Below are 288358 nucleotides of genomic sequence, written 5' to 3' on the forward strand. Positions count from 1 at the left end.
GGCTCAGTCTGGGAAGGCCTCCTGGAGGAGGTGAGCTCTCAGTAGGGCCTTGAAGGGAGGAAGAGAGCTAGCTAGGTGAATGGGCAGAGGGAGGCCATTCCAGGCCCGGAGGATGACGTGGGCCGGGGGTCGATGGCGGGACAGGCGAGAACGAGGTACGGTGAGGAGATTAGCGGCGGAGGAGCGGAGGGTGCGGGGTGGGCTGTAGAAGGAGAGAAGGGAGGTGAGGTAGGAGGGGGCGAGGGGATGGACAGCCTTGAAGCCCAGGGTGAGGAGTTTCTGCCTGATGCGCAGATTGATTGGTAGCCACTGGAGATTTTTGAGGAGGGGAGTAATATGCCCAGAACGTTTCTGGACAAAGATAATCCGGGCAGCAGCATGAAGTATGGATTGAAGTGGGGAGAGACACGAGGATGGGAGATCAGAGAAAAGGCTGCTGCAGTAGTCCAGACGAGATATGATGAGAGCTTGAATGAGCGGAGCGCGACTTGGGAGGCGGAGTTTGGCGAGGGCGTCTGGGCGGGGCGTGGAAGGGCAGGCCGGGCTCCGGCGGGGCGGGGCCGGCTTCGAGGGCCGCCCGGTTCCCGGGCCTTCCGGGCGGGCGGGCGAGCGGGCGGCTTCGGCGCCGGACCGGGTCAGTGTGCGCAAAGAGCGGGAGGCGCCGTTAGGGGCGGTGGGAGCGGGTGCGGGGAGCGGCCTCCCCTGCCCGTGCTCTTCCCCGAGCTCCTCCCTGAGCCCACTGCCGGCCCTCGTTGGTCGCCAAGCCAGGCCCGGAGCAGGAAGGGGAGGGCTTCGGAGCCGTGGGGCCGAGGTGAGGGGCGGTGGGCGAGGCACGGGGACGTAATCATAATAATAATTTTTATGGCATTTATTAAGCGCTTACTATGTGCAAAGCACTGTTCTAAGCGCTGGGGGGGATACAAGGTAATGAGGTTGTCCCACGTGGGGCTCACAGTCTTCAAGCAGCGTGGCGCAGTGGAAAGAGCTCTGGCTTTTGGAGTCAGAGGTCATGGGTTCAAATCCCCACTCCACCAATTGTCAGCTGTGTGACTTTGGGGAAGTCACTTCACTTCTCTGGGCTGCAGTTACTTCATCTGTAAAATGGGGATTAAGACTGAGGCCCCCACCCCGCCATGGGACAACCGGATCACCTTGTAACCTCCCCAGCGCTTACTACAGTGCTTTGCACATAGTAAGCGCTTAGTAAATGCCATTATTATTATTATTATTCATCCCCATTTTGCAGATGAGGGAACTGAGGCACAGAGAAGTGAAGTGACTTGCCCAGAGTCACACAGCTGACAAGTGGCAGATCCAGGATTCGAACCCCTGACCTCTGGCTCCAAAGCCCGGGCTCTTTCCTTTGAGCAACAATGTGGCGGTGGTTGTTCCGGATGGCCACCAAGGTCGCCGGGCGACTAAAGAATTAGACAGCATGTGACTGCCCAAAGTTTTAATAAATTTTTATTGGTAAGGCCTCAGACCTCTCACTCCTTCCTTTCCCCCTCCTCTCCATCCCCCCCACCTTACCTCCTTCCCCTCCCCACAGCACCTCTATATATGTATATATGTATTTATTACTCTATTTTATTTGTAAATATTTATTCTATTTATTTTGTTTTGTTAATATGTTTTGTTGTCTGTCTCCCCCTTCTAGACTGTGAGCCCGCTGTTGGGTAGGGGTCTCTATATGTTGCCAACTTGTACTTCCCAAGTGCTTAGTACAGTGCTCAGCACACAGTAAGCACTCAATAAATACAATTGAATGAATGAATGCATGAATAGGGGGTAACGCACCCGGCGGGCTCATTTCCTTAAGGGAAAAGGCCCCGAGTCACCGATGCAAAGAGCTTATATACTGCTGTTGCTGATCACAGTGATTGGTACAGATTTAAAAACAGCCGGGACTGGATTGGTACAGATTTTGTGCAGAGCTGGGCGGAGTCTATCTCCTGGTTTGGTTTGATTCCCCGACCCAGCCAGTGGGCTGCAGGGTCTAAGGCCCATACCAAATATGGCAGCAGGCCCACATACATTCAAACAGTATCTGCAACCTTTCCATGGTGCGTGAGGTCCCTATCAATAATGATGGCATTTGTTAAGCTCTTACTATGTGCAAAGCACTGCTCTAAGCATGGGGCAGGATACAAGGTGATCAGGTTGTCCCACCTGGGGCTCACAGTCTTCATTGCCATTTGACAGATGAGGGAACTGAGAAGCAGCGTGGCTCAGGGGAAAGAGCCAGGGCTTTGGAGTCAGAGGTCATGGGTTCAAATCCCGCCTCCAGCAACTGTCAGCTGGGTGACTTTGGGCAAGTCACTTCACTTCTTTGGGCCTCAGTTACCTCATCTGTAAAATGGGGATGAAGACTGGCAGCCCCCTGTGGGACAACATGAGCACCTTGCGACCTCCCCAGTGCTTACAACAGTGCCTTGCACATAGTAAGCGCTTAACAAATACCATTATAATTATTATTATTACAAGGTGATCAGGGTGTTCCACGTGGGGCTCACAATCCCCATTTGACAAATGAGGTAACTGAGGTCCAGAGAAGTTAAGTGACTTGCCCAAAGTTACACAGCTGACATTTGGCGGATTCGGGATTTGAACCCATGACCTCTGTCTCCCAAGTCCGGGCTATTTCCATTGAGCCACAATGCTTCTCATTGGTGGAGCCAGTGGGAGGGGATGGTGGGCAGGGCCTGGGGCATAATAATAATAATAATAATAATGATGATGGCATTTGTTCAGCGCTTACTATGCGCAAAGCACTGTTCTAAGCGCTGGGGAGGTTACAAGGTGATCAGGATGTCCCACATGGGGCTCACAGTCTTCATCCCCATTTGATGAGGTAACTGAGGCACAGAGAAGTGACTTGCCCAAAGTCTCCCAGCTGACAATTGGCGGAGTCGGGATTTGAACCCATGACCTCTGACTCCCAATCCTGGGCTCTTTGCATTGAGCCACAATGCTTCTCATTGGCGGAGCCAATGGGAGGGGGTGTGGGTGGGGCCGAGTTGAGGGGTGGTGGGCGGGGCCCGGGGGGCATAATAATAATAATAATGGCATTTGTTAAGCACTTACTATGTGCAAAGCACTGTTCTGAGCCCTGGGGAGGATAAAGGTGATCAGGGTGCCCCACATGGGGCTCACAGTCTTCATCCCCATATGACAGATGAGGTAACTGAGGCATAGAGAATTTAAGACTTGTCCAAAGTCACACAGCTGACAATTGGCAGAGTTGGGATTTGAACCCATGACTTCGGACTCCCAAGCCTGGGCTCTTTCCATTGAGCCATGCTGCTTCTCATTGGCGGAGCCAATGTGAGGGGATGGTGTGTCGGGCCTCATGACCTCCCTCATCTGTAAAATAGGATTGAGACTTTGAGGCCTATGTGGGACAGGGACTGTGTTCAACCCAAATTGCTTCTAATAATAATAATAATGATGGCATTTGTTAAGTTTACTATGTGCCAAGCACTGTTCTAAACGCTGGGGAGGATACAAGGTGGTCGGGTTGTCCCACGTGGAGCTCACAGTCTTTATTCCCATTTTACAGATGAGGTAACCGAGGCCCAGAGAAGTTAAGTGACTTGCCCAAAGTCACACAGCTGACAAGCGGCAGAGGCGGGATTAGAACCCATGACCTCTGACTCCCAAGCACGGGCTCTTCCCACTCAACCACGCTGCCTGCTTAGTATGGTGCCTCGCACATAGTAAGTGCTTAATGAATACCATATTTTATTATTATTAATATTATTAAGGAAACTGATAAACATGGAGGGCTGTGTGAAGACTCTCACTGGTCAGGAATGCCCCCTCGCCACTGCTGTCCCCTTCCCCCACCCCCCAGTTTAATCAGGCCAAGTTCCATCCAGGTAGAATGAGGAATGAGGTGTTCCCCAGAGGCCTCCGTGCTCTGTGTCATTGGTCCCCAGTGAATGTTTTATTCTGATTGGATTTCCTAGGTCTTCAAGAGAAAGCCTGGAGATGCCATCCCAGGAGCCCAGGAGACTCTCCCGGGCCTCCCGGGCAGCTCCGGCTCCTTCTATGCTGGTGGCCGCGGCCCAGCGGGCCCTGGGCGCCAAGAAGAAGAGAGGCTTGGCTCCCTCAGTCTGCCTGCACTTGGCCGCCGAGCTGCTGTCTGTGTCCGTAAACCTGAAGCCAGCGGTGCTGTATGATCTCAATGCCGCAGGGGCCACCCAAATCCAGAACTACGTCAGGTCCCTGCAGGGGCTGGGCTTCCTGCCCCCGGGGCTGCACATCCTACAAGTCGCAGGGTCCATCTTGGTCGTCAGTCTGGAGGGGGCCCGCCGGCACCTGGAGCGGGTGTTGGGTGGGTGCAGCCCCACGGCCTTTGTAGATGTGTCTGCTTCCCAGGCTTGCCCTGACCTCTGCCCTCAGGACCGTCTCAGAGAAATCCAGAGGCTCGTGACCGAGCTCCTGAGCCACCTGAAGGGGCAGGAGAGGGTCCCCCCCATGCCTGTCTTCCACAGTGAGTTCCCCCCCGCAGACTGGAACCTGTGCACCATGTTTGGGGTGCTCCTGGGGTACCCCATCCCCTATGTCTTCTCTGCAGAAGAAGGCTACGACCGCTGCCTCTCTCTGACTCCGCTCCGGGTGTTCACTGCCCAGGCTTCCTGCTGCCGGATTGGGGACTTTCCCAGGGTCAAGCTCTATTCCTTCAGCGTCCCCGAGAGTCTGTACCCCATCCTCAAAGAGCGGCTAGATGCCTGGGAGCAAAACCTGAAGGCCCAGGCCCAGGACCAGACCGATTTTGCCAATCTCAGCATTTCCACCGAAGTGGTCACGTTGGCAGCCGTGGCTCTCTGACTCTGGCTCCTCTTCTGCCCTTCACCTGAGCATGGGGCGTGGGGGAAGGGGACGTTTGAGGGGGAAGTACTGGGCATGAACACCAAGAGGGTTGGAGAAGAGAGAGAGCTGGCTGCCATCTCTCCAGGCCACCACCAGAATTTTGCAATGGACAAAGTGTTTCACCTCAGGCAGGAGCCTTGACCCAGGCAGGTCCCAGTTCATATCCAGCCAATAGAATCTGAAATTCCTAGCTGTCTGTGCCACTGAGTCTCCTGCAATGCCAAGCCTGTGGAAAAATTACTGCTGTTCCAGCTGATCAGTAATAAACCAAAAGTGCTGACATGCAGGGAGATTGACTTCTGAAAAGGGTTTATTGGCTTAGTAGCAGAACAAGGTCAGGCCCAATCAAAAATTTATCAAGGCTGTAAAAGCCCCACTCCTTCCCCGCTGTCGCACATGAATCCATCCTGTGTCAGTTCGGTTCTTCCGTCCTGCTGTCTTGGCATGGTTCAGAGCATCAGGCTCCCTATGTTGGCCAGGAATGCTGCCAGAGCTATAGCCATGATCACCACTAGCACGGGGACCCAGCAGTTAAAACACCTCTGGAAAGGGGAAAGGAGAAGATTGTCTCTCTTTTTTGCTGTACTGTACTTTCCTAGCAGTTAGTACAGTACTCTGCACACAGTAAGCACTCAATAAATGCGATTGAATGAATGACGGGACGATGAGGGTCTCTGGAGTTAGTTTCCCTTTCTCCATCATTCCTATCTGTCGTGGGCATGGCCCCTTCCCCTGCCAACTACTCACATTTGGGCAGCTTTCCCGGGGTAAAGCAACCTGCAGCTTGCCACTAACCCAGAGGTGAAGCTTTGGAGCTGACTTGTAGTAGGACTAAGGAGAATTTTATTTCTGATTTTTACTGAAGCCTAGTGAATTGTTTTCAGAAACTCTTCTGCCTCCACATCTGTGCCGCCCCTCTCCCTTTCACTTCCCTCCCTCCTGTACTTTGCTCAGACCGAGGATGGCCTTGTGGTTCACGTGGACGGGTGTATGTGTGTGTGTGGCTTTGGGGAAGAAGCAGATGACCTTTTGTCTAAAAAGATGGGGACATGAATTCTGATGAGTTTCTCCCTGGCCAGAAGAGGTTTTGAAATCCAGCACCCAAAAAAGCCTCTTCTGGGTTAGGCCTGCCCCGAGTCAGGTTTGGAGTCCAGGTAGCCATAGGGAGCCAGTTACAGGAAGAGCTGGGGGTCATTCACTCATTCAGCCATATTTATTGAGTGCTTACTGTGCGCACAGCACTGTACTAAGCTCTTGGAAAGTACAATTCAGCAGTAGAGACAATAAATACAATTGAATGAATAAGGAAGCCCATGTCTTTCACCTTGGGGAGATATGGCAAAGCCAGCCAAGGGCTCCTCCCACAGGCCTCAGCCCCCAGGAAAATGGCCCAGGTTTGGAGTGAGGATCCGAGGTGTAAGTGGCAGGGAGCTTGTGCTCATCAGGCTCCAACCCCCGGCCCCCAGCCCCACAGGAGAAAGGATCAGGACGTTCTGCCCCCTGGGTACAGATCCAGGGTGCCAAGGCAGGGGGCTTATGTCATCAGGCCCCAACCTCCTGGACCACTACACTGAATAAGAGCTCCAAAGTACACCCCCTACAATAAATGGCTAATCTAGCCCAGAGAGATTTGGAAGAGGCCATGTCATCTGCAAGGTGGACAGAGTTGGAGTGGACAGGAGGGAAACTTCATACCCTTGCCCTGGGGGGTGGCTTCTGGCAGTGGTTCAGTGCTTCCCGACACTGCTTGAGCTTGTCGAGGCAGGACAGGTACTCGTCACTCAGGCCAGCCAGCTCAGCCTGCAGCTCCTCGCACTGACAGAGAGAATCAGTTAATAGATCATATTTATTGAGCGCTTACTGTCTACAGAGCACTGTATTGAGCGCTTGGGAGAGTACAGGATAATGACATAACAGGGTTGGTGGATGCATTCCCTGCCCACAACGAGCGTGCAGTCTAGGGGACAGCAGAGTATTAATGTCCTCCTGCCCCAACCATCCCTAGCACACAAGCAGCTCCTTGGACCACCGTTATCATTATTATTATATGGAGTAATCCCCCAACTCGTCTGGCAGCTTTCCCTTTCCTTTCCAATGTGCCTCCCGATTGATTTCACCTGCCCTCTGACTTGCAGGCACTATCCTGGACATGCTCTTCAATCATCCATTGGTCAGTCAATCAGTGGTATTTATTGAGTGCTCACTGTACTAAGCACTTGGGAGCGTACAGTACACAGGAGTTGGTAGACACATTCCCTGCCCATAGTGACTTTACTGTTCATACCATTCCCCTGCAAGTCCTCGTCACTTGGTGATTCTACTGTGATGGATTTTGTGTATGTCTGTCTTCACGTCCATTTTAGATTGTGAGTCTGTAAGGGCTTTTCTGTTCTCTAATGTGGTCTCTGTGGCTCCAGAATGGTGCAGTCCTCCCTGAGGGCTCAGTAATAATAATGATGGTATTTGTTAAGTGCTTACTCTGTGCCAAATACTGTTCTAAGTGCTGGGTTAGATACAAGGTTATCAGGTTGTCCCACATGGGGTTCACAGACTTAATCCCCATTTTATAGATGAGGTAACTGAGGCACAGAGAAGTTAAGTGACTTTGACTTGCCCATAGTCACACAACTGACAAGTGGCGGGGCCGGGATTAGAACTCGCAGCCTCTGACTCCCAAGCCCGTGCTCTGTCCACTAAGCCACATCCCAGTGGTGATACTGATGATGATGAAGACTAGCATGGACTGTAGGTAAGGTCCAACATGGCAATAATAATAATTGTGGTATTTAAGTAAGCACTGGCACTGTACTAGGTGCTGGGGTAGATACATGGTCACTGGATTGGGCACAGTCCGTGTCCCACATAGGGCTCCCAGTCTTAATCCTCATTTTCCAGTTGAGGAAACTGAGGCACATAAACGTGAAGTGACTTGCCTGAGGTCACAGAGCACACAAGTGGCAGAGCTGGAATTGGAACCCAGGTCCTTCTGACTCCCAGGCCTGTGCTCTGTCCACTAAGCCACACTGCTAAGGAGGCCGTGGAAGAGGGACCAGACCAGGAGTCTCACCTATCAGGAAGAGCTAGATGTAGCACGGCAGCAGGGGCGGAGGGAGGGGGCATTCGGTGGGCCCTGAAGTGACTCTTGGACAAGAGGAGAGATTTGGCTACCAAACATTTCTCCTGACCTTCAATGCATCAGGAGTCAAGTCACTGGGAAGGATCAAGGTTTGAAGTGAGGGGAACAAGGGTATGGAGAAGGAATCTTAAGCACTTAGTACAGTGCTCTGCACACAGTAAGTGCTCAAATACGATTGAATGAATCTCTCCCTGCCCAGTGGGAGACTTGATCCCTTCTTGCCTATTCACATGAAAGGGTTGACCATCTTTCTGCTTCCATGTAATGTGCCGTATGTGTGAGACATGGAGAGAGAGCGAGCGAGGACAGGCATGTGGACGCTGCCTTGCTCCATCCCCTCTTCATCCATTTGGGAATTATCAGGGGGATTCCAAAAGAGGTTCCAGTTTGATTTTTCCCCCTTGCCAGGTACACCAGAAATGGATCAGAAAGATCTGGTCTGACAGTGCTACTCTGCCTGGCTGGGGGCCAAAGCCCTAAAAGTCATCTGAGCTCAGCTTAGACTCTGGAAGAATCACTCATGCCTGGGTGGGTGTGCTAGGGAGAGAGAAGGGCCCGGGGGACCAAAAAGAAGCCCCTTTGGCCGGAATAAGGCTTTAAATGTGGGGCCTGTTCCAGTCTGGGCAGGATCAGGGAAACCCTGCTCCTCCCTGCTGCTGTGAAAGATTGACATCTGTCTCCCCCTCTAGATTGTAAGGTCACTGTGGGCAGGGGACGTGTTTGTTAACTCTGTTGCACTGTGCTCTCCCAAGCGCTTAGTACAGTTCTCAGCACATAGTGGACACTCAGTAAATACAATCGATTGATTGATGAAGGTTCTGTCTAAACAGTTTAATCCTTCGATTACCCCTTAGGAAGATGGACTTGTTAACAGATGTGATCACCTCCTCACCTCCTTTTCCTTGGTGGTGAGTTGCAGGGTCCTCTCTTGCAGCTGTGCCCTGAGATTCCCATCTGCCTCTTCCCCTGGTCCCTCTGAAGGGACAGCTGGTCGCTGCTCCTGCTTCTGTGGGACTAGGGTCCTCGCCGACAGAGCCTCGTCTAAAAAAACATCCCAACCTGCTGTAAGCTCAGAGGCTGGCGGGGAGAGGGGAAAGGAGAGGCGGGGGCAGAGGGAGGGGGCTCTCGTTGGGTATCGAGAGCTCGAGGATCAGTTTTGGGACCCCCTTTCTTTCTCCATCTACACCCTCTCCATGGAGGACTCATTTATTCTCACAGCTCCAACCACCATCTCCCTGTGAATAATTCCCAGATCTACCTCTCCATCCCTGATCTCTCGCCTTCTCTTCAGTCCCGTGTTCCCTCCTGCCTTCAGGACATGTCTACTTGGATGTCCTGCCTAAAACAGAACTTCTCACTTTCCCACCCAAACCTTGTCTTTCCCATCCTTGAAGCAAGCACTACCATCCTCCTTGTCTCACAGTCCCATAACCTTGGCATTATCCTCCACTCATCTCTCTCATTCAACCTACATAGTTAGTGTCACCAAATCCTGTCAGTTCTACCTTCATAACATGGCTAAAATCCTCCCCTTCCTCTCCATCCAAACTGCTACTATGCTGATGCAAGCACTTATCCTATCGCTCCTTGCTGACCTCCACCTGCCTCCTGTCTCTCCCCCCTTCAGTCCATAGTTCACTCCATTGCCTGGATAACTTTTTTTTTCCGAAACCATTCAGTTCAGGTTTTCCCCACCCTCAAGAATCTCCAGTGATTGCCATCTGCCTCATCAAGCAGAACTTTGTCTTTTCCTATTTTGCCTTGCTGATTTCCTACTCTGACCCAGCCTGCTCACTGAATTCCTTTAATGCTAACCCACCCACTGTCATTGCCAACTCCTTGCCCACATTCCGCCTCTGGTCTGGAATGCCCACCTGGCTCTTATCCAACAGACCACCACTGTCCCCACCTTCTAAGCCTTATTAAAACCACATCTCCTCCAAGAAGCCTTCCCCAACTAAGCCCTCATTTCCCCTATTCCTCCTCCCTTCACTTGGATCTCTACCTTTCAAGCACTTGATTCAATTGTGTTTATTGAGTGCTTACTTGACACGCAGTTCACCCTCATAGCACATCTAAACATAGTCATAATTTATTTTCATTCAATCGTATTTATTGAACACTTACTTTGTGCAGAGCACTGTACTATTTGAATGTCTGTCTCCCCATCTACACCATGAGTTCCTTGTGGGCAGGGAACGTGTCTAAACAACTCTGTTATATTATACTCTCCCAAGCACTTAGTACAGTGCACTGCACACAGTAAGTGCTCAATAAATGATTGAGTGATTCCTCTCATTCTGGCTGCAGACCAAGAGAGCAAAGCAGTTTTGAGCTGCCTACTATTGGCTGGGGCTGGGGGCGGAGAGTAGGGAGAGAAGCTTAGAGTGGTCAAATGAGTAAGAATTGACATTGAAGTCTGAGTCCAAAATGAATTTATTTAATATGTTCACTATCACAAAGTCACATTTTCATGAAAAACAGAAACCCCTTTTCACAGGAAGGAGGAACGCATGTCAAAAAGGATTTCTGAAAGCACTACAGGCTAATCTCTCCTGGCCACTGAAAAGACCAAACATCAGTCCTGTCCTACAAACCAAGAATCTTGCTCACCCCTGGACTGCGGGGGACCTTGAGAGGTCATCTGATCAAACCACCTGCCTCCCAGCGGGCTGAGAGAGAGCTAGCCCTTAGAATCTGCCAAATGGGGTTTGCTGACCTTTCTTCCAGATCAATTCCTCCCAGGCTTGCAGCTGTATGGACTGACTCTGAACCACACCTGTGGGAAACACAAAGCATTATTCTTACTCCCTCTCTCTTCTGTGTCATCTATGTACTTGTATCCATACCCCTTGGCCACTTGATTTGTTGTCTGTCTCCCACTTCTAGACTGTGAGCCCATTGTTGGGTAGGGACCATCTCTATATGCTGCCAACTTGTACTTCGCAAGCATTTAGTACAGTGCTTTGCAAACAGTAAGCGCTCAAATACGATTGAGTGAATGAATGAAATCCTACCCTCAGTCCCACAGCACTTATGTATAGATATGAAGCAGCATGGCCTAGTGGATAGAGCATGGGCCTAGGAGTCAGAGAACCTGGGTTCTAATCCCCTTTCCCCCACTTGTTTGCTGGGTGACCTTGAGCAAGCCACTTAACTTCTTTGGGCCTGAATTACAAGCTAACCAAATATGACACAGTCACAGTCTTAAACCCCATTTTACAGATGAGGTAACTGAGGCACAGAGAAGTTAAATGACTTGCTCAAGGTCATGCAGAAATCATGTAGCAAAGCCAGGATTAGAATTCAGGTCCTTCTGACTCCCATGCCCACTCTCAGTCATTCATTCAATCGTATTTATTGAGCACTTACTGTGTGCAGAGAGCACTGTACTAAGCGCTTGGGAGAGTACAATATAACAATAAACAGACATTCCCTGCCCACAATAAGCTTACATCTAGAAGGGGAGACAGCTATTAATATAAGTAAATAAATAAATTATCTACTAGGTCATGCTGCTTCTCAGTTTTGGGAGTTGGGGAGAGCCTAGAACTAGGTTGTAAGCTCCTCCTGCTAGATAGTAAACTTCTGGAGAGCAGAGATTGTATTGTACTTTCCCAAGCACTTAGTACAGTTTAATACAGTGCTTTGTACCCAGAGAGTGCTCAGTAAATGTCATTGATTGATTGAACCCGCTGTACTTGACTATTTACCTCCTTTATTAAGGAGGGGAACTTACTCTGTAAGTGCTGGACCTTGGCTATTAGGTTGAGCTTCTCTTCTTCTGACTTCTGTAGTTTTCCTGAGAATGTAAACATACAGATGCCAACAGACACAAAGAACCCAGTCAGTGAGCACAGGAGCTATAGAGAAAAGTCTGGGTCTGGGCTGCAGGACAACATCCCAGGACCCCCCCCAGGTTGTGTACGTGTGGATGCCCAATCTATCTTCCCTGAGGCTCAGGCAGGAGAGGGATCCTTTAAAAGAGCTCTTAGATTTGGCAGCCTCAATCTCGACGGACCAGAAACTCAGAGTGGACTCACTCTCACAGATATGACCTCATCTCTGTGTGTGTGGGGGATCTCTGAATATTCCCCACAGTGGGGGGGGTCTCATGGGTAGGCCGCATCCTGCCTTTTACTGGAGAAGATGGACTCTCAAAGTATGGTGCTTAGTACAGTGCTCTCCACACAGTAAGCACTCAATAAATACGATCGAATGAATAAACGGTGGTGCAGAGTAAATATGGTTTGCTCCACAGGCTGGGACATCTGATGAGTGGAAGGTGAGGCAGCAAGTCCTCTGGGCCAGTCAGAGCATTTCTTAGGAGACATTCCCAGCCACAGGGAGAGGTGATGGAGCCGGTTTTCAGTGAAAACCCTCCCCACAAATTCTCCCTTTCCACATTGCGGACCAGCAGGCTAGCCAGCCAAAGACAGGCCTAAGGTAGCCATTCATCCTGTTTTCAGCCGGACTGTCCCCTGTCCATCGTGAATTTGGCTTCAGATGCCTCTCTATGTCTGGGTTCTTTTCAGTACCAGAAATGCTCCAGATTTGGGCAGATTCGAACAAAATGTCCTAAGTGACATTGGGTCGTTTGGTCGGGTGCTTGGCATACTAGGCCAGTGGTCAGGTATACTTGGGTACCTCGAGGGGGCTGCCCCTGGATGGGCATCCCCAGAAACCTGGCTCCGTACCTTGGAGTTCTTGGGCGTCCTGACTGCCCTGAGCCTCGTCCTCCTGCAGCAGGTCCAGCCGAGCCTGCAGGTCCCGATGCTCCGTCTCCAGCAGTTGCAGAGCCCGATTGAGCTGCAAGTCTCGGCTGTCAGCACCCTGAAGAGAGGAGGGAGACTCCCATCATCTGTGGGGCAGGGGCTCTTGGCACCATCAACCCCTGGTTCCACCCTCCCTACCACCTGGAGCTCCCTCCTGCTTCACACCTAAGACACTTTCCCTGCCCATAACTAGCTCACAGTCTGGAGGGTGAGACAAACATTAATATAGATAAATAAATAAATTAATTTCAGATATACACAAACATATACCTCTGTGCTGTGGGGTTGGGAGGGAGGATGAATAAAGGGAGAAGGCAGGGTGACAGAAAGGAGTGGGAGAAGGGGAGAGGAGGGCTTAGTCAGGTAAGGCTTCTTGGAGATGTGTCTTCAATAAGGCTTTGAAGTGGGGGAGAGCAATTATCCCCCACTGAGGAAGGAGGATATGAAGAGGGAGCCCCAGGAAGGTCCTGATCTGGGTTTTCCTCCCCTGCCAGTCTCAGTACCTGCAATTTACACTGCAGAATGTGCAGCTGGGTCTCCAGCTCACTGTGCTTGGCTGCCAAGTCACTCCATTCTTCCTTGAGGACCTCATACTGGGCCTTCCACTGGGCACATTCCTGCTCTGCACCAGCCAGGGACCTCTGAGGGGGCCAGGGGAGGGAGGAGGTGAGTCAGTGGGGAAGGGGCTCTCAAAGCCTCACCCCCCCACACACCACACCGAGGCCCCTGGGGCAGCCACCCCTCACCTTTGTGCTCTGAAGCTGCCGTTCTGCCATCATTTTCTCCTCCAGTAACTTCTGCAGGGACTCCTTTGCTTTCCTTTCGTAATTCTGCTTCTGGTCTTCCATTTCCATCAGGACCTTTGTCACGCTCTCCTCAGAGTGTTTCTTTAAATTGGGGGAGGAGGAGGGGAAAGGAGTCACGGAGAGCTCACCCTGAAATTGGGTTGAGGGGAGGAATGGGGAGAGAGAACTCCCTCAGCTGAAAGGAGCTGAGCAGCAATGAGTAAGGGGCGGCTGAAGAAAATAGAGCCTTTAGGATTCAAACTCATGTCTCCAGGCTTCTTGCCTGTCCCTCCTCTGGTGATGAGAGACTGTTAACCTTTCCAGAAACTCTCCTTGGATCACTTTGTCCACTTGTCCAGGACCAGTCACGATTTAGAGTGGGCGAGAGGTAAAGAATGCTTGTGCATTGTACTTAATGTACAAATCCATTCATAATTCATTTGAATACCTGTCTCCCCTTCTAGTCTTTAAGCTCCTTGTTGACAGGAATTCTGTCCACCTACTCTTTTGTATTGCACTCTTCCAAACAGTACAGTGCTCGGCCTGCTGTAAGTTTTCAATAGATTGATTGTATTCTGGTGTCTCTGCTCTGGGGGTGATATGGAGGAAACTGATATGAAACCTTGGAAGACTGGAAATATTTTTGTTCTTTCTTGCAGCTTTTAAAGGCCCACAGACTATACCAGGCCCCCAGATTATATTATGCACCTAAACTCTTTTGCAGTCTCTTTGCTAGTACATAGGTGGAATCTGAATTGTATTTACCTTTCAGATTTTTCTTGAATCAGCTTTGAGGACCCACAATGTGCTAGTGTCCTTTCCTTTATGCAGCATTTGAAGGGGAGTAAAGAAAGGAGGGACCCTGGTAGATGCGCTGGAGTTTTAAGGGCTTGATTGAACCATCCTCAAATGAGATAAGCCACAGCCCCAAGCCCCGCTACTGCTGTAACTGGCTTACAGCTGGTAAGCCCTGCCCTGACAGGGACCTCCAACATCCAGAGACCATACCTGGGCACAGGTATACAGCTGGTTTTCAAGGGATCTCAATTTGCACTTGAGTTGGTCCTCATTCATCTGCCCCTGGGAGGAGAGAGAGAGAGAGAGAGAGAGAGAGATACAGAAAGAGATGAGGGTGTGGGAGACTCCAATACTATTCATTGGCTCTCAGCTGGAGGGCTTGGCCTCCCTTTGAGTAGAATTGGCAATATGAAACCTGAAATCACCTGTTGACTCTTCCTCCACTGCTCCCAGCTCCAAGTGGTTGGAATCCAACCCAAGAAAACTTGAGCTGGGACCATTTTTACAACCGGATTATCTTGGAACAGCGCTTAGAACAGAGCGAGCACTTGAATACCACAATTATCATGATTAATTATTATTGTCTCCCAGTAAAAGTAAGGAAAATACTGACAACTATGAAGAATACCACACACTCTTTGGCCGATCTGGAAGCAACAGACATCCAGGATACTGGGTGAGTAGAAAGATGCCCCAAAAAGATGCTTTCCCAAAATTCACAGGACTGAGAATGGGGGACCTCCATCTGCTCTCCCTGGCTCCAGAGACATTGCACTCCCCTCCTGGGTCCTGGTAAACACCAGCCTGGTTTCTGAGCTGCAGGACTTGTGACCCCAAGAGCTGAGGTGACAGACGGCTGGACATCCACTGCTGTATGGTGACAGACAAGTTGGAAACTGGTCAATCTGGTGGTCTGGGATAAAACCAGAACAATGCTCCCTTTAGGGGAAACAGGGAGGGCACGTGGCATCCTTCCCTGACCCTTCCTTCTCGAGCTGTCCTCTGTCCCAGATAGGGCTTCTCCATGGCCCAGTCAGCTCCATTTACAATCATTCTGATGGCATTGACCTAATCTCCAGAACAGAAATCCAGGCACCTGCTCCCCCATCTTTCCAGAGCATCCTCCCTCAAGTTAGGTGGGACAGGGGAAGCTTTGCTCTTGCCCTGCTGCTAGTTGAAGCTGAACAGTCCCCTCTTAGTATGGGTAGGAAAGCTGGGTTGAGTTTGTCCCCTGCACCTGTTGTGAGTTTGCATCGTAGCCATCTGCCAGGCTCCAGGCCTTGGAGCCCCGCCCACATGGTTTCCTGTGTCTTTCTGCTTGGAGGTTCAAAAGCAGTTTGCCGAAAAAACAACACTCCTTTGTGCTTTCTGCAGATTTCTTCTTCTGACTGCCATAGGACAGACTATCAATCTTGTCCAAGCTGCAAATGGGGGTAGATGGAGCATCATGAACTAGTGGAAATGTCACAGGCCTGGGAGTTGGGGGACGTAGATTCTAATCCCGGCTCCACTAGTTGTCTGCTGGGTGACCTTCAGCCAGTCACTCAGCTTCTCTGGGCCTAAGTTTTCTCATCTGTAACATAGTTTCCTCCCACTTTAACTCTGAGCCCCATATAGGAGGGACTGTCTCTGACCTGATCAACTGTGCTTTAACAAATACCACAATGATTATTATTATCCTCTCTTCTTAGGGGCAGGGGGGCAGCTTTCCCAAAGCTTTGGAAGAGCTTGCAAAGTCCCATCTGGTCTCCAGAGAGAGGTTCCTTCTCCCTACTTGTTCTCTACTTTCTGCGAACAGCAGGTCCTGCCCTTTTCTCCTTCTGAGACCACAGGTTCCCATCTTAGGATCACACCCATTCGACTCCTTAGCTTTGCAGCTCAGGTGAACAGGAGGTGTGAGCAGTTATCTTTTTGATTTGCCCCTCAAAAACCCTTACTGGATCATTCAGCCATAATATGCTCTCTGCACTTCCCGCCTTCTGGTTGGGTGGTTGACTGGAGCAAATTAATTCAATAATTTCTCAGTCCTCTACTTTTCCCAGGGCTGCGCCCACCCTGGACTGGACATGTGACCCTTAGGTGAACAGCTCCCAGCAGCACCGTTGGTCAGCCCGGCCTGGGACTGAGCCCACTGACTCCTCCAAGTCTGACCCAGTGCTTTTCTGTTTTCTACACCAGCCCAGGCACCCCTCCCCGATTTGACTCCTCATAGTGGGGACATTACTTGATGTTTGGGAAGGACCGACTCTTCCCCAAACCAATCATTACACCTCCCATTCTACCCCATTCCCCGCCATTCTAAAGAATCCCACTGACCTACCTCCCACGGTTGCCAGGGACCGTTTTCTGCTCCGTGAAGCGGGCTCGCTCCCACTTGCTGCTGGAGCCCACTCTGACCTCTCATTTCCTGACAGTGTTATTTCCTGCCACTTCACTTGTCACCAGAAACATCACGTACCTTGCCACGGAAGTATCAAACCGCAGCCCATGCTCCTACCTCACTGAGCCTATGACTAGTCTCTCCTCTTGTTCCTTCTCTTCCTCCTTCCTTCCCTCCCTCCCTCCCTCTACCATCTCAAGAGCCCCTAAACCTCCCATTTTGGGTCGGCTGGGCCTGGTGGGGCAGAATAATAATAATAATAATAATAATGGTGGTATTTGTTAAGCACTTAGCATGTGCAAAGCACTGTTCTAAGCGCTGGGGGGATACAAGGTGATCAGGTTGTCCCACTTGGGGCTCACAATCTTAATCCCCATTTTACAGATGAGGTAACTGAGGCACAGAGAAGTTAAGTGACTTGACCAGAGCTGACAAGTGGTAGAGCTGGGATTCGAACCCATGACTTCTGTCTCCCAAGCCTGCGCTCTTTCCACTGAGCCACACTGCTTCTGACAAGACGCCCCCTTCTTCAGCTGCTCTCCCTGTTGGGTAGGTTGGTTCTGAGAGTTGTGTAGCCCCCCTAAAGCCTGACAAAACCCTTTAGGAAGGAACCCCCATCTCAGTAAGCTGTATGGTCTTGTGGATAAGGCACAAGGCTGGGAGTCAGGAGACCTGGGTTCTAATCCCAACTCTCCCACTTGCCTGTTTGTGAGCTTGGGCAAGTCACTCAGATTTCTTTGGGCCTCGATTTCCCTCATCTGTACAATGGGGATTAAATATTAGGGGTCCCCCTCCTCGTTAGACTGTGAGCCCAGTTTGGGACGGGGTAGTGTTCGATTTGGTTATCCTGCAGTTAATCCAGGGTTTGGCACATAGTAAGTGCTTAACAAATATCACAGTCATTATTATTACTGTTATTTTTAGTTGGCATTAGGAAAGGTCTGGCTCCTTACCATTGATTTTTAGGCACTCAATCAACTCTCTCCCTCCCATCTTATCTTACTGATCTCCTTCCACAACCCAATCTGCACACTCCACTCATTCATTCAATTGTATTTGAATGATATGTATTTGAATGAACACTCCTCTAGTACCAGTCTATTCTCTGTACCTCCATCTCATCTATCCTGCCTCTGACACTTTGTTCACATCCACTCTCTGGTCTGGAATCACTCCCCCTTCAAATCCAAATGCCTGCCACTCTCCCCACCTTCAAAACCCTCCTAAAATCACATCTTCTCCAAGTGGCCCTCCCTGACTAAGCCCTCATTTCCCCTACCTGCCCTCCCCTCTGTGACCACTGAGAACTTGGCTGTATATCCCTAAAGCACTTTGATACTCAACCCAGTCCCACGATACTTATGTACATACCCTTATACTCTACTATTTTCCCTATCTATAATTTATTTTAAAGTCTATCTCCCCCATAGACCATAAGCTTCTTGTGGGCAGGGATTGCACCTACCAACTCTATTATATTGTACTTTCCCAAGTGCTGATGGTGTTTGTTAAGCGATTACTATGTGCCAAGCCCTGTTCTAAGCACTGGGAACGATACAGGGTTATCAAGTTGTCCCACTTGGGCTCACAATCTTAATCCCCATTTTATAGATGAGGTAACTGAGGCACAGAAAAGTTAAGCGACTTGTCCAAAGTCACACAGCTGACAAGCAGCAGAATTGGAATTAAGAACCCATGACCTCTGACTCCCAACCCTGGGCTCTTTCCACTAAGCCATGCTGCTTCTATACCATTGATTAACTGATCGACTCTAGGTTCTGCCAGCCAATATGTATCCACCAGTCTGTATCTGAGGGTCAGGGGACCTAAAGAGGACAGCTTCCTGGTCTTAAGAACTACATGTGCTTCACTTGTAATTTTTCAGGAAATGGGACTTTTTCAGAATTCTGAAACACACACTACGTGTTCAGCACTTGTAAGAGTGAGGCATGGGAAGAAGGGGAAATGTTTGCAAATTACTTTTTTTTCTTCTGTTTTCTTCTTCTCTGCCTCTTTTAGACTGTAATCTCCCTATGGGCAGGGAATGTGTCTACCAATTCTATTATATTGTACTTCTCCAGACATCTGGTACAGTGCTCTGCATACAATAAGTGCTTGATATATATGATTGATTCTCCTTCTCCTACCTCTTCTCCACCTCTTCTTCTTTGTTGTCCTACTTCTCCTTTGCCTCCTCCTCTTCCTTCTCCTTCTCCTCTTCCTCCGCTTCGCCTTTCTCTCTCTCTGCCTCCTCTTTCTCCCCCTCCTCCTCTTCTTTGTTCTCTTCCTCCTTCTTCTCCTCCCACCTTCTGTTTTTCTTTCCTCCTCCCTTCCCTCTTCTCTACCTTCCCTTCCCCCTCTTTTTGGACCAAAAGCTACTTTAGGGAAGGGATTGTGTCTTCCACAGTTTCCCAGCAAGTTTCCCAAGGGCCTGAGTTAGTACTCCACATACCATGGGCTGATTGATGAATTCATGGAGAAGCTGCGTGGCCTAATGGAAAGAGCATGGACCTGGGAGTCAGAGGACCTGGGTTCTAATCCCAGTTCTGCCAATTCTTTACTGTGTGAACCTTGGTCAAATCACTTAAATTCCCTGTTCCTCGGTTCTCCTGTTCTCCCTCCTACCTAGATTGTGAGTCCCACGTGGGACAGGGACCATGTCCAACCTAATTAACTTGTGTCTACCCCAGTGCTTAGAACAGTGTGTGACACATAGCAAGCACTTAACAAATGCCATAAAAAATTCTTTAAAATCAGTGCTACTTGCATAGGTCGGGCTCTCCAGTGTTGGTGTAAATACTGGAAAGATCTTGGCCTAAAGCACAAGGGCTTGGACCAAGTCACTTTACCAAAGCCACTGGTCAGAGAGGGCTTTGTGTTCCATTCAAAGTTGGCCAAGGGGGAAGGGAGCTCAAGTTTATGGTTTGCATTGTGCTGGCCCATAAATCAGCCAATACTAAGAACTCTCAAGAGCTTGGAGGAAAAACCCAAAAACCTTTCGCTTCAAAAGAGGAAGTTGGATTGTACTGGGTGCCTGAGGAATTCAGTTCCCAAATTTTCAGTCTGACTGGAAATCCCAGACCCTCAGTTGGTTTCTCTGCCTCTCGGGCTTTTCAGGTTTCTCTTTGTGAAAGACAGGATTCAGCATTTAACCGCTCTACCCTCCAGTCCCCAAACTTGGTTCTGAATTCTGCCATCTTCCCTTTGGATGTCATTATGGCCCATCATCACCTGGAGTCAGGCCCCCTAGATTCTAATACCTGTTGCTATTACCTATCTGCTGTGGGTCCAAGGGAGCCACTCAACCTCTCTGGCCTAAGCTTCAGCATCTCTAAATTGGGGAAGAATCATTCCTGCCTTCCCTTCTCCCCCACACTGTCTTGAAGATCATTTGCTTGCTGTATGACCTTGGGAAGGTCACCTAACTTCTCTGAGCTTCAGTTTCCTCATTTCTGAAATGGGGATTCAATCCCTGTTCTCTCTTCTTGTTAGACTATGAGTCCTGGGTGGACCAGGGACTATGTCCAACCTGGGTGTCCAGTATTTACCCCAATGCTAAGTGCAGCACCTGTGGCACAGAGTAAACACTTAATGAAGAAGCACAGTGGCAAGAGCTGGGTTTGGGAGTCAGAGGATGTTGGTTCTAATCCCAGCTCCTCCACTTGTCTGCTGTGTGATCTTGGGCAAGCCACTTAACTTCTCTGTGCCTCAATTACCTCATCTGTCAAATGGGGATTGACTGTGAGCCTGCTGTGGGACAACTTGATTAACTCGTATCTACCCCAGTGCTTAGAACAGTGTTTAACACATAGTAAGCCATTAATGAATTCCATAATTATTATTATTAGTAGTAGTAACTGGCTTGGGAGTAGTAACTGGCAAGTAGTAGTAGAGTAGTAACTGGCAAAAGCATGGGCTTGGGAGTCAGAGGTCACGGGTTCTAATCCCGGCTCTTCCACTTGTCTGCTGTGTGACAAGCTCGGGCAAGTCACTTCACTTCCCTGGGCCTCAGTAACCTCAACTGTAAAATGAGGATGAAGACTATGAGCCCCACGTGGGACAACCTGATGATCTTATATCTACCCCAGCGCTTAGAACGGTGCTTCACACATAGTAAGTGCTAAACAAATACCATCATCATTATTATTAATAAATAGCTTCAGAATTAAATGTCACCAGGGTGTTAATTACCTTCCAGGATCTCTCCGAGGCCTGGATCAGGGTGGAGAGAAGCTCCTGGAGGAAAACCATCTTCTTTTTCAGGATCAGCTCACGCTGTAGGGCTTCCTGTGGGTGAAATGAAGCCAGCGGTTAGCCCAGAGATGGAGTGGGCTGGAGGGCTGGAGGGAGAGTTGAAGACTCACTGACTGGTTTGCTACTTACTTTGAGATACTCAGAAAGTTGGATGACTTCCTGGGAACAAAAAATGACAGAGAAGGAGAGAGGTCATGAGAGAGAAACTATGGTTCCTCCCTAGGGGCAGTTGTAACTAAGATTTAAGATCTGGGGGGAGAAGATGTCTGAGTGGATTCTGGTCTGGAAGGTTGGTGACCAAGGGGTCATATCTTTTCCAGGGGGTGGGTTTCTGGGGGACAACCGGCACTGTGTAGTGGATGGAGCAAGGGCCTGGGAGTCAGAAGGTCATGTGTTCTAATCCTGGCTCTTCCACTTGTCTGCTGTGTGACCTTGGGCAAGTCACTCAACTTCTCTGTGCCTCAGTTACCTCATCTATAAAATGGGGATTGAGACTGTGAGCCCCATGTGGGAAAGGGACCGTGTCCAATCTGATTTGCACATAGTAAGCACTTAATAAATGCCATTATTATTTGCTTGTATCCACCCCAGTGCTTAGTACAGTGTCTGGCACATAGTAAGCACTTAACAAAAACCACAATTATTATTAATATTATTATTATTATTAGAGCCTGGCCTGGAAGATGGGTGTTCAGGGCGGTGGGGTATCAGTGAGTCAATCAACCAGTGCTATTTATTGAGTCCTTACTGTGTACAGAGCACTGTACTAAGCCCTTGGAAGAGAAGACTCCTGGCTTAGTGGGAAGAATATGGTCCTAGGAGTCAAAGGACCAGAGTTCTAATCCCAGCTCAATCGCTTACCTGCTGTGGGGCCTTGGGCAAGTCATTTAACTTCTCTGTGCCTCAGTTTCCTAATCTGCAAAATGGGATTCAATGCCTCTACGCCCTCCTATGTAGAATGTGAGGCCAAGTGGGACTTGATCATCTTGTATAATAATGATGGTATTAAGTTCTTACTATGTGTCAAGCACTGTTCTGAGGGCTGGATCTGCCCCTGTGCTTAGTATGGTGCTTGGCACATAGTAAGCGCTTAACAAATATTATTATTACTATTATAGTTACAATGAGAATAACTATTATTATTAAAATGAAAAGCAGCATGGCCTAGTGGAAAGAACATGAGCCTGGAGTCTAATAGCGGCTCTGACTCTTGTCTGCTGCATTCCCTTGGTCAAATCACTTCACTCCTCTGTGCTTCCATTACCTCACCTGTAAAATGGGAATAAAATCCATGTTCTTCCTCCTTCTTAGACTAAGAGTCCCTATAGGATAGGGAATGTATCAGATCCTTAAATATTGTGTCATCCCTAGAGCCTAGTGCAGTGCGTGGTACATCGTTAGGTCTTATCACCTACCACCTTGCTTATCACCTACCACCTTGCCCACCAGAAGCTTACAATCTAATGGGTGAGAAATACGTTAAAGGTACGGGAGGCAACAGAGTATAAGGATATGTTCTTAGGTGCTGGACATAGTGGGCAGGGTGAGGGGAGGAGTTAGAGTGGATATCAAAGTGAAAAGGGGTAATATGGACTTCAGTGGAAAGGCGAATAGGGTGGGGAAATAAGAGGTTAGCCCAGGAAAGTTTCCTGAAGGAGATATGAGTTTAGTAGAGCTTGGAAAATGGAGAGAGTGGTGGTCTATGGGACATGAAAGGGGAAGGAGAGTGTGAGCAAAAAGGTTCAGTAGCAAGAGAGAGGAGATTGAGACACAGTGAGCAAGTTATCATCATCATCATCATCAATTGTATTGAGCGCTTACTATGTGCAGAGCACTGTACTAAGCGCTTGGGAACTACAAATTGGCAACATATAGAGACAGTCCCTACCCAACAGTGGGCTCACAGTCTAAAAGGGGGAGACAGAGAACAAAACCAAACATACTAACAAAATAAAATAAATAGAATAGATATGTACAAGTAAAATAAATAAATAAATAAATAGAGTAATAAATATGTACAAACATATATACATATATACAGGTGCTGTGGGGAAGGGAAGGAGGTAAGATGGGGGGATGGAGAGGGGGACGAGGGGGAGAGGAAGGAAGGGGCTCAGTCTGGGAAGGCCTCCTGGAGGAGGTGAGCTCTCAGTAGGGCCTTGAAGGGAGGAAGAGAGCTAGCTTGGTGGATGGGCAGAGGGAGGGCATTCCAGGCCCGGGGGATGACGTGGGCCGGGGGTCGATGGCGGGACAGGCAAGAACGAGGTACGGTGAGGAGATTAGCGGCAGAGGAGCGGAGGGTGCGGGCTGGGCTGTAGAAGGAGAGAAGGGAGGTGAGGTAGGAGGGGGTGAGGTGATGGAGAGCCTTGAAACCCAGGGTGAGGAGTTTCTTCCTGATGTGCAGATTGATTGGTAGCCACTGGAGATTTTTGAGGAGGGGAGTAATATGCCCAGAGCATTTCTGGACAAAGATAATCTGGGCAGCAGCATGAGGTATAGATTGAAGTGGAGAGAGACACGAGGATGGGAGATCAGAGAGAAGGCTGATGCAGTAGTCCAGACGGGATAGGATGAGAGCCTGAATGAGCAGGGTAGCAGTATGGATGGAGAGGAAAGGGCGGATCTTGGCAATGTTGCGGAGCTGAGTAAGTTGGTGGAGAGGATCAAGGTGCAATCAATCAGTAGTATTTATTGAGCACTTAATGCGTGCAGAGCATCACTTGAGAAAGGGCAGTACAACAGAGTTGGTAGATTCCCTGATCATAAGGAGTTCACGAGGGGGAAACAGATATTAATATCAATGAATAAATTAGCGATATGTATACAACTGCGGTGGATCTGAGAGTGGGTTGAATATTAATTGCCAAAAGGACAGATCCAGAGGATAGATATGTCTCAATCAATGGTATTTATTGAGTGCTTACCATGTGCAGAGCTTTGTATTAAGAGCATGAAAGAATACAATATAACAGATTTAATAGAAATGTTCCCTGCCCACAAGGCTCTTAGGTAGAAGGGCCTTAAAACTGGTGTGGAAGGTAATCTGGCTGGGAGGGAGGGTGTCTAGGCCCTCCTGGATCCCTCAGGAGGCACAAAACTCCTATTCCAAGAGGGCTTCCTTCAGCCACGATCTCAGGTCCCTGACGCCATTCCCACTTGGATTGGGGTGAGGATTTCTCTTACCTTATCCAGGACTGCGATTCCACAGCTGAAAGAAGAAAGGAGCTGGATGATGGTTTAGGATTCACAGACCCACGTGCCACTCCCACTTCCAACTTGGAAAACCCTAGTCATGCTGCACAATTAACCCTGCCCCTTTGGGCCTTTCCTAAAGGCTCCCTGGGATGTGTGTGGACCCAGAATCCTCCTTTTCTTGTTTCCTTCCTCACATAAACCTGAAGATTTTAGGGAGATCATGCCCGGTAATTTCCATTTTTTCAATGAAATAGGTGATTATTATTACCTGTCATGAGGGGGAAGGTCATTAGGGGCAAGAGATTGGCGGGGGAAAGTGTTTGGATGAGGGAGTTCAGGGAATGTGTCTGTTTATTGTTATATTGTACTCTTCCAAGAGCTTAGCACAGTGATCTGCACACAGTAAATGCTCCATAAATACGATTGAATGAATGAATGAAAAGGTATGAAGTGGCCATTGTGGGCAAAGGGCATGGGAGTCAATTAAGATGGAGAAGTATTGTTTCTCGGCAGAGTTAAAGAGGATAAGGTTGAGATGGATGAGGTCAGGCTAGAATTCCACCAGTGATGTTCTATGGCCTACCATTGAGCCACTTCCCCCTCGGGGCCCACCACTGCCCTCCCAAAGTTTGGTGGAGTCATTGCTGCTGGGATACACCTACTTGGTTTGTTGGCTGGCATCATTCATAATGTGCACCTTGGCTGCCTCAGTCACCGTTTGTGTGCCTGCAGGGAGAGATTTGGGGGACTAGGAAATCCAGGCCTGACCCCCAGTGGGTCAAGGAGAACGATCAAGGAGAATGACTGTGAGCCTGAGACCCCAAGCAGAGAAAGGCACTGGACCTGGTTCTCGGCACACAGGTGACCCGCTTCTGCTCTGCCTCCACTTCCGGAGCCTCCCTGACAAGGCGCAGAGGGCAGGTTTTCATAGAAGAGAATCTGAGGGGAAGACCACCATGAATTTTCCGGGAATCTTCCTCCTGGGAGCTCAGAACTCTCCCCTGTCACCGGTTTTTATAAGGAGCCTGAGAGGCAGGAAGGGGCAGAGCTGATTCACTCCACTTTGAAGAGGGAGGAAGTGAAAGTCCCAGAAAAGAAAAGTGGACTCGGGCTGCCAGGCAGGGGCTGAGGCCGGGTGAGAACCCAGGCAACCCTCTTCCCTCCCAGTCCAGGTCTCTCTGCCTGGCTTCCCACGGCCTCTCTAGATGAATCACCAACATGTTCTTCTAAAAGGTTAGGAGTCAGAAAGTTCCTAGATCTCTCCCTTGGACAGCCCTATTCCAGTCATTTCAGAATAGGTTAGCAGCTGGACACTGGGGGACTTTCCTCTTTCATTAAAAAAATGTCGCCTCATCCCTCCCACAGTTCCAGGTTTCCCCAAGTTCCAACAAGTCAAGGTTCACTCCTGTGCCTAATGCCTAATCTCCTTGGGTCTCTGGGGACCCACTGACCTTGGTTGTGTCTGGGTACCTTCTTGGCGGAAGGGTCTCCCTGCAGAAGTTCCTGAGAGCCCAGAAGAGAGTGATATGTGTGATTGGTGAAGCTGTCCGAGAAGGCCTGGGGCTGGAGCAGAGGGACATCAGGTCTGATTCTGTTTAAGTGCTGTAAAGCAATGAGGAGATGCTGTAAAAGAGCCAGTCCAAACAAAGTGGAGATTCCTATGGGGGACTGCGGCAGGATAAACAGCATGTCCTAGGGGATAGAGCACGGGCCTGGGAGTCAGGAGGCCCTGGGTTCTAATCCTGGCTCTGCCACTTATCTGCTGTATGATATTGGGCAAGTGACTTAACTACTTTGTGCCTCAGTTACCTCATTTGTAAAATGGGGATTGAGACTGTGAACACCATGTGGGACAAGGAATGTGTCCAACCTGATTTGCTTGTATTCTCCCCAGTGTTTAGTACAGTGCCTAGCACATAGTAAGTGCTTAACAAATACCACAATTATTAATATCCTTATTATAAGCTCTTAGAGCAAGTAGTGGGAGAATGATGATAATAGTAATAATAATGATAGTAATAATAATTGTATTATTCGGGGTAATCAGAAGACAATCAGGTCAGACACAGACTCTGACCCCCATGGGGTGCACTGTCTACATGGGAGGGAGTAGAGGTATTAAATCCTCATTTTACAAATGAGGAAACCGAGGTCCACAAACCTGAAATGACTAGCCCAAGGTCATAGAACAGGCAAGTGGTGGAGCTGGGATTAGTCTAGGGAGTGGGTTGGCTCTGTGTATCCATGGGGATATCGAGTATCAGAGGACATAGCCCTGAACCTGCTTTATCATCCTCAGCAGAAACATTTATTGAGCGCTTGTTTCATTCAGAGCTCGGTTCTCAGCATTTGAGAGCATCCACAAATTTTTCTTTAATGCCAAACCTGTTCTCTGTACCTTGATCGCCCCTAAATCACTACTGACCTTCTTGCCCATATTCTCCCTTAGGCTTGGAAATCATTCCTCTTTCAGTCTCACAGTCCACCATTTTTCCTACCTTCCTAAAATCACATCTCCCCCAAGAGGCCATCCCTGACTAAGCCCTGAATTCTCCTATTCTCTCTCCCCTCTGCATTGACTGAGCACTTATCTGTGTTCCCCTGAAACTCCTTGACACTCATCCCACCCAGCCCACAGCACTTAGGTATATACTTTTCTATTTCCCCTATCTGTAATTTGTTTTAAGGTCTGTCTCCCTCTCTAGCCTGCAAACTCTTTTTGGGTAGGGATCACATCTAGTTATTCATTTATTCAATAGTATTTATTGAGCACTTACTGTGTGCAGAGCACTGTACTAAGTGCTTGGGAGAGTTCAATGCAACAATAAACAGTCACATTCCCTGCCCATAATGAGCTCAGCTCCATTGTACTGTACTCTCCTAAGTACTTAGTACAATACTCTGCACTCAATAAGCACTCAATAAATATTCATTCATTTATTCAATTGTATTTATTAAGCACTTACTGTGTGCAGAGCACTGTACTAAGTGCTTGGGAAAGTACAACACAGCAATAAAAAGTGACAATCCCTGCCCACAACGAGCTCACAGTATAGAGTCGGGGAGACAGTCATCAATATAAATGAATGGACCTCAATATAAATAAAATTGTGGATACACACATCAATGCTGTGGGGCAGGGAAGTTGGGGGAGAACATAGGGAGCAAGTCAGGGTGAGGCTGAAGGGAGTGGAGGATGAGGGAAAGTGCCCACTGACTGATTGATTGAACATGCCATCCATAATGGGGAAACAAGTCGAAGCAAATAGCAAACGTACAATAAGTCCAAGAGTGAATGCATAGAGGCAAATGGATAAAGACAAAAATAGGCAAATATACACACCCAAGTGCTAAGTAGAGGTGGCTGATGATGCATGCATCAGGGAACCTCCTCTTGGAAGAGGAGGTGTTTTAGCAGGACTTGGGAAATGGAAAGGGACATGGCGACATGCTGAATTTGAGCGGGGAGTGGTTAAAAGGGTCAGAGAGAGGAAAGACTAGAGTTAGAAGGCCCGCTTGAAAGGAAGGAAGAGTGCAAGTTCAGATGTAGTGGGAGAGGAGTGTAGGTAGGGAAGGAGACATCTTGTGAAGAGTCTTATGTTCAGGATTTTCCACTTGATGTGGAGAGAAATGGGAAGCCATTAGTGATTTTTGAAGAGGAGAGTGATGAGTTCTGTATGGGAATTTAGAAAATGACCTGGGCAGCAGAGGGGAGGGCTTGGGGTAAGAGACCCATCTGGAGGTTAATATAAAATCCAGCTGGGAGATGATTAGGGCTTAGTGGCTGAAAGGAGGAGGTGAAGGGGCAGATCTGGGGAATGTGATGGAGGAAGAACCAAGCAGAGAGGAGTCAGAGTTCAAGATGACCCCAAGGTTGTGAGCTTCTGGAGTGGTGGTCTTGTTGACTGTGATGAGAAAACTAGGAGGAGGAGGAAGAGGGGAAAGAGGAGGTTTAGCCAGAAAGATGAGAAGTTTAGTGGGGAGATGAGAAGTTTAGTATTTATTCAGCTCTTATTGTGTGCAGAGAGCTGCAGGAGGTGCTTGGGAGAGAACAATAGAAATAGTAGACAGAATCCCTGGCCTCAGAGAGTTTAGAATCAAGAGGGGAAGACGGACACTAAAATGAATTACTGATGGGAGGAAGAAGGAAAAAGGGACAGGTACACAATATGAGTTAGTGCTTAAATAAAAGGATATGGACACTTGAGGACAGAGATTGTGTCTTCTAACTCTGGCACACGTTCATACTCTTCCAAACCCTTAGTACAGTGGTCTGCCTTGAGTCGATGCTCCACAGAAGCTACGGGTGAGTTGGTGACTCTTTTAAGAGAAGCAGGAGGCTGCCCACTCTGTGCCCTTCCAGCCCTGGTCAGAGGCCCTGCTGGTGGGGGTGAGGAGCAGGGTTGAGGTTCTGGCTACATTAGTGTCCCAAGTAGGGGCAAGGCATGGAGTATGTTTTAGGAGCTGAGGCTGGGGCAGGAGCAGGGGGAGACGCAAGATAATTCCAAGGCCCTACTTTCTTAGCCTTCCTTTCCCAGTTACTTTGGCTCCCCCACTCCCTAGGCTCCTGCTCTGACAGCTCTGATCACTCCTGGTCCCCCGGGACTGCACAGCCCAAGGCAGTGATTCAGGAGTAAATACGAAATATCACCCCACCATACTGGTCAACGGGGAAGGGGGTTATGGAACTGACTTCCAAGTGACCAACATAAACTTAATAATAATAATAATAATTGTGCTATCTGTTAAGCACTTACTATATACCAACCACTGTACTAAGCGCTTGGGGTGAATACAAGCAAATCGGGTTGGACACAGTACCTGTGCCACAAGGGGTGAGAAACAGCTTGGTTTAGTGGAAAGAGAATGGGCTTAGGAGATAGGAGTCATGGGTTCTAATCCCAGCTCTGCCACTTGTCTGCTGTGTGACCTTGGGCAAGTAGCTTAACTTCTCTGAGCCTCAGTGAGCCCCACACAGGACAACCTGATTACCTTGTATCTACCCCAGCACTTAGAACAGTGCTTGGCACATAGTAAGTGTTTAACAAATACCATTATTATTATTATTATTATTGTTAAGGGGTTCACAGTCTTAATCACAGATGAGGTAACTGAGGCACAGAGAGGTGAAGTGACTTGCCTAGATCCCTCAACAGACAAGCGGCAGAGCCGGAATTAGAAATCAGATCTTTCTGGCTTCTAGGTCCATGCTCTATGCAAAAGGCCAGTCCTGGCTTCTCCTCAGGGGTGATTACCTGCTGTCCAGCCGATGACCTCACATCTGCCCAAGAACCTGTTCCCCTGAGATGGCGCTCTCTCCCTGGGAGCCCATAGGCCTTCTCATCTTCATCCCCCTCCAGGTTCCTGCGTCTGAGGAACTCCTGCTGGCGGGGGCTTCGGGGCTGCCCTTTGGGCTGTGCCCTCCGCTGCTGCCTGCCCGTCGTTTGGCGACACGAGGTCACATTGGGGCGCCGTCGCAGGTTTTCACGGATCTCCTGCCATCTCTCACACTTGGCCTCGTAGCTCTCACTGCCCTGGCCCAGACAAGGTGGGGCCCAACAACCCAGACTGATCATGACTGGCACTTCCAGGAGACTTCTGATACTGGATCACCTTTCTTGGTTCCCGCAAGAGCCAGGAGACAGGGTGGGGAGAGAGAGAAGAGACATGAGGCAGGCAGAAAGTTGGGACTGGAGGAAGGTGGGACTGGAGGACACAGAAGTGGTCCAGGTGGCCTGGCTCTGGGTGTTCAGGGCCTGGCTCTGCCCTTGACTCACTCTGAGACCTTGGGCAAGGCTCTGCCCTCTCTGGGTCTCAGTCCTCCTCTCTGGGAAATGGGAAGAATTATCACCACCTCACTTCTTCCAGGCCTCCTCCTTGGTGATGCTGTAGGCATTAGTTGAATAAGGGTAGCCATGTCCATGGAGTTTCATCAGTCCGGTTACTTTATGCTGGCTAACTCTCATTATCCAGGGTCTCATAAGCTGGGATACTGAGGTGTGGATAGGGTGTTGGGAGCTGGAGCTCTCTTGGGCTAAGGCAAAAAAGGGGCAGGGGAGGCCCTGCTCAGCCTGGAGAAGCGGGCGGGATTGGGGAAAGCTATCTCTGTGGAGTATGCCTCTCAGCCCAGCTTTGTGATTCCCCCTCATAGGCTCCCAAGTCCAGTCTTGATGCCTCCTCAGCCTCTGATGGACTGAGTGCCAGGCTCGCTGACCCAGGAGGGCAGGCAACCTGGGTAGAGGGGAAAATGGCATGCTGGGAAGCCATTTGGGGAACCCGTGAGTCCCCTGTAGGGCTACTGTCTGGCCATCAGGGCAGGATGTGACGAGCTCCCAGGTGGGTTTCTGCCAAGGGCAGTCTCTCTCTTAGCAGGGAGCTAGGCCTGCCTTGCATTTGGGAGGGGCTCAGCCCTGCCCAGTTAGCTGTCTGCGCTTCCCAGTACCTTACTCCATTGTTTCCCCTGTTACTCCACTATTTCCCCAATACTCTTATTTCCCTTCTCTAATTGATTTCAATGTCTGCCTCCCGCTGTAGACTGAAAGTTCCTTGTGGGTAGGGATCAAGTCTACTAGCTCTGTTGTATTGTACTTTCCTAAGTGCTTAATATAGTGCTCTGCAAACAGTAAGCACTCAGTAAATATCAGATGCCCCTCCCCCACAGGTCCTTGTAGGCTCACTAGGTCTCTGCACCGACCCAAGCTTCCTGTGTGAGTCAGGGCCAGGCATGGCTGAGACTCCCCAGCCCTGAGAACGGGGGCCAGAGAGAAATGGAAGGGACCTTAGATAGGGGACCTGTCCTATCCTACCCTCAAGATGGTGAACCCCTAGCCTGCCCTGACCTGAGATGGGGGCTCGCTCAGTTGCCCAGAACAAAATCACCCCAATGGATCTGGAGTCCTTAATTTCTGATCCAACTCTCCCACTGCCAAATTCTCACCCTCCGCAGGTTGGCAAGTGACCTCAGGTGGAAGGGGCCCCTTGCATCCCAGCCCCCGAGGCTTGGGTGTCCCATTTCTATTCTTGGGACTGCAGAGAACCTTGCAGCTTTCTGCTGTTAGTGCTTCCTCCATCCCTGCTCAACAGCGGAGATGAGGCGGGGGCAGAAGCTCAGCCTGCAGGTCCCTTCCTCTCTCTCAAGAGCTGTAGTGCAGTGGTTCTTTGGAGGGTGGTTTACCTGGAGCAGCACAGCTATCCGAGGTCGGATGTCCAGCCTGCCCTGGGGGGTCCGGGACAGCAGAATCCCAGGTGGGGCAGAAGGATGGAGCAAAGTTTGAAAGTTCAGCACCCACCCGACCCTGCCCACCCCCAACACCTCCCTCCCTGCCACCCTGTTTTCTCTCAGCAGCCTTGTCGAAACAGGAAGCAGATGAAGCCACAGTGATCTGAGCCCCAGTTCCGCCCTGACTCGCACGTTCATTGGCAGAGGCCGAGTGTGACTGACGCTGAGGGCCCCGGACCCCAGCCCCGGATCAGGAGTTGGGCTCTCCTAGCCCATGGGGCTGTGATTTCCCCCATCGGCTGGCGGCCCTGCCAACTTGGTGCCCGCAGTTGGATTCCTGCCAGAGCTGGGCCCGGGCCTGGGGGACTCGGGGTGGCATTCCTGGGACCAGGGTTGGAAACTTGTACACTTCTGATGGACAGAAGAACAGATATCGGGTAGGGAAGGAGGAACGCTTTATCTTTCAACAGACAAGCATTCCTTGCCATTGGCTTAGGGGCTGTTCCCAGCCTCTCTCTACCCTGTCAGTCAGTTGTATTTATTGGGTGCTTACTATGTGCAGAGGCACTAAGTGCTTGGGAGAGTACAATATAACAGACACATTTTCTGCCCACAACGAGCTTACAGTCTAGAGGGGAAGCCAGACATTAATATAAATTAACAAATTACAGATATGTCCATAAGTCTTGTGTGCCTGGAAGCCCTACTGAGAGCTCACCTCCTCCAGGAGGCCTTCCCAGACTGAGCCCCTTCCTTCCTCTCCCCTTCCTCCCCCTCCCCACCCCCCCGCCTTACCTCCTTCACCTCCCCACACCACCTGTATATATGTATATATGTTTGTACGTATTTATTACTCTATTTATTTATTGTATTTGTACATATTCATTCTGTTTATTTTATTTTGTTAATATGTTTTGTCTTGTTGTCTGTCTCCCCCTTCTAGACTGTGAGCCCACTGTTGAGTAGGGACCATATCTATATGTTGCCAACTTGTACTTCACAAGTGCTTAGTACAGTGCTCTGCACACAGTAAGCTCTCAATAAATACGATTAAATGAATGAATGAATGAATGAGCAGGGATGGATAAAGAAAGCAAGTCAGGGTGATGCAGAAGGGAGTTGAAGAAAAGAAAAAGATGACTTAGGAAAGGCTCATTGTACTTATTATTTGCTCTCTTCACCTCTCCAAATACAGCCTTCTAGCATACCTCAGTCCTCACTTTTCTGTCTCCATCCCCTTGCCTGTGCTGTTCCCCTGTACTGTACTAAGCACTTGGAAAGGCGTGCTAGAGTTAGCAGACCAGTTCCCTGCCCTCAAGGAGAATTCAATCTAGTGAGACTCCCTCCCACCTCAAATCCATCAGACCACAGCTTTCCCCTAATTTAAAGACTCCTGAAATTGCATCTCTTCCAGGAAGTCTTCCCCATTTAATCCACAATATTGTAAACTAAGAGAACACCCCAGCCATTTTCAGCACTTAAATATTACATCTGCCCATTCTCAGCACATTTTATACGTTTGTCCATGCACATATGCTATTATTAATCCCAATTACTTCAACTATAAATACTTTTATGTCTGTCTCCCCTGTTTAGAAACTCCTTGTGGGCAGGGGCCATTTCCACTCTTTTTGTTGTACTTTCCCAAGAGCACTCAGATGTTATTTAATAAACACTGTTGTTGCAATTACTGAGGCTAGGGCTGTTATTTTGGCCAGTGGCCAAGGGCCACTTTCCAAATTTAGAAATCATGCAAGCATTGGGCTGAGAGCAAGGGGGTGAGAAGAGGTTTGAAAGGCAGAAGTGGTATCATTTTTGTCCCAGGTGAGTGCTACCAGGCTCTGTGCCAGCTGTGGTTGTAGATGCTCTTGGGGCCCCTGATAGCATCCGTGGCTACTTGGAATAGGAGTGGCCACGGGTAGACATGCGATCACTTCTGGGTACGATTTGGTCACCGGAATGTGATGATGATGATGATGATGATGATGATGATGATGATATTTGTGGCTCAGTGGAAAGAGCACAGGCTTTGGAGTCAGAGCTCATGGGTTCAAATCCCAGCTCTGCCAACTGTCAGCTGTGTGACTTTGGGCAAATCACTTCACTTCTCTGTGCCTCAGTTACCTCATCTGCAAAATGGGATTAAAACTATGAGCCCCCCTGTGGGACAACCTGATCACCTTGTAACCTCCCCAGTGCTTAGAACAGTGCTTTGCATATAGTAAGCGCTTAACAAATACCATCATTATTATGATTATTATTTATTTATGGGTCGCATTTTGCCCACTGCTGATGTCAACCCAGGCATGATCCCCCACTCGGCTTCTTAAAAATAATGAACGCTATGTGCCTAGTACAGTACTTCACAAACAGTAAGCACTCAGTAATACCATTGATGATGATGACGATGATCATGGTAATATGCCAGGCACTGGAGTAAATACAGGGCAGTCAGGTCAGACATAGTCTCTGTCCCACGTCGTGATGATGATGATGATGAGGATGATAATGATGGCATTTGTTAAGAACTTACTATGAGCCAAGCACTGTTCTAAGTGCTGGGGTAGATATAAGGTAATCAGTTTGTCCCACTTGAGGCTCACAGCCTCAATTCCCATTTTACAGGTGAGATAACTGAGGTATAGAGAAGTTAAATGACTTGCTCAAGGTCGCACATTTGACAAGTGGCAGAGTGGGGATTAGAACCCATGACCTCTGACTCCCAAACCCGAGCTCTTTCTACTAAGCCATGGGGATCATGTGGGGATCACATTCTAAGTACCTGTGGGCATTTGATACTCACTCCACCTGCGACCCCACAGTACTTATTTGCATATCTTTAAATAATGCATGATAAATTATTTATTCATATTAATATTAATAATTATTAATTAGTAATTAATAATTAATATTAACACAGTGCTCTGCACATAGTAAGCGCTCAATAAATACGATTGATGATGATATTAATATCTGTCTCCCCCTCTAGACTGGAAACTCATTATGGGCAGGGTTCATGTCAGCTAATTCTGTTGCACTGTGCTCTCCGAAGTGCTTAATACAGTGCTCTACACATAGTAAAGTGCTCAATGAATAAGACTGATTGATTAAGTAGGAGGGAAAATGGGTAATGAATCCCCATTTCACATATGAGGAAACTGAGGCACAGAGAAGGTAAGTGACTTGACCAAGGTCACACAGCAGGCAATGAGGCCTTCCCAGACTAAGACCCCCTTTTCCTCTGCTCCCCCTGCTTATCGCCCCGACTCTCTCCCTTCGCGCTAGCCCTTTCCCACCCCACAGCACTCATGTATATATGTACATATTTATAATTCTATTTATTTATATTAATGATTCACTCATTAATTCAATCATATTTATTGAGCACTTACTGTGTGCAGAGCACTATACTAAGTGCTTGGGAAGTACAAGTTGGCAACGTATAGAGATGGTCCCTACCCAACAATGGGCTCACAGTCTAGAAGGGGGAGACAGACAACAAAACAAAACATGTGGACAGGTGTCAAAATCATCAGAACAGATAGAATTATGACTATATGCACATCATTAACAAAATAAATAGAATAGTAAATATGTACAAATAAAATAAATAGAATAATAAATCTGTACAAATATATACAAGTGCTGTGCGGAGGCGAAGGAGGTAGGGTGGGGGGATGGGGAGGAGGAGAGGAAAAAAGGGGTTCAGTCTGGGAAGGTCTCCTGGAGGAGGTGAGCTCTCAGTAGGGCTTTGAAGGGAGAAAGAGAGCTAGCTTGGTAGATGTGTTGAGGGAGGACATTCCAGTTCAGGGGGAGGATGTGGGCTGCGGGTTGACAGCGGGACAGGCGAAAACGAGGCCCAGTGAGGAGGTTAGATGCAGAGGAGCGGAGGGTGTGGGCTGAGTATAGAAGGAAAGAAGGAAGGTGAGGTAGGAGGGGGTGAGGTGATGGAGAGCCTTGAAACCAAGAGGGAGGAGTTTTTGCTTGATTTGTAGGTTGACAGGCAACCACTGGAGATTTCTGAGGAGGGGAGTAACATGCCCAGAGTGTTTCTGTACAAAGATGATCCAGGCAGCAGAGTGAAGTATAGACTGAAGTGGGCCAAGACAGGAGGATGGAAGATCAGAGAGGAGGCCAATGCAGTAATCCAGTCGAGATAGGGTGAGAGATCGAACCAGCAAGTTGGCAGTTTGAATGGAGAGGAAAGGGCAGATCTTGGCGATGCTGTGAAGGTGAGACCAGAAGGTTTTGGTGACAGATTGGATGTGTGGGGTGAATGAGAGAGCGGAGTCGAGGATGACACCAAGGTTGCGGGTTTGTGAGATGGGAAGGATGGTAGTGCCGTCTACAGTGATGGGAAGGTCAGGGAGAGGGTAGGGTTTGGGAGGGAAGATAAGGAGCACAGTCTTGGACATATTGAGTTTTGGATGGCAGGCAGACATCCAGATGGAGATGTCCTGAAGGCAGGAGGAGATACAAGCCTGGTGGGAGGGAGAGAGAACAGGGGAGGAGATGAAGATTTGGGTGTCATCAGCATAGAGATGATAGTTGAAGCTGTGGGAGTGAATGAGTTCACCAAGGGAGTGAGTGTAGATAGAGAACAGAAGGGGACCAAGAACTGACCCTTGAGGAACCCCTACAGTAAGGGGATGGGAGGGGGAGGAGGAGCCCTCAAAGGAGACTAAGAATGAATGGCCAGGGAGATAAAAGGAGAACCAGGAGAGGATGGAGTCTGTGAAGCCAAGATTGGATAGCGTGTTGAGGATGTGTATATAGCTATAATTCTATTTATTTTTATTGATGCTATTGATGCCTGTTTACTTATTTTGATGTCTGTCTCCCCCCTACTAGACTGTGAGCCCCTTGTGGTCAGGGATTGTTTCTGTTGCTGAATTGTACTTTCCAATCACTTAGTGCAGTACTCTGCACACAGTAAGCGCTCAATAAATACAATTGAATGAATGAAAGAGGCAGAGCTGGGATTAGAACCCAAGTAAACCGACTCCTACACTGGTGCTCTTTCCACTAAGCCTTGCTGCTTCTCTCAAGTCACCTCCGCTGTGCTATCGGTCTCTTGGAAAGGGCATGGTTCTGGGAACTAGGAAACCTGGATTTTTAGCCTGTGTATTTTTTTCCTTGTCAATCAATCAATCAATCAATCGTATATATTGAGCACGTATTGTGTGCAGAGCACTGTACTAAGCACTTGGAAAGTACAAGTTGGCAACGTATAGAGACAGTCCCTACCCAACAGTGGGCTCACAGTCTAAAAGGGGAAGACAGAGAACAAAACCAAAAATACTAACAAAATAAAATAAATAGAATAGATATGTACAAGTAAAATAAATAGAGTAATAAATATGTACAAACATATATATATATATATACATATATATATATATATATATATATATATATATATATATATACAGGTGCTGTGGGGAAGGGAAGGAGGTAAGATGGGGGGATGAAGAGGGGGATGAGGGAGAGGAAGGAATGGGCTCAGTCTGGGAAGGCCTCATGGAGGAGGTGAGCTCTCAGTAGGGCCTTGAAGGGAGGAAGAGAGCTACCTTGGCGGATGGGCAGAGGGAGGGCATTCCAGGCCCGGGGGATGACGTGGGCCGGGGGTCGATGGCAGGACAGGCGAGAACGAGGCACGGTGAGGAGATTAGTGGCAGAGGAGCGGAGGGTGCGGAGTGGGCTGTAGAAGGAGAGAAGAGAGGTGAGGTAGGAGGGGGCGAGGTGATGGAGAGCCTTGAAGCCGAGGATGAGGAGTTTCTGCCTGATGCGCAGATTGATTGGTAGCCACTGGAGATTTTTGAAGAGGGGAGTAACATGCCCAGAGCGTTTCTGGACAAAGACAATACGGGCAGCAGCATGAAGTATGGATTGAAGTGGGGAGAGACATGAGGATGGGAGATCAGAGAGAAGGCTGATACAGTAGTCCAGATGGGATAGGATGAAAGCTTGAACGAGCAGGGTAGCGGTTTGGATGGAGAGGAAAGGGCGGATCTTGGCAATGTTGTGGAGCTGAGACCGGCAGGTTTTGGTGACGGCTTGGATGTGAGGGGTGAATGAGAGAGTGGAGTCGAGGATGACACCAAGTTTGCGGGCTTGTGAGACGGGAAGGATGGTAGTGCCGTCAACAGAGATGGGAAAGTCAGGGAGAGGGCAGGGTTTGGGAGGGAAGACAAGGAGTTCAGTCTTGGACATGTTGAGTTTTAGGTGGCGGGCAGACATCCAGATGGAGATGTCCTGAAGGCAGGAGGAGATGCGAGACGCGATTGTCCATTATGCTGCTTACTCTTTTATTGTTTCATTACTCCCAATATGTTGATCTCCAGTTTTCTCCCCCACCTATATTTTGTAGACTGTAATCCCCTTGAGGGACAGGGTTTGTGTCATTTCCTATATGTATATTCTTTCTCACTGCTAAGTACAATGCTCTGTGCACAGCAAGCACTTAATTAATATTATGAATTCAAATATGTCTCATTCCCCATAGAGAGCTCCAATTGTTTGACCCCTCCAATTTCCCAAAGTCATCATGCCTCATTTGATCCTGAAAGCCATATTGCTTTATTATATTCATCAAACACTTATTATGTGTCAAGAACGATTCTTAGTGCCGGGGTAGATTCAAGTTAATCCGGTTGGACACGGTCTCTGTCCCACATGGGGCTGACAGTCTAAGTAGGAGGGAGAATCTTCTCTTGTTTCTCCTAGCCCCAAAGCATGCAACAAGCAAGTTGTGGTTCTCCAGTTGTTAGGGCCTGCTTAAGTAGGCCACACTGACAAACAGAGAAATCACCCTCCCCATATGGTTAAAGTTGAAAAAACACGAGAATCAGTTGTTCTTCTCTTGCCACACAAATCCATGCCCTCAAAACTACCCTTGCCACTGAGCTCAACTTTTTCACTCCTCTGTTCCTTCATCAGTCTCATACTAACCCACAATCCCTGATTGCTTCCACAGTTCACTTCCTCTGTTCCTGTGCTCGAGCTGTGGAGTACTGCTGGCAGAAATCCAGGTACCAGACTGACCTTGGCCAACTCAAATTCATCCTTGCCTGCTTTAATTCTGCTCGTTCCTCCACCTGGGACCATTATTTCTTCATCTTTATTGACTCTCATGCCCATTGCCCATGACAGCTGATTCAGACTTTTAAATCCCTCCTCAAACCCCTAGATCTTGCCTCTAGTAACCTTGTTATGTACTTTATCTATAAAATTGAAACCATCAGGTATGATATCCCTAAAATCACCCCTGCTCCTCTTCAGTCCCTCTCTCCTTCTGCACGATGCCCCCCTGCTTCGACTCTTCCAACTTTCCCAGCAGTATCTCCAAAGGAGACCTTCCACCTCCTTCCAAAATCTACCCCCTCCACCTGTGCCTCCAACCCCATCACTTTGAACTTTATGAAAACATTTGCCCCCTCATTTCTTCCCTTCCCCACCACCATCTTCCTCTGCTCATTTTCCGGTGGCTTCTTCCCCACTGCTTTCAAACATGCTCATTTCTCCCTGTCCTAAAAAAGCAACAACAAAAAGCACCCTTCCTTGACTCCATAGCTTTTCTAAGCTATAAGAAATTAAATATTCAAGATGGCAGTTTCTCCACAGAAAAATGGCACTCTGACTGATAAGATTAATTATCAATCAATCATATTCATTGAGTGCTTACTGTGTCAGAGTCACTGTGAACCACTCAGGAACAAAAATGTTTTTTTCAGGCCAGGTCAGAGAGTGAAATCTGTTTATCTTTTCTCTAGCCCAACAAAAAATGGCAGTCTTCCTCAATTTGGACCACAGATCGAGGATTCTAGCAAATCATATTTGATGCTGTCAAACATTGTTTGAGAAGCAAATTGGCCTAGTAGAAAGAGCAGGGACCGGGACGGGGGTGGGGGGAGGTGTCACAGAACCTGGGTTCTAATGTCTACTCTGCCACATGCCAGCTGTGTGATCTGTAAGATGAGGAATAAATGGCTGTCCTCCCTTCTACTTAGACTGTAAGTTCCATGTGGGATGGGGACTTTATCTGATCTGATTGTGTGGCATCTACCCCAGGAATTCATGCAGTGTTTGTTACAAAGTAAGCACATTAGCGTCTTCTCTGGTCTCCCAGGCACCAGTCTTTCACTTACTTTCTCCCTTCTGCCCTTGCACTTGAATTGGTATCCTTTAAACACTTGATCAGTCCCGTAGCACTTATATATATATATATATATATATATCTGTTATTTATTTAAATGTCTGTCTCCCCTCTAGACTGTAAGCTCCTCTTGTGCAGGGAACCTATCTACGAACTCTGTTGCACTGCACTCTCCCAAGCACTTAGTACAGTGTTCTGCACACAGTAAGCACTCAATGACTACCGTCGATTAACTAATAGATTGATTACCCCCACCCTACAGAGAAGCAGCGTGGCTTAGTGGAAAGAGAACAGGCTTGGGAATCAGAGGTCATGGGTTCTAATCCCAGCTCCACCACTTATCAGCTGTGTGACTTTGGGCAAGTCACTTTACTTCTCTGGGCCTCAGTTACCTCATCTGTAAAATGGAGATTAAGACTATGAGCCCCACATGGGACAATCTGATTACCTTGTATCTACCCCTGCACTTAGAACAGTGCATGGCACATAGGAAGCGCTAAATAATAATCATTATTATTATTATTATTGTTATGTGCTGCTGCACAGGTCTTATTCTTGAAGCACTGCCCAAATCTCTCCTCTTGTCCACTAGATGACTTTCTGTGAATCTTTGCAGCAGTCAGTCAGTCAATCATATTTATTGAGCACTTATTGTGTGCAGAGCCCTGTACTAAGCTCTGGGGAGAATACAATATAGCACTATAACAGACTATTTCCTGCATCAGAAAAAACTCTTTACAGTCAGCTTCAGAACTTTCCACCAGCTGGCCCTGCCTTACATATTTGTTCTTTTTATCTGCTCTTTCATAACTCACTGTGTTTGTTCTCCTCAGGTCACCCTTCTAGCTGCACCTTGTTCTAAACCCTCCCACCTCCATTCCCTTGCTCTCAGTTTTCCCCCAGTTTGGAACCCCTTCTCTTCCCACAGCAGACTGACCACAGTTCTCTGGGTACTCAAACCCCATCTAAAATCCCAAATCCTCCTCCAAAAAATTTCCCAGCACCCCAAACTATATCATCCCTTGAAAAAACTCTAGCACTTATGAACTCCTCCACCAGGTTTTCCCAGACTGAACCCCCCTTTTCCTCTCCTCCTCCTCCCCTACCAATCGACCCTACTCCCTCCCTCTGCTCTAACTCCCTCCACGCCCCACAGCACTTGTGTGTATAGGTACATATTTATTATTCTATTAATTTTATTAATGATGTGTATATATCTATAATTCTATTTATTTCTTTTGTTGCTATTGATGCCTGTCTACTTGTTTTGTTTTGTTGTCTGTCTCCTCCCCTGTAGACTGTGAGCCTGTTGTTGGGTAGAGTTTGTCTCTATTTGTTGTTAGAGGTTCTTGAGGAGTGAGGAAACATACACTGAATGTTTCTGTAGAAAAATGATCTGGGTAGCAGAGTGAAGTATGGACTGGAGTTGGGGAAGTCAGGGATAGGGACATCAGCAAGGAGGCTGATACAGTAATCAAGGTGGGATAGGATAAGTGCTTGGATAGAAGTATGGATGGAGAGGGTGGATTTCAGTGGTGTTGTGAAGGTTGAATATGTAGTGGTAGATTCATTCATTCATTCAATCGTATTTATTGAGTATATATTTATTGAGCATAAATCATGATGAGCATAAGTCATGGTGAGGTTAGGGAAGTTTTAGGGTCATAGGCGAGGTGATCAATATCAACAATTGCATAATATGGTGGTTTAATCTGGCCCTTCATACAAACAGGGCCTAGTGAAAAGATCACTGACCTAGGAGTCAGGAGATCTGAATTCTAATCCAGAGGTTGCCACTTGTCTGCTCTGGGACCTTGGGTAAGTCACTTAACTTCTCTCTGCTTCAGTTTCCTTCATCTGTACAATGGGGTTTCAATACCTATCCTCCCTGCCCCTTAAACTGTGAGTACCATGTTGGTCAGAGACTGTGTCTGATCTGAATATTCTGTATCTAGCACAGTAGTTGGCACATAATAAGCCCTTTAACAAATACAACAAAACAAGCACTCAGTACAGTGCTCTTCACACAGTAAGCACTCAATAAATACGATTGAATGAATGAAATATCAGAATTATTAAGATAATGGTCTTCTCCCTCCTCTCCCACCCTCTAGACTGTAAATTCGTTGTGGACAGGGACCGTGTCTACCAACTCAGTTACATCTCACCCTCCCCAGCACTTAGTACAGTGCTCTGCCCAGAGTAAGCACACAATGAGTTTGATTGACTGATTTTACAGTTTAGTTCATCTGTGGGCAGGTGGGAAACAGAAAGAAAGTAGCTGTCCAAGCCTACAGTCATCAATCAATCAATCAATCATATTTATTGAGCGCTTACTGTGTGCAGAGCACTGTACTAAGCGCTTGGGAAGTACAAGTCGGCAACACATCAGAATGGATTAGACTCTGGGTGGGCCCATTGATCCAATAAGCCTCTGCAAAAGTCCACTAAATGGAAGGAACTTCCCCTCTCAAATGCTAACACCTTGGAGGAGTCCTTGCAATCTGGGGTTCATAGACTGGAGGAACCAGGGAGATGACAGATTCCACGGAGTTGATTTGGGGTCGGGGGGCAAGGCCGTAAGAGCAGTTCCTGTCCAGACTGGCTTATCACACAGTCTCGGATAAGGCCTGAAAATTTCCCCACCAGGGCCAACAGCTTTGAGATGGTGGCATTCAGACCTATTAGCTCTTTGAAGTCTACTCCCTCCCCGTCCCCAAATTACCCCCCACCAACCACGCCACCATCCCACAATATCACCCACCCTCTTTGCCCCATGCTCCTAAAGAGAACTTTTTCCCTTTATTTAGAGAAAACGTTTTGTCCATGCTCATCCCCGAGATAGGGGTTAAATCTCTCCGAGGCCAGGGTCTTTGCTAGGATGTGGAGCTTAGGTGTTAAAAATATAATTCAGGGACCATTATTGATATTTATGTAGAGAAACAACATGGCCTAAGAGAACCTACATGGTCTAGTGAAAAGAGCACAGGGTGGGAGTCACAAGACCTTGATTCTAACCCTGGATCTGCCCCTGGCCTGCTGTTTGATCTTGGGCAAGTCACTTAATATCTCTGGGTTTCAGTTTATTTATCTGTAAAATGAGGATAAATTACCTGTTCTTCCTCCCCACTTAGACTGTCAGCCCTGTGTGGGCTAGGGATTGTGTCCGATATCGTGTCCGATAGAAGAAGCGTGGCTTAGTGGAATGAGCACAGGATTGGGAGCCAGGGATTGTGAGTTCTAATCCCAGCTCTGCCACTTGTCAGCTGTGTGCCTTTGGGCAAGTCACTTAACTTCTCTGTGCCTCAGTTACCTCAACTGTAAAATGGGGATTAAGACTGTAAGCCCCATGTGGGACAGCCTGATTACCCCAATGCTTAGAACAGTGCTTGGCACATAGTAAGTGCTTAACAAATACCACAATTATTATTATTATTATAAGATGATCTTGAATCTACCCCAGTACTTGCAACATAGTAAGTGCTTAATAAATGCCATCATCATCATCATTTAAATACCATAATGACTATTACCTAATAGATTTTAAACTCTTTAAGGGCAGGGATCATGTCTACCAAATCTATTATACTCTGTCAAACACTTAGTACACCACTCTGCATTCGAGAGGCCCTCAATCAATACTATTGAAAAAGGGTTTACATTTGTAAACATTTTTGTTTATTCCAGCTGTTATTTTATGTTGATTCACCTGTAACAATATCTATGTTGTTGTAACAACATAGATACTTGTATACTTGTATACTTGTAACAATATCACAGAGAAGCAGCAGGTTCAGTGGAAAGAGCACGGGCTTGGGAGTCAGAGGTCATGGGTTCTAATTCTGGCTCAGCCACTTATTGGCTGTGTGACTTTGGGCAAGTCACTTAACTTCTCTGTGTCTCAGTTACCTCATCTGTAAAATGGGGATGAAGATTGTGAGCTCCACATGGGACAACCTGATCACCTTGTATCCCCCCAGTGCTTAGAACAGTGCTTTGCACATAGTAAGCGCTTAACAAATACCATCATTATTATTAGAATTATGTGGCAATCACATTCAGCATTATCAAGCCTTTCTGGTTTTGGAAATGACACAAATGGTCAACAAATGCTCAGAGTCTCTAGCATCTGTTGATTTACATGAAAAGGCAAAGCTACACCAAACTCCACTGTCGGTCCAAAACTTAATACTAGCCAAGTCTTGGTTATGAGAATAAAGTCTTGAAGTTGGGGGAGTGGAACATTTACCCTCTCATAGGAAATAAACTCAAATGGGAAGTGGTTGCCAGTACACTCCAGAAAACTCTAGTCCCTCTTCAGTAAGTGGGAAGAAAGGAATTCCCCCAGGAATAAAAATATTTGTAGTAAAGTTTAGAATGACCAAATCTTCCATATATGAGCAAGATTTAGTGTAAAGAGCATAGGCCTACAAGTCAGAGGACTCGGGTTCTAGTCCTGGCTCCACCACTTACCTGCTCTGTGACCTCAGCCAAGTTTCTTAACCTCTCTGTGCTTCAGTTTCATCATTTATAAAATGGGAATTAAGTTCCTCTTCTCCTCCCCCTTTGATGGAGATACCCATGTGGGACAGGGACTCTAATCTGATTGCATTGGATCTATCTCAGCCCTTACTACAGCACTTAGCACAATGTAAGCTTCAGACAGAGACCAAAAATATTACTCCTATTATTATTCCTCAAAACATGCTGATATGGTTGACAAGGCGAGAGCTACTGATGAGTCATCACACAACTCCCCATTAACTGACTTTATTATAGCATTTATAAATTGAAAAGTTTTTCTTCACACTTTTATTGCTAAAATGGGTTTGAAGTAAAATAGTAAAGATTTGATCTTTTGGGTGTAGTTATGAATTAAAAGAAACTATTTTGGGGGGTAAAAATAATATTAAATTGGAAAATTCCTGAGTTATCTACTTCTAATGCAAATTCTCTGTCTCTCTTTCTCTCTCTCTCCCCTCCCCAACCTTCCAGTGGTCTATATACCCCATAATTTCTCTGGACAAGGGTGTTTGGTCTTTGTTCATTGTCCCAGAAGTTCTCAGATCCAGGGCTTCGAGGTCAAGTTCCCTAAACTTGGCCACTTAGAACCTAGTTTCTTTAATGCTGTGGTTGTCCATCTGAGGGTAGGAAGTCAGATGGAGAGCTTCAAGTAGAAAGCACTGCACAAAAACCAACTCTTAGGATCATAGAGTCTGGGAATATCTCTAGACACAGTCCAGTTATCCACCAGTAGAAGTGTCTCAAAAATGGAATTTACTTGTACATAGAATGAGACATTAAAAGTAAGTTGATTATGAAGCTAGCTATGGGGGATCTAATTTAGTTTTATGGATCTTCAGGTTTGGAGGTGCCCTTGATAGCCTAATCCAATGTTTCACCTTCCCGGTAGTCAGGAAGATTTTCTTAATATCTAGCTCAACTATCCCTATTGAAAATTAAGATAATTTCTTCTTGTCCTTGCCGCCTTGGAACAGGAGGAAAACTTGACAGCCAGCTCCTTAAGGGAAGTCCTGGGTGCGGTGAGATTTTAGGGACTCTTGATATTCTTCACATTTAGTTTTTTCCTGAAGTGTTCTGTGATCAGATTAGGGGTCAAAGCCCTCATTACTGTATGAAACTTAGTGCTGAGGAAAGAATAGTAGATTTCATCCTGGCGCAAAGCTCCACCTTTGATAATCTCCAGGGCGCAATCCTCCTTAGGGGCTGGTTCTGAATCCAATACCCCAGAGATGGTTTTCATGGCATTTTCTGGTGGGAGATAAAGAAGGGATTTGGGTTACCGAAAATGACAGAGGAATCTTGCTTATGGGAAGATCAGAGACTGGATTTATTGAGTGCTTACTGTATGCAGAGCACTGTACTAAGCACTTTGGAGAGTACAATACAACAGAGTTGATAGATTTATTCCCTACCCACAACAAGCTCACAGTCTGGGGATGGGGGAAAACATTCATTAATATAAATAAAGAAGTCATGGATATGTACAAAAGTGCTATTGGTTTGAGGAGGGGAGGATAAAGGGAGCAAGTCAGGATGACATAGAAAGGAGTGGGAAAAGAAGGCTTAATCAGGGAAGGCCTCTTGGAAGAGCTGTGCCTTCAAATAAAGCTTTGAAGATGGAGAGAGTAATTGTCTGTCAGATATGAAGAGGGAGGGTGTTCCAGGTCAGAGGCAGGACAAAGATGAGATGCCTGTGGCAAAATAGACAAAACTGAGGTTCAGTGAATAGGGTGGCACTAGAGGAGCGAAGTGTGTGGGCTAGGTTATAATAGGAGTGCAGTGAGGTGAGGTAGGAGGGGGTAAGGTGATTAAGTGCTTTAAAGTCCATGGTAAGAAGTTGCTGTTTGATGTGAAGGTGGATGGGTCACCACTGGAGGTTTTTGAGGAGTAGGGAAGCATGGACTGAATGTTTTTTCAGAGACAATGCTTTTGGCTCCCGAAGTGCATTTCACATTATCATCAGCTTCAGACCCTGCTCTGGTCCTTACCTGTGTCAATTAAGCCAAGGATACAGAGCGTAATGGAAATGTTCTTCTTCTGCATGATAAATTCCTGTCTTAGACTGGAGAAGAATCCATCCAGAGCAAATTTACTTGCAGAGTAGGCAACAGTCAGAGGACCTGGCACCTTTCCTGGACACAAAACGGGAAATTGTTACTCGGAGGACTCCATCAGCAGCCCAGTTTAATGGTCATGGGTTTAGCCGGCAGGTTGGATCCTGGGTGATGTTGAAATTGCCCCTTGACTTCTCTGGATCACAGCTTACTCATTTAGGCTTCTTTCATGTGTTTTTTTTTTTTTCAAGAAAGAGCCATTCAGTGATGATGGAAAAAAATCATTCCCATGGACAGGAAATACCTTTGCTAGTGTTGGCTTTTTCTGGGTTGCCTCACAACAAATTAGGCTGTAGACTTCACAGAGAGAAGTAGTTGGGGCTAGAAAATGGCTGTATCTTTCTCCATTTCCCCTAGGCTCTGATGTAGGTGCTGGGGGAAAAGTGTAATAACTAGTCAGAGAGCAAGGAAGGTCCCAAAGACCACCGTCTCTATATCTTTCTGACTTGTACTTCCCAAGCACTTAGTACAGTGCTCTGCACACAGTAAGCGCTCAATAAATAATGAATGAATTGAATGAATGAATTGGCACTTCCCTATGTCAGGCCCTCAGCATCCTGCCCAGACTCTGCCCTTAGAAATTGAGTGAGCTTTGGTTTTCAGTCAAAGAAGGGACCATCTCAGCCCAGTGGAAGAGCTGAAGTATTCTGATCCAGAGAAAGCAGGAGACTTTTTGATGTGAGGAGTCAGTCAGTCAATCGCTTTTATTGAGCACTTACTTTGTGCAGAGCACTGTGCTAAGCATTTGGGAGAGTAAAATACAACAATAAACAGACACATTCCCTGCCCACAACGAGGGCAGCCTAGAGGACGAGCTTAGTCTAGGTAATGTCTTTGACTTGGGCTGTGAGCTGCATGTGGATCAGGAACTGTATCCAACCTGATTATCTTGGATCTAACCCAGAACCTGGCACAGTACTTGTCACACAGTAAGCGCTTCACAAGTGCCATAATTACTACTACTACTAATAATAATGATGGTATTTGTTAAGCACTTACTGTGTGCAGAGCACTGTTCTAGGCGCTGGGGTAGATACAAGGTTAACAGGTTGCCCCACGTGAGGCTCACGGTCTTAATCCCCATTTTACAGATGAGGGAACTGAGGCCCATAGAAGTTAAGTGACTTGCCCAAAGTCACACAGCTGACAAATGGCGGAGGAGTGGGTCAACAGCAGGACTCGATTAAATACAGAAGCAGTGTGGGCTAGTGGATACAGCAAGAGCCTTGAAGTCTGAAGGACCTGGGTTATAGTCCTGGTTTTGTTGCTTGTCTGCTGTGCGACCTTGGTCAAGTCATTTCACTTCTCTGTGCCTCAGTTTCCTCATCTGTAAAATGGGGATTAAGATTGAGCCCACTGTTGGGTAGGGACCATCTCCATATGTTGCCAACTTGTACTTCCCAAGTGCTTAGTACAGTGCTCTGCATACAGTAAGCGCTCAATAAATATGACTGAACGAATGAATGAATGAATGACTGTGAGCCCCATGTGGGACAGGGACTGTCTCTAGCCTGATTAATTTGTATCTACCGCAGCACTTAGTATAGTGTCTGTCACATAGTAAATGCTTAACAAATACCATTAACCACCCCCCCCCCCCCAAAAAAAAAAAAATCAGGCAAACAGGATTGTGGATCAGGGGGCTTTGACAGGCAAAGGAAGACACAGGACTGGGAACTAGCCGTTAGCCGGCTCTCACCCACCTGCCAAAGAAGAGACGACGACGATGGAGCCCTGGCTCTTCTTCAGAAGGGGTGTGGCCTTGATGGTCATGGCCACGTAGCTCAGGTAATTGACCTTCATGATATGGAGAACATTCTCCAAGTCGTTGTTAAAGTAGGTGAAGCCCGAGGTGGTGATGTGGTTCAGAATCAGCATATCTAGTCCCTCTGGAAGGGTTGGGGAAGAGGAGCTGGGTGAGAACACAGAGGTCCTCAAGAGACCTTCTAGAGGAATGGTGAGAGTTGGAATGGGGCAGGGGAGACAAAAGCAAACTCACGCAACAACTTCTCGGCCCGGATGACCACCTGCCTCGCAAAGGCCATGTCTTCCATGGAACCGGTGATGAAGTGAGCTGAAGCTGCCCCGAGACTTAGGCATTTGTCCACCACCTGCAGTGCAATCATCTTCTTGCTCTCTCCTGCTCTCCTTTCTCCTTCCCTTTCTTCTCTTCCTCCTCCATGTCCACCCCCTCCTCCTTTTCTAAAAAATGGTATTTGTTATGTGTTTATGCGAAACACTGTGCTGAGCACTGGGTTAGATAATGAGGTCGGACACAGTCCCTGTCCCTTATAGGACTCACAGTTTTAATCCCCATTTTACAGATGAGGTAAATGAGGCATAGAGAAGCTAAATGACTTGCTCAAGATCATTCAGCACACAAGTAGTTGAGCTGGGGTTACAGTCCAGATCCTCTGACTCCCAGGTCTGGGCTCTATCCATTAGGCCATGCTGCATCTCTATTTTCCCCTCCTTGTCATCTTCCTTTTCTTCCTCCCTCAGCTTCCTCCTTCTTCCCCCCTTCCTCTTCCTTCAGTTTCTCACCCTTGGCCCCCTGCTCTTCCTTCTCCTCTTTCTCTTCCTCATCCTCAACTTTTCTCCTCTTTCTCCTCCATTCTCCCCCGCCTCCCGGCCCCGGCCCCTCCACCCCCTTCTCCATGAGAATGGGCCCGTTCGCCTTGCTCACCTTCTTTAGCTTTTCCTCTGTCCGGGCAGTGATCACCACGTGGGCTCCCATCTTCGCCAGGTGATAGGCTATCTGCTCCCCAATGCCAGTGCTGGCCCCAGTGATGATCACCCTCTTCCCCTTTAGCATCTCTGAGAAGACCCAGTGGGAAGTGAACACTCAGCTCAGCCCTCTCAGTCCCTCCCGCCCCCAAACTTTCCCCTCACTGCCACTCTTTGCAAAGCTGGAGGAACAGCTGGGGATGCTCAATGGGGCCCAGGCACCTGTTCATCCTTAAAGCTTATCATTAGACTGTAAGTTTGTTGAGGGCAGGGACCATATCTATCAACTCTATTGTAGTGTGCTCTCCCAAGTGTTTAGTAAAGTGCTATGCACACGGTAAGTGCTCAATAAACACCACTGATAATGAAACTATCAGTGAGAGGTGTCCCTTGTTGTCTCATGTTTTTCAACAGCAACACAAGGTTCACAACTGTCTTGGGCGAATAAGCAGCTTTTCCACCAAGGTTCTTGATAGCCTTTCCCCCCATTCATTTTTCGGTGACCAAGGTCAGCAAAGGAGAAGGATAAACCCCCACAGATTAGAGCACAACTCCCACTCTGTACATCTGGTCACTGGGCCCCTCTGAGCTTTGCAATATGAATTTTGTCTCCAGACTCTGAGGCCAAGAGGGACCCCAACTGGATTTCTAATTGGTCTTTGCTTTGCCTCTGTTTCTCCTGTTTCCTTCCCACTTCTCTCCTGCTCCTCCTGATTCCTTTCCAGCTCTCCCCAACTCCTCTGGCTTCTTCTTCAGGTCTCCCCCATTCCTCCTGTTTCCTCTCCAGTTATCTCCGATTCCTATTACATTCTTTCCAATCTTCCCCAGCTTCTGCTGCGCTGGGCTGGTAGCCTTAGCCTGGAAAATCTCTCCATTGGGCCAGACCCCAATGGATTCAGCCTCAACGGTAGCTCAGCCTGGTTACCCCTTCAGTACTGGGATTCTTTCTAAACCCTCTATGCCTGGAATTTTGAAATCCAAGGACCCTCTATCCCTGGCCAGTTTTCCTATGGCCCTCTGTATAGTTTATGCACATGTTAAGTGCTCAGTAAACACCACTGATTGATTAATCACAAGGACCTGGCTCCCAAGACTCACCTGGCTTGAACTCCGGGGATGAGTAAAAGTAGTATGCCAGAAGAAGCCCCATTAAGGATAGCAGGAAGTTTTTCAGCAGACCCATGCTTTGAGGAAAGATCACCGTGCCCTACAGGACTCAAGGAGAAGACCCCCACAGCACTCTCCACTTTCTCCTTGGGAGCCCTCAGTACTGCTGATCCCAGCAACGAGTCACCAGGGAAGGGAAGACAGGTTTGAATGTGCTTGGCTAGCTCTCATTTTCGAGAGATAAGCAAATCCAATGTACTATGGGATTGGTTCCAAGAGCTGGAAAGGTGAAGGAACAAGAAACTTTTGGCCTATCCCTGTCAGCCTGCTGGAGAACCCTGGGAAATAGGGAGATGTGGCCTTACTCCCTCTCCCTTCTGTGTCACTTATGCACTGGGATCTGTGATAATAATAATAATTACGATGGTATTTGTTAAGCGCTTACTATGTTCCAAACACTGTTCTAAGCCCTGGGGTAGATACAAGGCAATCAGGTTGTCCCACGTGGGGCTCACACTCTTAATCCCCATTTTCCAGATGAGGTAACTGAGGCACAGAGAAGTTAAGTGACTTGCCCAAAGTCACACATCTGACAAGTGGCAGAGGCAGGATTAGAACCCATGACCTCTGACTCCCAAACCCGTTCTCTTTCCACTAAGCCATGCTGCTTCTCAGAAGTGTACCCTTCCTTCTGTACACTTGAAGCAGTTGATGTTCACCCATCTTCAATACTAATAATGATAGTATTTGTGATATTTTATAAGCAGCGTGGCTCAGTGGAAAGAGCACGGGCTTGGGAGGCAGAGGTCATGGGTTCTAAACCTGGCTCCACCACATGTCTGCTGTGTGACCTTGGGCAAGTCACTCAACTTCTCTGAGCCTCAGTTACCTCAGCTGTAAAATGGGGATTAAAACTGTGAGCCCCACATGGGACAACCTGATCACCCTGTATCCCCCCCAGCATTAAGAACAGTGCTTAACATATGCCATTATTATTATTATTATTGTTATTTGTTAAGTGGTTATTATGTACCAGGCACTGTACTAAGCTCTGGGATAGATACAAGGCAATTGGTCTGGACACAGTCTCTGTCCCATATTGGGCTCACAGTCTTAATCCCCACTTCACAGATGAGGTAACCAAGACACAGAGAAGTAAAGTGACTTGCCCAGTCACACAGGAGACATGCGGCAGAGCCGGAGTTAGAACCCAGGTCCTTCTGGCTCCCAGGCCCATGCTCGATCCACTACACTGCACTGCTTCTCAATCCCACAGAATTTATGGACATATCCATATCCTGAAGCACAGGTGGATGTAGTAGCACTTGAGAGGAGGGAGGAGATCTTATCTGAAGATACTGCTGGGAAAGATGGGAGAGTAGTGGAGAGGGTTGAGAGCGAGGGGATGGAGAAGGGGGAGGGGTGACTTTGGAGAGCTCAGACCTAATGGAGTTAATTTTACTAATGAAATAGGAGGTCAGATCGTTGGGGGTGAGGGATGGAGGAGGGGGAGGAACAGGGGGCCTGAGAAGGGAGTTAAATGTATGGAACAGCTGACGGGGATGATGGGCATGGGTATCAATAAGGTAGGAGAAACAGTTTTGCCTGGTAGAGGAGAGGGCAAAGTTAAGGCAGGAAAGGATAAACTTGATGTGAACAAGGTTGGCTTGGTGTTTAGACTTTTGCCAGCACCATTCAGCAGCTTGCACATAAGAGCGAAGGAGGTGAACAGTGGGAGTGATTCTGCCTCTGCCACGTGTCTGTTGTGTGACCTTGGGCAAGTCACTTAACTTCACTGGGCCTCATTTGTAAAATGGAGATTAAGAGTGTGAGCCCCATATGGGACAAGGACTATGTCCAACCTGCTTAACATGTACCTACCCAGCACTTAGAACAATGCTTGGCACATAGTGCTTAACAAGTACCATAATTATTATTATTACCTGTGACCAGGGTCACCCAACAGACAATTATTCTCCCCCACTTCAAAGCCTTATTGAAGACTCATCTCCTCCAAGAGGCCTTCCCTGAGTAGGCCCTCCTTTCCTCTTTTCCACTCCCTTCTGTGTCACCCTGACTTGCTCCCTTTATTAATTCCCCCTTTCTGCCCCACAGCACTTATGTGTATAACTGTAATTTAGTTACTTATATTTATGTCTGTCTCCCCCTCTAGACTGTAAGATCTTTATAGTCAGGGAACATGTCTGTTACACTGTTATAGTGTACTTTCCCAAGAGCTTAGTAAAGTGCTCTGCTCACAGTAAGCGCTCAATAAATACAATTGACTGACCGACTGACTGCCTGGATAATCCTAATTCTCCTAAACCTCCTCAAAATTTCAGATGCCACTGTCTCTGGAAATGCTATTTAGCCACTAGACTTTAAATTCCTTACTACTACTACTACTACTACTACTACTACTACTACTACTACTACTACTACTGATAATAACAATATTTGTTAAGTACTTACTGTTTGCCAGGGATGGGGTGGATATAAGCAGCAAAGCAGCTTAGAGAAGCAGTGTGGTTCAGTAGAAAGAGCACGGGCTTTGAGTCAGAGATCATGGGTTCAAATCCAGGCTCCGTCAATTGTCAGCTGTGTGACTTTGGGCAAGTCATTTAACTTCTCTGTGCCTCAGTTACCTCATCTGTAAAAAGACTGTGAACCCCCCCGTGGGACAACCTGATCACCTTGTAACCTCCCCAGCACTTAGAACAGTGCTTTGCACATAGTAAGTGCTTAATAAATGCCATCATTATTTTTATTATTATTATAAGCAAAACAGATTGCACATAGTCCCTATCCCACCTGGGGCTCACAGTCTCAATCCACATTTTCAGATGCGGTAACTGAGGCAAAGAGAAGTGAAGTGACTTGCCCAAGGTCACGCAGCAGACAAGTGTAGGCAGGAATCATGTCTACCAACTCTATTGTATTGTACTCTCCCAAGAGCTTAGGACAATACTTTGTACACAGTAGATGCTCAGTAAACACCATGGACCAATGTAACCTTGGTTTTACCAACATAGTTCTCTGCTGGTTCTCCTCTTCCCCCTCTGGCAGCTTCTTCACAGCTTGTTCTCCACTTCTCACCCATCAACTAAAGGTGTCCCACAGGGCTCTGTTTTGAGTCCCTTTCACTTATCACTTTACACCCACTCCCTTGGAAAGCTCTTCCAATTCCACGGCATCAAAATTGATTACCAGTAGGTACTTAAAGCTTAATAGATTGTAAGTGTGTTGTGGGCAGGGAATGTGTCTGTTATATTGTTAAATTATACTCTCCCAAGAGCTTAGTACATGCTCTGCACAATAAATACCAATGATGACTGATTAATGTCTAAAACTGAGCTTCTCATCTTTCCTATTAAATACAGCCTTATACCTAACTTTCCCATTCCAGGTGACAATACCACCATCTTACCTCTCTCCAAAGCCCACAACTTTGGCATTACCCTTGACTCCTTCCTCTCTTTCAGTTCTCATATTCAGTCTGTGGCTAAATCCTGTCACTTTTTCCTTCACAACATTTTCCAGATCTGCCCTTTACTCTCCATCCAAATGGCCATGGTCCTGGCTCAGGCACTAGTTATATCCTGGCTTAACTACTTCATTAGACACTTGGCTGACCTTCTTGTCTCCACAGGGTGTCTCTCTCTTCCTCTACTCCCCCTCTAGACTGTAAGCTTGTTATGGGCAGGGGACATGTCTGCCAATTCTGTTGTATTGTGTTCTCCCAAGCATTTAGTACAGTGTTCTGCATATAGTAAGCGCTCAATAAATACCACTGATTGATTGGTTCTCTTTCGAGCTCCCACTCCCATCTCATTCAGTGGGCAGGGAATGTGTCGATGAGCTCTTTTTTTAAAATGGTATATGTTAAGTGCTTTCTATGTGCCAGGCACTGTATTAAGTGCCAAGGTAGATACAAATTAATCAGGTCAGACACACTCTCTGTGTCCCATATGGGACTCACAGTCTTAATCCCCATTTTACAGATGAGTTAACTGAGGCACAGAGAATTAAAGTGATTTGCCTAAGGTCACACAGCAGACCAAGTGGTGGAGCTGGAATTAGAAGCCAGGTCCTTCTGACTCCCAGGCCTGTGCTCTATCCATTAGGGAACAGTACTTCTCTATTGTACTGCACACTCCCAAGCTCTTAGTGCAGTTCTCTGTACACAGTAAGCTCTCAATAAATTATTATTATTATATTTGTTAAGTGTTTACTGTGCATCAAATACTGTTCTAGGCATGGGAGTAAGTAGAAGTTAATCAAGATGGACACAGTCCCTGCCCAACATGGGACTCACTATCTAAGTAGGAGGGAGTAAGACTCTACAGTTGAGGAGACTGAGTCACAGAGAAGTTGTGATTTGCCCAAAGTCACACAGCACGCAATTGGCAGAGTCAGGATTAGAACCGAGGTCCTCTGACTCCCAGGCCTGTGCTCTTTCCCCTAGGCCATGCTGCTTCTCAATACATACCAGTGATTGTTTCACACAGCCACACTCTTGGAAAATTTCCTCAACTTCCTTCATTGCAGGGGTTATGGAGAGTTCTTTACTATTTCATTTCTACCTTTTGTTGTCCTCAGCAGTGTTTGAGGGAAGGCTCTGAAGGTGGTGATACCTCCAGATAATACCTATCTGTGGTGGTGTCGGGGGGCAATTCATAGAGATCAACTTTTGATTTCCATGAAATCTGCTGCAATGTGAGATCTTGGCCAGGCAATAGAAACTTCTTTTGAGAAGCAGCGTGGTTTAGTGGAAAGAGCACGTGCTTGGGAGTCAGAGATCGTGGGTTCTAATCCTGGCTCTGCCACTTGACTGCTGTGTGACTTTAGGCAAATCACTTAACTTCTTTGGGCCTCAGTTACCTCATCTGTAAAATGGTAAAATCTGTAAAACGTGGGACAATCTGATTACTTTGAATCCACTCCAGCGCTTAGAACAGTGCTTGGCACATAGAAAGCGCTTAACAAATACCATCATTATTATCGTTATTGCGTCTCAGTGAAGTAAGGGCGACCCCTAGTGGATTTACAATTCAGATGCGTTACACAAAGATCACAACAGACACTCCAATACAGAGCAACAACTGTTTGCTTCAACTGTGGATTCATTTCTTGCAACAGATTCAGTGCACACGGCATGCCCCAAAAACCCTGGAGGAGCTAGTAAACAGCCGGTGGAAATGGGAGCCAGACCTTTTAGTGAGAATGGATGATGAATTGAGAACCTTATCAATCAAGCCATTTTGTAAAATGGTATTTAAGAGCTTATAATAATAATAATGTTGGCATTTAAGCGCTTACTATGTGCAAAGCACTGTTCTAAGCGCTGGGGGGATACAAAGTGATCAGGTTGTCCCACGTGGGGCTCACAGTCTTCATCCCCATTTTACAGATGAGGGAACTGAGGCTCAGAGAAGTGAAGTGACTTGCCCAAGATCACACAGCAGACATGTGGCGGAGCCGGGATTCGAACCCATGACCTCTGACTCCAAAGCCCGGGCTCTTTCCGCTGAGCCACGCTGCTTCTCACGCCGCTTATTATGCGGCAGGCACCATACTAAGCGCTTGGGTAGAGACAAGATAATCAAGTCAGACACAGTCCCTTTCCAACAGAGAGCTCACAATCTAAATCCCCGTTTTATAGGTGAGGAATTGAGGCACAGAGAAGTTAAGTGACTTCCCCCAGGTCATCCAGCAGACAAGTGGTGGAGCTGGGATTAGAACCCAGGTTCTCTGACTCCCAGGCCAGTGCTCTTTCCACTAGGGCATGCTCCTTCTCTAATCAATGGAATCTAACTAGGGCATATTCTATGTGGAGCGCTGTATTAACTGCTGGGAAGAGCACGCTAGAATTAGAAGACATGATCCCTGCCCTCAAGGAGCTTATAGTCTAGCAAGGAATACAGACATTGAATAAATAACAGGTAGGAGGAAGCAATAGAGTATAAAGATTTGGAAATAAGAAAATATGGGGGGCAAGGGACTGGGAGGAGTAATAAAGGTTATATAGACATAAGAAAAGATGGGGGAGCAGGGACCTTTTTTAATGACATTTATTAGGCACTTACTATGTGCAAAGCACTGTTCTAAGTGCTGGGGAAGTTACAAGGTGATCAGATTGTCCCACGGGGGGCTCACAGTCTTAATCCCCATTTTACAGATGAGGGAACTGTGGCGCAGAGAAGTGAAGTGACTTGCCCAAAGTCACACAGCTGACAATTGGCGGAGCTGGGATTAGAACCCGTGACCTCTGACTCCAAAGCCCCGGCTTTTTCCACTGAGCCACGTTAGTGCTTAAGTCATATGGAAGTGCCAAAATGGCAATAAAGGAGGTATAAAGGGGGAAGATGAGAGAGAAATCAAGGAAAGCCCCCTGGAGGAGATATGATTTTAACAGGGCTTTGAAGATGGGGAAAACTGTGGTCTGCCAGGTGTGGAAGAGAGGGAGTTCCAGACAGGAGTGGGGGGAACGAGCAAGAGGTCAATGGTGAGAGACAGATGAAATGGAAGCATGGTGAGTAGGCTGAAGAAGAACCATGTGTGTCAGCTGGTGTGTATTGAGGGAAGAGCAACAACTCGTAGGAGGAGAGAGCTGATCGATGGTCAAAACCTCAGGACAGAACTGAGTTTGCAGGAGGAGAAGCAGATTTGGGGATGTGAGGTTGAAGCTTACCCTTCAACTGTACTAAGCGCTTAGTACAGTGCTCTGCACACAGTAAGCGCTCAATAAATACACTTGAATAACTTCCATCTTCAACTGCTCACTCTCCACTGGTTCTTTCCCCTCTGCCTTCAAACATGCCCACGTCTCCCCATCCTAAAAAAACCCTCTCTTGACCCCACCTCCCCTTCTAGTTATCACCCTATCTCTCTCCTACCATTCCTTTCCAAACTCCTTGAACGAGTCATTTACACCCACTGCCTTGAATTTCTTAACGCCAACTCTCTCTTCAATCCCCTCCAATCTGGCTTCTGTCCCCGACATTCCACTGAAACTGCCCTCTCAAAGGTCACCAATGACTTCCTGCTTGCCAAATCCAATGGCTCCTACCCTATCCTAAATCTCCTTGACCTCTCAACTGCCTTCGACACTGTGGACCACCCCCATCTCCTCAACGTGCTATCCAACCTTGGCTTCACAGACTCCATCCTCTCTTGGTTCTCCTCTTATCTCTCCAGCCGTTCATTCTCCGTCTCCTTTGTGGGCTCCTCCTCCCCCTCCCAACCCCTTACTGTAGGGGTTCCTCAAGGGTCAGTTCTTGGTCCCCTTCTGTTCTCTATCTACACTCACTCCCTTGGTGAACTCATTCGCTCCCATGGCTTCAACTATCATCTCTATGCTGATGACACTCAAATCTACATCTCTGCCCCTGCTCTCTCTCCCTCCCTTCAGGCTCGTGTCTCCTCCTGCCTTCAGGACATCTCCCTCTGGATGTCTGCCCGCCATCTAAAACTCAGTATGTCCAAGACTGAACTCCTCATCTTCCCTCCCAAACCCTGACCTTTCCTTGATTTTCCCATCATTGTGAACGGCACTACTATCCTTCCTGCCTCACAAGCCCACAACCTTGGTGTAATCCTCGACTCTGCTCTCTTGTTCTCCCCTCACATCCAATCTGTCACCAAAACCTTCTGGTCTCACCTCCGCAACATCACCAAGATCTGCCCTTTCCTTTCCATCCAAACCGCTACGCTGCTGGTTCAATCTCTCATCCTATCCCAACTGGATTACTGCATCAGCCTACTCTCTGATCTCCCATCCTCCTGTCTCTCCCCACTTCAGTCTGTACTTCACGCTGCTGCTTGGATCATCTTTGTGCAGAAATGCTCTGGACATATTATTCCCCTCCTCAAAAATCTCCAGTGGCTACCAGTCAACCTACACATCAGGCAAAAACTCCTCACTCTCGGCTTCAAGGCTCTCCATCACCTCGCCCCCTCCTACCTCACCTCCCTTCTTTCCTTCTACAGCTCAGCCCGCACCCTCCGCTCCTCTGCCGCAAACCTCCTCACTGTGCCTCATTTTCACCTGTCCTGCTGTCGACCTGCAGTCCACGTCCTCCCCCTGGCCTGGAATGCCCTCCCTCCGCACATCCGCCAAGCTAGCTCTCTTCCTCCCTTCAAAGCCCTAATGAGCACTCACCTCCTCCAGGAGGTCTTCCCAGACTGAGCCCCCTCTTTCCTCTTCCCTTCCCCATCCCCCCCACCTCCTTCCCCTCACCACAACACCTGTATATATGTTTGTACAGATTTATTACTCTATTTTAGCTGTACATATTTACCATTCTATTTATTTTGTTAATGATGTGCATCTAGCTTTACTTCTTTTTATTCTGATGACTTGACACCTATCCACATGTTTTGTTTTGTTGTCTGTCTCCCCGCTCTAGACTGTGAGCCTGTTGTTGGGTAAGGACTCTCTCTATATGTTGCCAACTTGTACTTCCCAAGAGCTTAGTACGGTGCTCTGCATACAGTGAGCGCTCAATAAATACGATTGAATGAATGAATGAATGAATCCTGGAATGGAATGGAAGAGTTGGGTTCATGTGAGAGAGAAAGGAAGGAAAAGTTATGTGAAGGGGCCGCTCTGTACCTGTGGGATTGTCTGGTCCTAGAAGACATGCCCTGCCCTGATCTGGGGTGAAAGGCCAAACAGATAACTGTGGCTGCCTTATGTTTTCAAACAGACTGTAAGGCTGTAAACCCCCTTCTAAACTGTAAGCTCATTGTGGGCAGGGAATGTGTCCGTTATATTGTACTCTCCCAAGTGCTCAATACAGTGCTCTACAAAGAGTAAGCTCTCAATAAATATGATTGAATGACTGACTGACTGACAAACAGAACCATAAAGTAACATGGTGGCCTCCCTCTCCGTTAAGTTGCTCCTTTCAGAGCCTCGGTCATCGACAGCACCATACCAGGACTAGAACCACTGGAATAAGTGGAGCTATGGAAATTCATTTGTTCATTCATTCAATCATATTTATTGAGCACTTACTGTGTGCAGATCACTGTACTAAGCGCTTGGGAAGTACAAGTTGGCAACATATAGAGACAGTCCCTACCCAACAGCGGGCTCATAGTCTAGAAGGGGGAGTAATAATAATAGTAATTATGGTATTTGTTAAACACTTACTGTATGCCAGGCACTGTACTAAGTGCTGGGGCGGATACTAGCAAGTCGGGTTGGACACAGTCCCTGTCTCATTTTGGACTCACAGTCTCAATCCCCTTTTTACAGATGAGGTAACCGAGACATGGTGAAGTGAAGTGCTCTCTCTCCCTCCCTTAAGGCTCGCATCTCCTCCTGCCTTCAGGACATCTCCATCTGGATGTCTGCCTGCCACCTAAAACTCAACATGTCCAAGACTGAACTCCTTGTCTTCCCTCCCAAACCCTGCCCTCTCTCTGACTTTCCCATCACTGTTGACGGCATTACCATTCTTCCCGTCTCACAAGCCCGCAACCTTGGTGTCATCCTCGACTCCGCTCTCTCGTTCACCCCTCACATCCAAGCCATCACCAAAACCTGCTGGTCTTACCTCTGCAACATTGCCAAGATCTGCCCTTTCCTCTCCCTCCAAACAGCTACCCTGCTCGTTCAAGCTCTCATCCTGTCCCGTCTGGATTACTGTATCAGCCTCCTCTCTGATCTCCCATCCTCCTGTCTCTCCCCACTTCAATCAATACTTCACGCCACTGCCCGGATTGTCTCTGTCCAGAAACGCTCTGGGCATGTTACTCCCCTCCTCAAAAATCTCCAGTGGCTACCAATCAACCTACGCATCAGGCAGAAACTCCTCACCCCCAGCTTCAGTCTCTCCATCACCTTGCCCCCTCCTACCTCACCTCCCTTCTTTTCTTCTACAGCCCAGCCCGCACCCTCCACTCCTCTGCCACTAATCTCCTCACCGTGCCTCCTTCTCGCCTGTCCCGCCGTCGACCCCCGGCCCACGTCATCTCCCTGGCCTGGAATGCCCTCCCTCCGCACATCCACCAAGCTAGCTCTCTTCCTCCCGTCAAGGCCCTACTGAGAGTTCACCTCCTCCAGGAGGCCTTCCCAGACTGAGCGTCCTCTTTCCTCTCCCTGTCCTCCCCCTCCCCATCCCCCATTACCTCCTTCCCCTCCCCAAAGCACCTGTATATATGCATATATGTTTGTATGTATTTATTACTCTTTTTATTTTATTTGTACATGTTTATTCTATTTATTTTATTTGGTTAATATGTTTTGTTTTGTTCTCTGTCTCCTCCTTCTAGACTGTGAGCCCACTGTTGGGTAGGGACCGCCTCTATATGTTGCCAACTTGTACTTCCCAAGTGCTTAGTACAGTGCTCTGCACACAGTAAGCGCTCAATAAATACGATTGAATGAATGAAGTGACTTGATCAAGGTCACACAAAAGACAAGCGGCAGAGCCAGTGACCCATGACCCATGACCTTCTGGCTCCCAGGCCTGTGCTCCATTTTTGACGTTACACTGCTTCTCAGAATGCTGCTCCTCCTTCCGCCCTCGTGCGATCACCAATTGGCCAGGTTAATATGGGCTGATCTTTGAGATCGGGACTGGAATGGTGGGATTAGAAATCATCCGCATAGAGGTGGTAGTTGAAGCCATGGGAGTGAATGAGTTCTCCAAGGGGGTGGGTGCAGATGGAGAAGAGAAGGGGACCCAGAACTGAACCTCGAGGAACTTCCACAGTTAGGAGGTGGGAGGCAGAGGAGGAGCCCAAGAAAGAGACTGAGAAGGAGCAGCACAAGAGATTGAAAGTGGACCAGGAGAGGACAGTGTCAGTGAAGGCAAGGTTGGATAACATTTCCAGGAGAAGGGGGTGGTTGACAGTGTCAAAGGCAGCTGAGAAGTTGAGGAGGTTTAGGATGGAGTAGAGGCCATTGTATTTGGTAAGAAGGAGATCATTTGTGACCTTTGAGAGGACAGTTTCAGTGGAAGAAAGAGGGAGGAAGTCAGGTTGGAGGGAGAGAATTGGAGGAGAATTGGAGGAGAAGAAGTGGAGGCAGCACATAGACAACTCCCTCGAGGAGTCTGGAGAGGAGTGGAAGGAGGAAGGAGGAAGATAACTGAGAGAGCCATGCATTGAACAACCCCAGTGCTTGGTACAGTGCCTGGCATATAGTAAGCACTTAACAAATACCATAAAAATAGTTCCTGCCCACAGCGAGCTCCCAAGTGCTTAGTACAATGTGCTGCACACAGTAAGCACTCATTAAATACCATTGATTGATTGATGGTCAGACAGATCTTATTAGAACTCATTCCCCAAGTCTGGTTACCTTGCAAAAGAGAAACTAGACTGGATCTGGAGAAGAGCAATAGAAATTATTACAGAATAGAACAGTAAGCCCTGCAAGTAAAGGTTGAAGGAATTGAGGCGGTTGAACCTAGAGAAGAGCTCCTAAGAGGGAACTCTAGCCATTTTAATTGTGCAAGGGCTACCTTGGGGAAAACCCCTGCCCAGTTGATCTCCCTCTCTGGAAAAAGCCCAGGACTGAGAGTCAGAATACCTGGGTTCTAATCCCAGCACTGCCAGTTGCCTGCTGTGTGACTTTGGCCAAGTCACTTCACTTTTCTTTGCCTTAGTTTCCTCATCTGAAAAATGGGAATTTAACTGTGAGCTACAGGTGGGCCAGGGACTGGGTCTGAGCTGACTGACTTGTACATACCCCAGTACTTTTTTTAATGCTATTTGTTAAGCACTCACTATATGCTAGGCACTGTACTAAACACTGGGGTAGATACAAGATTGTTGGGTTGGACACAGTCTCTGTCCCACATGGGCTTCACAGTCTTAACCCCATTTTACAGATGAGGTAACTGAGGCACAGAGAAGTGCAGTGATTTGCTCAAAGGTCACACAGCAGGTAAGTGGCAGAGCCAGGATTAGAGCCCAGATCCTCTGACTTCCAGGCCTGTGCTCTTTCATTCATTCATTCAATTGTATTTATTGAGTGCTTACTGTGTGCAGAGCACTGTACTAAGTGCTTTGGAAGTACAAGTCGGCAACATATAGAGATGGTCCCTACCCAACAACGGGCTCACAGTCTAGAAGACGGGCTCACAGTCTAGAAGATGGGCTGGGGGAAGTGGAGCTGAAGAGAAGGAGGAAGACTGGTTGGTTTCCAGCTCCGTGGCATGAAATGAAGCCAAACTAAGCCCCAGCTGCAAAGGCCTTCCGGAAACTCTGGTCACAGTCAAAATGAAATCAGAAAATGAACTATTACTTAAAGCAACTGGGAGGCACTCAAGATTGAAATGCTTTAGGCTCCACTAGGCCATGCTGCTTCTATGTACATACATACTTCTGCATGTAAGGGCTGTGGGGCTGTGGGTGGGGTGACTGGCAAGTGCTTAAGGGGTACATATTCAAATGCATAGGCAATGCAGAAGGACGAGGGAATGGGGAAATGAGGCTTTAGTTGGGGAAGGCCTCTTGAAGGAGATGTGATTTTATGAGGGCTTTGAGAGTGGTGTCCTGTCAGATATAAAGGGGGAGGGATTTGTAAGCCAGAGGGCAATTAGGGGACAGAGAGATCCTCAAAGTCCAGGAGGAGAAGTAATGATGTCAATTTAGGAGCCAAGTGTGAACTCCATGTCCCCCCTGCCCCCAACCAAGAGAGGTCATGGACTCCACAGAATGACAGGGGGCTTCTTGAGGTCATCTCATTCATTCAATCGTATTTTTTAAGCACTTACTGTGTGCAGAGCATTGTACTAAGCGCTTGGGAAAGTACAATACAACAATAAAGAGTGACAGTCCCTGACCACAATGAGCTCACAGTCTGGAGGTGGGGAGACAGACTTCATCCATTCCCCTGCCTCTAAGAAAACCTGTACTTAGTGTAGACCTGACAGAAAGCAGTCTGTCATCTTTTGGATGATAAATATTTTTAATACTCTAGTTGAAATAAAAGCAGAAAATTTGGCCGGTACCTGGAGTGCACATAAGAGGTCATGGGTTCTAATTCCAGCTCTTGCCATTTGTCAGCTGTGTGACTTTGGGCAAGTCACTTAACTTCTCTGTGCCTGTTACCTCATCTGTAAAATGGGGATTAAGACTAAGAGCCCCCCATGGGACCCCAGCATTTAGAACAGTGCTTTGTACATAGTAAGCACTTAATAAATGCCATCATTATTATTATCAGCCAAGAGGGTCTAAGAGGTAGAGTTAACTTGCTGCTGAATTCTGCTTGAGAACGTGCCAAGGGAGAATGACGTTGGACATGTAGTCAGAGGGTGAAGCAGAGGGACCTGGATTCTAATCCTGACTCCACCACTTGTCTGCTGTGTGACCTTGTGCAAGTCACAACTTCTCTGTGCCTCAGTTCCCTCTTCTGTAAAATGGGGATTAATAATAATAATAATAATGGCACTTATTAAGTGCTTACTATGTGCAAAGCACTGTTCTAAGCCCTGAGGAGGTTATAAAGTGATCAGGTTGTCCCATGGGGGGCCTCACAGTCTTAATCCCCATTTTAGAGATGAGAAAACTGAGGCACTGAGAGGTTAAGTGACTTGCCCAAAGTCACACAGCTGACAATTGGCAACATGACCTCTAACTCCAAAGCCTGGGCTCTTTCCACTGAGCCATGCTGCTGTGAGCCCCACATGGGACCTGGAACTGTGTCCAACCTGATTATCTTGTATCTACCCCATTGCTTAGTACAGTGTCTGGCACATAGTAAGTTCTTAAATACTATTGAAAAAGAAAAGAAAAAGGAGCTTGTAAGATAGTCAACCCCATGAGATGGCTGTGAAAATATACTCCCTTTCATTAAATTCTCCCTAGGGCTGATTGTAAGCAAAACCCCTGGAAACAGGTACCAACAGGTCCCCAGATCCCTAACCTACAGCTTTCAGGTGACCTTCTTGGATAGTGTTTCACCCGCTTAAAGCACCGCTGCTGTCCATAAAGCTGGTATTTCCTTAATGGAAGTGTTGAGAGCCCTGGGCAGATTAAATGACCTCCAACTCACCTTTAGATTAATCCCTGGTTACTGTCACTTAGTCCTTGCACTTGGGTTTACACTATTTATTCACCCCCTCCCTCCTGCAGCACTTATGTATATATCCGTAATTTATTTATATTGTCTATGTCCTTCTCAAGACAGTAAACTTACTTTGAACAGGGAACATGCCTACCAACTGTTATGTTGTACTCTGCCCACAGTAAATGCTCAATAAATATGATTGATTGCCACCTTAGCATAGGTATTGGGGAAATTGGGTCCTTTCTTCTGGACCAGGGCCTGGACGATTTGGGTTTATTTTAGTGGGCTTAAATTTCCCTCTGGGAAGTGACCTCATTCGTAAAATAAATAAATAATAAATAAATAAATAATCATATTTATTGAGCACTTACTGTGTGCAGAGCATTCATTCATTCAATCGTATTTATTAAGCACTTACTGTGTGCAGAGCTCTGTACTAAGCGCTTGGGAAGTACAAGTTGGCAACATATAGAGACCTCATCTCCAGAGAGAAATATGGTCGAGACTCCTCTTGCCAAGAGGCCTTCTGAGGATACGAGATTAGTTGCTAGGATGGCTGATGAGATTAATTAAGGATAAAGAGGGGTCAGGAATAATCCCAGTCCACCACTGGATAGATTCTAAGGCTGAATTGGCTCCATTCACTTTTTCTGGTCTTCCCAGGACAGGACAGCTAGATCTCCTCTCTCCCCCACCTTGGACCCTCCCCTTCTCTCTTTGCACAGCCCCAGGAACCAGACATTGCCAGGTATATTATAAAATGTTTATTTAAAATGCAAAATGGTGGTAGTTATAAAAAAGCATTTTAAAAAATATTCCCCTGGTGCCAAATGTTCCATGCACTTGGATATCCCAAAGGGCCCCTAGCATAGTGAGGGACAGATCACCTTTCTACTGCTGCATAGCAGCAAATCCCAAACCCCAACCTCATTCTGGTGGAATCCACAGCTCTTCAATCATGTCTCCGATCATTCGTTTCCCTCTTCGGAAATTAGCTCCGTCCCAAGAGGTATCCACCCACCTCTATCTGATCTCTCTCTCCCTCTCTCTCTCTCTCCCTCTCTTACTCTCCCTCTCTGTTTCCTCTTGCTCACACTCTCTCTCTTGCACCCATTCTCCCTGGCAGGACTGTCCACTCGCTTCTAGGATGCATGCAGCCTGTTGGTCAGGATCCTGCCTCCCATAGCCTGCTGTTGCAGTTTGGCCTTCTCCAAGATGAGTTCCCTCTGCTTCTGTGCTTGGATCTTGGAGGCTCGCTGAGCTACGGCCTGGGCTGCTGCTGCCTTCTCCTCCTCTTCCTTCTTCCGCGGCCAGACTCTGGCAGTGAAGGGGCTGCAGACAGTCTCAACTAGGCCGATCATGACCCCAAAGAAGGCCAGCACGCTGCCCACCATGTACAGCTTTGCTAGCTTTCCATTGGGCTTCTGGGTCATCATCTCCTTAGCGAAGGGGATCAGCTCTTGCATAGTTTCCATTTCAGGCATCAGGAGTGGTGGCTGTGGGCAGATAGGGAGAGAGAAACAGGGGTCGTTGGGTGAGTGGGAGATTTGCAGGGGCATCCCGCTCTGTCCTCCAAACCAGTCCTTACTAGACTGACACCTCTCCCCAACAAGCGATGGAAGCCCTTAATCAGTTCCAGTCTCACGGTCATGGTGGCCCTTCACCCATCCATGGCCTGTGGATAGCTGAGGTCCAGAGAAGTGACTCACCCAAGGTCACACAGCAGATACATGGCAGAACCAGGACTAGAACCCATGACCTTCTGACTCCCGTGCTCATGCTCTATCCTGATCTGGTTATCATTCATCCCAGCTCTGCCACTTGTCTGCTGTGTGACCTTGGGTAAGTCACTTCACTATGCCTCGGTGACCTCATTTGAGAAGCAGAATGGCTCAGTGGAAAGAGCACAGGCTTGGGAGTCAGGTTATGGGTTCGAATTCTGACTGTTGCTTGTCAGCTGTGTGACTTTGAACAAGTCACTTAACTTCTCTGTGCCTCAGTGACCTCATCTGTAAAATGGGGATTAAGACTGCAAGCCCCATGTGGGACAACCTGATCACTTTGCATCCTCCCCAGTGCTTCAAACAGTGCTTTGCACATAGTAAGCGCTTAACAAATGCCATCAATATTATTATTATTATTAGAATGGAAATTGAGATTGTGAGCCCTATGTGGGACAAGGACTGTTTCCAACCTGATTAGCTTGTATCCGCCCCAATGTTTAGTACGGTGTGTGGCACAAAGTAAGCGCTTAAATTCATTCAATCATATTTATTGAGCGTTTAATGTGTGCAGAGCACTGTACTAGGCACTTGCCATTAATTCAATGATATTTATCGAGCAATTACTGTGTGCAGAGCACTGTACTAAGCGCTTTGAAAGTACAGTACAGCAAATAGAGACATTCCCTGCTCACAACGGGCTCACATACCTAATCTAGCACTTACTACATAGTTAACGCTTAACAGGTACTACTTCATTATTATTATTATGTAAAGGGCACAGGCTTAGGAATCAGGGGCCATGGGTTCTAATCCCTGCTCTGTCACTTGTCAGCTGTGTGACCTTGGGCAAGTCACTTCACTTCTCTGGGCCTCAGTTCCCTCATCCGTAAAATGGGAATGAAGACTGTGAGCCCCACTTGGGACAACTAGATTACCTTGTAGCGCTTAGAACAGTGCTTGGCACATAGTAAGCACTTTAACAAATGCCATCATTATTGTATCTACCCCAGCGCTCAGAACAGTGCTTGGCACATAGTAAGCACTTAATAAATCCCAACATTATTATTATTCTTCTAGCGTGGCTCAATGGAAAGAGCCCGGGTTTGGGAGTCAGAGGTTATGGGTTCTAATACCGGCTCCGCCACTTATCAGCTGTATGACTTTGGGCAAGTCAGTTAACTTCTCTGTGCCTCAGTGACCTCATCTGGAAAATGGGGATTAAGACTGTGAGCCCCACGTGGGACAACCTGATTACTTTGTATCTACCCAGCATTTAGAACAGTGCTTGGCACATAGTAAGCGCTTAACAAATACCCCAATTATTATTGTTATGGGGGAGGGAAGGAAGAAAGGGCAGGGACCCAGGGCAGACTTAATAATAATAATGGCATTTATTAAGCGCTTACTATGTGCCAAGCACTGTTCTAAGCGCTGGTGAGGTTACAAGGTGATCAGGTTGTCCCACGGGGGGCTCACAGTCTTCATCCCCATTTTCTAGATGAGGTCACTGCGGCACAGAGAAGTGACTTGCCCAAAGTCACACAGCTGACAAGTGGAGGAGCGGAATTTGAACCCATGACCTCGGACTCCAAAGCCCGTGCACTTTCCACTGAGCCACGCTGCTTCTCTGTGCTTCTCTTCCCTGCCCTTAATAATAATAATAATAATAGTGGCATTTGTTAAGCACTTACTATGTGCAAAGCACTGTTCTAAGCGCTGGGGGGATACAAGGTGATCAGGTTGTCCCGAGTGGGGCTCACAGTCATCATCCCCATTTTACAGATGAGGTGACTGAGGCTCCGGGAAGTTAAGTGACTTGCCCAAGGTCACACAGCAGACATGTGGCAGAGTAGGGATTCGAACCCATGACCTCTGACTCCAAAGCCCGGGCTCTTTCCACTAAGCCACGCTGCCCTTCCCTCCCAGGTGTCGCCGATTCAGGAAGGTCCTCCCTACCTAGGCGGCGGCTAGAAGCGGTGGTCCGTGTGATCTGTGGGCTCTGAGCTGGAGCTGGATCTGCTGCTGCTCCTCCTCCGGCTCGCTCCCCGCACAGCTAACAAGGAGCCTCGGCCCGCCGTGCTCTTATAGTGCTCCCGGACAGAGCCACGCCCCCCGCCCCGTGCCACCAGCCTGCCAGAGCAGCGACAGGGGAGAGGAGCTGGGGAGGGGGCTGTAACAGCGGGGTTGGGGGCCGGGAGAAGGGGCAGTAGCAGCAGGGCAGGGGGCCGGGGGAAGGGGCTGGGAGCTGTAAGAGGGGGCTATAGCAGCAGGGCAGGGGGCTGGGGGAGGGGGCTTGGAGCTTTAGGGGGGCTGTAATAATAATGATGACATTTATTAAGAGTTTACTATGTGCAAAGCACTGTTCTAAGCGCTGGGGAGGTTACAGGGTGATCAGGTTGTTCCACAGGGGGCTCACAGTCTTCATCCCCATTTTACAGTTGAGTTAACTGAGGCCCAGAGATGTTAAGTGACTTGCCCAAAGTCACACAGCTGACAACTGGCGGAGCCGGGATTTGAACCCATGACCTCTGACTCCAAAGCCTGGGCTCTTTCCACTGAGCCACGCTGCTGGCTGAGAAGCAGGTTGGGGGGTGGGGAGAGGGCTGTAAGAGCGGGGCAGGGGACAAGGGGAGGGGGCTGTAAGAGTGGAGTTGAGGGCCATGCGGTTTGCATGCTTGGGCCATGTGAGCAGCGCAGGTATGTGTCGGGCAGCCCTGTTCCCCAGGACCCACGGGGGAGAGGTCAGAGGTCAGGGCAGCCTCACCTGGCCCATCCGGGCCCTCTGTGTAGGAGTCTCATTCTTAAGGTCCTTTCTTCGTGCTTTTGAAGGGTAGGGTGCTGGGGGAGCCAGGCCACAGACACCCCTTTGGAGCTGGCTTTGGAGAAAAAATTCTCCTGCGCTTCAGGTTTGTGACTTTCATTCATTCATTCAATCGTATTTATTATGCACTTACTGTGTGCAGAGCACTGTACTGTGCTCTGCAATCTAAACACTGCTCTGTGTGCTGAGCTTTCTTTATGTGGGGTCCTTGTCCTGGGAGAGGATAGGGTAGGCCGAGCAAGTGTCCGGACAATGAGGCGTTTATCACAGTGAATTGCTTCCCCCCACAAAAAAAAAAAACCAACCAACCCCCCCCCAAAAAAAACAAACCCAACCCAAAAAACCCTTTATTCATTCATTCAATCGTATTTATTGAGCGCTTACTGTCCCACAGTTTAGAAGGGGGAGAAAGACAATACAACAAAACATATTAACAAAATAAAATAGAATAGTAAATATGTACAAAATGTTTGCCTGAATAACTTGTATTTTCCCCAGCACTTAGAACAGTGCTTCTCATACAAGCGCTTAACATACCACAATAAATAAACACAAGAGTCTTGATGTCATGTCAGAAGCAGACTGTTCTAATCAATAGCAGTGCGGTAACTGAACTGCCGAACTCGGAAGCTAATCGATAGTCCGGCGGAAGGTACTGTGAATGTGCACACAGCTGGGATACTTTGGCAACAAAGCATTGCTGGTTCTTCCGCAGAACCTGCTCTGCGAGCTGCTCTCAGGCCCCCTTGTTGGCACTTTTGGAATACATGGTCTGGATGTACATTAGTCCTAAGTGGAAAAGAATGTGTAGCTTTGGAATTTGGAGGTTCAGTGTTAACAGGCTTAAAGCAGTCAGGCGAGTCGTGTGCATATTTGTGGGTAGGTATGTATAATTCATTCATTCATTCAATCGTATTTATTGAATGCTTATTGTGTGCAGAGCACTGTACTAAGCGCTTGGGAAGTACAAGTTGGCAACCTACAGAGACGGTCCCTAACCAACAGTGGGCTCACAGTCTAGAAGGGGGAGACAGAGAACAAAACAAAACATATTAACAAAATAAAATAAATAGAATAAATATGTACAAATAAAATAAATAGAGTAATAAATACGTACAAACACATATACATATATACAGGTGCTGTGGGGAGGGGAAGGAGGCAAGGCGGGGGGGATGGAGAGAGGGAGGAGGGGGAAAGGAAGGAAGGGGGTCACTCTGGGAAGGCCTCCTGAAGGAGGTGAGCTCTCAGTAGGGCCTTGAAGGGAGGAAGAGAGCTAGCTTGGCGGATGTGCGGAGGGAGGGCATTCTAGGCCAGGGGGATGACGTGGGCCAGGGGTCGACGGTGGGACAGGCGAGAACGAGGCACGGTGAGGAGATTAGCGGCAGAGGAGCCGAGGGTGCGGGGTGGGCTGTAGAAGGAGAGAAGGGAGGTGATGTAGGAAGGGGCGAGATGATGGAGAACCTTGAAGCCAAGGGTGAGGAGTTTCTGCCTGATGTGTAGGTTGATTGGTAGCCACTGGAGATTTTTGAGGAGGGGAGTAACATGCCCAGAGCGTTTCTGGACAAAGACAATCCGGGCAGCAGCGTGAAGTATGGATTGAAGTGGGTAAAGACAGGAGAATGGGAGATTGGAGAGGAGGCTGATACAGTAATCCAGATGGGATAGGATGAGAGCTTGAACGAGCAGGGTAGCAGTTTGGATGGAGAGGAAAGGGCGGATCTTGGCAATGTTGCGGAGGTGAGACTGTCAGGTTTTGGTGATGGATTGGACGTAAGGGGTGAACGAGAGAGCGGAGTCGAGGATGACACCAAGGTTGCGGGCCTGTGAGACAGGAAGGATGGTAGTGCTGTCAACAGTGATGGGAAAGTCAGGGAGAGGTGGCATTTATTAAGCGCTTACTATGTGCAAAGCACTGTTCTAAGCGCTGGGGAGGTTACAAGGTGATCAGGTTGTCCCATGGGGGGCTCACAGGCTTAATCCCCATTTTATAGATGAGGTAACTGAGGCACAGAGAAGTGAAGTGACTTGCCCAAAGTCACACAGCTGACAGTTAGCGGAGCCGGCATTTGAACCCATGACCTCTGACTCCAAAGCCCATGCTCTTTCCCCTGAGCCACGCTGCTTCTCTATGCATCTACCTAGCAGTACATGACCCTGCTACCTCCTGTATTTCAGAGTTGTGCTTAGCATGTTCAATTATGGTTTGAGCAGCACACGCATGCATGTACGCTGGGGGGGATTCGGCTAAGAATAGTGTCTTAGATTCGAGTGTGTAATCAGGACTAGCCCAGGGCAAAGGAACATCTGTGAAATCTATTTCCAGGCCTTATCGTTTTCAATAGTGGTATTCTTAAATTAAAAAAAAAATGCTTAGCTGAAAGCAAGTGGAGCTGCCAGGTGGATAGTTTCAAAACAGAGTCTATTTTTTTCCCGTTCAGATATGTGGAGAGGGTAGGAGAGACAGGGCGGGAGATGATGGAGGTGTAGGATGGGTTGGGTTGACTTTGGCCAGGATTAAGGCATTGCCCTTTGTGTAAACTGAATTTGGTAACTAATATCTTAGATTTAGCAAAGTAGAGCAAAGGACTCACTCTTTCAGGTTGTTGTGGGGGGAGGGGAGAGGGAGGAGGGAGGCATGCTGAGAGGGTGAAAGAACTCAAGCCTGCCAGAAAATTGCAAAACCTCAATGATGAAATCTTGCAACAGTTTGGACAGATGGTGCCTTGAGCCCTGGGGCAGGAGCAGTGAAAGTGTTTCATAAATCAGAGATTTTTATTAGTCTGAAATGTTATTTATTTTAGGATGATTCTTCGGGCAGAGAGTCTCCAGGTTCTGAGAGTGGGGAGCAAGTTTTAATAACTAGTATTTTTAAGCACTTGTGTATCTAACATTGGGGTGATAAAAGATAATCAAATCTGACACAATTTCTGTCCCACATGGGGCATATAGTCTAAGGGGAAGGGAAAACATGTTTCATCCCCATTTTACAGATGAAGCACAGAGAAGTTAATAAAAATAATGTTAATACTAATAATAGTGTTGGTATTTGTTAAGCGCTTACTATGTGCCAAGCACTGTTCTAAGTGCTGGAGTAGATACAAGGTAATCAGGTTGTCCCACGTGGGGCTCACAGTCTTCATCCCCATTTTACAGATGAGTTAACTGAGGCACAGAGAAGTGAAGCGACTTGCCCAAGGTCACACAGCTGACAAGTGGCAGAGCCAGGATTAGAACCCATTGCTTGACCATGGTTGCACAGCAGGCAAGTGACAGAATGGGGAGGTTTTCTATAGCGCTTCTATCCCCAAAGTGCTGTCACATTAATTTACTCATTTTTGCCCTTACAACAATCCAGGAAGGGAAGTCGGAAAGGTAGGTATTTTTATGCCTGTTTTGCAGATTGAGGAAACTGAGGTACAGAGAAGTTAAGTGACCGGCCCACGGTCACACAGCAGGTTAGCAGCAGAACTTGGACAAGAACGTGGGTCCTCTGGCTCCCAGACCAAAGCTCTGCTGCTTCGCCACGTGGCTACTATCATTATTAGAACCCAGGTCTTCTGACTCCCAGGCCTGTGCTCTTTCCAAGGTCACTGCTTTTCGTGTTATCACAGCCAGGCGCAGTATACTGCTTTGCATGGACCAGTGAATGGCCTGACAAAGAATGGTATTTCTTATATTCCTACTATATATATCTATCAGTGTGACTTAGTGGATATGGCATGGGCCTGGAAGTCAGAAGGACCTGGGTTCTAATTGCAGCTCCACCATATGTCTGTTTTGTTACCTTGGGCAAGTCACTTCACTTCTCTGGGCCTCAGTTACCTCATCTGCAATATGGGGATTAAGACTGTGAGTCCTATGTGTGACAGGGACTGTGTCCAACCTGATTGACTTTTATCTACCCCAATGCTTAGAACAATGCTTGGCACCTAGGAAGTGCTTAAAAAGCACCATTACTATTATTATTAATAATAATATTGATTGCATAGTTCTGCACTAAGAATTTGAGCGAACCCTGGAGATTTAGTTGGACACAATCCTTGTCTTAACAAGGTTTATAATCTAAAGTGGGTGGTGGGGGAGGGAAGGGGACTGTAAACACGTTGTGGGCAGGGATTGTCTCTATTACTGAATTGTACTTTCCAAGTGTTTAGTACAATGCTGTGCACACAGTAAATGCTCAGTATATGTGATTGATGAATGAATGGCCAGAAATACAGGGAAACATAGGCAAAAATAACTGTAACAAAGGAAAAACTAACAGTTTGATTCCTCATCTCCTCTTCGTTCTGGGTCCTTTCTGCTCTGGCCCAATTGTTTTGATATTCTAGTATTACAACAGCAGACTGGCTCTCCTAATGTTTGTAAGGAAATGGGGGTGACTCTGGCCAACAAACTGCCTCCTGCCTGGACTTTTGCTTAGTACAGTGCTCTGCACACAGTAAGTGCTCAATAATTACGATGGACTGACTACCTGACAATGGAGGGGCAGGTCCAGGTGACAGGAGCAGTCAACTCTCTGCTCCTTACTGGATCAGGGTTGGGGGGCAGGGCTCCTATAGTGGCTCGTGGTGGGGAGAGGATAGGGGCAACATAGCTAGGACAACATTTCTTTTGACAGCTTTTCTCCCTCCCTCTCCCCTCCCCAAACTTTCTAGCTTCTCAGACCACTTTCATGCATTTATTCATTCATTCATTCAATCGTATTTATTGAGCACTTACTGTGTGCAGAGCACTGTGCTAAGTGCTTGAGAAATAGAAGTCAGCAACATATAGAGACAGTCCCTACCCAACAATGGGATCACAGTCTAGAAGGGGGAGACAGACAACAAAACAAAGCACGTAGACAGGTGTCAAAATCGTCAGAACAAATAGAATTAAAGCTATATGCACATCATTAACAAAATAAATAGAATAGTAAATATGTACAAGTAAAATAAATAGAGTAATAAATCTGTACAAATATATATACAAGTGATGTGGGGAGGGGAAGGAGGTAGGGTGGTGGGGATGGGGAGGAGGAGAGGAAAAAGGGGGCTCAGTCTGGGAAAGCCTCCTGAAGGAGGCTTTGAAGGGAGGAGGAGAGGCGGATATGTGGAGGGAGGGTATTCCAGGCCAGAGGAAGGACATGGGCCGAGCGTCAACGGCAGGACGGGTGAGAACGAGGTACAGTGAGGAGGTTAGCAGCAGAGGAGTGGAGGGTGCGGGCTGGGCTGGAGAAGGAGAGAAGGGAGGTGAGTTAGGAGGGGACGAGGTGATGGAGAGCCTTGAAGCCGAGGGTGAGGAGTTTTTGCTTAATTTGCTTGTCTCTGTCCCCTGCATCCCTATCAGTCACACTTCCCTTGGGGAGAGGAGTGCCAACGGATGAGTAGGCAGGAAGGAGGGCATACACTGCGAAGTGCAAGCAAGAATGGCACGTACAATTTTGCAGCCAAAGTGACGCCAGCAAGTAACTGCGCCATAGTGCTGTGGGCCAGTAGGCAATTGCCAGGGTAGCCCATTCGATAGTCACTGTGTCCGCTCATTTTCAGCCCCAGATAACTGGAGAAACAAACTTAATTGGGCCACAATTACCTGGATATTCGGGTGAAAGCATTTGACTGGGGGAGCAGAGAATATGGATTATTATCTTAAATTTTCATTTTACTGGCAGTGTGGCCTATTGGAAAGAGCTCAGGCCTAGAAGTCAAAGGACCTGGGTTCAAATTCTGGCTCTGCCATTTACCTGCTGTGTGGTCATGGGCAGTTACTTAACTTCTCTGTGCCTCAGAGAAGTTAAGATGGGAATTAAATACCTATTCTCCCTCCAGTTTAGACTGTGAGGTCCATATGGGACAGAGACTGTGTTCAACCCGATTATACTGTATTTGCCCCGGCACTTAGTACCATGCTTGGCACATAGTAAGTACTTAACAAATATCACAACTGTTATAGAGAAGCAGTGTGGCTTAGTGGAAAGAGCACGGGCTTGGGAGTCAGAGGCCTTGGGTTCTAATCCTGGCTCTGCTCCTTATCAGCTATGTGGCTTTGGGCAAGTCACTTAACTTTTCTGTGCCTCAGTTACCTCATCTGTAAAATGGGGATTAAGACTGAGACCCACGTGGGACAACCTGATTACCTTGTATCTACCCCAGTGCTTAGAACAGTGCTTGGTAGATAGTAAGCACTTAATACCATTATTATTATTATTATTGTTATTTAACTCCTCAGTGTCTTAGTTTCTCATTTGGAAAATGAGGATTCAACAGCTGTTCTCCTTAGATTATGTAGCCCAGTGGATCAGAAATTGTGTCTCATGTGATTATCTTGTATCTATCCTAGGGCTCAGTACAGTGCTTGGCATGTAATAAGCACTTAAGAAATCAATCAGTGATTGATAGTGTACTAAGTACTTGAAAGACTACAATATGGCAAATTTGCACATACCTGTAATTTATTTTAATGTCTGTCTCCCTCTCTAGATGGTAGGTTCCTTGTGGGCAGAGAATGTGTCTCTCAACTCTGTTATACTGTACTCCCCCAAGCACTTAGGACAGTGCTCTGCCCCAGTAAGTGCTCTGTAAATACCACTGATTGATGCACCATAAGTGCTGGGGGCTGAAGGTGGGGTGAATATCTTTTTTCTTTTTAATTAAGTGCTTACTGGGGTAGATACAAGGTAATCAGGTTGGACACAGTCCATGTACCACATGGGGCTCACAGCATTAATCCCTATTTACCAGATGAGGTAACTAAGGCACAGAGCAGTAAAGTGACTTGCCCAAGGTCACACAGCAGACAAGTGGCATAGCCAGGATTAGAACCCAGATCCTTCTGACGTCTATACCCATGCTCTATCCACTAGGTCACGCTGTTTCTCTAATGCTTAAAGGGTAGAGAAGCAGTGTGGCTCAGTGGAAAGAGCCCGGGCTTTGGAGTCAGAGGTCATGGGTTCGAATCCTGGCTCCACCAACTGTCAGCTGTGTGACTTTGGGCAAGTCACTTCACTTCTCTGTGCCTCAGTTCCCTCATCTGTAAAATCGGGATTAAGACTGTGAGCTCCCCGTGGGACAACCTGATCACCTTGTAACCTCCCCAGCGCTTAGAACAGTGCTTTGCACATAGTAAGTGCTTAATAAATGCCATCATCATTATTATTATTATTACAGATCCAAGTGTAAGGGCAATGAAGTTGGGAGAAGGCATAGGGGAAATGGGAGTTTAACAAATCCTATAGCTAGTATTAGTACTGTTATGATTATGAAGATAAAATGATATGGTTAGGTAAGAATTGTCCATCAAGCCTCTCCCTGCCTTCACCTCCACCCCTTGACCCCGCCAGCAGGAAATTCCCACACATTCAAGGACACAAGTAGCCCGTCATAAGCCCTAAAGTCAGAGGTTCATTCATTTTTCCATTGCGTTCATGCCAACGCGCAGCCGAAATCCCCAAGTGTGGTCACCGGAAGGAGCAGTAGCGTTGCCTGTCAGCGCTTCTCCTTTCTCACATCCTGCTGCATTTGTCACAGGTTTGTCAGTTCTTCGCTTGAGGCCCGGCCGGCTGCCACTGTCATGTTGCCATCAGTCCCGGATGTTGACCTTATCTAGGATGGGAATTTCTTGGGCTCTGGGGGCTGGGGCAGATGACTACAGTCTGGGTGTTTTTTGTGCAGTCCCTTGGCAGGGTACACCACCCCCAAGAGGTGTGCTCTGAAGGCAGCATGGTCCAGTGGATAGAGCTCAAGCCTGGGAGTCGGGGTACTGGGTTCTAATCTCCGCTCTGCCACTTGTCTGCTGTGTGACCTTGGGCAAGTCCACTCATTTTTTTGTGCCTCAGTTACCAAAAACATTCTGTCAATGTCTCCCCACTCCTCGAGAACCTCCAATGGCTGCCCATCCACCTCCTACCTCACCTCACTAATCTCTTACTATAGCCCAGCCCACACACTCCACTTTCCCAGCTCCACTTTACTCACTGTACCCCCATTTCATCTATCTCACTGCCAACCCCTTTCCCACATCCTACCCCTATTCTGGCACTACCTTCCCCTCCATATACGCCAGACTACTTCTCTCTCCATCTTCAAAACATTATTAAGGTCACATCTCTTCCAAGAGGCCTTCCCCAATTAAGCCCTCTTTTCCCTGCCTCACATTCTCATCTGCATCATCTATGCACTTGGATCTGAAACTAGACTAGCCTGTGAGCCCGTTGTTGGGTAGGGATTATCTCTATTTGTTGCCAAATTGTACTTTCCAAGTGCTTGGTACAGTGCTCTGCACACAGTAAGCGCTCAGTAAATAATGAATGAATGAAACCTTAGGACATTGGATATTCTCCCCATCCCCAACCCCACAGCACTTATGTCCATATCTTTAAAGTTAATATTATAGTTTACTCATTTATATTAATGATGGCCTCCCACTCTAGACTGTAAGCTCTTTATGGGCAGGGAATCTCTCTGTTAATTCTGTTGTATTGTACTCCCAAGTGCTTTGAAAAGTGTTCTGCAAATAGTAAGTATTCAATAAATATCATTGATTGATTGATTACCTCATCTATAAAATGGGGATTAAGACTGTGAGCCCCTTATGGGGTAGAGACTGTGTCCAACCTGATTAGCTTGTATCCACCCAGCGCTTAGTACACTGCCTGGTACATAGTAAGAGTTTAATACCACAAAAAAGGGCTGGGACCCTCTCTGTTGTTCTGTCTATAGACCGGAGCCTATTTCTGGGTACCCTCAGGGGTGACTCATTACAAAGTGTCTCTGCAGTGTAGACCCCCTCATAGGTGGACAACCTCATTACAATGTGTATATGTGTGTGTGTTTGTGTTTTATGGTATTTGTTAAGCCCTTACTATGTGCCATGCACTCCTAAGCTCTACTAAGCACTGGGGAAGGAACAAGATAATAAGGTTGGACACAGCCCATGTCCCACATGGGGCTCTTCTCTCACCCCCGGGGATTTCTCTGCATTCTGGGTGGGCTCTTCTGGGGGTTTCTCTTTAGCAGACAGACCGTCCCCCAGCCCAAACCATCCCCAGGTGTTGGAACCCTTCCTGTCAGTGGGAAGACAAGGGTCAGAGCCCTCTGTCTTGCCCAAGGTGGGTCCCATCAGGGAGCAGAAAGGGGAAATGAGTCTTCATTTCACTTCTTCCAACAGCCCTTTAGTGAAACATTTGCTCCTTCACATCCCAAACACGTCATAGATGGGGACACTGAAGATCCTACAGAGGGCAGGTATTTCCTCCCCATCCTCCTACCCACCATCTGTCCACTTCAGGATTTTCATCCCAAATCATTCCAAGCTTAGTAATTTTCCACAGATCTGAACCTCTTCCCAGAAGTGAGGAGGGCCAGGCTTTGTAAGCTACGTCTACTCGCATAGTGGCCTTACTTTCCAATAATTATGGCATTTGTTCAGTGCTTACTAAAAGTCAAGCATCATTCTAAGCACTGGGGTAGATACAACTTAATCAGGTCAGACACAATCGTGTCTCTTTTGGGGATCACAGTTTAAGTGGGAGGGAGAATGGGTATTTTTTTTTAATGGTATTTGTTAAGCACTTGCTATGTGCCAGGTATTGTACTAAGCACTGGGGGAGATAAAAGATAATCAGGTTCATTCATTCAATCAGCCATATTTATTAAGTGTTTACTGTGCGCAGAGTTCTGTACTAAGCACTTGAAAAGTACAATTCAGCAACAAATAGAGACAATCCCTACCCAACAATGGGCTCATGGTACAGAAGCAGGGAGACAGACATCAAAACAAGTGAACTGGTTGGACACAGTCCATGACCCATGGGGGGCTCACAGCCTCAATCCCCATTTTACAGATGAGGTAACTGAGGCACAGAGAGGTTAAATCAACCAATCAATCAATCAATCAATCGTATTTATTGAGTGCTTACTCTGTGCAGAGCACTGTACTAAGCGCTTGGGAAGTACAAGTTGGCAACATATAGAGACAGTCCCTACCCAACAGTGGGCTCACAGTCTAGAAGGGGGAGACAGAGAACAAAACCAAACATACCAACAAAATAAAATAAATAAGAATAGATATGTACAAGTAAAATAAATAAATAAATAGAGTAATAAATATGTACAAACGTATATACATATATACAGATGCTGTGGGGAAGGGAAGGAGGTAAGATGGGGGGACGGAGAGGGGGGCGAGGGGGAGAGGAAGGAAGGGGCTCAATCTGGGAAGGCCTCCTGAAGGAGGTGAGCTCTCAGTAGGGCCTTGAAGGGAGGAAGAGAGCTAGCTTGGCGGATGGGCAGAGGGAGGGCATTCCAGGCCAGGGGGATGACGTGGGCCGGGGGTCGACGGCAGGACAGGCGAGAACGAGGCACGGTGAGGAGATTAGTGGCAGAAGAGCAGAGGGTGCGGGGTGGGCTGTAGAAGGGGAGAAGGGAGGTGAGGTAGGAGGGGGCGAGGTGATGGAGAGCCTTGAAGCCGAGGGTGAGGAGTTTCTGCCTGATGCGCAGATTGATTGGTAGCCACTGGAGATTTTTGAGGAGGGGAGTAACACGCCCAGAGCGTTTCTGGACAAAGACAATCCGGTCAGCAGCATGAAGTATGGATTGAAGTGGGGAGAGACACAAGGATGGGAGATCAGAGAGAAGGCTGATGCAGTAGTCCAGACGGGATAGGATGAGAGCTTGAACAAGCAGGGTAGCGGTTTGGATGGGGAGGAAAGGGCAGATCTTGGCAATGTTGTGGAGCTGAGACCAGCAGGTTTTGGTGACGGCTTGGATGTGAGGGGTGAATGAGAGAGCGGAGTCGAGAATGACACCAAGGTTGTGGGCTTGTGAGACGGGAAGGATGGTAGTGCCGTCAACAGAGATGGGAAAGTCAGGGAGAGGGCAGGGTTTGGGAGGGAAGACAAGGAGTTCAGTCTTGGACATGTTGAGTTTTAGGTGGCGGGCAGACATCCAGATGGAGATGTCCTGAAGTCAGGAGGAGATGCGAGCCTGGAGAGAGGGGGAGAGAGCAGGGACAGAGATGTAGATCTGGGTGTCATCAGCATAGAGATGATAATTGAAGCCGTGGGAGTGAATGAGGTCACCAAGGGAGTGGGTGTAGATCGAGAACAGAAGGGTTACAAAAGTGACAAGATAATTCATTCAATCATATTCACTGAGCAGTTACCTTATGCAGAGCACTTTACTAAGCACTTGGGAGAGTACAACACAACAATAAACAGACACATTCCTTGCCCACAACGAACTTACAGTCTAGAGGGTGGTGGACCCGGTATTAGAACCCAAGTCCTCTGACTCTTGGACCCCTGCTCTTTCTATTAGGCCACACTGCTTCTCAGTCTGTTGAAGCTTACCATAGGAAGGCAGGGCTTGGATGGATTGTCTAATGAGCACTAGAAGAAAATACACTTTTGCCCTCCTTCCACTCCCCCTCCTCCCCCCCACCCCCTCGCCTTACCTCCTTCTCCTCCCCACAGCACCTATATATGTATATATGTTTGTACGTATTTATTACTCTATTTATTTATTTTATTTGTACATGTTTATTCTATTTATTTTATTTTGTTAATGTTTTGTTTTGTTCTCTGTCTCCCCCTTCTAGACTCTGAGCCCACTGTTTGGTAGGGACCATCTCTATATGTTGCCAACTTGTACTTCCCAAGCGCTTAGTACAGTGCTCTGCACACAGTAAGCGCTCAATAAATACAATTGAATGAATGTTTTCAGAGGCCTCAGTCAATCATATTTATTGAGCACTTACTGTTTACAGAGCATAGTAATAATAATAATAATATTGGTATGTGTTAAGCGCTTACTATGTGCCAAGCACTGTTCTAAGCACCAGGGTAGATATAAGGTAATCAGGTTGTCCCACGTGGGGCTTGCAGTCCTAATCCCCATTTTACAGATGAGGTAACTGAGGCACAGAGAAGTTAGTTGAGCAAAGTCACACAGCTGACAAGTACTAATAGCTTGGGAGTGTACAATATAATAGAGTTGGTAGACACATCCCTGAAGGGTCTGGAGTCATGGGGACAGTCCAGGGGACAGTCTAGTCAGAGACCAAGTCGGGAAATAAGGACAAAACAGGTGATGAGATTTACCCCTCATCCCCTGAGGCTCAGTGGAAATCACTTTAAGATGTCCCCATTTCCTGGGGTTGGATTAAAAACTGAGGGAAGATTTGTAAGTGGCCGTAGTAGCTATAGTATTTATTGAGTGCTTATTGGAGAATACTAATTAATGTGGTATTTGTAAAAGTGCTTATTATGTGCCAAATAATGTACTAAGCCCTGGGGTAGATACAAGGTCATCAGGTCAGACAGAGTCCCTGACCCACTTGGGACTCACAATCTCAGGGGGAAGGAAAGCAGATGAAGAAACCGAGGCACAGAGAAGTGAAATGACTTGCCCAAGGTCACTCAGTAAGCAAGTAGAAGATCTGGAATTAGAATTCAGATCCTCTGACTCCCAGGAATGCAGTACATGAAGTGCCTAGGAAAATAGAGCAGAAGCACAAATTATATCCTCTGCCCACAAGGAGCTCACACTAACAGGAGACAGAGAATCAGGTGGAGCTCAACAATTCAGTCCTGCCATGGACTCAGGTAATACCATCCTAAAGGAGCCTGTGCCTCGCTTTGAGCAAAGGTATTTCCCAGTGGCGACTGGGATGCCCTGGCCTGGATTTGGGCAGGAAATTGCCTAAGAACTAAATGCTTCTGCCAGCTCCTTACCGTCTGGCCTCCTCTTTACCTTCCACTATTGGAAAGAGCAAGGATGAGGGAATCAGGAGACGTGGTTTCTAGTCCCAGTTCCACCATCTGCCTGCTGAGTGGCCTTGGGCAAGTCACTTATCTCTCTGGACCTCCTTTTCGTCATCTAAAAAATGAATATATTCCTGTTTCCCGCTCCTCTTAGACTATGAGCCCTATGTGGGGCAGGGACTGGGTCCAATCTGATTCTTTTCTATCTACCGCAGTTGGTTAAACACTGTTTTTGGCTTCACAAGTACCTTATACCTGTGGAGTTCCCTCCGGCAGCCCTTCTACCCCTTGACCCCATCAATCAGTTATATTTATTGTATTTATTGAGTGCTTACTATTCATTCATTCAATCATATTTATTGAGCGAATACTGTGTGCAGAGCACTGTATTATGTGCAGGGCACTGCACTAAGCTCTTGGGAGAGTACAACACAACAATATAGCAGACACATTCCTTGCTCACAAGGAGCATATCCCCTTGGTAATAATAATAATAATAATAATAGCATCTATTAAGTGCTTACTATGTGCAAAGCACTGTTCTAAGTGCTGGGGAGGTTACAAGGTGATCAGGTTGTCCCATGTGGGGCTCACAGTCTTAATCCCCATTTTGCAGATGAGTTAACTGAGGCACAGAGAAGTTAAGTGTCTTGCCCAAAGTCACACAGCTGACAAGTGGTGGAGCTGGGATTTGAACCCATGACCTCTGACTCCAGAGCCTGGGCTCTTTCCACTGAGCTGTGACAAGTGATGAGGTAGGTTGCCAGGAGGGAAGAATGAGAGAGAATATGAGAGAGAGCAGTGTAGCCCCAGTCTCTTGGCAAGTGGAAAAACCATGGGATTAGGAATCAGGACACCCAGTTTCTAATCCCAGCACCACTGACCTGCTGTGTGGTCTCAGACAAGTCACTTCTCTGTACCTCAGTTTCTTCAACATGAATATCTGTTCTCCCTTCGTCTTTGACTCTGAGTCCACTGTGGGACAAAGACCATGTTCAATTTGATTGTCTTGTATCTAATCTAGTGCTTAGCACAGTGCTTGACACATAGTAAATTCTTAATAAATACCATCACCACAACAGCTCATGGCCAATAGAAGCTGTCAGCTTGAGAAAGAACACATTGTCCCAATGCTTTGGGCAGAAGCAGCATGGCTCAGTGCAAAGAGCACAGGCTTGGGAGTCAGAGGTCCTGGGTTCTAATTCCGACTCCACCATTTGTCATCTGTGTGAATTGGGCAATGCACTTATCATCTCTGTTGCCTCAGTTCCCTCATCTGTAAAATGGGGATTAAGACTGTGAGCCCCATGTGGGACAACCTGGTTTACCTTGTATCCCCCCCAGGGCTTAGAACAGTGCTTGGCACATAGTAAGCATTTAACAAATACCATCATTATTGTTACTATTATCAGGGTTTATTCATTCAGTCATATTTATTGAGCACTTACTGTATGTAAAGCACCATACTAAACACTTGGGAGAGGACAATACAACATTCATTCATTCATTCAATTCATTCATTCAATCGTATTTGTTGAGCACTTACTGTGTGCAGAGCACTGTACTAAGCGCTTGGGAAGTACAAGTTGGCAACATATAGAGACGGTCCCTACCCAACAGTGGGCTCACAGTCTAGAAGGGGGAGACAGACAACAAAACAAAACATATTAACAAAATAAAATAAATAGAATAAATATGTACAAATAAAATAGAGTAATATACATATATACATTGCTAATGCAATGACCATCTGAATGGATCAAATATATATTTTACCAATACTTTTTCAAAGTCACACCTGATCTGGTTTTCTAAATAGGGAAAGCTACTTAGCATTCTGCTATGCTTCAATTCAGTTTTTGCCTCGAAATGTCCCTTTCGAGGGACAAGAACAAAAACAACAAGAAACAGACACATTCCTGCTCACAACAAGCTCACAGTCTTGAGTGGGAGACAGACATTAATATAAATAGATAAATTAATAAATTTCAGATTTATACATATGTGCTGAGGGGATGGAGGGAGGATGAATGAAGGAGCAAGTAGGAGCAGTGCAGAAGGAAGTGGGAGAAGAGGAGAGGAAGGCTTAGTCAGGGAAGACTTTTTGGAGGAGATGTGCCTTTAATAAAGTTTTGAGGTGGGGGAGAGCAATTATCTGTCTGATATGAGTAGGGAGGGTATTCCAGGCCAGAGGTAGGATATGGGCAAGAGGTCTGCAGTGAGATAAAAGAGATCCTCTGCAGCACTTTACACCTTGGCTCCTGAATAAGGGCTGAAGTCACCCCCACCCACCTACGCACTTTAGGATCAGTAAATGACAGTTCCCACAACCCACATGTCTCCTGGCTTTTCCAAATGTCCTATTTGGATCAATCAATCAATCATGTTGATTGAGAGATTACTGTGTGCAGAGCACTGCACTGCTAGGGAAAGTAAAATATAACAATTGGTATACATGTTCCTTGCCCACAACAAATTTACAGTTCAGAGGGGGAAGAAGACATTAATATAAGTGAATTAATTACGGATATGTACATAAGTACTGTGGATCTGAGAGGTGAACAAAAGGTACAAATCCAAGTGCAAAGGTGTTGTGGAAGGGAAAGGAATAAGGGGAAATGAGGGTTTGGTTGGAGATGAGTCAGTATGAATGTGAGAGTCAGTAGGGCCATGTCAGTCTCACATTCTTTTTCCTTATGTTTTTCATTTTTTTATTATACTTGTTAAGTGTTTACTATGTACCAGACACAATACTAAGCATTGGGGTAGGTACAAGATAATCACACTGGACACAGTCCCTGTCCCACACAGGACTCACCGTTCAAGTCGGAGGGAGGACAATTTAATCTTCATTGTACAGATGAAGTAACTGAGGCACAGAGAAGTTAAGTGACTCTTACAGCAGAAAAGTGGCAGAGCTGGGATTAGATCCCTGGACTTCTAACTCCCAGGTCTGTGGGTCTTTCCACTAGGCCATCCTAGGGAAAGGTAGGGAAAAGGGAAGATAGAGGGGTTGGGGGAGACAAAATCCTTCAGAGAGAGCCCAGGGCAAAGATCTGGATGGTTTCCAGAGAGAAAGGATCTATTTCAGGAAGTGAGGTGGAATCATGTATCTTGGCACTGGGTCAGCTGTTATAAAATCCAGAACTGATGCAATAGGCCAGGAAATCTAATCCACCCCAGCAACAGGGAAGATGTGCAGAGAGATTCTTCTTGAACCTTGGGTTTGGGGATTTGGGATTCATGGGGGAGGTGGGGTTACTGCTTTGGAAGGAAAAAAAATTGATTTTTCTTTATTTTACAGTCAACTTCTTAATCAATCAATGGTCTTTACTGTGCACCATCTATGTGCCGAGCATTGGAACACTGTACCAAGTGTGTCGAAGAGTACAATAAAGTTGATAAATATGATCTTTGCCCTCAGAGAGTTTACAATCTAGTGGGGGAAACAGATGCTAAAATCAACTACAGTTAGGGGAATGTAATAGAGAATAAATAAATACACACATATATATACGTATATACATATTCAGATATACACATATCTATGTATGTATGTGTATATATATGTGTGTGTGTGCTTATATGTTTGTATATTTGCTGTGTGTGTACATATACATAGAGAGAGAGTGGGAGTGCTTTAGTACTTGTGAAAGTTCTGAAGTGGCAGCAGGAGTTATATAAGGTGGGAAGCTTAGAGATTAATCAAGGAAGGCCTTATGGTAGAGGTAGGATTTCAGAAGGGCTTGGAAGGTGGGGAACTTAGTGATCAGTTGGATGGGAAAGGAGAAGGAATTCCAGACAGAAGGGAAGGTGTGAGCAAGAGGTTAGCATTGGGGAAGAGATGAGAATGAGGAATGGTGAGTAGTCTAGCTCATTAGGAATGGAGAGCGCGAATTGAGGTGTAATGATGTCCCAAGGTGACCCTTGGGTACCAGCCATCTCAAGGTCAAATTCTATCTCATGGCTGCCTGAGCCAGCAGGCGGAACGCGGAAGTGAGGGTGGGATACTGCCCCCACAACCAAAACTGCTAGATTGACAGCCCAAGCTGGGAAAACAGAAGTGTCCTTCCACCAATCAAATTAGGTATGGAGGAGGGGGGAGGGCAGAGATTGGATAAACTGAGACCGGAAGCTGGAATGGCCTAGGAGCACAGGTGATAAATATCTGTGGCCTCTGGCCCTCTATGCAGAGGATCGAGACTTGCAGCAGATGGCTGCAGGGTGCCTCTGTCCAGAGCATGAGAAGCCCGCTCTGACTGCATCAAGTGAGGAGCCGTGGAATGAGGGAGTAAGGGTTCTGTCCCACTGGATGCTCATGGGGCTGGAAGCCAGGCACTTCGCCATGGGTATGGAATGAATGAATGGATTCCTCCCAAGTGGAAAATCCTCATGGGTGGGAGCTAGGGGCTTCCCCCATGGGTGTGTAACTCGTGGCTTCCTCCCGAGAGGGAAGTGCCCATGAGTGCAAACAAACCATAAGGGAATTCCTCCTGGGTGGGACCTGGGAGTTCTGCCACACGCGAGTATTGTATATGTGTGTTCCTTCCATTAGGGAAGCTCTAATATTACTAATTGATTATATTCCTCCCGAAAGGGAAGTTCAATCCATTGCGCCTAAACAATTAAATAATTCAATTTGCCTCGTGGAATAAATTTTATATAAAACTCAGGCTTCCGTTCCCGGCCCCCCCCCCCCTCTCTCTCTCTCTCTCTCTCTCTCTCTCTCTCTCTCTCTCTCTCTCTCTCTCTCTCTCTCTCTCTCTCTCATGTCGATTGCCAAACGAACCTGTCCCTGGATGACGGGTGACAAATGGAAAAAGAGAATGGATGAGTAGGAGGGATAGAGCTGTCTGAGTTATTTAATGTACACTTCTAGGCCTTTAATGAGGGGCTTAATTTTCTCCTGGGTGAACAGCCTAGCTCCTAGGGAAATTGGATTGATGGAAGTTCAAACCCTAGAGATCAACAGTGCTTGACACATTGTTGTTGTCTTTTGCTATTGAGTCGTATCTGACCCATAGCGATGCCATGGACACATTTCTCCCAGCACTCCCCACCTCCACCTGCAATCATTCTTGTAGTGTATCCATAGTTTTCTTGGCAAAGATATGGAAGCAGTTTACCATTGTCTCCTTCCACACAGTAAACCCAAGTCACTGCCCTTGACTCTCTCCCATCCTGCTGCTGCCCAGCACAGGGGAGTTTTGACTTGTAGCAGATGACCTTCCACTTGCTAGCGACTGCCCAAGATAGGAATGGAATGGATATGCCTCTATTTGACTCTCCCTCCCATAGTCGAGATTGGTAGAGTATTGGAAACTCTCCAGGTGTGACCCTGAGAGGTGGCTTGACACATAGTAACAAATTCCATCATTGTTATTATTAATAAATCAATGACTCAGTGGCATTTGCTGAGTCCTGACTATGGGCTAAGCATGGTACTAAGTGCTTAGGAGAGTCCCTGCCCTCTAGTGGCTTACAATTGAATGGGGAAGTCAGTCAGACGTATTATTAACAGACACAGGGAGCAGGAGAAAGGAAACAGCGATAAGTACTAGCATGAATATGTCAGGATGAAATAGCTGAGTAAATAATTGAATATGCATTTAGTGGTCATGATGGGTATCAATATATAACTGCTCAGGGTAGCTATTGGGTCTATGTGACTTGGGGTGTAGGGAATTGATTGGGGGAGGCTTCTTGGTGGAGTTATATTTTCATTAGGTCTTTAAGATAATAATAAATATGATATTTGTTAAATGCTTGCTGTGTACCAGGCACTGTACTAAACACTGCATACAAGCAAATTGAGTTAGACACAGTCCCTACCCCACGAGGGGCTCACAGTCTCAATCCCTATTTTACAGATGAGGTAACTGAGGCCCAGAGACGTGAGGTGACTTGCTCAAGGTCACACAGCCGACAAGTGGCAGAGCTGGGATTAGAAGCCATGACCTTCTGACTCCCAGGCCCTTGCTTTGTCCACTATGGAGAGTAAGTCAGTCAACTGTATTTACTGAGTGCTTACTGTGTGAAGAGCACTACACTAAGCCATGGGGGAGTACAGTATTACAGATACATTCCCTGCCACAATGAGCTTACAGTCTAGAGGGGGAGATACACATTAATATAAATAGGCAATTATTAATAATAATCATTGTGGTATTTGTTAAGCTCTTACTTTGTGCCAGGCACTGTAGTAAGTGCTGGAGTGGATACAAGTGAATCGGGTTGGACATAGTTCCTGTCCCACGTTGGGCTCACAGTCTCACAGACAAACTGTAGCCTGAGCCGTTGACATGGACAGGTGAGAAGTGACTTGCAGCTATATTCCTTCAGGGGGCAGTTCCTGCTTGTCAATGTGTCAATCTCCTTTAGTTTTCCCATTGAAAAGGATCTCTCTGGGGCCCAGTCCATCTGGCCCTGAAGGAGCAGAGGGCCTTTGGGGAAGAAGAGGAACAGCAAATGGGGTCTTTTATGACTCAGGATTGAATGATGGGATTCCAAGATTTCCCCAGTGGACCAAATTTTTATTTTTTTATGGTATTTGGAAAGTGCTTATTTATTGTGTGCTGGGCACTAAGGAAGAGGCATGATAATCAGGATGGCTATGGTCCATGTCCCCCATGGAACTTACAGTACTAACCCCCATTTTACAGATGAGATTACTGAGGAACTGAGAAGTTCAGCGATTTGCCAAAAGTCACACAACAAACAAGTAGGGGAGCTGGAATTAGAATCTAGGGCCTTCTGACTTCCAGGTCTGAGCTCTATCCACTAGACCAGACTGCTTCTTGTTTCTCAGTGTAGGGCAGGTGGACAATGAAGGGAGATTGAATATAAAAATTAAGGCCTGGCCTGTGCAGCTAGTACTTAGCAAATTATGACAAGGACTATGTCTGATCTGATTATCTTATATCTACCCCAGTGCTTAGTACAGTGGCACAGAGCAAGAGCTTAGCAAATTCCGCAGTTATTTTAATTGTAGCTAGTGGGCCCTGGGGGACAGGTGCACCGTGAGTGCTGGGCCCTGAGAGGGAGATACGTAGCCATGATGCCTTTCATGGGTTCAGAGTCTGATGACTTTGGTTCCAGAGACCTGGGCTGCCATCCTGGCAATTCTAAGATGTCCCTGCCACCTGAGGAAATGAGTTTTCCCAGTTGACCAAGTTTTTTTTTAATGGTATTCATTAAGGACTAATTCTCTGGAGAAGATGCTTCTCACATAGTAAGTGTTTAACTTGCCTCTATTTGCGTGTTTAACAAGTGTTTAACAAGTGTTTAACAAATGCCATCATTATTATTATTAAATGCTAGGAAAAGTTCAGGGAAGATGAGGAAGAGGCAGACCAGCAGCTAGATGGGTAGAGACCATAACAATGATAATGGAAGAACTGTTAGAAAGGTTGCAGATTATGGCAGAGAACAGGATGTTCTAGAGAAAGTATATCCATGGAGTCACTATGAATGGGAAATTACTCAATGGCACATAATAATAATAATAATAATAATAATAATAATTCATTAAACACATTATGTGTCAGGCACTGTACAGAGTGCTGGGGTAGATCTATGTTAATCAAATTGGACACAGTCCAATGTCCCACATGGGGTTCACAGTCTTAATCCCCATTTTACAAATGAGGTAACTGAGGCCCAGAAAAGTTGTGACTTTCCCAAGGTTACAGAGCAGACAGGAGGTGGATCTGAGACTAGAACCCAGGTCCTCTGACTTCCATGCCCATGCTCTATCCTTTAGGCCATGCTGCTTCCCAGCATGTGGGATAAAGCAGAAGTGGGTGGTTGGCTTGGAGAAGAAGGTCTCCCACATGCTTGCCTCAAACCCCAAAGGGGACAAAGGCATTCACCCTGGAAGAGGGCATTAGTGTCCCTGCTGCAGCCAGAGGCTGGCATGCCAATTAAATCAATTAATCAATCAATCAATTGTATTTATTGAGCGCTTACTGTGTGCAGAGCACTGTACTAAGCGCTTGGGAAGTACAAGTTGGCAACATATAGAGATGGTCCCTACCCAACAGTGTGCTTACAGTCTAGTAGGGGGAGACAGAGAACAAAACCAAACATATTAACAAAATAAAATAAATAGAATAGATATGTGCAAGTAAAATAGAGTAATAAATATGTACAAACATATATACATATATACAGGTGCTGTGGGGAAGGGAAGGAGGTAAGGCGGGGGGATGGAGAGGGGGACGAGGGGGAGAGGAAGGAGGGGTCTCAGTCTGGGAAGGCCTCCTGGAGGAAGTGAGCTCTCAGTAGGGCCTTGAAGGGAGGAAGAGAGCTACCTTGGCGGATGTTGGGAGGGAGGGCATTCCAGGCCAGGGGGATGACGTGGGCCAGGGGTCGATGGCATAATACCTAGGTTGATGTATGGCGTGGCGTGTTTATTACCAAAGTGCTCCCATATTGCATAGCTCACTCTTGCCCTCTTAACAGCTCTGTAATAAGGTGACTTAGCGAATAGAACTTGGGTCTGGGAGTCAAAAGGACCTAGGTTCTAGTGCCTGCTTTGCCACGTGTTTGCTGTGTGACCTTGGATGGGTTACATAACTTCTCTGTGCCTTGGTGACCTACCAACCTGCCTGGAGGCAGGGGGAAGGACAAAAAGATCAGTTTAAATAGTCTTATTTTGCAGATGACTAGATTGTAAACTCCTTGAGGGCAGGGGTCATGTCTACCTACACTATCACACTCACCTAAGTATACAGTGCTTGACTGATTGATCGATCGATTGACTGGATGTCAAAAGTCTATGGAAGGAAAGGTCTCTCACCTTTATGTGTCTTTCCCCCTTGGGCCGATTTTCTTTTCTTACCTTTAAGAAGGAGAATTTGATCACAGAAGAATTAATCATCTTCAACAGCACAGGGCTGTATCTGTCTGAACAAAGACTTCTGGAGAGAAGGAAGTGTCTTATCTTTATTGCCAGCAATCAGACCCTCCAAACAGCTAGGGGTAGTTTCTCAGAGGTCTGATTGTTGGACCCAGGGATTCAGGTGGCTTGTGGCTTCAGGGCCCTTAAGTAATTCAGGCTCCCAGGCTGCCTTCTGTGTTCCTTCCTGACCTCTGCCTTCTGTGTTTGTAAACACCACTCTTGTCTTGTTCCATCCCAGGAAGGCTGGACTCTGAAAATTGCTTCCAGTGAGGTCTGCAAAAGGGCTTTGTACTTGAGCCTGGGTCCCCTAAGCATTTAGGGACTCACCCAGACCCTCCTCCCCCAACACCCCAACTCGGTGACACCTCCTCTCCCCGGCTCCCCACCCCACCCCAGCATTTGTGTACATATCCTTATACTTGGTTGCCGGGATCATGTTTACTTTGTTAGACTCTCCCAAGATTTTAGTATAGTGCTCTGCACAGAGTAAGGGCTCAATAAATACCATTGACTGATTGCAAGACAGGCCCCTTGATCTCCTGTGCTTAGGAGAAGCAGCATGGCATAGTGGATAGAGCTCAGGCACAGGGACTGTGTCCAACCTGATATGCTTGTATCTACTCCAGCACTTAGTATAGTGCTAGGAACATAGAAAGTCCTTAACAAATACCACAATTATTACTATTATTCCCCCCCCGACCTACCCCTCATAATGGTGATAGTAATAATAATATTATTGTTAAGTTCCTTTTATGTACTAAGCACCTTACCAAGCGTTAGGGTAGATACAAGATAATCAGGTCCCACATGGAGCTCACAGGAGGAGGAGGTGGAATAGGTATTGAATCCCCACTTTTGCAGATGAGGGAACTGAGGCCCAGAGAACTTTAAGTGACTTGTCCAAGGTCACACAGCAGATGGGTGGCAGTCAGGATTAGAACCCAAGTCTTCTCACTCGTGGCCCTGTGTTCTTTCCTCTAGGCTGCACTGCTTTTTTGCTTCTCTGCTTCCCAAACACCCAGTGTGGAGAAGAGGAGTAATTAGCTGGAGGCAAAGTAGAGACAATAGGAGTGGCTGCAAAGAATCATATGTGAATCAATGTGAAGCAGCATGGCTAGCGGGTAGATCCTGGGCCTGGGAGTCAGAAGGACCTTGGTTCTAATCCCGGCTCCGCACTTGTCTGCTGTGTGACCTTGGGCAGGTCATTCCACTTCTCTGGACCTCTGTTACCTCATCTGTAAAATGGGGATTAAGACTGTGAGCTCCATGTGGAATATGAACAGTGTCCTCCCTGATTAGCTTGTATGTACCCCAGTGCTTAGTACAATGCCCGGCACATAGTAAGTGCTTAACAAATGCCATAAATAAAAACAAAACAGAATTGGGGGCCCTACAGCAGTGTTTCTTGGCAGTCCCAGTCCATCTTTGGGGTCATGCTGCTCTCTACTGCCTCCAGCCCTGCCCCAGGGCTCTACTTGCATTCTAGGCTCCTCTCTATGGGCGGGGGTGTGTGTCTCTCTAATAATAATAGTAATAATGATGGCATTTATTAAGTGCTTACTATGTGCAAAGCATTGTTCTAAGCGCTGGGGAAGTTACAAGATGATCAGGTTGTCCCACAGGAGGCTCACAGTCTTCATCCCCATTTTACAGATGAGGGAACTGAGGCCCAGAGAAGTGAAGTGACTTGCCTAAAGTCACACAGCTGACGAGTGGTGGAGCTGGGATTTGAACCCATGACCTCTGACTCCAAAGCCCATGCTCTTTCCATTGAGTCATGCTGCTTCTCTCTGGGATTCAGGGTCCTTGCTGAAGGTCATTCTATGTCCCCTTCTCTGGTTGTGGATGGGAGAATGGGGTTTATTCAGTTCAAAGTCTTTCTGTGGTTGAGGTGAGCAAGATACAGGTCAGGTCTGTGAAGTAGACCTGACCTGGTTCTCAGCCAGTTATGGACCCTGGAAGTAATAATAAGAAGAACAACATAAAGAACAATAAAAATTGTGGTATTTGTTAAGCATTTTACTATGTGCCAAGCAGTGGGGTAGATACAAGACAGTCAGGTTGGACACAGTCCCTGTCTTTCAGATTCTAAGGGAGAGAGAGGACAGGTATTGAATCCCCCTTTTCAGACAAGGAAACTGAAGCATAGAGAGTTATGTGGTAGTGGCAGACACAGGGTTAGAACCCAGGCCTTCTCATTCCCAACCCTGTGCTCTTTTCACTAGTCCGTGCTGCTTGTCCTCAAGGCTGGTGGCTTGTGTTAGGATCCTGGAGGGCAGTGGTGGCTGTCTGGAGCTGGCTACAGCCAGCTGAGAATAGGAGGGGCTAAAACTCCAGGATTCAGCTCCCTCCTCCCTCGCCTTTGCCCAGTGGGCCTACAGATATTTTAATAATAATAAAAATGATAATAAGGTAATAATAATAATGGTATTTGTTAAGCACTTTTTATGCCAGGACTGCTCTAAATATGGGGAGGATACAAGCAAATCGAGTTGGACACAGTCCCTGTCCCATATGGGGCTCATAGTCTCAATACCCACTTTACAGATGAGGTAACTGAGGCACAGAGAAGAGAAGCAGCTTGCCCCAGGTCACATAGCAGACAAGTAGCAGAGTCAGGATTAGAATCCATGACCTTCTGGCTTGCAGACCTGTGCTCTATCCATTAGTCTATTGTCCCCTTGCCCTCCCTGGTAATCTATGGGCTCTTTCTGCCATCCAGGTCCCCTCTTTGGACCCTCGCTGTGACATCTCTGGGCAAGGGAGCAGCATTGCTTCATCAATCCATCAGTGATAATTACTGAGCACCTCCTGTGCTCAGAGCCCTGTTCTAAGCCTCAGGCACTGGAATAAGCACTTGAAAGGTTTCTCTGCAACTGGGAGCCCCAGTGTCTGCTGGGATGGTCCCAGTCTGACCCTGCTCACTGCTGTGTTTGAGGAATGCTTGTGGTATTTGTTAAGCATTTACTTTGTGACAAGCACTGTGCTAAGTGCTGGAAATGATACTATATAAGAGGTTGGCTTCTGTCCCGTGCGGCTCACCGTCTAAGGGGGAAGGCAGGTTCCCCTTATGAAGTGTTCAGTTGATGGAAAGATCGTATTCATTCATTCAATTGTATTTATTGAGTGCTTACTGTATGCAGAGCACTGTACTAAGCACTTGGGAAGTACAAGTCGGCAACATCTAGAGACTGTCCCTACAATGGGCTCACAGTCTAGAAGCGGGAGACAGACAATAAAACAAAACAAGTAGGATATCAGCCACACATTGCTGAACAATCTTGTAGTCCAATGCCACTTGGACGCACACACACACACACACACACACACACACACAAACACACACACACATACGCAGAAACTGGTCCACCCATGTATTTTATCAGAATTGAAAAGTCACTTTGAACATTTAAAGATTGCTTTAATCCTTCAGCCACTGCAGGTGCCTGATTTGCAATTTTGTTGATGTTTGGCCTAAAGGCAGCCTCTCTGAGCCCAGTGGAAGCCCCCACCTCCCACGCCCCCCCGCTGCCCCACCAACCTTGCCCCTCCTCCCCATCCTTCATGATCAAACCTGCACCCCTGCCCCCCACCCCCCGCCGGCTCTCTAGCCCACCCAGGCTGGCCTCCTTGATTCTGCTCAGGACAGCTGAGCCAGGGCCACTGCCCCCATCTGCAGCTCCACATGTCCACTCTACGGCCAAGGGTCAGTAGGCCTGGACTTTGGTTTCATGAGCACGAGTCCCACGAGGTGAGTGGCTGGATGGCCCTCGCTGCCCAGAAGGGTTGCCTAATAACCGGGGAGGGGGGGTCGGGGGAGAGGAGAAGGAGGAGAGAAGGAAAGGAGGGGGAGAAGGAGGCAGCTAAGATGAATAGGGGCAGGTGGCAGCTGCCTGGCAGTCTTTGAATTTGGGGGGAGTGGGAATGGGTGAACCTGGGCTATTCCTGGAGGCATGTCCAGGCTTTGCTAAAATTCTATCCTTCATCAGCTCCACCAGACTGGCCTCATCCACTGAAGAGAAGCAGTGTGTCCTAGTGGAAGGACCACAGGGCTGGGAGTCAGGAGACCCGCATTCTAATCCTGGTTTTGCCATTTACCTGTTTTGTGAGCTTGGACAAGTTACTTAACTTCTCGGCAGCCTTAATTCCCTCTAGATAGTAAACTCATTGTGGGCAGAGAATCTGTTTATCATTATACTGTACTCTCCCCAGCACTTAGTACAGTGCTCTGTACACAGTAAGCGCTCAATAAATCCAACTGACTGACTGACTGATTCATCTGCAAAAAGGAGGTTAAGATACCTTTTCTCCCTTCCCCTTAGATTGTGAGCCTGTCTGAGCCAGGAACTGGGTCCAATCTGCTTATATTGTATCTACTCCAGTGCTTAGCACAGTGCTTGGCATGTAGTGAGCTCTTAAAAAATATCAGTTATTTGCCCATAGCAAGTAATTTCAGCGGAGCAAGTGGGGAAATGAGGTGCTTCTCTTTATTTTAGTGCTCCTGGAAGTTCTGGGAGGGAGCAAGAATAAATGGAAGTAGTGGTAGGAGTAGTAGTTGTACTACAGTGAGGTTCAGAGAACAAAACACCAGTGGCTTCTGGCAACCCCCAAGCAGAGCTCAACCAATCTATCCATCAGTGGTATTTATTGAGTGCTTATGGTGTACAGAAGAGTGCACTAAGTGCTTGGGAGAGTACAATGTAAAATAGTTAGAAGGCACTTTCCCTGCCCACAGTAAACTTACAGTTTTGAGGGGGAGAGCCCCTGGGCACAGAGTCCTGTGCAGCAAAATACAGAGGCAAGAAAAGAGAGGATGTTTAATCAATCAATCAATCAATGGTGTTTGTTGAGGGCTTACTGTATGCAGAGCACTGTACTAAGCACTTTGGAGAGAACAGCACAAGTTTACTCACTTATTCTCTGCCTGGTTTCTCCCCGGCCCTGAATCAGACAGCAACACACCCCACTGAACTACAGTGCATTTGGGGAGCCACTTGCCTGCTGTGTGACCTTGGACAAGTCACTGCACTTCTCAGTTTCCTCATCTGTAGATTGGGGATTTAATACCTGTTCTCCCTTCTACTTAGACTTTGAGCCCCATGTGGGACAGGGACCATGTCCATCCTGATTATCTTGTGCTTACCCCAGCACTTAGTACAGTAGCTGGTACAAAGTAAGTGTTTAACAAATACCACCAAAAAAAAAAAAAAAGAAATAAAAAGAGAGCGAAGTTCTGGCCTGCAAGGATATTTGCCTAGGGTCTACTTCTGGCTTGGTGCTCTGGGAGGTTCAAGGGAAAGTCATTTGCCTTTTCTATCCTTCAGGTTCTATACCAAATTGCGGGGGGGCAGGAGAAATGTCCTGAGTTGGCGGTACCCCAGAGAGCTTTTTAACAAGAAACTCCAGTGGTCGTCCATCCACCTCCATATTAAACAACAGCTCTTCACCATTGGCTTTAAAGTAGTTAATCCCCTTGTCCCCTCCTACCTCACCTCGCTACTCTCCAACTACAACCCAGCCTGCACACTTTGCTCCTCTATTGCCAATCTTCTCACTGTACCTCAATTTCATCTATTTCATTGCCGTCCCCTTGCCCATGTCCTGCCTCTGGCCTGGAACGCCCTCCCTCTTCAAATCCAACAGACAACCCTCCCTGCCTCAAAGCCTTATTGAAGGCACATCTCCTCCAAGAGGCCTTCCCTGTCTAAGCCCTCCTTTCCTCTTCTCCCACTCCCTTCCATGTCGCCCTGACTTTCTCCCTCTATTCACCATCCCTCCCAGCCTCACAGTGCTTATGTACCTATCTGTAATTTATTTATTTATAATAATAATAATAAGATTGGCATTTATTAAGCACTTACTATGTGCAAAACACTGTTCTAAGCATTGGGGAGGTTACAAGGTGAGAGCTTTTTAACAAGAAATTCCATATATAAAGTATACTAACATATTAATATCTGTCTCCCCCTCTGACTGTAAGTTCATGGTGGGCAGGGAATGTGTTCTATTGCACTCTCCCAAGTGCTTAGTAAAGTGCTCTGCACACAGTAAGTGCTCAATAGATATGGTTGAATGAGTGAATGAATGAGTCACCCAGCTGGCTGGAGCTGTGACTTCTCCAGGGACAACCTTGTTTATACCTTGGAGAAGCAGCATGGCTCAGTGGAAAGAGCCCGGGCTTTGGAGTCAGAGGTCATGGGTTCAAATACCAGCTCCACCAATTGTCAGCTGTGTGACTTTGGGCAAGTCACTTAACTTCTCTGTGCCTCAGTTACCTCATCTGTGAAATGGGGATTAAGACTGTGAGCCCCACGTGGGACAACCTGATCCCCTTGTAACCTCCCCAGTGCTTAGAACAGTGCTTTGTACATAGTAAGCACTTAATAAATGCCATTATTATTATTATTATTAGTGTTATTATTATACCTAGAGCTGAGCATCTCCCCTGCTAGATGTGATCCCAGCCTGCCTCAGTTCACCATCAGGCAGGTCAGTATGAGTCACCTGCTCCACTTCCTAAAGGCTGAGTGTTCTCTGTCTCTCAGCACAGCCTCAAGGCCTTCCCAGATTCTGCAGTTCTTCCTTCCTTCCAGAGGCGCCTACACCTGGCTGTGCCTGGCAGCTCTGTATCTGGTTCATGGGGAACTTGTTTGTCAGCTCTTATGTACATAACTGTAATTTTATTTATTTATATTAAGGTCTGTCTTGAATTTAGGGTGTAAGCTTGTTGGGAGCAGGGAATGTATCTGTTTCTTGTTAAATTGTACTCTCCCAAGTGCTTACTACAATGCTCTGCACACTGTAAGCACCAGTGAATATGTCTGAATGAATGAATTGAAAGCCCCTAGAGGACAGGGATCATGTCTTCCAATTCTCAGCTGAATATTTTTTTAGGGCATTTATTAAGCACTTACTAGGTGCCAGACACTGTACTAAGCACTGGGATTGGTACAAGCTAATCAAGTTGGACATGGTCCCTGTCCCACATGGGGCTCACAGTCTTAACCCCCATTTTACAGATCAGCCAACTGAGGCACAGAGAAGCAAAGTGACTTCCTCAAGGTCACACAGCAGCCAAGTGGTGGAGCTGGGATTAGAACCCAGGTCTTTCTGACTCCCAGGGCCATGCTCTATCCACTACTCCATGCTGCTTCTCTCCTCATCTGTCCCCCTCCATTGTCCCCTTTAATTTTTCACCATGTCTCATAGACTTAAAGAATACTCTCAAACACTGTTTTGAGGGAAAGGGGGTGATTGAACTGTTGTGACTGAAATGTTTAGTATTAACTCTCTGAAAGTAAATCATCCACAAATTCCAGTCCCTGACAGTTCCAAAAATTAAAAACAATGTCTTCCATCACAATTGCCAAAAAATCTATGTCAATATTGGCTGACCAATGGCTGAACTCACTACTACTTACTACTTCCTCCCTCCACTAGTGAGTTCTTTGTTGGAGAGAGTGGTGAATGGATTGGGCAGGTTCCTGCTCTTCAGTATTCATTCATTCATTCAATCGTATTTATTGAGTGCTTATTGTGTGCAGAGCACATTACCAAGCACTTGGAAAGTACAATTCAGCAACAGAGACAATCCCTGCCCACCACGGGCTCCCAGTCTAGAAGGGGGGGAGACAGACCTCAAAACAAGTAAACAGGCATCAATAGCATGAATATAAATAAATAGAATTAGAGCTATATATACAACATTAATAAAAATAAATGGAATTATGCATCCATGTATACACACAAGTGCTGTAGCATAGCCCCGACCAATTGAATTCCTTTGGCTGGAGTTGGAGGAGGAGGCTACTATTGATGGAGCCTCATCTGAAACCTGGATCCTGGTCCTGGAGTTCACACAAGTAAGGGTGGCCCATAGTAGGAGTCGTAGCACTTACTGAGTGCCCCCTTGGTCAAATGGTAAGCACTTAGTACAAGCTCATTATAGGCAGGGAATGTGTGTGTTCTTAGTGTTGTATTGCACCCTCCCAAGTGCTTAGTACCAAGCTCTGCATACAGTAAGCGCTTAATAAATGTGATTGACTTACTGACTACAGTGCTCTGCACACATTAATCACTCAATAAATACTATTGATTGCTTGATGGGTGTGGTGCCCAGTACTAGGGGAATGGGAAGTTCAGAGTAGTAAAGTGACACATTCCCAGCCCACAAGGAGCTTACATGCTAACAGAGGAGACAAACATTAAAATGCTTACAACTAGAGCTGTCAGAATTAATTAATTGAGCAGATGTCTATACCTGAGTACTAAGGATGGTGTAAATAATTTCCCAAGTTCTGAAATTGGCCAAAGCCATGAAATGACTCAGGGTACTGGGAAATGAAACGGGGAAAGCTTGTTGAAGGAGTAGGTGGGATTTTAGGAGGATTTGAATGAAAAAGAAAGGCCTGAGGTTGAGGGAAGATGCTTCTGGAAAGAATTGATCCATCAGTGGTATTTATTGAGTGCTTACTGTGTGCAGAATACTGTACTAAGCATTTGGGAGAGTGCAGTGTAACAGAGTTGGTAGATATGTTACCTGTCCACAGTGATCATACAGTCTAGAGTGGGAGACATACATTAGTATAAATAAATAAATTATGGATATGTACAGAAGTGCTGTGGGGCTCGGGGAGAGCTGATAGCTTGTTCTGAGCAGGGAATGTGTCTGTTTGCTGTTGTACTCTCCCAAGCGCTTAGTACACTGCTCTGTACACAGTAAGCTCTCAATAAATGTGATTGTATGAATGAATAAAGGGTGCAAATCCAAGTATACAGGCAACACAGAAGGGAGTGGGATAAGAGGAAATGAGGGCCTCATCAGGGAAGGTCTCTTGGAGGAGATATGCCTTCAAGTGTCTTGGCTTTCTAGGAAATGTTGGGCCAACCACCTTCTTTTACTCCCTTTTCTGTCTACACTTCCAGCTACAGTGCTCTGCACACAGTAAGCACTCAATAAATACGATTGAATGAATGAACTAAGTATGTTTCTCGATGTTGTTCACTTTCCACTGCTTCCAGCCTTGTCTGGAAAGGACCCTACAAATAATAATCATGATTCATTCATTCATTCATTCAATCATATTTATTGAGTGCTTACTGTGTGCAGAGCACTGTACTACTACTAATAATAATGATGGCATTTGTTAAGCACTTACTATGTGCAAAGCACTGTTTGAAGCATGGGGGAAGACACAAAGTGATCAGTTTGTCCCACGTGGGGCTCACAGTCTTAATCCCCATTTTACAGATGAGGTAACTGAGGCACAGAGAAGTTAAGTGACTTGCCCAGAGTCACACAGCTGACAAGTTGTGGAGCCAGGATTAGAACCCATGACCTCTGACTCCCAAGCCCGTGCTTTTTCCACTGAGTCACGTAAGCGCTTCGAAAGTACAATTCAGCATTAAAGAGAGTCAATCCTTGCTTCATCATCAATCATATTTATTGAGCGCTTACTGTGTGCAGAGGGCTTACGTCCTGCCTCTGGCCTGGAGCTCCCTTCCTCCACAAATGCTCCTGATGATTACTTTCCCCCTGTTCCAAGAGGACTTCTTCCTATATCCATCTCCTCCAGGAGGCCTTCTCAGACTAAGCCCACTTTTCCTCATCTCTCATTCCCTTTTATGCCACCTTAGTTTGCTCCCTTTGCTCTTCCTCTGACCTCCCAGCCCCACAGCACTTATATATATATATATATATATATATATATATATATATATATATATATATATATCTGTAATTTTCTTTATTTGTATTGATGTCTGTCTCCCCCACTCTAGACCCTGATTGTGGTTGTGGGCAGGGATTATCACTGTTTATTGTTGTATTGTTCTTTCTGAAGCGCTTAGTACAGTGCTCTGCACACAGCACAGCTCCCCTTCTCCCCTCCTTAACTTCCATCTTCAACCGCTCACTCTCCACTGTTTCCTTCCCCTCTGCCTTCAAACATGCCCATGTCTCTCCCATCCTAAAGAAACCCTCTCTTGACCCCACCTCACTTCTAGTTATCACCCTATCTCCCTCCTACCATTCCTTTCCAAACTCCTTGAACGAGTCATCTACACGCGCTGCCTCGAATTCCTCAATGCCAACTCTACCAATCAATCAATTGTATTTATTGAGCACTTACTGTGTACAGAGCACTGTACTAAACACTTGGGAAGTACAAGTTGGCAACATATAGAGACAGTCCCTACCCAACACTGGGCTCACAGTCTAGAAGGGGGAGACAGAGAACAAAACCAAACATATTAACAAAATAAAATAAATACAATAGATAAGTACAAGTAAAATAAATAAATAAATAGAGTAATAAATATGTACAAACATATATGCATATATACAGGTGCTGTGCGGAAGGGAAGGAGGTAAGATGGGGGGAATGAAAAGGGGAACGAGGGGGAGAGGAAGGAGGGGGCTCAGTCTGGGAAGGTCTCCTGGAGGAGATGAGCTCTCAGTAGGGCCTTGAAGGGAGGAAGAGAGCTAGCTTGGCAGATGGGCAGAGGGAGGGCATTCCAGGCCAGGGGGATGACGTGGGCTGGGGGTCAACGGTGGGACAGGTGAGAACGAGGCACGGTGAGGAGATTAGCGGCAGAGGAGCAGAGGGTGCAGGCTGGGCTGTAGAAGGAGAGAAGGGAGGTGAGGTAGGAGGGAGGAGGGGGCGAGGTGATGGAGAGCCTTGAAGCTGAGGGTGAGGAGTTTCTGCCTGATGCACAGATTGATTGGTAGCCACTGGAGATTTTTGAGGAGGGGAGTAACATGCCCAGAGCGTTTCTGGACAAAGACAATCTGGGCAGCAGCATGAAGTATGGATTGAAGTGGGGAGAGACACGAGGATGGGAGATCAGAGAGAAAGCTGATGCAGTAGTCCAGACGGGGTAGGATGAGAGCTTGAATGAGCAGGGTAGCGGTTTGGATGGAGAGGAAAGGGCAGATCTTGGCAATGTTGTGGAGCTGAGACCGGCTGGTTTTGGTGACAGCTTGGATGTGAGGGGTGAATGAGAGAGCGGAGTCGAGGATGACACCAAGGTTGCAGGCTTGTGAGATGGGAAGGATGGTAGTGCCATCAACAGTGCCGGGAAAGTCAGGGAGAGGGCAGGGTTTGGGAGGGAAGACAAGGAGTTCAGTCTTGGACATGTTGAGTTTTAGGTGGCGGGTAGACATCCAGATGGAGATGTCCTGAAGTCAGGAGGAGATGCGAGCCTAGAGGGAGGGGGAGAGAGCAGGGGCAGAGATGCAGATCTGGGTGTCATCAGAGTAGAGATGATAGTTGAAGCCGTGGGAGCGAATGAGGTCACCAAGGGAGTGAGTGTAGATCGAGAACAGAAGGGGACCAAGAACTGAACCTTGGGGACCCCCCACAGTAAGGGGATAGGAGGGGGAGGAGGAGCCTGCAAGAGAGACTGAGAATGAATGACCGGAGAGATAAGAGGGGAACCAGGAGAGGACGGAGTCTGTGAAGCCAAAGTGGGATAGCATGTTGAGGAGAAGGGGGTGGTCCACAGTGTCGAAGGCAGCTGAGAGGTCGAGGAGGATTAGGATAGAGTATGAGCCCTTGGATTTGGCAAGCAGGAGGTCATTGGTGACCTTTGAGAGGGCAGTTTCCATGGAAACAGACTGGAGGGGGTCGAGGAGAGAGTTGGTGTTGAGGAATTCGAGGCAGCACGTGTAGACAACTCGTTCAAGGAGTTTGGAAAGGAATGGTAGGAGGGAGATTGGGCGATAAGTAGAAGGTGAGGTGGCGTTGAGTGGTTATTTTTAGGATGGGAGAGACATGGGCATGTTTGAAGGCAGAGGGGAAGGAACCAGTGGAGAGTGAGCGGTTGAAGATAGAAGTTAAGGAGGAGAGAAGGGATGGAGCGAGAGATTTCATGAGATGAGAGTGAATGGGGTCAGAAGCACAGGTGGCCGGAGTAGCACCTGAGAGGAGGGAGGAGAGCTCCTCTGAGGATACTGTTGGGAAGGATGGGAGAGTAGCAGAGAGTGTTGAGAGCTGGGGGGTTGGGGAAGGGGGGGTGAGTGACTTTGGGGAGGTCGGACCTGATGGATTTAATTTTATTAATGAAGTAGGAGGCCAGATCGTTGGGGGTGAGGGAAGGAGGAGCGGGAGGAACCGGGGGCCTGAGAAGCGAGTTGAATGTATGGAAGAGCTGACGGGGATGATGGGCATGGGTGTCAATAAGGGAGGAGAAATAGTTTTGTCTGGCAGAAGAGAGGGCTGAGTTAAGGCAGGAAAGGATAAACTTGAAGTGAACGAGGTTGGCATGGTGTTTAGATTTTCGCCAGCAGCGTTCGGCAGCTCGAGCATAAGAGCAAAGGAGGTAGACAGTGGAAGTGATCCAGGGCTGGGGGTTAGTGGTATGAGAGCGGTGAAGGGAAAGGGGAGCGAGTGAGTCTAGCTGAGTAGAAAGGGTAGATTTGAGAGCAGTAATCTGATAATCAAGACTGGGTAGAGAGGAGAGGGAGGCGAGGTGGGGTGTGAGGCGCTCAGAAAGATGGATAGGTCAAGAGAGTGGAGATCTCTATGAGGGAGTAATATGGATTTACAGGGGAAAGGAGTGTGAGTGAGGAAGCAGGTGAGAAGATTATGATCAGAGAGAGGGATTTCTGAGTTGGTGAGGGTGGACACAGTACAGCGGTAGGAGATGATCAGGTCTAGGGTATGAACAAGTTGGTGAGTGGGTGAGGTGGGGTGGAGCAAGAGGTTGGCAGCGTCAAGGAGAGATAGAAGGCAGGCGGCAGAGGAGTCATCAGGGATATCCATGTGGATGTTGAAGTCTCTGAGGATCAGAGTGGGCATGGAAAAGGAGAGAAGGAATGTGAGGAAGGGGTCAACTCTGTCCTCGACCTCCTCCAGTCTGGCTTCCGTCCCCTACATTCCACGGAAACTGCCCTCTCAAAGGTCACCAATGACCTCCTGCTTGACAAATCCAACGGCTCATGCTCTATCCTAATCCTCCTCGACCTCTCAGCTGCCTTCGACACTGTGGACCACCCCGCTTCTCCTCAACATGCTATCCAACCTTGGCTTCACACACTCCATCCTCTCCTGGTTCCCCTCATCTCTCAGGTCATTCATTCTCATGTTCTTTTGCAGGCTCCTCCTCCCTGTCCCATCCCCTTACTGTAGGGGTTCCTCAAGGTTCAGTTCTTGGTCCCCTTCTGTTCTCGATCTACACTCACTCCCTTGGTGACCTCATTCGCCCCCACGGCTTCAACTATCATCTCTATGCTGATGACACCTAAATCTACATCTCTGCCCCTGCTCTCTCTCCCTCCCTCCAGGCTCGCATCTCCTCCTGCCTTCAGGACATCTCCATCTGGATGTCTGTCCACCACCTAAAACTCAACATGTCCAAGACTGAACTCCTTGTCTTCCCTCCCAAACCCTGCCCTCTCCCTGACTTTCCCGTCACTGTTGATGGCACTACCATCCTTCCCATCTCACAAGCCCGCAACCTTGGTGTCATCCTCGACTCCGCTCTCTTGTTCACCCCTCACATCCAAGCCATCACCAAAACCTGCCAGTCTCACCTCTGCAACATTGCCAAGATCTGCCCTTTTCTCTCCATCCAAACCGCTACCCTGCTCATTCAAGCTCTCATCCTATCCCGTCTGGATTACTGTATCAGCCTCCTCTCCAATCTCCCATCCTCCTGTCCCTCCCCTCTTCAATCCATACTTCACGCCGCTGCCCAGATTGTCTTTGTCCAGAAATGCTCTGGGCATGTTACTCTCCTCCTCAAAAATCTCCAGTGGCTACCAATCAATCTGCGCATCAGGCAGAAACTCCTCACCCTCGGCTTCAAGGCTCTCCATCACCTCGCCCCCTCCTACCTCACCTCCCTTTTCTCCTTCTCCAGCCCAGCCCACACCCTCCACTCCTCTGCCGCTAATCTCCTCACCTTGCCTCGTTCTCGCCTGTCCCGCCGTCGACCCCTGGCCCACGTCATCCCCCTGGCCTGGAATGTCCTCCCCTCACACATCTGCCAAGTTAGCTCTCTGCCTCCCTTCAAGGCCCTAATGAGAGCTCACCTCCTCCAGGAGGCCTTCCCAGACTGAGCCTCCTCCTTCCTCTCCCCCTCCTCCCTCCTCCATCCCCCCGCCTTACCTCCTTCCCCTCCCCACAGCACCTGTATATATGTATATATGTTTGTATGTATTTATTACTCTATTGTATTTGTACATATTTATTCTATTTATTTTATTTTGTTAATATGTTTTGTTTTGTTGTCTGTCTCCCCCTTCTAGACTGTGAGCCCGCTGTTGGGTAGGGGTCCCTTTATGTTGCCAACTTGTACTTCCCAAGCACTTAGTACAGTGCTCTGCACACAGTAAGCGCTCAATAAATATGACTGATTGAATGAATGAACGAATGAATGACAGAAAGCAGAGAAGCAGCTTAGCTTAGTGGAAATAGCCTGGGCTTGGAAGTCAGAGGTCATGGGTTCTAATGTTGACTCTGCCACATGTCAGCTGTGTGACTTTGGGCAAGTCACTTAACTCCTCTGTGCCTCAGTTATCTCATCTGTAAAATGGGGATTAAGACTGTGAGCCCCACTTGGGACAACCTGATGGCCTTGTATCTACCCAAGTGCTTAGAACAGTGCTTGGCACATAGTAAGCGCTTAACAAACACCATCATCACCATCACTTAATAAATATGATTGAATGAATGAATGGTATTTGTTAAGGGCTTCCTATGTGCCAAGGACTGATCTAAGCATTAGGGTTATTACCAGTTAATCAGTTTGGATACCCTTCCAGTCTCACATGGGCTCACAGTCTAAGTGGGAGGAAGAATGGGTATTCACCACTTTACAGATGAGGAAACTGAGGCATAGAGAATTTAAGTGACTACTTTTTTATGGTATTCGTTAAGCATCTACTAAATGCCAGCACTGTACTAAGTGCTGGGGGTAGATAAAGCTCTTTTTTATGGTATTTTTTAAGTGCTTGCTATGTGCCAGGAACTGTTCCAGGGACTGGGATAGATGCAAGCTAATCAGGTTAGACACAGTCCAAGTGCCACATGGGGCTCACATCCTTAATCCTATTGAGACATGCTAATCAGGTGGCCCAAAGGCAACCATCTGGGCATCAGCTGGTAAGTATCAGAGCTGGCATTAGAGCCCAGGTTGCCTGACTCACAGGCCCCAGGCTCTTTCCACCAGGGAACACTGCTTCTTGATGTCCTGATCGCTCTTCATAGTTATTCTTCAGGCTGAAGAAGACCCTCTGATAATGAAATTCATTACATGTGTGTGTGCACACCCATGAGTGCATGCCTGGAATTGCCAGTGTGAGCCCTGAGCCCCAGCTGCACAATATGCACACACAAAGACAGTCCTTGTTATGCTCCCATTGTTTGTAGTTTGTACTTCTTTTGGCCTTTTCTTCCTTGCCGCAACCTACACCTCCTCAACTGGCTCCGGAAAAAATCATTTCTGATTCCTCTCCAACCAAATCCCTTCCTCTTTTCCAGGGTCTGGGGAAGGGACACGACCACCCACTTGCAAAATACAATGCCTTTAAGGGCACAGAGGTAACTTTGGGTACAATTTAAAAAGCACTGCTTGTAATCTGGGGACTCCTGGAAGGGTGTGAGCTCATTGGAGGCAGGAGATGTATCTATTGTTATATAGTACTCTCCCAAGAGCTTAGTTCAGGGATTTGCACACAATAAACGCTCAATAAATACGAATGAATGAATGAATGAAAAAGGTGGCAGTGTTTCTTTCTCAGAGCAAAGCCACTCCCTGGGCCTGCCCCAGCTTGAGCAGCCAGAGACTTCAGCGACTGATTTCTGTGTTCTTTGCTTGGGGGTAGTGGACAAGGCTGGACCCACTCATTATGAAGTCTGCGCTCACCTGCTCCGCCTTGTCTGCTGAGCCCGTCCGGTCTCCGTCAGACCTTCTATCTCCCGGGTGGCTGCGGGATCATCATCGTCTCGTTTTCAGAGGGGTTTGCAGGATGTGGCTGGTTACCTATTACTGAGTTCTGAGTCACATCCTCCATCCTGCGACTGGACAGAGGATCAATAGTTAGTGTTCTGGGGCAACCCCATCAGGGGAATTTAGCCGAGGTTCTTTGAATTCTGGTTTGGGAAAGAGGAAGTCGAAGGGTGCTGCTGTGTTAGATTGACAGCTCCTTGAGGGTAGGGATCATGCCTACCAACACCATTGTTTCGGGCTCTCCCAAGTATACGAACATTTATATTAATGTCTATCTCTCCCTCTAGACTGTAAGATTGTTGTGGGCCAGAAATATGTGTGTTTTTAGTGCTGTATTGTACTCTCCCAAGTACTTAATACAGTGGTCTACCCACAGTAAGTGCTCAATAAATATGATTGACTGACTGACAGTGCTCTGCACACAGGAAGCGCTTAGTAATGCTAATGATTGACTGACTGATTGCTCACTCCATCTGATGTTGTTTCCTGTTTCTAGACAAGGGGATACCTAAACCATCTGGGCAGATAGGGTGTGATGAGAAACAGTGTGGCCTAATGGAAGGGACAAGGGTCCTGGAGACCCTTGCTTTGCTTGCTGTGTGTCCTTGGGCAATTTTTCTTAACTTCTCTGGGCCTCAGTTCCCTCCTCTGTAAAATGGGGAGTCAATGATGATGGTGGTGATGGCATTTGTTAAGCGCTTATTATGTGCAGAACCCTGTTCTAAGCACTGGGGGGGATACAAGGTCATCAGGTTGTCCCATGTGGGGCTCACAGCCTTAATCCCCATTTTACAGATGAGGTAACTGATGCTCAGAGAAATTAAGTGACTTGACCAAGGTCACACAGCAGACATGAGGCGGAGCAGGGATTCAAACCCATGGCCTCTGACTCTGAAGCCCATGCTCTTTCCACTGAGTCACGCTGCTTCACACTATAATAATGATAGTTGCTTAATAAGTACCACTATTATTCTTATTCTTATTATACTCATCACTACAGAAGAAATACAAAGAAGTAATAACTTAAAAATGCAGTTGCTTAATAAATACCACTATTATTATTATTATTATTATTGTTATTATTATTAAGTGCTGGGGTGAATACAAGCAAATTGGGTTGGACACAGTTCCTATCCCACATGGGGTCACGGTCTTAATCCCCATTTTACAGATGAAGTAACTGAGGCACAGAGAAGTGAAATGACTCGCCCAAGGTCACTCAGCAGGCAAGTGATGGAGTTAGAATTGCAACCCAGGTCTCTCTGACTCCCAGGCCTGTGTACTAGTCCATGCTGCTAGACAAAACACACACACACACACACACACACACAAACACACACACACACACAATGAAGGATGCTGGAGTTTCATTTCAACTTTGATCACAGAAGTGCCTGGGACCTGGGATTTCTCTAGCAGAAGCAGAGGCTCAGAGCTTGTCCCCCTGGGGACATGACCATGGAAAGAACAAGTTCCAACCGGAGCAGATGTTCAGCAAATACTGCTGGTGATGATGATAATGATGATGATGTCAATGATGATGACAATCAGGATGAAATGACCCTATCCTGAAGGAAAAGCTACTCCCCATGGAGCATCAGTCAATCAATGATTTTCAACCAATCAATGGTATTTATTGAGCACTTACTGACTGTATGCACAGCACTATACTAAGCACCTCGGAGAGTCCAATTTTGAGTGATTACTTTGTGCAGAGCACTGTACTAAGCACTTGGGAAAGCCCAACAGGGCTATAATACACATTCCCTGCTCTCAATAAGTTGATAGTGTAACAGAGAAAAAAAAGTGGAGCAGGAGAGGAGAGAAGGGAAGGCTGGAGGGAGATGGTGAGTCTTCAGATTTCTGAAGGGAAGAGGTGTAAGCAACTTAAGGCATCTTGTCCCTAGAGTGGTGGGGGAAGGGATGGACAGCACAAGTAGAAAAGAATTTGGCAGCAAAAGGAACTATTTAGGAGAGGATGTTTTTGACCTGGGAATATACTACTACTACTACTACTACTACTACTACTACTACTACTAATACAATGATAATAATAGTATTTGTTATTTGTTAAACATTTACTTTGTTTCAAGCACTGTTCTAAGCTCTGGGGAGGACAAGTTAAGACAAGTTAATTAGGTCAGAAACAGTCCCTGTGTCAAACGGCTCACAGTCTAAGTAGGAGGGAGAACAGGTTTTGGATCCCCATTTTACGGATAAAAGAACTGAGACACAGAGAAGGTAAGTGATTTGCTTAAGTTCACACAGTGGACAAGTGGCGGAGCCAGGATTAAAACCCAGGTCTTCTGACTCCCAGACCCATGCTCTTTCCACTAAGCCATGCTTCTCCCACTCGGAACAGGGACAGGTCAGCGGCAATCTGTCTGGTCCAGTTTGAGGGAAGGGAAGGTGGACTGGATGACTCCCTCAGTGTCCTTTCTAGGACAGTAGTAATAACAGTGGCATTTATTAAGCATCTACTGCAATCATAATTGTGGCATTTGATTTGTGCTTCCTCTATGCCAAGCACTGAGGTAGATGCAATTCTACGGTCCCACATGAGGCTCACAGTCTAAAAGGAAGCAAGAATAAGCATTTTAAGTCCATTTTACTGATGATGAAACTGAGGCTCAAAGTGGTGACTTTGCCCAAGGTCACACAGCAGGCTGGTGGGAGAGTCAGGAGTAGAACCCGGGTCTCCCAGCTCCCAGTATGCTGTCCTGAGGGAGATGGAACACAGATAGTGGGAGGTTTGAATTCTGCATTCTGCTTGTATCCACCCCAGTGCTTAGTACAGTGCCTGGCACTTAGTTAGTGCTCAACAAATGCCACAGTTATTAATATTATGGGACAGAGTCCAGAGTTCAGAACCTGTCCAGCCTTCACAAAGAAGAACAGTGTTCTCAAGCCTTGACAAACAACCAGGGGAAGTCTGAGTTAGATGGACCTTTGGTTTGACTTAATTAGTTCTGGACTTGAGTGATTTTTCTCCCCTTCCCCGGGGTTGGACTTTTTTTTCCCACTGGACTGTGGGCTTGGCCTGAGTCTGGAGACAGAGGGCATAGGCCTGGTCAGAATTCTTCCCTGGCCTAGCCCTGGGCTTGCTGCAGCTGTATGGTGACTCACTGGGGAATTACCTGCTCCAGGCTCCCTGCCAAGTCTGGAGAGGTAGCCAGAGGGCAAGAGTTTAGATTTCTGTTATTTAGTTTTCTGCGGCGGACTCCATCTTTCCCATTACTTTGACAATGTCAGCGACTTGTCTACTCACCAGGGGTCCGGGCAGGGACTTTACACGAAGACCACCGTAGCTTGGAATGGTAATTGGTGACCGGGTAGTTCTGGGAGGTGGTAGACTTGGGACTGGACTTCCTCCCTGTCCAGAGACACTGGAGTGGTGGTGTTTCCACCCAGACCTGGGGCCTCTGTTAGAGGGTCCACCTCCTGTCACCCATCCAGACATGCCCTCTGCCCCTGCAGTGCCCTGTGGCCCCTGGCTCGAGTGGTGGCCAAGGCCAGAGCCTGAGCTAAGTGCATCTCCACAGGGCAGCTCACTCTTCCTGCCTGCCCTCTCTCAGGTTTCTGGGTCTGACCCGGTGGGCTGGATCAGAGCGGGCACCTCTGGGCATGTAGGGAGAGGCCCCAGGGCATCTGCGCTGCCTGCTTGACTCTGTCTTGGGTGTGCAGTGACGAGGGGTGGGCGGAAGGCCCGCCCGGATTCCTGAGACACTCCCTGCAGAGAGGCTACGCCCAGCCCGGGACTCTCCAGGGGTGAGGACGCTTTATAAACCGGCAGCCAAGAAGAGAGCCCCCCCAGATCCCAAGAAGAACACCGTGCCCCTGGCCCAGAGGGGAAAGAGCCAAGCTAATCCAGCAGCGGAGAGGTACGGGACTGGCTCCGGTCTGCTGGGAGGGCACACCTGGGTCCCAAGAGAACCAGCAGAACAGGATTCCTGGGCTATGCGATTCCCTGGGTCTCCAGGCCTGGAGACACCCCCAGGTTGCCTCCCGGAGACTTGGGCTGCTCGGTTTCTTCTTGGGATAGCTTCACTGGATAAGCTCTGTGGAGACTTTGACCAGGCAGAGATGGGACGGTTTTGCCCAGGCCTGAGCTGGGAATGCGAGGAGAGAAGTCTGAGCTAGAGGGGCTGAAGGGGTGGGTGGGGGGACAGGGCTGACTGCCTTGCAGGACATCCCCTCGACAGGGTAAAATCTGGGGCTCCCTGATTTTGTGGTAGGGTGGATGGCTGCAGCTGGCAGCCTGGTGTTAGGGAATCTCGGAGCACTGAGAGGTGATGGACCTAGGCTTTGTTGATTTCAGCAGAGAGGAAGCCCCAGTTGCCTGAGAATCTTGATTTTAGGCCTGGGATAAGGAACAGCTCTGGCTCCATTAGCAGGTGAGAGTCTCTGGTCCACGGAGACCCAGTGGAGACCACCTTTCAGGGACGAGACCTGGACACAGCTCCTCCGAAGGTGACCTCCAGCAGCTATAAGACTGGACCGTCCTCTTCCCATCCTCGAGGCTGAGCCTGAAGATTTAGCATTCTCAGAGCCCAGGGACAACGGATTGACAGAGAGGGAGGAGAGGAGAGTCACTTCTCAAAGTGGCCAGTTTGGCACTAGGGATTTTATTTATCTTCTTCCCAAGCTTTTCCTTGTTTCCCCTCATCTCCTCCCGGGGATAGCAGGGATGATTCACCCTTTTGTTCAGATGAATAACCCAAGGCCCAGAGAGGTGAAGGAACTTGTCCATAGTCACACAGCAGATCAGGGGCAGAGTGAGGAGTAGATTCTGGGTGTCAGTCAATCAATCAATCGTTGATATTTATTGTGTGTTTACAATGTGCAGAGCACTGTACTAAGCACTTGGGAAAATTCAGTATGACAGAGTTGGTAGATATGATCCCTGCCCATAAGGATTTTACAGTCTATAGGGGAAGACAGACATTAAAAAAAACTATGGATAGGGAAGTAATAATAATAATGATAGCAATAATGGTATTTGTTAAGCACTTATTATGTGCCAGGCACTGTACAAAGTGCTGGGGTGGATACAAGATCATCAGGTTGGACACAGTCCCTGTCCCACATAGGACTCACAGTCTTAATCCCCCATTTTACAGATGACATAATTTGCAGATGACATAACTGAGGCACAGAGAGGCTAAGTGGCTTGCTCAAGATTACAGAGCAGACAAATGGCTGAGCCAGGATTAGAACCCAGGTCTGTCTGATTCCCAGGCCTATGCTCTATCCTCTAGACCATGCTGCTTCTTATAATAATAGTGTATAAGAATATTTACATAAGTACAATGGGGCTGGGTTGAAGGTCAACATATTTAAGGGTTACACAGCCAAGTGCACTTGCTGGGTGGGTAAGTAGAGAACATAAAAGGCTTAGTCAGGGAAGACCTCTTGTAGGAGAAGTGATTTTAGGTGGACTGTCACATGAGAAGGGGGAGGGAGTTCCAGGCCTGAGAGAGGATGTGGGCAAGGGATCGGTGGAAAGACTTGCGAGATAGAGATGCAATGAGTAGCTGGCATCAGAGGAGCAGAGTACTTGGATTGGGTTGTAGTTGGAAATCAGAGACATAAAGTAGGAGGGAGAGAGCTGATTGATTGCCTTAAAGTTGGTAAGGTGTCCTAGTCTCATCCTCTTTGTGCGTCCTGTCCCGAGGGTGGCCTGACACCTCTGGTACTAGGAGATGAGACTGGGCAGAATGATGGGGTCAAAGTTGGGCCCATCCCAGTGACACTGACCTGAGTCAAGCTGGAGGGGGAGTGGCTGGGGACAGGAGAGGACTTAGGCTTCTGGGGGTTCAGTGTTTGAGGTGCCTCACTCATCTACTCCTGCATTCTGCCTCAGGTGAGTCACTCCCCCAGGACATCTCTCCTCCGGCTCAAGATGTGGCCACTCTTTCTGCTGCTAGGTAAGTCCTCCTGGTCTCCCTCCTGGCTCCCACCAAGCTCCGTTGGGGTCAGGGGGCAGGGCTATGTCCTGGGAAGCAGCATGGAAACAGGGAAGGGTAGACAAGGCCACTGGGTGTAACTTCTCACCAGGAGGAAACAGGATTTCCAGTCCCAGAACACCTGGGGAACTCTTCCAGTCAGGTTGACTGGGAAGGTGCTGTCGGAGGGCAGTCTGGAATTAACTTTGCCTAACAGACCCAAATGGAGTATCTTCTTCGGGCTGCTCTACATCTCGTTGCGGGTTGTGAGGCTCTATATATTTGAGCGATGATGTGGTCCATTCTCTTTGCCTGATTGGGCTAACCCTGGACCTTGACTTGGTTTCCACCAAATCATGGCTCTCTAGACTTGTTTCATTCAGCCCTGCAGCAACAAAAAATGTGCCCCCTTCTGAGCTTGGGGAGTCGAGCTGGAAAACACTGGTATCTGCAAGTGAATGATGTGCTTGGAGGATGGTGTGTGGCAGATTTCTTGGCCCCGCAGCCATCTCCCTCTCCCTGAAGCCTGCCCAGTGGCTGCTTCCAGGCTCCTTTGACCTAGAATCACTGTTTCCCTCACCTCCCCATTCCCAGAATGCATCACACCATGGCCTAGTGGATAGAGGCCAGGCCTGGGAGCCATTCATTCAATTCAATTGCATTTATTGAGCACTTACTGTGTGCAAAGCACTGTACTAAGTGCTTAAGGACCTGGGTTCCAATCCCAGCTCTGCCACTTGTCTGCTGTGTGACCTTACACAAGTCACTTATCTTCTCTGTGCTTATAAAATGGTGATTAAGACTGTGAGCCCTATGTGGGACAGAAAATGTGTCCAACCTGATTAGCTTGTATCTACCCTGGCACTTACAACAGTGCCTGACACATAGTAAGTGCTAAACAAATACTATCATCATTATTATTGTTATCACGTGCTGGGCCACTTTGCTCTGGTATTATCTTCTGCCATCGGGAGATAACTCTACTTCTCAAACTACCCTCCGCTGGGTGGGACTGGAATCCATCCCTTTGTCCCACTCCAGGAGTGCATTTTAGTTCTGTGTGGAGGGAGGGGTGTGAGCATCCTTTTAGTCTCTGTGAGGCAGCATTGGCCATCCGGGTCCCTCCTCTGGGCAGAGATGCTGCCAATGTGTGCTCCTTGTGTTTGCAGTGTGGTCGGTCCTCCCTTCCGCTCAGCCGGCCTGCTCCCGTGGGGCCTGCTACCCTCCCGCCGGAGATCTGCTCATTGGAAGGACACAGTTCCTCAGGGCCTCTTCCACCTGTGGCCTGCTCAAGCCGGAGACCTACTGCACCCCGTACGGGGAGGTGAGCGCTGTTTCCATTGATCTCTATCTTTTCAGGTGCTCCTGGGGAGCTGGGCTTGCTAAATCAGGGGCTTTCAGGAGGCCGTGACATTCACCAGTCAATCAGTGGTTGTTTTGAAGCACTTTCTATCGGCTTATTGGATAGAGCATGGGCCTGGGAGTTGGAAATCTCAGCTCTGCCACTTGTCTGCTCTGTGACCTTGGGCAAGTCACTTCCCTTCTCTGGGCCTCAGTGACCTCTTCTGTAAAATCAGGATTAAGAGTGTGAGCCCCATGAAGGACAGGGACTGAGTTCAACCTGACATGGCAGAGCCTGGGCTTGGGAGTCAGAGGATGTTGGTTCTAATCCCCCTCTGCCGCTCGTCTGCTGTGTGACCTGGGACAAGCCACTTATCTTCTCTGTGCCTCGGTTAGCTCATCTGTAATACAGGGATTATGACTTTGAGCCCCATGTGGGACAACCTGATACCTTGTTTTTACCCCAGGGCTTAGAACAGTGCTTGGCACAAAATCAGTGCTTAACAAACACCATCATTATTATTACTATTATTGTCCCAGTGCTTAGAACAGTGTGTGGTACCTGGTAAGTGCTTAATAAGTGCCTTAATTATTACTTACTGTGTGTGAAGCTTTGTACTAAGGGCTTGGGCGAGTACAATAGAGTGTAGACATTTTTCCTGCCCTCAAAGAGTTTTACATGCTAGTGGAGTTGACAGGTATTAAAATAAATTACAAGTAATGAATCGGTAATTGACATTTATTGAGAGGTTACTATGTGCAGAGCACTGTACTAAGCTCTTGGGAGAGTACAAACAACAGATTTAGCAGACACATTCCCTGCCCATAATGAGCCTATGGTCCAGATAGGGAGAGAAGCAGCTTAGTAGAAGGATATGTACATAAAGCTATGGGTATGGCGGGGGTGAATATCTAAGAGCCCAGGGAGTGGAACTGAGTGTCCGGGTGAGGCAACAGGGAAGGAAAACAGGGTGGAGATAAGAGCTTAGTCAGGAAAGGCTTCCTTTTATGGTATTTGTTAAGCATTTATTACGTGTGGAGCAGTATACTAAGCCCTGAGCACTGTTTTAACAGCTGAAGGAGATATAATTTTAGTAGGGTTTTGAAGATGGGAGAGAGGGGGGTCTATTGGATATGTAGGGCGAGGGAGTTCCAGGCAAGAGGGAGGGCATGAGCAAGAGGTTGAGGGTGCTTAGTACAGTGCTTTTTTAAAAAGAATGGTATTTGTTGAGTGTTTATGATGTACCAGAGACTGTACTAAATGTTGGGGTAGATATAAGATAATAAGAATGGATGCACTCCACTGGCCACATGGGACTCACAGTCTTAATCCCCATTTTAAACTCATTTTGGGCAGGGAAAATGTTTGTGAATTCTGTTGTGCTGTACTCTTCTAAGCGCTTAGTACAGTGCTCTGCACATAGTAAACACTCAATAAATATGATTGATTGATTTTACAGATGTGGTAATTGAATCACAGAAAAGTTAAGTGACTTGTCCAAGGTCACACTGCAGATAAGTGGTGGATTGGGAACTAGAACCCAAGTCCTCTGACTCCTAGGTCTGAGCTCTTTCCACTCGGCTACACTGCTTGGCATCTAATAAGCGCTTAGCAAATACCTTTTTTCCTCTTCTCCCACTCTCTTCTGCAACACCCTGACTTACTCCCTGTGTTCATCCCCCCTCCAGGCCCCACAGCACTTACATAATAATAATAATGATGGTATTTGTTAAGCGCTTACTATGTTCAAAGCACTGTTCTAAGCGCTGGGGAGGTTACAAGGTGATCAGTCTGTCCCGGGGGGCTCACAGTTTTAATCCCCATTTTACAGAAGAGGTAACTGAAGCACAGAGAAGTTAAGTGACTTGCCCAAAGTCACCCAGCTGACAGATGGTTGAGTGGCATTTGAACTCATGACCTCCGACTCCAAAACCTGTGCTCTTTTCACTGAGCCATGCTACTTCTCCTACATATCTGTAATTTATTTATTTATATTAATGTCTGTCTCCCTTTCCAGACTGTAAGCTCACTGTAGACAGGGAATGTGTCTGTTTACTGTTGTATTGTACCCTCCCAAGTGCTTAGTACAGTGCTCTGTACACAGTAAGCACTCAATAAATACAATTGAATGAAAGAATGAAATACCATAACTATAAATTATTAAATTATTGTGAAGTGAGAGCAAGGCACAGTGAAGAGGTTGGTTTTAGAAAAGCTAAGTACTTGGGCTCGGTTATATAAGGACAGAGGTGAGACTGAGAGCCATAAAACCAGTGGTTAGTAGTTTCTGCTTGATGTGGAGTTGGATGGGCAACTATCAGAGGCACCTGAGGGAGAGGGAGATGTGTGCAGAATAATTTTTTAGAAAAATGATCCAGGCAGCAGAGAGAAGTATGGACCGGAGAGGGGAGAAGCTGGAGGCAAAGAAGTCAGCGAGGAGGCTGATGGAGTAGTTGAGATGGGAAATTACATGGGTTTGGCATTTGCTAGAAGGAAGAAAAGAGAGATGTTGTGGGGATAGAATGGACAAGACTTTGTGACTGACTGAATATGCAGGTTGAAGGAGAATGATGAGTCATGCATAATATAATAATAATAATAATAATGATGTTGGAATTTAAGCACTTACTATGTGCCAAGCACTGTTCTAAGTGCTAAGGGGGGGAACAAATGTCATCATTATTATTATTAGTATAAGTCACTTCACTTCTCTGGGCCTCAGCTACCTCATCTGTAAAATGGGGATGAAGACTGTGAGCCCCCATGGGGAACTGGGTCTGTGTCCACCCTGATTGGCTTGTATCAAACCCAACGCTTAATACAGTGCCTGGCACATAGTAAGCGCTGAACAAATACCATGTAAAAAATAAAAAGAAAGGCACCTATCCTCCTGCAGGATCTGAGACCTTTAGTCACGGTAAGCAGCATGGCTCAGTGGAAAGAGCCCAGGCTATGGAGTCAGAGGTCATGGGTTCAAAACCCAATTCCACCACTTGTCAGCTGTGTGACTTTGGGCAAGTCACTTAACTTCTCTGCGCCTCAGTTACCTCATCTGTAAAATGGGGATGAAGACAGTGAGCCCCCCGTGGGACAACCTGATCACCTTGTATCCTCCCCAGTGCTTAGAACAGTGCTTTCCACATAGTAAGCGCTTAATAAATGCCATTATTATTATTACAATATAAGGTGATCAGGTTGTCCCACGGGGGGCTCACAGTCTTAATCCCCATTTTACCGATGAGGTAACTGAGGCTCAGAGAAGTAAAGTGACTTGCCCATGGTCACACAGCTGACATGTGGCAGAGCCAGGATTAGAACCCATGACCTTTGACTCCCAAGCCCGTGCTCTTTGCACTGAGCCACTCTGCTTCTCAATATCAAGGTTGTGGGCTTGTGAGACAGGGAGGATGATGCTATTGTGTACAGTAATGGGAAAGTCAGGGGGAGGAGAGAATTTGGGAGGAAGCTGAGAAGTTCAATTTTGGACATACTGAATTAGAGGTGATGGTGGGACATCCAAGTAGAGATATCCTGAAGGCAGGAGGAAATGAGTGACTGTAGAAATACTGTAGAGAGGTTGGGGCTGGAAGGTAGATTTGGTGTAGAGATGGTGGTTGAGTTCGCCAAAGATGGTGAGGCTATCTGAAGAATAGAAGGGGACCCAGAACTGAGCCTTCCGGAACCCTACAGTCTGGGGCTCAGAAGCAGAGGAGGAGCCCATGAAAGAGACTGAAATGAGCAGACAGAGAGCTAAGAGGAGAGCCAGGAGAGGACAGTGTCAGCAAAACCAAGGTTAGATAGTATTTCCAGGAGAAAAGTGTGGTCCAGAGTGTCAAAAGCAGCTGAGAAGTTGAGGAGGATTAGGCTTAATTTGGCAAGAAGGAGGCCACTGGTGAACATAGAGAAGGGAGTTTCCATGGAGTGGAGTGGGTGGAAACTAGATTGCAGAGGATCAAGGAAAGAATTGGAGGAATTGGTGGTCAGAGAGGGAAGAAGGTGCAGGTGTTTTAGTAAGGTGTGAGTGGATAGATTTTCAAAGGACTTTCTCCCCACTGCTAATTGCACAGTGCTTAAGAGGGCTGCTGATAACTCTAACTGGGGTATTTGTTAATCATCAGTGATATTTATTGAGTACTTACAACATGCATACCTTGAGAGAGCACAACAGAATTAGCAGACCTGTTACCTGCCCAAAACCAGAGTGCAATCTAGATGATCTTGTTACCATGCACCAAGAGGTACAGTTAAGTCAGATAGGCACTATTTCTCATGGGGCGCACAGTCTAAAGGGGAGGGAGAACAGATATTTGACCCCCATTTTACAGATGAGCAAACTGAGGCACAGAGCGGTTAAGGGACTTGTCTAAGATCTCAGAGATGGCAAGTAGGAAAATCAGGATTAGAACCCAGGGCTCCTGACTTCCAGTCCTGTGCTCTATCCACTAGGCCATGCTGCTTCCTTGCTTATTCTTATAATTGTGGTATTTTGGTGACTGTGTACCAAACACTGTGCTAAGTCCCGAGATAGATATAAAAATATCAGTGCCTGTTTCACCTGGGGCTCCCAGTCTAAGGGAGAGAGAGAACAGGTATTTAATCCCCATTTTACAGAAGAAGAAACTGAGGCACAGAGAAGTTAAGTGGCCCTCCAAGGTCACACAGCAGGCAAGGGGAAGAGTTGAGTTTATAACTCAGCTTTAATCCCAGCTCCACCTGTGTGACCTTGGGCAAATCACTTAAATTCTCTGTGCTTCAGTTACCTCATCCATAAAATATGGGGATTAAGATTGTGAGCCCCTTGTGGAAAATGGACTATGTCCAACCTGATTATCTTTTATCTACCCCAGCGCTTAGTTCAGTGCCTGACACATAGTATGTACTTAGCAAATACCATGAAAACAAAACAAAACAAAAACCAGGTTCCCTGACTCCTAGGCCTGTGATCTTTCCACTGTGTCACTCTGTCTCTTCCTGGCTTTGAGATTCCTCGGGGTTTGATGGTGGCCCGTCCATAGACAGAAGCAGATCTTGAGATATCTGGAGAACCCACAGCCCCTCCTGAGAGATTTTTCTCTTCTGGCACTGGCCAGCAGGCAGGAGCTGCAGAGAAGGCAAACCCTGGGTGCTGCTTCTAGAGGAAATCAGGCCAACCCTCTTCTTGGGCAGCAGTCATTCCTGGGTCTCCAGGGCCTGAGGGTGGCCCAGACTAGCCAGTGGGCATCTAGCTCTCTAGGCAAGGCAGCAGACTTCCCCTTCCCTGACTCAGCCCTGCCTCTGCCACCCCTTCTTCCAGCAGAGGGCACAGGAAGAAAGTGATGTCCAACCTGGACACTGCCCTTCAGATAAAGGGGAGGGGAGAGGGCAGGCCCAGGGCCCCAGAGAGACCTGGACATCTGCTCTCTCCTCTTTCCCATTCCACCCCCACCTCCCAACTTCTCCTCATCCCTTTCCACCCTATTCCATTCAACCCCACCCCTCTCCTCTGCTCCATATCCCTCTCTACCCCTCTCTGTCCCTCTCTATCCCTCATCCCTTCCCAACTCTCCACACACCTCCCTACCCTGGCCTTCCATCTGGATGAACCTTCCTCTCCCAGTCCGCCTGGACCTCTTGCTTCACAGTCAGTTGGATTCCCGGGCTAATTCTCGAAGGGTCATTCACCTCTGTACACAATAACCCTCCTCCCCAGACCCTGCTTTATTTTTTTCACAAGAGAAGTCTAGACCTTCCTAATCTCTGGGGAAGTAGATTGATTTAACATAAAATAAATCAAAGTAGGTGGCTGAGCTTTCAGAAGCCCAACAGAGGAGACCAATATCAGTTTTCCTGTCCCTCTGTCCTCGACTCACCATCTCACCTGTTCTCCCCTTGAGCCCTCCAAACCAGGGGTGCACAACCAGGGGTTGTGCACAGTCCCTATCCCACGTGGGGCTCAAAGACTCAGTCACCATTTTACAGAAGAGGGAAGTGAGGCCCATAGAAGTGAAGTGACTTGCCCAAGGTCACACAGCAGACAAGCAGCAGAGCTGGGATTAGAAGCCAAGACCTTCTGACTCCCAGGCGTGTGCTTTTTCTACGAGGCCACTCTGCTTCTCTAAAAGCCATTCCCATGTGTTGTGGCATTATTCTCACCCTCCTTACTGACTCTGTAAACTCCCTAGCCCCTCAGCTCCAGCCTCTTACTGGCTGGCTGGGTTAAATTCCATGAAGTAAGAGGCCAGTTGGTCCATGGTGGAAAGAGCATGGGCTTGGGAGTCAGAGGTCAAGGCTTCTAATCCCGTCTCTGCCACTTGTCAGTTGTGTGACTTTGGGCAAGTCACTTCTCTGTGTCTCAGTTACCTCATCTGTAAAATGAGGGTTAAGACTCTGAGCCCCATGTGGGACAACCTGATTATTTTGTATCCCCCTAGCATTTAGAACAGTGCTAGACACATAGTAAGCACTTAACAAATGCCATCATTATTATTATTAGTGCTCTGCAGAAAGATCACAGACAGGATCTTTCTTGTTCCCCCCAGATACCTGGGACATCCCTGAGGTTTTCTCCCATCTCTTCCTTTCTCCTAATGACCCCTTTCTCCCCCTTCCTTTTTTCCTAATCTTCCCCTCCATTTCTTTCCTATTCCTGCCTCTCCAATCCCTCATTCCCTCCTCACTGTTTCCTGCTAGTGTAACTCTGAGCTGACCTTTCCTGGCCTGAGCTTATGCTCAGATGGACAGAAAGTGTGCTCTGGCTTTCAAATACGTACATGTAGGTATTAATAGAGACATATATGTTTAGGATATATTTCTAATAATAGCTGTCAGCATTTCATAATTTAGTATTATCTTTCCCCCATGATACCAGCTGTACTGTTTTCAAACTCTTCCCTGGAGGATTTTGCATCTGTGTTCTGTCTCTGGGTCTCAGGTCCATGTCACAATCTGGCCTCAGGCCTCAGGGCCATGGCCTCTGGGGCCTCCCTACCCGCCTTTTCCACCAGCTTCTCTGACCGTGGTTTTGCTCCCCGACTGCCTCTGGCCCAGTCATTCCATCGCCAGGCTCTGAGAGACCAGTGGGTCCTCTGCTTCTGGCTCAACTCCAGCCCTGGTTCATTGTCTTTCTGGGCCCCTTGGGCTGCTGGGATCACTGGCCTGCTGCCGCCATCTCCAAAGGCCAAGCAGTCAGTCACTTAAACAATCTATGGTATTTACTGAGTGCTTACTGTGTGCAGGACACCGTACCTAGCAATTGGGAGAGTAAAAGAGAGTTTGTAGATCTATTTCCTGACCATAAAGAGTTTGCAGTATAGTCGGGGAGACAGATATTAAATAAATTATGGATATGAACATAAGTGGTATAGGGCTGAGGGAGGAGTGGAATATCAAGGGCTTAAAGAGTAAAGAGCCAAGTGCTTAGGTAACACAGAAGAGAGAAGGAGTAGGGGGAAAGAGGCGGGAAGACCTCTTGGAGGAGATATGATTTTAGTAAGACTGAAGGTGGTGGTCTGCTGTATAGGAAGGGGGGAGGAGGGCAGTTTCAGTCCAGAGGGAGGATGTGGGTGACTGGTCAGTGGCGAAATAGACGAGATTGAGGGACAGTGAATAAATTGGTGTTAGAGGAGTGAAGTGTAAGGATTGGGTAAAAGTAGGTGATCAGAAAGGGTAAGATAGGAAGGGATGAGTTGATCGAGTGCTTTAAAGCATATGGTAAGGAGTTTCTGTTTGCTGTAGAGGTGGATGGGTAATCACTGGAGGTTCTTGAGGAGTGGAGAGACATGCACTGAACTTTTTTTACAAAAACAATGTAAGCATTGATCTAGCAGAGCAAAGTATGGACTGAAGTAGAAAGCGACAGGAGGCAGGAAAGTCAGTGAGAGAGCTTATGCAGTAGTCAAGGCAGGGCTTAGTGAGCACTTATTCTAGGCTAAGCACTTGGGAGAGTACAGTAGAATAGACACAGTCCTTCACCCAAAAGCTTGTAGTCTAGTGGGAGAGACGGACACTAATATAAATTACACATAGAGGAAACAAAAGAGTAAAGGATAAATATGTAAGTGTAGTGGACCTAGGAGTGGGTTGGGTTAGAGGAGTGAAGCATGTAGGCAGAGTTATAATAGGAGAGAGACCCTTGTGGGCCCAGACGGGTCTCGTGTTTCTGTTGTATTTTTCTAAGTGCTTAGTACAGTGGCCTCCACCCGTGAGTGCTCAGAAAGTCCTTTGCTGCTCTTACTAGGACTACTGATGGGTGTTCCCAGGAAGTTGAGAAAACCTTTGCTTTCAGCTGGATTTGGGTGCTTTGGAATACTGTACTTTGTGTTGTTCTGAGATTCTTTGCTGACCACTGGGAAATCAAACAATAACTGAAGCATATAGACTGAATTTCCAGGAGCTTCTGCCTAGGGCAGAGCCTGTTCTGAAGTGATGGAAACCAGGTGTGATTAACCAGGAACAAGTGTCTGTGGGGAGGCAGGAATGTGTTTCTGGGCAATAAAATAATAATAATAATAATAGTATTTGCAAAGAGCCTGGCATAGTGGATAGGGCATAGGCCTGGGAGTCAGAAGGTCATGGCTTCTAATTCAACCTCTGCCACTTGCCTGCTATGTGGCCTTGGGCAAGTCATTTCACTTCTCTGTACCTCAGTTCCTTCATCTGTAAAATGGAGATTGAGACTGTGAGCCCCATGTGGGACAGGGACTGTGTCCAACCTGATTTGCTTGTATCTACCCCAGCGCTTAGTACAGTGCCTGGCCCATAGTAAGCACTCAACAAATACTACAGTTATTATTACTATTATTATTATTATTATTATTTGGTGACAACCATTGTACTAAACACTGGGGTTGATAAGGTACCATTAGATCAGACACAGTCCTGGCCCCACATGGGGCTCCTGGTATCAGTGGCAAGGAGAACAGGTATTTAATCTTCATTTTATAGAGGAGGAAACCAAGGCAGAGAGAAGTGACTTACCCAAGATGATAAAGCAGGAAAGTGGAGGAGTGGGGATTAGAATCCTGGTCCTCTGACTCCCAGTAGTTTCCACTAAGCCACATTGGTTTTTTTGGAAGGCAGTTCCATCTAAAGCAGGGTGATTCTTCCACCCTGTTGTTCTAACCCCACTCCCATCACTCCTGGTGGGAATGAAGACTGAAAGCTGAGGAGACGATATGGCTCAGGGTTCTGGGAAATCAATCGGAGAAGACTTGTTGGAAGAAGTGCTGTTAAAGATGCTGGTGAAAGAGCATAGGTCTGGAAGTCAGAGGACCTGGCTTCTAATCCTACCTTTGCCACATATCTGCGGTGTGACCTGGGGCAAGTCACATAACTTCTCTGCGCCACATTTTCCTCAACTGCAAAACGGGGGTTCAATACCTGTGCTCCCTCCTACCTAGAATGTGAGCCCTGTGAGGAACTTGATCATCTTGTATCTACCCCAGCACTTAGTACTGAGCAAATACCACAACTATTATTAATGTTCCCTTAAGACTATTATTGTTCCCGACTGACTGTAACCTCCTTAGGCAGGCTACCAACTCTGTTATATTGTAGTCTCCCAAGTTCTTACAGCTATGCTCTGTATGCAGTAAGTGCTCAATAAATGCCACTGATTGATTGAAGGAGGAATTTGAATGGGGGGAGGGAGTCCCAAGGCTGGAAAAGAGCATGAGTGAACAGGAGAGACCAGAGTGACGTTTTGCCCAAAGATGTAGAAACCCCCAGGCCTCTCTTAGGGCAAGGGGCAATATTTTGAACATAGATGTGAGCAAAGAAAATTTCTGAAAAGAGAAAGTCACCTGCCCAGATCAATCAATTGTATATATTGAGCACTTACTGTGTGCAGAGTACTATACTAAGCACTGTGAGAGTACAACACAATGAGCTCTGTGGGGGTGGGTGGGGCTTTCAGTTGTTGAATTTATTGTCCATGTTTACCCATCTGCAGTAATGATAGCCTGCGGGAATGCATTCCCTAGGTTAATTATATTCTGGGTAAACCAAAGCTGGTCCTTTTATCAATCAATCAATTGTATTTATTGAGTGCTTACTGTGTGCAGAGCACTGTACTAAGCGCTTGGGAAGTACAAGTTGGCAACATATAGAGACAGTCCCTACCCAATAGTGGGCTCACAGTCTAATAAATGTCTTCACTATCATTATGATGTTCTCTGCCGCCTCACCCGTCAAACGGGGATTGAGACCGGGAGAAGTAAGCGCCCGACGAATGCCGTCGTCGCTGTCATTATGATATTCTCTGCGCCTCACCTGTCGGATGGGGATTGGGACCGTGAGCCCAAGGGGGATGACCCCAGCGCCTCGTCTCCTCCCTGGCACTTGGAACAGCGCTTGGCACATAGTGAGCGCTTTGCAGATACCATTATTATCGTTGTCGTCCTTCTTCTGAATCGATACGAGCGGACAGACCATCGACTGGGGTCGGTCCGTGGCCTGTGGCCCACGGAACACCCTGGCTGCCTTTTGTGGGGTGGGAGAGAGTATTTGAGTACCCCAGTACTGGAAGAGCTACCCTACCCTAACACCCTACTCTTAATTTGTTTATTTCATAGTACTAACTGAGGTATTTGTTAAGTGCTTACTATGTGCCAAGCTCTGTATTAAGACTGAACTCCTTGTCTTCCCTCCCAAACCCTGCCCTCTCCCTGACTTTCCCATCACTGTTGACAGCACTACCATCCTTCCTGTCTCACAAGCCCGCAACCTTGGTGTCATCCTCGACTCCACTCTCTCGTTCACCCCTCACATCCAAGCCGTCACCAAAACCTGATGGTCTCACCTCCACAACATTGCCAAGATCCACCCTTTCCTCTCCATCCAAACCGCTACCCTGCTCATTCAAGCTCTCATCCTATCCTGTCTGGATTACTGTATCAGCCTCCTCTCCAATCTCCCATCCTCCTGTCTTTCCCCACTTCAATCCATACTTCATGCTGCTGCCCGGATTGTCTTTGCCCAGAAACACTCTGGGCATGTTACTCCCCTCCTCAAAAATATCCAGTGGCTACCAATCAACCTACGCATTAGACAAAAACTCCTCACCCTCGGCTTCAAGGCTCTCCGTCACCTTGCCCCCTCCTACCTCACCTCCCTTCTCTCCTTCTACAGCCCAGCCCACACCCTCTGCCGCTAATCTCCTCACTGTGCCTCGTTCTCTCCTGTCCCACCGTCGACACCCTGCCCACGTCATCCCCCTGGCCTGGAATGCCCTCCCTCTGCACATCCACCAAGCTAGCTCTCTTCCTCCCTTCAAGGCCCTACTGAGAGCTCACCTCCTCCAGGAGGCCTTCCCAGACTGAGCCCCCTCTTCCCCCTCTCCATCCCCCCGCCTTACCTCCTTCCCCTCCCCACAGCACCTGTATAAATATATGTATATATGTTTGTACATATTTATTACTCCATTTATTTATTTTATTTTGTTAATATGTTTTGTTTTGTTCTCTTTCTCCCCCTTCTAGACTGTGAGCCCACTGTTGGGTAGGGACCGTCTCTATATGTTGCCAACTTGTACTTCCCAAGAACTTAGTAGAGTGCTCTGCACACAGTAAGCACTCAATAAATACATTTGAATGAATGAAAGCACTGGGATAGATACAAGATTAACAGGTCCCATATGAGGCTCACAGTCGAAGTAGGAGGGAGTAGGATTTAATCCCCATTTTACAGTTGAGGAAACTGAAGCACAGAGAAGTGACTTGTCCAACCCAGCGCTTAGAACAGTGCTTGACACATAGTAAGTGCTTAACAAATACCATTATTATTATACTGCAAGCAATTGCCAGAGCTGGGACTAGAACCTAGGTCCTGTGACTCCAAAGCCCATGCTCTTTTCCCTAGGCCATGTTTTTTTTGTTTGTTTTATGGCATTTGTTAACCACTTACTATTTCTCAAGCACTGTTCCAAGCACTGGGGTAAATACCTGTTTACCAGGTTGGACATAGTCCCTGTCCCACATGGGGCTCACAGTCTAAGTAGGAGGGAGTAGGATTTAATCCCCATTTTACGGTTGAAGAAACTGAGGCACAGGGAAATTAAATGACTTGCCCAAGGTCATACAGCAAGCGATTAGAACCTAACTAGGATTAGAACCTAGTTCCTCTGATACCGAGGCCCGTACTCTTTCCACTAGACCATACTGCTTCTCTAATTGGCTTCCTCTGGCTTTTCTCTGGCACTTTTTTTGTTAGGCAATGAGCCATTTTCTGGCCTGGAGCTCTTCTGGTTCCAGGCCCAGTTTGGAACATGCTCTCCTAATGTGTCTGCCCTAGGTTTTGATGAAATGGTACTTGCCCTCTGTTGGGAAGCTAAGAGGGTGGGAGCAGGATAGAATTTTTATCAGGAATAGATCACCAACCAAGGCCTGAGAATCTGGAGATGTGAAACCCTGAAATGTGTCACTGAGTCTTTGAAACATTCCTCCCTCCCTCCCTCCCTCCTCCCCAGAGCGGAGTGGGACATGTGAAACCCTGAAATTGTATTGTGAGAAAGGTGAGAGAGCTTTGCTTTTATGAGTCCTTGGCTGCCCGGAATGTCCTTGACAGTAGCCAGGCTGCACTTGTCAGGGCTTTAAATAAAAATCTCTCCTGGTTCATCACGAGAATAGGGAGCCGTCTGGCCTGCAGCAGCAGGGACAGGGAACTGTGTGAGGAACCCTGTTCAAATATTTAATATCATTAAAAAAAAGGATGCAGTTGAAAGTGCAATGTGATAATGCTTTTATCTGATCCCCACGACCTTGGTAAAAGGGCTGTGGGTTGGCAGAAAACTGGTGTCTGACCCTAATTAGGCCCGTCCTATTCTTTATCCTCCTCTGCTTCATTAAAGAGTGTTCGTTAAGGGCTCCTGCCTGGTGCTGAGACCCAGACAAAGATCTCTCCTCTAGATGTCATATCCCACCAGCTGTCCAACTCTGCCCTGAAAATATCATAATCATAATCATAATCATAATGGTATTTGTTAAGTGCGTACTATGTGCCAGGCATTACACTAAGTGCCAGGGTGTATACCATGTTTATTGATCTCCTGAAGACTTCTCAGGAGAAGAAACTTCTCCAAAATCTCTGGACATCTTATACTCTACTTCTACCCAATCTGACTCACTGTGGTCAGGAAATGTATCTACCAACTGTACTGTATTGTACTGTACTCCCCTAAGCGTGGCTTAATGGAAAAAGTACGGGCTTTGGAGTCGGAGGTCTTGGGTTCTAATCCCGGCTCCACTGCATCTCAGCTGTGTGACTTTGGGCAAGTCATTTAACTTCTCTGTGCCTCAGTTACCTCATCTGTAAAATGGGATTAAGACTGTGAGCCCCATGTGGCTCACAGAGATACCAGAGATACCAATCTGATTACCTGGTATCTACCCCAGTTCTTAGAACAGTGCTTGGCATATAGTAAATGTGTAACAAATCCCATCATTATTGTTATTATTATTATTATTATTACAGTGCTCTGCATGAAGTAAGCGCTCAATCAGTACCATGGATTGTCTGAGGCAGGCCCAATCCACTTAGACTATTTTATTTCTTTGTATTGATGTCTGTCTCCCCCCCACCCCACCAGGCTGTGAGCTAGTTGAGGGGAGGGATTGCCTCTGTTATTGTTGTTTTGTACTTTCCCAAGCACTTAGTACAGGGCTCTGCACATGGTAAGCACTTAATAAATGTGATTGAATGAATGAATGAATGAATGCTGCCCTGTGGCAGGAGAAGAAAAGGGCATTAAGGGGAGGGGGTGTGCACAGACAGAAATGATTCCTCTCAGGGATCGCATGCTGGAGATGAACTAAACACCATCAAGGATTGAAACAAACCATTTAGTAAAGCATTTTTTTCCTAAAATATTTCCTCTGAAAACTTTCCAGAAGTCATTTGGCCGAGTGAGTCTTTATGTTAGGTAGCTTGGAAGATGAGACCCCTTGGAATAATACTAATAATTAATAATAACAGGGCCTTAACTGACTGAGCTTACTAACTCCACTGTGCTCTCCCAAGCATTTAGCACAGTGCTCTGCTTAGAGTGCTTAATAAATATTGTCAATTGATTTCAAGCCCCAGGCTCAAGATGGGCAAACTAATGATAATAATGATTGTGGAATTTGTTAAGTGCTTACATTGCACCAGGCATTGTTCTAAGTGCTGGGGTAGATACAAGACTATAGAGTTGGACACATTCCCTGGCCACATAGGGTTTACAGTCTTAATCCCCATTTTACAAATGAGGGAACTGAGGCCCAGATAAGTGAAGTGACTTGCCCAAGGTCACACAGCAGACAACTGGTGGAACTGGGATTAGAATCCAACACTGAGTCCCAGGCCTGTGCTCTATCCATTAGACTATGCTGCTTCTGTCTAGCTTGTTGGATTCTCGATCCCCAGGTCATTTCCCTTCATTTTTCTGCCCCTCAGTGCTCACTGGATCTGGGAACCCCTCTCTCCCCTCAGTATCCACATCATTTTGACATCAGAACAGCTTGATTGATTTCTAGAAGATTCCCTGGGAGGGGCAGGGAGCCGGGGAGGGAGGCAGGGAGAGAGTTTGATTTGGAAAACTGGGTAGTGCCAGGTTCCAAAGGGATTCAGGGCCCCTGGTTGCAGAAGCAGAAATGTGTCAGTGATGGGGTCATGACAACTTGGCCAGAGGGAACTATCAGCTCAGGCTGATCTCCAGGATCACATCCATTTTTGGAGAAGGAGAGAAAGACAGAGAGAGAGAGAGGGAGGGAGAGAGAGAGAGAGAGAGAGAGAGAGAGAGAGAGAGAGAGAGAGAGAGAGAGAGAGAGAGAGAGAGAGAGAACGGGGGGGGGAGCAAGAGAGACTGACAGAAAGAGAGAATGAGAATGAATCATCCTCTTCCTAAGGATTTTGAACTATAATAATAGCACTGCACCCTTTATTCACCCCACCTTTAGCCCCACAGCACTTAAGTACATATCTGTAATTTGTTTATTTGTATCAAGCGCTTAGTACAGTGTTTTGCACACAGTAAGTGCTCAAAAAAAATGTTTGAATGAACAAAGTCCCTGTCTAGACTACAAACTCCTTGTGGACAGGGAATGTACTTAGCAACTCTATTAAATTGTGCTCTCCAAAGAAATTAGTACAGTCTCTGCACACAGCTCTCAATAAATACTATTGACTGACTGGTTAATAGTATTTGTTAAGCACTTACCATGTGCCAAGCATATTGTTAAACACCAGGCTAGATACAAGATAATCATATTGGACATAGTCCCCATCCCCATGGGGGTCACAGACCAAGAGGGAAGGAGAACAAGTATTTCATCCCCATTTTACAGAAGAGAAAATGTAGACACAGAGTGGTTATGTGATTAATTTGCCCAAGGTCACACTGCAGGCCAGTGGCAGAGCTGGAGTTAATAATAATAATCACTATGGTATTTGCTAAGTACTTATAATGTACCAAGCACTGTACTAAGCACCAGGGTAGATATGAGATGGTCAGGTTGGACACAGTCCCTGTGCCAAATGGGGCTTACGGTAGGTTGGGTGTTCCTTCATATTAATATGGCTTATATTAAATTGGTTATTTTACTGACTTGAGAGGAAGAGAAATGGGTGGATTTAGAGGAAAAGAGAGAAAGACAGAGGCAAGAAGAGAAGAGAATTGGCAGGTTCATCTCACCTGGTTCTTTGTCCCCAACGACTTCTATTTCAGGGCCTTAAACTGCTTTTGAGCTGACAGCCAGAGCTACTTAAAATACTTGTCTGCTGCCTGTTAGCTTAGAGTTCTCCTAGGGCCAGTCACCCCACCTCAGCCTCCAAGCTATGATGAGCATGGTGGTGGGAGTTAGGGGCAGCGTAGAATCTGAAATCTGAAACCCTTTGGTAGGAGTGGTAAAAGCAGGGTGAGGGAGAGGGCACAGGCAGCTGGGCTCAGCGTGGCCTACTGAAAAGAGCATGGGTCTGGCAGTCAAAGACCCTGGGTTCTAATCCCAGCATTACTATATATTTGCTGTATGACCTTGGGCAGGTCATTTCACTTCTCTGTACTTCAGTTCCCTCATCTGCAAAATGGGACTTCAATACCTGTTCTCCCTCCTACTTGGACTGTGAGCCCCAAGTGAGACCTGATTATCTTATATCTACCCCAGAGTTTAGTACTGTGCTTGGCTCATAATAAGTGCTTAACAACTAATGCAATTATTGTTAATTGTTATTAAATGGTACAGGGGCTCCCTGCAAAAAGTGAAAAGCTCATGTTGTTTTCATCAGTATTACCATGCTCACTGTTACCTTCCTATAACATCTAAGTCCTGGTTTAATTAATTAATTGTGCCAAGTGTTGGGATGGATAGACGTTAATCAAACCAGACACAAGGCTTACAATGAAAGTTAGAAGGAAGATATGTATTTCATTTCCCTTTTACACTTGAGTTCTAATCCTGACTGCCACTTGCTTGCTGTGTGAACTTGGGCAAGTCACTTCACTTCTCTGGATCTCAGTTTCCTAATTTGTAAAACACGGAATCCTGGTCTCTGATCTACTTAGATTATGAGCCTGATCAATCAGTAAATCAATCAGTCAATCAATCAATGTTATTTATTGAGCACTTACTGTGTGCAGAGCACTTTGGAGAGTACAGTACAAAAGAACTGGTAGACATGTTCCTTTACCACAAGGAGTTTATGAGTCTAGAGGGGGAGTCTAGAGGCCTGATGAGGGACAGGAACTGTGTCCAACTTGATAATCTTGTATCTACCCCAGCACTTAGGACAGTGCTTGGCACAGAGTAAGTGCTTAATAAATATTATTATTATTATTTTCATTATTATTAGTATTGCTATTGTTATGAAGTGGAGACACAGAGAAGTTAAATGACTTGCCCAAGGTTACACAATAGGCAAACTATGGAGTTGGGATTAGAATCCAAGTCTTCTGATCCCTACAACTTTGCTCATTTTGCTAATAATAATAATAATATTTGTTAAGCATTTACTATGTGCCAGGCACTGTACTAAATGTTGGGTGGATACTAGTAATCTGAGTTGGACACAGTCCCTATCTCACATGGGTCTCACGGTCTCAATCCTTATTTCATAGAAGTAAGTGACTTGCCCAAGGTTACACAGCAGACAAGTGTCAGAGCTGGGATTAGAACCCATGACCTTCTGACTCCCAGGCCCGTGCTCGATCCACTATACCACAGTGCTTCCCTGTTAGCTAGGCCACCTTCCTTCTCAGTTCTCTAGCTTCTTCCTGCAGTGAGGCTCAAATGGCTTCTCCTTTATTATGGTCAAATCTCAAATAACTGGTGTAAAAGGCATAGGGCAGAGACTGATACATCCAAACAGGGAAGGTGATTTGGGCAGTGGGGAGTAGTAGTCCCTGCATCTCCTTAGCCAAGGTGGAGAAGTGGTTTTGGAATGGGGAGGAGGCCTGGAGATGGCCATTGTTACTGGTTCCCACAGCCGCCTCAGTGGGAGAAAATACTGGGAGAAGTGGGTCACAGTCGGAAGCCGAGAAATCTGCTGTGTGGAATGCCCACTTCTCTTAGCTGACAGTTAGCTGCAAAGGTAGGGGCTTTAACCTGCCTCCTCCTCCACTTTCCTATTTTCCACCCCATCCCCACCCCTCCATTCCCTGGTTCCCTGGGAGAGATGGGGAAACCTTTGGGGAGGGAGGGGCTGTGTTTCACCAGGAGGCTAAAATGGGAAGCTGCTTGGAGAAAGACCCCCTTGCCTAGATATCTTAACATGCAGGAACGCCAGAATGTCAGGCAAGTCGTGTGTCCCCCCACCCCCACCCCCTGCAACTACAGAAATGGCAGTTTCCTCATCAGAGGGCGGCTCTCTCTTGCCAGTTATCAGCTCGGCTCTTGGCTGCAGTCTCAGGGTGGACTCTGAGGCAGGGGCAAAGCAAGGACAGGGGGCCCTAACCCCAACGGTTGAAACCAACGGGATTTTATACTTCTAAATTATCCAGATCATTACCTCTGTTTTCTCAGCCTGGGTCTGAGCAGTTTATGTGTATCGACCCTAGGGCTCAGCAGAGTGCTCAGCGCACAGTATTATTATTATCAAGTGCCGTCGAGTCATTTCTGATTCATAGCGACTCTACGGATATATTTTCTCCAGAACGTCCTGTCTTCTGCCATTATCCATAACCTTGCTAATAGTTTTTCTGTTATTGTTGTTACGGTTTCTATCCATCTATCTGCTTGTCTGCCTCTCCTACATTTTCCCTGGACTTTTCCTGGCATCAGTATCTTCCCCAGAGAATTAGTCCTCTTGATGATGTGTCCAAAATGTGTTAATCTAAGTCGAGTCATTAGGCCTTCCAAAGGCCACTTTGGCTTAATTTGCTCCAAAACCCATTTGTTTGTTTTTTGGGTAGTCCATGGTATTCTCAAAAGCCTTCTCCAACACCGCATTTCAAAAGAATCTATCGTGTTTTTTCACTGTCCAGCCTTCGGATCCATACAGAGTAGTTGCTTAATAAATAACATAATCAACCAGCCAGTAGAGACCAGGTTGGGTTGTGCCACCACAGTTTAATAATAATCAATAATAATTGTGATATTTGTTAAGCACTTACTATGTGCCAGGAGCTGGGGCAGGTACAAAACAATCAGATTGAGCCTGATTGATTAGGCTCACAGTCAAAGTTGGACAGAGGCCAGGGATTGAATCCCTGTTTTACAAATTAGGAAACGGAGATCCAGGGAAGTGAATTGTCTTGCCCAAAGTCACACAACAGGCAAATGACAGAGGCAGGATTAGAACTTCATCTGTAAAATGGAGATGAAATACCTGTCTTCTTTTTAACTTTCATTGTGAGTCTCATGTTCGACCTGAAAGTCTTCTACCTGTGTTCCACATGGGGCTCACAGTCAAAGGGCTCACAGTCAAAGGGCGAAGGAGAACAGATATGTAATCCCTATTTTATGGATAGGGAACTGAGTCACAGAGAAGTCAAGTGGCTGGCCCAAAGTCACACAGCAGGCAACCTGAGAAGCAGAATGGCCTAGTGAATAAAGCACAGGCCTGGGAACCAGAGGACTTGGGTTCTAATCTGGGCTCTGCAACTTGCCTTTTGTATGACTTTGGGCGAGTTACTCTATGCCTCAGTTTCCTTATCTAAAAAAAATGGGGATTCAATACCTTCTCCTTCCTACTTGACTGTGAGCCCAGTTTGGGAAAGGGACATCTGGCCTGATTAACTTGTACCTACCCTAGTACTTAAAACAGTGCTTGAAACATAGTAAATGCTTAACAAATACCATTGAAAAAAAATAAAGAGCCAAGATTAGAACCCAGGTCCCCTGACACTCCGGCCCATGCTCAGTCCACTGGACCGTGTTGGAGTTGATGTGTGTGTCTTTCAAAAGGCCTCAAGATGGAAGTGGAGATTCCAAGTCCATGAGCTAATGCAGTGGGATTTTGTGTTACCAAGAACAGAGCCCTGAGCTGGGACCCTGGAGATCTGGCTTCTTTTCCCACACCAGTGCCTGGTTTTGTGGTACTATCCTTTGCTCTGCCTAAATTTTCCCCAAAGGCAGGTAGCATCCTGGGATGATGAGAGGGCTTGAAGCTCTCAGAAAGAAGGATTGTGGGAAGAAGTTGGGGGGCAAGGGAACGGCCAAACTGTCTTCTGTCTTACCATATTAGTCCAACTCCTCTTGCTGTCCTTCTTGTGCAATAGAACCTCTGGGTACAGAGTAAAAATGGCACTTGACACAGCTGGTGCCAGCTTGTTAAGGGCCAGTTGTGATACCACTTCCAGGAATTTGGAGGTTTGAGAGGGAAAGTGAAAAAGTAGGAGAGAGGTTGGAGAGACTTCTGGGTCTGTCTCCCTGCTTAAACTGTAAGCTCCTTGAGGGCAGGGGGCAGGGATCATAACTACCAAACTCTATTGTACTGCATTCTCACAAGTGCTTAGTACAGTGCTTTGCACATAGGAAGCACTCAATAAACTATTGATTGATTGATTGAATAATGTGTTGTAACTCTTTTGTGCTCTCCTAAATGCTTAGCTTTCTGCTCTGCCTGAAGGAGGCATTCAAAAAATGTTATGGATTGATTGATATTTATTGCATCCCTCTTGTGGGCAGAGCCTTGTACTAAGCTCTTGGGAGACTACAGTAGAGTTAGTAGACTTGATCAATCAATCAGTAGGTCATATTTTACTGAAAACATATTTGGGTGTAGTGGATAAAGTACAGGCCTGGGAGTCAGAAGGTCATGGGTTCTAATCCCAGCTCTGCCACTTGTCTGCTCTATGACCTTGAGTAAATCACTTCACTTCTTTGTACCTCAGTTACCTCATCTGAAATATGGGCATCGAGACTGTGAGCCCCAAGTGGGATAGGGACTGTGTCCAACTGCTTAGTACAATGCCTGGCACATAGTAAGTGCTTATTATAATTAGGGTAGAGTATTGTACTAAGAGCTCTTAGGAGGACCTAGTAGATTTAGTAGACATGATCTCTACCCTCGAGGAATTTACAATCTATCAGAGGAGAGAGACACTGTAATAATTTACAGATAGGCAGATGGAAATGAGCATAAATATATGACTCAGTGCTCAAATAATTGTTTATGTAGGTGGAGCTGTACTAAAGTGGTAAGGTTGGTTGTGAGTACACAAATGTATAAGAAGGATGGGAATGGTAGATGGGGGACTATAACCTGGGGTGGGATTCGGGGTTCAAAGGGGTTTTATAACATTTTAGAATGCCCCCCTTTGTGAGGGGGAGAGGGGTTTCCCAGGTGGGCTCTGAAAATACTTCCCCTAGACACCCTGTTGTGTCCTTTCACTTGTTCCCACAGGGGAGAGGGGAGAAAGGAGAAGGGAGCATCCCCAAAGTCCATTCCCTCTCTCCACTTGGGTCCCTCCAGGGGAATAGTGACTGGAATTTTTAGGATGCCACATTCACCTTACTGATTCTGGGGTCTAAACCCTGCTTACTTTTGGTTTATCCAGCAGGCAGTCAGGGGTTTGGAAGACTTCTTACCCAGTAACCTCTCACCCATTTCGCCGACCACCGGCCTACTGGTCTGTAGGGGTGGGGGTCGGGGGTGGCAGTTGAAGGAGAAATGCTTTGGTAATAGTGCGGGGAAAGGCCTGGGTGGCCCCAAGCATTACTGAGATCCGGATGACTGTCTAGCTTCCTTTTAATATCCTGGATTATAAATGGAGCTTGGACCTCATCCTTTGGATATCAGGGCACCAGCCTTTCTATTAATCTCTTGCGGGTCATGCTCTGTCTGTCTTACTCTTTGGCCTAGGGCCAGCAGGAGCAGGTAAGAGTCCTTGGAACATGGGGGGATCAAGACGAGGAACAGGGAACGTGTCTGCCAACTCTGTTGTATGGTACTCTCCCAAGTGCTTAGTACAGTGCTCTGCACATTAAGTGCTCAATAAGTACCATTGATGATGATGATGACAGGTGTGGCTTATTGCAGGAGTGTGAGGGACCCTCTTACCCCACAGGGGAAGCAGAGAGGACTGGTGCCAAGGTGGCTTCTGTTTGTTTTTTTTTTAATGGTATTTCTTAGCGCTTACTATGTGCTGGGCACTGTACTAAGTGCTGGGGTAGGTACAAGCTAATCAGGTGGGACACAGTCCACGTCCACATGGGGTACACAGTCTTAAACCTCAGTTTACAGACAAGGTAACTGAGGTGAAGGGAAGTGAAGTGACTTGCCCAAGGTCACACGGCAGACAAGCAGTGGAGCCAGGATTAGAACCCAGGTCCTTCTGACTCCTAGGTCTGTGCTCTATCCACTAGATCATGCTGCTTCTCTGTTGAGCTTTTGAAAGCCTCAGGGGTTCACGGAAATCCCGAGCATCCTTGGGGAGGCAAGGGTGAAAGGCGGGACTCAAGGCAGGGCCAAAGATGGAGAAGTTTATGTCCCAAGGGTGTCTGGGACATTGTAGTTTTACAATCCTGTCTGGGCAGTGGGCATCTCTAGGAAGCCTATCCAAGAAGTGCTAGAAGTGGAGGAATTGGCAGCAGTGACACCTCTGGGTTTTCCAATAAGCTCAGGCCCCATCTCTGCACCTCTTCTGTGAGTTTTGCTACCACAGACAGCACAGATGATGTAGTGAGTAGAGCACCAGCCTGGGAGTCAGAAGGTCAAGGGTTCTAATCCTGGCTCTGCCACGCATCTGCATGTGACCTTGGGCAACTCAATTAACTCCTCTAGGCCTCAGTTATCTCATTTGTAAAATGGGGATTAAGACTGTGAGATGCATACGGGACAACCTGATTACCTTGTATCTACCCCAGTGCTTAGAACAGTGCTTGGCACATAGTAAGTGCTTAACAAATACCATTATTATTATTATTATTACTTCTTGGTGCCTCTGTTATCTCATCTGTAAAATGGGTATTGGGACTGTGAGCCCCACATGAGTCAGGGATTGTGTCCAATCTAATTTGTGTGTATCCATCCCAGCACTTAGTACAGTGCTTGTCATATAGTAAGTGCCTAACAGATAAAATACCAACACCATTATTATGAACTCTGCCCTTCCCTCCCTGTTTTCCTGGCAGTGGAAGATAAAATGCTGCAAGTGTGACTCCCGCCTGCCTCACACCTACAACAGCCACCGTGTGGAGAACATAGCTGCCTCCAAGGGCCACATGCGCTGGTGGCAGTCCCAGAATGGTAAGACAGGGACCGCCGCGGGGAGTGGCAGGGCGGGGGGGGGGGGGGGGGGGGCGCCTGGAATCTTGCACAGAGCCAAGCTATCCCTCCCCCACATTGCTAACCCCTACCACAAATGAGAAGTAGCATGGCCTAGTGGAAAGAGCCCGGGCCTGGGAGCCAGAGGACCTGGGTTCAAACTTTGGCTCCACTCTTTGTCTGCTGCATGGCCTTGGGCAAATCATTTCACTTCTCTGTGCCTAAGTTACCTCATCTGTAAAATGGGGATTAAGACTGGGAGCCCCATGTGGTCATCTTGTATCTACTCCAGAGCTTAGTACAGTGCTCTGCACACAGTAAGCGCTCAATAAATACAATTGAATGAATGAATGACAGTGCCAGGCACATAGTAAGTACTTAACAAATAACATTAAGAAGAGAGAGAAGATGGGGGGGATGGAGAGAGAGAGACTGAGACCTGCTCCCTTCCCAGAGATATTTAATCTTCCAATGACACCAAACGGACTGCCAGAACCAGTTCTGTATATTTTAAATCTCTTTACGAGGGACACTTTACCACAAAATTTAATAGAAGTGTCCATGGGCCCTGGCTTCCCACCATGCAAACTGAGTCATTTTTTAAAAAGCATTTGAAAATGAACGGTCAAACTCCATACAAACTGCTTCAAAGCTGCCCCCTTCAGATTCCTCTTTATGGGAAGGGGGAGCAGGAGGGGGCAATGAAGGGGAAGCAGGAGAGCATAATTGAAAGCTGGAGGTGGATTTTTGAGTTAGTTAAACTTTGGGGAGCCATCATTTCATTCAATCAAGGTGGGCTTCCTGGGAGAGGCAGGCTTTGGGCAGGCCTGGAAAAGAAGGCATTTATTCATTCGTTTTTTCATTCATTCAATATTTACTGAGTGCTTACTGTGTGCAGAGGACTGTACATTTATAAATGGTCTTCTCCTGGTATCTGTGGAGCACTGGTGGAAGGGATTGTGGGTGGGGTCCCAGGGGGAGGCAGGGCAAGGAGCAGAAATGTGTTTTATTGCCAAGTAAATGACATCATGTCTTCTCCTGGTCGCTGTCTAGATGTGAATCTCGTCTCTCTCCAGCTGGATCTGGACAAGAAGTTCCAACTGCAGGACATAATACTGGACTTGATGGTGAGGAGGTGAATGAGTGGTTGTGGCAAGATGAGGAGGGGCTGCTTCTCAGGGGGGCCATGAGGGAGGATCAAGAATAGAGATTCGAAGACAAGAGCAGACTTCGGGGCTAGAACCACCGTGCGGTAAACTGGTGGGGTCTCCTCACCCAGACTGCTCCTTTCTAATTCGTTTTTTATTTTAATGGTGTTTATTAAGTGATTACTATGTGTCAGGCACTGTACTAAGCACTGGTATAGATGCCAGTTAATCAGGTTGGACCACAGTCCCTGCCCCACTTGGGGCTCACAGTCTAAATTGGAGGGAGGAGAATTTATTCCCCATTTTACAGATGAGGTAAATGAGGCCCAGAGAAGTTAAGTGACTTGCCCAAAGTCACACAGCTGACAAGTAGCAGAGTCAGGATGAGAACCCAGGTCCTCTGACTTCCAGGACTTGTTCTTTCCACTAGGCCATGCTGCTCCTCTCCTGATTATCTTATATTGACCCTGGTATTTGACATATACTAAGAATTTAAAAGCTAGCATGATTATTATTATTATAACTGGGCTCCCAGTGGACATAGTCTCACACCTGCCAGTCAGATAAATCCTAAGACATGACATCTTTGCCCTCAAAGACCTTGAAATCTAACAGGGAAGGCCAGGGGATAGAAAGGGACACATCTAAAATTGTTAAGAGTGTAGAAAGAGGTACACAAAATAAAGAGGATAAACAGATGGGCATATAAGAATGTTGAAGTAACTGAGGGGATGATAATAATAATAATAATAATAATAATAATAATAATAAATAATAATAATTGTGTTATTGGCCAAATGCATATTATGTGCCAAATACTGTACTAAGCGCTGGAGGAGATGAAATACAATCAGCTCCCATCCCATATGGGGCTCACAGTCCAAGTGGGAGGGAGAACAATATTTAGTTTCCATTTTATAGATGAAGAAACTGAGAGACAGAGAAGTAGGGAAGCAGCATGACCTAGTGGAAAGAGCATGGGCCTGGGAGTCAGAGGACCTTGGTTCTAATTCTGACTCCACCACTTGTCTGCTCTGTGACCTTGGGCAAGTCCCTTAATTTCTCTATGCCTAAGTTACCTCATCTGTAAAATGGGGATTAAGATGTGAGCTCTATATGGGACAGGGACTTTGTCCAACATTCATTCATTCATTCAATCATTTATTGAGCACTTACTGTGTGCAGAGCACTGTACTAAGCGCTTGGGAAGTGCAAATCGGCAACATATAGAGATGGTCTCTACCCAAACATGGGCTCACAGTCTAAAAGGGGGAGACAGACAACAAAACAAAGCAAGTAGACAGGTGAACAGGAACATGATTATTTTGTATCTACCCCAGTGTTTGTATAATTCCTGGTACATAGTAAGTACTTAACAAGTACCATTAATAATAAAAATAGTGAATTGCCTTGACCAATGTGTCCCAGCAGGCAAATGGAGGATCTGGGATTAAAATCCAGTCTTTCTAACTTCTCCACTAGGCAAGAATGGGAAAATGTATGGATTAATCGAACTGAATCTCATGGAAGTGCCAGCCTTTCATATGGGATTTAAACCTTGTGAGGGAATGAAACAACATGAGAGGATAATGGGGTGAGCAATGGGTCAGAAGTGTGCTTGAAATGAGCAAAAGGAATGACATGTTTTGTAAAGCAGTGTGGCTTAATGGAAAGAGCACGGGCTTGGGAGTCAGAGGATATGTGTTCTAATTCCAGCTCTGCCACTTGTCTGCTGTGTGACCTTGGGCAAATCACTTAACTTCTCTGTGCCTCAGTTACTTCATCTGTAAAATAGGTCTTAGGACTGTGAGCCCCACATGGGACAACCTGATTACCTTGTATCTACCCTAGTGCTTAGAACGGTGGCACATAGTAAGTGCTTAAAAAGTACCATATTATTATTCTCTCCTGGAGGGTTGGGATCAGGTCTACTAACTGTGATATACTCTCTCAAGTGTTTACTAAAGTGCTCTTCCTCGAGTAAGTGCTCAATAAATACCACTGGTTGATTGATACGTGAAAAACATAAGCTGGAGGGAAACAGGGAACCGGTCGATGGAGAGTCTTGAAACTGGTGGTTGGGAGTTTTTGTTTCATATGAGAAACAGTGGGAAGTACAAGGAGATTCAAGAAGGAGAAATAAAGTGCTTCACTGAGCATTTTAGAAAATTACATGTAGTTTTAGGGAGAGAGACTAGAGGCAGGGAAGAGGCAGGAGACGGGGGAGAGACTGGAAGCAGAGTAGAGCCAGGAGGTAGAGGAGAAGCTGAGAAAGGAGAGCGATTTGAGACAGGAGTGAGGGAGGCAGGGGAGAGACTGGAGGCAGGGAAAGACAAGAGATAGGGGAGAGACTGGAGTCAGGAGAGAGACTGGAGCAGGAGAGATTGGAGACAGATGAGAGAGAGGCCATAATGGGTAGAACATGCACCTGGGAGTCAGAAGGCCATGGATTCTACTCCTGGCTCTGCCACTTGTGTGCTGTGTGACCTTAGGCAAGTCACTTCACTTTCCTGTGCCTCAGATCATCTGTAAAATGGGGATTGAGAACGTGAGCCCCACATGAGACAAGGGACTGTGTCCAACCCAATTTGTTTGTATCCACCCCAGTGCTTAGCACAGGTCTGGCACATAGTAAGTGCTTAACAAATACCATAATAATAATATTTTTATTTATATTATTTATAAATTATTTATATTATTAATTAATAATAATAATAATAATTATTATTATTAGGAGGTAGGGGGGTGACTGGAGGTAGGAGAGATGGAGGAAGAAGAGAGATGGAGGCAGGAGAGAGATTGGTGACAGAGTAGAGACAGGAGGCAGGAGAGAGACAGGAATCGGGGAAAAAATGAAGAAGTGGAGAGAGAGAGTCTGGAGGCAGGGAAGAGAAAGGAATCAGGGGAGAGACAGGAGGCAGGGGAGAGAACAGAGACTGGGGAGAGACCAGAGGTGGGGAAAGAGCAGAGGTGAGGGACAGACTGAAGTCAGGAGAGAGAATGGAGACAGGAGAGAAACCTCAGGTGAAGGACAGACTGGAAGCTGGGGAGAGTTGGGAGGCAGAGGAAAGACCAGAGGCAGGGAGTCCTGTAAGGAGGCCACTGCAGGAATCCAGCTGGGAGAACAGGAGGGTATGTCCCAGGACAGTGGTTATTAGGATGGAGAGAAGTGGGTGGAGCTGGGGGGATACTCTGATGATGGCGGAATCCAGTGGCCCTGCCTCCAGAGCAGCCCTCTCCTGACCTGACCTTTCTGGCTGCTGCTCTGGTCCAGGATCCACTGCCAGCCAGCATGCTGATCGAACGCTCCACGGATTTCGGGAAGACATGGAGAGTGTACCAGTACCTTGCTCTGGACTGTGCCAGGATCTTCCCCCACCTCCATCGGGGCCAGCCTCAGAATTGGCAGGATATCCGCTGCCAGGAGTTGGCCCTGCAGCCTGGCAGGCACCCCCAATCAGGAAAGGTATGGTCCACGGGCACCCAGCACCGAGGTGGGAGGCAGAGGGGAGGAAGGAGAGAGTCTCCAGAGAGCTTGGGTTAACTCTTCCCCTCAGAACTGAGCCAGATCTGAGGCAAGAGACCCTAGCCTGACCTCCCCCTTCCCTTCTGGACTGAGGACTACTTACCCACTCCTCCACCCTGCCTCTGAGCCACACCTTTCCCCTGCCACCCCACCAGCCTCCCCCTCTTGCCCCTTTTCTACCCTTCTTGCCATAAGCCCATAAGGAAGTGGAACTCCCTTGCTGGGGTGGGGAAAATGACCTGGAATGTAGGCAAGCTGGGGCTGGAGGGCATAATTTTCCTTATTCTGGGGATGGCCTGATTCTTCTCTGACCCTCTGCATGAACCACTGCTGAAGAAGGGCAAGGGTGGGGCAAAGCCACGGTTTTGTGAATCACATTGGTTGCAAGGTGTGAGGAAGGGGTTGGGAAGAAGCCATAGGATGGGGGGAAGCCACAGGCTGGTGGGAGTGGTCAAGGGCTGGAGAGAAGCCATAAGGTTGAGGGGACCCATTGACTGGCAGAAGTGGGCAGATTGCTGGGGAGAAGCCATAGGGTTGGGGGGAAACCATTGGCTAGTGAGAGTAGGCAAGGGGTTGGGGTGAAGCCACAGAGTGGAGGGAAACCATTAACTTAGAGGGCGTGGGCAAGGGGCTGGGGAGCGGCCTTGGGTGGTACCTCCCAAGAGGGGCACCCGCTGCCCCTTGGACAGATCAGCCAGATCCTCCTCTCCTGTTGTTCCCTTGGCTCTCCAACACCTAAGAATTTTGGTGGAAGTATAGAGGAGACCCCGGGGCAGACATTGGCTCTCCTTTTTCCCCAACAGTGGGTGTCCACATCTCTTCTCTGCAGGTCCAACTGAACATCCTGGACTTGGCTTCCGAAATCCCCGCTTCTCGGAGCCAGAAAATCCATGGTATGGCCAGCTCCATCAGGGGCTCAGAGTTGGAGGAAGGGCAAAGGAGGGTCTTGCAGTGTGTATGTGTGTGTGTGTGGGGGGGGGGGCGGGGGAGGGGAAAGGGGGCAGCGGGAGGTGAAGACTGGGACCCTACCCTGAATCCTAGTCCAAATCTGGGTAATGGGGAATCATAATAATAATAATAATAATATTTGTAGTATCTTTTAAGCGCTTACTATGTTTCAGGCACTGTACTAAGCGCTGGGGTAGATACAAGCAAATTGAGTTAGACACAGTCCCTGTCCCATGTGGGGCTCACAGTCTCAGTCTCCATTTTACAGATGTGGTAACTGAGGCACAGAGAAGTGAAGCGACTATCCCAAAGTCACAAAGCAGACAAGTGGTGGAGTGGGGAGTAGAACCCATGACCTCCTGATTCCCAGGCCTGTAGTCTATTAAAAGCAATTAAAAGAACTCGAAATATTCCAAACAGATTTTGACTCAGGGGCCAAAAGAACACCAAACATTTCTGGGTCTCTAGACTGTAAGCTCACTGTGGGCAGGGAACCTGTCTATCAATTATAGATATATCAATTATAGTGTACTCTCCCAAGTGCTTAGTATAGTGCACCACACACAGTAATTGCTCAATACATACAATTAATTGATTGATTGACCCAGCTGTGATCCAGGTCCACGGGGGTACAGTCTGTCCTCCTACCAGCCCCTGGTGCAGCAAAACCATCCAGTCTGGAATGGCTATGAAAACTGCAGCTAGTTGGAACTAGTCAGACGCAGGCAGCTGCAGGCGGCAGGCCTAGATGCCATGACTAAACAACATGTTAGGCAACCTGTTCTGCCTCAGATCCTTCTGGGGGTCGCTCCTCTCCACCCCCTTTCCACTCCCCTCTACCTCCTTCCCCACTCCCTCAAGGTACAGATTCTTGGCACTTTCAGAATGCTAGTGCCAGTTATTCAGCTTGAAATTGGAGAAGACAGATAATTTTAAAAGTGTTCAATTCATGGGTCCTCAGAGTGATGTGGACAGACATGAGTATCCTAGGGTTTTGACAGGAATTCCCTTTGGGAGAGAACGATGTTCCCATCCCTCTCTGGAGTTGCAGGGGGGCTTGGTGGGAGGTGGGCTAGGGGCTCCTGGGTGCTCAGAGGACATGTATCATTTGGGGAGAGGGCTGAAGGAAGAGTACTGCCCCTCATCCCTTGAGCTTAGGGTAACTCACCTATCTGGTCTCTCTGTCTCTGTCCACCTCCTAATTTCTCTCTGCTTTCCTCCTCTCTTCCTCCTTCCTCTCCCATTTCTCCCCACATGGTCCACCTTTGCCTTGCTCAGAGCTAGGGGCAGTCACCAACCTGCGAATCAACTTCACCGGCTTTGGCCCCCAGCCCCAAAGGGGCCACCACCCACCCAGCACCTTCTATGCCGTCTCCCAGCTGCGGCTACACGGGAGCTGTCTCTGCCATGGCCATGCTGACCACTGTGTCCCTGATGGTGGGAGCCCAGCTGACCCCTCCATGGTGGTGCAGGTAATGGCCCCAGGGAGACCAAGTGGCTGCGTGGCTAGCATCAGGAGGGACAGGAGGCTAGTGTCAGGAGAGAGAGGAGGTTAGTGTCGGGAGGAGCAGGAGAAGGCTAGTGTCAGGAGGAGGAGGAGGAGGATTCATTCATTCATACATTTAACTGTATTCAGTGCTTATTCAGTGCAGAGCACTGGGCTAAGCGCTTGGAAGAGTGCAATATAACAATTAACAGACACATTCCCTGCCCACAGTGAGCTTTCAATGTAAAGGAAGAGAAGGCTAGTGTCAGGAGAGAGAGGAGGTTAGTGTTGGAGAAGGAGGAAGAGGAGGAGAAGGAGGAGGAGACTAGTGTTATGCGGGAGAAGAGGCTAGTGTCAGGAGTGGAAGGAGAGTAGTGTTGGGAGGAGGAGGAGGCTACTGTCAGGTTGGAGAGGAGGCTAGTGTCGGGAGGTGGAGAAAGTGGCTAGTGTTGGTAGGAGGGAGAGGAGGAGGAGGAGGAGGAGGAGGTTAGTGTTGGGAGGAAGAGAAGGCTAGGGTAAGTAGGAAGAGAAGGAGATGGCTGGTGTTGGGAGGAAGTGGAGGCTAGTGACAGGAGGGAGAGGAAGCTAGTGTCGGGAGGGAAAGGAGGTTAGAGTCAGGAAGGGAAGGCTAGTGATGGAAGGGGACTATGTTGGGTGTGGGAAGAGGCTGAAAGGGAAAGGGAAGGCCCAACAGCCCTGTGGTACTTCTTCCAGGTCCAGGATGTCTGTGTCTGCCAGCACTATACCACAGGCCCCAACTGTGAGCTCTGCGAAGCCTTCTACAATGACCGGCCATGGAGCCCCGCCGACGACCAGAACCCCCAAGAGTGCCAGAGTACGGATGCTCCTGGCCTCCGCCACAATCCCCCGACCCTCAATGTGTTTTGTGATTCTTGGTCTTGATTTTCCCAAATGTACAGTGGCTCAATCACACCCTCTCAATCTTCCTTCATAATAATAATAATAATGAGAAATGTGGTATTTGCTAATCCCTTTATGCCAACCACTGAACTAAGCCCCGGGGTAGATATAAGAAAATCAAGGTGGACATGGTCTCTATGTTACACGGATTTCACAGTTGGAGGGGGAGGGAGAATAGGCATTGAATCCCCATTTTACAGATGAGGGAACTGAGACCCAGAAAAGTTGAGTCTTGCCCAAGGCCACATGGCAGATAAATGGCAGAGTCAGGGTTAGAACACAAGTCTTCTGACTCCCAGGTCCGTGCTCTTTCCACTAACCCACGTTACTTCTTCTTCATGCTTATCCACAGGTCCCCGCACTGTTGGTGTTTCCCGACACCTGGGCTGTGCTCCTGTCCTTATTCCTTAGCATTCCAGTCTCCACATACCACCCATTCCTTGTTCCTGGCCCATTCTGTGGCTGTCTTCAGGGGCTAGCCCTGGCAGCACAAACTTCATGCTTCAGTGCCGTGAAACAGCTGGCTGCCTGGGCACTTGGGACCTAGGGCAGCTGGGACTCGGGGTGGGGGCTGGGGCCAGGGCAGGGGCAACTCTCATCCAGTGCTTAGAACAGTGCTTTGCACATAGTAAGCACTTAATAACTACCATTATTATTGTTATTATCTTCGGTGGGTGTAGGGCTGGGGAAGTGCTACATGGGCCTCTTGGCAAGAGTACAGGCTTGGGAGTCAGAGGACCTGGGTTCTAATCTCAGCTCTGTCCCTTGTCTGTTGTGTGATCTTCAACAAGTCACTTAACTTCTCTGTGGCTCAGTAGCCTCATCTGTAAAATGGGGATTAAGACTGTGAGCCCTAACTTGATTACCTGGTACCTACCCCAGAGCTTAGAACAGTGCTTGGGACATAGTAAGCACTTAACAAATGCCATACAAAAAAGGACTAACCTTTTTGTCTCCACCTTCCCCTCCCTCCTAGGGTGCAACTGCAATGGTCACTCTGAGACGTGCCACTTCGACCCATCTGTGTTTGCGGCCAGCGGTGGAGTCAGCGGAGGTGTCTGCGACCACTGCCGGGACCACACGGAAGGGAGAAACTGTGACAGGTGCCAGCTGCACTACTTCCGGAACCGTCGCCCAGGAGCCTCCATTCAGGAATTCTGTATCCGTGAGTGCCGCTCCCATCCCCCCTCCTCCAAGTTCCCCCAGCCAGGCTCTTCTGCCCTCTGCCTTCTCTTCAACTCATTCAACCCTTTAGTCATATTTATCGAGTGCTTACTGTGTGCAGAGCACTGAACTAAGTGCTTGGGAGAGTAGAGAAGCAGTGTGGCTCAATGAAAAGAGCACATGCTGTGGAGTCAGAGGTCATGGGTTCAAATCCCCACTCCACCAATTGTCAGCTGTGTGCCTTTGGGCAAGTCACTTCACTTCTCTGTGCCTCAGTTACCTCATCTGTAAAATGGGGATTAAGACTGTGAGCCCCCTGTGGGACAACCTGACCACCTTGTAACCTCCCCAGAGCTTAGAACAGTGCTTTGCACATAGTGAGTGCTTAATAAATGCCATCATTATTATTATTACAATATGACAATAAACAGACCCATTCGCTGCCCACAGCAAGCTTACAGTCTAGAGGGAAAGGCAGACATTAATATAAATAAATAAATTACAGATATGTACGTGAGTGCTGTTGGGGCTGGGAGAGGGGAAGGAATGAGGGGAGTAACTCAGGACGACGCAGAAGGGAGGAGAAGAGGAAAGGAGGGCTTAGTCTGGGAAGGCCTCTTGGAAGAGACGTGCCTTCAATAAGGCTTTGAAGTGGGGGAGAGTAATTGTCTGTTGGATATGAAGAGGGAGGGTGTTCTAGGCGAGAGGTCAGCAGTGAGATAGATGAGATCAAGGTACAGTGAGAAAGTGTGCATTAGAGTCACTAGCCCACACTATTTATCTTTTTCCCAACTCCCTTTTCGGTCTACATCATCTCTGTACTTCGATCTATATCTTTTGAACACTTAGTCTTCATCCCGCCCTCAGCCCCATAGCACTCATATGCACCCCCACAAGTTATTTATTTATATTACTATCTGTCTCCTCCACATTCTCAGATTTTAAGCACCTTATGGGCAGGGAACATTGCTACTGACTCTCTGGTCCCACGCGCTTAGTGCAGTGCTTTGCACCCAGAAAGCACTCAATTAATATCACTGATCGATTGACTGATAATCTTGGCTCTGCCCCTTTCCTGCTGTGTGACCCTGAGACAAGAGCAGGTACCAAGTCTGAGTGGGTGTTTTTCAGCCTGTGAGTGTGATCCGGATGGCGCGGTGCCGGGCGTCCCCTGTGACCCACTCAGCGGTCAGTGTGTGTGCAAGGAGAATGTCCACGGCAACCGCTGCGACCTGTGTAAGCCAGGCTTCACCAGGCTCACCGTCGCCAACCCGCAAGGCTGCAGCCGTAAGTGAGGGACCGGGGGCGGGGCGGGGGGCTGATGGATTGGGGAGGGGGTCGAGGCGTCGCATCGGGTGCTTGGGGACTTTGGAGGCCAGACACGGGAGTGGGGGGCCCAGGGGGTCACGGTCGAGGAAGCAGCATGGCCTAGTGAGAAGAGCATGGGCCTGGGAGTCAGAAGGACCTGGGCTTTAAATCCCACTCTGCCATTTGTATACTGCGTGACCTTGGGCAAGTCACTTCACTTCTCTGCGCCTCATGTAAAATGGAGATTAAGACTGTGAGCCCCATGTGGGACAGAGACTGTGTCCAACCCGATTCGCTTGTATCCACCCCAGTGCTTAGTACAGTGCCTGGTATATAGTAAGCACTTAACAGATACCACAATTATTAGTAGCATTATTATTAGTGGAAAGAGCACAGGGCCTGGGATTCAGAGGACCTGGGTTCTAATTCTGGCTCAACAACCTGTCAGATATGTGACCTTGGGCAAGTCACTTCACTTAATGAAGCCTTAATTCCCTCACCTGTAAAATGGGGATTAGGACTGTGACCCCTATGTGGGACAGGGGCTGTGTCGAACCTGAAGCTCGCTGTGGGCGGGAAACGAAACTGCCAACTCTGTTGTATTGGATTCTCCCAAGTGCTTAATTCAATGCTGTACACACAGTAAGCACTCAATAAATACCATTGATTGAATGATTAATTGAGGGTCGGAAGGAGGAGATTGACTGAAGCCAGGGCTGTTGGCTCCAGCAAAGGGGGAGGGACTGATCAAGATTCCATTACCCACTTTGCTTCACCCCTGGAGCTCGCATTGCTGCCTGAAGTTTCAGAGCCCAGGGCATCCACACCACCTGAGGGATGGTTATTATTATTATTATTGTATTTGTTAAGTGCTTACTATGTGCCAGGCACTGTGGTGAATACAAGCAAATCGGGTTGGACACAGTCCCTGTCCCACGCAGGGCTCACGGTCTCAATCCCCATATTATAGATGAGTTAACTGAGGCCCAGAGAAGTGAAGTGACTCAATGTCACACAGCAGACAAATGGCAGAGCCTTTATTAGAACCCATGACCTTCTGATTCCCAGGCCTGTGCTCTATTCACTGCATCATGCTGCAACCCTGGTTGTTCTACACAGGGTCTCCCACCCAGCCTCAGGCTCCCTGACTCTTGAGAGCGTTGGAAGATCGACTGATTGATCTATTGATTGATCGATTGATTGAAAAGGGTTTGCATCCTCAGCCCCCCGTGGAGCAATATCCAGCCCATTGGCCCTGCAGTTTCTGCACCGTGGAGGGCTCTGCAGAGAGGCTCCAGCAGGTGGCAGCACAGGGCTAGATTTGGTGGCGACGAGGACATCAGTCAATGGCATTTATTGAGCCCCGACTGTGTGCTAAGCACTGTACTAAGTACCTGGGAGAATACAATAAGCAGACCCTATCTCTGCCTTCAGGGAGCTTACAAGACTCTGGGTACGGGAAGAGAGAGGGTAATTCATTAGCAATGAATGACCATTCAGGATTTGCTTAGTACAGTGCTCTGCACAAAGTAAATAAATACCATGGTTGATGATGATGATGATGACGATAATGATGATGATAGTTAGCAATTGCTGCTGAGAAAAAGACCCCACCCTTTCTCAGGGACTGGAGCAAGGGGGTCCTGGCTCCTGTGAAGGTATAAAGGAGTGGAAAAGCAGGAAGAACAAGGAGGATGACTTTGATATCTGACCTGGAGACCAAGTGGGCAGCCCCTCCACCCCCCCGCCCCCCCAAGGCAAAGAGGAATGAGCTCGGGAGCCCATGCTCTCCCCTACCACCTGGGATTTTTTTTTTTTTGCACTTACTAAATGCAACACACTGTTCTAAGCGCTGGGGTAGACACAAGATAATCAGGTTGGACACAGTCCAAGTCCCACATGGGGCTCACAGTCTTAATCCCCATTTTACAGAGGAGGAATGGAGAAGTGAAGTGACTTGTCCAAGGTCACACAGCAGACAAGTGAAGGAGCCAGGTTTAGAACCCCGGTCCATCTGACTCCCAAGTCCGTGCTCTATCCACTAAGCCACATTCGCCCAAGTCCGAACCCCATTCTGGGGTCTCCCTGCCATGCTCTCCAGGGCCTTGTGCCATCTCTTGCCTTTCAGGCTGTGACTGCAATAACTTGGGGTCCCGGCAGGACATGCCTTGTGATGAAGAGAGTGGGAGATGCCTGTGCCTGCCCAATGTGATGGGACCCAAATGTGACCAGTGTGTCCCAGGCTACTGGGGAATCACCAGGGGCCAGGGCTGTGAGCCATGCAGATGTGACCCCCGCACCTCCCTCAGCCCCCATTGTAACCAGGTATGACCTCGTTGGAGCCAGGCCCCGCACTCCCCAGGGTCGACGGGGAGGACTGTACTGGGGGCAGTTTCCTGCAGCCTGGGGTCTCCCTCTGTGAAATCTCCACATCTTGCTCTGGGGTTGGAGGGTTGGGAAGAAGGGTAGAGAGTTGGGTCTTTGCAGCCTGGGGTTCCCCCTTTGTGGAGTCTCCATGCCTTCTTCTGGCCTCAGGGCGGTGGGGAAGGAAGTATGGGAGCTTCCCAGCAGCCTGGGGTCCCCTTCTTTGAGGTCTCCATGCCTTGTCATGGGCTCTGATCCAGCTCACCCCTGACGGGGCTTTCTGGGTCCAGTTGACAGGCCAGTGTCCATGCCGGGAAGACTATGAGGGCTTGACCTGTTCAGCCGCCGCAATCCGCACGTGTCCAGACAGAGAATATGGCCTTGTTGGGTCAGGATGCCGAGGTGAATGCCATCTGCTGGGAGGACTTGTGTTGGGGAGGGTTTTGGAAATTCTCACAGGGCTACTGTAGCCAGCCACGTGGTTGATAGTGATTATGTCGTGGGTGGGCCTGACCATGTCGGGGTGTAGGTCTCTACAGTAGGTGCTTGGGCCTGGGCACATGTCTTTCTTTGTGTATATGGATGTAGCTGTCTGGGTCTTTGTAGGAGAGTGAGAGAAAGGGAAATGGAGGGAGGGAGCCAAAAGGGGCTTGCATGCATAAATTCCAGACTCAAGGGGCTTTAAAAAATCTGGCCAGTCATGTCAAATGCAAAGTGAGGGAATCCCCACATGTTCATCCACCCTAATACCTCTGGAGAATAGGCAGGTGTTGAGGTGTGTGTGCGTGCGTGCAGGTGTGTGCGTGCGTGCGTGTGTGTGTGTGTGTGTGTGTGTGTGTGTGTGAGAGAGAGAAACACCCATATTCCCTTGTTTCTCCTCTTGGGAGACCCAGAACTGTGTCTTTCTATCCTCCAGCCTCCCAGAATCCCAGTATTCACAGATCAGAACACTGTGTCTCTGTTGGGCAGGACAGGAGCAGGGGGATTGATTGGGAAAATGAGGCACAGAGATGGATGAGGTTTATTGCCCATAGCCTCCCTGTGATTCCAGAAGGGACTTAGTTGATCTCCCTCCCAGTCAGGTGCTCATCTCAGACAGTAGCACTGTTGCTTCTCTAAAGGGTCTCCCCCACCCACCCCCAAACTGGGTTCCTCCAGTCTTGACCCTCCATCCCGCTCCTTCTGACAGCTTGCGACTGTGACTTCCGGGGGACGGAAGCTCCAGGCTGTGACAAGGTCACGGGTCAGTGCCTCTGCCGCCCAGGCCTCTCCGGTCCCCGCTGTGACCAGTGCCAGCGCGGCTCCTGTGGCCATTTCCCTTTCTGCCCGGCCTGCCATCCCTGCTTCCAGAACTACGATGAAGCCCTCCGGCAGCAGGCCCATCACCTCACCAACCTGCGCAATGTCACCTCCGGGGGCCGGCCGGGGGCCGGGGGGACCGGAACCCCTTGGCTGGATGCCCGGATCATGGAAGCAGAAGGCACCATCCGTCAGATCCAGGCCATCCTCAGCCGCCACTTAGTCACAGAAGAGGAGCTGGCCCAAGCAGCCAATGCAATTTCTTCCACCAGGTGAGCCTGACCAGCTCAGTCAATCCATCAAATGATAGTATTTAATGAGTCCTTACTGGGTGCAATCAATCAATCAAGCACTGTACTACGCATTTGGGAGAGTACAATATGATAGAGTTGGTATAAATTAACCAATCATATTTACTGAGTGCTTATTATATGCAGCACATTGTACTAAGCTCTTGGAAGAGTACAATAAAATTAGCAGACACATTCCCGACCCGTAATAAGCTTACAATCTAGAGACGAGCTTAGTCTACAATCGAGCTTAGTCTACAATCGTGGCAGGCATGATTCCTGTCCATAAGGAGCTTACCGACTAGATGGGGAGACAGACATTAAAATAAATTACAGGTGGATACTGCCTCCAAGCCATGTCCCAAGCCATCTTTCCTCCCTCCCCGTTGGGGCCTTTAAAGGGTTACAATTACATTTCCTGTGTAATGCTTAAGTGAGAGTCGATGGGTGGAAGTGTCAGTGTGTGCTTCCCCCATGGGCATAAAAAAACTCAGTTCCACAAAACTGTGTATCCGGTTGGTCATAAAGCTCTCCTGATAATTCAGTGTGAATATTCAAAACCAGGATTGGTAAGGTAAACCTATGTCTTATATGTATAATGACTTACAGGTGAACTTTACAGTCAGTGTCATCATCTTCAAGTACAAAGACACCTGTGTGTATATACACACACATATATGTATGTGTATGTTTGTATACGTATATCTTCAAGTTGCCATGCTACTGTGATACAGCAAGGTTGATTCTTTATTTTCCCAGGATGGATTTCCTATTTGTGGGGTTTCTTGATTCCCTTAATAATTCATTCATTCATTCATTCATTCATTCATTCATTCAATCGTATTTGTTGAGTGCTTACTATGTGCAGAGCAATAATTGTGGTATTTGTACTAAGCACTGGTGTAGAGTCAAGATAATCAGGTTGGACCCAGTCCCTATTCCACATAGGGCTTACTGTCTAAATAACAAGGAGAACGGGTATTGACTATACATTTTACAGAAGAGGAGAGGAAACTGACAAGTTAAGGGACTTGCCCAAGGTCACATAGACGAGTGGCAGAGCTGGGATTAGTACCCAGGTCCTTTGAATCTCAGGCCCGTGTTCTTCCCACTAGACGGACAACGCTGCTTCCCAGCATGCTCCTAGGTCTTCTCCTCTGCCATCTGCAGAGGGGTCATTTCTCCTCCTGTGTGCAGTTACTGCCAGAGGGTGGACAGGGAGTTCAAGAGAAGAGTGGGAAGACAAGTTTGCCAGTTTGCCTGGAGCAGTAGGGAGCCCACAGATGCCCCTGCCCTGGCCATTCAACAACTGTTTACGTGTCTTGACACGGTTGCCTTGGTCATTGATTCTGTGGCTTGTCATTTACAATCTCCTGTTGGTATGCATTTTCTCTGTTTACCCTGACCCAGAACTGTGTCCAATTTGATTATCATACAGCACGGCCTAGTGGATAGAGTCCAGGCCTGGGAGTCAGAAGGACTTGAGTTATAATACCAGCTCCATCACTTGTCTTCTGTGTGACCTTGCACAAGTCACTTCACTTCTCTGTACCTCAGTTACCTCATCTATAGAATGGGGATGAAGACTGTGAGCCCCATGTGGGACAGGGACTGTGTCCAACCCAATTTGCTTGTGTCCACCCCAGTACTTAGAACAGTGCCCAGCACATAGTAAGTCCTTAAAAAGTGCACCAATTATTACTATTATTATTACCCCAGGGTTTAGTGCACTGTTGGGCACAACATAAGCACTTAAGAGCAGTAATAGGATTTATTAGGGCTTAATGAGGGAGAGGACTATAATAAGCACAGGGACAGAATGCAAAGGCAAAAGGAAGACTCGAACTGACGGACTCTTCCCTTCTGCCAGGAGGATCTTACTGAGCCTGAGACCTGATTTGCCCTTTGAGGAGGAGAGTGTGTCCCTGTCAGGGCACCTGGAGGGCCTGAATCAGGAATTTGAGGTCCTCTCCCACCTGTACCAGAGCAAGAAGAAACAGTTTGAGCAAGGGAGCAGCCTGGATCCTTCAGGTAAGGCAGCAGGGGATCTAAGCACCCTGGGGACAAGGGGGGCCCACACCCTGAGCTTTCTGGAGGACTGGGAAGGGGAACCGAAGGCCAGACCCAACCCTTCCCATCTGGATATAAGGTTCCAGCTTTGTGGTCCTGCCCTTCAGCTTCCATGTCTTTCCTCAAGATTCTTTCAAGATCATCAACTCGGCCTATCAGAGGTGGACTGAGGCCAACCGGCGGGTAACTGGCAGCTCTCACCAGCTGCAACAGGCCCAGGAGATTCGGAGAGAGTCGGAATGGATGGAGGGGAAGCTGCCCGGTGGTGGTGGCATTGGAGACTCAAGCTTGGAGGCCCTGAAGCAAGAGATGGGTTCCCTCCCCAACCTTACACCCCCCAGCAACAAGGTGAGGCCTCATCCTTCTCCTCCTCTCTAGCTCCTGCCCTAACCCCCAGCCCAGCTTGTCTCAGATTCTCCTTGGGCTGTGAGTTGTCCACCGTCCCCCGCCCACCACCAAACCCCCAGTATGCTTAGCAGTTATCATGGAGACTAGCTTCTGGTCACTGTTGCCATGGAAACAGCTGGCCATTTACCTCCTGGGTTCCAGACGGGCACGTCCATAAGGAGGGCCAGGATGCAACCCCTTTACCAAATAATAATAATAATAATGATAACATTTGTTAAGCGCTTACTATGTACAAAGCACTGTTCTAAGTGCTGGGGAGGATACAAGGTGATCAGGTTGTCTCACGTGGGGCTCACAGTCTTAATCCCCACTTTACAGATGAGGTCACTGAGGCACAGAGAAGTGAAGTGACTTGCCAAAAGTCACACAGCTGACAAGTGGCAGAGCCAGGATTTGAACCCATGACCTCTGACTCCTAAGCCCGTGCTCTTTCCACTGAGCCACACTACTGCGGACTCAGAGATATATCATACACATTTGAAAATAATGTACTTATCATTAGACTGTTAGAGTTTGTAGAGTCTTATTCTAATATCCCCATTATTAGAATAATTATAATATTATTGTTATTAGAATTATTCTAATTCCCCTTCCCCGGCTTCTTCTATCATTCAATTAATAGTACTTATTGTCTGCCCACTGTGGGCGGAACACTGTGCTAAGCACTTGGGAGAGGGTAAGAAAGGTAAAAGACCCAATCCCTGCCCTCAGGGAGCTTCTAGTTTGATGGAGCCCCCACAATTCCCCCTACCACTGCTAGCTGAATTGAGCTGAGGCTGGAGAACTATGTATTAGGATCCTCCCAGCCTCACCTGCAGGCCATTCATTTATTCATTCAATCGCATTTATTTTGCACTAACCGTGTACAAAGCATTGTACTAAGTGCTTTGGGAGAGTATAATTCATTCAATCATATTTATTGAGCGCTTACTGTATGCAGAGTACTGTACTAAGTGCTTAATGCAACAACAAACTGATACATTCCCTGCCTATAATGAACTCACAGTTTAGAGGAGGAGGGAGAAGTGTGGAGCTGATCTTCAGTGGATTGGGGACTTGGTTATGCATGGGGATGATGGGCAGGACTGACATTGAGCCCCTCAATTCCCCACCACCTGGGCAGTGTCCAAGGGAGGGGACAAACTTTCGGGAACCATGTCAACAGGACAGAGGTTGGAAATATTCCAACTTCTCCTGGCCTTCTGGGGATTCCTACCCTGCCTCCCCGAACACCAACTGGGCTAATAATTTTCAAAAATCATCAGGACCCCTACTACTGAGTGTCTCCCCACTTCACAGAACCTTCCCTTCTTCTACTCTCTCTGGTTCCACCTCCTCTCCTTTCCAACACACTGGGTTCAGAGGCTCCCAGCATCTCTCTGCAGCAGACACACCCTAACCCTGAGATCCTAGGAGACCCAACATGGAGGAGATGGAAGGCTGAGAAGAGGAAATTCAGTTCATTTCAGGGCCTGAGAAGCAGCATGGCCTAGTGGTTAGAGCACAGGGGAGTCAGAAGGTCATGAGTTCTAATCCTGGCTCTGCCACTTGCCTTTTGTGTGACCTTGGGCAAGTTACTTTGTTTCTCTGGGCCTCAGTTCCCTCATCTGTAATACGGGGACTAAGACTGTGAGCCCCATGTGGGACAGGGACTGTGTCTGCCTTGATTTGCTTGTATTTGCCCTCAGTTCTTAGTACAGTGCCTGACACAGAGTAAGCGCATAAAAATTACAACAATTATTATTATTATTATTATTATTATTATTATTGTTGTCTCTGCTGATTTACTTTTGGCCTTGGACCCATGAGGTTGCATTTATTTCCTTGGCTCTGATTGTCTCTGCTAAGCCCAGACAAAGCACAGGTGGATCACGGGCCAGTCCTCAGAGCTAGCTGCCCCCACTGGTCCCCAGCAACACCCCTTGAGGCCAGACCCACTGGGTGCCCCCACTTACACCTCTCCCCTCCTGGCGCAGATCTGTGGGGGCAGCCGGCTGGAACGCTGCCTTCCGGGAGACTGCGGGGGGACCCTGTGCCCCCGGGTCAGTGGCACGACCTGTGGCCCCAACTGCAAGGGTGCCCTCCCACTGGCGGGCAGTGCCAGCTGGACAGCCCAGAAGACTGCTGGACAGCTCAGGAAATTCGAAGCTCAGCTCCATAAAACCACACAACTGGTAAGTGAAGGAGAAGGGGAGGAAGCAGATGGCAAGTGATGGTGGTGGTAACAATGGTAGGAAGGAGGCTTAGAGGACAAAGCCCAGGAACCCTGAAGGTCTTTTCCTCCAGCCCCTGAGAGAAACGGGACTTTATTTATGACTCGTGAAGTATCTGCTTCTCCACCATGCAAAGAGTTGGAAGTATTTCTCTTGGAGAAGAGAAGAGCAGGGACAACATAATCAGCAAGATGCTGACCCACTGTGCCCCATGTCCATAGATGAACAAACAAGAAGAAAGATGAAAAACTGCAGCAAGAGGGAGTTAGATTAGTTATAAAGAAGAACAAGTTGTCCAGAATTGGGTCCTGGAAATGGCGACTAGTGATCTTTAAGGGGGCCCATTTTAGTTGGCTGGTTTAGACTATAAGCTCAATATGGGCAGAGATCATGTCTGCTAATTCTGCTGTACTGTATTCTTCCAAGCACTTAGTACACTGCTCTGCACACAGTAAGCTCTCAGTAAATACCACTGATCGATTTAGACATCTGCTGATTGGAGGACAGACTAGAAAATCATCTGATGTCCTTTTCTGCTCCCTGCATCTGTGAAATGACCAATTTGGTTCCTCTGAAGAAAGGCAGCATTTTTCTACCCATTTTAAAGATGAAATAGTTGAGGCACAGAAAGGTGAAATTACCCGCTCAATGTCACCTTGCCCATTGCAACCCAAATTTAAAACTTCTGGTGTCTGAGTTTTTGATGTCAATCAATCAATAGTATTTATTGAAAGCACTGTACTATGTGCTTGGAAAGTACAGTAGAGTAAATATATGGGTTCCCTGTCCTCAAGGAGCTTACGGTCTATCCAGGGAAACAGATACTAAAATCAATTATAGGAAGGGGAAGAGATGGCTCTCCTGGCCCAGCCAGGGCCTCTGCCCACATGATGCATGTGGAAGGAGGAGGGTAGGAAGGGGTCTGGTTCTCCAGAAGGGGCAGAGAGGCCTGGGGGCCCTACGGACCTGCAGAGACCCCCCCCACCCCCCCCACCCCCGTTGCCTGCCATGGTTTCTGGCTTAGATCCAGGCTGCTGAGGACAACACCACCCAGATCCGGAGCAACGCCAAGCATTTGGAGGCACAGGTGAGCAGTGCCCGTTCACAGATGGAGGAGGACATCCGCCGCATCAGCCAATTCATCCAGCAAGTCCGGAACTTCCTCATGGGTAAGTCTGGTCTTCCCTCCTGTGGGTGGCACTGACCCAGAACCCACCTGGCCACTCAGGGGAGCCAACCCCCTTCCCTGGCCAGCCCAGGGCAACCCCAGCCCACAACAAGGCTCAGTGCCTAAGGTGCTCCCTCTTTGTTTTTTATGGAATTCGTTAAGTGCTTACAATGTGCCTGGCACTGTTCTAAGTGCTGGGGTAGATACAAGCTAACCAGGTTGTCCCATGTGCTGCTCACACTCCTAATCCTCACTTTACAAGTGAAGTAACTGAGGCTCAGATAAATTAAATGACTTGCCCATGGTCATACAACAGACAAATGGCAGAGCCAGGATTAAAACCCAGGTTCTTCTCACTCCCAACCCTGTGCTCTAGCCAGTAGGCCACACTGCTTCTCTTTTGAAGCCAGTACCCTTTTTCTGCTGGGGTCATGTGACCTCTGGTAACAGTTATTATTACAAGGGCTCGCTGGTAGAGTAAAGGGGTAGGGGTAGTGTGGGTCAAGTCCCTCAAGATCCCTTTGGAGTGGAGGACCAGGGAAGGCAGGCTGTCCATTCTCCATGGGGGACTCTAACCTGGATCCTCCCCACTGCTCCCAGAGGACAGCACCGATGCAGCCACCATCCAAGAGATCAGCAACGAGGTCCTCTCCCTCTGGCTGCCCACTGACACTGAAACTGTCCTGCGCAAGATGAAAGAAATCCAAGATATCGCTGCCCGTCTGCCCAACGTGGACCTGGTGCTGGCCCAGACCAAGCAGGATGTCGCCCGGGCCAGGAAGCTGCAGGAAGAGGCAGAGCAGGCCAGGTAACATTGGGGCTGCTTCCCCCACTTGAGACCCCTCCAAAACAGCCCCCCTCAGAAAGGCAAGTGGGCTCCAGCCATCCCTGCCCCCCAGGAATAAAGTGAATGAACCCGTATTCACAACCACTTGCTGGGCATAAGCAGGTATCCTGGTAAGAAGTCAGATGGGTATTTACCAGGCTCCACCAGAAATTCTTCTACCCAGGATCCATTTTTTCTTCTGTCCAGTTAATCAGTCAGCCAGTCATATTGAGGGCTTACTGGTTGCAGAGCACTTTACTAAGCACTTAGGCAGTCAGACCTACAGCAGAGGGAGAGAGGTTTCTGTCCTTCCAATCCAGAAACATATGCAGAGTCAGTCTGTCAATCATATTTATTGAGTGGTTACTGTGGGCAGAGCACTGTACTAAGTGCTTGGGAGAGTACAATAGAACAGACACATTCGCTGACCACGAGTTTACAGTACAGAAGGGGAGACAGACATTAGTATAAATAAATAAAATTACAGATAAGAACACAACTGCTGTGGGGCTGGGAGTGGGGATGAGTAAAGGGAGCAAGTCCAAGAGGACTCAGAAGGGAGTGGGGGAAGAGGAAATGACTTAATCAGATGTTGGCAGGGAGACAGAGAGATCGAGGCACAGTGAGAAGTTTAGAATTAGAGAAGCAAAGTGTGCAAGAGTCTCTTCTAGGACTCAGTACAGTTAATAACAACAATAATAATAATAACAATGGTATTTGTTAAGCACTTATTATGTGCCAAGCACTGTTCTAAGTGCAGAGTAGATACAAAATAATTGAGTTGGATACAGTTCCTGTCCCATACAGGACTCGCAGTCTTAATCCCCATTTTAAGATGAAGGAACTGAGACACAAAGAAGTGAAGTGACTTGCCCAAGGTCACACAGCAGACAAGTAGTGGAGCAGGGATTAGAACCCATAACTCTCTGACTCCCAGGCCCATGCTCGGCCCGTGCCCTATCCATTTGGCCATGCTGCTACTAGGTAGGCCCCAGCTATAGCTCTGGGAAGGAAACCATTTTCAAGAACTACTTGGGAAGTAATGGTGGTATTTGTTAAGTGCTTACTGTGTGCGAGGCACTGTTCTAAGCACTGGGGGGGATACAAGGTGATCAGGTTGTCCCACGTGGGGCTCACAGTCTTCATCCCCATTTTACAGATGAGGGAACTGAGACACAGAGAAGTTAAGTGGCTTGCCCAAGGTCACACAGCTGACAAGTGGCTGAGCTGGGATTCGAACTCATGACCTCTGACTCCCTAGCCCGCGCTCTTTCCACTGAGCCACGCAAGTAATGTCACCTAGCAGAAAGGACATAGGCCTGAGAGTCGGGGAACCTGGGTTTGAATCCTGGCTCTGCCACCTTCCTGCTGTGTGTCCTTGCGCACATCACTTAACTTCTCAGTGCCTCAGTTTCCTCATCTGTAAAATGGGGGTTCAATACTGCTTCCCTTTCATTTAGACTGCAAACCCATGTGGGACAGGGACTGGGTCCAATCTGATTATCTTGTATGTATCCCACCGCTTAGTACAGTGTTTGGCACACAGTAAGTGCTTCACAAATATCATCAAGAGGGAACACATAGAAGGTGGGGAAGGTCTTATCTCTTGAGATGGTTCTGACAACGCCCCAGGAAGAGGAGGTTAGGTGGGGAAAGAGTATTAATTCTGGGAGGTTTGTGGGACAGTGCTCTGTACACAGTTAGCGCTCAATAAATACAATTGAATGAATGAATGAATGAATGAATGAATGAATGTGAGAATGAGGGTCCAGAGAGGTCAGGCTGGGGTAGAGATTGGGGTTAGGATGCTTGAAAGGATGCTTCAGCTAAACGTTCAGTAACTCCCATCAATTGATTGACTGGGAGAGGAGCAGGAGAAAGTTGTCTTTGTCAGACCCTCTGCTGGCTTCAGCTCCCTGCCTCCGATACCAGGCTATTAAGGCAAGAGTTGGAAGCAGAGTGGCCTAGTGGAAGCAGCCTGGCCTAATGGATAGAGCATGGGCTTGAAAGTCAGAAGGACCTGGCTTCTAATCTAGGCCACTTGTCTGCTGTGTGACCTCGGGCAAGTCACTTTACTTCTCTGAACCTCGATTCCTTCATCTGTAAAATGGGGATTAAGACTGTGAGCCCTATGAGGGACAGAGACTGTGCCCAATTCAATTATTTTGTATCTACCCCAGTACTTAGAACAGTGCTTGGCACATAGTAAGTGTTTAACAAATAGAAAAGCAGCATGGCTCAGTGGAAAGAACTTGGGCTTGGGAGTCAGAGGTCATAGGTTCTAATCCCAGCTCCGCCGCTTCTCAGCTGTGTTACTTTGGGCAAGTCACTTAACTTCTCTGTGCCTCAGTGACCTCATCTGTAAAATGGGGATTAAGACTGTGAGCCCACGTGGGACAACCTGATCACCCTGTATCCACCCCAGCGCTTTGTGCTTTGTGCATAGTAAGCATTTAACAAATGCCATTATTATTATTATTATTGTCCCTCCTGCTGGGTGGAACTACCCATCATTCCAGGGCTGAATGTTCAAAAAGGAGTCACTACTAACTGGCGGATCAATTAGTCAATCAGTGATATTTATTGAGTGTTTACTGTTTGACGAGCACTGTACTAAGTGCTTGGAAGAGTACAGTGTAATACAGCTGGTAGAATACAGCTGGTAGACATGATCCCTGCCCACAAGGATTTTACACTCTGGTGGGCATACACAGTGTGTACATTTCTTCAGATTTCCACTGACATTCCCCCCTGTCCCTGCTCTTCTCCCTCCAATGCCTTTAGCCCCATCCTGGATCAGGCCTGGAAAAAGAATTAGTTGGGTTCCACCAAATCCTGCCCCTTGAATTCTGCTCTGTTACAGCTGTGTCATCGCAGTGGTTCCCCTGGTCATTATTAATAATAATAATAATAACAATAATAATAATAGTGGTATTTGTTAAGTGCTTACTCTGTGCCGGATACTGTGGGGGGATACTAGCATCCTTGATATGTTCATTCATTAATTCAATTGTATTTATTGAGCACTTACTGTGTGCAGAGCTTTGTACTAAGCACTTGGGAAGTACAAGTCGGCAACATGTAGAGACGGTCCCTACCCAACAACGGGCACACAGTCTAGAAGGGCTCACAGTCATGTCCCAGGTCCTGGGTAGGTGATGCCAGAGGGAGACCAGAAGAGCCGGAGAAACCAGGGTAATGGTGAGAGGAAGGTGGGAAGCAGAAGGCTGAGTGCCAAGTCTGGAGTTCCTGGTGCCAGGACTCATCGACTCCCGGGGGTGGAGAAAGAGTTGGCGCTCACCTCCATGCCTGTAGCGGAGCTGAAACTAGAGCTGTCCATGAGCCTGAGCATCCACGTCTTCAGGCTGGCCCCGAGGTCCCCAGCATTCACATGGAAAACACTTGGCCCTGCTGATTCTTCAAACCTACCTTTGGCCACCCATTTCCTCCTCATCAAACCCAAACTTGTGGTCACAGGCAATGTGGTCTACCGGAAAGAGCTTGGGCCTGGGAGTCAGGGGACCTGGGTTCTAATCCTATCTCTGCCATTTGCCTGCTGGATGACCTTGGGCAAGTCAGTTAATTTCTCTGTGCCCCAGCTTCCTCATTTGCCCAAGGTCACACAGCAGACAAATGGCGGAGCAGGAATTAGAACCCATGACCTTCTGACTCCCAGGCACATGCTGGAGATTTTGTTTTATCTCAAGTATTCTAGGTTTTACTCATTTTGAATGTGCTGAAGCATCTTTTTCCCAACCCCACCTGTAACGGTAGGCTGGGAGGGGAGCGACAAGGAGAGGTAGCCCACCTGGGTCAGAGGGACCAGAGCAGCATTGTGTATTGGATAGAACACAGGCCTGGGAGTCAGAAATTCATGGGTTCTAATCCTGGCCCCTCCACTTGTCTGCTATGTGACCTTGGGCAAGTCACTTCATTTCTCTGGGCCTCAGTTACCTCATCTGTAAAATGGGGATTGAGACTGTGAGCCCCACATGGGATGGGGGCTGGGTCCAACCGATTTGCCTGTATCCACCCCAGCGCTTAATACAGTGCCTGTCACATAGTAAGCGCTTAACAAATACGATCATTATTTATTTATTCTGGGCCCTGGGCCTGTGACTTTTTCCCGACACTCTCCTGGGGGAGCCATGACGCTGAGGGGACAAGGGGACAAGGGTCATGATCCTTCCCCTGTACTCCCCTGGGGTTGCAAGGGTAACCAGGAGCATCATCTCTTGTTGGGATTGTTCAGGAATCGTGCCAATGCTATGGAGGGCCGAGTGGAGGATGTGATGGAGAACCTGCGCCAGGGCAGCTCTGCCCTCCAGGAGGCAGAAGATACCATGAGTGGCACCAGCTATTCCCTGAATCTGCTCGGGGACCGGATCTCTGAGGTGAGCTTCCGGCTTCCTGATGAGAAGATTAGAGCTTGCCTGGGGACCTGAGAAACTAGACAAGGAGCTTAATGGAAACCAGGCAATGGGATTGAGCGAAATCAGGGGGTGAGCCCCAAAGCGGTGGTCTCTTGGTTCCTTGGATCAGTTTTCCATGGGACTTAGATTGGAGAGGAGCCCTGGGAGTGTTGACTGTAGATAGATACTGGAATCCCTGAGCCCAGGGAACTGGGGAGCAGGAGGATAGGGTGGGAATGGCACATGGGAGAGGAGGGGATTGGTTGGAGTGTGAATTAGGGGAGGAGATATTGAGGAAGGGGGCATTTTTCAGGTGGCCCATAGTTTCGGCAAACCCTTTCTCTGGCTGATGGGAAGGGCTGGGAGGGGCTGGGAGGGGCCAGGTGTTGGCGCAAGTGGGTGGAGGTGGAGTGTCTGGGAGTGATCAGGTGTTGGGGCAGGACTAGGTGGAGATGGGGAAGGAGGGAGAGGAGGCCCGAGAAACCACCCTGAAACCCTTGGCCTCTGCAGGTCAGGCAAGTGTTCGATCAGACTGATAGGGCGGTGGCGACCATGATGGGGCAGCTGAGTGACTTACGGCAGAGGATTGAGAGACTGCGGACCCTGGCCACCCAGCAGCGGACGCAGGCAGCTGAAGCCCAGCAGAAGGCAGATGGGGTCAGCGGGAGTACAGCGCTTGCCGAGAAGGTACAGGGGCGGGGGAAGCCAAAGGGGATACGCAAGGCCAAGCGGCTGAACTCCTATTGTGATCGCCCTGTGGGGGAGGCTGAGGGCAGAGAGAATGTGGCCCTGCTGAACAGATGGGGAAACTGAGGTCCTGGGAGGACGAGTGACTTGGAAAAGGTCACCCGCTTTCAGCCTGCATTTTAAGCTGTGGCCTGGGCCCCACCTCCAAATGTCCACTTTACTGGGTTGTCATCTTCCAGAAGCTGGCAGGTGGATGCTCAGAGTCCTCATGCTCATCAGCGCTGCTTTTCCTCCAGTCTTCAGCACCTGGGCCCATAATAGCCATCTTTTTTTAATGGCATTTGTAAAGCACTATGTGCCAGGCACTGTACTAAGTGCTGAGATTAGATTAAGATTGTGAACCCTAAGTGGGACAAGGACTGTGTCCAACAAAATTTGCTTGTATCCACTCCAGTGCACAGAACAGTGCCTGGCACATAGTAAGCGCTTAACAAATCCCACAAGTATTTTTATTACTATAGATGCAAGGTTGGACACAACCCATGTCCCATTTGGGGCACACAATCTTAATCCCCATTTTACAGATGAGGTAACTGGATGAGGTAACAGAGAAGTGAAGTGACTTACCCAAGGTCCCACAGCAGACAAGGGGTGGAGCTGGGATTAGAACACAGGTCCTCCTGACTCCCAGGCCCTTGCTCTATCTACTATTCATTCATTCAATCATATTTATTCAGCATTTACTGTGTGCAGAGCACTGTACTAAGCACCTGGGAAGTACAAGTTGGCAACATATAGAAACGGTCCCTACCCAACAGCGGGCTCACAGTCTAGAAGGGGGAGATAGACAACAAAACAAATCTACTAGGCCTCCCACTGCCCACCCAACTGAATTCCCTGGCCCAGTTTGGGCCCCACACCTGCTCTCATTCCTGCTTCTTTGCCCCCAATTTTCTGGACCACCTCTCCCCACCATCAGGGTGGGTAATTCAAAGCTCACTGTATCTTGCGACGCCATACTATCTAGTGCTGTCTCTCTTTCTGTCTCCACTCTGGGTTGGATGCCTTCCTCACCAAGCCCGACTCCCTGTTACTTAGGCAGCCAGCCCAGGCAGGGGACAATTGCCCCTTTCCCCTTCTTCCCTCCCTTCCCACTGTAGAGGCTGGAGTCTGGCCCCAGAGAAGCAGCATGGTGTAATGGATAGAGTACAGACCTGGGAGTCAAAAGGTCATGGTTTCTAATCCCGGCTCTGTTGCTTGTCACTGTGACTTTAGGCAAGCCACTTATTGATAATTATGGTATTTGTCAAGTGCTATGTGCCAGGCACTGTTCTAAGCACTGAGATAGATACAAGATAGTCTGGTTGGACACAGTCCCTGTCCCACATAAAGTTCACAGTCTTAATCCCCATTTTACAGATGAGGGAACTGAGGCCCAGAGAAGTTAAGAGCCTTGTCCAAGGTCACACAGCAGACAAGTGGCAGAGCAGGGATTAGAACCCATGATCTTCTAACTCCCAGGCCCATGCTGTATCCATCAGGCCATTCTGCTTCCCTGTGCCCTGCTTAACTTCTCTGGGCTTCAGTTACCTCATCTGTAAAATGGGGATTGAGACTGTGAGCCCCATGTGGGACATGGACTTTAACCAATCCGATTTGCTTGCATACACCCCACTTCTTACTACAGTGCCTGGCACATAGTAAACACTTAACAAATACCATAATAATTATTATTATTATTGCCTGCTAGGTGACCCTGGGCAAGTCTGTTGCTCCATTCCTTATCTGCAAAATGGGGGTTCAATCACCGTTTTTCTCCCTACTTGTACTGTGAGCCCCATGTGGGACAGGGACTGTGTCTGATCTGATTATCTTGTTTCTACCCTAGTGTTTAGTACAGTGCTTGGCACATAGCAAGCACTTAACAAATACCACAATATTCTTATTATCAGCTGTCAGCCCGGGTCTTGCCACCTACTGCTCCATGGGGAACCACCGGTGGTGTAAACACCACTAGCTGAAGTGTTCCAGTCTAAATCACCACCCTCCCACTTCCTGTCTGTAGGAATTGGCTTCGCTGAAGCAGTACTATGCCAAGCTGAAGAACAAACTGGAGAAGGGCCCTGTACCAGGGAAGCTGGGGACCAGAATTACGCATGTGAAGATGGAGGCGGAAGAGCTATTGAAGGAAACCATGTGGATTTGGAACAGGATGGAAGGTAAAGTGGGTGGGGAGGGGGGTCAGGGCTTGCGGTTCTGAGGCCTGGAGCAACTGAGGGACTGTGGAGTGGAGAGTCCTCCAGCCCCCTCCATCTGCTGCCAGCCAGCTGCCTTTGCCATCTCCCCCACCTAGGGGGTCCTCAGATCTTACTGGCCAGAGGTGGCAGGCTGCAGACAATATATGAGCCCAACTGGCTGTTGGCTGACAACAACAAGGCCTAGCAGCTGGTTCTGGTGACTCTTTCCTAGCTGTGGAGGCCACAGCAGGGACATCTGCCATTCTTAATCTCCTTCCTTCCCCATGATTCTGGGACACCACAAACACATAAGCATCCCCTCCCTACAGCCATCCCTCATTCCCAGGTGCTCAACTCCAGCTGGGAGTCTAAGACTCATTCCTGCCCAGTTTCCACCCTGGATGCATAAATCTGAGGGCTTTATGAGCCAGAGCCAGTGCCCAGCTTCTCTCTGGGGGAAGAGAAGAGGGTAGCGGAAGATTTTGGGACATATAATGTGATTTTTGGAACCTATTTCTGCTAGGCACCTTGGACCTTACAAACCCAGATCCATGCTGCCTCCCGAGTCCAGAAAAACGAATAAGACAATCTGGGGGCTCATGTACTTTTGTTGTTGGAGCTTCTGCAGGGAGGTTCTGAGACCTGGAGGGATGGGAGAATGGGAGAATGTGTGACGGGGGGGTGGACCCCAACTGGCCTTTGACCCCAGCCTCTGTGTGCCCCCAGATATTGAGGGTGAGCTGAGGAATGGAAACGAAGCCATCCATCGCCGCTCCATGGAGCTGGTGGGACTGGAGCAGCACTTGGAGACAATCCGAGACCAAATCAGCAAACGCGTGCTCTTCTATGCCTCCTGCAAATAAACCCCATCCCATCTTGCCCTTCTGTGGCCCCCCTGCCCGCCTCAGGTCAGATGGCTGGCCTGAAATTTCACCTAAGTCCCGGTCCGGGCCTGCAGCCTGCCCATCCTGCTCACCTGCAGCCTCCATGCCTATCCTGGGATGGATGGCTGGTTAGAATAATTGCCTCGGGCCTGGCCTAGATCCTCTCTGCAAGCCAGAATGAATGCTGTCAGGAGGATCAAGGACGGACTCAGGGACCAAGCTCGGGAGCTGCAGCTGTCTCTCACAACTGGGGCCCTGCTGGTGGCATAGTGGATTGTTGAGGAGGGTGGAAGGGTTGGCTGCTGGCCCCTGCAGCCTGGACCAGAAAGTGAGGGAGTGGCAGCTGGAAGCCTTCCTCTAGGAGATCAGATCCTTGTTCTCTGTGGGAGCCATGGTGAGCCAGGCTTCAGGCCAAGGGATGACCACCTCAATATAGACCCTTCACTGTAGGGCTTAAATTGTGGGATTTCTTAAGTGCTTACTATGTGCCAGGCACTGTACTAAGCATTGGGTTGGATAACAAGCAAATTGGATTGGGGTATAGCTTAGTGCTGCCTGCATCAAGTTAGCAGATGGGGAAGGGATTTAAGCTTAGTACAGTGCCTGGCACATAGTAAGCACCTAACAAATAACATAATAATAATAATAATAATTTTTAAGCTTTCATCTTCAGTAATAATAATAATAATTGTTAAGCACTTACTAGGTGCCAGTGCTGAGGTAGATAGAATACAGTTGCATCAGACACAATCCCCATCCCACACAGAACACACAGTCAAAGGAGATGGGAGCCAGGCATTGGGTCCCCATTTTACGGATGAGGAAACTGAGCCATTGAGAAGTCAAGGGACTTGCCCGAGGTCACAAAGCAGGCAAGTGGCAGAGCTGCAATTAAAGCCCATTTCTCCTGACTCTCAGTCCTGCCGTCTTTTCCCAAGGAAATGCTGCTTCTCCTAGCTCCTCTTCTCCATGGAGACTTTCTCTTCCAGAAAAGCGGTGGACTCCTGAGCCGGTGGGTCTCCAGGGGAACAGAGGAGAGAAGGTGGTAGGCCAGCCCTATCCCCAGCTTACAGGTCAGAAAGCCAGCTTCTCCTCAGGCTCGGCTACCTCCTGACGCATACTGGACCCCTATGGAAATGACTTCTGAGTCACTGGGGAACTGCTAGGGTGGTGCCTGCTTCTGGGCTCTACCTGTTCTGTAGTAGGTTGAGACGAGGGCAAGACCCCCTGCCCAAGAGTTGCTAGGGAATGGGGGAGCAGCTGTCTCAGTATGGGTGATGACGATGACGCGGTGGGGGTAAGTGGTCAGGGCTGGTCCATCTGTTAACTAGAACCCTTCAGGAGACCCAAGAGAGGTGTGTAAACTCCGAACAGCTCTCAATGGACCAGTGAACGCCTGACCCCTTCCCTGGGCTGCGAGAGAAGGCTGAGCCTGGAGGAGCCTTGTACCAACTCTGAAATACAGCTGAATCCCCAGGAGGCTGAGCCAGCAGTTGGGGAAGGTGGAAGAGGAAGTAGCTTGCGTCCATGGCTAGACTGGATGGGGGTGCCTGTAGGATAGGGGACCACATGGTCCGCGTGGTCCAGAGAAGCCACATGGCATAGCCAATAGAGCACGAACCTGGGAGTCAGAAGGTCGTGGGTTCTAATCCTAGCTCTGCCATTTGTCTGCTGTGTGACCTTGGGCAAGTCATTTCATTTCTCTGTGCCTCAGTTCTCTCATCTGTAAAATGGGGATTGAGGCTGTGAGCCCCATGTGAAACAGTAACTGTGTCGAACTCGATTTGCTTGTATCCACCCCAGCGCTTAATAGTAAGTACTTAACAAATACCGTCATTATTGTTATTATGTGTCAGACAACTCCGGTGGCCCAGGGACAGCTGGAGTCTCTCCCCACTCAATATTAATCATAAAAACAACAACAACAATAATAATAATTGTGATATTTGTTAGGTGCTTCCTATGTGCCAAGCACTGTTCTAAGCACTGGAGTAGATAAAAAGTAATCAGGTTGGACAAAGTCCCTGTCCCACATGGGGCTCAATGTTTTATTCCCCATTTCACAGATGGGGAAACTGAGGCACAGAGAAGCAAAGTCACTTGCCCAAGGTCACAGAGCAGACGAGTGGCGGAGCCAGGATTAGAACACAAGAGGAGCCATGATGTTACTAGAGAAAAATATGTCCATTTTTATTAAGCAGAACACTAAATACACATCTGCGGCCAGGGAAGCAGGATCGCAGAGGGAGGAGCTGGGGCAGGGGCAGGGGCTTCGGTAGAAACCAAGAAAACACCAGAAGGAAAACCTGCACATGGGTCAGGGAGAGGGGGGGCAACTGAGAACCATAGCCTAAGGCCGGGTTGGTGAGATCACACAGCCTGGGGGCTGGGGAAAGCGGGGCAGAGGGGGGCGCCCATATGGCTTTGATTGGAACAAATGGCACAGCGTGGCCAAGCCCACCAAGTTTCACCCGGGCCGGGGACCCAAGAGGCAGCTAGCCAGATACACCAATGGCAGAGGGGTCAGGCAGGGGAGCTGAGCCTGAGGACACTTGCTGCTTGGGCCTGGACAGAGATCCCTTTCCCTGCTGAGGCTCACCCCGAGGGCCTCTGTTGCTCTTTCTCTCTCACCGAGGATGCTCCCCGTTCCCTTATCAGCAGGTTGAAGGTCTGCCTTGGAGGGGCAGAGGAACGCCCAAGACCAATTCTGAAGAAAGAAACAGAGTAGATTTGTCAGCTGGGTTCCCCTGGCCCATCCTCTTACCAGGCCTTCTGGGACTGAAGAGAAGGGCAGAAGTACTTCCTCTGCCATTTGCCATAGGCCGAACCAATGTCCCCCGAAAGGCCACCTCAACAGCCAGGCATGAAATAGCCCAAACCTCCATTGATTCAGAAAATGTTCTCCCCTTCCAAAGCACAGATGGCTGGCCTGGGCTGGGTGGGAACAAAAAGCCTCAGCAATTTCCTCCATTTTCCTCCTCCCACTAGGTGTCAGCCTCTTTCTGAAATGGCACTTACTGGTCACTTCCTCTCTGACTTTTCTTCAGAAAAATATGTTAGAAACCTCACAACCTCCCCCCCCCCCAAAACAAAACAATACTTGGAAAGAGTCACCCCTTTCCTGTCGGCAGTGCACCATGCTGGGTCATCCTCAGTTATGGGCTCAACTGCAGGGGTTGCACCACTGACCAAAGCGTTGTTTTACTGTGTCCTTGCTGGTCTACTCCATCCTTACTCCCTCGGTTCCCAGGCCTTCCTCTCCCCCCACTGCTATTTCCGAGCCCCTAGAATTTGAGGATCAGCAAGGTAAACTGACGGTTAGGTTACCTCGGTTACACCTCAGGGTTTCAGGTGATTTCTCTTTCCAACCAGCAGGGTCATCCTGGCTGGGGACCTACTGACTGACACCCCCCCTTCCCCCGCACCCCCACCGAGTCCTACCTCCCCAGTCCCACCCCTCAACTGGGATTTACCCTCTAGGACTGAAGCTTTCATCTTTCTCCTCACTCCCCACCCCCCTGCCCCCAGCACTTTCTCACTCCCTTACCTTAAAAATACAGTGATGCAATAATGGCGGTTCTGCAGATCACATGATCAAACAGACTCCAGTCTGCCCACTGCGGCAGTGAGAATGGGCACTGGCCTTGACCGGGACGATTACCTCTGATTTGTAGTGCCTGGTGAGGAAATGGGACAGCAGGATTTGAGCTTTTCTAGGAGTGGAGATGGATCCAGAGGCAGTGAAAGAGACTGAAGGAGTCAGACACAAAAGGATTACCCCACCCCATCTCCCTGGGCTCAGAGAGACCCAGGGTCTCTCTGTGTTAAAACCTCAAGTTGTAGTCCTCTTTCCATGCCTCCCTTCACCCCCACAACAGCCCCACAAGAGAGTCCAGCAGTATCACATCTATTTACCCTGCCAGACTCTCCCAAGCGCTCAGTACAGTGCTCTGCACACAGTATACACTCAGTAAATAGCATGACTGATTGATTGATCTAACTCAAAGGGAACAAACAGGAAGGAAAGAAGCTCTGAAGCTTCTGTAGTCCTTGAGCTCTCAGGCCCACAGATGCCCTGTCCTGGAAATACCCACTGTTTCTTGTTGGTCCTTTTGAGGAGCACTGGCTCTGAGCAGAAGGACGCCTTGCCCTTCTCGCTGCTTTTCAGACAGTTAGAGCAGCAGCTGCAGGGGCTCCCGCTGAGAGGGCGCTGGTGCATGGGGACGAGGCTGCTGCTGATCTGCAGGGAGCCGTTGACCAAGCAGTTGACTGATCTGTTGTCAGAGACGGCGTCGCCCGGGGCGGGGAGAAGGACCGGGTGCTGGCAGGCCATCCGAGGCATCATGGGAAGCAGTGCGCTCTTGTCTGGGTTGGAGGCCTTGGGGATGCTGACCATGGGGCCGCTGGGCCGGGACGTCTCGGACCCCTGGACGACGGGCAGCCTGATTCCAGCTTCGGGAACGGTCCTTGGGTTGTGCAGGTTCATATGTAGCTTTCTCATATGGTGCACCACGGTTGCTGCATTGAATGCTTGCTGGGAGGAAGCAGAAAAGTTCCCTGCCTTTCGCAATGGGCTTCCAGGAAGCTGGTCCCCTTACTCTGGTCATTCTCTGAGTGGGGCACTGTGATGCCCAGTTCACAGGGGTGCCCCCTGCTCTAGCTGAACCCACTAATGCAAAGAAAACCCAGGGGCAAATCCACCTTAGATTACATCTGATAGGACTGCATTGTACCTCTGCCATTGCTTAGCACATAGTAAGAGAATCAATCAGTCAGTAATAATAATAATGGTACTCGTTAAGCGCTTGCTATGTGCCAAGCACTGTTCTATGTGCTAGGGTAGATACAAGTTAATCGGGTAGGACACAATCCCTGTCCCACATGGGGCTCACACTTTTAATCCCCACTTTACAGATGAGGTAACTGAGGCCAAGACAAGTGAAGTGATTTGCCCCAGGTCACACAGCAGACAAGTGGCAGAGCAGGGATTAGCACCCAGGCTTTTTTGACTCCTAGGCCCATGCTCTATCCACTAAGCCACAAATCAATGTCATTTATTGAGCACTCACTAGGTGCAGACTACTGTACTAAGTGCATGGTGACCTAATGGAATAAGCACGGGCTTGGAACTCAGAAGACCTGGATTCTAATCCCAGCTCTCCTACTTGCCTGCCATGTGACCTTTGGCTAGTCGCTTCACTTCTCTTTGCTTCACTTTCCACCTTTGTAATAAGGAGATAAGAAACCTGTTCTTCCTCCTGCTTAGATTATGAACCCCGTCTAGGACAGGGACAGGGCCTGATCTGCTTGTATTGTAAAATGAGGATTAAATACCTCATCTATCAAATGGAGATTAAATACCTGTCTTTGCTCCTACTTAGAATGAGAGCCCCATGTTGGACAGAGGCTGTGCTCGATCTGAATGCTTAGTACAGTGCTTGACACATAGTAAACACTCAGAAAATACAACAGTTATTATTATTGTATTATATTTACTCCAGGACGGCGCTTGATATAAAGTAAGCGCTTAACTAATTCCACAATGATTATTATTGTTGTTTGTATGGTGAAGGTTTGACCACGAAGGGGCAGTAGTGAACTAAGTGGGAGGGTAGTCAGACAGAGAATTAGGAGCTGGTAAATTGGGTGGGAAGAGTTATTTGGAACACTCAGGACTCAGGTGGATTTCATTTACAAATTCCCTCCTCCTCAGGGGCTGGGGACAAGTTAAGTACTGGAAATGAAGGGGGCTCTGGGTCAGGGAGGGTTAGGAATTCACTCCTTCTAGAGGTTAAGCCTCTAGGAGCCTGAGTCCCACGGTCTTCCTGTGCTAATAATAATCATAGTAATTATGGTATTTGTTAAGTGCTTACTATGTGCCAGTCACTGTACTAAGCACTAGGGAGATCAACTGGGTTTCTGACTCAATCAGTCGTATTTTAAAGCTCTTATTGTGTGCAGAGCACTGACAACCCCAGCCTTTGAGCCCGTCTCCATCCGGCCCTTCTATGCTGAGCCCCCACCCTGACCCCAATGTCCCCTGCAACTCACCCGCCACTTGCTTTTGGCAAAGTTCTTCTGGATCTGGAGACTGACGGACGCATAGATGTCGCGATGCAGGGCAGTGTTGCCATCAATCCTGCGGTGGTAGGGAGGGGTGCTTAGCAGAGGGGGGGCTCTGCTGGCTGCAGGCAGGGGCTACCCCCATCCTGGGGGAGGCCAGCCCAGCTGTCTACAACCAGTGAGGAGGTGATGTGTGGTGGGTAGGGTGGGGAAGGGTCTTGCTGCATTTGGGTGGGTTGGTGCAGAGAGCTTCTCTCCCTTCCAAGAAAGCTCAGAGCCAAACAAAAGGTGGCCAGTTTGGGCTTCTGCAGCCAGGGCGAGGGGCCAGGGGCAGAGAGGCTTGCGACTGAGGCTTCCTCTTCACTCGGGTCTTCCTAGGACAGATGCCCCTTGGGCCTGACTTGGCCTGCCTGGGATTTAGCTTTCTTTCAGAATGCTGTCCTGGGGAGATGCGAAGGGCACCCAGGAATCTCAGGGGAAACACTGGCGGCCCTGAGACTCAACACTTTGTTGCAGATCTTTTTCCATACTGCCTGTCCGCTCCCCACCTACCCCTAGGAATCTGTTCTTGCTTGATGAAAAAACAGCTCACTTTAGGCTTGTGACCCTGGTCCCATTGTGGCCTCTTGGGAAAAAGCACAGGTCTGGTGGGAATCACAGGATCTGGGTCCTAATCCCAGCTCTGCCACATGCCTGCTGTGTGTGACCGTGGATAAGTCACTTCTTCTCTGTGACTCTGTTTCCTCAGCTATAAAATGGGAATTTAGTAACTGTTCTCCCTCCCCCTTAGGCAGTGAGCCCCATGTGGACCCAGATCTGATGTGAATGTATTTTATCTACAGTGCTTGAGACATAGCAGGTTCTTTACAACTACCCCAACTATTATTGAAACTGGGAACACTTTCCCTTGCCTTTGCCCTTTCCAGAACACAGACCTACGAAGCCTGGGAAGATGGTATTTTCCTAGATTCCAGGGCCTAGGATGCCAGAAAAGACAGCACTGAGAAAGAGCGTGGCCTATTGGAAAGAGCACAGGCCTAAGAATCAGTGAACTATGGTTCTTACCCTGGTTTTCCCACTGCCTGCTGTGTGAACTTGGGCAAGTCACTTAACTTCCCTCTATCTCAGTTATTTCATCTGTACAATGGGGATTTAGACAGTGAGCCCCCCTTTTTTAAACCCTGTGTCCATCCTGATTATCCTGTATTTACCCCAGTGCTTAGTACAGTGACTGGCACATAGTAAGGGTGTAACAAATACCATTTTTTTTAAAGCCAGTGTAGGCCTATCTGGGTTGTTTGGGGTTGTGGGGAGGGGGGTTTCTGGCTACTCTGTGTCCCTGGGGGTGGGGTGGGAGGGGCAGCTCACCAAGGATGCCTCAGTGCTTTCTCACAAGTATATCGCTCCATTGGGTCCTTCTCCAGCAAGTGGCAAATGAAATCCTTGGCTGTAGGAAGACATCAGAGGCCCAGTAACCAACAGCTGTTCTTTACTACTATTGGAAATGAACTTCAGGCTGGCATGTGGGAGTGAATGCGTCTCAAACTAATCTCGTAAAGTGGCAATTTTCAGTGTCTAAAAATCCCAAATCCACCATAAACCTCACAGAGGAGAAAATATCCACCCACACAGATCTGCGGGTACAGCTCTGAGGATGAAGCTCTAACACATGCTGAAGTCCCAGGCACTGGTGCGTGTGTGACGTGTGTGGGGCACGTGCATGACACATGTGCGACATGTGATTGCTAGCTGCTTTCAGGTCTAGTTTCTCTGTCTGCCTTTCTCAGCTCAGTACATTCATCCCCCTCTAGGGTCCCATTTGCTGGGACATTGCTGGATCAAACCTCTCTCTAACTCCTCCAGTCTCCTTTTCTCTAGGGCAGAGATCACAAATGGAATCCTAGAATTGGAAGGGACCTAAAGAGATCATCCAGTCTAATCCCCTGTTCCCGGGACTGGTAGCTTCCTAAACTATCTAGGATAATGGCAGGGGGAGAAGGAGAGCTGTTTAAAGCTCTCCAGGGCTGAAGGCTCCAAAGAGTCCCTGGTAGTCTCTTTCATCAAATTTAGGGAGATCATCATTTGTCTCTGCCCTGCTACCCTTTCCCCCTCACCACATCTCTGCCACTACAAAACATCGCTCAGGGAGGGAGTGGCTGTTGACCCAGTGTGGCCTATGGGAAAGAACAAGAGCCTGAGAGACAGAGGACCCGGGTTCTAATCCCAGCTCTGCCACTAGCCTTCTGGGTGATTTTGGGCAAGCCACAACTTCTCTGGGCCTCAGTTTCCTTGTCACTACAGTGGGGATTACATACCTGCTTTCCTCCTATTTAGACTGTCCCACCTGATTATCATATTCCTACCCCAGCACTTAGTACAATGCTTAATGCCCTCTAGACTGTAAGCTAGTTATGGGAAGGGAATTATTGTTATATTGTACTCTCCCAAGCGCACAGCAAGAGCTCAGTAAGTACGAATGAATTGAATGAATGAATAAATTGCCAGGGGACATGGCTACCAACTCTGTTACATTGTACTCTTCCAAGTGCTCCGTACAGGGCTCTACACACAATAAGCACTCATTAAATACGGTTGATTGATTGCTTGGCATAGAGTAAGGGGTTAACAAATACCACAGTTCTAATTATCTGTGAAGCTACGGGTGTTTGCACGGAGGATGTTACCTGACTCGGAAATGTCATCCCAGAATGGAGACTCGAATTCATAGTAACCTTCCTTGATCTTCTCAAACAGCTTTGACTCAGTTTCTTCATAGAATGGAGGGTACCCACACAGCCTGCCGCACCCCGGGAAAGAAAGATCCACATGTGAGTCTCCGGCCTCCTCTCTCCCGCTGCCTGCATTTAACAGGGACCCCATTACTCATTACTGCATCTTCCCACCTTGAATGGCGATCACTCCCTTCTGGCAGGGGAGGGGCCGGGCAGAGGAAACAGGTTCTATCTGGGAACCATTAAAGTGCTGGTGGAGAGGAGGGACAGGGAGGGAGGCTCAGGGTACAGGGGCTCAAGGTCCCCTGGGGAAGCCAATCCCATCTGGCTCCTACTCACAAGATGTACGTGATGACTCCAATTGACCAACAATCCACAGCCTTGCTGTACGGTTTCTGGGCCAGCACTTCTGGAGCTGGAACCAAGGGATAAAGCCCACAGGTCAGCAGGGCTGGGGGTATGAGAGGGGAATCAGTTCCTAGAGATACGCCGGGGAGACTGTTTGATGTGAGGGGAGAGGGGTTCAGAGCCTCAGAACCCCCTGGCCACAGAGAGTCCCTGCGTCTGGGTGGCTTTCCTATGAAGGAGTCCAGAACCGGAGAGTTGACCAGGTACCTTCTGCAACTTTCCAAGCTCAGATTGGGAGATTAGGAGGAGGGTGTGTCCTTGTGGATAGAGCACGGACCTGGGAGTCAGAAGGACCTGGGTTCTAATCTCAGCTTTGCCATTTGTCTGCTGTGTGACCTTGGGCAAGTCACTTAACTTCTCTGTGGCTGAATTACCTCATCTGTAAATAATGGGGATCAAGATGCTGAGAAGCAGTATGGCTCGGTGGAAAGAGCACGGGCTTGGGAGTCAGAGGTCATGGGTTCTAATCCCAGCTCCTCCGCTTATCGGCTGAGTGACTTTGGGCAAGTCACTTAACTTCTCTGTGCCTCAGTTACCTCATCTGTAAAATGGGGATTAAGATTGTGAGTCCAACGTGGGACAACCTGATCATCTTGTATCCCCCCAGCTCTTAGAGCAGTGCTTTGCACATAGTAAGTTCTTAACAAATACCATAAAAAAAAGACTGTGAGTCCCAGGTAGGTCATGGACTGTGCCCAACCTGATTAACTTGAATCTACCCTGGCCTGGCACATAGTAAGCACTCAAATACCATAAAGAAAGAGAGACAGAGAAGGAGAGAGAGCCCTTTGGTTCAGCTCTTAACAAATACCATTAAAAAACAAGAACAACGAAAAACCTCCTCTGGGCTCTCAGGTCCCGTTACCTTTTCTGGGACCCCCTGCTTTAGAGGAAGAAGAAGAAAGGCCATCCCTGAGGTTGTGGTGGCAGTTTTCCCTCAGGAGGGCATTACAGAGTGGCTAGGCAGAGTGGGGGTTAGCAAAATTCCAGGTAATGTGAGCCATAAGTAAGCTCATGTGAGTCACTAATTGCGCTTTGTAAGAAAGGACCTGTGGGCTGATAGGCTCTAAAGATCCAGGATTCGTGAGCAACAGGGGGATATTTGGAGTCATGATAAGAGTGATGATAGGAGTGAGATAGAGGGGGGCTGTTCTCAGCCCACCCATTCCACCTTCCCACTGTTCCTGGCAGAACCAGGGCACTGGGTTTGATTCAGGCTGCTGGTCAACCTCTCTCCCGCAGGGTCTGACTCACCCACGTAACCCGGCGTCCCACAAGCCGTGGACATGATCCCGTTCTGCTCCATTTTAGATAAACCAAAGTCTGTGATCATGATTTTGGAGTTCTCTTCGGGTGTGAGGTAAAGTAGATTTTCGGGCTGGGAGGAAGAGATGGATGGGAAATGTCACGCGGCAGGAATTGTGTCTTTACTTCTATTATACTCCCCCAAATGTCTGTTGGTACAGGGTTCTGCACGCAGTAGGCGTTCAATGAATGCCACTGAATGGGCGAAGCAATGTTCAGATAGGATCAAAGAGACACATTATGTTTTCCTCCCGTTTCCAAGGCAGCAGGGCTTTCTCGTGGACCCAATCCTGTCATAACGGACAGTCTTCCCCAGAAATCAACACTTCCTCTGTCCCCAAGTGAATGGGGATTGGAGAGGGACAAGTCTACTGGGCAGAACTGAAGAAGTGGGGAGAAGCAGCATGGCTTAGTGGATAGAGCATAAGCCTGGGAGTCAGAGAGAACTGGGTTCTAATCCCGGGCTTTGCCATTTGTCTGCTCTGTGACCTTAGACAAATGACTTCAATTCTCTGGGCCTCAGTTGCCCCATCTACAAAATGGGGATTAAGACTGTGAGCCCCATGTGGGACAGGGACTGTGTCCAACCTGATTAGCTTGTATCTACCTCAGCACTTAGAACAGTGCTTGGCACATAGTAAGCACTTAACAAATACCATCATCATTATTATTATTAGCATCTGGCTAGATCAATAGTTCTTCACTTTCCCCACCACCACTACCCCAGCCTGATCATCTGATGCTCCAGTGATGCTGCCTTGGAGTCATTAATGACTCTCCCAAAGACTCCTCTTTCCAGGAAGCCCGGATCATCGGTACCTTCAAATCCCGGTGGACGATGCCGTTCTCATGAAGATATTTCACTGCAGACAGCACCTGCTGAATCACTAGGCTGGCATCTTTTTCAGTGTAAACTCCACGCTCCAGGATCCGATCAAATAGCTCCCCACCAGAGACCCTGGAGAGGTGTGGGGAGGAGGGGGAGGAGGGAGGAGGGAGGGTGGGTTGACCACCAGTGCAGAGAATATGGAGCCTAGAATCCTTTTCCCTTCCTGGCCCTGAGGGATGAATCAGCTGCTGCCACAAATTCAGTCCTCAGCTCTGAGGCTCATCTGTCCCTGGTTTGCACTGGGGCCCCTTAGCAGAAAGGGTGAGGGCCAGGTTCAGTGGGGAAGGACAGAGGAAGGGGCATGTACAATTCCTTCTTTTGAGCAGTTGACATTCTAAGAGAGGAGAGGCACCATTTATATAAACACAAAGTGATCTCTTTCAATAGAGAAGCAGTGTGGCTTAGTGGAAAGAGCCCAGGCTTGGGAGTCAGAGGTCGTGGGTTCTAATCCTGACTCTGCCACTTGTCAGCTGTGTGACCTTGGGCAGGTCTCTTCACTTTTCTGGGCCTCAGTTACCTCTTCTGTAAAATGGGGATGAAGACTGTGAGCCCCATGTAGGACAACCTGATAACCTTGTGTCTACCTCAGTGCTTAGAACAGTGCTTGGCACATAGCGCTTAACAAATACCATTTTTTTTCATTAGAAACATAAAAAAAGGTACTCCTATTTAGTATTAAGAACAGTGGTACAGTTTTACCTGCAAGTGCTACATTTCCCCATTTCCCCATCTCATTATGGGAAGAGAAGCAGAATGGCCTAGTGGAAAGAGCACGGGCCTGGGCATCAGAGGACCTGGGTTCTAATCCTGGCTCTACCACTTACCTTTTCTGTGACTTTGGGCAAGTCACCTAATGTCTCTCTGCATCAGTTCCCTTACCCCTTCTAGACTTGTACTCTCCGAAGTGCTTATTACAGAGCTCTGCTCCCAGTAAGCACTCAATAAATATCATAGATTGATTCATCTAGACTGTAAGCTTGTTATAGGCAGGGAATGTGTCAGCTAATTCTATTGTATTCTTCAAGTGCTTAGTGCAGTGCTCTGCACATAGTGAGTGCTTAATAAATACCATTGATTGCAAAATGGGGATTCAACACCTGTGCTCCCTCCTACTGAGAATGTGAACCCAATGTGAGATCTGATTATCTTTAATCTATTCTAGCTCTTGGTACGGGGCTTGGACATAAGCAGTTAACAAATATCGTAACTATGGGCAGGGATTGTGTTGCTTTGCTTTGTTCTTCCCAAGTGCTAAGTACAGGACATCACATCCACTGGTACATGGTATCAAGCATATACTACTTCTACTAATACTACTAACTACTATAGCCAGCTAGAGTTAGCTTGGGATGGGAGTTTTGAGTACAGCTGTGAAGGAGAGGAGGGATAGCTAGTAGGAGAGCATAGATTTTTTAGAAGGAAAATGACTCTCATACTAGAAGTGTGGCTTTGGGCCTCTGCAGCTGAAAGCTGAGAGTTGTTGGGTTTTTTTTAATGATATTTGTTAAGCATTTACTATGTGCCAGGGACTGTACTAAACTCTGGGATAGGTACAAGCTAATTAGGTTGGACACAGTCTACATCCCACATGGGGCTCACAGTCCTAGGCAGGGAGCATGTCTGTTTATTATTATACTGTACTTTCCCAAGCTCTTAGTACAGTGTTCTGCATACAGTAAGCACTCAGTAAATATGATTGAATGACTTACTCCCTATTTTACACATGAGGCACAGAGAAGTGAAGTGACTTGCCCAAAGTCACACAGCAGGTACATGGTGAAACTGGGATTAGAACACAGGTCCACTGACTCAGGTCCATTCTCTGAGGCTGAAAGTGATCTGCCCATAACCAAGGAGAAAGGAAACTGAGCAGCCTCCACCTTTGGAGGTCTGTGACCTTGGAGACCAAGATGTGTTTCTCCAGTGACTTTCAAATCGCCTTGCCTTGCTGTCTACTGCCTCTCATTATCTGACCTGCTTTCTTGGGAGTTAATCTGGCCAAAGCAGCCTCATTAGCTGGAGCCCAGCCTAATCCCTGGCTCCCCTGCCCGGGAATCTTGCCTGTTGACTTCAGCAGGTCTACACTCCACCTCTCTCTCTGGGAGACCCCCTGGAAAGGCTGTGATTGAAGAGTTTTATGCCTCACCTTTTATTTAAAGTTATAATGATTAGGTAAGTCTGAGTAACTCAAGTCTGATAAGTCAAAAACAAACCCCATCACCCCAAAGCACTTATGGCTAAATTTTTATACTTCTTGACATTCCCTCCCCGTAATTTGTTTTAGTGCTTGTCTCCTCAGTTAAATAGTAAAGTCCCTGAGGGTGGGAATCACGTTTGCTCACTCTAGTGGACTCACCCCAACACATGCATACAGTAAGTGATCAATCAATTAATCATATTTTTTGAGCACTTACACTGTGCTGAGCACATGCTATTGATGCCTGTCTACTTATTTTGTTTTGTTGTCTGTCTACCACTTCTAGACTGTGAGCCCATTATTGGGTAGGGATTGTCTCTATCTGTTGCCAAACTGTACTTTCCAAGCACTTAGTATAGTGCTCTGCATACAGTAAGCGCTCATTAAATAAGATTGAATGAATGAATGAATGAATATTGAGCACTTACTGCGTGTAGATCACTGTACTAAGTGCTAGGGAGAGTACAATGCAGGTGAGTTAGTAAACCTGCCATATAATTACTATACTTACACTATCACTATACAAGATGCAGAGTGGTCTAGTGGATAGAGCATGGGCCTGGGAGTCTGAGGAGTTGATTCATTATTGTTGGGCACATTTCCTTCAAGCAGCCTTCCCTGACTAAGCCCTCCTCTCCTCTTCTCCCATTCCCTTCCGCATCACCCTGACTTGCTCCCTTCATTCATCCTCCCTCCCAGACTCACAGCACATATGTATATATCTGAAATGTATTTACTTATGCTTATTAATGTCTGCCTCCCCCACTAGACCGTGAGCTCATTATGGGTAGGACTGTGCCTGTTTGTTGTTGTAGTGTACTCTCTCAAGTGCTTAGTACAGTGCTTTGCACACAGTAAGTGGTCAATAAATATGTTGAGTGAATGAATGAATGACCCCAATCCCAGCTCTGTCTCCTGCCTGCTGGGTGACCTTGGGCAGGTCAGTTAACCTCCCAGGGCCTCAGTTTCTTCATCTGTAAAGTGGGGATTCAATTCCCATTCTCAATCAATGGTACTTGAGTGTTTACCGTGCTCCTATTTTGACTGTGAGCCCACTGAAAGAGGGACTGTGTCCAACCTGATTATCTTGCATTTACCTCAATGCTTAGTACAGTTCTTGGCACACAGTGAGTGTTTAACCAAAACCACCATTATCATTTCTTATTTATTTGACTGTTTTGTTTCCGTACTAGATGATTCTACAATTCAGGAATGGTGTTTCTTCTCTAACATTGCCCCAGGGTGCTTAATATCAAGGCATGCTCAAAGAACACATGCTGATTCACTGTGAGCAAGTTTCCAAAGGGAGTATTTTTTAAGAGAAACAGCATGGGTAGAGCACAGGGCTGGGAATCAGAAGGACCTGGGTTCTAATCTCAGCTCCACCACTTGTCTGCTGGGTCACCTTGGAAAAGTCACTTCACATCTCTATGCCTCAAATACCTCATCTGTAAATGGTTATTAAGACTATGAGCCCCATGGGGGACATGGATTGATTTCCCTGTAAATACCCCAGCGCATAGTACAGTGCTTGTACTGTACTCTAAGCATATAGTAAGTACTTAACAAATATCATTAAAAAAACACAAAAAATCCTCAAAAAAACCTGACTGAATGCTGGCTCCATAGCTGCTTTTCAAACTGGAAGGGAAGCCCCATAGTGGAGTACAACGTCATAATAATGATAATGACAATAATAATTATGGTATTTGTTAAGCACTTACTTTATGCCAGGCCCTGTTCATTGTTGGGGTATATACAAGGTAACTGTCCCTGTCCCACACTGGTCTCACAGTCTAAATCCCTATTTTACAGATGAAGTAACTGAGGCACAGAGAAGTAAACTGACTTGCCCAAGGTCATGCAGCAAGCACTAGCAGAGCAGGGATCAAAGCCCAGGTCTTTCTGACTCCCAGGCCCGAGATCTATCCACTAAGCCACTCTGGCTACCCTAAACTGATCTCTATTTGTTACTGAATTGTACTTTCCAAACACTTAGTACAGTGCTCTGCACACAGAAAGCACTCAAAAAATCCGATTGAATGAATGAATGAATCCAACGGGAATTAAGTCCTTGTGGGCAGGGGACGTGCCCACCAACTTTGCTGTATTTAATTTTCCCAGGCACTTAGTCAAAGTGCTCTGCACACAGTAAGCGCTCAACAAATACCAATTGTTTGATCGACAGTGGAGGAGAGGGATCATTGGAATGGGGGAAGGAGGGATTATTGGGAGGGGATGATCCATGTATTTTGACTTTAAACAATATGCAGATGGTGTACTAATCTACATTTGCTTTTGGAGCACACAGCTCAGGGCCTCTGAAAGATTACTGTTACCATCGGGCAGCACTGATCAAATCGTCTGTTTTCAGCACTGCCAAGTGGAGACTCTAGGGGTTGAAATGCCGGTTATTTACTGGGCATGGGAATGCTGAAAAGAGGCTTGAGGGAGCTATGAGCTATCTTGCTCTGGATTTGGGCAAATCAGTTCTAGCAGGTTGACTAGAATTCTTCCCTGAACCCTGCTCTGGACTGTTATGGTGTCTGAAACACCTTTATAAAGTTCCAGGCAGGGTCAGATTAAGGTTATCGTGAGCCTGGGGCAAAGGAAGCCTGGTGGCCTCCCTCACTACCTTTGGGCCAAAGCTAGCCTTTTTCTGGCACTCCACAGGGCACGGCACACTCGTGCCTCTCTCCAAAACAGCTGGGACCATTTCCAGCCTCTTGGTGGCATAGGCAGAGGTAATGGGCATGGAATATGTGTAGAAGGTACTGTCAGGGAGCCCAAATCAGGCACCCCTCCCACCCAAGGTTGAAGAGGCCCTATTTTCTGGGTAATAAGGTGAGGAAAGTACGCTTGTCTACGAGGTGACCTTGGGCAAGTTGCTTTACTTCTCTGGACCACAGTTCCCTCCTCTGAAAAATGGAGATTAAGACTGTGAGCCCCATGAGGGATAACCTGATTACCTTGTATCTACCCCAGTGCTTAGAACAGTGCTTGGCACATAGTGAGTGCTTAACAAATACCACAATTATTATTATTATTATAGAGGAGGGAGAGACTTGGGCTGAGGACTAAATGGAGGCTACTCTTCTACCAGAGTGCATGACACTGGTTCTGTTTTAAAGGGCAGAGGCAACGTGGTCTCCTGGAAAGAGCATGGGTCTGGGAGTCAGAAAACCTGGGTTCTAATCCCAGTTTTGCTCCTTGCCTGCTGGGTGACCTTGGGTAAGACCCTTAACCTTTTGGGGCCTCAGTTTCCTTATATGAAAAATGAGGATGAAATAACCTTCTCTCCCACCTTCTTAGTTTGTGTTCTCCATAAGTGACAGGGTCTGTGTCCAGTCTTGATATCTCATAGCTACACACTGTGCTTAGCACAGTGCTTGACACTTGGTAAATGCTTAATAAATGCCCCAACTAGCCAGTGGGGTAAAACTGAGTCATAGCTATGGATCATGAATTACAGAGGGCCTTGGTAAGCTCATTATGGGCAGGAAACATGTCTGCTAATTCTGTTGTATTGTACTCTTAGTACTGAGCATTTAGTATAGTGCCCTCAATTCCCTGCCTAAGCCCTCTTTTCCTCTTCTCCCACTCCCTTCTGCATCGCCTTGACTTGTTCTTTTTATTCATCCCTCCGTCCAGCCCCACAGCACTTATGAACATAGCTGTCATTTTATTTATTTATATGAATGTCTGTCCCCCCCTCTGGACTGTAAGCTCATTGTAGGCAGGTAGTGTGTCTGTGTTATTGTTATATTGTACTCTTCCAAATGCTTAGTACAGTGCTCTGCTCACAGTATGTGCTCGGTAGATACGATTGACTGCCTGACAGTTCTGCACATAAGTGCTTATTAAATGCCATTGATTGATTAATTGCTGAGAGTGGCCTTCAGCCTCCTCATGCACCTGTAGAGTGCCCTCCCAAAGACCACTCTGCCAATGCCATTTCACTTCTGGACTCGCCCTAGACAAGCTTGACATAAATATTTTTTTCTGCTCCTTGTTTGGGGGAAGTTAGGCTCCATTCCTACTTACAGCTGCATGACAAGGTAGTAGTGTGTAGAGCTCTCATAGATGTCTTCCAGGGTCACAATATTTTCGTGCTTTATTCTGAAAAGAGAAAAGAAATTAATTTTCCTCATCCAACCAGATCCCCTGATCCCAACCCAAGGGACCATTAAATTTTCCCCAGGCTAGATGCCCTCTGCTTTTACAGGTTCTGAAGATTTTCTGGAAAGGGGAGGAGCAGTATTAAGAAATTGTTATTCACTGTTTATGATGCATGGGGCATGACAATGAAAGGTCATGAAACCCAATTCCTTCACTCTTGGGGAACAGTGCCCTAATTCTGCTAGGAGAGCATTTCTTCTAAACTGATTTAGAAGGAAAAGTGAAAAGAATGCAGGTTATTTAGTCTGGGCCAAAGAACATCTGAGGATTTTTATTCAGAGGATAGTTGACTAGTTATTTTCCCCTAGTAGGAAAATGTGGAAGATGCAGACCACAGGTAGATGGATAGAAACCATAACAACGTAAATGGAACAATCGTCAGCAAGGTTACAGATTATGGCAGAAGACAGGTTATTCTGGAGAAAATATAACTATAGAGCTGTTATGAATCGGAAATGACTTGACAACATTTGATAATAATAATCCACTGCAGACTGGAACCAAAAAGACTAGGCTTTCCTTGAAGCAGGAGGAATTGAAGTTAGATATCTAGAAGAAACTTCCTGCCTGTAAGGTTCTGCTCTAGAAAGGAAGAGTTACTGAAATCTCTCCTGCTGGAATTTAAGGCTAGAATGAACCTCTTGCTCTTGGGGTAGTTTGAGTATGAGGACCACGAGAGTGTCATTCCTGGAGTAGGGTTCTGAGATTCTCCGTCAAGTCACAGGAAAACTAGGACCAAAAGATTCATACCTAAGCCTTCCCCTCATCCCTCCCAAATCCTAGTGGGGACTCACTTTTTCAAGACAGCTATTTCATTCTCCAAGTTGCTATCTCGGAAGGTGGGAGTCTTCTTGATGCATTTCAGAGCAAAGAGTTTCCCAGTCATTCTTTGCTTCACCAAGAAAACTTCTGAAAAGGCTCCTCTGCAAAGAGAGCACCAAGAGGAAAGATTTAGCCTGCTGGCTAAATCTTAGAGCACTGGCTTAGAGCATGGTCTCAAGCGAAATACCAAGTCAGACAACATTTAGGTGATAATTAGTCTCCAATGTCATACCAGGACACCCATAATTAGCCACAGGACTCAGGAGCTTTTTCACATACAATTATGCCTTTCTGCCTGCCCCCACTAATGACCGAGAGGACCTGGATTCCACAAAATGTTCTTGTGACCTCAATATGGGTGCATTATTGTGCGCTTATGTAATATCAGCGGTATTTATTAAGCACTTACTGTGTGCAGAGCCCTCTACTAAGCACTTGGGAGAGTACAATGCAACAGAGTTGGTAGATACATTCCCTGCCCACAACAAGCTTACACATTTATCACATGGAGATGGACTTTTCAGCAGCTGTACAGAGCCTCTCCAGCAGCCAACTGGTGGGGATTAGAGTTAAAAGTTAGGGTTAGGGTGGGACCTCTCCTCCCTGTTCCTGTAATAATAATAATTATGGTATTTGTTCAGTGCCTACTATTTGCCAGGCACATAAGTCAATACAAACAAATTGAGTCGAACACAGTCCCTGTTCCACGTGGGGCTCACAATCTTAATCCCCATTTTACAGATGAGGAAACTGAGGCACAGAGAAGTGAAGTGACTTGCCCCAGGACACCCAGCAGACAAGTTGCAGAGCCAGGACTAGAACCCAGGTACTTGGAGTCCCAGGCTCATGCTCTATCCACTAGGCCAAGCTACTTCTCTAGTGCATTTTCACTTTAGACAGTCAGTCATATTTATTAGTGCTTACTGTGGGCAGAGCACTGTATTAAGCACTTGGGAGTGTGTAATATAACAATAAACAGACATATTCCTTATGAGGGATAGGTTCTCCTTCATCTGTACCAGGAGGTCTGAGGAAAGTTACAGTCCCTGCCCTTGAGGAGGTAACCACCAATAGTGCAGATCTTGGCACCTAGGTATAGGAGTGGATTTTAGTACGTGAAAATGAGAGATTTAGAACAGAAGTCCTGTTCGTGAAGCTGTCATGCTTGGGGCAGGCCCCTAGGGAGCTGACTTGGCAAGTTTCTCTTGGCCTTGGGGCCAAGGGGTCATCGACCCCCAGCCCACGTCATCCTCCCGGCCTGGAATGCCCTCCCTCTGCCCATCCGCCAAGCTAGCTCTCTTCCTCCCTTCAAGTCCCTACTGAGAGCTCACCTCCTCCAGGAGGCCTTCCCAGACTGAGCCCCTTCCTTCCTCTCCCCCTCGTCCCCCTCTCCATCCCCGCCATCTTACCTCCTTCCCTTCCCCACAGCACCTGTATATATGTATATATTTTTGTACATATTTATTACTCTATTAATTAATTTATTTATTTTACTTGTACATATCTATTTATTTTATTCTGTTAGTATGTTTGGTTTTGTTCTCTGTCTCCCCCTTTTAGACTGTGAGCCCACTGTTGGGTAGGGACTGTCTCTATATGTTGCCAACTTGTACTTCCCAAGTGCTTAGTACAGTGCTCTGCACACAGTAAGCACTCAATAAATACAATTGATTGATTGGTTGATTGATTGATCCACATCACCTGTACCTGGGTGTGATCAGATTACCCCAAGTCAGAGCTAATTCTTTGGCAGGACTAAGAAGGTTGGGTAGCATTTTCTCCGGCCCTCCTGTCTCCCCTTGGTTTTCACCTCATGGCCTGGATTCTGTGTTTTGTGCCCCACTTCCCACTCCTTACAAGAAGCTAAGGCTCCCTTTTCCTCCCTCCCTGCCCCATAACCTCCAGCCCCAGCACAGAGTCGCTCCTGGCCTGGCCTGCCCATTTAGCCAGATTGTCACACAGTCCACCTGGTACTGAGGGCAGGGAACATGTATGCTGGTTCTGTTGTGTTGTGCTCTCCCAGGCAATTGGTACAGTACTCTGTATTTGGTAATCTCTTAGTGAGTTCCTTTGATTGGTTGATAATGGCTCCACTCTATTTACGGATAAAATCATATTATAAATTATTTATATCAGTGTCTGCCTTCCCCTTTAGACTGTAAGCTCATTGTGGGCAGGAAACATGTCAATAAACTCTGCTATATTGTAATAATAATTATGGTATTTTTTAAGTTCTTACAATGAGCACTGTTCTGAGCACTGTGATAGATATAAGGTAATCAGGTTGGACACAGTCCCTGTCCTTCATGGGCTCACAGTCTTAATCCCCATTTTACAAATGAGGTAACTGAGGCCCAGAGAAATTAAGTGACTTACCCAAGGTCACACAGCAGACAAGTTGTGGAGCTGGGATTAGAATCCATGTCCTCTGACTCCCAAGCCAGTGCTCTTGCCACTAGGCCATGCTGCTTCCCCACTCTCCCAAAGGCTTAGAACAGTGTTCTGCACCCAGTAGTGCTCAATAAATACTATTGATGATGCAACTGCAGGGTCTTTACATCCTTGTTGATCTCAAGAAGCCTTTTCAGCCTCTGAGCTTGGCAGCTGGAAATATGCTTCTGGGTGGAGAGCCTCTTGGATGATCTATTAAAGCAGCCTTGTAGTTTGATAAGATTTTCACCGACCTGTAAAAATCTACGCCAGCCAACTCCCACAACCAATATATCTTATTCATTCAGTCGTATTTATTGAGCGCTTATTGTGTGCAGAGCACTGTACTAAGTGCTTGGGAAGTACAAGTTGGCAACATATAGAGATGGTTCCTACCCAAGAGCGGGCTCATAGTCTAGAAGGGGGAGATAGACAACAAAACAAAACATATTAACAAAATAAAATAAATAGAATAGTAAATATATCTTATATATATCTAAAATATCTTAAACATATCTTATCTCTCACTGCTCCCCATAGCCACAGACTAAGAACGTAATCCTCAAAAACCCTAAGTTTCCCCTACAACCAGAGATAGAGTCCCATGAGATGTGGTCATTTCATTTCTTACAGACTTTCTTTATGATTTCTCTTAGGTCCAGACTAATTTGCTCTAAGTCATGGCCTGGGAGGTATGACTTATTATACTTATAATTACTTATTACTTATTACTTATTTACTTATTACTTACTTATTACTTATTATTATGCTTATTATTATACTGGTCTTCGAGACAGTTCTGCATTTAGGAATTTTAACTAAAATGAACATCACTCGCTATTTTAATTTTACACCTGATTTTGGTTTTACAACATAGTTTCAAATTTACAAATGTTTCCTCCTTTCTGGAGGTCTTGGGGCATGAGCAGTGATGAATGAGTGGATGGGAAGTGGCAAGGAAATGGGGAAACAATTTTAAAAGCTGCAGTGTGGAGGGTTAAAGCAGAGGAAAGTTCGAAATAATAATAATAATAATTGTGGGAGGTTTTTAGCACTTCCTATGTGTCAGGCACTGTACTAGGCATTGGAGTTGATACAAGCAAATTAGGTTGGACACAGTCTCTGTCCCATGTGGGGCTCACAGTCTCAATTATCATTTTACAGATGAGGTAACTGACGCCTAGAGAAGTAAAGTGACTTGCCCAAGGTCACATAGCAAATGAGCTCTCCATCACCTTTCCCCCTTCTACCTCACTTCCCTTCTCTCCTTATACAGCCCAGCCCGCACACTCCTCCCCTCTGCCGCTAACCTCTTCACTGTACCTCATTCTCACCTGTCCCGTCTTTGACCCCTGGCCCACGTCCTACCTCTGGCTTGGAATGCCCGCCCTCCACACATCTACCAAACTAGCTTTCTTCCTCCCTTCAAAGCCCTACTAAGAGCTCACCTCCTCTAGGAGGCTTTCCCAGACTGAGCCCCCCCTTATCCTCTGCTCCTCCTCCCCTCCCCATCACCCCCACTCCCGCCATCTGCCCTACCCCCTTCCCCTCCCCACAGCACTTGTGTATATTTGTACATAGTTATTACTCTATTGATTTTATTAATGATGTGTATATCTATAATTCTATTTATTTTGATGGTATTGACACCTGACTACTTGTTTTGTTTTGCTGTCTGTCTCCCCCTTCTAGACTATGAGCCCATTGTTGGGTAGGGACTGTCTCTATATGTTGCCGAATTGTGTTATCCAAGCACTCAGTACAGTGCTCTTCACACAGTAAGTGCTCAATAAATATGATTGAACAAATGAATGAAAAGTGGCAGACCTAGGACAGGGAGAAGGGAGCAGGAGAGGTGGGAGACACAGTAGGGAGAGTCTATCCCTATCACCAGGCAGAGTCCCCAGAGATCAACATATCTTTTTTACTTCTGTCGAAGTCAAAAGTAGACTATCCGATTGTGGAAACTCTCTAAATCACTATAAATGCATTTATGTAGCTATGTCACTCATCGGTAGATGTCTGGGTGAATTCGGTGAAAACGGATTTTCTGACCAATAGATGACTCCAATTTATAATGTTGTTCCTATGAAAAATTTGGCTCCCTCGGAAAGCGTTTGGACTCAAAAAACAGTTTTCAGAAACCAACTATGTCTTAAATTTAGGCCAGCCTGCCCAAGAGATCTGATGATTACTATTCTATTTACTATTTACTGTTCTATTTATTTTGTCAATGATGTGCATCTACCTTTACTTCTATTTATTCTGATGACTTGACACCTGTCCACATGTTTTGTTCTGTTGTCTGTCTCCCCCTTCTAGACTGTGAGCCCATTGTTGGGTAGGGACCGTCTCTATATGTTGCCAACTTGTACTTCCCAAGCACTTAGTACAGTGCTCTGCACACAGTAAGCGCTCAATAAATGCGATTGAATGAATGAATGAATGAATGAAATGGTGGGTTGGAGAGAGGGAAGGTGAAGAGGGAACCTTCAGAAAAGTTCTGCAGTTCAATGTGTTACATTAGATCTTTATCCAAATTGGCATTCCTATCTCTGAGGCTGTTCGTGAGTGAAGAATGATGGCTTTTAAATAGTCAAAGGCTTTAGACAGCTTCATTGGAGGCAAGAAGGAGTCTGGATGCAGTGCATTTTGGGTGGAGATTAGCAGCCAGGCATCCAGACTTTCAGACATCAGTGACTTAGGCAATTTTTTTTTTCTGAACAAAATGTTGCTCCAGAAGTCATGGGCTTACTCAGGCACCTCTGAACAGCCCAAATATTTGCTTCTTTGAAAAATATTGACTTGGCCAATGAACGTCCAAATCAGAAACATTTGCTTTAATGTGGTGGGAGCCAAAAGGAAGTGTTTTCAAAGCTCCACTCATCCATACTTCCCTCAGGAGATGTCTTGAAATACCGTCACTGTTCATTCAATTATTCATTCAGTCATATTTACTGAACATTTACCGTGTGCAGAGCAAAGTACTAAGCACTTGGAAAGTACAATTCAGCAATAGAGACAATCCCTGCCCAAAATGGGCTTACAGTCTAGAAGGGGGGGAGACAGACAGCAAAACAAATGAACAGGAATCAATAGCATCAGTATAAATAAATAGAATTATAGGTATATACACATCAAAACAAGTAAACATGAACTAATATAAATAAATAGATTTATAGATGTGTAAACATATATGTCCATGGATGTTTGGTGGGGATGATGTGACCAAAGTCAGCCAGGACCTCTCCTCCTAGTGCTCAGCTAGTCCCTCTCAGCATTTCCTCTGGCTCCAAGATTCTCCATCAGCTGGTTTGTCTTATCTTCTTCCTTCTCCCACTACAATGTCTTCCATTAGAGTGTAAGCTCCTTGGGGGCAGTGGGTGGGTTCAGTGTCTGGAGCAGGATATATGACAAGTGGGGAGGTGAAGAAGGAGTGTGGGCCCTCCGGAATCCACTCCGCCCCCATCTCGGCAGCATGGAGACCAATTGGTAGGGTTGTGGGGAGGAGGTTTGGGCTTCTGGAGGGGCACGAGAGATTCACTGGTGGAGCAGGAAAGGGGAACGATGGCGAGGGCCCCACCCCTTTAACTCCGCTACATTGTATTCTTCCCAGTGCTTGGTACAGTGATCTGCACACAGTAAGTGCTTGATAAATACCATTGATCGACTGATTGTTTCACATTACCCAAATGTTTAATAGAGGGCACTGCACTTAGTGGGTGCTCAGTAGATGCTACTACTACATCACCTCAGCTCATGCTCTGAAAGACTTCCATACTACCCTCCGATCCATTCCTCACTCTTGACTCTTCTACCTCCTACTTTCGGCATTGCATATGCCAACACCCCCACCTCCATCCCCCACCCCCAATTTGTAACATCCTCTTTCCTGACCTTCACCAAACTGGCTATATCCAAACTTCCAAAGAACTTCTTTAAAAATTACTTTCTTCGGGAAGCACTCCCTGATTGACCACACCCTTCTAGCCACCTCAGTACGCATGCATTATTCGTTCATTCATTCAGTCATATTTATTGAGCACTTACTGTGTGCAGAGCACTGTATTAAGCGCTTGGGAATCACAAATCAGCAACATATAGAGATGGTCCCTACCCAACAATGGGCTCACAGTGTAGAAGGGGGAGACAGACAACAAAATGAAACAAGTAGACAGGTGTCAATACCATCAGAAAAAATAGAATTATAGCTCTCTCTCTCTCTATATATATATATGTATATATATATAGCTATATATGTATAGCTAGTCCCTTCCCCAACCCTCAAACCAATTCCCCCAAAACCTTATTATCTTTTTCTTTATATATTTGCTACATCTGTATTCTCTTAATTATGGCTCATTTATCTTTTTTTTAAACATCAGCTGCCTCTCCCATTAGATCATAAGCTCGTCTATGGCAGGGTTCCAAATTTCTTTCAAATTTTCCCCAAGCTCTTTGTCGGTGGCCTGCACTCAGAATCTGTAGGATTAACATTTATATGCTGCAAACATTCTATAATCTCCTCTCTAACCCCAAGGCTCTGCTTCAAACAGGGGTTGGGCAACATCAATCAATCCCTCAAAGTATTTATTGAGCTTTCACTGGGTGAAGAGAGTGGTATTAAGCATCTGGGAGAGGTCATAATTTCTGCTGTGGAGGCATTTACCAGGCAGACACAAACTGCTTTAAAATTAGGATACTGAGATGCACAGAACAATAATTATGGTGTTTATTAAGCAGATACTATGTGTCTGGCACTGCACTAAGTGCTGGGGTAGATACATGTTAATCAGATTGGACACAGTCCCTGACCCATGTGGGGCACTCAGTCTAAAGGAGAGGGAGAATAGATATTAAATCTTCATTTCATAGATGAGGAAGCAGAGGCATAGAGAAGTTAAGTGACGTGCCCAAGGTCACACAGCAGGAAAGTGGTGGAGTCGGGATTAGAAGCCAGGTCCCCTGACTCTCAGCTTCTTAGGGTTGGAGCAGAATGCTAGGTTTGCTCTGTGCCATTTCAGACAAAACTCTCTCTTAAAAAAGGGTTTTTTTTTGTAGGCAAAACCTCTATAAGCAGGACTCAAATGGGGAACCTTTCTGATGAGAAGACTGGGTATTCATTTCTTTTGATACACTGAGATGTTATTCTTCTAGAAGCTAAAATTTATCATCTTCATAATTGGTATTGAATGCTTTGTGCAGAGCACAGAACTAAGTGCCGTTTGAGATGGCAGACACATTCCCTACCCACAATGAGCTTACAGTCTAGAGGGATAATAATTCTTTGGTATTCAATAGCACTCTTATTCCCCCAAACTTATCACATTGATTAAATCCAATTTATGTGATCCAGTAGGAAGAGTGTAAAGTTTGAAGTGAGGAAGTCTGAGTTCTTGGACATCTACCAGGTTTCCACTAATGAAGTCGTGACACTATATCCTAGAGGAGAGTGCATGGGACTGGGCATTACAACTCTGCCACTGGTCTGCTGTGTGTCTGGGCCTCAATTTCCTCATCTCTAAAATGGGGAAAAGCACATCCAGCTCTCCTGCCTCACAAGGCACTTACAGACGTTTTGTTCTGTTTGGGGGTTGTCAGTGATTGATATTGAGGTGCTCTGAGTAAATAAAGAAGCAGGTGAATTCAAAGGGCCATCCTGGAAATCCAGGTTGTTTGTCCCTGTTGCTGAGCTTCTTGTGCAGGGGTCATCAGCAGTGACATTGTGAAGTGTGCTTGTTGTGAAGGTGGGTGTGCTGAAACGGCAGCAGCCTTGGCTTCATAAGGCTCAATTAAGCAGCCCACTTGTTCTTCGAATTTTGGAGAAGCAAATGGAATTTCCGATTGCGTTCCTCCAAATTTCTCCCATTCCCACTTAATAACCATGGCATTTGTTAAGCATTTACTATGTGCCAAACATTGTACTAATCCTAATCCGCCTCGACCTCTCAGTTGCTTTTGACACTGTGGACCACCCCCTTCTCCTCAACATGCTATCCAACCTTGCCTTCACAGTCTCTGTCCTCTTCTGGTTCTCCTCTTATCTCTCCTGCCGTTCATTCTCAGTCTGTTTTGCGGGCTCTTTCTCCCCCTCCCATCCTCTAACTGTAGGGGTTCCTCAAGAGTCAGTTCTCGGTCCCCTTCTGTTCTCTATCTACACTCACTCCCTTGGTGAACTCATTTGCTCCCACGGTTTCAACTATCATCTCTACGCTGATGACACCCAAATCTACATCTCTGCTCCTGCTCTTTCTCCCTCCCTTCAGGCTCGTATCTCCTCCTGCCTTCAGGACATCTCCATCTGGATGTCTGCCCGCCATCTAAAACTCAACATGTCCAAGACTGAACTACTTATCTTCCCTCCCAAACCCTGCCCTTTCCTGACTTTCCCATCACTGCTGACAGCACTACCATCCTTCCCGTCTCACAAGCCTGCAACCTTGGTGTCATCCTCGACTCCACTCTCTCGTTCACCCCTTACATTCAATCCGTCACCAAATCCTGCCGGTCTCACCTCCGCAACATCGCCAAGATCTGCCCTTTCCTCTCCATCCAAACCACTACCCTACTCATTCAATCTCTCATCCTATCCCAACTGGATTACTGCATCAGCCTCCTCTTCGATCTCCCATCCTCCTGACTCTCCCCACTTCAATCCAAACTTCACGCCGCTGCCCAGATCGTCTTTGTGCAGAAATGCTCCGGGCATGTTACTCCCCTCCTCAAAAATCTCCAGTGGTTACCAATCAACCTACAAATCAGGCAAAAACTCTTCACCCTCAGCTTCAAGGCTCTCCATCACCTCACCCCCTCCTACCTCACCTCCCTTCTCTCCTTCTACAGCCCAGCCCGCACCCTCCACTCCTCTGCTGCTAATCTCCTCACCGTGCCTCGTTCTTGCCTGTCTCGCCGTCGACACCCGGCCCACGTCCTCCCCCTGGCCTGGAATGCCCTCCCTCCACACATCCACCAAGCTAGCTCTCTTCCTCCCTTCAAAGCCCTACTGAGAGCTCACCTCCTCCAGGAGGCCTTCCCAGACTGAGCCCCCACTTCCTCTCCCCCTCCTCCCCCTCTCCAAGGTGGGGGGGGCCTTACCTCCTTCCCCTCCCCACGGCACCTGTATATATGTATATATGTTTGTACATATTTTTTACTCTATTTATTAATTTATTTTACTTGTACATATTTATTCTATTTATTTTATTTGGTTTATATGTTTTGTTTTGTTGTCTATCTCCCCTTCTAGACTGTGAGCCCGCTGTTGGGGAGGGACTGTCTCTATATGTTGCAAACTTGCACTTCCCAAGCGCTTAGTACAGTGCTCTGCACACAGTAACCACTCAATAAATATGATTGAATGAATGAATGAATGTACTAAACACTGGGGTAGGTACAAGATAATCAGGTCTGACAGGGGACTCACATTCTAACTAGGAGGGAGCACAGGTATTGAATCCTCATTTTGCAGATGAGGGAACTGAGGCCCAGAGAAATGAAATGACTTGCCCAAGCTCACACAGTTGGTAAGTGGCAGAGCAGGGATTAGAACCCAGGTCCTCTGACTCCCAGGCCAGGGCTTTTTCCACTTGGGAACAATTTTCCCCCAAAAATGGCATTTGCTAAGCGCTGATTATGTACGAGGCACTGTACTAAGTGCTAGGGTAGATACAAGCTAGTCAGGCTGGACAAAGTCCATGCCCCACATGGGGCTCATGGTCTTAATCCTCATTCTATAGATGAGATAAATGAGACAAAGTGAAGTTAAATGATTTGCCCAAGGTCACACAGCAGACAAGCGGCAGAGCTGGGATTAGAACCCAGGTCCTTCTGACTCCCAGGCCTGTGCTCTTTCCACTAGGCTACTTTGCTTTACACTTGACTCCAAACCTCCAGTTATCCTCTTGACAGGGAGATCAGCAAGGGTATTTCCCTTGAAGGAAAGGGGGATGGGCAGAATTGAAGAACACAACCCAGGCTTCCTGCATCCCAGCTTGTCCCTCTTCCCCCTCAGTTCTTCTGCTTTGGACCCATGGGAAAAGAGGGCACTGGCATTGTTTGATGGCCAGTAGATCCTAGCCAATGGGCTAGTCAGCCCGATGGTGGGGGTGGTGTTCCTCTAGCAATGGTCCTCACTCCAGGTGATGATGCAGGCTGAACTTGGGAGGCCATTTTGCACAGCTTTCCAGCTCTCCTGCCCCTCCCACTCTCTCCCCATGGCCCAACTGCAGTATCTGCAGGCTGGGGCCAGAAGCCAAGTATTTATATGACTCAGGACCTTCTTTGTGGGGGGGATGAATAGAAGCCTCTCTCCCTGCAAACATCTAGAGCCTTGTGGCTTCTATATTTTCCCTCCCAGACTCCTAAGCTGGGCAGCTTTCTGAAAGTCTTCTGTCCACTTTCAGAGGTGACCCTAGTGTCTGTCTCTCCCTCTAGACTGTAAGCGGGTGTGGGCAGAGATTGTGTCTGTTTATTGTTATATTGTACTCTTCCAAGCACTTACTACAGTGCTCTGCATCCAGTGAGCACTCAATAAATATCATTGAAAGAATGAATGAAGGAAAGTGTGATGTCAGGGATAGTTGTCTCTTTCAGGGCTGGCACATGTATGAGTCAGGACCCATTCATTCAATTAATTCATTCAATTGCATTCATTGAGCGTTTACTGTGTGCAGAGCACTGTACAAAGTGCTTGGGAGAGTACAATATAACAACAGATAGACCTGAGTCTCTGTTCTGATCCTGTTCCAGCTGAAGTCACACAAAGTCTCCAAGGTCCTGGAGAGGAATTCAATCTGCTAGCTCTCCTGCTTGACCCTGTGGCCAGAGCCCAGCCTCAGTTGGCCAACTGCCTTTCCCTCCAATTGCAGAAGGACCAGGGTAGCCAGTGGAGAGTGGTCGCTGACAGAAAGTGGCAGAGTCAAGTTTGCATAAGCTGGAAGTGATCCACGTGGGGTCTCAGCTGGGTGAACGGTCCTCTAGCCCAGGCAGCTTAGGTCAATTTGTCAGCCAGCGGCATGGGGCTTTTGATTGAGTGTGGGTAGCAATATGGTCATTATGCTTGGTGTCTCCCTTCGTTCCCTGGCTGAGAGAAGGTTGTTAAGTGGGGATTCTGTTCCCCGAAGTTCCTTGAGAGTTGAGCTTGCTCAGAGCTATTCCTCAGCAAGGGGTTGGGAGAGGAGAGTGGCTGTGAGACCAAACACAGAGGGAGGGTTAGTTAGAATACAGTATTCCCCCGACTTTCTCCTGAGACATCCTAGGCCAATCTCCTGACTTTGGGCAGAGGGGCACTGCCAGAGAGCCAGTAGGAATGCCAGCTCTGGATCACTAAATGGCACTCTGAGCCCCTGAAAGAGCAAGTGCCTCCAGGACCCTTAGGGCAGAGCTTAGTCACTGGGCAGAGTCTAGACTGGCAGGAGACCACCAGTGTGCCCCCTTACCCCAGCTTCATAGTAGGCCCTTCCTCTGGAGAGACCCTTTTGCTTAGGGAAGCAGCATTGCCTAGTGGATAGAGCATGGACTGGGAGTCAGAAGGACTTGAGTTCCAATCCCGACTCTGCCACTTGTGTGCTGTGTAATTATGGGCAAATCTCTTAACTTCTCTGTGCCTCAGTTACCTCATCTGTAAAATGGGGATTTAGACTGTGAGCCCCATGTGGAACAGGGACTATCCAACCTGATTAGCTTCTTTCTACCCCAGTGTTTAGAACAGTGCTTGACACATAGTAAGCACTTAACAAATACCATCATCATCATCATCATATGCTGGGAGCAAGCTGCCTGGGTTGCCCAGGGACCCCTAACCCAGTACTTACGATCCCAGCACTTCCATGAAGATGAAGGTTTTCCGGATATTGTTGGTCTGTTTCTTCCAAGAACTACAGTCATCCTCTTCCTTGTGGCCCATTGCCTCCAGAGTTGACGCTGAGGGATCTGGAAGGAAGAAGAAGAATAGGTGGGTCTCCCTGGTAATGGAATTAAAAGTTCATGTTACCAGGGGACACTCTGCCGCTTGCCTGCTGTGTGACCTTGGACAAGTCACTTCACTTCTTTGTGCCTCAGTTTCCTCATCTGTATACTGGAGACGCAATACCTGCTCTCTCTCCCCTTGGACTGTGTCCCCCCATGTGGGCTAGGGACTGTGTCCAACATGATTAGCTTGATTCTCCCCCAGCGCTTAGTATAGGGCATAGCAAGCACTTAACAAATACCACAATCATTAACAATGGCAAGTATCTGAATAATTCAGGCCCAAAGACCACATTTCCTGAATTATCACGCAAATTGGTTCTTCCTCTGTTTTCCTAGGCTATGAAGATCTCACTGGGAATTAAATGCTCCCACTGAATAATTATCTTCCTGCACTGAAAACGTTCTCACGAATCAGTAGTAAAAATGATAATGGTAGTTGTCAAATGTTTACTATGTTTTAAGCACTGTATTAAGAACTGGGGTAATAATAATAACATATGGTATTTGTTAAGTGTTTGCTATGGGCCAGGTACCATACTAAGCACTGGGGTAGATACAAGCTAATAGGGTTGGACACAGTCTCTGTTCCACATGGGGCTCCCAGTCTGGATTCCCATTTTACAGATGAGGTAACTGAGGCACAGAGAAGTGAAGAGACTTGGCCAAGGTCACACAGCAGACAAGTGGTGGAGTCAGGATAGATATAAGATCATCAGGTCAGAAATAGTCCCTTTCCCATACTGGGCTCCCCGTCTCAGAGGGAATCAGGAGCATATGCTAAGGTTGGGGGTGTGGAAAGGGAAAACTGCACTGATGTTAATTCAGATCCCTTAGAATGAGTTAAAACCTCCTCAACCATCTGGTGTGATTGCATTCCATCTGGTGCAATTTGGGTGTTTTCACAAACTTGCTGAGAAGTAGCCTGCCTCTGGCCGAGAAGATGACAAGGGCTAACAAGTGTCCTCAGGGGCCACAGAGTGAGTTACTGGCCCTGGAGAGGTCCAAACTAAGGCAAATCAGGAAGGCATATTAACGCCTACATGGAAGTCACCCTGAAAGGAATCCTCGGGCACGACAGAGTTTTGACTTTGTAGCTGGAAGATTTAAAGAACAGCAGGGTAGGTGGGTGGCTTTTAGTCACTTGCACATTACTAAAGGAGAAGAAAGAATGACCCATCTGATTTTGAAATGCAAAATGTGGCAGCCAAACTGGGACTGATTGCTCTTGTTTGGTGGGTTCTATTTTTTGCACCAGATGATTACGTATCTTTGAGGGAAAATCCGCCCCCGGCCCGACTCACTATTGCACCGACCCCAGCACTCCATATTTGGCTGGCAGAGACCGTCCGTCCGTCCGCAAGTTCTCGGATCTGACCTTGCAGGTTGGTGGTGGCCGGGACCCACGCAGCAGTAGAAGCAGCTGCCTGTTGCGAGGTGGTAGCAGTTCGATTTCTATGGTCAACTTCTCATGTTCCCCCCTCTCTCCCTGCCTCTATCACCTCTTTCATCATCCTTCCAGGTAATATAAATATAAAAGCAGCATGTAAGGTAATGTAAAAACAACATGGTGTAGGGGATGGAACATGGATCTGGGAGTTGGTCATGGATTCTAATTCTGGCTCTGCCATTTGTCTGCTGCGTGACCCTGGGCAAGTCACTTCCATACTCTGTGCCTCAGTTACCTTATTTGTAAAATAGAGATTGAGATTGTGAGGCCCACATGAGATAGGGACTGTATCCAACTTGATTTCCTTGGATCCACCCCAGGGCTTAGTATAGTGCCTGGCACACAGTAAGGGCTTAACAAATGCCATACTGCAATATGTAAAGGCACAATAATGTCCTTATGCTAAATCTCTCTCCTTGCTACCACCCCTTCCCCTTGGTAGAAAGAGCACATCCCTAGGAGTCAGAGGACCTGTGTTCTAATCTTGGCTTGCCTGCTATGGGGACAGGCCACTTGACTTCTCTGTGCCTCAGTTTCCTCATCTGTAAAATGGGGAACTGTTCATCCATTCATTCATTCAATCAATCATTTATTTAGCAATTACTGCGTGCAGAACTCTGTACTAAGTGCTTCCTAGACCGCGAGCCCACTGTTGGGTAGGGACCGTCTCTATATGTTGCCAACTTGTACTTCCCAAGAGTTTAGTACAGTGCTCTGCACACAGTAAGCGCTCAATAACTATGATTGAATGAATGAATGAATGAATGGAGAGTACAATACAACAATAAACAGACACATTCCCTGCCCACAATGAGCTTACAGTCTAGAGGAGGGGAAACGGACATTAATACAAATAAATAAAATGACAGATATGTACATAAGTGCTGTGGGGCTGGGAGGGGGGATGAACAAAGGGAGCAAGTCAGTGCAACGCAGAAGGAAGTGGGAGAAGAGGAAAGGGGGGCTTAGTCAGGGAAGGCCTCTTGGAGGAGATAGGCCCTCTGCCTTAGACTCCGAGCCCCATGTGGGACAGGATGATGTCCAATCTGGTTATCTTGTATCTTTCCAAGTGCTCTGTACATTGTTTGACAAATTCTACCATTATTATTACTATAATTAGACCCAACAAAGTTGCTGTCCCACATGGAGCACATGGCTGAGGTGCTCCATGACTCAGTCTTGGCACATAATGAAAATAATAATAACAATAATAATAATATTAAATGCTTATTATGTGAAGCAGCATGGCTTATTCATTCATTCATTCAATCGTATTTATTGAGTACTTACTGTGTGCAGAGCACCGTACTAAGCGCTTGGGAAGTACAAGTTGGCAACATATAGAGACGGTCCCTACCCAACAATGGACTTAGTGGATAGAGCACAGGCCTGGCAATCAGGTCATCGGTTCTAATTCCTGTTCCACCACTTGTCTGCTGGGTGGCCTTGGGCAAGTCACTTCACTTCTCTGTGCCTCAGTTACCTCATCTATAAAATGGGGATTGAGACTGTGAACCCCACATGGGACAGGGACTATGTCGAATCAGATTTGCTTGTATCCATCCTAGCACTTAGTACAGTGCCTGGCACATAGTAAGTGCTCAATAAATATGTCTGAATGAATGAATGAAAAGTGCTTAATAAATACCATAATTATCCAGCAATTAGAACAGTGCTTGGCATGTAGTAAGCACTTAACAAATACCATTATTATCATTATTATTATGCTAAGTGCTGATGTAGATACAAGATAATCAGGTCTCACATGGGGCTCACAGTCTAAGTAGGAGGGAGAACTGTACCGAATTCCCATTTTGCAGATGAGAAAACTGAGGCCCAGAAAAGTGATATGATTTGTCTAAAGTCACCCAGCAGTCAACTGGATGACCCAGGATTAGAACCCAGGTGCTCTGACTTCCATGCCTATGCTTTTTCCACTAGGCCACGCTGCTTCTCAAATTAAACCTTGCCTGCATCTGAACCTCCAGCACCTCATTTTCCACTCATGACTCACGGTTCCAAGCAGGCCACCTCTGGCTCACATTTTTTTTTAATGGTATTTAATCACTTTCTGTGTGCCAGGCACTATACTAAGCGCTGGGTTAGATAAAACAAGTAAGGTTGGACACAGTCCCTGTCCTAGTCTTAATCCCTATTTTACAGATGAGGTAATTGAGGCACAGAGAAGTTGAGCAACTTGCCCACGGTTACACAGTAGACAAGTGGCAGAGCCGGGAGTAGAACCTTCAAAGCCTTATTGAAATCACATTTCCTCCCAGAAGGCTTCCTGGATTAAGGTATCTTTTCCCCTATTCCCTCTACCTTTTGTGTCACCTCTATGATTGGATCTGTAACATGGCCTAGTGGATAGAGCGTGGGCCTGGGAGTCAGAATGACCTGGGTTCTAATCCCAGGTCCACTACATTAATGCTGTGTGACCTTGGGCAAGTCACTTTACTTCTCTGTTCCTCAGTTATCTCATCTGCAAAATGGGGATTAGGACTGTGAGCCCCATATGGGACAGGGATTGTGTTCAGTCAGATTATTTTATATCTACTCCAGTGTTTAGTACAGTGCCTGGCACGTAGTAAGTGCTTAACAGTTACCACAATTATTATCTGTACCCTTTAAAAACTTGACATTCACCATGCCTCAGTCCCCAGCATTTATGTACACATCTGTAACGCAATTATTTCATGTCTGCTTCCCCCGCTAAACTTCCTCTTGTAAGTTCCTCTTGGTCAGGAAACATATCTACAAACTGTATTGTACTGTCCTCCCAAGCACCTAAGTCAAATGCTCGTTGCTCAGTCAATAGCATTGACTGATCTGATTGCATTGCTTGAACCCCACTGCTGAGTCCCTTGCTTGGTACAGCATAAGCATTTAACGAATATAAGTTATTATCACTATTGAGCCTTAACCTTAAGGAGGAGACAGACACTAAAGCATTTACAGTTAGGAGGGAGAAGGAAAGGGGGAGATGTGTAAGAGTTAGTTCTTAAGTAATGGAGTATGTGCGAATTGTATAAAAGAGTTCTAGGCGGTAGTGATTGCACAGTTGTGTAACTGGTGCTGATTCCTGAAGTGGCACTTTAAGGGAGATATAACCTGGGAGAGCATAAGTTAATCAGAGGAGGCCTCCTGGAGGAGATGTGATTTCAGAAGGGTACTGAAGGTGGAGAGAGAGATGATGATGATAGAATTGAGGTATTTACCCGTGGGGAGCATGGGAAAGATAGGGAGTATGTGCACACAAACCGTACCCAACAGCTCAAAGCCAAACAGACTCAACAACAGGAGATAAAGGGACCAGGGCAAGAAAAACAACCTTGCACCTGCAAAGCTCGGAGGCAACCTCAAGGCCATATCCACAGCCAGCAATGGTTGGCAACGGGTGGCTGGGGGCCAGCCAGAGCAAACGCTTCGTGATGGACAGAGCTGTTGCTAGGCTAGTGGCTGGAGGGTGGCGAGTGAGTGTGCTACATGGCCTGAGAAAATCCTGCCCCCGGGCAATGGGGGGTATAAGAGACGAACAAGACAAGGGGGGTGCAAGCACGCACGCAGCTCACACGCACACACAGGTACTCTCTCTTCCTCCCTTTCTCTCTCTCTCTCTTTCTCTCTTTCTTTATTAACCATGTAATCGCTGATAGCAAATAAACGGCAACCAAGCTTTGGACCTCTGGCTGACTCTTCCTGGTGTGAACGCGCGGCCTGCGTCCGGAGACGTCCGAAGACCCGGAAAGGGTAAGAACCCGAGAGTTGCCCCCGAAACCCCGGGGAGCAACGTTTACCAAATGCCCAAGCCCTGGGATAGATACAAGTTAATCAAATTCAACACAGTTTCTGTCCCCCTGATGGGGTTCTCAGTTAAAGGAATTGAATTCCCTTACAGATGAGGAACCTGAGGCCCAGAGAAGTTAAGTGACTTGTCCAAGGTCACTCAGTAGGCAAGTGGTAGAGCTGGGAGTAGAACTCAGGCTTCCTGACACCCAGTTCTGTGCTCTGTCACACATCACTTTCCCTGGAGATTTCTCAGAACAGAAAAGAACTCCCGAATATCTGTGTTGAGCAAAAGGCTGCTTTGCTTGAAGGCAGGGCCCTAGCTAGGATGACATGCCTGGAGTCAGAAATTCTTCAGAAGAGGCACTTCCTTAGACACCTCGGTTAATTTGTGAAGGATTTTTTAGTTTGGAAGAATGTGACTTTAATACTTGTTTTCTAACCTGGCCTGAAAAAAATCTCTTATCCCTCCTTATTTCCCTCACACTTCTGGACCAAGAGACTTGGAGATTAAGTCTGTGAGCCCCATGCGGGACAGGGACTGGGTCAAACCCAATTTGCTTGTATTATTATTATTATTATTGTATTTGTTGAGTGCTTACTATGTGCCAGGCACTGTACTAAGCGCTGGGATAGACACAAGCAAATTGAGTTGAACACAGTTTAGCCTACAGCACTTCTCTTCACAACTAGACCCATTAAAAATCTATTTCTGCTGACTGTTATTTTTAGTTATACAAACTACGTCTAATAATGGCTCACTTTTAAAAACCTAACAAATCTCGGCTGCTGCTCTAGGAGTAAAATACAAGTCTCACCATGTTGATTTGTTTGGGGTTCAGTACTGAACAAGTGAGTGTGGGTAATTATTTAGAAATGGCCAGCTTAGAGAACGATGAATTTTAGTGTATGTAAATGAATTTAGAACTTGAGCTGAACAAATGGAAGAGCACAGACCTGGGAGTCTGTTACATGCCTGTTCTGTGGCCTTGGTCATATCATTTAACCTGTCTGTGCCTCATTTCCTCATTTCAAAATGGGGATTCAAAACCCATTCTCCCTTCTACTTAAGACTGTGAGCCCCATGTGGGATCTGATTATCTTGTATCTACCCCAATGCTTAGAACAGTGCTTGGCACATAGTAAGCACTTATCAAATACCACAGTCATCACCATGTTGAAAAAAGGGTTGGAAATCATCAAGTAAAAACAAGAAATATCACACAATGAATTTGACTTACAATCTAAAGTACATTTTTTTTTTTTTAATCTGGGGCAAGGCTAAGGATAGAATAAAATTTAGAACAACGTGGATGCACACTTGCAGGAAGACGTGATCTGGTAGGTTGAGTCGGCAAATGGGATTTGTTTTTAATCACTGAAAATCTAATAATAATAATAATAATGATAATAATAATAATAATAATTATGGTGTTTGTTAAATGCTTACTATGTGCCAGGACTAAGCCCCCCTTTTCCTTGGCTCCCCCTCCCCTCCCCACTGCCCCAACTTGCTCCCTTTGCTCTTTCCCCCTCCCTGCCCCACAGTACTTGTGTATATAATTACATATTTATTATTCTATTAATTTATTAATGCTTTGTATATATATATATATCTATAATTCTTTTTATTTATATTGATGCTATTTATGCCTGTTTACTTGCTTTGATGTCTGTCTACCCCCTTCTAGACTGTGAGCCTGTTGTTGGGCAGGGATTGTCTCTACTTGTTGGTGAAGCACTTAGTACAGTGTCTGGCACATAGCAAGCATTTGACAAATACCACAATTATTATTATTGTCTTGGGAGTCAGGGAAAGGGGGAGAGTTCTAAAACATTGTTAAAAACGGCCTTCGTCTTGTCCGCAGAGTCTCCGACATCAGCGCTGTCATCAACCAATTTGGCGGTCTTGGATGAGACCATCCTACTGTTGCTGTTTTTCTGCTGTGTGACCTGGGACAAGTCACTTAATTTCTCTGGGCCTCAGTTACCTCATCTGTAAAATGGGGATTTAGACTATAAGCCCCAAGTGGGACATGGGACTGTGTCCAACCTGATCATCCTGTATCTACCTCAGTGCTTAGTACAGTGCCTGGCACATAGTAAGTGCTTAACCAATACCATTAAAAAAAAGAGGGTGGATTAAGGGTAGGAGCTACTGGGGCCTTCAGGAAGTCCCACCCTCGAATGGCGGGCTCTGCTGCTGTAGGGAACATCAGTAGCATTTATTGAATGCTTACTGTGTGCAGAGCACTGTACTAAGTGCTTAGGAGAGCTTACAATTCAAGAAGAGTTCATTCATTTGATCGTATTTATTGAGTGCTTACTGTGTGCAAAGCACTGTACTAAGCGCTTGGGAGAGTACAAGATAACAACAGACACATTCCTGCCCACAACAAGCTCACAGTCTAGAGTTGGTAGACAAAATCCCTTCCTTCAAGGAGCTTCCAGTCCTTCCTCAGGGCCTGAAGATATGGTTTGACTAGCTGATATGGAGGGAGGCAACCCTAGTGGTCCATTTTGAAAGCACAACTGAAGTGACTCCCCATTCCTCCAAAGACTCATGCTCAGAAAACTCTGAGGCTGAACCTCCATTGTCCTAAAACTGCAACCCAGAACTGCAATGAAGGCTGAGGGCCCCCAGGCAGAGTGGACCAGACCATTTTTTCATCCTGGGCAGGCCTTCTGACAAACCAAGCCTGGGGATCACATAAAATCTGTCTGGGAAGCAGCATGACCAGATGGAAAGTGCCCGAGCCTCAGAGTCAGAGGCGCTGGGTTCTAATCCCACATCCACCTCTTGCTGCTGAGTGACCTTGGGCAAGTCACTAAACTTCTCTTTGCATTAATTTCCTCATCTGTAAAATGGGGATTACATTCTACTCCTTCCTACTTCGTCTGTGAGCCCAATGTAGGACAGGTATTAATCTTGTTCCAAATACAGTGCTTGGAACATATAAGTGACTGGGGTATTTAAGCATTTACTATGTGCAAAGTACTGTACTAAGTGCTGGGGTAGATACACAATCATCAGGTACCACATGGGGCTCACATTCTACGTAGGAGGGAAAGCGTGCATTGAATCCCCATTTTTCAGATGAGGGAACTGAGGCTCAGAGAGGTTAAATTTTATGTATATGTATGTACATATATATGTTTATATAGATAATGCATCAATGATAAAGTACATGACATGCAAGTAGATGCATGGTTGAGTCAGTGACAATATCCAGAACACAAGCTTGAGTTTAATAGAGCTTTCATTTTCCACAGGGAATTTTTGGGGCCATAAAACTGGACCCTGAACTAATCTTGGCCCAAGGTGGAGCACAGTCCTCTCCTGGTAGCTATCTAAAGTGAGGGATGCTGGGAAATTTGTTCCTCAGCTCATCAGCTTGGGGAACAAGGCTCCTCAGGTCTGAATGGGAGCTCCAGATCTCAAGTGCATATCTGGGAATAGTTTTGTTGGTTCGAAAGAGACGTTCAAGCATCATTAGAAAGAGAGCGTCTGCTCCTTGATAAAACTCCCTGGATTACTGCCACCTGTGGTGTTCTAAATTCCCCACAACCGGAAGAGATGGAGAAACACTGATTAAATGCAAACCGTGAATCACGAAGGCTGCGAGATGCTGCCCACATGACACTGCCCACGCTCAACACAGGGAGGCATGACCAGAATGCACATGGCCAAACAAAGGGGCTCTTGGAACTGGTGCCCAGGAAGGGTAATAATAATTATGGTACTTGTTAAGCACTATGTGTCAAGCACTGTTCTAAGTACTGGGGTAGATACAAGTTAATCAGGTTGGACACAGTCCATGTCCCACATGGGGATCACATTCTTAATTCCCATTTTACAGATGAGGTAAATGAGGCCCAGAGAAGTGAAATGACTTGCCTAAGGTCACACATATATGCTGTGTGACACAGCTGGGATTAGAACCCAGGTCCTTCTGACTCCCAGGCCTGTGCTCTAACCACTAAGGTGTGCTGGTTGGGTGAGCTTCTGCCCTTGTACCAGGGTGGAGCTGTGCTGAGGAAGGGTTCAGAGAAGGAGGGAGAGAAAGAGGAGGAAGCAGATGATGAGGAGTAGGAGGAAGAGATTCCTATTGAGAATTAGCTTAACTGCCAGAGTCAGGACCTGGGTTCTCATCCCTCCTCTGTCACATGTCTGCTGTGTGACCTGGGCATGCCACTTCTCTGTGCCTCAGTTTCCTCATCCTTAGAATGGGGTTTCAATTCCTATTTTCCCTCCTACTGAAACTGTGAGCCCCATGTGGTACAGGGTACCAGATTGGATTATCTTGTATCTACCCTAGTGTTTAACACAGTGCTTGATCCATTGTAAATGCACTGCAATTATTATTATTCATGGTAGGAACAGAAAAATCCATAGCAGAACTCCCTGGAGGGGCCTGGAGAACAAGTTTTTGACTTTGGGCAATTAGTGAGGGAAAAAAACCAAAAATGTCACACCCTGTCCCAGGATTGCCATTATTAATTCTGGTGTGGAGGCTTTAGCTGGAATAATGGAGAGAGGGCCTTCAAGTTATAGGTAGGGATTGGCCCTCTGGATTCTCTTCTCTGCTTTTTTTAAAAATAGCGTTTGTTAAGCACTTGGCGTGTTCCAGGCACTGCACTAAGCACTGAAGTAGATACAGGATAATCAGGTTGCATACAGTCCATATTCAACATGGGGCTCACAGTCTAAATCTTCATGTTACAGATGAGGTAACTGAGGCCCAGAGAAGTGAAGTGATTTGCCGAAGGTCACACAGCAGCCAAGTAGCAGATCTAGGATTAGAACCTAGGTCCTTCTGACTCCCAAGCCTGTACTCTATCCACTAGACTATGTTATTCATCTCCTCAGTGCACACCAGGACAATTGTAGTCCTGACAGCATGGGAAACCACATTGTCTTCGAGGCATAAGCAGTGGAAAACCTTTGACTTTTGAGTTTTTAAGTTTTCTGGAGCAAGCCTGTTCCAGCTCTGAGTTATCGCTCTATTCATCAATAAAATGTGTCCTTCACTTCTATGTGCCGTGTGGGGGGTGGGGTGGGGGAGGCAGTGTAACACACCATGGAATCAAGCAGATCATTCTCAGATGAGGAAAAAAAAAGTCCTATTGTTTTCTTGCCAAGTCAAGATGGAAGTGGAGGTGTTTGGCATTCAATTCCAATCAGCCCACATTCTAATCTCCTTCACACTCTCCCTCTCATTCTTTCAGGGGTGTGGCATTTCACATATCTATGAGTTTCCAATCATTAACTATAGTCCCCGTTCCCTCTCATCCAAAGGAAAGGACATTTTAGAATCTTTGACGGGCCTGCTATCCCAGAGGTTATTTTAGGCATCCCTCTGCCTCCAGGCAGAACCACAGGCTGGGCTGCCCTTAAGCAATGATGTGGCACTGAAGCCCAAACTATATCTTCCTCCCTTCCCTCCAAAGGTGGAAACCTTGCTCTTGGCAATTTCTCGAGAGCACGACTGGACTTTGGGGTGAATCTAGTGCAGATTGGTGGGGAGGAGCAAAGAAGCAGTGTGGTCTAGTGGAAATAGCCGAGCCTGGGAGTCAGAGGACCTGGGTTCTAATCCTGGATCTGCCGTGCATCTGCTACGTGATCTTGGGTAAGTCACTTCACTTCTCCATGCCTCAGTCCCTCACCTACAAAATGAACAATACCTGTTCTCCCTCCTAGATTGCGATCTCTGTGTGGGACAGAGACTGTATCTGACCTGATCATCTTGTATCTTCCCCAGTGCTTAAACAGTGCTTGACACATAGTAAGTGCTTAACAAATACCACAGTTGTCATTATCTTCTGAACGGTGCTGCTTCCCTACCTAAAATTTATTTTAATGTCTGTCTCCCCACCTACATTGCAAGATCCTCAAGGGCAGGGATGATATCTACCTTATTTTACTCTTCCAAGCACTTAGTAGAGTACTCTGCATACAAGAAGTGCTCAGTAAACATCACAAATGGATTGATTTCAGAAGCTTTTTCTTTTGTGACCTACATCCATCTTGCTGCAATTTTATGCTATTTCTTCCATTCAGATGAAGACCAGCTGGCCACATTATACCCTTTTGTAAATATGGAGATTCTTAGCGTCTATTCAACCTCTTAATGCTCCCAATACCAAACATTTCTGTTTTTCTCTCTCTTTTTTCTCCAGTCTTCCGGATTCTAGCTGGGCCCCCTCTCACCAGATTCTGAGCTAAGCAAAGAAATCGGAGGGTCTTACTTCCCGATTCTCAGTCACTGAGGCTGAAGAAGGAGTCCAGCCAAGTTCGGATCCTGAGAGGACTGGAGGGATTTGCCAACCCTGCTCATTTGAGCTGTGTGGGGACCTTCAGATATAAGGGAAAGGATTTGCCTGGGGGCAGATGGATGGACATGATAGCCCCTTGAAGTTTATTGGGTCTTCATCATCCCACCTGCATAGCCTAGTGGAGAGAGCACAGGCCTGGGGGTCAGGAGGACCTAGATTCTAATCTGGGCTCTGCCACTTCTCTAGTGTGTGACCTTGGGCAAGTCGATTCACTTCACTGTGCCTCAGTTCCTTCATCTGGAAAATGGGGATTAAGATTGTGAGCTTCATGTGGAACAGGGACTGCATCCAACCTGATTTGCTTATATCTACCCCAGTGCTTAGTATAATGCCTGGCACCTGGTAAGCACTTAATGAATACCATTTTTAACCTATTTTGGGATTGGCAGCTCCCTCCCCTCCTGCCTTCCCTTCCCAGATGTAAAACATGTTATGCTTTTACCCTGTTCATCTGTAATCTTCATTCATTCATTCATCCAGTCAGTCATTCAGTTCATTCTTGTGCCATGGCTCATTCATTGTTGGTTTTCTTTTCCTCATTTATTCCCTGGGAGGTTTCGTTCTGACTCTGCCCTATAAGTGTTTGTGTGCGTGTTTCCATGGGTATGGGTGTATGTCTCTGTCCCTGTGAGAGTGTGTATATGTCTGAATGTGAGTGTGTGTATGTGAGTGTGTGTGTGTGTTTCCGTGACAGAGTTCCTGTCCCTATATGAGAGATAGAGTGTGTGTATCGGGGCCCATGATGTTGTGTGACTGACCCTGATAGTGTGTTTGTCTATTTATATGTGTGTTTTCCAGTTCCTGTATGAGTGTCTAGGTCTGTGCGTGCGCGCGCGCGTGTGTGTGTGTATTTTGGTGGGAAACTATTTTCAAATGCAACACTGCTCTCAGTCTAACATCTAAATGCATGGAAGATCCCTTTCCTTCCCTTTTCCATAAGGGTTGAGGATGGGCTTTGACTGCTTCTCTCACCAAAATAGGCAAAGCTTTCAGGTCTTCTTTCATTCAGTCATATTTATTGAGCACTTACTATGTGCAGAGCACTGTACTAAACGCTTGGGAAGTACAAGTCGGCAACATATAGAGATGGTCCCTACGCACAACAGACTCACAGTCTAGAAATGCCACAGAGCCCCACCCTTCCGGGTGGCCCCCTGAAAGATTGTTGCAGCTCAGAAGGAGCGGGAAGGAGACCACCCAGAGCTTGAAGTCAGGTTATCTGGTCCTCAGCATTAGCTGCCTGCAGGCAGATGAGTAGTTCACTCATTCAATCCTGAGCCCTCTATGGTTTTAGAAATTTCCCCAAGGATGGAGACTCTACAGCTTCCCCCAGGGTTTTATAACCTTCACAGCCAGAAAGCCCTTAGGTCTGAACCACCACCTAACGTGTCTCCTGCCCTCTCTAGGGCACCAAGTTCCTCTTCCTGTTTCCAATGTGTCTAAACCTTGTAACCTCACCAGCGCTTAGAACAGTGCTTTGCGCATAGTAAGCGCTTAATAAATGCCATTATTATTATTATTCGTCCCCCTCTGCCTCTCTCTGCCCACTCTTTGACTCTCTACCCGCTTCCCTTTCTCTTGCTCTCTCCTCTCCTCACTGTCTTTTTTTGCCATACCTCTCTCCATGTCCCATCTCTCTCTCCTTGTCTCATCTATCCCTCTTTCCTCACCTCTGTCACTCTCCCTCTCACTTGATTCCAACGTTTCCTTCTCCTAGTCCATGGTTCATGCCCGCAGCAGTCAGGGGAACTGGCCTTGGCCAGAAAGGGCCACGCAGACCCACTTTGGGGCTCTGCTATAAGACCAGGCAATCCGAGTCATTGCCTCCCAGCCCTGCCCAGCTTGGTCCCGGGGGGCTGGGACCTAGGAAAGGACCCTTTCCTGCCCGGCTGGGGGCTTCCAACACGGGTTTGGAACCCCACACATCCAATGGTCCGCGCAACCGACAAACAACCCCTCGTAGAGGTGCCCCCAGGGCACCCCCAGGCCTGGAGGAGGGGTCCCACCTGGCCCCTCTGAAACCGTGGCCCTAATGTTTGTGCGTCAAAGTTACGTGGGGAATGAAGGGGGGTGGGGGAAGGCAGGGGGAAAACAAAACCAAATGCAGACTTGAACCATCGTCTCTGGAAGTTTGATTCTATGACACCCTCCTAAGCACTTAGTTCAGTGCTCTGCACACCGCAGTCACCCACTATATACCACTGATTGATTTACTGAAAAGGAAAGGGGTGACAAGGAGAAGCCCCAGTGTAGGAGGGGTTTGTCTGGTCCGAGCAGCATCGCTGCAGTTCGGATTGGCACCAGGGTCCAGCTCTCGGGTTCAGTCTGCTGAGGTCTCCCCACACCCCCTCCATCCCCAGAGAACCCCCCAGGCCCCTGCCCCTAGGGAGAGGGAGAGGGGGACAATGACCCTGAAATAATGCAGAGAGGTACTACCAGCTGTGCACTGGGCGTCTCTTCCCATTGCATTTCTCTCCTACCTGGCCAGCTTGTCCCCTGCACCAGGATCAGTTCTGGAACCCTGGTTGTAATGAGGCTGCACTCTGGCCCCCCAGTGACCCAACGATCCTGATGATGGTGCCCCAAATCCAGAGGCTCCACCCCTCACCCCAAACCCTGGGCTGGCCACCTGTTCCCATACTGGGCCAAGTCCCCCCATCTCTGTGGAGAAGCAGGTTGGTCTTACCCAGGAGCTCAGAGAGAATCTTGCCTGTTGTTGCGCACGCCTCCCGATCAGCTCCTACAGGTCTGGAAAGATTAGCTGGCTCTGGGCTTTAACAATGAACTGGAATTAAAGGGGAGGGATGCAGGGATTTTCTTTCCCAGGATGGTAACCAGGCAGCCCTTAAAGGGGAGTACAAGTGGCTAGTGTGAAAGCATCTCTGTTTTCCCCATCCCCGCCTGCCTGCATCATCTCTTATCCAGCAAATGCGTTAGTACAAGGGCACTGCCAAGCAGCATCAGGAAAGAGAAAATCATGGCTTTGCCAACTGAAAGGGAATTATTGTTTTCTTTTGCAATAAACAAGACTATTTGAGTCTGCCCAGGTTGTCTCGGAAAAACTACCCAGATCTGGGAATGACAGCGGGAAAATAGCCAGGAACGGGCAGACCCAAGAGTTTAAAGGAAAGTGGTTGGTCTCTCTTTGAGATTAGACCCCAAACGCAAGGGTAACAGGAGAGACCATGTGACAGGAGAAGCAGCGTGGAACAGTAGAAAGAGCCCAAGGTTTGGAGTCAGAGGTCATGGGTTTGAATCCCAGTTCTGCCAATTGTCAGCTGTGTGACTTTGGGCAAGTCACTTAACTTCTCTGTGCCTCAGTTGCCTGTAAAAAAGGGATTAAGACTGTGAGCCCCCCGTGGGACAACCTGATCACCTTGTAACCTCCCCAGTGCTTAGAACAGTGCTTTGCACATAGTAAGCACTTAATAAATGCCATTATTATTATTATTATTATTATTATTATTATTTATTATTATTATTATTATCATCATTATCTAGTGAGAAGAAGACAGGCCTGGGAGTCAGAGGACCTGGGTCCTAATTCTGGCTCTGCCACTTGTCTGGTGTGACACCTGAAGCAAACCATTCAACGGTGCCTCAGTTTTCTCATCTGTAAAATGGGGACTAAATTCCTGTTCTCCCTCTCCCTTAGACTCTCAATCCCATATGGGACAAGGACTGTGTCTGATCAGGTTGTCAATCAATCAATCAATGCTATCTATTGAGTGTTTACTGTGCATAGAGCACTGTACGAAGCGCTTGGGAGAGTACAATACAACTGAGTTGGTAGACATATTCTCTGACCATAAGGAAGTTACAGTTTACAGAGGGAGACAGGTATTAATGTAAATTATGGATAGGTACATAAGTTCTATGGAGCAGAAACTGGGGTGGGATGTCAAGTGCTTAAAGGGTACAGATCCAGGTGTGTAGGTGATGCAGTAAGGGAGAGGGAGTAGACAAAATGAAGGCTTAGTCAGGGAAGGTCTAATGTGGGAGATCTGATTTTAATAAGGTTTTGAACAATAATAATAAAAATAATTCTGGCATTTATTAAGCACTTACTGTGTGCCAGGCACTGGGCTAAGCGCTGGAAGGTGGGGAGAGTGGCAATTTGTCATTTATGAAGGTAGGGGGAGTTCCAGATCAGGGGTCAGTGACGAGATAGACGGGATCAAGGTGCGGTGAATAAGATGACGTTGGATGAGTGAAGTGTGTTGGCTGAGTTGTAGCAGAAAACAGCGTGGCCTAATGGAAAGAGCATGGGCTTGGGAGTCAGAGGATGTGGGTTCTAATCCCTTCTCTGCCACAAATCTTCTGTGTGACCTTGGGCAAGTCATTTAACTTCTCTGTGCCTCAGTTGCCTCACCTGTAAAATGGAGATTAAGACTGTGAACCCCTTGTGGGACAGGGACTGTGTCCAACCTGATTAACTTATACCTACCACAGGGCTTAAAACAGTGCTTGGCACAGAGTAAACAAATACCTAGTAACAAATACCACAGTTATTATTATTATTATCAAGAAATCAGCGAGGTGAGGTAGGAGGGGGCGAGCTGCTTGAATGCTTTAAAGATGATGGAAAGGGGTTTCTGTTTGATGCTGAGGTGGCTGGATGACCACTGGAGGTTTTTGAGGAGTGGGGAGATATGAACTGAATGTTTTTTATAAAAATGATCCAATAGCAGAGTGAAGTGCAAACTGGAGTGGGGAGAGACAGGAGGTAGGGAGGTCAAGGAGGAGGTTGATGCAGTAGAGAAGCAGCGTGGCTCAGTGGAAAAGAGCCCAGGCTTTGGAGTCAGAGGTCATGGGTTCATATCCTGGCTCCGCCAATTGTCAACTCTGTGACGCTGGGTAAATCACTTAACTTCTCTGGGCCTCAGTTACCTTATCTGTAAAATGGGGATAAAGACTGCAAGCCCCCCGTGGGACAACCTGATCACCTTGTAACCTCCCTAGTGCTTAGAACAGTGCTTTGCACATAGTAAGTGCTTAATAAATTCCATTATTACTATTATTAATCTCTACCCAGCACTGGGCACATAGCTGCTGCTTTACAAATGCCACTATTACCAATCAACCAATCAATGGTATTTATTGGGTGCTTACTAGGAGCATGAGCCCTGTACTAAGCACTTTGGACAGTACAGTACTATGGGGTTAGCAGACATGTTCCCTACCCACAATGAGCTAACAGTCTAAAGGGGAAGACAAACATTAATATAAATAAATAATTTTTAATATATAATTGAAAAATATGTATTTAAGTGCTGTAGGGTTGAGGGTGGGGCAAATAGCAAATGCTCATGGGTTACAGATACAAGTACTTAGGCGACTCAGAAGGGAGAGGAAGCTGGGGAAGAAAGGGTTGAATTGGGGAAGGCCTCCTGAAGGAGACCTGATTTTAAAGAGCCTTGCATTGCTTTGTGCTCAGAGGTTCATACTTGGCAAGGGAGTGAGCCCACTGGTAACACAAAGCACACAGACACCTCAGGTGGTGTGAGGGGTGGGAGGGGCATTACTGGACTGGTGTTCCCCCATCCCCCCAAAAAAGGAAAATCTCCCCAAAAGGCTTCCCATCCCCCCTTCCCCAAATGGTGCCTGTATAAGAGCTTCTTTCAGATTTTTTAAAAGATATCTGTTACGCGCTTACCATGTACCAGGCACTGTACTCAGTGCTGGGGTAGAAATGAGCTTATCAGTTTGGACACAGTCCATGTGCCATATGGGGTTCACAGTCCTCTTTTTACAGATGAGGTTAACTGAGGCACAGAGATGTGAAGTGACTTGCCCAAACTCACTTAGCAGACAAGTAGTGAAGTGACATTAGAACCCAGTTCCTTCCAACTTCCAGACCCATGCTCTATCCACTAGGCCACACTGCTTCTCTATTGATAGATATTGTACTCTCCCAAGTGCTTAGTACAGTGTGCTGCACATAGTAAGCACTCAATAAATACCATTTGAGTGATTGATCCCACCCAACTTCAGCTCCACACTGCCACTCATCAATGCCAATATAGCTCTCTACTCCCTGAAGAGTCAAGAACAAAATCACGGGCTGGCTGCTTTTGCCTCATTTTCTCTTTCTCTCTTTTTGTACTCTCCCAAGTGCTTAGTAGAGTGCACTGAACACAGTAAACACTCAATAAATATGACTGATTGACTGTTTCCCCCATCATTAATGGGTGCCTCCCCTCAGCACCTGGAGGGCAGAAGCAAAGTCTTCTGCCAAAACTCCCCATAATGCCCAGCCCTGGACCCTGAGCACCCTGAGTGGGCAGTTGGACTGTAGATCGCTTGTTCACTCAAAACCACATAAAGCTCAGATCTGTGTCTAAAATGAATCAACGACTGCTTGTTCGTTCATTCATTCAATTCATGCTTACTAGGCTTCTATAAGGTACAAGCCTATTCCCAGAACACTAGGGTGGTGCAGAGGGAGAGGGCTGAGGGAAGTGGGAGGAGAGGATTTAAAAGCCAGGGACCACCCTGCTCTCTAATCCTGGGTTTACCATCTATATTAGAAGAATCAACAGTACCCAGGGAAATTGTTTTGAATGATACAAGATTAGCTTCTGTACTACATTATGAACATCTTTTTCTTCAAGATTAGCTTCTGTACTACATTATGAACATCTTTTTCTTCAAAGACTAAAGCTACCATGACAGCAGTTCTTAATACTGTGGGAAAAAAAATGTGTTTTGGAAATCAAGCAGAAGAGCTGTGTAGATTCTCCTTGTTTCTGAGTTATAAGCCTTTTTTTTTTGTAACCTCATCAGCATCTGGGGTGGGGGAGGGAGAAAAGAATTGGAGGAGGAGCAAGTGTACTGAACTATCCCAAGTGCTAAGTACAGTGTTCTGCACAAGGTAAGCCCTCCATAAATCCCACTGTTTGATTGACTGATTTACTGAGAGGGATTGGTGGGAAAGAGGGAGAGAAGGAAGGAGGGGGAGAGGAGTCTATTCTGTTGCAAGAATGGAGCCTACTTCCTTCTGACCTCCACCTGACTGCCTGAAGGTTTGTACAATGTCACTCACCAATCAAGCCACAAGAAAGTATCAGGACTGGCAGGGGAGGGAGGAGAAAGAGGAGGTAATGGGGCCGGGGACAAGCCTCTGGCAGTCTACTGAACAAGGCCTTGGGGAAGGGGAATATATATATATATATATATATATATACACGTGTGTGTGTGTGTGTGTGTGTGTGTGTGTGTGTGTGTGAGAGAGAGAGAGAGAGAGAGAGAGAAAGAGAGAGAAAGAGCATTGCTGGAGAGCCCAGAAGTCAAGTAATGAGGATTGAGGGGGAAATCTGAGGTGCTGTGGCTAGCTGCCTCTGAGAACCAGTTTCATCTTCTGAGATTGTCTTCTCTCCTCCCCGCTGCTCACCTGGGAAGCTACAATGAGTAATGCCCCTACCATGGCTCAAAAGTCTGGGAGTTGGGAGGGGTAGAAAGTGATGATAACTGGATAACTTACACTTTGGGCAACTGCTGTGTGATCTTGGGCAAGTCACAACTTCTCTGGGCCTCAGTTACCTCATCTGTAAAATGGTAATTAAGACTTTGAGCCCCCATGTAGGACAGGAACTGGGTCCAATCTGATTAGAGTATATCTACAACAGTGCTTAGTACAGCTCCTGGTACATATTAAGTGCTTAACAAATACCATAAAACAAAACAAACAAACAGCTGGCCACCCTGAAAATCATGAAAACTGACAAAGTTTAGCCAAAGTAGTAAGAATTCGAACACCCCACCTCCATCCCTCACCACCCATGGCAAGCTTCTCCAAGTCCAGGCTGACTTCGGCGTCTGAGGCCTAGCCAGCTGGATTCCATTGCTCCAGTCTGCGCCCTGGGCGAGAGCCCCTCTGGACAGGGCTTTGCACACAGTAAGCACTCAATAAATACGATTAATAATAACGGGGATGGGGAAAGAGAAAGGGCATCTCTTCCTAGTGAGGGAGAATAAGGGAGACTGGTACAAGGAGTGAGCACACTCTGCCCTCTAGTGCTCAACTACGTCCCCAGCAAGTCGCCTTGAGGACTTTCTGGATTTCCGAAGATGTGCTGATTTTTGTTTTTTTAATGGTATTTGTTAAGCGCTACTATGCACCAGGAACTGTACTAAGCTCTGGGGCAGATACAGGCTTATCAGTTTGGACACAGGCCCTGTCCCACTCTTATTCCCTATTTTATAGATGAGGTGACTAAGGCACCAAGAAGTTAAGTGACTAGTCCAAGGTCACACAGAAGACAAGTGGCAGAGTCGGAATTAGAAGCCAGGTCCTTCTAACTCCCAGGCCCTTGCTCTGTCCAGTAGGTCATGTTGCTTCTCCAATTTCATACTTGTCCTCCCTCCACTCCTCCACCCCTTCTTCCCTCAGGAATCCCTTCTTAATTAGGATTTCCCTGCCCCCACCCATCATTTTTCAAGGGAGAAGAAATTCCCTTCCCTAGGGTCAGGATCTGGGGAATTCAATCAATCAGTAATATTTACTCAGTACCTACTATGTGCTGAGCAACATGTGGGAAGCAGCATGGCCTAGTGTTAACAGCAGGAGCCTGGTAGCCATAGAATCTGGGTTCTAATCTCTGCTCTGCCACTTGTCTGCTGTGTCACTTTGGGTAAGTCACTTCAGTCCTCTGTTCCTCAATTACCTCATCTGCAAAATGGGGATTAAGACTGTGAGCCCCATGTGGGACAGGAACTGGGTCCAACCTGATTAGCTTGTATCAACCTCAGCACATAGCACAGTGGTTGGCACACAGTAGGCACTTAACAGAAATCATAAAAAAGAGCACTGTAATAAGTGTTTGAGAAAATGTGACAGGAGCTGTAGTGTACACATATCTATGTGCACATAAGTGCTACAGGCAGTGGCAAAGATGTGACCACGGCCGAAATTAATCTCCAGCTTTTTCCGTTCCTGCTCTGTATTCCCGACGAACCTGGCATCTCCCCACTCCATTCTGCCTCCCTTTTGCATCACCTATGCCCTTGGATCTGTACCCCCTAAGCACTTTTATATGGACCAACCCTCTTCCCACAGGACTTTTTCATGTATCCTTATACTCAACTGCTTCTCTTACTCATGATTTATTTTTACATCTGCCTCCCCCACTAGTTTGTAATTTCCTTGAGGGCAGCCATTGTCTTTCTGTATTGCTGTACTGTACTTTCCCAAGCACTTAGTACAGTGCTCTACACACAGTAAGTGCTCAATAAATACAATTGAATGAATGAATGCCTACCTCTCTCTAAGTATTCAGTGTATTGTCCACAATAAGTGATGGATAAGTAACAGTGATTGATTGACTGATTGCATTTTCTCTTCCTTAGAAACACCACCTTCCAACCAGAGGCTTTTTTTCAGCTGGATCTGTGGAGGGGAAAAAAGCTTTCTCAGTCCATGGATGTCTAATCTCCATCCCCTTCCTTGGCCTTCACTCCTCAGATTGAAATGCACATTCCCCAAAATGGCAGGAGAGAGGGCAAGTCCAAAAAACTAGGGAGAGAGGGACAGAGTCAATATTCAGTTCTGACCCTCAAGACTGCTGACAGGAATTCTACAACAGGATCTGCAAGAGAGTCAAAATGATGGGTCTAAAGGATGCTGGAATTTTGGATGTTTGTGCATGTGCGTGTATACGTGTGTGTCTCCAACAATCTTAGGAATGTGTGCCCTGAACTCTGATCTGGGAATTTGGACTCCTGTGTTCTGTTTCTGGGTCCACATTTGACTCCTATCATGTGACTCTGGGACTTCTAGTTCCTTCCTTTCTCAGTGCCTCCATCTTTTCACCTGTACAATGGGACCGATATTGCCTGGCCTCTTCTCAGGCTGAAGAGCAATGCAGATCAAAATGCATGAGGGGCTCTGAGCTCTGGAAAACTGAGCACTCCATAAATGAAACCTCTTCTCTTCCATTATAGTTCCTAAGAGAAAAGATGGAAAGAATAGGGAGTTATTTATCCTGGAGAAAACAGTGACTTGATATCTGTCTTCAAGGATATGCAGGGTTTTTATGGGGAATGTGCTGATCAGCTGGTCTCCATCTCCACAGAGAACTCAAAAAGAGGAAACAGACTGAATTTAAAGCAGGTGGCAGTTCAGTTAGACCTGAGGAAGAACTTTCTGACTCTCCAGGGGATGGAACACTAGAACAGGCAACCGAGGTAAGTTGCGGCATCTTTGCCCCAGATCTACTAAGCAAAGACCAGCTCCATCTGTTCTGGACCCAGAACCACACAGGGTCTACAATTTTTTGAGTTCTCCTCCTATCGTGGGGTTTTCCTCCCACCTAAGGGATTGGCAGGGTAGTCAGTCAATCAATTGTATTTACTGAGCACATTCTGCATGCAGAGCACTGTATTAAGTGTTTGGGAGAGTACAATATAACAATGTAACAGACACACTTCCTGCCCACAATGAGCTTACATTCTAGAGTGGAGCGGGGGCTCCTGCTTCCCAAAGACAGCCTGGCACCCTGGTTCCTGCATCAAAGTCCCTGTCTAGAGTCAGGAGACTGTACTAGGTGACCTCTCCGAGTCCCTTCCAATTATATGATTCAAAGCCTTCCTAGGGATGGAGGATTTCAATAACAGAATCCACAGACAAGCATCAACAAGTTCCATTCCCCCCAAAAGAAAGCAATGCATTGTTTGGTTCTGAAGCAGAATGGAATGGCTTTCAGAGGGCTCTCCTGTGTGTGTTTACAAGTTTGGCCTTCAGATGGGGTTTGAAAGGAACTCCAGGAGGGAGTATGTGGTTAGGAGAGGTGGTCCCTGGTACAGTTTCCTTGTCAGGGGACAGTCAGCCGCCACCTTCTCTCGCTGCAGTGGCTGGAGACCATAGAAAATAGACACTTCCCTACAAGGCCAGGTGGTGGGGAGTGTCCATCTGCAATGAGGTACAGGGATGCTGGGAAATGGGGAGCAAGAACCAGGCTAGGGCAGTGCAGTCAGTTCTTCAGTTCTCCTTCAATGCATACTTTCACTATATGTTTCTGGCATAGTGGACAGAGCACAGGCCTGGGAGTCGGAAGGTCATGGGTTCTAGTTCCAGCTCCACCAGTTGTCTGCTGTGTGACCTTGGCCAAGTAACTTCACTTCTCTGTACCTCATTTATCTCAACCATAAAATGGGGATTAAGACTGTGAGCCCTATGTGGGACAGGGACTGTGTCCAACTTAATATGCTTGAATCCATTCCAGCACTTAGTAAGGTGCCTGGCACATAGTAAGTGCTTAACAAATGCCACAATTATTATTGTTATTATTATTTGATTGAGGAATTAGGGAAGAGGCTACCATCAACCAGCTCTGTCTCAGCCTATTGCTGAAAGCATGCCTCTGGGAGTCCAGGATGCCCAGGTTCTAGTCCCAGGCCACCAGTTGCTTGCTGTTGGACCCTCTAAGTCTGTGAGCCCTGTGAGGTACAGAAATGTGATCTGAGCAGATTATATTATTAATTATTATTATTATTGTATTTGTTAAGTGCTTACTATATGCCAGGCACTGGGACTAGATAAAAGGTAAGTTGGACACAGTACCTACCCCCATGTTTGGCACTTCGTGGGCATTATTATTATTCAACCCAATGCAGGAATGGAAGAAATGGATATGGCATGTATGCATTTGCGTAGGTTTTTGTGATCATGGGGCTTATCATGAACCCAACCTCTGTGTTATGGGGGAATGGACTATTTCAAACTCAATATCAGGCTAACCCTAGGGAAGAGCAAATTAGGGCTTTAGGGGGGGTGGATCTCCCAGATATATTTGTTGCCATATGGGGCAGGGAGGGGTGGGAGCAATTATGTGTCCTAGAATATGTCTACCAACTCTGCTATATTGTATGCTACCAGTTCTCTGCATGCTCCATTGCACACACCACCATAAATGCCATTAATGGATTCTAGTTCCTGATTCCTTATTGCTCTATTCTATTCTGGAGGCTGGAGTGATCTCAACTCTCCAGGAGTCACTGAAGGGTAGGGCTCCTCACGCTGGAGGGAAAGAGTGGGAAGGTGGCAGTGTCACATTCTGGACGGCCCCTGGCACTGCATCCAAAGGGCTCTGCCTCTTCTGGAGAGCTGCCACTGCATGGGGTGGGAGGGAGAGAACTGAATGAGCGAGCACTGGGATAGGCCATTAGGGATGGGCCTGCAGTGCTCCGGGAACAGTAGAAACACAGGCTGCTTCGGGCAGTTTTCCTTCGAGTCTTGCCACTGCACAAAAGATTGAGGGGGAGGGGAAGGGAGAGATTCAAGAGTGAAACTTCCCCCTTCAACACTGCTCCCTCCTTTCTTCACCCTCCCTGGACTGAAGAGGAGGCAGTGTGGCCCAGTGGAAAGAGTGGGAAGGAGTCCCGAGGTCTAGTTCTGGCTCCGCCACTAGCCTGCTTGTGATCTAGGGCAAGTCACTTAGCTTCTGTGGGCCTTAGTTCCCTTAACTGTAAAATGGGGTTTATATATTTATTCTCCCTCACTTTTAGACAATGTGTTTTGTGAGGAACTGTGTCCAATATGATTATCTGGTGTCTACACCAGTGCTTAGCACAGTGCTTGGAATCGACTGATTATGGTTTTTTTTTTAGCAATTATTGTGTGCAGAGTACTGTATTAAGCACTTGAGAGACTGCAGTACAGTAGAATTGGTAGACACAACCCCTGCGCTCATGTTTACGGTTTAGTAGTGGAGACCAACATTAAAATTGTTGTATTGTACTCTCCCAGAGGCTTAGTACAGTGCTTGATACATAGTAAGTACTAAACAAATACCATAATTATCATTTTCAGGAGCTTAATAAATACCATTATTGTTATTGTAGTTGCTGTTTTAATTGTTGTAGTAGTAATGGTAGCATTTGTTCTTGATGTTGTGACTGGACTAGTTGCTCTTGATCCCACACAGCCCGATGCAGCATTAACGGTTAATTTCATCTCTGTAGCCCTGAGTCTCTGGTGAAGGCAGCAAATCTTGGCAGTGAGGGAGATGAGACTGAGAGGTTTGTCTCTGGTACTGGGGGATTAGGTGGCTTGGAGAGGACAGGGCATTGGTAAACCTGGATGAATGGGGAAGGGAAGAATGCTTTCTTGTGAAATTTCCAAGCATTTCCAGAATAATAATCAGCACAACACATCAATACTGATGATGGTAGGCGGTTAGGAGGAGGACAGATCTGATAAACCCATTTAGGATGAATCCCATGAATAAAATGAAATGCTTCACTAGGATTAGGCTTGAAGCCACTGCCCATAAAATCCTTACCTTCCTGATCCAACCTGTGGCTTGTGGCTTCTTCTTTTTTTTTTATTTAAGACATTTGTTCAGCACTTGATCCTGGCTCCACCGCTTGTCAGCTGTGTGATTTTGGGCAAGTCACTTCACTTCTCTGGGCCTCAGTTACCTCACCTGTTAAATGGGGATTAAGACTGTGAGCCCCTTGTGGGACAACCTGATCACCTGTGTCCTCCCCAGTGCTTAGAACAGTGCTTTGCACATAGTAAGCACTTAACAAATGCCATTATTATCATTATTATTATTATTATTATTATTATTATTATTAGTAGTAGTAGTAGTAGTAGTAGTAGTAGTAGTAGTAGTATATGCCAGGTACTGTAATAAGGACTGGGGAAGATAGATACAAGATAATCACATTAGACACAGTCCCTGTTCCACATAGGGCTCACAGTCTTAATCCCCATTTTGCAGATCAATCAATCAATCAATCGTATTTATTGAGCGCTTACTATGTGCAGAGCACTGTACTAAACTCTTGGGAAGTACAAATTCGCAACATATAGAGACAGTCCCTACCCAACAGTGGGCTCACAGTCTAAAAGATGAGGTACCTGAGACACCGATAAGTTAAGTGACTTGTCCAAGGTCACAGAGCAGAAGTAGAGGAGCCAGGATTAAAACCCAGGCCCTCTGCTTGCAGGCCCGTTCTCTTTCCACTAGGCTTTGTGGCTTTTCAAGCCACATCTCACCCATCCAGGAGAGATCAGTGTTTAATTTTTTTTGATTAAATATTTCCAGGGATAGAGACTCCTCAACCCTTCTCAAAATAGGTGACAAAAGACCTCTAAGTGTCTCATCCAGCAGGAGGAGTCTTTGCTGATTATTAAAACTGGAGTCAGAGAGCATTTTCCAGAAAGTCGCTTTCGCCAAAGCCTGACAAATGACATGAGAGGAGCAGAAGTAAAGAAAAAAAAGAAACTTGTCTTGAGGTCCAGAAATCTACTCAAGATTTAATCATTTCCCAGAAGTTGGAAATTTATTTTTTAATAATCAAAATACAGTAAAGGATAGTACTGTAATTAAGAATATTAGAAATGGGTCCACACGCTCTCTGCAGTAGCCAGTGGTATGTAACAGGATGGTCCTGGAAACTCCACAGAGTAATAGCCTCAGGTTGTCTGGGGGATAAAGGGGAGGGAGGGAAGGAGCAGGAGGGAGGAGTAGGGGAGAGGAGTTAAAAGAGAAATTACACTAAATATAGAGGGAGGCAAGCTTTACTTGGCAAGAGAGAGAATGCCTTAGATAAGGCAAAAAGCTGCCGCTCCATTTAGGAGGTACTTGAGAGATTTGGATTTTTCCCATTAGACTGTAAGCTCCTTGAGGGCAAGATTCTTGTCTACAAATTCTACTGAACTCTCCCAAACTCTTAGTTCAGTGTCCTGCACATGGTGATGGATCAATCAATCAATCAATGGTATTGATTGAGCATTTATTAGGAGAGTACAGTACAACAGAGTTCATTCATTCATTCAGTTGTATTTATTGAGAACTTACTGTGTGCAGAGCACTGTACTAAGTACTTGGGAAGTACAATTCAACAAGAAATAGAGACAATCCTTGCTCACAGTGGGCTCACAGTCTAGAAGGCGGGGGTGGGGGTGGGACACAGACATCAAAACAAGTAAACAGGCATCACTATAAATAAATAGAATTATAGCTATAAACTTGTCATTAATAAAAACAAATAGAATTATAAGTATGTACATATATATACAAAAGTGCTGTGGGACAGGAAGGGTGGTAGAGGCAGGGAGAGGGATAGAGCAAAGAGTGAGTCAAGGTGATAGGGGAGCAGAAGAAAGGAGGGGTTTAGCCTGGGAAGGCCTCCTGGAAGAGGTGAGCTTTTAATAGGGCTTTGAAGGGGGGGAAGTATGCTAGTTTGGTGGACGTGAGGAGGGAGGGCATTCCAGGCCAGAGATAAGATGTGGGCCAGGGGTTGATGGTGGGACAGGGGAGAGAATGGGGCATAGTGAGAAAGTTAGCAACAGATGAGTGGAGTGTGTGGTCTGGGCTGTAGAAGGAGAGAAGGGAGGTGAGGTAAGAAGGGGCAGGGGGCAATTTGAAGCCAATAGTGAGGAGTTTTTGCTTGATAAGGAGGCTGATAGGCAACCACTGGAAATTTTTGAGGAAGGGGGTGACATGCCCTGCTAATGTTTCTGTAGAAAGAGAATCCGGGCAGCAGAGTGAAGTATAGACTGAAGCAGGGAGAGACACATGTTCCCTGTCCACAAGGAGCTTAAGGTCTAGACTATGAAAGAGCACGGGCCTGGGAGTCAGAGAACCTGGGTTTTCATACTGGCTCTGACACTTATCTGCTGTGTGACTGTGGGCAAGGCACTTAACTGCTCTGTACCTCAATTATTTCATCTGTAAAATGGGGATTAAGACTGTGAACCCCTTGTGAGCCAGGGACTTCTTGTATCTGCCCTGTGCTTAGTAAAGAACTTAACAATACCATTTTTTTAAAAAGGAAACATGGACAATGCTATGAAAATATGGCCACAGTAGACAGTTTGTCCTTCAAAGTACAATGCTCATCACTACCATTCAGGACTCTTGTTAGGAGCCTGATAAGGAGAAAGACACTTCACTACTTGTACTACTCTGGGGATTACATAACGGAGAATCTTTTGTATGCGTACCTCAAGAGGCTTAGCAGATTTTTAACTATTGTAGCTTCTGGTACCTGTACAAGGTTGAAAGGCTAGAAACTTTCCCATCTAAAATGTTGGCTTTCTTAATCACAGCAAGCTCTCTCTTTTAAAAGAACAATGAAGTCCTGTTGTAACCAATTTGGAGGGACCAAAGGGCTTGGTTAGATGAGATTTCTTTGTTCACTGAGATCTTTAAACTGTGGGAAAAACATTACCTGGAAGTTTTTTTATATAAAAATCATTTTTTATGAAGAACTGTATTTTCCAAACAGGTTTGGATGTAAGAATAATAATACTAATAACTGCAATACTTGTTAAGTGCTTATTATGTGTCAAGCACTCACTATAATAATGATGGTATTTGTTAAGTGCTTACTATGTGCCATTCATTCAATCATATTTATTGAGAGCTTGCTGTGTGCAGAGCACTGTACTAAGTGCTTGGGAAGTACAAGTTGGCAACATATAGAGACGGTCCCTACCCAACAACGGGCTCACAGTCTAGAAGGGGGAGACAGACAACAAGACAAAAAACATGTAGACAGATGTCAAAATCATCAGAATAAATAGAATTATAGCTATATGCACATCATTAACAAAATAAATAGAATAGTAAATATGCACAAGTAAAATAGAGTAATAACTATGTACAAATATATACAAGTGCTGTGGGGAGGAGAGGGAGGTAGGGTGGGGGGACAATGGGGAGGAGGAGAGGAAAAAGGGGGCTCAGTCTGGGAAGGCCTCCTGGAGGAGGTGAGCTCTCAGTAGGGCTTTGAAGGGAGGAAGAGAGCTAGTTTGGCAGATGTGTGGAAGGAAGGCATTCTAGGACAGGGGAAGGACGTGGGCCGGGGGTCAATGGCGGGACAGGCGAGAATGAGGTACAGTGAGGAGGTTAGCGGCAAAGCAGCAGAGAGGGCTGGCTGGGCTGGAGAAGGAGAGAAGGGAGGTGAGGTAGGAGGGGCGAGGTGATGAGCCTTGAAGCTAAAAGTGAGGAGTTTTTGCTTGATGCGTACGTTGACAGGTAACCACTAGAGATTATCGAGGAAGGGAGTGACATGCCCAGAGCATTTCTGTACAAAGTAATCTGGGCAGCAGAGTGAAGTATAGACTGAAGCGGGGAGAGACAGGAGGATGGGAGATCAGAGAGGAGGCTGATGCAGTAATCCAGTCGGGATAGGATAAGAGATTGAACCAGCAGTATAGCGGTTTGGATGGAGAGGAAAGGGCGGATCTTGGCAATGTTGTGGAGGTGAGACCGGCAGGTTTTGGTGAAGGATTGGATGTGTGGGGTGAATGAGAGAGCAGAGTTGAGGTTGACACCAAGGTTGCAGGCTTGTGAGACGGGAAGGTTGGTAGTGCCGTCTACAGTGAGGGGAAAGTCAGGGAGAGGGCAGGGTTTGGGAGGGAAGATAATGAACTCAGCCTTGGACGTACTGAGTTTTAAATGATGGGCAGACATCCAGATGGAGATGTCCTGAAGGAAGGAGGAGATACAAGCCTGGAGGGCACTGTCTAAGTGCTGGGGTAGATAAAGGGTAATCAGGTTGTCCCACATGGGGCTCACAGTTTTAATCCCCATTTTACAGATGAGGTAACTGAGGCACAGAGATGTTAAGTGACTTGCCCAAGGTCACACAGCCGATAAGTGGCAGAGCTGGGATTAGAACTCATGACCTCTGACTCCCACGCTCTTCCCACTGAGCCACACTGCTTCTCTATGTGCTGGGGTAGATTCAGTACAGTCATATCAGATATATTTATTAAATATATGACTCTCCAGTGACCTCTCACTCATGTCTTACCTCTGGCCTGGAATGCCCTTCCTCTTCATATAATAATAATGATAATGATGGTATTTATTAAGCGCTTACTATGTGCCAAGCACTGTTTTAAGCACTGGGGAGGTTACAAGGTGATCAGGTTGTCCCACAGGGGGCTCACAGTCTTAATCCCCATTTTCCAGGTGAGGTAACTGAGGCACAGAGAAGTGAAGTGACTTGCCCAAAGTCACACAGCTGACAATTGCTGGAGCCAGGATTTGAACCCATGACCTCTGACTGCAAAGACCACGCTCTTTCCACTGAGCCACACTGCTTCTCTACATATGAGATAACTGAGGCACAGAGAAGTTAAGTGACTTGCCCAAAATCACACAGTTGATAAGTGGTGTACAGACAATTACTCTCCCCACCTTCACTGCCTTATTGAAGCACATCTCCTCCAAGAGGCCTTCCATGACTAAGCCCTCTTTTCCTTTTCTTCATCTCCCTTTGCATAGCCCTGGCTTGGTCCCTTCATTCATCCCCTCTCTCAGCCCCAAAGCACTATGTACATATTAATTTATAATAATGTCTTCCTTCCTCTGTAGACTGTAAGCTCATTGTGGACAGGGAATGTGTCTGTCATATTGTTACATTGTATTCTCCCAAGTGCTTAGTACAGTGCTCTGCACACACTGAGTGCACACAGTAAGCACTCAATAAATATGACTGATTAGTTGATTGAGGGAATGAATAAAAGATTCTGGCCCAGGGCTGACTGGCTAACAGATTTGATGGATGTATTAAATAGGTCTTCTTGGCAGTTTGCAGATGGTTTGATTAACCATTCCTAGCACCCATCCCAGAGTGAAGATGGGCAGAAAATATCCCAGTTTTTCAGATGAGGAAACTGTGGCCCAGGTAGTTAATGTGGCTTGCCTTCAGTATTCAAACCTGCAAGGGCAGGGCTAGGATCTGTGGTTCCAGATTCTTATTTACTCTGATGAGCTCTGGCTACCTCTTTCTCGGTTTCAGTAAGACCTGATAGGGAAGCCGGGGGAGCCCAAATTTGCACCCCCAGTCAGAATGCTGTGATTTGGGGGAGGCTCAAACCATGGGGGAAGCAGCATGGAGAAGCAGCGTGGCTCAGTGGAAAGAGCCCGGGCTTTGGAGTCAGAGGTCAGGGGTTCAAATCCCAGCTCTGCCAATTGTCAGGTGTGTGACTTTGGGCAAGTCACTTAACTTCTCTGTGCCTCAGTTCCCTCATCTGTAAAATGGGGATTAAGACTGTGAGCACCCCGTGGGACAACCTGATCACCTTGTAACTTCCCCAACACTTAGAACAGTGCTTTGCACATAGTAAGCGCTTAATAGATGCTATTATTATTATTATTAAATAGAGCACGGACCTGGGAGTCAGACGGTCATGGGTTCTAATTCTGGCTCCACCACTAGTCTGTTGTGTGGTTTTGGGCAAATCACTCCGTGCCTCAGTTCTCTCATCTGTAAAATGGGGTTTAAGACTAGGAACCTCACATGGGACAGGGACTATGTCCACTCTGATTTGCTTGTAATAATAATAATAGCATTTATTAAGTGTTTACTACATGCAAAGCACTGTTCTAAGCGCTGAGGAGGTTACAAGGTGATCAGGATGTCCCACCGGGGGCTCAAAGTCTTAATCCCCATTTTACAGATAAGGTAACTGAGGCACAGAGAAGTTAAACGACTTGCCCAAAGTCACACAGCTGACAATCGGTGGAGGCAGGGTTTGAACCCATGACCTCTGACGCCAAAGCCCATGCTCTTTCCACTGAGCCACACTGCTTCTCTCAACCTCAGCGCTTAGTACAGTGTCTGGTACATAGCGCTAAACAAATACCACAATTATTATGATTATTATCAAAGCTCCCACAAATTTTAACTGAGTAGGGGCTGAATCGTGACGGGCAATGATCATACATGATCAGCAGAGGGCAGTGCTGCTCAATGAACCGCTGGAAAGTCAAAATTCCACCTCTCCGGGGAGGCATTTCCCACCTTCTCCCACTTTTTTTTTTAAATAAAAAACACCGGCGAGTAGCTTGGGTTTGTTTCCTTTCAAAGAGAATGGATGGAATTGAATAAACAACTTTCATCCTTTGGAGACCAGTCTACTTACCGTCCAGTCCAGAATGTTTAAGTATTAATCTTTGTGGTATTTGTTATTATTATTGTTATTATTATGAAGCAGATTGGCATATGGATAGAGCACAGGCCTGGGAGTCAGGAGGACCTGGCTCTGCCTCTTGTTGCTGTGGGACCTTGGGCAAGTCACTTCACTTTTCTTTGCCTCAGTTACCTCATCTGTAAAGTGGGAAATAAGACCGTGAGCTCCATGTGGGACAGGGCCAGTGTCCAATCTGACTAGCTTGTATCTATCCCAGTGTGAAGTACAGTGCCTGGCACATAGTAAGCGCTTAACAAATGTCATAAAAATTATTATTATTATATTTGTTATGTGCTTACTATAAATCATGATCTGTTCTAAACACTAGGGTAGATATAAGGTAATCATGCTGGACATAGTCCTTCTCCCATACGGGGCTCATAGTCTAACTAGGATGGAGAACATCCTTTAAGTGCTTACTTGCACCAAGCACTGTACTAAGCACTGGAGAAGATACAAGATAATCAGAGTGAACACTTTCCCTGTCCCACATGGAAACAGTCTAAGAAGGAGGAAAAACAGGCATCGGATCCCCCCATTTTACAGATAATAATAATAATAATAATGGCATTTATTAAGTGCTTACTATGTGCAAAGCACTGTTCTAAGCACTGGGGAGGTTACAACGTAATCAGGCTGTCCCACAGGGGGCCTCACAGTTTTAATCCCTCTTTTACAAATGAGGTAACTGAGGCACAGAGTAGTCAAGTGACTTGCCTAAAGTCCACAGCTGACAATTGGTGGAGCCCGGATTTGAACCCATGAACTCTGACTCCAAAGCCCGTGCTCTTTCCACTGAGCCACGCTGCTTACAGGTAAGAAAACTGAGGCTCAGGGCAGTTAAGTGACTTGCCTAAGGTCACACAGTAGGCATAGGGCAGAGCTAGGATTAGATCTCAGGTCCTCTGACTCTCAGGCCTGTGCGCTTTCCACTAGGCCATGCTGTTCCCTATGTGATAATAATAATAATAATAATAATAATAATAATAATAATAATAACTGTGGTATTTGTTAAATCCTTACTGTGTGGCAAGCACTGTACTAAGCACTGGGGTAGATACAAGCAAATCGGGTTGGACACAGTCCCTGCCCTACATGGGGTTCACAGTCTCAATCCCCAAATTACAGATGAGGTAACTGAGCTTCAGAGAAGCAAAGTGACTTACCCAAGGTCACACAGCAGACAAGTGGTGGAACAGGGATTAGAACCCAGGTCATTCTGACTCCCAGGCCCGTGCTCTATCCACTTAGTCACACTGCTTCTGACTGTCCCAGTGATCCTCACCCCAGGTCAGCCTTACAGGATATCTAATCAGATTCAAGATGGAGGGGGTCATGTTTTCTGAGGGCAGCATGGAGTCAATCAGTACTACAGGGGTCGCCCGGGAATGGAGCTTGAATCAGCCCATAAAGTGGGTCATGAAGCTCCGTTATTGGAGCCAGAAGGATCGATCCATTAATCGATTAATCATATTTACTGAGCATTTATTATGTGCAGAGCATTGTACTAAGCGCTTGGGAGAGTCCAATACAATTGAGTAGGCATGCACAGTCCCTGCCCACAGCGAGCTTACGGTCTAGAGGGAGGGACAGAAATTAATATGCAGAAATAATGATGTGGATGGAAGTTCTTGAGGCTGAGGGAGGGGTGAATGAAGAGTGTAAATCCAAGAGGAAGGGCTATTCAGAAGTGTGTGGGAGTGGGGAGAGGCAGGAGGTGGGGAGGTCAACAAGGAGGCTGATGCAGTAATCAAGGCAGGCCAGGATAAATGCTTGGGTTAACCGGGTAGCAGTTTGGATGGAGACGAAAAGGTGGATTTTAATGATCTGACTTGGAATGAAACCAGACCCCCAGGGAGCTGGTTCCCATTCCACAGACTTCATTTTACACCTCTATATGGGTAGGGAAGTGGGAAGGAGAGGTCTATTTGGAGGTTCATTCATTCAATCAATCGTATTTATTGAACACTTACTGTGTGCAGAACACTGTACTAAGAAACAAATATGGGCCTGGGAGTTAGAGGATCTGGGTTCTAATCCTGCTCCACCACTTGTCTGCTGCGTGATCTTAGGCAAATCCCTTCATTTCCCTGTGCCGCCATTACCTCATCTGTAGAATGGGGATTAAGACAGTGAGCCCCACGTGGGAAATAGATTGTGTCCAACCTGATTAGCTTATATCCACCCCAGTGCTTAACAAACACCATTTAGAGAAATAAAAGGAGACCACTCTAGACTGCAAGCCTGTTGCCGGTGGGGAATGTGACTGCTTATTATTGTATTGTACTCTCCCAACGGCTTGGTACAGTACTTTTCGCACTGTAAGCACTCAATAAATAAGATTGAATAGATGAATGAATGAATACTGAATCCGAATTCTACAGATAAGGAAATTGAGGCACAGAGAAGTTAAGTGATTTGCCCAAGATCAATAGGTAAACGGTGGAGTTGGGATTAAAACTCAGGTCTAACCCTTCATTTATTGAAAGTCTTGATCATTCCTTTGCCGTATTAAGGCAACTTTGTTTTGATAGAATTCCCAAACATGAAAAGACCTGGAGAAGTCCTCTCATCCATCCCTCTGGGTCCCCAGGAATGTCATACAAATCTCTTCCCAGGAGCTTCAAGGTGTAAGGTGATTCATTTCTTTGATGCTTAAACAACATTTGTGCTTCTTCTTTACTCTTCTCCCACTCCCTGCCGCATTGCCCTGACTTGCTCCTTTTATTCATGCCCCCTCCCAGCCTCCCAGCATGTATGTACATATCTGTCATTTATTTATCTATATTAATGTCTGTCTCCCCCTCTAGACTGTAAGCTCACTATGGGTAGGGAACACATCTGCTTACTGTTGTATTTCACTCTCCCAAGTGCTTAGTACAGTGCTCTGCACACAGTAAGCACACAAAAAATACCATTAACTGAATTGTGCCACCTGAAGCAGGTGTTGGTGGTTTTGATTTGAATGTCTGCACCCACCAGGGTTATCTAGGGCAAAGAGACCGGAGCACACAGTCAAAAAACATCGACAGCTCCCCCCATAGAGAGAAATGGGGAGGCATTGAGAAGGGGGAGGGAGAGGACAAGAAAGTCGGGGCCCTTTTAAGGATAGGTTGATGCTGATCAAAATGAGCCACTTTTCTTTTTACCTTTCCTGAAATCTCTTCCCAAGGGACAGTGAAGTTAGAGCTGTTGCCAGGATGGGCTAGGAAGAGAGAGAATTAATAATCACGTCCTCTTCTCTTTAGGATAAAATGCATCTTAAAAGCAGTGGGAGCTAATTTGCTCTTTTAAAATCACTCTCGTGCTGGCAAAAAATAAACAGGCAACCACAAAGAGGTGGAACAGAAGCTGAGGAGAGAGGGACGAAAACCAGAGCAAAATTATTCTCCTTTTATTAGTCAATGGGAACCAAAATCCATCCTTAAAGATACATACCTTATGGTGATAACTTGTGTTTTGGGTGTGTGCATGTGTGCATGTGTGTGTGTGCGTGTGTGTGTATGTGGTTGCATATGTGTGCAGGGGTGTGTGTATGTGTGTGCATGTGTGTAGTGTGTGAGATTAGGGGAGGTTGTTAGCATTACATTGTCTTTTAGGCATTAGATTTTCTCTTGGCATACCTTCTGTCTCTGCCTTCTTTTCTGGGGACAATCAAGTCTTCAACCCCACAATTTAGAATCTCAACTCTCCACTTGTCTGCTCTACTGTCTGCCTTAGGAGCAGAGAAATAACCACTAATAACTAATAGGACACCCTATTGGAGACCCCGCTCTGATCCTGGATTGAACACTTGCCTGTTGTGTGACCTTATGGATGTAATTAACTCCTCAGTGCCTCAGTTTCCTCTCCTATCAAATACCTGCTCTCCCTCCCCCTTACACTAAGAGCCCCATATGGGACAGGGGCTATTTTCCACCTGATCACCTATATGCACAGTGTGTGGCATATAGTAAGCACTTGAACAAATACCATCATTATTAAACACATACCATACATTATTATTATTGCTCTCCAGCTCCGATTTTTTTAATGATACTTATTAAGCATCTTCTATGTTCCAGGTAGATAATCACGTTGGTCACAGTTCCTGTCCCACATGGGGCTCGCAGTCTAGGTCAGAGGGTGGAGGATTTAATCCCCATTTTACAGATGCGGTAACTGAGGCACAAAGAAGTTGTGACTTTCTCAAGGTCACACAGCAGACAAGTGGCAGAGCTGAGATTAGAACCCATGTCCTCTGACTCCCAGGTCCTTGAACTTCTCACTAGCCAGCCACTTCCCATCAAGCAAGAACCTCATTGACTAAGAGTCAGGAGATGTAGCTTCTGATCTGGCCTCATTTTTTTGGGCTAACCCCACCCCCTTCTCTGAACCTCAATTTTTCACTCAGCAAAATTTGAAAAGACTCTCCCAGCCTGGCCCTCCCTGCCTCCCAGGGGTTTTGTAAAGACAAATGAGGTAATAAAGGGCAAGCAGTCTAACCATCTCCAAAGCACGGCACTGGACAAATTCAATGTGTTATTGGTATTGTGATTATCTTGGTCTAGGCTTCTAGCTCCTAAAAGAGAAGTACAGTTACTCCTGAACAGCAGGGCCAAGGAATACATCACGTCCAGGGACAAGTGGAGTATAAAATCATCAATCATCTTCAGTATTATACATGGGTTGCCTTCAGTTTCTTCCCTCCCTGAGTCAGTCGGGTTCTGAGTGGGAGCTGGTCGGGGGTGGGAGGGGATCGATGTGTGTGTCTACACCTAATCTTCTCTTCTCTGAGAATTGAAGCTTCTCTTCTCCAACCTTTCCAGTTGCACTTTCCTCTTGAGGCCCAGACCGAAACACTCCCGGAGGACAGTGCTCTGCACACAGTAAGTGCTCAATAAATACGATTGAATGAATGATGAGTGCTATCCAGGATCTGGAAGTGCAGCATGGAAGTGCAGGCTGTCCAGGATCCTCAGAGACTCTGCTCTGCGGGGTCCCTCCAGGTTCTGGGAACTTGGAATGTGTTTCAGAGGAGCTGCTGATTGCTGACCCTGATGATTCAGTTGTACTCTCCCCTCCCTTCCCCTCCTGCCTATGAGGATATTCAATTTCATCGAATAACTGGAAACGGCTAATTTCCCGTGTGTATTTGCAGGACGAGAGCATTTTTTTTTTCATAAAAGCATTTTACACCTCCTCTCCTCTTGGAGATGTTGTCTTAAGACTTCTCTATGAAGAAAAGAGGCCACATCTGCATTTCCTTCCCTCCGTCTACTGCCACCCCCACACCCTAAACCCTCTGTCCAACTCCAGGGAGCAGGTGAACCATGAGAGTGGCCTTGTGTGCTACTCCCAGCATTTCTCACTGAAAAAGGGAATGGAGTGGATTTGAGGGTGCGGGGTGGGGGAACGCCTTTCCTTCTGGGGTTCTGCCGCTTAATTTTCATCTTTGTGGGAGCCTCGTAATCTGCTTACCCGGGGACATGTGATTAGCAAGAGTCTAATATCACATTATGAAACAAACAAACCAAGTCCTTGAAGATCGCAGCTGCATGGAATGATTTCCGGAACTGGGAAAGAGAGCCACAATTACTGTTTTTGCAATTGAGTTCTTGAGTTACAGAAGAAGAAAGAGGTAGCTGGGGCAATCAAAGTAGCAGAGACCCTCCTTCTGCTGAGAACATCCTGGCTGCCCATCACATCACTAATCTCCTGAAGGATGCCTCAAGATGGCTCCCTTTTTCATCTGATAAACACTTATTCAAGGGGGGGAAAGTGGCAGTTTTTCTTTCATTTTAGTGTCAAAGTAGGATCGGGGAAAAAATGCTGAACCTTTGGGAGATGGTCCCTGAGAATTGGCTTAAGGGGTGTGGCTGCAGTGGGGGTCTCCACCCTCTCTGAACTTTTGGCACACTGAGGGGGGTGGTCTAAGAAGAGTAGCCTACTAAGAAAGACCCTTCAGGTTGTGAGGCCATTGGTGAATCAGGAATGGGCTGGATTCTCTTCCTTCCAGCCTTCCTCTATCCAATGCCCACATCCTCCCATCTGTCTATCCATATGCCCAGAGCCTCTGAAATCCATTCTGTTGCCTGACTCTCCACATCTTCTTCAGAGTGGGTCCTTGTTCCCAAGTACCAGCCTCCTATAATAATAATAATAACGATAATAATGCTATTTATTAGGTTCTTACTCTCGGCCACGCTCTTGAGAAGTAGCATGACCTAGTAGCAAGAGCATGGCCCTGGGAGTCAGAAGACTTGGGTTTTAATCCTAGCTCTGCCACTTACTTGCTGTGTGTGACATTGGGCAAGACACTTAACTTCTCTGTGCCTCTATTTCCTCCTCTGTAAAATGGGGATTCAATAGCTGTTCTCCCTCCTACTTAGTCTGCAAGTCCATGTGAAGCAGGGACTGTGCCTAACCTGATTATCTTGTTTCTACCCCAGCACTCAGTACAGGGCTTGGTACATAGTGAGTGCTAACCAAATGCCATAATTAATTAATTAAGTCCAGGGATGCAACCAATACAATCAGATCAGACACAGGTCCTGTTGCACGTGAAGCTCACAAAATCTTATGAGGAGGGAGAACAGGGATTTATTCCCCATTTTACAGGTGAGGAAATTTAGGCACACAGAAGCTAAGTGACTCGCTCAAGGTCACACAGTAGTTAAGGGGCACAGATGGGATTAGAATCCATGTTTCCTGACTCCCAGTCCACTAGGCCACAGTTCTCCTGATGGCTTTCAAAATGAAAACACACCAGTGTAGAGACAGGAGATGGACTTTTAACTTCAAAATCAAACATCCAGCAAATAAGCCTTTTCTGTTGGCACACAGTTCCAGGAGCTCAAGGTTAGAACCTAGCAAGGCTAGTGCCTGCTATTATCAAAGGAAAAGAAAAAAGGAAAAGAAAACCACAGCAAGACGTGAGTCAGACTTCATAACAAATCAAGCTGGGTGATGGAGCCCGCAACTGAGCATAGATTGTTTTGAGAAAGATTTTTGTATTTAGCAATCCCAGTTTGGCTGCCGTCAGCAACTTGCTTGGCTTCTGGATGTTTTCCTTCTCTGTACCCCAATGTGTTACATTTTCTGGGAGTTCTCCCTCTTTGCACCCCAACCTGTTATTTATTCTCCCTCTCCCTCTCTGCACCCCATAAACTCATTGTGAGCAGGGAATGTGTCTACCAACTGTACTCTCCCAAGCACTTAGTACAGTACTCCGCACATGGTAAGTGCTCAGTAAATACCACTGATTGACTGATTGCTATATCTTCTGGGAGCTCTCCCTCTCTGCACACCAGCCTATTATATATTCTCTGTGCTCTCCCTCTCTGAATGCTCTCTGAGCTCTGTCTCTCTCTCTGCACCCCAGCCCACTGTATTTTCTCTGAGCTCTCCATCCCCATCCCATTTTATGTCCTCCAAGATTTCCCTCTCTGTACCCCAGCCTCTTAAATAGCCTGCTAAATATCCAGGAACTCTCCCTTTCTACTTCCCATACCTGTTATATGTTGCTGCCACTTAGTCATTTAGTCCACCTTCCCTTGGCTTTAGGCACAACAGATCTCCCCCAAAACAAAGGAGGAGCTTATTTGACTACGGTCAAACATGGCTCTGCCTTCCCCTTGCTCTCCTTATCATAGGATACAATCTGATGCCAGCCTGGTACCTATCCCTCTGTTGTGGTCTGGTTGGGCCTGGCAGTGACTGCAGTGCTCTCTGGTCTGGGAGGTCGTCCCATCATGGACCACTCTGACCCCAAGGGATTTTTATTTTGTCATTTTTTTTAAATAAAAGGAAGGCAAACACAAGGCTTCTTATTTAGTCTCCTCCACCCACCCTGTGGGGAGACGGACCTCGCGCAGCATGAGCCTTATGCTCTCTGTGCCCTTGCCCCCCTCCCTGGGAAAGGCCAGCCTGGCTCCATCTCCACTCACAGCCCTGAGCGTGGCATTTGAAGCAGGACAGCAGGAGCGGCAGCTTTTTGTGATAGCTGCAGGGATCAGCCCAGGAAAATGAGCCAGGCCAGTGGAGAGAAGTTGTTTTTGTCCTTTCCTGACAATAGCTGCAGTTCCAGAGCCTGGGAAAATGAGCTAGGATAGTGAAGGAAACCATGTATGTGTCTACAGTCAGCCAGGGCTCCTTTCTCAGATAATCAATAGCATTTATTGAGTGCTTACTGTGAGCGGAGCACTGTACTAAGCAATTGGGTGATTAAAATTCAGCAATAAAAAGACATATTCCTTTCCCACAGTGAACTTACAGTCTAGAGGGGGAGACAGTCATTAATATAAATAAATAGATTACAGATATGTACTTAAGTGCTTTGGAGCTGGGAGCTGGGATGAATAGAGAGAGCAAGTCAGGGCGACACAGAACAGAGCTGGAGAAGAGGAAAGGAAGTCTTTGTCAGGGAGGACCTCTTGGAGGAGGCCTTCCCAGATTCATGGAAAGCCCCACCTCCCTCATCCCTAGCACCGCCCATGCTTACCGAGTCGGGTGACGCAGTAACTATGCAGAGAGCTGGCCAGGAGGCTTTATAAAGCTCTGTTCTATGGGATCATCTAATAATTCATAATAATAATAATTAGGCATTTGTTTTTAAGTGTTTATTATGTGCCAAGTTTACTAGGGGTCCTGCACATTGGAGTAGATGTGGGTTAATTAGGTGGGACACAGTTCCTGTTCCACACGAGGCCCACAGTCTAACGAGGAGAAGCACAGTCTAGGAGAAGCAGCGTGACTAGGAGATGCACAGGAAAGAGCCTGGGCTTGGGTGTCAGATGATGTGGGTTCTAATCCCGCCTCTGCCACTTGTTGGCTGTGTGACCTCGGGCAAGTCACTTAACGTTTCTGTGCCTCAGTTATCTCATCTGTAAAATGGGAATAAAAAGTGTGAGCCCCACGTGGGACAACCTGATTACCCTGTATCTATCACAGTGCTTAGAACAGTGCTTGGCACATAGTGAGTGCTTAACAAATACCATAATTGTTATTATTATCATTAGGAGGAGCATTTCTTGAAGGATTTCACCTGATTAACATTTGTTAGAGCAAAATCCTCCAATCCATCATGGAACAGCCTAAGAGAAATCCTTTCTCCTCACCTTCCTTTACTCAGCAAGAAAACGAACATGCAGAGAAGCAGTTAAGAAGAGAAGCCACTTGGCCTAGTGGAAAGAACACGGGCCTGGGAATCAGAGGACCTGGTTTCTAGTTTCAGCTCCACCACTTGTCTGTTGTGTAACTTTAGACTGAGTCACTTAACTTCTCTGTGCCCCAGTTACCTCATCTCTAAGGTAGGGGGTAAAAGATTGTGAGCCCCAAGTGAAACATGTTATCTCATCTGTAAAATAGGAGTAAAGAGTGTGAGCCCCATGTAGAACAAGGACTGTGTCCAACCTGATTAATTTGTGTCTACCCCAGCATCCAGAACAGTGCTTGGCATATAGTGAGCGCTTAACAAATACTGTTATTATTATGACATGCTCTCACCCAGCAGGGCCCAAGGGTATTAAAAAAAATTGGGGATGTGAGCATGAGGGGGGACTTTCAGGTAGAAAGGGGTGATAGGGTGGTGGAAATTCTAGTGGAATTTTTTTGTTTGTTTTAATGGTATTTATAAAGCACTTCCTGCGTGACCTGTGAGACGTTTGTCCCACCTGATTATCTTGTATCTACCTTAGTGCTTAGAACAGTGTTGGACACATTGAAAGCACTTAAAAGCTCATTTTGGGCAGGGAATGTGTCTGTTTATTGCTACATTGTACTCTCCTAAGGGCTTAGTACAGTGTTCTGCCCTCAGTAAGTGCTCAGTAAATACCATTGACTGACTGACTAACATTAAAAAAAATGTACATAGCACTACAGGGAAGTGCTGATTTGTGAGTATCCAAGTGCTCATGGAAGAAAGCCTCAATTTCTGTGCTCCTTGGAAGGGTGTGGTGGTATCTGTGAACTTCTGGCTTGTAGGTAGTTTGCTGATTGATTGCTGGGGGGTTTGATCTATAGGTCTCAGGCTCTTATGATGAATTCCTCTTGGGGCACAGATGGCAAATGGAAAACATTTGTTAAAATGCCATGAAGTGACCCTCCCCCCTCGCCCCCACCATGATGATCTACAAAGCCAGGGAGGGCAGGGAACACTCTTGACGGCAGCTTCCACTTGCCCTATGCCCCCAGATTTCCCCTGAGAACACTCCAGCCCCTCAGCTAGAGGGACCTTTCTATTAGAAAGGAACAGCCAGGCCCTTCCTCTTAGGTGGCAAGATGAAGGAGCTCTGAAAAATGCTGTGTGAGGGGCAGGGCGGGAGAAGGAGCAGGAGTTTGTTTTTGTCTTTTTGTTCTCTTACTGTTTTATTTCATCTCTTCTAATGACTCTATCAGCAGCCCCCTCTTCCCCATTTAATTTTTAGGTTGTGAGCCCCCCTGAAGGACAGGGACTGTGTCTAATTCCTAAGTGCGTATTCTCTCCCAATGCTTACTACTACTACTGCTATTACTACTACTATTACTTCTACTACTACTGCGACTACTTGCCTTATGCTGTCAAATCATCTTCGATCCATAGTGACGCCAGGAAACATCTCTCCCAGAATGCCCCACCTCCATCTGCAATCATTCTGGTAGTGGGTCCAGAGTTTTCTTGGTAAAAATATGGAAGTGGTTTACCATTGCCTCTTTCCACTCAGTCAACTCGAGTCTCCGCCCTCGACTCTCTTCCATGCCGCTGTTGCCCAGTATGGGTGAGTTTTGACTTGTAGCAGATTGCCTTCCACTTGCTAGCCACTGGCCAATCTAGGAATGGAATGGGTAGGCCTCTACTTGCCTCTCCCTCCCGTAGCCAAGACTGGCAGAGGACTGGAAACTCTCCAGGTACGACCCTGAGAGGGGGACTGTGATTACTACCCCAAACCAAAGCACATGTGTACAGTTCAGACCGCACAGGCCGCTCTTCCTCTCTCCACCTAGCAAGTTTTGCTCTCTTCCCCAGAGTGTTTTTAGAACAGTGGGGATTGTGGGGAGAGGGGAGAAGGAGATCGAGAGCTTGCTCATGACCACATCACAACCTATGCTTCTCTCCCACCCTATGACAAGCAGCATGGCTTAGTGGATAAAGCACAGGCCTGGGAGTCAGGAGGACCTGAGTTCTAATGTGACACATATCTGCTCTGTGACCTTGGGTAAGTCACTTAGCTTCTCTGGGCCTCAAGTTACCTCACCTGTAAAATGGAGGTTACGAGTGTGAGCCCCATGTAGAACAGGGATTGTGTTCAACCTGAATCTACCCCAGCACTTAGAACAGTGATTGTCATACAGTAAGGGCTTAACAAGTACTAGTATTATTATTGTTATTATTTTTATGGCATGCTCTCTTCCAGAAGGGCCCAAGGGTATTAAAAAAATTAGGAATCTGAGCATGAGGGGGGACTTTCAGGCAGAAGGGGCAGATGGGATGGAGAAAATTCTAATGGAATTTTTTTTTTTTTTGCTTTAATGGTATTTATTAAGCACTTCCTGTGTGCCAGGCATCAAGTTGGACAGTCCCTGTTCCATATGGGGCTCAAAATCGTAATACCCATTTTACAGATGAGGTAACTGGGACACAGAGAAGTAAAATGATTTGACCAAGATCACCCAGCAGACCCAGGTGGAGCTGGGTCCTCTGACTCACAGCGTTGTGTTCTTTCTATTAGGCTACACTGCTCCTCTTTACAAGTGAAAGTTCTTCTTTCCCAGTGCCTTCTTTAATAATAGTGGTATCTTCAGTGCTTACTATGTGCCAAGCACTGTACTAAGTGCTGGGATAACAGCAAGATAATCAGTTCATTCACAGTCCCTGTTCCACCTGGGGCTCAGTCTGAGGGGAAGGGAGAACAGATATGGACTCCCCATTTTACAGACAAGGAAACTCAGGCACTGAGAAATTAAGTGACTTACCCAAGGTCCCACAGCAGGTAAGCATTGAAGCCAGGATTAGAATCTGGGTTCTCCCTCAATGCCCCCAAATAATTTTCACTCTAGCCTGAAATCCAAATGTCAGTCACCACTCCAAATGCTTATTTCTCCTGCCAGGGACAAACCACTAGGGCAGAAGGAGGAAGGGGATTCAGATTTCCCTCCAAACTGCTATCACGTTAATACCTTTCCCTTCACTGCTCTCGTAACGCTAACCCACAGTCTTAGATCACTCCCACTGTCCGCCTCCTTCGCTCTTATGCTCGAGCTGCTGAATGCTGCTGGTGAAAATCCAAACACCAAGCCAATCTCATTCACTTCAAGTTTATCCTATCCTGACTTAACTCTGCCCTCTCCTCTGCCAGGCAAAACTATTTCTCCTCCCTTATTGACACTCTTGCCCATCATCCCCATCAGCTGTTCCATACATTTAATTCCCTTCTCAGGCCCCCTGTTCCTCCCTCTCCTCCATCCCTCACCCCCAACGATCTGGCCTCCTACTTCATTAGCAAAATTAACTCCATCAGGTCTGAGCTCCCTAAAGTCACTTCTCCCCCTTCTCCATCCCCCCGTTCTAAACTTTCTCCACTACTTTCCCATCCTTTCCAGCAGTATCTTCGAATGAGATCTCCTCCCTCCTCTCAAGTGCTACTCCATCCACCTGTGCTTCAGACCCCATTCCCTCTCATTTCATAAAATCTCTTGACCCTTTCCTCCTCCCCTCCTTAACTTCCATCTTCAACTGCTCACTCTCCACTGGTTCCTTCCCCTCTGCCTTCAAACATGCCCATGTCTCCCCCATCCTAAAAAAACCCTCTCGACCCCACCTCCCCTTCTAGTTATCACCCTATCTCCCTCCTACCCTTCCTTTCCAAACTCCTAGAACGAGTCATCTACACCCGCTGCCTCAAATTCCTCAACGCCAACTCTCTCCTTGACTCCCTCCAATCTGGCTTCCATCCCTTACACTCCACAGAAACTGCTCTCTCAAAGGTCACCAATGACTTCCTTCTTGCCAAATCCAATGGCTCCTACTCTAACCTAATCCTCCTCGACCTCTCAGCTGCCTTCAACACTGTGGACCACCCCCTTCCCTTCAACACACTATCCAACCTTGGCTTCACAGATTGCGTCCTCTCCTGGTTCTCTTCTTATATCTCCAGCTTTTCATTCTCATTCTGCTTTGTGGGCTCCTCCTCCCTCTCCTATCCCTTTCCTGCAGGGGTTCCTCAAGGGTCCGTTCTTGGTCCCCTTCTGTTCTCTATCTACACTCACTCCCTTGCTGAACTCATTTGCTCCCATGACTTCAACTACCATCTCTACACTGATGACAGCCAAATCTACATCTCCGCCCCTACTCTCTCTCCCTCCCTCCAGGCTCGTATCTCCTCCTGCCTCAGGACATCTCCATCTGGATGTCTGCCTGCCATCTAAAACTCAATATGTCCAAGACTGAACTCCTTATCTTCCCTCCCAAACCCTGCCCTCTCCCTGACTTTCCCTTCACTGTAGACAGCACTACCATCCTTCCTGTCTCACAAGCCCACAATCTTGGTGTCATCCTCGACTCCGCTCTCTCATTCATCGCACATATCCAATCCGTCAGCAAAACCTGCTGGTCTCAGCTCCGCAACATCGCCAAGATCTGCCCTTTCCTCTCCATCCAAACCGCTACCTTGCTGGTTCAATCTCTTATCCTAACCTGACTGGATTACTGCATCAGCCTCCTCTCTGATCTCCCATCCTCCTGCCTCTCCCCACTTCAGTCTATACTTCACTCTGATGCCCGGATTATCTTTATGCAGAAACACTCTGGGCAGTCTGGGAAGTCTCCCCCTTCTAGACTGTGAGCCCACTGTTGGGTAGGGACCATCTCTATATGTTGCCAACTTGTACTTCCCAAGCGCTTAGTACAGTGCTCTACACACAGTAAGTGCTCAATAAATATGATTGATTGACTGATTGATTGATTGATTGGGCATGTCACTCCCCTCCTCAAAAATCTCCAGGGGCTGCTTGTCAACCTATGAATCAAGCAAAAACTCCTCACTCTCAGCTTCAAGGCTCTCCATCACCTTGCCCCCTCCTACCTCACCTCCCTTCTCTCCTTCTACAGCCCAGCCTGCACCCTCCGCTCCTCTGCCGCTAACCTCCTCACTGTACCTCGTTCTTGCCTGTCCTGCCATTGACCCCTGGGCCACTTCCTTCCCCTGGCCTGGAATGCCCTCCCTCCACACATCTGCCAAGCTAGCTCTCTTCCTCTCTTCAAAGCCCTACTGAGAGCTCACCTCTTCCAAGAGGCCTTCCCAGACTGAGCCCCCTTCTTCCTCTCCTCCTCCCCACCCCCCCCCCCCCACCTTCTTCCTCTCCCCACAACTCTTGTATATATTTGTACAGGTTTATTACTTTATTTATTTTACTTGTACATATTTACTATTCTATCTGTTTTGTTAATGATGTGCATATAGCCTTAATTCTATTTGTTCTGATGATTTTCATCATCATCATCAATCGCATTTATTGAGCGCTTACTATGTGCAGAGCACTATACTAAGTGCTTGGGAAGTACAAATTGGCAACATATAGAGTCAGTCCCTACCCAACAGTGGGCTCACAGTCTAAAAGGGGGAGACAGAGAACAAAACCAAACATACTAACAAAATAAAATAAATAGAATAGATATGTACAAATAAAATAAATAAATAAATAAATAAATAGAGTAAAAAATATGTACAAACATATATACATATATACAGGTGCTGTGGGAAAGGGAAGGAGGTAAGATGGGGGGGATGGAGAGGGGGACGAGAGGGAGAGGAAGGAAGGGGCTCAGTCTGGGAAGGCCTCCTGGAGGAGGTGAGCTCTCAGCAGGGCCTTGAAGGGAGGAAGAGAGCTAGCTTGGTGGATGGGCAGAGGGAGGGCATTCCAGGCCCGGGGGATGACGTGGGCCGGGGGTCGATGGCGGGACAGGCGAGAGCGAGGTACGGTGAGGAGATCAGCGGTGGAAGAGCGGAGGGTGCGGACTGGGCTGTAGAAGGAGAGAAGGGAGGTGAGGTAGGAGGGGGCGAGGTGATGGAGAGCCTTGAAGCCCAGGGTGAGGAGTTTCTGCCTGATGCGCAGATTGATTGGTAGCCACTGGAGATTTTTGAAGAGGGGAGTGATATGCCCAGAGCGTTTCTGGACAAAGATAATCCGGGCAGCAGCATGAAGTATGGATTGAAGTGGAGAGAGACACGAGGATGGGAGATCAGAGAGAAGGCTGATGCAGTAGTCCAGATGGGATAGGATGAGAGCTTGAATGAGCAGGGTAGCGGTTGGGATGGAGAGGAAAGGGCGGATCTTGGCAATGTTGCGGAGCTGAGACCGGCAGGTTTTGGTGACGGCTTGGATGTGAGGAGTGAATGAGAGAGCGGAGTCGAGGATGGCACCAAGGTTGCGGGCTTGTGAGACGGGAAGGATGGTAGTGCCGTTAACAGAGATGGGAAAGTCAGGGAGAGGGCAAGGTTTGGGAGGGAAGACAAGGAGTTCAGTCTTTGACATGTTGAGCTTCAGGTGGCGGGCAGACATCCAAATGGAGATGTCCTGAAGGCAGGAGGAGATGCGAGCCTGGAGAGAGGGGGAGAGAGCAGGGGCAGAGATGTAGATCTGGGTGTCATCAGCGTAGATATGATAGTTGAAGCCGTGGGAGCGAATGAGGTCACCAAGGGAGTGCGTGTAGATTGAGAACAGAAGGGGACCAAACACTGAACCTTGGAGAACCCCCACAGTGAGAGAATGGGAGGGGGAGGAGGAGCCTGCAAAAGAGACTGAGGAAGAACGACCGGAGAGGTAAGAGGAGAACCAGGAGAGGACGGAGTCTGTGAAGCCAAGGTCAGATAGCGTGTTGAGAAGAAGGGGGTGGTCCACAGTGTCAAAGGCAGCTGAGAGGTCGAGGAGGATTAGGACAGATTTTGACACCTGTCTACGTGTTTTGTTGTCTGTCTCCCCCTTCTGGACTGTGAGCCCGTTGTTGGGTAGGGACTGTCTCTATATGTTGCCGACTTGTACTTCCTAAGCACTTAGTACAGTGCTCTGCAGACATTAAGTGCTCAATAAATACGATTGAATGAATGAATGAATTAATTAATACAATAACTCATCCTATCCTTCCTGGATTACTGCATCAGCTTCCTTGCTGACAACCCAGCCTCTTGGCTTTCCTCACTCCAGTACATAATTCACTCTGCTGCCTGGATCATTTTTCTACAAAAACATTCTGGCCATGTCACCCCACTCTTCAAGAACCTCTAGTGGTTGCTCAATCACCTCTGTATCAAACAGAAACTCCTCTCCATTTTCTTTAAAGCACTCTTATCACCATACCCTTTCCTACCTCACCTCACTGCTCTCCTTCTACAACCCAGTCCACACATTTCTCTCCTCTAGTGCTCATCTTCTCACTGTGCCTCCATCTCACCTGTCTCGCTGCCAACCTCTAGCCCATATTCTGCCTCGGGACCAGAAGGCCCTCCCTCATCAAATCCAACAGGCAGTTACTCTCCCCACCTTTCAAAGCCTTATTGAAGGCACATCTCCTCCAAGAGGCCTTCGCAGACTAAGTCCCACCTTTCCTCATCTCCCACTCCCTTCTGGTCTTGCCCCCTCCCAGCCCCACAGCACTTAAGTCCATATCTATAATTTTATTTATTTGTATTCATGTTTGTCTCCCCACCTCTAGACTGTAAGCTTATTGTGGGCAGGGAATGTGTTTATTGTTGTATTGTATTCTCCCAAGTGCTTAATACAGAGCTCTGTACACAGTAAGTGCTCAATAAATACAATTGAATGAAGGAAAGAGGAGGGTGATGGAAGCATAAGGGAGAGAGCTTCCCACCAGAACAGATTCTATCTTACTGGTGTCATCCTAGAACTGCGCCCCCCCCACCTGCTTTCAAGAAACAACCCAACGCCTCCGTCATCCACCTTCTCTGAAGTCCCATTTCCGTCTCCGAAGATGTTGTGAGCAAGATGGATCTCTCTTTGTATTTCCCCTCCCTGGGGTAATCCAGCATCTGGCACACATTAATCCCCCAGGCGGCATTGTGTGCTGTCAGCAATGTGTCTCCTGCCCTGCTGGTAGGCAGGAGCCATTTCTCCTGAAAACAATGTAACTCGAGAGGCATGTTGGCGATGTTCTAATAGAGAGAAAATCCGATACTGGTTTAATTGATGTATTATTCCAGTGTCGGCCGCGAGAACAGCATGACAGGCTGGCCCACAGTGGTCATTTATCAAATTCTCTCAGTGAATCTGTTCCTGGGGAGCTTGTTCACAGATCTGCTTGTAATGCTGCAGTCTCCCACTTTTCTTCTTCTCCTCCTCTTCCTTCATCTCCTTCTCTGCCTCTTCCTCCATCTCCTTCTCCACCTCCTCCTGATCTTCCTTCCCCCCCACTCTTCCTCCTTCTTCTCCTACTTTTCTTTTTCCCCTTCCTCTTCCTCCTGATCTTCCTTCTCCTCCTTCTCTTCCTCCTTTTCCTCCTTCACCTCCTCCTAATCTTCCTTTTCCTCCCCCTGATCTTCCTTTTCCTCCCCCTCCCACTCTTCCTCCTCCTTCTCCTCCTCTTCTTTTTCCCCTTCTTTTTCCTCCTGATCTTCCTTCTCCTCCTCCTCTTCCTCATTTTCCTCCTCCTCTTCCTTTTCCTCCTTTCTCCTTCTCCTCTACCTCTTGATCTTCCTCCTCCTCCTTCTTTTCCTCCTCTTCCTCATCCTCTTCCTTCTTCTTCTCCTCCTCCTTTTTCTCCTCCTCTTCCTTTTTCATTCATTCAATCATATTTATTGAGTGCTTACTATGTACAGAGCACTGTACTAAGCGCTTGGAAAGTACAATTCAGCAATAAAGAGAGACAACCCTTCCATTGTTGGGTAGGGACCATCTCTATATGTTGCTGATTTATACTTCCCAAGCGCTTAGTACAGTGCTCTGCACATAGTAAGTGCTCAATAAATGTGATTGAATGAATGAATGAATGAACCCCTGCCCACACCAGGCTTACAGTCTAGAAGGGGGGAAACAGACATTAAAACAAGTAAACAGGCATTAATATATATAAATAGAATTACAGTTACATACAAATATACATAAATGCTTTGGGAGGGCAGGGGGAAGAGCAAAAGGAACAAGTTGAGGTGATGCTGAAGTGGGGGGAGCTGAGGAAAAGGGGAGCTTAGTCTGGGAAAGCCTCTTGGAGGAGGTGAGCCATCAGTAGGGCTTTGAATGGGGAGAGAGTGATAATTTGGCAGATTTGAGGAAGGTGGGCATTTCAGGCCAAAGGTAGGATGTGGGCCAATGGTCGATGGCAAGACTGGTGAGATAGAGGCACGGTGAGAAGGTTAGCACCACAGGAGGGAAGTGTGTGGGCTGGGAGGTGGAAGGAGAGAAGGGAGGTGAAGCAAGAAGGGGCAAGTGATGGAGAACTTTTAAGCCAATAGTGAGGGGCTTTTGTTTGATGTGGAGGTTGATAGGCTCCCCTCCCCACAGCACCTGTATATATGTATATATGTTTGTATGTATTTATTACTCTATTTATTTTATTTGTACATATTTATTCTATTTATTTTATTTTGTTAATGTGTTTTGTTTTGTTCTCTGTCTCCCCCTTCTAGACTGTGAGCCCATTGTTGGGTAGGGACCGTCTTTATATGTTGCCAACTCGTACTTCTCAAGCACTTAGTACAGTGCTCTGTAAGCGCTCAATAAATATGATTGAATGAATGAATAGGCATCCACTGGAGATTTTTTAGGAGGGGGGGACATACCCAGAATGTTTTGCTCCTCTCCCTCCTTGTTTTCCTTATCTGACCAATTGTCTTTAGTCCCTAAACAGCACCCCTGAGTGGACAAAGCACTGGACCCCTACGTTCTAATCTATGCCCTGACCCACCAAGTGACCTTAGACAAGACATTTAACCTCTCTGTGCTTCAGCTGCCCCATCTGGGCAATTGAGAAAATTCTTCATGTCCCTTTCTATCACCCCAGGCTGTACTGGGAACCAATGGAATGGAAGTCTTTTACATTTCTCGGAGGAAATATTTCATCAGTCCAAGGAATCGATTATTATTTTTAGTATTACTGGTATGACTACTCTTACTTCCAAGTGTTAGTCCAGTGCTCTGCACTCAGGAGGCACTCAAATACTATTGGTTGATTGACATTACTATCACAAATACTATTCCTACCATCTACCATAGTAACTAATATGACTATTATCACTACTACTACTATTACTACTACTACTAGAGAAGTAGCATGGCCTAGTGGAAAGAGCATGAGCCTGGAACTCTAGAGGATCTGTGTTCTAATTCCAGCTCTACCAAATGCTTACTGGGTGACCTTGGGCAAGTTGTCTAACTTCTCTCTGCCTCAGGTCTCCTGTTCTCACTCCTACTTAGACTGCAAGCCTCATGTGGAACAGGGACTGTGTCCAACCTAATTCACTTATATCTACCCCAGTGCTTAGAACATTGATTGACACACAGTAAGTGCTTACAAATACCATAAAAATAAATGAGTAAAATACTACTTCTACTACTACATTATCACTGCTACTACTACTACCACTACACCTCTTCCTCCTCCTACTACTATTACCAGTAGTAATACTATTACTACCACTACTATTACCACTACTACTATCACTACTACTACTAGAGCAGTGTAACTTAGTGGAACAAGCACGGGCTTGGGAGTTAAAGGTTGCAGGGTCTAATCCCAGCTTTGCCACTTGCCAGCTGTGTGACTTTGGACAAGTCACTTAACTTCTCTGGGCCTCAGTTACCTCATCTGTAAAATGGGGATTAAGACTGTGTGTCCCACCTGGGACAACCTGATAACCTTGTATCTTCCCCAGAGCTTAGAACAGTGCTTGACACAGAGTAAGCGCTCAACAAATACTATCATTAATATTATTATTACTACTACTAATACTATTATGATTGCTATTACTACTACTACCACTACAATCATCACCACTACTACTACTACTACTATTATCACAACTACTACTACTACTCCCCTTCTCTGGATCACATCTGGAGAGTTTCTAGTACTCTACCAGTCTCGGCTACGGGAGGGAGAGTCAAGCAAAGGCCTACCTATTCCATTCCAGCTTTGGCAGTGGCTAGCAAGTGGAAGATAATCTGCTACAAGTCAAAACTCACCTGTGCTGGGCAGCAGCATGGGAGAAAGTCAAGGGTGGAGACTGAAGTTTACTGCATAAAAGAAAGTCATGGTAAACCAATTCCGTATTTTTACCAAGAAAACTCTATAGATATGCTGCAAGAATGATTGCAGTTGGAGAGTCGGGTATTCTGGGAGAGATGTCGCTATCTGGAGCTAAGAGGAAGCAAAAAGGATCTGGGCTTCATCACGTATGATGCCCTGGAGGTAGTCAGCCACTTGGCATGGATGGAATAGCCCAGATCAGAGAAACTGGACTACCTCTCCTTAGCGTGAGCTGAGCGAGAAACAGAAAACCATCGCAGAAGATGCTTGTCAGCATGCCACTGACAGAGGGGGGGATTGGAACAGAATGCGGGGAGCTCCAAAGCCTCACCTTCCATCACTGCTCTAATCCTCTTGCTTCCCAAGTGGTTTTAGAGGTTGCCAACACACACATGGCATCAGTTGAACCAGATGGAGGGCTGACCGCAGGCCCTCAGGCCCCTCTTTAGCTGGAGGGCTGATGGCTTTGACAGACACAAGGTTTAGCCACTGAGGGGCACTGCCCAAGGCTGAGCTTACCCTGGCAGAGTACTACTGTGAGTCTTTCTAGCTTACACTGCTCCAGCCTTGATGGGGGGCCTCGCCCCACTCTCTTGGAAGAAGAATGCTGCTTGGAAGTTTTAGGGTTGAAATCTCCCCTAATGAAAAATGAGGCCGGGTATGCAGCTGGAGGTGAGTTGGTTGATCTTTATCTAGAGTGGGAGTCTCTGACAAGGGAAGCAGTGTGGCTCAGTGGAAAGAGCACGGGCTTTGGAGTCAGAGGTCATGGATTCAAATCCCATGTGACTTTGGGCAAGTCACTTCACTTCTCTGTGCCTCAGTCACCACCTCTGTAAAATGGGTATGAAGACTGTGAGCCCCTTGTGGGACAACCTGATCACCGTGTAACCTCCCCAGTGCATAGAAAAGTGCTTTGCACATAGTAAGCACTTAATAAATGCCATTATTATTATTATTTTATGGAGAAGGCAGTGACAGTCATTTTGCTATGCCATGCTGTGATGGGCAACAAATGGTTTTAAAATACAAATTGTTTTATAAAATACAAATCACAGATCTTTTATATTTGCTAGCAAAGTTGGAAAGCACCAAGCCAGACCAATGGAAGAGATGCTAAAAGCTTTAATAATCTCCCCTTTGAAGGGCAATGGATATGTAAATCCTGAGTTTTTTTGAAAAAAACATAGACATCACCTTTGATTTGGGGGGCATTTCCACCAGGGTTATGGGCTTAACCTCCCCAAGGTGAAAGGGACGCTAACATAAGGTAAAACAGATATTCTCTATCTCTGTGAGCCATGGTGAAAAGTTAAAGGGGACAGTGCAGGGGAATAGAAGAGGAGAGAAGCAGCATGGCCTAGTGGATTGAGCACAGGCCTGGAGTCAGAAGGACCTGGGTTCTAATCCTGTCTCCACCAGTTGTCTGCTGTGAGACCTTGGGCAAGTCATTTCACTAATCTGTGACTCAGTTACCTCATCTAAAATATGAGGAATAAGTCTGTGAATGTAATGTGGAACAGGGGCTGTGTCCAACCAGCCTCGCTTGTCTCTACCCCAGAGTTTAGTAATAGTAATAATAAATATGGTATTTGTTAAGTGCTTACTACTAATGATAATAATGATGGCATTTGTTAAGCGCTTCCTATGTGCAAAGCACTCTTCTAAGCATTGGGGAGGATACAAGGTGATCAGTTTGTCCCACATGGGGCTCACAGTCTTAATCCTCATTTTACAGATGAGGTAACTGAGTCACAGAGAAGTCAAGTGACTTGCCCAAAATCACACAGCTGACAATTGGCAGAGCCAGGATTTGAACCCATGACCTCTGACTCCCAATCCTGTGCTCTTTCCACTGAGCCACTACGTGCCGGGCACTATATAATGTGCTTTGGTGGATACCAGCAAACTACTCTGTGACTCAGTTACCTCATCTAAAATATGAGGAATAAGTCTGTGAATGTAATGTGGAACAGGGGCTGTGTCCAACCAGCCTCGCTTGTCTCTACCCCAGAGTTTAGTAATAGTAATAATAAATATGGTATTTGTTAAGTGCTTACTACTAATGATAATAATGATGGCATTTGTTAAGTGCTTCCTATGTGCAAAGCACTCTTCTAAGCATTGGGGAGGATACAAGGTGATCAGTTTGTCCCACATGGGGCTCACAGTCTTAATCCTCATTTTACAGATGAGGTAACTGAGTCACAGAGAAGTCAAGTGACTTGCCCAAAATCACACAGCTGACAATTGGCAGAGCCAGGATTTGAACCCATGACCTTTGACTCCCAATCCCGTGCTCTTTCCACTGAGCCACTACGTCCCGGGCACTATACGATGTGCTTTGGTGGATACCAGCAAACTGGGTTGGACACAGTTCCGGTCCCCTGTGGGGCTCCCAATCACAATCCCCATTTTACAGATGAGGTAGCTGAGGCACAGAGAAGTGAAATGAGTTGCCCAAGGTCCACACGGCAGACAAGTGATGGAGCCAGGACTAAAACCATGACCTTCTGACTCCCAGGCTCATACTCTATTCACTACACCACGCCTGGCATATAGTAAGCACTTAACCAATGCCATAAAAAAGGGCCTCTGAACCATGCTCTCTACATTAGGCCATGCTACTTCTCATGAAGAGGAATGGAGTCTTGAAGATGACAATTGTGAGGTGCTTTAGTTTGATGCAAAGAGACACAAAGAACCAGTAGTAGATGGTAAGCTTGCCCTCTAGCCTATAAACTGATTTTGAGTAGGGAGCACATTAACCACCTCTGTTATATTGTGGTCTCCAAGTGCTTAGTACAGTGCTCTGCACACAGAAAGCACTCAATAAGTATGGTCGATTGAGGAAAGGAGAGACGTGGGCTGAGCGATGCTTCAGGAAGATGATCCAACCGGCAGCGTTTAAGTGTAGGCTAGACTGTATGCTAGTTGTGGGCAGGGAACATATCTGCAATCTCTCTTCTATTGTGCTCTCCCATGTGCTTAGTACAATGCTCTGCACTTAGTAGGTGCTCAATAAATGCAACTGATTGGTTGATTGATGGAACAAATAAAAGATTCTGGCCAAGGGCTGTTTGAAGGTGGAGCTGGGCAAATAGAGAAGAGGTACTTTCCCTTCAAGCTATGTTGATTGGGAATTCTCCACCCAGTGAGTTTGGTTTCCTTCTGGGAGCTCTCTGCTGGCAGTTCTAGCAGAAACATTATACCTTTTAAACCTCAGCCATTACACTGTGTAACTGGCTTTTCTTGAGTACTTTGGGAAATGCAGATATTTATATTAATTCTTACACATGACCTCATCAGCTTCAACTAACAATGGAGAGGCCAATCTAGGCCACCTGGGGTTCCAAAATTACTCTTCAAACTTCCTCTTGTGGTTTCAAGAACCAGCTGGAATCAATCACTCCTGAAGAAGCAGAAGGCTGAAGACTAAGTCCAGGGGGGCCAGCGTAGAAATCTGAGAAGAGATTGTCTGGAGGCCAGCGACTGCCAGGCCACAAGGTTGTGTGAGGTGAAATGAGCTGGCATCATTCATTCATTCAATCTTATTTATTGAGCACTTACTTTGTGCAGAGCACTGTACTAAGCACTCAAATGTGTTTGAATGGCAATTTCCGGAGCACGGCAATCAATCAGTGGTATTTATTGTTTGCTGGGTGATGAGTGCTGTGCCAAAGGTTTAGAAGACAAGAAGAAACAGTGTTGCCTAGTGGATAGAGCATGTGCCTGGGAATTGGAGGACCTGGGTTCTAATCCTGGATCCGCCAGTTGGCTGCTTTGTGACCTTGGACAAGTATCCCAGGATCCTTGGGCACAGGCACATCTCCTTGAAGGCACATTTCCTCCAAGAAGCCCTCCCTGACTTAACCCTCTTCTCCTCTTTTCTCCCTCCTTTCTATGTCACCCTGACTTGCTCCCTCCATTCATCTTCCCTTCCATTTGTGCAGCACAGAGGTATATATCTATCATTTATTTATGTGTATTGATGTCTGTCTCCCCCTCTAGACTGTGAGCTCATCGTGGGCAGGGAATGTGTCTGTTTGTTGTTGTACTCTCCCAAGCACTTAGTACAGTGCATGAGCCCACTGTTGGGTAGGGACTGTCTCTATATGTTGCCAACTTGTACTTCCCAAGCGCTTAGTACAGTGCTCTGCACACAGTAAGCGCTCAATATATACGATTGAATTAATGAATGAATTATAAATATGATTGAATGAATGAATGAACAAAGTCACAGGATGTGGACTTTGGTGGTGATATCATTCTGCTAGCATTAACCAAAGCTGATATTACTTCTCTTCTTCTCTAAAACCTAGTTGCCGAGTTCACCATTTCTAACAAGAAGCAAATGGTTCTATGGATTCAGTTTTTTTTTAATTGTATGTGGTAAGAGCTTACTATGTGCCAGGCACTTTACTAAGTGCTGGGGTAGGTACAATAAATACAACTGATTGATTGATTACCAACTTGATTGTATTGTCCTCTCCCAAGTGCCTAGTTCAGTACTTGGCGTGCGGTAAGCACTCATGAATACCATTGATTGATTGGAATTTGTTGAGCATCTACTATGTGACTCTATACTATACTATACTAAGTGCTGGGGATAGAAACAAGACAACTAGAGTTACATGGAAGTGCTGAAACGGCAAGTGGGGGTAGAGGGAAAGCTTCTAAACACTTGTGTGCATCTTTTAACTCTAACCATAGGGATGCCCTTAATCATATTTATACATTTATCCACTTTTGTGAAAATTGATTTAAGAGTTTTTAATCCCAAGATTTTAGCTGAAACCATAACTTTACTTGTTTTGGTCCCTGGCAATGATGCATCAAATTGTCAAAATTTGATAAAGTTCTCGGATGATTATTCCTCTAAACAAGTAGTATCAAACATCTGCACTGCTCATGTCCATTTGAAGTTGCCTCTCCAGTTTTGCAACTTCTTTGCTTTTCTGCTTAGGAGCTCCTTCAATGACTTGAAATTCTGACACAGACTAGGGGTAATTTTTCCTTCAAGAGCCAGAGTTTATGGGTCTGATGGGTAAATGACTAGTAAGGCTAGAAATAATATAATAATAATAATTATGGTATTTAAGTGTTTGCCGTGTCCCAGGCACTGTACTAAGTGCCGAGGTGGATACAAGCAACTTGGGTTGGACACAGTCCCTGTCCCAAGTGGGACTTACACTCTCAATCCCCATTTTACATATGAGGTAACTGAGGCACAGAGGAGTGAAGTGACTGCCCAAGGTCACACAGCAGACAAGTGGCAGAGCCAGGATTAGAACTCATGACCTTCTGACTCCCAGGTCCATGCTGTATCAACTACATTATGCTGCTACAACAGTGGAATCCCCAGAATTGTTGTACTGTGGGGTGGTTGTAGAGAATCAGCATGTCCTAGTAGAAAGAGCACACTGGCTTGGAAGTCAGAGGATCTGAGTTCTAATTTTGGCAAGTCACTTAGCTTCTCTTTGCCTCAGTTTCTTTGTCTGTAAAATGGGGATTAACTAACTGTTCTCCCTCTCCTCTTGGCAGTGACCCCTATATGGGACAGGGACTGAGTCCAACATCATTGTGTTGTATCTACCCCAGGGCTTAGTATAAGGCTTGGCTCATATTAAGTGCTTAACAAATGCCACAGTTATTATTGCAGCCTGGGGTAAGGCACCAAACAACAGTAGCTGAATCCTTGGGGTGATTGTATGGTGGGGTCATTGTACCTGGGGTTTATCTGTATAGTCACAGCTTTATGGGGGCTTAGGATCCACCATTTAACTGCACACCATGGCACAACTCCATCAGCCTAATGGACCAAACCAAGTTGATGACTACCTTGGCTTTCTAAAGAAATTGGCAGCAAAATTTAGCTGTGCCCTTAACCCTAGAGCTGTAAATTCAGTGGGCTCAATGACAAATGTGAATTAAAACGCTGAGGGATGACTTAATTATCTGCTAATAATCATATGCTGCCAATTAGGGATTCTGGTGGGACTTGTACTCCAGAGTTTAATTAGCTGTTTTTAAATAAGTCCAGGAGAACCTTCTGCAGACACAGAATCTCCCCATCGCACTAAGACAGGTCTCCCCTACCTGGGTTGGAGAAGACTGTCCTTATGATTATTTCTCATCCACATTAGGGGTTATTGCTTTTGAGAGAAGTGAGAACCCTGGGAAGCCTCCTCAAGGCCTCAGTGACTGTGGAACGGGGAAGAATGAACTGTCAGGGATGTGGTATTAAAAGGAGCAGTGTGGCCTAGAGGATAGAGCACAGGCCAGAGAGTCAGAAGGATCTAGGTTCTAGTTCTGGTTCTGCCACTTCTCTGCTGTGTGACTTTGGGCAAGTCACTTCACTTCTCTGTGCCTCAGTTACCTCATCTGTAAAATGGGTATTGAGGCGTGAGCCCCACATGGGACAGGGACTGTGTCCAATCTGATTACCTTGTATCTGCCCCAACACTTAGAACAGTGCCTGGCTTTTAGTAAGCACTTAAATACCATTAAAAAAAAAAGAGCTGGCACTCTCCATTTTTTTGCAGGATGAAACAGGCTTTGGTACCACTCTTCAAACCTCTCAGCCCCTGGCTATCCTTGTTAGTAAGAAGATCAAAAGAGAGAAGAGTTGTTTGATTTTTCTCACTACCTCCCTGTACCTGCAAAAGGCTGTTTTAGTCCTCAGAGTTAACTATCCCAAGTAAAGGAACTGTTTGGTTGTCATGCAACCTTTCCCCTGGAGATCAATCTGTCAATCCGTGGTATTCTTTGAGCACTTCTTAATATGTGCAGAGCATTGCTCTGAGTGCTTGGAAGAATATAACAGTTGGAAGAAGTGATTCCTGCCCTCAAGAAGCTTACAGTCTAGAGGATGAGACAGGCATTAAAATAAATTACAGGTAAGGGAAATGGTAGTATATAAGGATATTTACATAAGTACTATGGGGGCTGGGATGTTTAAGAGCTTCAGAGGTGCAATGTTACCCGGGACTTTTAGTCCTAAATCCAGGCCCAAATAATAATAATAATAATTATGGTACTTGTTAAGTGCTTACTATGTGTCAGGCAGTGTTCTAAGTGCTACAGTAGACACAAGATAATACAATTGAACACAGTCCCTGTCCCACACAGCGCTCACAGTCTTAATCCCCATTTTATAGATGAGGCAACTGAGGCCCAGAGAAGTTAATAATAATGATGGCATTTATTAAGCACTTACTATGTGCAAAGCACTGTTCTAAGAGCTGGAGCACTGTTCTAAACACTAAGATGTTAAGTGACTTGCCCAGGGTCACACAGCCGACAAGTGGCGGAGCCATGACCTTCTGACTTCCAGGCCCATGTGCTATCCACTAGGCCAAGCTGTTTCCTAAAAGAACTCCCATCATCAATTTAGTAGCACCTGGACCCTGATCCACTTCTCCCAGCCTTCTAAGTCCTCCTACTCTTCACTGCTCCCTAAGTCCTAAATCGCTGCACCCCTAATGCTACCTCCACTCTATGACTGAAGCCCACATATTTTCCCAAAGGCCTAGAGGACATCGGGGACTAGCCTACCACCCCCTCCCCAGGGCTCACTGCAGAAACCCCGTGGACAAAGTGTTCCTTCCCAAGCCCATGGTTACCCAGTCCATGTGTTTCCCTAAGACCCTGAGCTTCTTCCCTGTCCCCTACTACAGACAGACACTAAGATCTGAAATCTCGGCAATGTTTAATAAATTGTTAACCAGGTAACAAGAAAATCCATTTTACACCTCCTTTTCATGGATCTTCTCCTCCTTCCCCACCCCCGGGACCCTCTATACTATCTTGTAGGCATCCCATGGCTCACATTCTTCTCCCACTCAGGAGCAGGAGCCTTGGTCCTCCAGAATCCTGGCCCTTGAACTCTGAATCAGCAGGGATCCTCTCTGATCCCTCCCTGTGTCCATCCAGGGTCCATAGATGAGTTCTCCCCATGCTTTGCTCTTTCAGGCACACAATTCATCTTCCCTCACCTCAAGGTTGCCGATGGTCTTCTCGTTTACCTAACCTGGCCCCTCCACTTCCTCCCAAATCTCTCCTTTATGATTTGTTCAGCTATGTCTTCAGGGAGGGGTCTCACAAAATGACTCTTCTGGTTTCTTCTTCCCTCTCCTAAGTGTGAGAGTTGTAACTGCTCATCACAATAAGTGATACAGAAGGGAGGGTGAATAGGGTGGGGAAATGAGTTATCAGGGAAGACCTGTTGGAGGAGATGTGATTTCAGGATGACTTTGAAGATGGGATGAGTGCTGGTCTGTCAGATTGATTGATTCATTCATTGAATCATATTTATTAAGTGCTTACTGTGTGCAGAGCACTATACTAAGCACTTGGGAAAGTACAATTCAACAATAAGGAGTGACAATCCCTGTTCCTAACAAGCTCACAGTCTAGAAGGGGGGAGATATCAGTACAAGTTAACAGACATTATTACAAATAAATAAAATTATGGATAGATGCATAAGTGCTGTGGGGCTGGGAGAAGGAGGAAGAGCAAAGGGAGTAAGTCAGGCCGATGCAGAAGGGAGTGGGAAATGAAGAGGGAGGGAGTCCCAAGCTCAAGAGAGGATGTGGATGATAATAACTTCAGAAGTGGCATTAATACCTAAATTTATATCCCACTAGAGACCTTTGGTAGGGTCTTCTAATCTAGGTGTTTAGTGCACTGAAGCCATATCTATCCAACACAAATAATCTGGATTATGTGGACACCCAGCTCATCATGGCTTCTTTTACTTGAACCAGAGCTAGATTTTTCAACCAGAAGTTCTCAGTGCCTTCAGACCATTTGCAACTTTCTCTGAAAACACTGTCAGAGTACGGATGGATTTGCCCCTTAGTCTCCAGGAGCACAGTGATGATGATGATGATGATAATGACATTTATGAAGTACTTGCTAAATGCTGGAATATGTGAATGGAAGTGTTGCCTGAGTGGCCCACATGCTTCTCCAGGCAGATACCATGTAGACACTCCTGGCTGCGCAGGATGTAGAAGAGGGGTTAGTGACATTTGTTTTGGAGATGACTGTGGATTCTGCTGTCTAGACTGACTGTGTGGATGTGATTTATCAGGTGTGACTCCATCCAACTGCAAAGGCCAAAAAGCAGAATGGAGTAGACATCAGCCTCCCCTTCCCCACTTGTCTGCTGTGTGAACTTGGGCAAGTAATTTCACTTCTCTGTGCCTCAGTTACCTCATCTGTAAAATGGGGATTGAGACTGTGAGTCCCTTGGGGGACAGGGATTGTATCCAATCCGATTTGCTTGTATCCACCCCAGTGCTCAGTACAGTGCCTGACACACAGTAAGCGCTAAACAAATGTCTAGTGGAAAGAACGTTTCTGGGAATCAAGGGACCTGGATTCTAATCCTGGCTCTGCCACTTATCTGTGCCCCAGTTTCCTCATCTTTTAAAATAAGGATAAGATAGCTGTTATTCCTTCCATATAGACTGTGAGTCCCATGTAGGACAGGGATTGTGTCCATTCTGATTATTTTATACCTGACCCAGTGCTTTGTATAGTGCTTGGTACATAGTATGTGTGTGCTTAACAAACATTATAATAATTATTATTATTTATTAAAGTTTCTACTTTTGGGACTCTTCACCTACAAGGTAGAGCTTATGCCAAGAGGAAATTCAAAAAAATCCTTCTGGCCATTCTTAGTCTCTTGTTTTGCTCATTTCCTCATAAAGAGTCAATTTTCCTTTCCCACACCTTTCCTCTCCTTTCTGTTCAGAAACTATTTCCCAAATCATTATCTCCAAATATTCAAACTGAATAGTACTATGAAGTGACAACTTCTTAGGCATCTTAGGAAGACCCTTTCATTAGCTTTTTGAAAAATTAAGTACTAATTACACTGCAGATTTAAGTAGATGCTTCTCTAGGGCTTAATTAGGGCTCCATAAGAAATGATGCATTTGTTGTGCTGTGGGAAAAGAGTGGTCTGTTTCTGAAATCTAGAGGCAATTTGACATGTGGAAGGAAGCGATGTTTGGGAAACTGGAGTCTAGTTTCCAGTGGAAAGTTTCCAATGGCTGTGCTCAGACAGAGTCTCCCAGGAGCTTAAAGTCAGGCAAAGGTCTAGGTCACTTCATCAGTCATGCTGCTCCTTTGAACTTAGGCTTCCAGATCCCTCCCTGAGGAGGTATCAAGGGAGTTGGATTGAGCTGGTGGGAGATTCAAACTGTTCTGTCCCCACCCAACAAAACACTGGGGGACTCTGGTCCCAAAGATCTCCCTGCTGACCCCTGTGCTGGCTAATCAAATAACAGATATGCTTTCTGTTCTTGTTGGGTGGGGAAGGGGAGGCTGGTGTTGTGGATTTTGTCCTGAGCTGAGAGAAAGATCATTTATTATTATTATTATTATCTTCTAGACTGTGAGCCCACTGTTGGGTAGGGACTGTCTCTATATGTTGCCAACTTGTACTTCCCAAGTGCTTAGTACAGTGCTCTGCACACAGTAAGTGCTCAATAAATACAATTGATTAATAATAATATAACAATATTAATAGTGAATATTGGTTAAGCACTTCCTCTGTGCCATATACTGGACTAAGTGCTGAGGTAGATACAAGATAATCAGGTTGGATGAAGTCACTGTCCCACCTGGGACTTACAGTCTAAATAGGAGGGAGAACAGGTTTGGCAGGAGCAGTTTGGCAAGGCATGTTAGCAGGGAGGAGAGACAGAGACTGAAAGGCCACAAGCTGGAAATACTCAGAAGAGGTAATGTTGGGGAAAGAGAAAGGAAGTTTTTCAAACAGTCAGTGGTATTTACTAAGTGCCTACTCTGAGCACTGTATTAAGCATTTGGGAGAGTACAATAGAGCCCGTTGTGGGCAGGGATTGTCTCTGTTGCTGAATTGTAATTTCCAAATGCTTAGTACAGTGCTCTGTACAATAAATACGATAGAATGATTGAGTTAGTAGATACAATCCCTACCCTCAAGGAGCTTACAGTCTAGCAGGGGAGACAGACTGTAAAATTAACTAGAGTAGGCAGAAGAATCATCTTAAAGATATGTACATAAGAGTTGTGTGGGGAGGGAAGGGTGGAGTTCCCAAGTTCTTTGTGGGTGAGGGTGAAGATGCATAGGCGATGCAGTAGGTTGGGAATAGAATAGGGAAGTTAGGGTTTGCCTGAACATTCAGTTGCCTTCATTCCCATCTCTCCATCACCTCACCCCCTCCAACCTCACCTCCCTTCTCTCCTTCTACAGCCCAGCCCACACCCTCCACTCCTCTGCTGCTAACTTCCTCACTGTACCTCATTCTTGCTTGTTCCGCCATCAACCCCCGGCCCACATCCTCCCCCTGGCCTGGAATGCCCTCCCTCTGCACATCCGCCAAGCTAGCTCTCTTCCTCCCTTCAAAGCCCTACTGAGAGCTCACATCCTCCAAGAGGCCTTCCCAGACTGAACCCCCCTTTTCCTCTCCTCCTCTCCATCCCCCTGCCCTACCTCCTTCCCCTCTCCACAGCACCTGTATATATGTTTGTACAGATTTATTACTCTATTTATTTTACTTGTACATATTTACTATTCTATTTATTTTGTTTATGATCTGCATCTAGCTTTATCTCTATTCTGATGACTTGATACCTGTCCACATGTTTTGTTTTGTTGTCTGTCTCCCCCTTCTAGACTGTGAGCCCGTTGTTGGGTAGGGACCGTCTTTATATGCTGCCAACTTGTACTTCCCAAGCACTTAGTACAGTGGTCTGCACACAGTAAGTGCTCAATAAGTACGATTGAATGAATGAATGAATAAATGCTGCTGATTTATTGACTAATGGATCTCAGGGAAATCTGACCAGTCACTTGATATTACTGCTAAAAGCCAGTAAGGTCCAAGAGGCCCTGGAACCTTCATCTTTAGTGGAAAGAGCACAGATCTGGAAGTCAGGAGACCTGTGTTCTAATCCTGACCTCTGCATTCACTTGCTGGGTGACCTTGGGTAAGTAGTTCAATTTCCCTGTGCCTTAGATTCCTCATCTATATAATGGGGATTAAATACCAATTATCCCTCCCTCTTAGACTCTAAACCCAAGGAAGGCAGAGACTGTATCCAGTCTGCTCACATTGTATCTACCCTGTAGTTTAGTACAGTGCTTGGCACACAGCTAGTGCTTGACAGTTACCACAATAGTAATAATCATTTATATCATCCTAAAAACAGACATGTAAACTGACAGCAAAAATAGTCTTTGTTGTTGTTGTCTCATGCTGTCGAGTTGTGTCTAACCCATAGCGACACCATGGACACATCTCTCCCGGAATGCCCCACCTCCATCTGCAATTGTTCTGGTAGTGTAACCATAGAGTTTTCTTGGTAAAAATACAGAAGCAGTTTACCATTGTTTCTTTCCATGCAGTGAACCTGAGTCTCCACTCATGACTCTCTCCCATGCCACTGCTGCCCAGCCCAGGTGAGTTTTAACTTGTAGCAGATTGCCTTCCACTCACTAGCCACTGGTCAAGCTAGGAATGGAATGGGTATGCCTCTGCTTGACTCTCCCTCCCATAATCGAGACTGGTAAAGTACTGTAAACTCTCCAGGTGCAACCCTGAGAGGTGAAAAATAGGCTCAGGGCTCCCAAAATTCAGCTGAAGACTCCACTTAACTAAACCAAGTTGAACACGCTGACTCTTTCCTGTAGCCACTCCATCTTAACCATCTTGGCTGCAAAGCCGTGATTCTGATGTAGCCTGGATCAAAGTCCTGAAGAATATTTGGGGATGAAAGAGATCCTATAGATGTGGCCCAGAGACAGCTTGCCTGTCACCTTTGCTGCCTGCCTCTCAGCAAGGCGTAAGAGAAAACCTTTGTAAACCAGCTGGTTCTAACTCAAGTTGCAGACACTATAGAGAGAAGGATAGGCAGTGTGGGAATTAGAGACCTCACTCCTCTAGGAAACATGCTGAAAATAGGAAAGAGTTGCATGGATTGCCAATTGTCAGCTGTGTGACTTTGGGCAAGTCACTCAACTTATCTGTGCCTCAGTTACCTGATCTGTAAAATGGGGATTAAGACTGTGAGCCCCCCGTGGGACAATCTGATCACCTTGTAACCTTCCCAGCCCTTAGAACAGTGCTTTCCACATAGTAAGCACTTAATAAATGCCATCATTATTATTATTATGGATTTCCAAAAGGGACCATTTTACAGCTATCTTATACAGTCAATCATTCATTGGTATTTATTGAGTGCTTACCTAGTGCAGAGCACTTTACTAAGAACTGTATAGTGCACAGAAAAGGTCAGTTTCCACAGAGCTTAGGGAAATTGGATTTCTTAATTTTGGAAATTTTCTTAAACAGACCAATTGGCCTGGAGGTAGTTGGCTCCATCGTGGAGTCCCTCCCATCTTTATGATTTTATGAACCAGAGTTGATTCTCTGGTTTTATCCTCCTAACGAAAGTTGATATGCCTTCTAGAGATTACATTCCCAACCATTTCTCTCTGCCTTTCTTAGTCTTTCTTTCATTCATTCAATCGTATTTATTGAGTGCTTACTGTGTACAGAGCACTGTACTAAGCGCTTGGGAAGTACAAGTTGGCAACATATAGAGATGGCTCCTACCCAACAGTGGGCTCACAGTCTAGAAGGGGGAAGAGATAGTGGGAATCCAGCCCTGCAGTTTCTATGATGTTAAATTTGTTTGGCCTTGCATCGGTTTACCTCTCCAAATAACCATTTCATCTCTTTGCATAAGTCTTCTTAATAGCATGACAGCAGACTGCACATGGTGCCTGGGCTAGTGGGTGGTCCTAGCCATGAAAAGGTACTGCAGTACCCTTTTAAGGTCATGGCATCATTCATGAGACATTTTCTCCTCAGGATTTGCCAAGTTAAGGTGAACCAAACCACTGGAACTCTGAAGCAGGGGCCTTGAAGTTATGCAGAGAAGGGAACCTTGCTGCATATGTGGTTGAAACAATTGATTTGACCCTGAGAAGAAAACCAGGAAGAATAAGCAGAATATACACGTCCTAAAGGATTGGAGCTAAGACCTTGAAATCACTGTCAAATTGTAAATTAACATGCATAAAGCAAATGAGAATTTACCCTCAATTTAGGACACTCTGCTTTTGCTTTTCAACCCAGTTTAAATGTTTCCGATAAATTCCAAATGTTTGGGGGCCATAAAGATGATTAAGCTCTTGAAGCTCCAGAGGACAGGAGAAGAAAAATGTTAAACGCTTTCTTAAACAAAGTCTTAACATTAGATTTGAGTTATGGCTCCTTTGAACAGCGTGGTTTATACTCCTCCCAGGAAGGGGTCAGCAAACAAGGAAGAGAAAGACGATCAATAAGATGTCTGCCATGACTTTAATCATAATTTCTTACACACTCCCTGGTAGCAGGGGACCCAGCACCACTGAGAATGTCCCGAGATGGGGCTCATTCAGCAAATATAAGGAGACCAAGCTGATGGGCAAGAGGAGAGGTCTGAGAAGAGCCAGCTTGGCAAGAGGCCCAGACTGAGCAGATGAGTTGGGAGGAAGCCTCTGGAGGACTGACACACCAGTTTTGTTTTTTGAAAAAATGATAATAATGATAGTATTTGTTAAGCACTTACTATGTGTTCTAAGCTCTGGGGTAAATACAAGCTAATCAAGTTGGACACAGTCCCTGTCCCACATGGGGCTCACAGACTTAATCCCCATTTTACAGATGAGGGAACTGAGACATAGAGAAGTGAAATGACTTGCACAAGGTCACACAGCAGACAAGTAGTGGGGCCGGGATTGGAACCCAGTCTCTCTGACTCCCATCCTTTTGTTTTATCCACTGGACTAGGCTGCTTCCCTGGCAGGTCACAAGGTCCAAGGTTGCAGCCACATTACCCCATATTTTCCAGTCAGGGTCTCATTTTTTAAAAATTTTTGCTCAGTGCCTTATGACCCATGATGTACCATTAAACCTTCAATGATCAAGATTTGCTTTGATATCAACTTAACTAATGCATAATATTGTCATGCCAATTTAATTCAAAGTCTAATGGTCAATAATCGCTATCAAAGACACACAAAAAAGGGTGCCACCTTAATGCCAATTTTTCCATGTGGGTCGAAGCTCTCAGCTTGCATGAAGAAATGCTCCCCTCTGTTAAAGAGGAACCCTCTCCCAGTGGTTGGAGAGGAGGGGGATAAAGTGAGATTGAGACAGTGAGCCCCATGTGAGACAGGGACTCTGTCCACCCCAGAGCTTAGTAGAATGCCTGCCACATAGTAAGTGCCTAACAAATATCACAATCATTATTATTATTGTTACTAGTATTATCATTATGTTATGATTATGTCCCACTGTTAGATGGCAAACTCCTTGAAGGCAGGGATTATTTCTTCCAACTCTTTGATTCTCCCCCCAGTACCATCTACAGTGCTCTGCCCAGAGTAAGCACTCCATAAATACTATCAACTAATTGATTGATTGACTAGAGGGAGAGTACTGGAGTCTACTGGAGTTGATTCTAAGTTCCTTGAGGACCACGACTTTTGCTGTTTGTGCACTCTCCCTAGAATGTTCTACCTGATTCTGTTGACATGAATAGGCTGGTTCTGAGTGTCTGGAAACATGAATGATTAGACTTTGTTAATGATTTATTATTAGACCTTGAATTTTAAAAGGTTTGTTGTGCATCCATCTCCCAATGCTGGCTAAATTTACATCCCCGTTCTTCCTCCTTTATAGTGTTTTAATATATTTAGCCTTACAAAGAGGTACCAACCATCAATGATTTTTACCAACCCTGCTCATATTCACCTAGCAATAGTAGCTGGTAAAGGCATCTAGCAAAGACAGGAATGAGGCACCTGGAAACAAGGATCCTATTATTAATAATAATAATTGTGGTATTAGTGAAGTGCTTACTATGTACCAAGTACTGGGGTAGATACAAGGGAATTGGGTTGGACACAGACCCTGTCCCACATAAGGCTCCCAATCTAAATCCTCGTTTTACAGATAACTGAGAAACAGAGAAGTTAAGTGACTTGCCCAAGGTCACTTAATGAAGTACTTTGACAGCACTCTGGGATATATTTTTTCACTTGCATCAATATGTGTATTTGATCTTATCCCTATTTTTTAGCCTCAGTTTACTAACTTCTAGGATGTCTTGTACATTGGTTGTACTCTCCTAAGTGCTTAGTCCAGTGTTCTGCACTAGGTAGGGAATCAATTACTACTACTGATTGATTGTTTAAGGCATATAATCTATATTAATGTAAATATCTGACCTATTCTGCATGTCAGAGGGCCCAGGAAAGCTGAGTACAAAATTCAAGCGGAAGACCGGAAGCTCAAGAGCCATTGGATTAAAGTTTCTGTTTTAAGTGATGAGTTTGAGCATTAGTGAAGTAGGAAACCAATAACAAGCAATTAGTTTCTCTGCTGAGGAACACAGATCTATTAGTCTGAGAGTTAAGTATTGACCAACAGATGATAAATCCTAGATGCTTGTCAATATACTTAAAATTATAATGAAAACCTCTCTTGCCAAACAAATATGGACATCATCTTAGAAAATGAAGAGAGATGCTGACTCTGATGGAGATTTGACAGAAATCTCTCTCTCCAATGGGAGTTCTTTGATCTGCTATTGATCTGCTAGTTCTGTATCACTCCTATATACCTAAGAGACATTGGAGACATTGGGTGCCCCATAGAATAATTTAAAGTGGTGAGGTTTATTTGCTGAATCTCTCTCTTGCTGAGTAACAAGAAGCTGAATGGCCATTTGTCCGACTATTGTCTGAAGCCAAGCCAACCCTTTGCTCTCTGCTCCTCTTCTGCTCTTCTTTATTAGGCCTCACTCAAGTGTCCAGGCTAGAAGTATGATCTCTGAAGCTGAACTCAATTCACCTCAAGTATGGTTTCTCACCTAAGGTGGCCACAGATGGCCCTCAAATATCTCCCCATTAGCGGAAGTCTGCAGAGTCCAGTAATAATTATTATGATATTTGTTAAGTGCTTACTATGTGCCAAGTACTGTTCTAAGCACTGGGGTAGATAAAAGGTAATCAGGTTGGACACAGTCCCTGTCCCACATGGGGCTCACAGTCTTAATCCTCATTTTACAGATGAGGTAAATGAGGCCCAGAGAAGTGAAGTGATATACCCAAGGTCACACAGCAGACAAGTGGCAGAACTGGGATTAGGACCCATAGTCTTCTGACTCCAAAAGCCTGTGCTAAGCCACAATGCTTCTCTAGAGGATTTTGCCTCTGGGAGAAGGAGAGAAGTTTAGCGGGAAGACCACAGGGTTGGGAATCAGGAGACCTAGGTTCTAATACTAACTCTGCCTGTTATTATTATGATATCTGTTAAGTGCTTACTATGAGCCAAGCACTGTTCAAAGTACTAGTTCAGATACAAGTTAATTATGTCAGATGCAACCCCTGTCCCACGTGGGGCTCACAGTCTTATTAAGAGGGAGAACAGGTATTGAATCCCCATTTTATGGATGAGAGAATTGAGATACAAACAAAAGAACTGACTGGACCAAGATCACACAGTAGACAAGAGGGGGGACTGGGATTAGAACCCAAGTCCTTCAACTTCCAGGCCTGTGCTCTTTCCACTAGGTCATCCTGCTTCTCTTTCCAGATGCACCTTCTCCTTTCCCAGTTCCTTCTTTAGTAATAGTGGTAGCTGCTAAGTGCTTACTATGTGCCAGGTACTTGGCTAAGTGCTAGAATAGCAACAAGATAATCAGATCAGACCCAATCCCTGTCCCACATGGAATTCACCATCTAAGTGGAAGAGAGAACAAGTATTGAATCCCCATTTTACAAATGAGGGAACTGAGATCCAGAGAAGCAATAGGGTCTAATGGAAATAACATGGGCCTGGGAGTCAGAGGAGCTGGGTTCTAATCCTGGTTCTGCTAATTGCTTGCTGTGTGACCTTGGGCAAGTCACTTAACTTCTCTGTGACTCAGTTCTCCCATTCTCCCTCCTACTTAGACTGTGAGCTCCATGTGGGACAGGGACTGGGCTCAACCTAATTAACTTGTACTTACCCCAGAGGTTAGGACAGTGTCTGGGACATAGTAAAGTAAGCACATAACAAATGCCATTAAAACAAAGTGAAGTGACTTGCCCAAACAGACTAGTGGCAAGGGTAGAATTAGAACCCAGGCTGCTGCCTCCCAGGCTCATGATCTTCTCACTAGGCCATGCTACTTTCTCCCCAGCAGTCTGTGTCTTGACTTGGGAAGGTGGAACTTCTCTGCAGTTGGTGTGAACACTTTGCCTCTCTCAGCTTCTCTAGTTTAGCCACTCCTTGCTTTCAGAGAATATATCTATCCCTCCAGTACCAAGACTGGAAGCCTGTTATGGGCAGGGAATGTGTCTACTGACTCTGTTCTATTGTTTTCATTTATTCATTTATTCAATCGTATTTATTGAGATCTTACTATGTGGAAAGCACTGTACTAAACTCTTGGGAGAGTACACTATAGCATCAAACAGACACATTTCTGCCCACAACAACCTCACAGTCTAGACGGGAGACAGACATTAATATAAATAAATACATATATATAGATAAATAAATGAATGAAATGTATGCGCACACACACACACACACACACACACACACACGTGTGTGCTGTGGGGATGGGAGGGAGGATGAATGAAGGAGCAAGTAAGACCAGTGCAGAAGGGAGTGGGCGAAGAGGAGAGGAGGCTCAATCAAGGAAGGCTTCCTGGAGGAAATATGCCTTCAATAAGATTTTGAAGTGGGGGATAGGAATTGTACTCTCCCAAGCGCTTAGTACAGTGCTCTGCACACAGTAAATGTTCAGTACATATCACTGATGGATTGACCAAGAGCTCTTTGCCCAAAACACGACCAGGGGTTCCTGTTACTCTTGGTGCAGCAAAGTGGATGGCGCCTTCTCCTAGGTGCTGAGTTACCCAACTCAGTTTTCTAGGTTAGTTTTCTACTCTAGAGAAACTGCTTTCCTATAGAACAGCTTCCTAAATAATTGTGGTTAGCACTGTACTAAGCACAGTAATAGGTTCAAGCTAATCAAGTCCCACGTGGGGCTCTCAGTCTAAATAGAAGGGAGAACAGGTATTAATAATAATAATAATAATAATAATAATAATAATAAAACAATAATGGTATTTGTTAAGCACTTACTATGTGCCAAGCACTGTTCTAAGTTCTGGGGGGAATATACAAGGTAATCAGGTTGTCCCACATAGGGCTCACAGTCTTAATCCCCATTTTACAGATGAGGTAACTGAGGCACAGAGAAGTTAAGTGACTTGCCCAAAGTCACACAGCTGACAAGTGGCAGAGCCGGGATTAGAACACATGACCTCTGACTCCCAAGCCTGTTCTCTTTCCACTGAACCACGAACTGAGGCACAGAGAAGTGAAGTGACTTGCCCAAAGTCACATGGGAGGTAAGTGGCAGAACCAGGATTAGAACCCAGGTCCTCTGAGTCCCAGGTCCATGCTCTTTCCATTAGGCCACATTGCTTCCCACTGCTTCCTGAAGGAAGACCTATACCTCAGGAAATTCACGAAGTTTAGCAATTCTTTCCATTTCCCCATCTACTTTCACATCATTGTGTGTACAAAAACATAAACTGATTTTTATTATGACAAATCATCTGTCTGAGCCATACTCCATTATTGAGGGAGTAGATCTCATGCCTTTCCCTCCATATTTAATTTAGAATGAATTTTCTGTCTCCTCTAAACGAAGTATCATCAGTTTATAGTAATGACCAGACTGGTTAAAGGAAAATAAAATGTTGGGTAATTATGACCCATCGTATGTTTATCTTTAGAAAGCCGGTGTGGGAGAAGAATTATGCCGCCTGAGAATTCTGCCATAGGAAAATGCATCATTTTACACTGAAGCATATTATCTGCTGGAGATATTTATGATAAAAATGAGTTTGCCAGCTAACATCTATCGGATCATAAACATCTTACTTGCGTTTGATAGATAGCTTTTAATATGGCTGGGGTACTGGGCTGGGACTAACACCTGGCCTAAGGCCATATTAATCCCACTGCTTTCCTCTCTATATGATAATCTCGTTGTGGGCAGGGAATGTGTCTACTGATTTTGTTATATTGTACTCTCCCAAGTGCTTAGTACAGAGCTCTAAATGCAGTAAGCACTCAATAAACACCATGAGTTGACATTGATTCTAGGGTCTGGCCCTGAGACTCCCAAGGAGGTCTTGAGTTGGGCGGGGGCTGGCCTCCGGGGAAGGATGAGCTCATTGGCATAAGTGGATTGGGTGGGCTTGTGATGGCTCCTCCTGTATACGTCTGAGGTTACAGAAGCTACAATCTAGCTGGGGAGACAGGCACTAAAATAAATTACAGGGAGGGTGAAGCAATAGAGCAACAGATATATACATGCACAAATAAGTGCTAAGTTGGAGACTTGGGGGAGTGTGCTGAGTGTTTAGGGAATGAAAACCCTAATGGGCTAGTAACCCAGAAGTACTAAAGTGTCACCATCTGCTTCAGATACCCTTTTTCACATTCAAGCACTATTACTACCAAGAAATTATTCTCTTGGTCTCCCTAAATCTCTTTTGCTGCCCATTAAAGCCCATTTTTTAATGGTATTCATTAAGTGCTTACTATGTGCCAAGCACTGTTCTGAGCACCGGGGTAGATCCAAGATAATCAGGTTGGACACAGTCCCTGTCCCACGTGGGACTCACGGTTTAAGCCTAAGCATTCCTCTTGAATGTTAGGTTAGTGTTTTCCCTATTTTTGTTCCTCACTTTCCTGAATGCTGTGTTGTCCCCAAAATTTGTAATTGCTTGATCATTTTCTCACACGTCTCACTTCCCTCTCCTTAGTTGTTTCTATTGCTCTTCTGCCTACCCTCTTCCACTACCCAGGCACATTTAAGCACTTAATACAATGCTCTGCACACAGAAAGTGCTCAATAAATACCAATACAGCCCAAAGGTGGGTCTCTTCAATTGACCAAGGCCTTTCTCACGCAGCTTAGAAATGTCACTTTATCCTCTTTCCCTGGAAGACAGGGACAGCTTTGTGGACAGGAAATATGTTTGTTATGTTGTTGTGTCATACTGCACAAAGTGAGCACTCAGTAAATAAGATTGATTGATCTATTGGGTTTCCTAGCTGATTCATCTTTCCCAGGGTCCTGGAAATATGGGAATGCAGGGGACTGGACTAAACAACCTTGTTGTTCCCTTGAAACTCTAGGCATTCTGGATTTTAGGGGAGGCATGTGGTACAGTGGAAGAGCTTCAGTCTGATAGCCGAAGGACTTGGGTTTGAGTCTGACTCTGTGCTGTGTGACTGTGACTATCTCAGTTTCCTCATTTGCAAAATGGAAATACCTGTCTTTTTACCTACCTCAAAGAGCTGTTGTGAAGACAAAAATGAGATAGTTTGTAGAAGCATGATTTGGGAATAAAAGAGTTTGCATAGTTCACATTCCCTGAACTCAGGGCAAACCCACAGATGTGTGGATGGGGAGCAGCTTCAAGAAATAAGTTGGAATTTTGTTGTTACAAAATGTGTATCACCTGAAAGCAAATGCTTTGGTAGGGAGTCATCTCTGAAACAACTGTCCCAAAGAGGGTCTGAGGCTCATCAGCATCATCTCTTTTTCTCTCCCTGTGATATATAGGTCCCCATTGGGTGGAAAGGGCAGGCAAGGAAGGAGAGAGACAGGAGGGAGGAGGGGGGAGAGAGAGCACGTGTGCGTGCAAGCGAGAACCAAAGAGAGAGAGAAAGAGAGAGCAAAGGTTGGGGGGAGGAATGGGAAGGAGAAGCAACATGGTATAGTGGGTACAACATGGGCCTGGAAGTCAGAAGGACCTGGTTTCTAATTCCGGTTCTGCCACTTTATTTTTAATGGAATTTATTAAGCACTTACTATGTGCAAAGCACTGTTCTAAGCGTTGGGGAAGTTACAAGGTGATCAGGTTGTCCCACGGGGGGCTCCCAGTCTTCATCCCCATTTTACAGATGAGGTAACTGAGGCCCAGAGAAGTTAAGTGACTTGCCCAAAGTCACACAGCTGACAATTGGTGGAGATGGGATTTGAACCCATGACCTCTGACTCCAAAGCCTGGGCTCTTTCCACTGAGCCATGCTGCTTCTCACTTCACACTTGTCTGCTGCTTCACACTTGTCTGCTGTGTGATCCTGGGCAAGTCACTTCACTTCTCTGAGCCTCAGTTACCTCTTCTGTAAAATGGGTAAAATGTAAAACAAGTCCCATGTAGGACAGGAACTCTGTCCAACCTGATTTTCTTGTACCTATCCCAGCGCTTAGTACAGTGCCTGGCACATAGTCAGAGCTAAACAAATGCCACAATTATTATTATTATTAGAAAAGAATAATATGAAGGCAAGGAAGAGAGCAGGGAGAATAGTGAAGACGAAGGAGGGAAGGAAGAAGAAAGAGAAGGAGGAAAATAGGCAGAGGGGGGGTAGGAGAGGAGGGAGGAATGGAGAAAGGAAAGGAGAGAGGAAAAGAGGAAGGGAGGGAGGCAGTCTGTGCCGTGGGTCCTGGCTGATTCTGGCTGTATGCACATCACGCTGTTGCAGGCATTCGGCATTCTGCCTGCAGCAGTCTTGATTTTTATCATCTGTAGTTCATTTGTAAATTGTTAACCTTTCAAAAGCCAGTATTTATCCTTCACTTTCCCCGCCTCCAATCAATCAATCAATCAATCAATAGTATTTATTGAGCGCTTACTATGTGCAGAGCACTGTACTAAGCGCTTGGGAAGTACAAATTGGCAACACATAGAGACAGTCCCTACCCAACAGTGGGCTCACAGTCTTGCCACCATGTCCCTTGGGCAAGACAAGACAGCGGCCCTCGCTTTGGTCAACAGTGTGCGGGAGCATGTGGCAAAACTACCATTTCCCTTCCCTCTATCCTTCCTTTCCACTCTCCCTCCTCCCCTCCTGCCCTTCTCCCCCTCCTCCCATCCCTGTCCTCTCCACTCTCTCCTCTCCTCCCATCCTTCCTCTTCTCCCTTATCCCTTTCCTCTTTCTTGCCTTCCTATCTTCCCAATATCCCTCCCTCTCATGGTCTGACAACCTGAACGAGGCAGCTGTAGGCACCGTGAGGATTTTACTGGGGCAGTCTACACTAAGGGAAACAACTACCACTGGGCTTCAAGAGTTTTTTTGCTTAGTTGGACATCATAAAATGCCATTTGCCCTTCCCTGCCTCTGTTGTTGGAATGAGGGAGAAAGTTTCCAGAAAAGCAAAAGCCACTAGGCAGTCCTAGGTTACCATACTCCTTAATTCAGCCTGTTTTCAAAGCCCTCTGGGTAGAAGCTCCGGAACCGCAAGCATCGTGCCTCACCCTGTGTGGGGACGTTCTGCCTTAAGTCTAAACTCAGTCCCACATGCTGCAGCTTAGGTCCATTTCTTCTTGGTGGTTTCTCGCCCTCTTCTTGTTCTATGCTGCAGAAATGCTGAATGGAGCCAGTAGGCAGCTGAGAAGCTAGTGGGAAAATCTGTTCCAAAATTGACTTTTGAGTTTATCCATGGGATCTCCTCTAGGCCAGCTCGGCCTGCTCTCCATCTCTCCTGAGCTACCATTGTCCCATTGTGATGAGGTCGCTCCTCCATTTTCTTGTCTTAGATTATTGTCTTGGCAAAGCCTACTTCTGGGAAGATATCCATAATGCTCTGCATTTCAGTGATGTACATCCCCTCTTGACAGATCGAGGGGGAAGCTGGGTCTCAGTTTGGGTCTGGTTTTGCCAAACTTGAAGTGGGGCAACTCTAGAAGAGAGGGTGTTCTAGGAGTGACCTGGCCAGCTCCCTCATTTCCCCTCCTTTGCCCTGAGCTGTCTGTTTCCTCACTCTACCTCTCCCTCAAAGGCAGCCACTTCTACAGAACCCAATTAAAAAGCAGCGTGGCCTAGTCGATAGAGCATAGGCCTGGGAATCAGAAGGACCTGGGTTCCTATCCCCGCTCTGCTCCTTGTCTTTTGTATGACCTTGGGCAGTTCACCTCACTTTTCGGGGCCTCAGTTACTTCATCTGCAAAATGGGGATTATGACTGTGGGCCCCTTGTGGGACATGGACTGTGTCCAACCTGATTAGCTTGAATCTACCCCAGCGCTTAGTACAGTGCCTGGCACAAAGTATGTGTTCAACAAATGCACCATAAAAAAACCCAAACCATGCATTTAATTTCCCCCTGAGGGCAGACACCCACCAGGCTTTAAAATAACCCTTGCTGTTCTTTTAGGCATGAAGAGTATTGGCTAATCACCCTTCTGCCAGTAATATCCTTGGAGAATCAGTTTTTGGGTGTCCATTCTGTAATTTACTTAAATATCTGTCTTCCCCTTGAGTCTGTAAGCTCCATTTGAGCAGGGATTGTGTCTACCTACTCTCTTGTACTCTCTTAAGTGCTTAGAACAGTGCTCTGCACACAGTAAGCACTCAATAAATACCACTGAATGATTGGTGGATTGATTGATTCTGCCCCTCTGGTATTTTCAGTCCTTGCTCCCCTTCCACTTTAGATCTGCTTGTTTGCTCTCCTAACACCTACACCTCTGGACTGCCCAAACCTTCAGCATTCCCCGGCCCAATCAATCAAAAATCAATCAATAATATGTACTGAGCACTTACTGTGTGCACAGCACCATACTAAGCATTTGGGAGGACACAATCTGAGTCATTAGGCACAGTCCCTGCCCACAGGGAACTTACTCACAGAACGATCTCTAAATCTTTGCTCTCTTTATTCATTTCAAATAATTAAGTACTAATGAATCAACTTGGATTGCCCTTTGTGCTCTCAAGGGCAACTGGGAATTTTTGAATAAATTGCCAAGTGGCTTCCTGTTGTCCCAATCCCTTCCCAAATGCTGATTTCTTTTGAGAGCTGTTTTAGAATTGACTGAAGCTAATTATTCCAGATAATTAAGATCACTCAGCAAAATAATTCCATTCATTTTTTGAGAAATGTTCATGTCAGTTTAACACTCCATCAATAAAACTACTTTTAAAAGGTTAAGTTGGCTAAGTAGTATATTGGATTAAAAGTGATTGGGATCAAGTATAACCTGGTAAAGAGATTTAGCAGAGTAATGAAATCTATTTGGGAAACAAATGGCCCTCTGTTTATTATTATTATTATTAATAATAATAATAATAATAATAATAATAATAATAGCATTTGTTAAGCATTTACTATGTGCAAAGCACTGTTCTAAGCGATGGAGGAGATACAAGGTGATCAGGTTATCCTATGTGGGGCTCACAGTCTTCATCCCATTTTACAGATGAGGTTATTGAGGCTCAGAGAAGTTAAGTGATTTGCCCAAGGTCACACAGCAGACATGTGGCGGAGCCGGGATTAGAACCCATGACCTTTGACTCCCAAGTCCATTCTCTTTCCACTGAGCCATGCTGCTTCTCTACTTTTACTGAGTTTATGTTCTTGCCAGAGACTTATTTGATAAGTTTAAGGATCAGCAGATTTGTCCATTTGAAACATACATATTTACAAATTTATTATTCTATTTTTTTTGTTAATGATGTGCATTTGGCTTTAATTCTATTTGTTCTGATGACTTGACACCTGTCCACATGTTTTGTTTTGTTGTCTGTCTCCCCCTTCTAGACTGTGAGCCCATTGTTGGGTAGGGACCGTCTCTATATGTTGCCAACTTGTACTTCCCGAGCGCTTAGTACAGTGCTCTGCACACAGTAAGCACTCAATAAATACAATTGAATGAATGAATGAATGAAATGGGAAAAAAAAATTAACGCAAAATATCAGGTTGTTTGTAACTTGTCCAAACTCTAGCCCAATTTTAAATTCGTAAACAGGTATCACTCACCTGTTCGACTCCTGCCCCATGGCTTCCCTTCCTCTCCCTCCTCCTCTTACTCCACAAGCAAATGATAAGCAGACATAAAAATCTGAAGTAATTGGGGTACTTATTAAGACTTTAATAAATGCCAATGACTGGAATAGGTACAAGATTAACAGATCAGATATAGTCCTTGTCACAGATGGGAACGGCAATCTAAGAGGCAGAGAAAGCAGATACCTTTATCCCTATTTTCAGTGGAGAAAACTGAGTTAGAGAGGTTAAGTGACTTGGCCAAGGTAAAACAGCAGGATGGTGGCAGATGCTGGACCTCTTCACTCCTTAATGCTATGCTCTTTTCACTAGGCCATATGACCTCTGGACTGTAAACTCGTGAGCAGGGAAAATGTTTATTCATTCATTCATTCAGTCAGTCTGTCATCTTTCTTGAGCACTTACTGTGTGCCAAGCATTGTACTAAGCACTCGGAAAGTATAATTCAGCAACAAATAGAGACAATTCCTGCCCACAACAGGCTCACAGTCTAGAAGGGGGTAGACAGGCATCAAAACAAGTAAACAGGCATCAGTAGCATCATTACAAATAAATGGAATTATAGATATATACACATCATTAATATAAATACATGGAATTATAAATATGTACATATATACACAAGTTTTGTGGTGAGAGAGGGAGGTATAGGAAAGGGAGCGAGTTGGGGCAATGGGGAGGGGAAGCAGAGGAAAAGGGGGGCTTAGTCTACCAACTCTATTATGTTATACTCTCCCAGGTGCTTATTTACAGTGCTCTGCAAACAGTAAGTTCTCAATGAATATAATTGATTGATTGATATGTCCATCACCAATGCTCCCCAACTTGGTCCTAGACTGTGGAAGTCTTTAGAGCCAGGGACCAGGCCAAATTCTGACCCAGGCATTTTTCCCCCAACACTCAGTTCAGTGCTTTGGACAATTAGATGCTTAATAGATACCATTGTTATGACTACTTTTTTCCCCTCTTCTGATAGACACTTTGCTCTTGAATAATTTAATGGATGATGATGATGATGGTATTAAGTGCTTACTATGTGCCAAGTGTTCTAAGTGCTGGGGTAGATAATAATAATAATGGTGATGGTATTTGTTAAGCACTTATTATGTGAAGCAGCGTGGCTCAGTGGAAAGAGCTTGGGCTTTGGAGTCAGAGGTCATGGGTTCAAATCCCAGCTCCACCAGTTGTCAGCTGTGTGACTTTGGGCAAGTCACTTAACTTCTCTGGGCCTCTGTTACCTCATCTGTAAAATGGGGATTAAGACTGTGAGCCCCCCGTGGGACAATCTGATCACGTTGTAACCTCCCCAGCGCTTAGAACAGTGGAGAGCACATAGTAAGCGCTTAATAAATGCCATTATTATTATTTTATTATTATTTGCCAAGCACTGTTCTGCCTGCTGGGGTAGATACAAAGTAATCAGACTGCCCCACGTAGGGCTCACAGTTGTAATCCCCATTTTACAGATGAGGTAACTGAGGCACAGAGAAGTGAAGCGACCTGCCCAAGGTTGCATAACAGACAAGTGGAGGAGCAGGGATTAGAATCCAGGTCCTTCTGATTCTCAGGCCCATTCTCTAGACACTAGGCTATGCTCCTTTTCTAAAGATTACAACAAACCCACCACCAGACTACTTCAAGGAATCCCTCAGAGTTTAGATTGGTGGTGGCGGGGGGTGGGGGTGGGGGGTCTGTGTGTGTGTGTGTGTGTGTGTGTGTGTGTGTGTGTGTGTGTGCATATCTGTTTTTGCCTCAAACTCTCACTACATTCTGGTGGTGTGTGTGTGTGTGTGTGTGCATATCTGCTTTTACCTCAAACTCTCACTACATTCTGGTAGAATTAATTGAACAGGTTTTTTTTCAATACAAACGACAAAGGGGAGCAGTTGAAGAATTCAAGGTTGAAATACACATAATGCAAATGTTCAAGGTTTTTGCAATAACACTAAAGATATTTATGGTCTCTTTAACAGTGAGGAAGGTAGAAGGCATGCACACCCACGTGTGTGTGTATGTGTGTGAGAGTGTGTGTAAATGTGCTTGCAACTGTCAGTAGAACAGTGGTGAGAGAAAAACATAGATAACTAAATTACATATGAATAGTGGTGGAAGCAGAACTGGGCTTCAGAGCTTTCTGTTCACTCTGCTGCTTGGATCCTAGCTCCTGGGGGCAGACAAATGAGGCCTGAGCTCTTGGAATAAATTCTGGTTGATCTCTGTAAGGAATGACTTAGAGCAGAGAGGAAAGTGGCAGAGCCAGAGCTTCGAAGAGCCACAGAGAATTTTTTAAATCTTTAATTATTAGAGATAAAAGAAGTGTGTGTGTTGGGGGGGTGGCAGGTAAAAGAACGGTCATATTTTTATTTTTAAATGAATGGCTTGGGCTTTTGGCCTGGGGCTCTAGAAATCTGTGGTGGATCTAGGGAGTCAGTGATGTTGGATGTGCCTGATACTTCCAAAAGCAATGGGTCTTATGCGGTTAAATGTATTAGCAATGAGAGATCACAATCAACAGTGAGAACTTTTGGCCCTGCCCCCACACCATAGGTCATTCTGCTGTGTGTGTCTGTGTGTGTATGTGTATGTAGGGAAGCGAGGTGGCCTAGTGGATAGAGCACGAGCATGGGAGTCAGAAGGCTCCACCACTTGTCTCCTGTGTGTCCTTGGGCAAGTCACTTCACTTCTCTGTGCCTCAGTTACCTCATCTGTAAAATGGGGATTAAAACTGAGAGCCCCTTGTGGGACAGGGACTATATCCAACCTGATTACCTTGTATCTACCCCAGAGCTTAGAACAGTGCCTGTCACATAGTAAGTGTTCAACAAATGCCATTAAAAAAAGGGGTCATGGGCCGGGTGAGGAGGTCATAGCTCCTGGCCCTGCCTCCCTGATTCACTCGTTCATTCAATTGCATTTGTTGAGTGCTTGCCGTGTGCAGAGCACTGTGCTAAGGGCTTGAGAGAGTACAATACAACCGTAAGCAGATACATTCCCTGGTCACAACAATTGTTCTTGCCCAAGTCACTTTGTTGTTCTTTGTCTCAGTTCATTCATTCATTTATTCATTCATTCATTCAATCATATTTATTGAGCACTTACTGTGTGCAGAGCACTGTACTAAGCTCTTGGGAAGTACAAGTTGGCAACATATAGAGATGGTCCCTACCCAACAATGGGCTCACAGTCTAGAAGGGGAGACAGACAACAAAACAAAACATGTGGACAGGTGTCAAGTTATCAGAATAAATAGGAATAAAGCTAGATGCACATCATTAACAAAATAAATAAAATATTAAATATGTACAAGTAAAATAAATACAGTAATAAATCTGTATGAACATATATACAGGTGCTGTGGGGAGGGGAAGGAGGTAGGGCAAGGGGATGGGAAGGAGGAGAGGGAAAAGGGGGCTCAGTCTGGGAAGGCCTCTTGGAGGAGGTGAGCTCTCAGTAGGACTTTGAAGGAAGAGAGCTAGCTTGGCGGATGTGTGGAGAGAGGGTATTCCAGGCCAGGGGAAGGACGTGGGCCAGGGGTCGATGGTGGGAGAGGCGAGAACGAGGTACAGTGAGGAGGTTAGCGGCAGAGGAGTGGAGGGTGCTGGCTGGGCTGTACAAGGAGAGAAGGGAGGTGAGGTAGGAGGGGGCGAGGTGATGGAGAACCTTGAAGCTCAGAGTGAGGAGTTTTTGCTTGATGCGTAGGTTGACTGGCAGCCACTGGATATTTTTGAGGAAGGGAGTAACATACCCATAGCGTTTCTGCACAAAGATGATCTGGGCAGCAGCATGAAGTATAGACACTTTGGAAATCCTGTCAACTGTAACACCAGATAAAGTCTTCTGCAACTACAGTGTCAAAGATTTGATAGCAGCCTTGCTCTTCCTTTCCATTTCTGACATTATAAGATTTGATGAAGCATTCCAGCCAAGGGTGCGCATCTATTTTTTTTCCTGGCAGACAAAGCATACTCATGATCATTTTCAGATTTTTCTGAAGGTCATTACTGGCCAGAATCTTTGATGCACTGTACTAAACGCTTGGGAATTACAAAACAAATGGTGATGCCTTCCCTGCCCACAAGGAGCTTGCACTCTAATAGGAGAGGCAGTCATAAGAGTAGGAACAGAGTAATTAAAATAAATAATTGGATATTCAACTGATTAAATGAATATGCATAAGTTCAGAGGGAACGTCTAAATAAGAGCATATGTGCTAGAGAGGGCTGATGGGCTTGGGATGCTGGGAATTAGTCATGTCTATTGTGCTTTCCTGAGCACTTAGTACAGTGCTGTGCACACAGTAAGGGCGCAGTACATAGCATTGATAGAAGAAGGAACCAGATTTGGAACTTGAACAAGGGAGGGGACAGCGGCACCCTCATTCCCTTCTCTCCTAATCCTTGCACCGAGGATATGGGATTGAGACATGGGCCTTTCATCTCCACCCGATCTCTTGGGATTCATCATCCCTTTTTTTTTTTTTTCGGGGCATCTCAGTGCGTAATATAGAGAAAACTCCACCAGATGGCGACCGTTCCTGAGATTTGGTGGCCGTAAGCATCTCCAAAGGCGGAAAGAATGCAGGGCTAGAAAGAACAGCCCGTTGGAACTGGATTTGGATCCAGATGGCATCCCACACTCTCACGCCTTTGGAATCAACTCCATCAAACTCCTGGAACGACTAGACCATCAACTTTTAAGTCCTGCTATTTCCTGTATCGTTAGGAGAGTAGTGTGGTTTTGTATATGTGTTCATTTCAGTGTCAGTGACCATTAAATGAGGCAGCAGGGACATCTTGTCACTCCAATCCACCGCTTTGTGAAAACAGATTGCATCTCGACTCCTCTTGTCTGAGGCACCAGTTGGATGGGGAAGAGCTCAGGTCCGGGCCAGTTCAGAAAATGCTTGTCATTTTCAGGAGCGATTTTTGTATGCTTGTATCTCGTAATAATAATACTAGTCATAGTATTTGTTAAGCACTGACTATGTGCCAAGCCCTGGGATAGATACACATTAATTAGGTTGGACAGTCTCTGTGCCACATAGGGCTCACAGTCTAAGAGGGAGAAAGGACATGTATTTTAATCCCATTTTACAGATAAGGAAAGTGAGACATTGAGAAGCAGTGACTTGCCCAAGGTCACAAAAGAGGTAAGTGGCTAAGCTGGGACGAGAGCCTGCATCTTTTTTTTTTAAATGGTAGTTGTTAAGCACTTACTATGTTCCAGGCACTACACTAAGTACAGAGGTTGATACAAGATTATCGGGCTGGACACAATCCCTGTCCCACATAGGGCTCAGCGTCTTAATCCCCATTTTCCAGATGAGGTAACTGAGGCCCAGATAAGTTAAGTTACTTGCTCAAGGTCACAAAGAAGACAAGTCGCAGAGCTGGGCTTAGAGCCCCCATCCTCTGACTCCCAGGCCCATGCTCTTTCCACTAGGCCACACTGCTTCTCATGAACTCATTTTTCTTTCAAAGGTCTATCGCACCTGTTTTGTGACTTGAACAAAATGTCTACCAGCCCACTTAATCAAATAAATAAATGGAATTGATTGAGCACTTACTATATACAGAGCAGTATACTAAGTGCTTGAGTACAATACAATAGAAATTGGTAGATATGAACCCTGTTTAGAAAGAGTTTATAGTCTAGACGGGGAGACAGCCATTAAAATAAATTACAGATAGAAGCAGCAGGGTATAAGGGCCTGGGAGTAAGAGGGCCTGGGTTCTAATCCTGACTCTGTCATTTTCTGCTGTGTGACCTTGGGCAAGTCCCTTCACTTCTCTGTGCCTCATCTTAGTTTCCTCATCTGTAAAATGGGGTTGTAAAATGAGGTTTAAGACTGTGAGTCTCAAGTGATATCGGGACTGTGTCCAACCCAATTATCTTGTATCTATTCCAGCACCTAGAAAAGTGGCTGGCACAAAGTAAGTGCTTAACAAATACCATTGTTGTTGTTATTATTATTATATGTACATAAGGGCTGAGGGTGTGGTGAGTAGCAAAGTGCCTAAGGGGGAGAAACCCAAACACATAGACAACACAGATAGGAGGGCGAATTGGTTGGCGAAATGAGGATTTTTGGAAGGAAGGCTTTTTGGAGGAGATGTGGTTTTAGAAGGACATTGAAGATGGGGAGAATGGTGGTTGGGGAGGGAGTTTCAGGCCAGGAGGAGGTGGACGTGGGCAAGGGGTTGGTGGCAAGCAGACGAGATTGAGGTACCGGGCAAAGGTTGGCATTAGAGGAGTGAAGTGTGTGGGCTGGATTGTAGAAGGAAATCAGTAGGAGATAAGATGGGGGAGAGCTGATTGAGTGCTTTACAGTCAATGGTGTTCTGCTTGATATGGAGATAGATGGGTAACCACTGGAGAACTTCTTGAATGGGTAGATGTGCACCTGCCCCTCAAATTTTTTTTTAAGCTGCTTGGGTTTTTAAATGTAGGAAATAGGAATTTCTATTTTCCAGACATGCTATTTCTTGACTTGATCAAGTAGGCAAGCAGCTATTTGCAAGGTAGAGGTACACATTTGATTTAAAGTTCAGGTCTGTTGAAAGTTGTTGGGTGATGAATGTCTGTCAGCAGCCTTCTCTCCTTCCTTTTATACTTAGATTGCTACCTCCATGATGGGCAGGGTTCATAACTAATTTACTTCATTAGGGCATTTAGAACACAAACACTTCTTTGCTAGAAGATGGCCCAGGAAGGCAGTAGTTCCAGGGACAGACCCATAAGGACTCTCATAACCTGGCATCTGCTCCAGCACTTAACACACAGTAAAAGCTTAGTAAATTGATGGCGGCGGTTGTTCCGGATGGCCACCAAGTCGCCGGGTGACTAAAGAATTAGTCAGACAGCATGTGACTGCCGGAAATTTTAATAAAGTTTTATTGGTAAGGCCGAAGACCGAATAGGGGGTAACGCACCTGGCGGGCTCATTTCCTTAAGGGAAAAGGCCCCAAAGACTGAATAGGGGGTAACGCACCCAGCAGGATCATTTACTTAAGGGAAAAGGCCCCGAGTGCCCGATACAATGGGCTTATATACTTCTGTTACTGATCACAGTGATTGGTAGATTTGACAACAGTGGGGACTGGATTGATGCAGATTTGGTACAGATTTGGTGCAGAGCTGGGTGGAGTCTATCACCTTATTTGGTTTGGTTCCTGGACCCAGCCAGTGGGCTGCAGGGTCTAAGGCCCATACCAAATATGGCAACAGAACCGTGTACATTCAAACAATATCTGCAACCTTTCCATGGTGCATGGGGGGGCGGGGGGGGGGCCATCAATGATAATAATAATTATAATAGTAACAATAATAATAATAATTGGGTAGGTTTAATCATTTCAGCTGTGATTTGTCTTCTGCTCTACAAAGAATGCAAATTCATGGAGGACAGGGCTTGAGCTGGCCTCATTATCAATACCTTAAGGATCTGAAAGACACTGAAGAGACAGGAGTGGAACTTAATTTCCCTTTGTCCCCCCCAAATAAGATTCAGGAGGGTCCTGGTTTTTCTGTAAGCTCCAAAGAACCAGTGTGTTTAACATCTCTCCTGGCTTCATTGACATTTCCCCCAATTCGTGCTGGTCAGACATGATTTCCTCTACTCTCTGCGCAGTAATTTATGGAGCAGTAACTCAAAAGGAACCATCCATCAGGGAAAGAACTAAGTCCTGTGACCTCATCAGTTTGAGTAAAAGGGACAGAGAAAGACTTTATCAAATGAGATGAGGCTGATGGATGTCAGGCTTCCTCATGTCAGGAAAATATTGATTCAGGCAAATGTATGATCTATCACATTAATATCTCTGCAGCTGTTGAAAATAGAGATGCCACAATATTAGCGTTGTTTACTCGATGAGGGATGGCTCTCTGGAACCACATCATTTCAATGAGAAGCGATGCACAGAGACCTTGACTGCCTTCCTGAGTCATGCATTATGGAAATGTCGATCCTCTTTCATCACCAAAAGTAACAGAGAAAGAGTGCAATTATTTCCTAATACTACCTGAGGAAGAATGATGTGAGCTGCTCTTCTTGAGAGGGAGAGAGAGGGAGAGAGAGAGAGGGAGAGGGAGAGGGAGAGGGAGAGGGAGAGGGAGAGAGAGAGAGAGAGAGAGCGCTATCCTTGGAATTTGAATTTTACCCCAGGTTGTAAGGGTGGCTGTGTTAACACTGGCAAGCCCTAAAACCAACAGACATATACAGAGGTTGTCTCTTGGGATGATGTGGTTGTGTTTTACAGCTCCTGATACTCTTTCTTTTGTATAATAATGATGGTATTTGTTAAGCGCTTATTATGTGCCAAGCACTGTTCTAAGCACTGGGGTAGATACAAGGTAATCAGGTTATCCCACGTGGGGCTCACAATCTTAATCCCCATTTTACAGATGAGGTAACTGAGGCCCAGAGAAGTTAAGTGACTTGCCCAAAGTCACACAGCTGTTAAGTGGTGGAATCGGGATTAGCTCCCATGATCTCTGATTCCCAAACCCGTGCTCTTTCCACTAAGTCACGCTGCTTCTCTACTAAGCCACACTTCTTCTCTACATGCATCACCATGTAACTACATAGTGTGGTAGTTTCATTCTTTCAACCATATTTATTGAGGACTTACTGTGTGCAAAGTACTGTACTAAGCATTTGGGAGAGTACAATAAAAAAACAGACACATTTCCTGCCCATGGATGAGCTAACAGTCTAGGTATTTTCAGTTATACATCAGCAGGATTCAGAGGTTGGCTTACTCTATGTAACTGTCTCCCAAAGGATGCACTGGCTTTCTTGATTCAGTTTTCAACTTTCCTGTCTATCAGTGCATCTTTGGACAAGGTACTGCCTAGATGGCAGAATTCGGTGAAGTGATCTGCTCTGGGTTGCCGATTGAGATCTTGCCTTGGCAATCAATAGCATTTATTGAGTGTCTTCTGTTTGCTGAGCACTGTATTAAGCCCTTGGTTAAATATAATAAAAGTTAGTTTACATGATCTCTGCCCTCAATGAGCCAATGCTTCCCTAGCTTAATCACTTAATCGCTTAAGCCTTTTCAGGCTTGCTGTCAGGCCATTACATGGAGATAGGTCTAGAAAGATTCACAATCATTTGTAGGTCTTCTTGCCTGGCGAGGGTATCTGAACTGCACAATAACTCCTGAAGGAAGATCTCTAGGACTCTCAAGGGTGCTTGTAGCCTCTTGAGTTGGAATTTGATTTGGAGGATCGAAAGGCTTGTCTAACATTAGTACTCAGGTGCCTCGTTGCGTCTTATTACCTATCCCCCAGCACTGCCCTACCCTATCGATGATGGGGAATGTACCAGAGAGGGTACCCTCATTTCTGTATCAGAAGGTCATGGGGTTCCACTCCCGGCTCTGCCACTTGTCTGCTGTATGACCTTGGGCAAGTCATTTCACTTCCCTGTGCCTCAGTTACACTCTCAATCCCCATTTTAAAGATGAGGTAAACCCTACGTGGGACAGGGACTGTGTCCAACCCAATTTGCTTGTATTCACCCCAGCACTTGGTACAGTGCTTTGCACATAGTAAGCACTTAATAAATGCTATTATTATTATTATTATTATTATTATTACAGTGCCTGGCTCATAGTAAATGCTTAACAAATATCATAATTATAATAATTATTATTATTGTTATTTCTGAGATGACTTGCTATTCCATCGATGGAATAGCCGCAGGATCTGTATGAACTGCTCTGAATAGCTGTGTTTACTCAGTAGAGCCCAGGTCTATTCATCATGTCAAATGCTTTTGAAAGACCTTTAAAAATAGGAGTTTTGATGCTATTCCCTGCCCTTCAGAAATGCGTCAAAAGTCATATCTCTTGTTCCAGGCTACTGTCTAGATAGAACCATATTGTAATCACAGAAGCATATGGCTATCAATATTCTTCAGTCACTAATCGGGAGGGAATTGGCTGGAATCTTGCTGGTCTGCTTACTGTGTGCAGAGCATTGTTCTAAGCACTTGGAAAGTACAATTCAGCCACAAATAGAGGCAATCTCTACCCAACAATGGGCTCACAGTCTAGAAGGGGGAGACAGGTGTACTAGAGAAACAATGTGACCTAGTGAAAAGAGTCTGGTCTGGGAGTCAGGGGACTGGGTTCTAATTCCAGCTCTGCCATTTGCCTGCTACCTGACCTTGGCCAAGTCACTTCATTTCCATGAAACTCGTTTTTCCCATCTGCAAAATGCGGGTGAAATATGAGAGCCCCAGGTCGGGAACTGTGTCTGACCTAAAGATCTTTATCTACCCCAGCATTTAATAATAATAATGGCATTTATTAAGCACTTACTACATGCAAAGCACTGTTCTAAGAGCTGGGGAGGTTACAAGGAGATCAGGTTGTCCCACGGGGGACTCACAGTCTTAATCCCCATTTTACAGATGAGGGAACTGAGGCACAGAGAAGTTAAGTGACTTGCCCAAAGTCACACAGATGACAATTGTATACAAGGTTGGGCACGGAGTAAGTACTTAATAAATATCAATATTATTAGTATGCTGTGCATTCCTTTCCATGCTTGTAGATTTCAGCAAGTGTGCCCACAGGTCTGGCATCTTGATCAATTTTCATGGATCAAACTGCAATGGTTTGTGGTGGTTTCCCTGAGTGATTAATCTGCAAGGGCAGGTTTTCACATATTGGTAGATTAGGCTTTGTTGGACCTCATCTTCAATGGAAAAATATGTGTGCAAGAAATGTTTATCGTGTTATGCCAATCTGCATATTTCCTTCCTTTTCTGGGGATAGAGCCACATACATTAATCACAGATTGTACTCTCCTGTGTATCACTATGACTGAACTCCCCAATGTCATTCAGCTTCCTTGATAGCAATATCATAAAGTCCATCACTCAAGACCAGGAAAATCAATGTCATGGAGTGACTTCCAGACTGCCAAATATCATTCTTCTCGAGAATGATGAAAGCTGAAGTAACTTTGCAGAAACATCAAAGTAGCATTTTTAGGGCAGGAAAATCCAACTGTATCTACCAATGTGACCCGCAATAGTCAGTCAGTTGGTCAGTTGTATTTATTGAGCACTTACCATGTGCAAAGCATTGTATGTGTGCTTGGGAGAGTACCATATAACAATATAACAGACACATTCCCTGCCCACAATGAGCTTACAGTCTAGTGGGGTGTCTCTACAGTGGTAGAGTCAGACACCAAGCCATACTCTTGGGGTATCACTTGGGTCGGGCCAGACCAAGTCCCAGGAATTTGGGTTGGGTAGGGCTCTCCTGGCACAGGGGGAGTGGGGTAGTCTGGGAGCAAGTAGGACACATTGCCTGGGTCTAAGAAATAATTGATGGGTCATAATAAAAATAATAACAATTGTGGTATTTATTAAACACTACTGCAGGTCAAGAACTGCCCAATGGGGTTTATACAAGATAATCCAATCAGACACAATCCCTGTCCCACATGGGACTCACAGTCTAATACCAGTATTAAATCCCCATTTTACAGATAAGGAAACTGAGGAACAGAGAAATTAAGTTACACTGCAGGTGTCAGAGTTGATGCCAGAACCCAAGTCTTCTGACTCCCAGCCCCATGCTCTTTCCACTAGATCAGGCTTAAGGGAAACTGAGGTGGCAGCCTCACTTTCAGGCTAGGGAAACGGCTAGCTTGACAAATAGGACTTATTCAATTTAGTGCAGTGGAATGGGGAAACCTTAGTTTGGGCTTGTGCTTTGCAAGGGATTGCTTCCTTGTGCATACTCCCACCCCGACCCCAATTAATGCCCACACACTCTTTTTCCTGATCTCTGGAGACCATGCCAAGACCGCAAAGACTGACAATGAGTTGGTGGGGCGACGGCCTCAGGATGTAAGAGCAAAACAACCTAAAAAAAACAGCCTATAATTCAGGCAGAAGAAGTCACAAATTCTGGGCCGATGGGTGAGCAGATGCTCTTAACTGTTCTTGTCTTTTTTTAAATGATATTTGTTAAGTGCTTACTATGTTGCCAGGCACTGTTCTAAACTCTGGAGTACATACAAAAGTAATCAGATTAGACATAGTCCATGTCCCACACTGGGCTCACAACCTTAATCCCCATTTTACAGAAGAGGGAATTGAGCACAGGGAAGTGAAGTGACCTGCCGTAGGTCACACAGCAGACAAGTGGTAGAGCTAGGATTAGAACTTGGGCCTTCTGACTCCAAGGCCTGTGCTTTATCCACAATGCCATGCTGCTTCTCTCTTCTTCAGGCATCACCTGGATCTGAGCTGGCTGGCCTGCCTCGGAGCAAAACCTCACAAGCCACTGGCTTGGTGGAGAGGGAAGAAAAGCCCTAGTGACTGAGGATGAGTTGGAGCTGAGCGAAACTTTCCATATATAACTTTTATTTTTGTCCCCACTTTTTTTCAAAGGCAAGGTCACCTCTTCAAGAGCAAGCTTAGCCTCTGTATTAATGATGGACAGCATTCCAGTTACCCAACTGACTTTTAGTACCTTCATTAACATGTTGATGGTTTGTCTTCCTCTTTTAAATAATTTCCCTCAGCACCAGATGGTGTAAGGTGGACCCTTTTTATTTCCAAATGATGACCCTTTCGCCCTCCCCCATCCACCAATGTCCCATCCCTGCCCAGCCCCTAAGGCACATAGTAAGCACTTACTGTTTGTTATTATTTGTTGTTATTGAGAAGCAGCGTGGCTCAGTGGAAAGAGCACGGGATTGGGAGTCAGAGGTCATGGGTTCTAATCCCTACTCCACCACTTGGCTGCTGTGTGACCTTGGGCAAGTCACTTAACTTCTCTGTGCCTCAACTCCCTCATCTGTAAAATGGGGATTAAGACTGTGAGCCCCACGTGGGACAACCTGATTACCTTGTATCTACCCCAGCACTTAGAACAGTGCTTGGCACATAGGAAGCATTTAACAAATACCACCATTATTATCTTCTAGACTGTGAGCCCATTGGGTAGGGACTGTCTCTATATGTTGCTGAATTGTACTTCCCAAACACTTAGTACAGTGCTCTGCACACAGTAAGTGCTCAATAAATATGATTAAATGAATGAGTGAATCATTATTATTTGTTATTATTTGGTGTCACAGTGCCTGGCACATAGTAAGTGTTTAACAAATATCATAATAATTATTATTATTAGTATTTGTTAAGTGCTTACTATGTGCCTGGCACTATAATAAGCACTGGGATGAATACAAGCAAATCTGGTTGGAAACAGTCCATGTCCCACATGAGACTCATAATCTTAATCCTTATTTTTCAGGTGAGGTAACAGGTACAGGGAAGTTAAGTGTGAGCCCTCTTTTGGGTAGGGACCGTCTCTATATGTTGCCAACTTGTACTTCCAAAGCGCTTAGTACAGTGCTCTGCACACAGTAAGTGCTCAATAAATACGATTGAATGAATGAATAAGTGACTTGTCCAAGACCCCACAAATACCACTATATATACAATCTATCTGGCCCTTTGAATTAGACTGGGCATTGGCTGGAGGGGCTAGGATGTCCAGTGAGGGTTACTCAGCCCATGTTCCCATAGTGTCACCTTGCAGTCTATCCCTATGAGCTTCCTCAGATGCCCGGCCCTTGGACATTTCTGTTTCTCAGTTACCCATAATACCAGGCTGGGGCTCCTTCTTTGGTTCTTCTGATGAGCTGGGTTGTGGCTGCTGAGGTTTGGTTGCCGGCCATCTCTACTCAACTTTAGCTTGGGAAGCACTGTGACCTAATGAATAGAGCACAGATCTTTATGGGAGTCAGAGGATCTTTCATTCATTCATTTATTCATTCATATTTATTGAGCACTAACTGTATGCAGAGCACTATACTAAGCACTTGGGAGAGTACAATACAACAATGAACAGACATATTCCCTGTCCACAAGGAGCTTACAGTCTAGAGGTGGGGAGACAGACATAATAATAATAATAATAATAATAATAATGGCATTTATTATGCACTTACTATGTGCAAAGCACTGTTCTAAGCACTGGGGAGGATATAAGGTGATCAGGTTGTCCCACGGGGGGCTCACAGTCTTAACCCCCATCTTGCAGATGAGGAAACTGAGGCACAGAGAATTTAAGTGATGCCTAAAATCACACAGCTGACAATTGGCGGAGCCGGGACTTGAACCCGTGGCCTCTGACTCCAGAGCCCGGGCTCTTTCCACTGAG

At 46.8% G+C, this 288358-nt stretch overlaps 6 protein-coding genes and 3 non-coding genes across 15 annotated transcripts; 3 read left to right on the forward strand and 6 right to left on the reverse strand.

The window, feature by feature from the left end:
- Positions 1-693: 693 nt before the first annotated feature.
- On the forward strand, positions 694-5063 carry C7H1orf74 (chromosome 7 C1orf74 homolog). 2 transcript variants are annotated; one of them, XM_038749345.1, is made up of 2 exons: positions 694-811; positions 3969-5063. In XM_038749345.1, exon 2 carries the CDS (start codon positions 3991-3993, stop codon positions 4831-4833), a length of 843 nt encoding a protein of 280 aa, XP_038605273.1. In that variant the 5' UTR covers positions 694-811; positions 3969-3990; the 3' UTR covers positions 4834-5063. The 2 variants fall into 2 exon arrangements, with proteins under 2 accessions (XP_038605273.1, XP_038605271.1); XM_038749343.1 differs by lacking the exon at positions 694-811 and adding an exon at positions 3705-3716.
- Positions 5064-10442: 5379 nt separating this feature from the next.
- TRAF3IP3 (TRAF3 interacting protein 3) lies at positions 10443-21156 on the reverse strand. Its single transcript, XM_038749346.1, has 8 exons — positions 21133-21156; positions 20941-21036; positions 14580-14651; positions 13533-13673; positions 13290-13427; positions 12709-12844; positions 11751-11813; positions 10443-10790 (listed from the first exon to the last, which is right to left on the reverse strand). Exons 2-8 carry the CDS (start codon positions 20998-21000, stop codon positions 10702-10704), a joined length of 699 nt encoding a protein of 232 aa, XP_038605274.1. The 5' UTR covers positions 21001-21036; positions 21133-21156; the 3' UTR covers positions 10443-10701.
- Positions 21157-44373: 23217 nt separating this feature from the next.
- Positions 44374-50240, reverse strand: HSD11B1 (hydroxysteroid 11-beta dehydrogenase 1). Its single transcript, XM_038749232.1, has 6 exons — positions 50036-50240; positions 48897-49027; positions 48210-48321; positions 47914-48099; positions 46085-46228; positions 44374-45344 (listed from the first exon to the last, which is right to left on the reverse strand). The coding sequence occupies exons 1-6, from the start codon at positions 50118-50120 to the stop codon at positions 45124-45126; spliced, it is 879 nt and encodes a 292-aa protein (XP_038605160.1). The 5' UTR covers positions 50121-50240; the 3' UTR covers positions 44374-45123.
- Positions 50241-64828: 14588 nt separating this feature from the next.
- G0S2 (G0/G1 switch 2) lies at positions 64829-67842 on the reverse strand. Its single transcript, XM_038749455.1, has 2 exons — positions 67754-67842; positions 64829-65569 (listed from the first exon to the last, which is right to left on the reverse strand). Exon 2 carries the CDS (start codon positions 65555-65557, stop codon positions 65216-65218), a length of 342 nt encoding a protein of 113 aa, XP_038605383.1. The 5' UTR covers positions 65558-65569; positions 67754-67842; the 3' UTR covers positions 64829-65215.
- Positions 67843-68626: 784 nt separating this feature from the next.
- Positions 68627-165512, forward strand: LAMB3 (laminin subunit beta 3). The gene is made up of 24 exons (XM_038749052.1): positions 68627-68703; positions 109904-110100; positions 112083-112146; positions 113334-113488; positions 136027-136141; positions 137213-137286; positions 140582-140773; positions 141663-141726; positions 143060-143253; positions 143982-144102; positions 145165-145353; positions 146484-146639; positions 148789-148985; positions 149315-149426; positions 150214-150595; positions 152484-152644; positions 152811-153031; positions 155068-155265; positions 156329-156473; positions 157073-157280; positions 161551-161692; positions 162221-162397; positions 164463-164616; positions 165361-165512. The coding sequence occupies exons 3-24, from the start codon at positions 112122-112124 to the stop codon at positions 165495-165497; spliced, it is 3519 nt and encodes a 1172-aa protein (XP_038604980.1). The 5' UTR covers positions 68627-68703; positions 109904-110100; positions 112083-112121; the 3' UTR covers positions 165498-165512.
- A 2175-nt stretch (positions 165513-167687) lies between these two features.
- Positions 167688-210855, reverse strand: CAMK1G (calcium/calmodulin dependent protein kinase IG). 6 transcript variants are annotated; one of them, XM_038749766.1, is made up of 13 exons: positions 210768-210855; positions 196356-196473; positions 184086-184214; positions 183157-183231; positions 176846-176984; positions 175976-176099; positions 174653-174728; positions 174266-174378; positions 172950-173028; positions 171570-171657; positions 169613-170052; positions 169066-169195; positions 167688-168225 (listed from the first exon to the last, which is right to left on the reverse strand). In XM_038749766.1, the coding sequence occupies exons 2-12, from the start codon at positions 196445-196447 to the stop codon at positions 169105-169107; spliced, it is 1446 nt and encodes a 481-aa protein (XP_038605694.1). In that variant the 5' UTR covers positions 196448-196473; positions 210768-210855; the 3' UTR covers positions 167688-168225; positions 169066-169104. The 6 variants fall into 6 exon arrangements, with proteins under 6 accessions (XP_038605694.1, XP_038605695.1, XP_038605693.1 ...); XM_038749767.1 differs by lacking the exon at positions 210768-210855 and adding an exon at positions 210562-210653; XM_038749765.1 differs by lacking the exon at positions 210768-210855 and adding an exon at positions 197826-197911.
- Positions 210856-238766: 27911 nt separating this feature from the next.
- On the reverse strand, positions 238767-238904 carry LOC119931093. The gene has a single exon (XR_005451956.1). It is a non-coding gene; the product is annotated as a small nucleolar RNA SNORA7 (small nucleolar RNA).
- Positions 238905-248021: 9117 nt separating this feature from the next.
- Positions 248022-248158, forward strand: LOC119931164. The gene has a single exon (XR_005452021.1). It is a non-coding gene; the product is annotated as a small nucleolar RNA SNORA7 (small nucleolar RNA).
- Positions 248159-260703: 12545 nt separating this feature from the next.
- On the reverse strand, positions 260704-260841 carry LOC119931269. Its single transcript, XR_005452118.1, has one exon. It is a non-coding gene; the product is annotated as a small nucleolar RNA SNORA7 (small nucleolar RNA).
- Positions 260842-288358: the final 27517 nt, after the last annotated feature.

The sequence above is a fragment of the Tachyglossus aculeatus genome, chromosome 7 (genome assembly GCF_015852505.1).
Source record: "Tachyglossus aculeatus isolate mTacAcu1 chromosome 7, mTacAcu1.pri, whole genome shotgun sequence".
Taxonomy (NCBI): Eukaryota; Metazoa; Chordata; class Mammalia; order Monotremata; family Tachyglossidae; genus Tachyglossus; species Tachyglossus aculeatus.

Coding starts and splice junctions, on each gene's coding strand:
- TRAF3IP3 (XM_038749346.1), bottom strand. CDS start 21,000: ATGGTTTTCCTCCAGGAGCTTCTCTCCACCCTGATCCAGGCCTCGGAG. Junction 14,652..20,940: donor CCTCGGAGAGATCCTGGAAG/GTAATTAACACC, acceptor CTCTCCTCCCAG/GGGCAGATGAATGAGGACCA. Junction 12,845..13,289: donor TTCTGCAGTGTAAATTGCAG/GTACTGAGACTG, acceptor TCCTCTCTTCAG/GGTGCTGACAGCCGAGACTT.
- LAMB3 (XM_038749052.1), top strand. CDS start 112,122: ATGTGGCCACTCTTTCTGCTGCTAG. Junction 152,645..152,810: donor GAGCAGCCTGGATCCTTCAG/GTAAGGCAGCAG, acceptor TCTTTCCTCAAG/ATTCTTTCAAGATCATCAAC. Junction 155,266..156,328: donor TCCATAAAACCACACAACTG/GTAAGTGAAGGA, acceptor TTTCTGGCTTAG/ATCCAGGCTGCTGAGGACAA.
- HSD11B1 (XM_038749232.1), bottom strand. CDS start 50,120: ATGGGTCTGCTGAAAAACTTCCTGCTATCCTTAATGGGGCTTCTTCTG. Junction 49,028..50,035: donor ATCCCCGGAGTTCAAGCCAG/GTGAGTCTTGGG, acceptor GGGTCTTCTCAG/AGATGCTAAAGGGGAAGAGG. Junction 46,229..47,913: donor CGTCGTCTCTTCTTTGGCAG/GTGGGTGAGAGC, acceptor TTTTGTGTCCAG/GAAAGGTGCCAGGTCCTCTG.
- CAMK1G (XM_038749764.1), bottom strand. CDS start 197,838: ATGGAGTGCTGGGGTCGGTGCAATA. Junction 196,474..197,813: donor GTGCTGGGGTCGGTGCAATA/GTGAGTCGGGCC, acceptor TCTTCCTTCCAG/ATCCCTCAGCGTCAACTCTG. Junction 184,215..196,355: donor TTCATGGAAGTGCTGGGATC/GTAAGTACTGGG, acceptor CTCTCTTTGCAG/AGGAGCCTTTTCAGAAGTTT.
- G0S2 (XM_038749455.1), bottom strand. CDS start 65,557: ATGCCTGAAATGGAAACTATGCAAGAGCTGATCCCCTTCGCTAAGGAG.
- C7H1orf74 (XM_038749345.1), top strand. CDS start 3,991: ATGCCATCCCAGGAGCCCAGGAGACTCTCCCGGGCCTCCCGGGCAGCT.